This window comes from Lygodium microphyllum, chromosome 2 (assembly GCF_053477565.2).
Source record: "Lygodium microphyllum isolate KBCC chromosome 2, Lygodium_microphyllum_v1.1.10, whole genome shotgun sequence".
NCBI lineage: Eukaryota > Viridiplantae > Streptophyta > Polypodiopsida > Schizaeales > Lygodiaceae > Lygodium > Lygodium microphyllum.
The window spans coordinates 190,609,744-190,898,101 of NC_141136.1; the positions used below are offsets into that span (position 1 = coordinate 190,609,744).

At 39.1% G+C, this 288,358-nt stretch overlaps 1 protein-coding gene across 4 annotated transcripts; it reads left to right on the forward strand.

Annotated features, from left to right (window-relative positions):
- Window positions 1-94,254: 94,254 nt before the first annotated feature.
- On the forward strand, window positions 94,255-205,439 carry LOC148040749 (diacylglycerol kinase 3-like). Of its 4 annotated transcripts, none has more exons than XR_015687665.1 (13): window positions 94,255-94,669; window positions 154,187-154,303; window positions 154,385-154,513; window positions 154,619-154,701; window positions 154,777-154,864; window positions 168,957-169,032; window positions 183,003-183,085; window positions 183,235-183,305; window positions 183,609-183,686; window positions 183,792-183,867; window positions 184,148-184,264; window positions 204,269-204,359; window positions 205,063-205,197. XR_015687665.1 is itself a non-coding variant. In XM_087661507.1 (13 exons), the coding sequence occupies exons 1-12, from the start codon at window positions 94,376-94,378 to the stop codon at window positions 200,776-200,778; spliced, it is 1,236 nt and encodes a 411-aa protein (XP_087517633.1). In that variant the 5' UTR covers window positions 94,255-94,375; the 3' UTR covers window positions 205,063-205,159. The 4 variants fall into 4 exon arrangements, 3 of the variants coding, with proteins under 3 accessions (XP_087517633.1, XP_087517625.1, XP_087517629.1); XM_087661507.1 differs by lacking the exon at window positions 204,269-204,359 and adding an exon at window positions 200,755-200,778 and having other exon boundaries at window positions 205,063-205,159; XM_087661499.1 differs by lacking the exon at window positions 204,269-204,359 and having other exon boundaries at window positions 205,063-205,439.
- Window positions 205,440-288,358: the final 82,919 nt, after the last annotated feature.

Consider the following 288,358-nt stretch of genomic DNA (forward strand, 5'->3'; position numbering starts at 1 on the left):
GACACTGTAGTGGCTCTGGTGACTCTTCATATCAGACATACCTCTTGGGAGGGGTATCCACGACCTAAGAGTGATTATTGAGAGTAATTTTTGAGAGATTGTAGTGAGGATATGATGTACTATTGATGGAGAGAGAGAGAGAGAGTCAGAGATAGCCAATTCTACTAAAACAGAGTGATTGTATATGAGAGATTGAGAGAGAAGACTATGAAGATATTGAAGATGAATACTATGTGATGTATTTCCATTCAAAGATGGTGTACTTCTTTGCTTTCTTTGTTCCATTGATGGATTTTGTGAAGATGTTGAAGAATATGGTTGATTCTATTAAAAACCGTGGGAGATCTACATGATGCTGCATAAAGATTTGTTGTGCCTGGTGTTCTTTTCTTCATTGTGATCATATGAAACATGATAAACAAGCTTGTTGATGTTACAAGATAGATTTTCTTGCAAGAGAATTCCCTTTTCCTTGGTGTTCCTCTCGGGGCTCCATGTTTTTGGTGCGCAGCCGGGGAAACTTGCCAACAACAAGCATCAGAAGAGGCTAAAAATGAAGGAAATGGCATTGCCAAGAAGAGAAGAATTCAATGGATGTTTGTAAAGTTCATTCTTCCAATGAAGAGTTGGAATTTCTCATAATCAAAGCCACTTTCCACAAGAAGGTCATCCCACAATGGCGGAAACACATCACCATTATGATGCATGCTCTATGTGGTGGACAGTTTCCTCTTCCTGTTGAAGCAGCAGAAACTTGCATCTTGGTGGCAAACTGTTTGGGAACAAACTGAAGAGTAGAAACAGAGAGAATGAACATCCATGGAAGATTTGGCATTCATTGAGAAGTTTCCAGACAACATCAAGTGGGAGATTGTGAAGAAGCTTCAGGAGTCTTGGTCTGTAGAGGTTTACAGCGACAAGAAGGAAAAGAGTTGGAATTTGTTCGTGGATGCTCAACAGCAAGATACATGGGATGCTTGGTGTACTGATAATCTTCTGTTTGTTCAATTAGCAACCCACTGGAAGTTGGTAGACAGAGTGTTTTTCACAACATACACTATTGAAACCATCAGAAGTTGGCATTACTATAATGATGGCACCACCACAATGCTCAGACGTATGCATTTTGACACCTTCAGAACCGAATACCTTCCTCTGTGCAGTGGCATGAAAGCAGAATTCAGGGACGTTGAAAAGAAAGAAGTAGAAGAAATGTTGGCAAGAGAGTCCTACAGAGACTGAGGCCTTCTGTTAACCCTCTGTGGAGCACTAACAACATAGTGGAGCCAACTCCCTGATGAATGACGCAATAAAAAGGCAAGCGTTAGAACGAGTCCAGAGGTACGTGAGAAGAGAGAAAGCAAAAATCAAGGCTGAGAACGAGCTCGCAGCAGAAGCCGCCTTTGACGCCCTTGCGGAACTCTTTACAGAAGTCCCAATGGCACATCAAGCCCTTCCTCCTCCTGCTGGAGGTCCACTTCCAAGCCAAATCCGTCCTGGAAATATTGATGACAGACCAGCGAATGTAGTCCCATTGCCAGTTTTTAAGGGAGAGTACAATGAAGACCCCGATCTTCATGTAGCAGAGTTTATGGTAGCGTGTGTGGCTAACAATGCCAGAACCCCTGAGCATTGGTTAGCGATATTCCCCGCCACTTTCAAGGGCGCGGCGTTTCAGTGGTATGAGAGACAAGCAGCAGGAACTTTTGGCACATGGGACGACCTGAAGTTGGCCTTCCTCACTAAATTCAGGCGTGAAGGTTTTGAAGAGCGGATGAGAGAGGAATTTATGAACCTAAGTCAGTCCTCTGGAGAAAGAGTAGAAGCCTATGTCTCACGAATGGAATCCATCCTGAAGAGATGGACTAACCATAATCTAGATAATGGCATTCAAAAGGGGGTATTTCTCAGAGGATTACAACCAGAAGTCCCTAAGTTTGTGGAGCTACAAAGACCAGCCACCCTGCAAGCTGCAACAGAAGGTGCAAGACTGTACGATGAAGTGGAAGCTAGATTAGCGATGAATACAGGAAGAGGAGTCCTACCTCCTCTGATGCCAGGAATGATGTATCCACCAAATGCAGTTCCAGGGACTGTTCCCTATCCCTACCAACAGATGCCCTCAATATCACAGTACAGTTCACCAAATCCACAGTGGCCACAATCCATGCCTCAAAAGGTGGTTCCACCACAACAACCATGGTCTCAACCAATTTCCTCAATGCCAAATCAACAGCAACAGTGGAACCCTACCAACTGGAGTCAACAGCCAACAGTTCAAACAGGAGCACTGAATCAGAACCAGAACAGAGACCCCTCTGTACCAGCCCAACCCGTTTATGCAGTGATTACAGAGACTCCTCAAAACCCTCCTGCCAGTACGTCCGGAGGAGAAAGCTTGAAGGATTATTTATCCAACTCAGTTGCAAACATAAAAAAGGAGTTGATGGATGTGATTACAGAGCAACTACAGACGCTGAAAGTGAACATAGCGAGCATATCCAACATTGCAGGAGCATGAAGAGATGTGATGCGGTCAAATACTTGGTGTGGTAAGTGTCATCAAGCAGGCCATTTAGCCACTGAATGTACACGGAAACCAACCATCCCTGGAGCCTTCTGTTCCTACTGTTTGCGGAAGAATCATACAGAGGACATTTGCTCTCTGAAGGAGATGCATGATAGGAGAAGGAAGGAAGAAGACGCAAGATTCAACTTGCTGGAATCCAAAATGACAACACAAGATATTGGACCCAAGCCTAGAGAGTTTGGTCCTAATTTCGGATCCAGAAGATTTCCTTCCCAAAGTTACAGAGGCAGACAGTCTGGCGGTGGTCAGAGATCAGAAGTGGAGTGTTACAGATGCGGAGAAAAGGGACACATCTCACCAAATTGTCCAAATCCTCGGAGGTCAGTGGATTACAAGCCCTTATGCAGTCGATGCAAAGGAGAAGGCCACACTGCAAAAGATTGCCCAAGTCCAGCCCCAGTAAAAAACAGTGCTACTGATAGTCCAGCCAAGGCCCAAGAGCCTACCTCCAATTTGGTGGAATTGGAAGTTGCTGCCATCACGCGTGCAAAGCAGAAGGAACCACCTATCCAGAAAGAAAATAACCCTCCTGCCAGAACAGTGAAGTTCAATCTTCCACCAGAAAAACAGAACAAAACAGAACCTAACAGTGCCGTGCAGAGCCCTACAGTGCCACAGAGAGTTACAGAGACAGGACCAGGGGTCCAGGATACAGAAGAGGAGGAAGCGCCGCAAGTGACAGAAGAAGTTCCTGTAATGCCTCTGTTGGAAGAAAGAGGGAAAATGAAAATGGGTGTTGCCCCATTCCCTAACCGGTTAGAGAAGCCAGTGGATCCTATTAAGGAATACGATCTGGTTAGAGATCTAGATACCTTTAGACCAAACCTCACATTCCGACAATTATTGATGTTGTCTCCCAGTTGCCGGAAAAGGTTCAAAAGTATACTGACAAAAAGACGTGGTTTAAGGATTGCTCCCTCAACAGTGACAAAGTCCAACAAGGCTCCAGAGCCTGTAAAAGAAGTGGATGTGGCTAATGCTTTTCTAGATCCGGGTACTCCAGAGACTGGTGTGTGGATAGAAGGCTGCTTCATTGCAAATGCACTGATTGATGGAGGTTCATCAGTAAACATTATGACGGATGTGACAATGAAGGATCTAGGCTTACAAGGTGTGCAACCCACCCAATGGCTCATCAGACTGGCGGATCAGAGTAGAATCAAGCCTTTGGGCATTCTTCCATATGTGAAGACTACAGTGGCTGGAAAAGATTATTGGCTAACCTATTTGGTGGTGAAGCCAAACTCTTATGGTACATCCTATCCCCTGTTACTGGGCAGACCATGGCTTTTTGAAGCCAGAGCAAGGACGGATTGGTTCAAAGGAACCTTGACCTTGGGCAGAGGACCCAATAAAGTGGTGCTGAAACTGTATGGTTCTCAAAAAGGACATGGATCCACCTCCTTGGAATTATCTTCTGATTCCCCTAATGAGGCTACAGATGGAACATCAGCAGACGAAGATGCTGTCAAACAGATCCTTCCCAAGAAAACAGTGGCACATTCCTTAACAGTGGATACTGTAAGCCGACTTCCAAAAGATGCAAAGCCATTATCAATAGGTGAATACTTCCTGCCTGAACCAGGCATGATTTCTGAAATCACTTCTGACAGTGAGATAGAAACATGGATGTACTGCTCTCCCTGTTACATGGCCACAGCAGAGAGAGAAGCAGAAGCAGAGACAGAGGCAGAAGAGGAAACAGAGAATCTATTCTTCTGTTACAGAGCTCCTACAGAGACAGAAGCAGAGACAGAGACAGAAACAGAAGCAGAGACAGAGACAGAAGAGGTTGGATATGAAATGGATGAAGAAGGTTATGAAAGAGAAACGGAAGAGTCTATCCCACCTGAAGAGGATACATTTGAGGAAGAAGTTCCAGAAGCATCAGAAGTCGATGACCTCATGCTATGGGACAGAATGGTGATGGTACCATTTAGTCTGGTAAATGGATCTTCTCATATGCAAAACCTTTATAAGGAATGGATTAAGAAGAGCAAGCCGTCTTTCAGCAGTGGCTCCTGCCGTCCTAACCTATCCTTGCCAAAGAAAGATGATGATGATGCACCGTGCCAACAAGCACCAGTCCCACAAACCCAACAGGCATCAGAGGGTCCCTGTTATGTGACGTTCTTGGATGTGTCATCTTCAGAAGAGGAGTCTTCAAGCCAAGAGGTAATTAATTTTGAAACCAAACCCGAAACAGCTCTAATCCCATTCCAACGTCTTAAGGAGCAACCTAAGTCTCCACCAAAAGAAGAAGTTGGTTCTAGTGGGACATCAGAAGAGGACACCACTCCCTTGAAGGAGTCAGATCTGTATCCAGAAGCAGTCCGTGGGACCTTCATCCGTGAAGTAGAAGGTGAAAGGCAATTAACCTTTGTGGATTCAGAAGGCACTGAATGCCACTTGAAGGTGGGTAGCAGTCTCCCAGAAGAGGAGTTGTCAACTTTGTACAACTTGTTGAAAGAGAATTTGGACGTGTTTGCATGGTCCTACAAAGACCTAAAAGGGATTGATCCCACAATATGTCAACATCATATTGACTTGGAGCCTGATGCCAAGCCAGTACGGCAACGACAGAGGCGAATGAACCCGAATTATTCCACATTGGTGAAAGCGGAGCTGCTGAAGCTTCTGGAAGCCGAGTTCATCTATCCAGTGGCAAATAGTGAATGGGTTTCACCCATCGTGGTTGTACCCAAGAAGAATGGCAAATTGCGAATATGTGTGGATTTTCGAAAGCTTAATTCCAAGACAAAGAAGGATCACTTTCCTATCCCTTTCACAGACCAACTGTTGGACACAGTGGCAGGACATGAACTTTATTCTCTTATGGATGGATTCAGCGGATACAACCAAGTCCAAATCGCAGAAGAAGACCAATCCAAAATGACCTTCACCACAGAATGGGGGACCTACGCTTACCGAGTGATGCCATTTGGGCTCTGCAATGCCCCTGCTACTTTCCAACGAGTCATGATGGCTGCATTTCAAAATCACCTGCACGACTTTATTGAGGTATATTTGGATGACTTCTGTGTCTATAGTTTGATTTGTGAACACTGGGAACATCTGGAACAATGTTTTGACCGATGCCGGGAGTATGGGATTTCCCTCAACCCCGACAAATGCATCTTTGGGGTCTCTTCTGGAGTTCTGTTGGGCCACATTGTCTCAGCACAAGGGATATCAACAGACCCTGCAAAGATCGAAAAGATTGCAGCTCTGACAGCACCCACCAACCTCAAACAGTTGAGGGGATTCCTAGGCCATGTGGGTTACTACAGAAGGTTCATAGCCCATTTTGCAACAAAGGCAACTTCCTTGCACAAGCTTCTGAGGAAAGATGCAGAGTTTACTTGGACGGAAGAATGTGACAAAGCCTTCCACACTTTGAAGCAGTGTCTGATAGAGGCACCCATTCTGCAACCTCCTGATTGGACGAAAGAGTTCCATGTACACACTAATGCATCAATTGAAGGCTTAGGTGCTGTCCTCTGCCAGAAGGGCTCCTCGAAGTTGGATCAACCGATCTATTATGCAAGCTGAAAAGTCACTGATAGGGAACGAAACTATACAGTGACAGAGCTGGAGTGCTTGGCAATGGTGTTTGCCTTGGAGAAGTTTCGCCATTACCTCCTATCCACCCACTTTAAATTTTATGTGGATCATGAGGCCCTGTCCTTCTTGATGAACAAAGCAGATGTGAAAGGACGATTGATGAGATGGCTCCTTTTATTCCAGGAGTTCGACTTTGAGGTGATTACTAAGCCCGGTCGTTCCCATGTTCTGGCTGATCATCTGTCGCGTATCCCACAAACTGCAGACGAGGAGTAGGATGATCCAGACCTCCCTGATGCTTCCTTATTCTTAGTAGAAACTGTCACTCCCTGGTATGCGGACATTGCCAATCTGCTGGCAACCCAACAGTACCCTCCTGGTATTTCTAGTCGGGAAAGGAAGAAGCTCATGCTAGAATCAGCCCCATACACCCTGCTAGGCGGTGCACTGTACAAGAAAGGCAAAGATGAAATGCTCAGAAGATGTGTTGCAGGAGATGAGATTGGGATTGTTCTGAAGGCTTGCCACGACGAGCCATGTGGAGGTCACTTTGCAGGAGAAGCTACGGCCAGGAAGGCTCTGCTAGCAGGATATTGGTGGCCTACCATTCACAAAGATTCCTATGATTACTGTAAAAGATGTGATGCTTGTCAAAGAATGGGGAAACCCACCAAGACAAGTGCCATGCCATTGCAACCTATCCTTCCTTTGAAGCCGTTTGAGAAGTGGGGCATTGACTTCGTAGGTCCGATCGACCCTCCCACCAGAAGGAAACAGAACAGATACATCCTCGTATGTACGGATTATGTCACAAAGTGGTGTGAAGCTAAAGCCCTTAAGCGGGACGATGGTAACAGCGTGGCCCTGTTCATGTACGAGAATATCATCACCCGTTTTGGCAGCCCCTTAGAGCTGGTAAGTGACAGAGGCACTCATTTCCTTAACAAAGTCATGGAAGAGTTGACAGAGTTGTATAAGATCCACCATCGCAAGTCCACTCCTTATTACCCTAGAGCCAACGGCCAAGTCGAAGTCACCAATCGCATCCTCTGCTCGATTCTGACAAGAACAATTGCTGCACATCGTCGTGATTGGGACGATCGACTTACAGAGGCCCTTTGGGCGTACAGAACCTCCCATAAAGCAGCAACGGGACAGACACCTTTCCAGTTGGTGTATGGAACAGAAGCTGTTTTTCCTGTTGAATTGGAACTACCCTCTTTGAGAGTGGCGATCAAAGAGCGTTTGGGGGATGATGATTCACTGCAACGCCGTCTCCTGCATTTGGAATGTTTGGACGAAATTCGCAGGATGGCTCTACAGTGCATGGAAGCCACGCAAGCTCGACGCAAGGCTTACCATGATAGTTTCATCAAGCACAAGGAGTTCAAAGAAGGTGATTTGGTCCTAGCCTATGATTCACGCTTTGGCAAGTTTCCTGGCAAGCTCCAGCAGCGGTGGATGGGCCCCTATAAGGTACTTGCAGTCAACCCTAATGGCTCTGTCCAAGTGCAGACCGTTGATGCCTCTGATGATCCCTTTCTGATCAATGGATATCGCCTGAAGAAGTACTTCCCTCCTTGGGGATCTTGACAATTATGGACACTTGATCCTTTCCCTCGTTGGCACAGCACTGTACTTTTTATGATGCTACTTCTGATAGCCATTCTTCAGCCACTTCTGATGAAGTGGACGCAACCCTTTGTCCCCTCAAAACCCCCTTCCAGCCTTGATCTCTTATCCTCTATTTTCCACCAGCGACAGTGGCGAGGTGGGTTCTGACAAATGGTCTCTCTACCATTCCCTTGCTCAATATTGAAAAGAAAAAAAAAACATATCGGTCATGGGAGAAAAGGACTTAGGTCCCTGTCATGCCGACCTCTTCTTCGAGAAAAAGTGGAAACACCCTCGGGAATAGGGGAAAATAAGAAAAAGAAAAAGAAACAAAGAAGAAAAAAAAAACAAACAAGAAAAACAAATCTGTTATGAGAGAAAAGGAAGCAATTCCCTGTCATAGCAGGCCTCGTTCCGAGAAAAGGTGATAAACACCCTTGGGCGAGAAGCTGGCTGTGGAAAAGGTGGCAACACCTAGCAGTCCAGACAGAGATTCATCAATTGATATTTCCAGGATCCAATTCCGAAGCTGCCTCCCTTGGTACGCTGCGTCCTGGGTCTCTCTGCAAAGTGACTACCTGTCCTCTTACAGACGACATATTCCTATCCAACACAATGTTCGATTTGATGGCTACCTCCCTGGGTATGCCTCTTCAACAATTGACGAAGCGATCTTCATCGACAAACAATAGAGTGATGAGAGCTTTCATCCTAACCGGATGGGGAAGTGAGTACGGTTGCCCTTTGTATCTATCAACAGAGAGTGAGACAGAGGGTGGGGCGAGAGACCAGTCTTTTCCCTTCAAATCAAATGCGAGGTGAGAAGTGTGAATGAAGTGTTGCACGCACGGGATGGGCCTCTCAAAGCACAAAGCACAATTTGTTTCTGTGCACTGCACCATAAGGCTCCCTGGCCTTCCTTCTCGCACCGTATGCCGGCACAGGGCGGGATGCACAGTTGCACCATCAAATGCGCACAAGGCATACAACCTTTGCACAAGTGACTGTGAGGATTACATCAATGGGTTTCAGGAAAAGACTGCCCTCCTGTATTTATCAATAGAGAGTGAGACAGAGGGTGGGCTGAGTGTGACTGGAGTTTCTTCAATCAATTACCGAGAGGTGCGATTGAGGGACGTTACGACACTTGGAGTCAGGTATGTTCCCGTTTCCCTATGCACCCACGGGATGGGTCTTTGCTGTCATCACAAGACACGTCACCCTGTTCTGTGCACTGCACTGTAAGGCTCCCTTGCCTTCCTCCTTGCACTTATGCCAGACGGGTTAGACGCACTAATGCACCATCAACTGTGCACCCTGGCATACTCCTCTGCACTATTTCCCCCTTGTCGATTCCTCAACCGGCTATGAGATATGGGTTTTTAATCATTCTTCCTCGAGTGATATTAGTCATGGGGCGAGTGACTGTTCTTTCATTTCAATTAAGTGATTGTGAGTTGAGTGTAGTATCCCTCATCATCGACGAATTTCCTGCGATTCCTTCCATCAGCTACCTCCCTGGGTGCTGCCGCGTGGTCCCTGCCATGACGGTCGTGTGCCGAGAAGATGCCTTGGTCCCTCCAGCGCCGACAACAACACTGGACGTGCCGTCGACACTCAACCTTGATTGTTCACGAAACGGGCCAAGTTTTTCTAACCCTACACTTTGGTTTCTTTGTGCCGGTCATGTTTTAAGTGTGGGGAAGTTAGTGGATGGTCTGTGCCGTGGTCCTAGGTCCCTGTTGCTCGGTTAACCCTATCCGTTAAGGTCTTAAGTGTGGGGACGTGTCCCTGCGCGTCTATGTTGCATACCCCTCTGCATATGCCTTATCTTGCTCATGCATGTATGCCATGACTTGCTTTTACCCTCCTAGGGTCCCTTCCACCCATCCGGTTATGTTCCACCCACCCTTGGGGCTGTTTCCTTGCAGTTTTCCTTCATTCCCTGATTTTGAGGTCCTGCCATGTGAATGCACCCTACGTTCACCAAAGTCCCCATCCAACCTTTTAGCCCTGTTCCTCTCTTTGAACTGATCATTTTTCTTTTTTACCTACCCCTGTTCCAGTGCACGGTTTTTGAGTTATTAATTTTTGAAGCATTTTACGCAATTTAGACGGTTTTCCATGTGAACGCACTTTTCTTGCTTCAGAACCGTGATCTGATGTCATAGCCCTGACCAGCGCTTTTCCCCTGACATTTTTCCTTTTTATTCCGCATCATTTCGATACATGGTTTGTCCGTTATTAATTTTCTGGGTTTTTAAGACTTTTTCGTGTGTATTTTTGACATTTTTCCATGTGAACCTGCCCTATTTGCAACGGAATTCCAATTTGATTTGACAGCCGTGTCTCCTGTGCCTTCCCCCACCTTTTTTCTTTTTCCTCCACCCTTTTTCGACTTCTGGATTTTTACTTATTAATTTTTCAATGAGTTTTCAGGAGTATTTTTGGAGTTTTTCACATGTGAACCCCTCATATTTCCGCCGGAACTGCGGTTTAACGTGATAACCCTGTGCCACCTCTTACTGCGGACATTTTTCCTTCTTACTGCATGTCATTCCGGTGAATGGGTTGTCCGATATTAATTTCCGATCCCATTTTCGGGTTTGTTTTTTTGGGTTTTTTTCCATGTGAACGCGTCTTCTCTCCGTCGGAATTATGTTTTGACGTGATCGGATTGTCGGGCACATCTTTCTGCACAGTTTTCCTTTTTTCTGCACTTCATTCCGATGCACGGATCTTTCGATATTAATTTTTAAATTGCGTTTTTGGTTCGTTTTTTGCGTTTTTTGCACGTGACTGCCCTTTACCCCTCCCGAAACCCCCGTCCCGTATTTTCCTTGTTTTCCCCCTGTCGTCTTGCCCACTTTTTGTTTTTACGCTATTTCGTTTTGATGACCGAATTGGGAGTTATTAATTTTTCTTTATTTTTATGTGTTTTTACGCACGCCGTCCCGCGCGTGAACGCGCCTGTTTATGATTTTACGCATCTTAACGCGCCTCCGTCGCCTCCACGTGCCCCGTCGCGGTGTTCCGGTGCCTTTTCCATCCTGTCACGGCAAATTTTTTTACCCTCGCCCCGCGCACACGCGCGGGACGAGGGGGTATGCCCCTTGCATGGGCCCCTGCCCATTAACCTTTCCCTCTTCCCCTTGGGCACCCCCCTTATACCCTCCCTTTCCCTACCCCCCTATGGGCACTATGACCACCCCCAACCCTTGGGCGCAACTTGGGCATCCCACCCCCCCACCCTTCCCTATCCCCCCCTACCCCCACCCTTCTCCCTCCCCGACCCAATCCCCCCCAACCACCTCTCTTCCTCTCCCTTCCCCTGCGGGTCTCCCTCCATCCCCTCTCCATCTCCCCCTCAATCTCCATTTTTTTCCACCTTCATCTTCTTCTTCACCTTCCCCTCCTCCTCCATTCGTTAAATCCTCCTCCTTTCCTCCTTCCTCTCTCCGCCCTCTGACGCCGCCGAACGCCCAGCCGCCTGCCGTCGAGACGCTGGACGTCCTCCCCGCCGCTCGCTGCCATCCAGTGGCCGCCTGCGCCGTTCCATGGCCGCTTGCTGCCGTCTAGTGGGGCCGACGCCCCGTCCTCCCTGATGCTCGCTGTCGTCCCCGCCGTCAGCGCGCCCTCCGCCGCCCCCCGCCGTCAGCGCGGCCATCCACCTACCTCCCACACGCATCGCGCTGCCCCGCCTCCGCTCGAGCCTGCCCCGCCGTCCCCGTCGCCTGTCCAGCAGCCCCAGTCGCCAGAGCCCGCCAAACGCCCTGATCTCCGCCGAGCCGCCATCGCGCCGCCGCGCCCAACGCCTTCGCCACCGCCTTCGCCACCAACCCTCCCCTCTTCCTCCTCTTCCTCCTCCCTTCCTAACCTAGGTTAGTTTCACTGACCTACCAATCATCTAACTGATCTAACATTAGTTACCCTAATTAATATTAGTTAGGTTAACTAACTTAACCTAACCCCCAAACTAACCTTAGTTAGGTTAGTTCTAACTAACCCTAGTTAGTTCCCTCCACTAACCCTAGTTAGTTTACTAACCCTCCCCTAGTTAGTTGACTAACCTAACTATAGTTAACCTAGACTAACCTAACCATAGTCAACTTACTTAACTAACCACTACCTAATTAACCTAACTTAGTTGATTAACCTACCTAGTTGACTAACCTAGCCTAGTTGACTAACCTAAGCAACCTAGACTAACATGACTTGCTTTAGGTAGACTAACATGACTTATCCCACTAACCAGACTTAGTTGACTTATGCGTAACTGACTTATTTGATTAATGTGATTTAGGTGACTTAATTAATCACTACATTAATTTTTCCAAAAAAAAAAATTTCAGAAAATTTTCTAAAAATTCCTTTTGCCTTTTGTCAATTTTTGGGAATTTGTCTGCTGGAAATTGCCTACCCTATAATTTCTGAAAATTCCACATTTCCTAAATTTACCCCTAAATTGCCAAAAAATGTAGAAAATTCATTTAAAAAATTGTAAAAAATTCTAAAAAATTCTAAAAAAATTCTAAAAAATTCCCCTCACCTCCCTTACTCATTTTCCATTTATTCAACCATAAATAATCACAACTAAAAATTTACAAAAAAATAATAAAAAAAATAAAAATAAACAAAACCAACACAAACCAAATCAACACATCTGCTAAGGTGTTGTCATTGTTGTTTCATCAGTGCTCTTTACTTTTCCTTTACTGGAACTCTTCCGTGCACATTCCTGCATTACATACACACCCCTTCCAGGTATTTATTTTATGTGCTTTATTTATTTTCATTTCCCCCTTAATCACACATTAATTGTTAAAATGAACCCTTTCATTCACCCACCGTTTCCACGCGCATTCGCGCTAAACACACATACTTTTTAAATTAAAATCAACCAGCCGTTCACTTAGCACGCGCTACGTGCACTAAAGAGGCACTTTAATTTTTAATTAAAATGAACCAGCCGTCACATGAGCACGCGCTGGCAAAAAAGCGCTCCACATCACTTTAATTTGTAATCAATGAATTGCATTTAGAGACCCAGTCGGGAATCGAAGTCCGGGAATCGAATACCTGCACCGTTTTAACCTAATAATTGGTAAATAAATTTATAATAAGGAACCGCCGTTTTCTTGCTAAGGTTTATCACCTAATAAAAATTCACCCATTTTTAATAATTGATTAAAATCAACCCTTCATTAAATTAATTCCCCCCTCACTGCACTTAATTCCCCTTTTTAATGAACCGTTTCGTGGGATGGGTATACGCAGTCATTAGTGTTATTTTCCATGGTTCAGTCTTGGTTCTATCACAGATGTCGTATTGATATGTGTCGGATATGGCATGGTTTTGGTTTCCTGTCTTAGTTACGGTTACGGGTACGGTATGCAGTTTTTTTTTTCTTTTGTTGCCTGATACGGGGTTCAGGGTGTTTGTCTGATGCATCGCATGAAGCTTTCGGTCGCATTTGTCTCAAGGTCATGTCAAATTTTTTCTAGGATGTGGTTTGCTTGGGGTTAGTAGGTCGTATCACGTCTTATTTGGTAATTCTCTTATACTTGGTTTTTTGTCTGTTGCTTTGCAGGCATTCACCTTGATTGTCTGTGTTTGTGGTGTGTGTGTAACCATCTGAATGGTGCCTTCTCATGCTCCTCCCCCTATCCAGTACGTCCCATTAGTTAGTAGGGATTACTCGTCCCTACTTACTTTTGAGCCCCTCACGAAGGCAGGACTTGCTGCTTTTGTGGCCACTCCTTTTCCATTACTTCCAGAGGATCCGTCCGTATGTGATGAGTTCCTGGCCTCTTACAGCAAGAAGACAGGCGTAGTCCAAGGAATGTCTATGACATTGACGTCTCGCGGCTTAGGGAAGGCTCTATCTTTACCCTCCAAAGGAGAACCTTTTGTGACCACTCGTCAGCTCTTCTCTAATGAAGAGATTCTCAAGCTGTTGCAGAAGCAGACAAGGGAAGTCCTTGATGTTAAGAAGGTGATAAACTCTTCAGGAGTTTCTTTTTCTATGATCACTGATCCCGTATGGAAGACGATGTGTCAGTTCCTTCAGGACAGGTTTATGCCTGCCAAAACGCCATCCCACTATTTGTCCAAAGAGCTTTTCACAGCTTCCAGGATGGTGCTAAAAGGAGTTGCTATTGATTGGAGCACATACCTCCTTACTAAAATGGATCAGCATTTTGTTAAAGTCACGAGGGGTAATGTTACCAATGTTACCTATGGATCATATTTGTCTGCCTTCTTGACCTATTCAGGTTTACAGAAGACTGTGCCTCCACCTCCTCCATCCGATCCAGTACCTCCTCCTCCACCTTCAGAAGAGTCAGCACCTATTGACATTGAGGATGATGATTCTCCGCCTCCCTTGGTCATACAGCGCAAACGCTTGAAGAGGGTAGCGGATAAAGCCCCTGCTGTACTTCCCTCAGTACCTATCCCTGCTACCTCTGGCAGTGAACTCCCTGGGTATCTCACTTGCAATAACCTATTCCGAGCACATCGAGAAGGATCCTTGGAGATCTCAGTTCCTTCCCTGAACAGTCTCGTCTCAGGAGATGCCATTCCTTTCCTCTGCAAGGATATTCAAAGTTCCATTGAGTTGTCAGTGACAGCCTGTGTTCAACAGCTGTACGCATCTTTCTATGAAGAGCTCATGCAGTCTAAGGACCAGTTGCATAAGGCAACATCTGAGTTAGCTTCTGCTAAGGATACCCTAGCAGATCTATTTAAGCAAATGGAACAGCAAACCGAACTGGTTGCCATTCAAAGCGATGAGATTTCTTCATTGAAGACCCAGTTATTCGAGGCTCAGTCACAGGTTACTAGCCTTTTAGCAGAGAAGGAGAGGATGTCCAGCGAAGCGAAAGAATTCCAAGTTCTTTTAGATGACAACCTTTTAGCTTTACAGATGGCTAATCACACAGTGGCCAACCAAGCCTCCCAAATCCAGCAGTTGCAAGATCAGCTTGCAAAGTCCCGCTCTGTTCCTCCAAGCCCTCCTGTTCCATTAATTCCTTCTCTTTCACCGCAGGATTTGGCTGCCCTACAGAGACAGGCTACTTTGTGCCCTCTATTCCAAGACAAAGTGGAACGATTGCAGTCCAGAATGGACTTGTTATGGTCTACCTTTGAACAGTTTCAGGAATATGTCTTACCAGACCATTCTTTCTTTGTCCACTACCACTTGCAGAAGTTGGTCTTCTATATGAAGCTTTCCACGATGGATTTACCTTTTCCAGAGGATGGCTGGAGTGGGGCTTGGTCTGCTGAGTTGTTGACAGAGGTAGTCAAAATGGTCTTTGAAGATTCTGTCACGCCAGACACCATGTTGATGTCATATATGTATCTACGAGGAGATTTGTTAATTCCAGATGAGGTAGATATGGCATGGTATGTGGGGGATGTGGTCTTACAGGCTGTTCTATATGTCAATCATTTGGAGCTGTGCATAGCTGATATGTTTCAAAGTTATTCCTCCAAAGTAGCTGATTGTCAGGATAATTCGTGGCATCCCATGATTGATTCGGTGGTCCTCAATCAAAGACAAAACATTGCTCCTACCTTTACCCAGAGTACTAACCAACTGAGGATGGATCTCTTAACCTATCTTTCCAAACATAATCCATTTGATGCTACCTTCTTTGATGCCTATCATAGACGATCTCTCTTGGGACCTTCTGTTCCTACCCTCCTCTATTACCAACAATTGGCTCACCGCTATGCTATATATTTTTCCCTTTGTCAAACTAATTCCACAGTAATTTTACCACTTCTTTTCTAACCTTCAAATTTTCCTCAAATTCCTATTTTCACTTACTGTTCCTTTATTGAGGATAGGGTATTTTCCCCTTCTCCACCCTGTCCTTCACCCCTCATAAATGTACCCTCCACATTTCCTATTTATCAGTTAACACCGTTCCTTAGTGATTCCTTACAAATTTCTGCCACTCCTTCTTTAACCTTTTCTTCCTTTTATGATTTTTCCTATCCTTCCCTTCATCCACTTTCTCTTATTCCACTACCTTCTCCTAACACTTCCATATCTCAACCACCTCAGTTGGTTAGTGACTGTGACGGTTTTGATACTCAGATTTCCAGAAGAAGGGGATGGAGTTCGGATGATTGCCTTACAGGACCGCAGATTAATTGGCCAGTAATTCCAGGGGAATGGACAGCTTCCAGTCAAGCTTATCAAAACTATGTTCATTTTGCCCAACAATATTCACAGTCTGCAGATCCCTCAGTGAGATTAACTGCTCACTTTGCTTGGTATCTGGCGTATATGCATAGGCACTCTCATACTGATTCAAAGCCTATTCCAAAGTTGTGCATGAATGTCAATGTTAGCATTGATTCCCAGCAGTTGGAGATACTGTATTTTCATGCCCTCTGTTTGCCTAGCAGATACTTGGTCCTGTTGGAAAGGATGTGCTGTCTCCAATTTTTTCAAAATCCTCCTAAAAACTTTGTAGATGAATCCTTATCTATGGATCGATTCCGACAACATCAATCTTTTAAGAGGGATCATCTTCATTGATACCTTTCCAATGTATGGTGGAAGCTTTTTAATGCCAAACTCTTCTTTTTGAAGAAGTCATTCAGATGGTTGTGTTGTGTATTAGTGTTTGTGTTGTGAGTTCATTTATGTCAAACGAAAGTGGTGGTTTCCTATTGGATTTTGTGTACGAGCTATGTTTTGGAGATTTGTAAAGTTGGGGTCGTGGTTGGAGAGTTGAAGCTGATGCAGATGACGAAGAAGCAAACTCTTATATCCTTTACAAATTTGTGGTGATTTTTAGTTTAATAAGAGGTGTTAATGTATAAAGAGTTTTCCTTTCTTTGTATTTTTATATCAGAAACAGGTTATAAGTTGGGGTCGTGGTGGATGGATTCTTTTTGCAAAGATATTGAAGATCAAAGTTGAGTTTTTCCTTGAACTTGTATTCCCTTTTTCCTGGGTCGCGAGGACGCTTCCTTATTAAGTGTGGGGATATGTTGAGTGTTGAAATGACTTGTTTTTTGGCTGATTTTTGTTGTTTTTGAGAGCTGAATGGTTGATTTTATGGGATGATTGGTTGATTTAGAAGTGGTTTGAGAGTGTTTTGGATGATATTGATTGTGTTTTGGAAGTTCATGATGTTTGTTGGTGGTTCTGTGATGTTCTGACAGGTTCTGATTGGTTCTGTATACCTTCTGTTTTGCTCTGTTTTGGTCTGTTTTGTTCTGATTGTCTTCTGTAAGGAGGGATGAAGTATTGATTAATGAAGATTGAGATCTTGTGAAAGTTTATTGAATGGTTTGTGAGAGTTTGGAATGGTTTGAGAATGAGTGATGTGGTTTTGATGACCTTCTGTAGGTCTTCTGTAGAGCTTCTGCTTCTGTTCTGCTTCTGTTCTGTTCTGTACTGTCTCTGTTCTGGTACTGTTCTGTAGACTGTTCTGTATGCTTCTGTAAGTGTTCTGTGGAATGTATGTGTGACTTTGGGAAAGTTTTCTAGCCTTGGAAAGAGGTGAATACAAGTGCAAAAGAGCTGGAAGAAGTGGAAGAAGTAGCTGCTGAAGACTCAAGAGAAGACTAGAGTGAAGTGACAGTAGTGAGCTGTGAAGAGACACTGTAGTGGCTCTGGTGACTCTTCATATCAGACATACCTCTTGGGAGGGGTATCCACGACCTAAGAGTGATTATTGAGAGTAATTTTTGAGAGATTGTAGTGAGGATATGATGTACTATTGATGGAGAGAGAGAGAGAGAGTCAGAGATAGCCAATTCTACTAAAACATAGTGATTGTATATGAGAGATTGAGAGAGAAGACTATGAAGATATTGAAGATGAATACTATGTGATGTATTTCCATTCAAAGATGGTGTACTTCTTTGCTTTCTTTGTTCCATTGATGGATTTTGTGAAGATGTTGAAGAATATGGTTGATTCTATTAAAAACCGTGGGAGATCTACATGATGCTGCATGAAGATTTGTTGTGCCTGGTGTTCTTTTCTTCATTGTGATCATATGAAACATGATAAACAAGCTTGTTGATGTTACAAGATAGATTTTCTTGCAAGAGAATTCCCTTTTCCTTGGTGTTCCTCTCGGGGCTCCAGGTCTGATCAGATGAGCGTCCGAGTCCGAGTGTCCAAGTGGTCCGATTTCCAAAATCGGACGGGTTGGTCCGACTAGTCCGATCGGATAGGATGGTCCGATCAGACAGTTGTCCGAGCGTCTGATTCTGACTGGTCCGATTCTGGATGGGTCCGATTCTGGGACTCGGACGAGCTAGTCCGACTACACGGCCAACGGCCCGCGAGTTGCACGCGATGCCTCTAGACTGACGTCTGCTACACCGAATCGTCCAGCGCCTTCCAGATAGGTGCAAGACACTACAAGGGAATGCCAGACATGCCTGGAACCACTATGGTGCTCGAATCAAATGGCACTCCAAGGATCTGTGGCCCTATTTCCCTATTTTAGCCTGTTATATAGCAACAGAGAACCCTACTGTTTGTTTCTTTTTCTTTGTTTTTTCCTATCCTAAATGTATCCAAATGACAAAGTAAATACCTACACTACTCCATCTCACAACGTAAATCTCAAAAAAGCAAAAAAAACCTACTTGCCAAGGAGATCGAATACCATCTTCAACCCCCTCGCTTCCTACCTATCTCAAGCACCGGTTCGGGGGAAACCTCTTACTTTGATGCTCGATTCGAAGCGTGCAAGCGCTCAAGGCTTGAATCCGTTGGTCCCGGCAACGGAACCAAAATGTGGGAGCTTTCACTCAACCGCCAAGACCCATGGACCGCTTATTGTTTCAAGCATTCCAAGCCGAGCACTAATGGCTACCTCTCACATAACTGAGAAGAAGAGAGGAGAAGATGGAGAGCTTCTCCTCCTCGGTCCCTCACCCTCACACACTCACTCCCTCACACTCTCACACTCCCTCTCTCAAGCATAAGCTCAAGCAAGCAAGAAGAAGAAGAAGAAGAAGAAGAAGAAGAAGAGGAGAGCTACTTTTGGCCACACACAAGAATGAGCTTCTCATTCACTTTTCAACTTTATATACAAAACCCTAAATCCCTTTTGGGCGGTCATCCCCTTTTTCCCTTTTTTACATGGCCGACCGTAGCCTAGGCCCTTTTCCCCATTGTCCTTCTATCTTCCTAGCTTCCTTTCCACTGCCCGTCTACTTTTACAAATTGCACGGGTGAGAGCCCGAGCCCGGCGCTCCTTGAATTAAACCATGATGCGCTTGCGCTCTTTTACAATAATTGGACTTGCGCTTTTCCTTGTGCGCCTTTGTCTTCCGTTTCTCTTTGCCTTGGCCTTTGTCTTTACCTTCTGTTTTAGCTTTCTAGATTTTCCATCGCCTGGTACTCTTTTACAAGATTTTAGGGTGCGCCTTTATATTTTAAAATGCGCCTTTTCCCTTTTGCATTTCCCTTGGACTTTTAAGGTTGCCCTTGCACTTCTGGCCTTTTCTTCTCTTCTTTCTTCAGTCGGGCTACCTTTTTTCCGCCTTTGACCTGCATCTTTTTTATTTCCTTTTGCTTTCTTCGTGTTGGGGTTAACACTTTAGCTTTTGTGTTTTTCTTTTGTCCAAATAAAGAATAAAGTGGTTGGGCGGTCCAAAAGTTGGGCTATGCCCAGAGACAATGTCCCATAATGAAATATTTAAATCGTGCATCCATGCACATATAAAATAATAAATATTTATTAAGCAATTCAATAAATAAGCACACGTAAATAAATATTAGTGCCACGCCTTTAATGATAAGATGCATGCCCATAAAAAATGATAATTTCTTCTAGGTAATTTGAATAAACGCTATCGCCCCAGTACTTCCCAACGCCACCGCCACCTGCTCTACACATCAACTGAAGCATTTATAATTGTTAGAAAATAATAAAATTAAATCGACAAAAGTGAATACCTAGCAATCTTCAGCTACAAAATAAATAAATAGGTTAGAACTTTGTCCTAACCTTAATTTAATATGAGTGCACTCAAAACTCATAAACGTCCATTAATTTAAATATGTATTTTGCGGAATCACCCACGTGCACATTAAATTAACATGACACTTGAAAAGGATAGGCATCCCTGTCAACTTCTTGCACAAGGAATCCACCTTGTGTATGAGCCCCAAAAAATATAGTTTTATGGAATCCACCGCAAAACCTCACGGAATCCACTGTGGAATAAAAACTCACAGAATCCACCGTAGAATATGCCTCTTGGCATCATGACATTGGGCAAAATTACTATGGATTTCTCATAGTTCTATATGGAGTTTATCTTTGATGGATAGCTCATCCATTTATAGGAAATCTCTAGTAAAACAAATTTTTAGTTTATCACTACTCAACAACTCAAGGAGTACAAGAGGCGCTCACAAATTTTTGTTTTGCACTTGAATAAAGAGGTTGAAGATCAGTCCAAGAATTCAGCAAATCATCTAGCTTTGAAAGCTCTTATTAAGGAGTACAAGGATTTGTTTGAAGTACCTACTTCATTACCTCCTAAGAGAACAATAGATCACCCTAATGATTTGGAGCCCAACTCAAAGCCAACTAATAAGCCACCCCATAGATTGTCTAAGTGTGAGCACAAAGAAGCAGCCAAGCAAATCAAGGATATTCTTGAAATGGGACTCATTGGACCTAGTTCTTTACCTTATGCATCTCCAGTCTTTTTATAGTGAATAATAAAGATGGATCTTTTAGGATGTGTATTGACTATAGGGATCTAAATAAGATCACCATAAAAAATAGGTACCCAATACCCGGAATTGATGATTTACTTGATGAGCTCAAGGAGGGGGCTAGATTATTTACAAAGATTGATTTGAGGTTAGGGTATCATTAGATAAATATACAAGAGGGTGATGAAATCAAGAGTGCTTTTAGGACTGATCAAAGGCTATACCATTTTCTAGTGATGCCATTTGGGATTATTCATGCTCCAATTATCTTCCAGAGTCTGATGAACAAGATTATGCAGCCTTTCCTCTTCCAATTTATATTGGTATTCTTTGATGACATTTTGATTTATAGAAAGACTCTTTCGTACCATTTATCACATATGAGGAAGGTTTTTGATGTATTGAGGCATCATAGACTCTTTGGTAAGGAGAAAAAATGCTCTTTCATGCAGAGTAAGATGGAGTACCTAGGACATATTGTCAGTGAAAAAGGGATCCACACTGACCCCAAGAAGGTGCAGTGTGTTAAAGATTGGCCAACAGTTCACCTAGAGGGTTTTTTGTTCTATCCTTATTTCATCTTTGATTCATTAAGCATTATGTAGCTATTGCAGCTCCTTTGACTATCAGGTTGAAAGAAACTTTATTTTGGGATGCACTTGTAGATAGTAGCTTCAACTGGTTAAAGGAACTCTTACTTCTGCTCCTATTCTAGTATGCCTCGATCTTTCAAAGGAGTTAACAATACAAAGTGATGCCAGTGGCCGAGGCATAGGGACTGTTTTGCTACAGGAGCATATGTTGAGGGTTGAAATGACTTGATTTTTTGGCTGATTTTTGTTATTTTATGGACTAAATGGTTGATTTTTGATTGATTAGTTTATTTGTAAGTATTTATGATTATTTTCAATAATATTGATTGGTTTTGAGAAGCTCATGATAGTTTTTAGAGGAGATATGATGTTATGATATGTTCTTTGATGTCTTGATAGTGCCTGATTGGTTTTCTACTGAGCTTCTGTTATGCTCTGTTTTCTTTCTATATGAGAGGATGGAATGATTATTGATGAATTTTTAGAGTTTTTGGAAGCTTATTTAATGATTCTTGATAGTTTTGAATGGTTTTAGTTGAGCTAAAGGCTTTTTGATGACTTTCTGTACAGTATTGTAGAGCCTCTATTGACCGTCTGTAGGGCCTATGTTTTTGTTTTGTTTATGTTCTGTATGCCTCTCTAAGTGCTATGTGGGATGAATGTGTAGCTTGGGAAAGATTTTTAAACTTGGGAAGAGATGAATGCAATTTTAAAACAATTCAAAGAAGTGGAAGAAGTAGCTGCTAAAGAGTCAAGTGAAGACTTAAGTGACAGTGACACTGTTGAGCTGTAAAAGGATATTTACTGGTTTTGGTGACCTTTCATATTAGACATACCTCTTGGGAAGAGTTTCCACAACCAAAGAGGGGTTATGTATGATTCTTCTTGATTATTTCCAATGTACCATTGAGAGACAACATGTGTGAGAGAGATAGAGAGTGAAAGATAGCCAAATTTATGCAAAACAATGTACTATCTGTAATGTGTCCACTTGTCCACTTGTGGGACACGTCTAAGTAGCCCATCAGGAGGGGAGTCTAGAAAGCGCCACCTGGCACTCGCAAGGAATGCCACAGGGTTTTCGATCTAGGTCTTCCGAGTCTGCCCCGAAAAGCGGAAGTATCAGGCCGTTCCCACTTAGGACCGACTTGAAGTCAGGGTTTCTGTCCTATCAGCCAAGTCTCTAGGAAGTAGCTAGTGTCGAGCTCCATATGAACCACTTTGCGTAGGAACAACAGAGTCAAAGCAGATCTATGCTGCATTTGGTTCATGGAGAACGGAAAACAAGAGGGATGCAAATCTCAACCTCTTTGCCCATAAGGCATAGTCCCATTTCGCTCCCCTAAAACAACATAAATCAGGATTCTAACTCTACTGACTCTAGGTCTTCACAGTTTCGTTATTACGTCTTTTGATAAAAGTTCCCAGCTAACCGGGACCACCCTTCCCTGGGACAGACCCAAGTCACGTCCACCACATTTTCCTCGATAGCTTTAGTTGTCTAATTAGGTCCTACCACATTTATGTGCGGCATTTAAAATCAGCTTCATTAATTAAGCCTTTTAGGGCACAGAGTTCATTCAGGTAATTTACAACACATACATAAAAACAAAACAAGCAGTCCTTTTATCAAACAAGTTCCTTAACTTATCTTTAAGTTAATCTTTGTCTCATGCCCATACATGAGAATTATGTATCCCTTCTGTCCAACAAAAGTACGCGGTCCAAATCTCATGGCACTGAAATTTCCATCCTTTATCTAGAATAGGATCTTCCAACGTCCTAGACGTTGGGCTCACGGGGATCTCCAACTCCATTTTGGATAGGCAAGGGGTGTCCAGAGGTCCACCTGACCCACAAGCAGTCTAGGAGTGAGATGCCATTTCCGTGGTTGGCCTTTTCACCACTCGACCATTGGTCTGTGAATTGAGTAGTGCCCTCTCGGGATAATCCGCGATGTGATCTTGGAGATAATCCACGCGTGCAAAATATCCTTCCTTAATTAATCCAATTAAAATTCAAGCACAATCAAAGCAATCAGCCCTAATATCATGTTCCAGAAAAACATTCCTTTATTCCCATGGCAACTTGTCATTACAGACCCCTGCCATGCATCTGCCATCAACACAAGCCTTGGAATATTTATCCAAATCACAATGCAACAATCCGTCGATTGAAAGAAAAACATTCAGGGTGTTGTTCAATCAACCAACAAAACTAATTGTATTTTTTCCAAACAATACAGTAATAGACACGACAATAATTCCATCGCATATTCACTCTCCCCCTTGGGGCCAAAGAGTAGAATTTACTTAATATTCCCTCCTTTAGCCTAAGGCATATGCTAAAGGTTACAATACTATACATAACGTAAGTCCGATCATTCCAATGCAAATTAATCAATCTAGCAAGAGCATTTATGCCTCTTCTCTAAGTGACAATTATCTTTTAGCATTTTCCTATTATGCAACATTTTTTCCTTGGCTTTATCTTCCTTTCTCCTAAGGAAAGGAGTTGCATGTCATCGACGTAAAGTTTACATAATCTCTTCCATGTATGTACTGTGTATATGCATTTGCAAACTTTAAACAATATTATCCTCGGTAAAGATTAATCAAAGACTCATCTATGCTCAATACTTTAGTGTCCCATATGTTGCTTATGCTATGCATGGATTCATCACATAGCAACTAGGTGCAATTTAACTCCCTTTGATACAAGCACTTCACAAACTTTATCTTTGAATATTTGAGATGCGATTTATCCTTTTCAATGACCTATTCTAGCACCACAAGGTACGGAGCCTAATGTATCTCTTGTGAGCATTAAAACAAGCATCTATCAATTTGAAAATACATTATTTACGACTGGTACTACAATTGGATTGATAGTGATGCATTCACCCAAAGCTCTGTTGTTGCTGGTTGTAGGATTGCCATCTGCACGCAACATTCTTCGCTTGGAGGCCATTGTCCAAAAGTAGACTCAAGAGATTAAGAAGGTGGAATAGATTCAAAATGGGAGAGCGTAAGAGAAGATGGTTAAATCGAGGATCGAGATAGAGAGAAATTGTGTAGCCTCTGGGGGTAACTCTTCTCTCTCTCTCTCTCTCTCTCTCTCTCTCTCTCTCTCTCTCTCTCTCTCTCTCTCAAGCTCTCTCTCACAATTTCTTGAAGGGGCATACTCTCTATCTCCCTCTCTCTTGTAGCCTTTTGGGGTCTCCTTATGCTCCCTTGTGCCTCCCCATGCCTCATATTTATAATGAATTAGAGAGGAGGGGATAAGTCTGAGAACAAGAGTGGAGGGGCTCTTAGAAGACTCAGTGATTTGATGCTTAGATCATAAATCTGATGGTTGCATTGGCTCCAAAAGACACTTGGTTAGAAAGCTCTTAGTTCACTCCTCCTTCTTTTCTTTGTTCGAAGTGCTGTCTACTGCCTATAGAGTGCGATCGTGGCACGCGCGATTTTTCCAGTCACTTTTCTTTATTTCTCTTTTTATAAAATCTCCAAAACTAAATAAAACATCGCTTGTCTTTTATTTTAAATGACTTTTAGTTCTATCTTTTTAGGATAATATATAAAATATAATAGTTTTATTTTCCCTCAAGAATCTAATATTTTTGTACCATTCAAACTATACACATGAATACTAGTGATTAATATGGCTCATAAGTCTCGTTCACATTGTACTTTTTGTAAAAGGTGGCTATGGTCCTTATCAATGTGAGAAAAATGTCAGATTTATGACTCTTGATTTTTTAAATATATTTTTAATTAAATAAAAATTATTAGCTATTAATGCTAGTCAGTTTTTACCTTAGTTAGTCTTTAGTTAGTAATCTTACTAACTTATTAGTTGACTAACTAACTTTCGAACTAACCAACTAACTTTTATTGCATGGAAATATTACATCCTCCCTCCCTTAGAGAAATCGAGATGTCCTCATCTTGAGAGAAACTAGGGAAGACAAGCATTAATGGGGTTTATGACCTGTGGGTTAAGACCCACCATGCATTCGCTGCGCTACTCTTAATGTTTCAAGTAGTGCACTCATATTATTTAAATTAGCCATAGGTACAAGAGTAGGATTTATTCTCAATTGTGTTACATGTCGATTAAGTTTTTTTAGTCCTCCTAATAAGGTTTAGTGGGCTCTAGATCTTCGTCTTCATCTGATTCATCTATATATCCATAGACTGCACTTGTGCAGCTTCGTTTTCTTGGAGGCTCAATGTCTTCTGGACTTAGATCATGGCAGTTTGCTTGGATGTGTCCTAACTTATTACAATGAAAGCATTGACGGTAGGGACATCTCCTACAGATGTACCCTATCTCTCCGTGCGTATGACATCTCTTATCCTGATCTCCATAGTCATCTTTGCTACAATTTCCCGATTTAAGTTCTTGGACGATTGGATTCACTCGGAGTAATGCATATTGCAAGTCCGTTGGATGCATTGTGTCAAGATAGTGGTTTAGAGGAGTGTTCAGGCCATGGCAAAACTTGGATACTTGCTGTGTAATATCCATAGGTAGCGCATATTTTAGTAGGATTACAAACTTTGAGTAATAAGCTTCCAAGGTTAATTCCAGCTGCTTGAGCTTGAAGAATTCATTCATCTTCAAGGTCTGGTAGGTTGGTGGAAGGTATCATCCACGTACAACATCTTTTAACTAAGTCCATGTAACAACGGCTTTAGAAATACCCTGATCTTTGCACCATTGCTTCCACCATAACCGAGCCTGGTCAACTAACTTCAGTTTTCCAATCATTGCTTGATTCATGGAGGTAGTTCCCCAAGTAGAGAAATAGTCATCCATCGTCTCAATCCATATCTCTCCTTCTGCCTCCTGCGACGTCTAACCCTTCTCTATCAAACTCAGGTGCCTTATTTTGCTTGAGAAAAAAATTCTTCTCTTGCATGTCAGCATTTGTGGGTGCAGAAGGTGCCTGACAATCAAGCCATGCCACTCAGGTTATTTCTGTTTAGGATATGTCTATGAACCGAACATTAATCAATCATGTATCATCATGAAGTTTCGCTCTGATACCAACTGTAACATGTCCGCTTGTCCACTTGTGGGACACGTCTAAGCAGCCCATCGGGATAGGAGTCTAGAAAGCGCCACTTGGCACTCGCAAGGAATATCACAGGGTTTGAGATCTAGGTCTTCCCGAGTTTGCCCCGAAGCGGAAGTATCTAGCCGTTCCCACTTAGGATCGACCTGAAGTCAGGGTTTCTTTCCTATCAGCCAAGTCTCTAGGAAATAGCTAGCATCGAGCTCCAAATGAACCACTTTGGGTAGGAACAACAGAGTCGAAGCGGATTTTTGCTGCGCTTGGTTTATGGAGAATGGGAAACAAGAGGAATGCGAAGCTCAACCTCTCTGCCCTCATAAGGCATAGTTCCATTCTGCTCCCCTAAAACAAAATAAATCGGGATTCTAACTCTACTGACTCTAGGTCTTCACACTTTCATTATTACATCTTTTGAGAAAAGTTTCCAGCTAACCGGGACCACCCTTCCCTAGGACAGACCCAAGTCACGTCCACCACATTTTCCTCGATAGCTTTAGTTGTCTAATTAGGTCCTACCACATTTATGTGCGGCATTTAAAATCAGCTTCATTAATTAAGCCTTTTAGGGCACAGAGTTCATTCAGGTAATTTACAACACATACATAAAAACAAAACAAGCAGTCCTTTTATCAAACAAGTTCCTTAACTTATCTTTAAGTTAATCTTTGTCTCATGCCCATACATGAGAATTATGTATCCCTTCTGTCCAACAAAAGTACGCGGTCCAAATCTCATGGCACTGAAATTTCCATCCTTTATCTAGAATAGGATCTTCCAACGTCCTAGACGTTGGGCTCACGGGGATCTCCAACTCCATTTTGGATAGGCAAGGGGTGTCCAGAGGTCCACCTGACCCACAAGCAGTCTAGGAGTGAGATGCCATTTCCGTGGTTGGCCTTTTCACCACTCAACCAACCATCAGCCTGTGAATCGAGTAGTACCCTCTCGGGATAATCCGCGATGTGATCTTGGAGATGATCCACGCATGTAAAATATCCTTCCTTAATTAATCCAATTAAAATTCAAGCACAATCAAAGCAATCAGTCCTAATAACATATTCTAGAAAAACATTCCTTTATTCCCATGGCAACTTGTCATTACAGACCCCTGCCATGCATTTGCCATCAACACAAGCCTTGGAATATTTATCCAAATCACAATGTAGCAATCCGTTGATTGAAAGAAAAACATTTAGGGTGTTGTTCAATCAACCAACAAAACTAATTGTATTTTCCCCAAACAATACAATAATAGATGCGACAATAATTCCATCGCATATTCACTCTCCCCCTTGGGGCCAAAGAGTAGAATTTACTTAATATTCACTCCTTTAGCCTAAGGCATATGCTAAAGGTTCCAATACTATATATGATGTAAGTCCTATCATTCCAATGAAAATTAATCAATCTAGCAAGAGCATTTATGCCACTTCTCTAAGTGACAATTATCTTTTAGCATTTTCCTATTATGCAACATTTTTTCCTTGGCTTTATCTTCCTTTCTCCTAAGGTAAGGAGTCGCATGCCATCGATGTAAAGTTTACATAATCTCTCCCATGTATGTACCGTGTATATGCATTTGCAAACTTTAAACAATATTATCCTCGGTAAAGATTAATCAAAGGCTCATCGATGCTCAATACTTTAGTGTCCCATATGTTGCTTATGCTATGCATGGATTCATCACATAGCAACTAGGTGCAATTTAACTCCCTTTGATACAAGCACTTCACAAACTTCATCTTTGAATATTTGAGATGTGATTTATCCTTTTCAATGACCTATTCTAGCACCACAAGGTACGGAGCCTAATGTATCTCTTTTGAGCATTAAAACAAGCATCTATCAATTTGAAAATACATTACTTACGACCGGTACCGCAATTCGATTGATAGTGATGCATTCACCCGAAGCTCTGTTTTGCTGGTTGTAGGATTGTCATTTGCACAAAACATTCTTCGCTTGGAGGCCATCATCCCGCAAGTAGACTCAAGAGATAAAGAAGGTGGAATAGATTCGAGATGGGAGAGCGTAAGAGAAGACGATTAAATCGAGGATCGAGATAGAGGGAAATTGTGCAGCCTCTCGGGGTAACTCTTCTCTCTCTCTCTCTCTCTCTCTCTCTCTCAAGCTCTCTCTCACAATTTGTTGGAGGGGCATACTCTCTCTCTCCCTCTCTCTTGCAGCCTTTTGGGGTCTCCTTATGCTCCCTTATGCCTCCCCATGCCTCATATTTATAATGAATTAGAGAGGAAGGGATAAGTCTGAGAACAAGAGTGGAGGGGCTCTTAGAAGACTCAGTGATCTGATGCTCAGATCATAAATCTCATGGTTGCATTGGCTCCAAAAGACACTTGGTTAGAAAGCTCTTAGTTCACTCCTTCTTCTTTTCTCTGTTCGAAGTGTTGTCTACTGCCTGTAGACTGCGATCGCAGCACGCACGATTTTTCCAGTCACTTTTCTTTATTTCTCTTTTTATAAAATATCCAAAACTAAATAAAACATCACTTGTCTTTTCTTTTAAATGACTTTTAGTTCTATCTTTTTAGGATAATATCTAAAATATAATAGTTTTATTTTTCCCCAAGAATCTAATATTTTTGGACCATTCAAACTATACACATGAATACTAGTGATTAATATGGCTCATAAGTCTCGTTCACATTGTACTTTTCGTGAAGAGTGGCTATGGTCCTTATCAATGTGAGAAAAATGTTAGATTTATGACTCTCGATTTTTTTAAATATATTTTTAATTGAATGAAAATTTTTAGCTATTAATGCTAGTCAGTTTTTACCTTAGTTAGTCTTTAGTTAGTAATCTTACCGACTTATTAATTGACTAACTAACTTTCGAACTAACCAACTAACTTTTATTAGTGGAAATATTACACTATCTATGAGTAAGAGATTGTGAGGGAGACTATCAAGACTATGAAACTATTGAATATGAATACTATGTGATGATCTCCATTCAAAGTGGAGCATTTCTTTATTTTTTTGTTTCTTTTGATGAATAATATGAAGAATGTGTTGAAGTTTTATTATGATAAATCTGTGGGAGAATTGTTATATAATGCTACATGAAGATTTGGGAAGATTGGTGTTCTTTCCTTGTTGTGGTCACATAAAATATGAAAAACATGCTTGTTGATGATACAAGATATATTATCTTGTACTATACTTATCATTTTCTTAGTGTGTCTCCTAGGGCTCCATGTTTTTGGTGCAGAGTGCCTGGGAACACTGCCATCACAACTAGCATTAGAAAAGGGGCTAAAAATGAAGAAAATGACATTTTTGAGTGGAGAAGAACTCAATGGATACTTGTAAAGTTCCTTCTACCACTAAAGGATTGAAAATTCTCATTTCCAAAGCCACTTTTTACAAGAAATTTATCCTGCAATGGCGGAAATATATTACCATCATAATACAGGCTCTATGTGGTGGACAATTTTCTCTCCATGCTGAAGCAAACGAGACATGCATCTTGGTGGCAAATTGTTTGGGAGCAAAATGAAGAGTAGAAACAGAGAGAATGACCATCCATGGGAGACCTAGCTTTCACTGAAATTTTTTGAGATATAATCAAATGGGAGATTGTGAAGAAGCTTTAGGAGTCATGGTCAATTGAAGTTCACAAAAACAAGAAGAAAAAGAGTTGGAGTTTGTTCGTGGATGCTCAACAGCAAGATACATGGGATGCTTGGTACCCTAAGAACCTTCTGTTTTTCAATTAGAAACCCACTAGAAGCTAGTAGATAGTTTTCTTCACAACATACACCATTGAAAGCATCAGAAGTTGGCATTACTATGATTATGGCACCACATCGATGCTTAGAAGAATGAGTTTCGATACCTTCAAAATTGAATATCTTTCCCTCTATAGTGAAATGAAAGTTTAATTCAGAGATGTTGAAAAGAAGAAAGTAGATGAAATATTGCAAGATGGTCCTCTAAATACTGAAGCCCTTATGATTCTGTTATGTGGAGTATAGACAAATTGGGTGGAGCTAGCACCCTAATGAATGACATGATCAAGAGGCAAGCACAAGAATGAGTCTAGAGTTAGTTAATAAGAGATAAGACAAAAATCAAAGTTGAGAATTTGCTAGCAGAGTAGAAGCTTCCTTTGATATCCTATCGGCACTCTTTATAAAAGTCCCCATGGAGACTTAAGGTCCCCTTGTTAGATCCACCCTAGAAATATGTATGATAGGCTAGCAAATGTAGTCTCATTGCCCATCTTTAAGGGACAATACAATGAAGACCCTGATCTTCATGGTAGTGTGTGTAGCCAACAATGCCAGAACCTGCAAGCATTGGTTGGAGACGTTCCCGGCCCACACTTTCAAAGGCGCAGTGCTTTAGTGGTATCAGAGACAAGCAGTAGGAACTTTTGGCACATGGGATAACTTGAAGTTGTCCTTTCTTCACTAAATTCAGGTGTGAGGGTTTTGAAGAGCGGATGCGAGAGGAGCTCATGAACTTAAGTCAGTCCTTTAGTGAATGGGTGGAAGCATATGTATCTAGAATGGAATCCATAGCGAAGAGATGGACCAACTATCACTTGGATAAAGGCATTCAAAAGGGGGTTTTTATTAGAGGCCTACGATGACCAAAAGTTGGTAAGTTTGTGGAATTAAGAAGACTAGTCAACATGCAAGTCACAGTGAAAGGTGCAATATTGTATGATGAAGTTGAAGCAAGGCTATAGATGACCTCAAAAAGAGGAGTCTTACCTCCTCCCATGCAAGGAATGGTATACTTACCAAATGCAATTTCAGGGATAGTTCCCTACCCCTACCATCAAATGCAAACATTGCTGCAGTACAGTGCACCAAATCCACAGTGGTGCCGTAGACAACAATACCTCAAATGATGGTTCAACCACAACAATAGTGGCCTCAAACAGTTTCCCCAATGGAAACTCAACAACAATGGAACCCTACTAGATGGAACCAATAATCCCTAGTCTCAACACGAGCTCTGAATCTGAATCTGAATAGAGGACCCTCGGGATCAACTCAACTAGTCTATGCAGTGATTACAAAGGCTTTCCAAAACCTTACTACAAGTACTCCAAGAGGAGATAACTTGAAAGACTACCTAGAACTCCATATTCGGGATTTTGGGAATTTCCCATCAATATGGAAAAACCAAATCAAAATGGATTTCATGAATTTTGGGAATTTCATTAATTTGGAACTTGGTGCAATGGAACATATTACTGCTTACGGTTGTTTCCAAGGGATTGAAAAAAACTCAAAAAGGTGGTGTTAATAAACATCTTAGTTTTAATATCCTTAAAAATATTCAAGGAAAATCTTCAGTTGATGGATTATTGTAGACTTTCTTTGGCCTTCAATACAACCTTTGGGGGAATTTTACAAATTTTGGGAGATTTTGAACCTTTCTTCATCCAAGAGAAGACAATGCTATCTATTGTTTCCCATTGTTCAGGATCTTTTTTGTTGCACATCCAATATTTATCCCAACAATTAAAATACACCTTTGCATCTATAGAATTTTGACGACTACAAACTAGTGCCCAACATTGTATATGTACCTTGTTGAAGTTTTTTGAATTTCTATTTGTATCAACCTCACTTTGTGCAACACCAAGCCATATTGGATATATTGGGTCTGAAGGTCTAACAAGCACAAAGTCATCTTTCTTAACATCAAGCATTGGTTCAAATGCATGTTTGGGTCATTTGCTCAAAGGACCACAATAGTGATCATTCAACTGTTCCAATCTAATAAAGTCATGTGCATTATCTACATCTATATTGGGTACATCACTTTGTGTTCTTGGCCAAAAATCTATGAAAAATAAATCTTCTTGAACATTTGGAGTTTGAAGAGTGTAGATCATATGTTTCCAATAATCAATCACTGGTGTTATAAACTTTGTAAACTTTGCTTCAGGTCCTTGTACATTTGATCATCTTTCCCAATACTTCAAATAATCTTTAACTCCATTTACTACTTCTTAATGATCCTTAATGTACTCAAACATGGGCAGCAACATTGGAACACCCTTTGGAAGAGTAGGCTTTCCTACAAGGTCATTCTTTCATAATTCAATACCACATTCTCTTGGTAATAACCAATATGGGGACTTTGGATGCATCTTGTATTGCATAATAGGTGTATCTCCTTGCATATAAAACCAAAATTGAAGAGGTTTTGAGTGACCAACAAGTGTATCTTTGGAATCACACAAGTATCCCTCAATGTATCTCTTAAAGTGAGGCACATGTGTCATTAAGAAAGGTGTAGGACTTGTCATCTAGCGTGATTGAAAATGTTGCATAAGATGAGGAAAAGTGAAGGTCATGCTCGTCCTTAGCTTCTCTGAAAATTTGCTAAACATTGCATCAATGTCTTCATGGCTATGACCCACCATGAGAAACCCAAGCTGGATCATCTTGAACGTTCCTCCTGCAACAAGCAATGATAGATATGCAAAGAGATAGCGATTTTTTTTTCTGATCCACAATTATCAAGTTGAAGTAGTAAGTTCTTTGACAATCATTTGAAATGCTGATGGCCATCCTGTGGTGTATTATCTTCCATGCATGATTTATTTTGTGCAACACCTTGATGGTGGTCTAGTGTTTTATTTGAGTTGAAAGCATTTATCAGCACAGAGGTTGATCTCGACATTCCATCTACTTGTAGATCACCATTTGCATGCCTGTGTAGTTGCTCCAAGTTCCTAAAGCACAATGACAATGAGGCAATTGTGAAGTTAGGATTGTGAGACCATAGATCGAGTGAGAAATGTCCATATCTACCTTTTCCATGTCCATGTGTAATCATGCTTGTTAAAGAAATTGGTAGTTGAGTAGATCTTTTAGTCTCTTTTGATCGAAGCCTTAACCTAGGGAAAGCTATATTTTGCGGGTCCATTTTATCATGTACGATGCTCAAGTTTTTATTTGGATCTAATGTTGAGGCCAAGCGCCAACTATAGTATATGTTCCAAAAACTTTGTTGTTGTAGCATGTGACATTGACGCTTGTTTAGAAGCACATTTCACTCTTGAAGACACTTTGTTGCTGTAAGTTTCTCTTTGATCTCTGAGAAAATACTACATTTGGAGAACTCACTTGCCTTTGTTAAGGTTACATGCTTGAACTCTATGTTCCAAATACGATTGAAGGTGGACAAGGACATTTGCTTACATCCAATACCACTCAATGTTGTATTTACTTCTACCCATATAGCTACCTGCTTGAAAACATCTTTGATGACCAATTGTGTCTCCCTTGATCCATCTTGCATTGTTCTACTCTTGTGTGGCATTTGCTCTGCATTCTTCTTAACAAAGTCTCTAAGGATGGCTCTATCCCTTCTCCTCTCTTTCTCTCTCTCCCTTCCTCTTTCTACCTCTCATTTTCTGTCTTTCTACTCCTAACCCTCTCCCTTTCCCTCTTACATCTCCCTTTCTCTCTATCTCTATCCCTTTTCCTATCTCTATTTCCATCTCACTATCTCCATGTTTCTATCTTTCCCACCCTATCTCCTTCTACCCTTTATCCCTTTCTCTATTTCTATGTCTCATTCTCTGTCTATCTCTATCCTCTTCCCTCTTTCTTTTCCTCTTTCTACCTCTCCCTCTCTCTCTATCTCCATTCCATTCCTTCTCCCTCTCCCTCTCCCTCTCCCTCTCTCTATTTTTCTCTCCCCCCTCTCTCTCTATTTATTTCTCTCTCTCCCCCTAGCCTCTCTCTATTTCTCTCTTTCTTTTCTCTTTAGTTCTCTCTCTATTTTTCTCACTCCCTCTCCATCCCTTTCTTTTTTCTCTCTCTATATATATTTCTCTCTTCCTCCCTCTCACATTTCCCTCTTTTTCTTCTATTTCTTCCTTTCCCTATTTATCTCTCTCTTTCCCTCCTCTTTATTTCTATCCCTCCTCGTCTTTTTCTTTCTCTCTCTCTCTCTCTCTCTCCCTCTCTCTTTATTTTTATCATTTTCTTTATTTTTCTCTCCCTATATTTCTCTCTTCCTCTCCCTCTTTCTCTCTCTCTCTATTTGTGTCTACCTCTTTCTATTTCTCTATTTTTATCTCTCTCCTCTGTTTATTTTTCTTTTCTTTTCTTCTTTTCGATATGTGTTTCTCTGTTTTTCTCTCCCTTCTCTCTCTATCTCTCTCTCTCTCTCTCCCTTTCTCTCTTTGTTTCTCCCCCCTCTCTTTATTCCTCTTTTCTTCCCTCAATTTTTAATATTTTCCTTTCTCTATTTTTTAATTTTTACCTATTCTTCCCTCTCTTTATTTCTCTCTTCTTCCTTCCCTCCCTTCATGTGTGTGTGTGTATAAAACTTTTCTCTCTCTCAAATTTTTCCTTTTTCTTTAGTTTTCTCTCCCCCTATGTCTTCCTTCCCTTCCCTCTCTTTTTTTCCCTCTCTTTCTCTGTCTCTCTCTCTCTCTCTCCGTCCCCTTCTCTCTATATGTTTTTCTCTCTTCCTTGTTGAGATGTCAAGCTCTCCATGAGGTAGCATCCTCTACGTGTCTTGATGATGTGGTATGATATTATTTACTGGCATATTAGGTAACTGATATGAGGATATACCAATGATTCTACAACTTGACTACACACACGTAGTACATCCTTGGTTATGGCATATTCACTGAGCCCCTTCTTCTTTCCTAGTAGGTTTACACTTAGTGATGGCGTGTACATGCGTTGTGGGTACTTTCATATTAGTCTTTTATCATGTTGTAGACTTAGTTCTTTTGTGAGAAGAAGTAAAAAGAAGAAGAAGAAGAAGAAGAAGAAGAAGAAGATTTCCCAAGTCTCCAATTCTTTTCTATGTGTGAGCTCTTTGGTGCTTCACCTCTCTCCCCTCTTGTCTATTCTCATGGTATGAGAGCTATCCCATGCTTGCACAGAGCTCAATTGAAGACTGAGGTGAAGGAGTTGGAGCATGGAAGCAAGCAAGTAAGCAATAGGTAACAAGCTCTTCCACCTTGCTCAATTTTCCTTAGAGTAGCTATAGTTGCTTCTCAGGAGGCTCTTGAGACTAGCAAGGTTACAATCCTTGATCGTAGTGAAACTTGGTGAGTAGGAAGAATGGTATATATAATGCAACTGATGGCACAATGCAGGATTTAGAGTGGATTTGGGTGGCTAACATAAGCATTTGACCTTGTTGAGATTGATGGATCTCAATGAGTCATTTTTAGTGATTTGTAATGCCAACAATTGTGGTACTTGGGCTATGAGAGTTGAAAAGTCAAGGCAGCAGAATTGAAATACTCCACGTATCACAAGTAGCTATTGACTGATTGTTCATGCACAAAGAAATGGTGACATAATCTGCTGGACTTTTAGATTAAGGTAGACCAGTAAGGTTTGTGCCACCTTGTATGTTTACATAATTATCTTTTTGGTCACCTTCTTGTATGCCCTCCATGAGGTAGCATCCTCTACGTGTCTTGATGATGTGGTATGATATTATTTACTGGCATATTAGGTAACTGATATGAGGATACACCAATGATTCTACAACTTGACTACACACACGTAGTCCATCCTTGGTTATGGCATATTCATTGAGCCACTTCTTCTTTCCTAGTAGGTTTACACTTAGTGATGGCGTGTACATGCGTTGTGGGTACTTTCATATTAGTCTTTTATCATGTTGTAGACTTAGTTCTTTTGTGAGAAGAAGTAAAAAGAAGAAGAAGAAGAAGATTTCAGCCCTATCTCTATGTGTTCCCAAGTCTCCATTTCTTTTCTATGTGTGAGCTCTTTGGTGCTTCACCTCTCTCCCCTCTTGTCTATTCTCATGGTATGAGAGCTCTCCCATGCTTGCATAGAGCTCAATTGAAGACTGAGGTGAAGGAGTTGGAGCATGGAAGCAAGTAAGTAAGCAATAGGTAACAAGCTCTTCCACCTTGCTCAATTTTCCTTAGAGTAGCTATAGCTGCTTCTTAGGAGGGTCTTGAGACTGGCAAGGTTACAATCCTTGATCATAGTGAAACTTGGTGAGTAGCAAGAATGGTATATATAATGCAACTGATGGCACAATGCATGATTTAGAGTGGATTTGGGTGGCTAACATAAGCATTTGACCTTGTTGAGATTGATGGATCTCAATGAGTCATTTTTAGTGATTTGTAATGCCAACAATTGTGGTACTTGGGCCGTGACAGTTGAAATGTTAAGGCAACAGAATTGAAATACTCCACGTATCACAAGTAACTATTGACTGATTGTTCATGCACAAAGAAATGGTGACATAATCTGCTGGACTTTTAGATTAAGGTAGACCAGTAAGGTTTGTGCCACCTTGTATGTTTACATAATTATCTTTTTGGTCACCTTCTTGTATGTTTACGTATTTGGCTTGTGTCTGATTTGGAAGTGATTATTAAATGTATGTCTATTGTGCATGCTATTGATATGTCTTCAAGGCTAAACTGCTACAATTTTTGGCATTAGAGATCATTTTGGCCTCCATTCTAGACTTGCAAGTGATCCTGACTATAATTTTTTGGGTATAGTAGAGTTTTGGTTGTCTACATGTGCACACGTTATAAGTTTTGAATTTGTAAGGTTTCATGTGTTTGCTAGGTTGCATATACAAAAAGACATTTGCATACAAGTTGTAGATTGCATTTATTATTGTGTAGTTAGTGAAAGAGGCTATGTGTTTAGTTGTGGTTCACCTGGTATATGCTTGCTTGTAGATTGTAAGTTTTTGCAAGGTTTTCTCTTTTGTCAAAATGTTTGAGAACTTCAACCAAATTATAAGCGAGAATATTGATAAGAACAATTATCTTGTATCAAAGTTTAGGATGACAAATTTCTTGAAAGGCAAAGGTGTTTGGAATTATATTAAAGGAGACATGGTAGTAGTACCTGAGGTTCTTGCACAAAATGCTACTGTATAACAATTAAAGGCTAAGAAAGATTGGGAGCAGACATAGAGTAAAGTCATATATTGGCTATCTCTGTTAGTATCACAAATAGCACGATGGGGTATTTGCAAGAATTTGAAAACCCCCACTACTGCATAGAAGAATTTAGCAAGGTTGTTCAAAGTAAATACAAAGGCCAAATAGCTATTGTAGCTCAAGTAAAAGATGAACAAAGTGAAAAGAGAGAACATGTCCATTAATGATTATGCCTTGAAGATCAAGAGTATTGTGGAAGCTCTTGGATCTATTAGTGTGGTAGTTTATGATGTTGATGTTGTGCATGTGTGTTTAGATGGACTTGGAGATGAATACAAGAGCTTTAGGTCATTTATGAATACTAGGGATGATATCTGTGATTTTGCAGACTTGATTTCTATATTGATACTTAAGGAGAAGAACCTTGGCTTCGATTTTTCTTTGCAAAAACAAGTTTTAATTGGTGTTTTACTCTACTAGTAGAGGTAGAGTTGTGGCAAAGACCAAGGTGGTGGTCATGGTCAAGGGTATCATACACAACAATATAGAGGAGGATAGGTTCAAGGAAGGAGGATCAAAGAGGGCAAGTTGTAGATTCTAATAGGAAATATAATTTTGGTGATGGGAGAGAGTGCTAGTATTGTAGTCAAAAAGGCCACATTTCTAAAAATTGATTTAAAAGAAATCTAAAATGAAAAATGAAAAAATAGCAACAAGGTAATTATGCATTTATTAGTAGAAATAATGATGAAAAAGGTGAACAATTGTTTGTTATGTAATACTTTATCAATATTATTACTCTTGATGGTTCATCAAAGAATGATGTACGGTATATAGTGATCTTCACCTGTCTCCTAGCTACATTATGCCCTGTAGATATCTTTGAATATCTGTATAAATCTTTAATATATAAGATTCATATGTTTTAATTTTTGAGATTGGCTACTCTGCACTATCCAAAGCTGGGAGTGGAAGAGGGCTGAGAGATTCAAATCTTGTTATGCTTAATGGTGTATTGTAAAATTTGTAATTAAAAAAAAAACCCATCCTTGGCCAATGACCTATTAGAGGTTGCTTTGTACAATGCTTGCCAATAGAGTCATGAATGGCATCAAATATTCCAAGTATGATTTCCATAGGTTGCCAGTCTTCAAGGTTTGATGGATATATATCTAAATTCCTTAAATATAAAAACTCAATTTCAAGCCTATTGAAAATTTTTGAGCTTACAGTTTAGTTTATGGCATTGCACATCACTAGGCTAGTTCTGAGTGCATTCTTTGAGGTGTGTGGAGACATGGGATGATACAACTCACCCCATTACTCATGTTGAAAATGTTACTTTGAGTATACAGGATGGCAAAACTAAGTACTTATTTGATATATTGTATGTACTAAATATTATAAAAAACTTGGCTTCTATTGGTTAGATGGTAGAACACGGATTTCAAGTTTGATTTACATTTGATGGTTGTTATATAAAAGATCTAAAAAATGATTTTAGGTTAATTTCAAAAGAAAAATGTGTTGGAAGATTGTTTACTTTTGATGTAAGTATGCTTGAAATAGATGCTACCATGTTTGTATAAGGTTCAGGTGTTGTGGTTGATATTGAAATTTGACATAAGAGAATTGGTCATGTGAATGTGTAGTAGTTGAAAGACATGTAGTCAAAAGAGATTATGGATGGCTTGCCTAAGTTTAGAGTTGATGGAATACACAGAGTATGTAAAGCACATCAACTTGGAAAGTAAGAAAGGTATGTACTTTCACATTAAAAGCATGTACGTAAGAACTCACTTTAATTGATACATTCTGATGTGTGAGGTCCTATAAAGATTGCAACTTTGAGTTCATGTTTCCTTCATTGATGATCATACTCACAAAGTGTGGGTTTACTTTATGTATGAGAAAAGTGAGGTGTTCACTCATTTTAAAAGCTTTAAGGCTTTGGTTAAGAAGGAGACAAGGTTGCATATTAAATGTCTAAGATGGGATGGAGGGGGATAATATCTTTCTAATGAGTTTTTTGATATTTTGTAAAAAAATAGCATATAGAGGTAGTATACATGTAGATATACTCCATAGAAAAATGGAGTTATTGAGCCAAACAATAGACATATTATAGAGGTGGCTTATGCACTGATGTTAAAAAGAAACTTGTCTCATTGGGCTGAAGCAGTTGCTACTACTGTCTGCATTATGAACAAGACACTCACTCATCGGTATGGATTGACCTAAAATCTAGGTTCCTAGTTGTCAAGGTCTCCTAACAGCATTCTAGTGTTGGGTTTTGGACATCATACTTTACACAGAGATACCCAATCAAAAGCAGATCCATACCACACTTGGTTCAAAGAGAATGGGAAATGAGAGGGATGCGCCACTCAACCTCTCTACCCATAGGGCATAGTCCCATTCTAGTCCCCTAAAACGGCATGAATCGGGCTCTAACTTAACAATACCTAAATTCAACCCGACGATAAATCCTTGTGAGAAGCCTCCTAGTTCTTTGGGACCACCTTGCCATAAGATGGACCTGTCGGGGATTCCATCCACACACTTCCCTTGATAGCTTTAGTTTCCTAATTAGGTCCTACCACATTTATGTGTGACATTTAAAGTCATCTTCATTAATTAATCCTTTTAGGGCACATGGTTTGTTCACATAATTTACAACACAAACACAAAAACAAAACAAGCAGTCCTTTTGACAAACAAGTTCCTTAACTTATCTTTAAGTTAATCTTTGTCTCCTGCCCATACAGGAGAATTATGTATCCCTTGTGTCCAACAGAAGTACCTGGTCTAAATCACATGGCACCAAAATTTCCATCTTTTATCTAGAATAGGATCTTCCAATGCCTCCAGATGCTGGGCTGATGGTAGTCTACAACTCAGTTACGGACTCGGCAAGGGGTGTCCAGAGCTCCACTAACCCCAAGCGACCTAGGAGTGAGACACACTTTCCGTGGTTGGCCTTTTCACCACTCGACCTTCAGCCCGAGAATCGAGCAGTGCCCTCTTGGGGTAATCCACGGTGCGATCTTGGAGATGATCCATGCATGCAAAATATCCTTCTAAATTAATCCAATTAAGAGTCAAGCACAATCAAGGCAATTATGTGAGCTTTCCCTCAACTGCCAAGACCCACGGACCGTCTATTGTTTCAAGCGTTCCAAGCCAAGCACTAATGGCTACCTCTCACATAGCCGATGCACCATTCATATATATGGGTGTAGCAAGCTTACCTCCATGCCGATCAAGTTACGTCCTCTCCCATGCACTCTAGTAGCTCCACGATCCAAGTGCAAGCTTCAAGCAAGCTTCATCATCAAGCTCCATGCTCCAAGCTCCATCACCATGAGCAAGAGAAGAGAAGAGAAGAGAAGAGAAGAAGAGAGGAGAAGATGGAGAGCTTCTCCTCCTTGGTCCCTCATGCTCAGACACTCACTCCCTCACACTCTCACACTCCCTCTCTCAAGCACAAGGTCAAGCAAGCAAGAAGAAGAAGAAGAAGAAGAAGAAGAAGAAGAAGAAGAAGAAGAAGAAGAGGAGGAGACTCACTTTTGGCCACACATAAGAATGAGCTTCTCATTCACTTTTCAACTTTATATACAAAACCCTAAATCCCTTTTGGGCGGTCATCCCCTTATCTCCTTTTTTACATGGCCGACCGTGGCCTAGGCCCTTTTTCCCATTGTCCTTCTATCCTCCTAGCTTCCTTTCCACCGCCCGTCTACATTTACAAATTGCACGGGTGAGAGTCCGGAGTCCGGTGCTCCTTAAATTAAATCATGATGCACTTGTGCTCTTTTACAAAATTATTGACTTGCGCTTTTCCTTGTGCACCTTTTTCCCTTATTTAGGAATTTTTTGCGCTTCTTGTGTTTCTAGATTTTTCTTCGTGTGCCCTCGTCTTCCGTTTCACTTTGCCTTGGCCTTTGTCTTCTACTTTAGCTTTTCCAAAATTTCCACCTTGTTCGTCTGACGGTTAACAGCAATCAACCCTAATATCATCTTCTATGAAAAAATTCATTTATTCCCATAGCAACTTGTCATTACAGACCCCTACCATGCATTGGCCATCAACACAAGCCTTGGGATATTTATTCAAATCACAATGCAACAATCAATTGATTGAAAGAAAAACATTTAGGGTGTTGTTCAATCAACTAACAAAACTAATTGTATTTTTCCCAAACAGTACAAGAATAGATGCGATAATAATTCCATCGCATATTCGCTCTCCCCCTTGGGGTCAAAGAGTGATTCTATGTGAAATTTACTTAGTACTTGCATGCACAATTTTTAATGTCACTCTCTTTAAGATTATGCTACTCATAACCCCTAATCGATTGCTCTATCAAAACGAATAAGCCATACGCAACTAAGTGCAATTAACTTTCCTTAATACATGCACTTTGCAAACTCCATCTTTCAAATATGTGAGAAGAGGCTCATCCCTTCCCATGACCTATTCTTGTACATCATAGTATGGAGTCTCATGTATCTCATGCGAGAATCAAAGCAAGAATTTATCAATTTAGAAATACATTACTTACGACCGGAACCACAGTTGGATTGATAGTGATGCCTTCGCCCGAAGCTTTGTTGTTGGTTGTAGAATTGCCATTTGCACTCGACATTCTTTGCTTGGAGGCCATCGTCCACAAGTAGACTCAAGAGATTAAGAAGGCAAAATAGATTCGAGATGGGAGAGCGCAAGAGAAGATGGATAAGTCGAGGATCCAGATAGAGAGAATTGTGCGGTCTCTCGAGGTAACTCTTCTCTCTCTCTCTCTCTCTCTCTCTCTCTCTCTCTCTCTCTCAAGCTCTCTCTCACAATCTCTTGGAGGGGTATCCTTCCCTCTACCTTTCTCTCGCAGTCTCTCAAGGTCTCCTTATGCTCCCTTGTGCCTCCCATGCCTCATATTTATAATGAATTAGAGAGGAGGGGATAAGACTGAGAACAAGAGTGGAGGGGCTCTTAGAAGACTCAGTGATTTGATGCTCAAGTCATAAATCTAATGGTTGCATTGGCTCCAAAAGGGGGGTAAAACCCCAAGACACTAGTCAAAACACTTGGTTAGAACGCTCTCAGTTCACTCCTTCTTTTCTCTATTTGAAGTGTTGTCTGCCTATAGACTGTGATCGTGATGCGCATGATTTCGCTAGTCACTTTTCTTTATTTTTTTCTTTTTATAAAATCTCCAAAACTAACTAAAACATCACTTGTCTTTTCTTTTAAATGACTTTCTATTCTATCTTTTTAGGATAATATCTAAAATATACTAGCTTTCCCCCCCCCCCCCCCAAAAATCTAATATTTTTGGACCATCCAAACTATACACACTAATACTAGTGATTAATAAGGCCTATAAGTCCCCTTCACGTTATAACTTTCGTGAAGGGTGGCTACAGTCCTTGTCAATTCGAGAAAAATATTAGATTTAAGACTCAATTTTTTAAAAATATATTTTAATTAAATAAAAATTATTAGCTATTAAAATTAGTTAGTTTTTAGCCAGTGATCTTACTAACTTATTAATTGACTAACTAACTTTTGAACTAACCAACTAACTTTTTTTGCATGGAAATATTACAGTAGGAGAGTGAAAAGAAGAGAGAGGGAGAGAGACAAATAGAGAGATGGAGGGAAATATATAAATAGGGAGAGATAAATAGAGAAACAAGGTGAGAACGAGAGGGGAGAGAGTAGAGTAGAGTAGAGTATTTTATTATCATCCATGGAAGGCCAAATTATGACCCATGGGACCTTTCCAGATATACAATGATTCTCCTCCCCCATGGTAGGAAAGAGTAGTTATGGTTAAAGAACGATCTATGCAGTGTGGTTCTCCCGAAAGCGTAACATGCGGGTGATGATAGCCCCTAATTTCGATATAGGAGTAGTGGTCAAAAACTGGTGGAGTGGCCCTTGTAAAGAGATATCAAAGTCAACCCGTATGTGTGCATATGTTGGGCATGTCATAATCATGTGATCCTATGATTCTACACTCTGTAGTTCACACAGCTTGCATAACCTTGTCTCTCTTGCCTCTCCACTCCATGTACTTATCTTAATCAATAAAGTGTGAGATCGAGTTCAAAGTCATGCAATACTCCGTCTGAATACCACTGAGTCATGCAATAAAGTGTGTAATCGAGTTCAAAGTTATACAATACTCCGTCTAAATACCACTGAGAGTGGATTGGCTATGTATGGTTGCATGTGTGCCTTTGCCTACATGTAGGATTCCCCACATAAAGGATAGAGATGCATACTATAATAAGCAAGTTTGCCATTTTCTCCCTTGCTTTGATGTTTTTCTTGATACGTTTGTAAGAGGTCTGATTGAAATGTGTCCATGCATATATCTTCGGATGCCATATCTAGATATCTATCCACTTCCCACCCTTTAAACCATTTTTTGCATATCCAGCACCCATCCTATTGAAAGCACTTTACTTTTCTATGTTTTCTGTAAGTGTGTGCTAGCATCCCATGCTCATTTAGGGAGACTACTATCATCCATTTGACATACTCGGGTGGCATATCTGAGTGCTCGGATCATAGCATGTACCTCAATTGGCCGACGACTAGTTTCCAAAAGCATAAGTACATATGGTGTTGTGATTTTGATGCCCAAATGTCTACGAATAAAAGATTTTTGCATCTTCTCAATGTTGTTCCATGCAAATGAGGAGATGCTCCCCCCCACACTTCCACTCCATATAATACCGTCTGTAGAACATATGCATCAAAAATCATACAACGTATTTTTCAGCATTTAGTATCTGTATGACTGCAGTCGTTTTCAAAGTGATAATACTTGCTTTTCCCTACCGCTAATCGCTACTCCACACATGTATGCCATTTGTGGTCTGCAGGTATCTCAATCCCTAAGTATTTGAAAGTAGATACTACCTCTATAGACTGTCCCGCATAATGTACTTTTGGTGGGGTCTTTGATTGCTTGGTGCACATAGCCATTATCTTTGCTTTTGATACATTCACCGTCAAACCACTATCTTGACAAAACCATTCAAGAATCCCCATGAACTGTTGCATACATTCCCTAGTATATGTAAAGAAGACCACATCATCTACATAAAGCAGGAGCAAGATGACAAACATACCAATATGTGGGCTTTTGGCTTCCTCTTCATCCATAGCTGTGAGAAGTATTTTCTCTAGCTTATCAATGCATAAACCAAATAGAGAGAGAGAGAAAAATAGAGAGAGAGGAGGGAAGAGAGAGATAAAGAGAGAGAGGGAGAGGAGAGTGTTGGGGATAAAGGTGCCTCCGCCTAGCCGACCGTGTATTACTACACTGACAGTCACCGCCACTGCACATTGGCGGGTGCCTGTCACCGTCACTTTATTCTTTATTCTTTTAGTGACAGTTTGAATAAAGGAAGGCCCGGTCACACATTGTGATTGTTGGAGTTCCCATTTCTTGTCTCTCTCTTTCTTGCTCTTGCTGTCCCGCCATAGCTCTTGTGTGCAAGCTTTGATCCTTCTCACCTTTCAACTAGTATCAGAGCATGGATTCCCGACTCTTGAGCTTGGCTTGTGGCATTCTCAGCTTCCCATTGACTCCCCACTCGCATTGGGTCTCCTTCCTGGCAACCATAGCTCATTCTCTTGAGCTCCCGTCACTCCCCGACTTCCCGAGCTTCTTCTCGGCCTATTGAGGCACCATCAAGGTATTGACATTGAGGTATTGCTTCATTATTTTAGAGTTTTACTTCAGTCTACAAGTCTAGGTAAACAGGGTTTTCACAGGTTGTGGGCAGCCATAGCTCACACCTCTTGGAGCTTCTTTCACCTAGATCTTGCTTCCAGCCTATCAAGGCTTGCTGAGGCTTGGTGTAGGCCTTCTTTGGCCCCCATTTGTGCCCCCCTTTTTGGCCCCATTGTTGACACGTGGGACAACAAACCCCCCCAGCCAGCTCACGTTTTTTTTGCACCTATTTCAAAATCTGGCCCAAAAATCACTCTTTTTGTCATATCTCAGGCATTTGGAACCCGATTCAGGCAAGGTAAGAGTCTAAGTTGGGGTTTTGGTATGCTTCGGACATGATGGTGATGTTGGATTTTTCAAATTCTGATAACAGGATATTTTGTAACAGATTTTAGGTTTGGAGACAGCATGTATTTGTATGCCTATGGCTTATGTGATGCTTCTACTGATGTCTATTGATACCGGATCACTTGTTGATGTTATGCCTCTTATGTGAGACGCATTTGGAGCTGATTTAGCTCACCCATTGACTATTTTGAACAATCCCAGATATATCCAAAACAAGGCAGCCACCTGTTACTTTAATTTTCTGCTTATAGGTCTTGGCATTTGATGTCCGATTATGCCCAGTTGGTGCCTATACATACGAGAATGTATGCCTATGGTTTGCCTATGGATTTGAGCTTGGATTGAGCACTGATTTTCTCAGTTTACAGAGGTTATATGCTACTAGAAACTTCAAGGCTAAAGCTATTTATGCTACAGTTGAGTTATGCCTATTGGTCACGGGGTACTCCCGGCTACTCTCATGATGTATTTGGACTATGCCACATGTCTTGTTTATGCTCCGAAATGCTTTTGAGCTGAGATTAGAGCTCGATTTAGGTTTGATTGTCACTTCTTTGCAGCTGGCATTTCATCTATGACATGGTTTATGCCTAGGCTACCCAGTACAGGTTATGATGTCTTGGTGAATGCTTGATGCTTTGGCTATGGATGGCAGTTGTTTGAGTTCCTCTTGACATTCATTTGAGTATTTCCTTGAGTAGTTGGACATTGACTTGGATTTTTCCGTTACGACTTGGCTTTTTCCATTACAACCTTGGATGCTATTGAGGCATTGTCTTGGTTACCTGTCTTTGGTACTTTGACTTGGTTTGCTTGAGCTGTTGAGCTTGTTTATCCACCTTTTGAGCCAGTGGGAGCATCTTGTATGCTTGACCGACATTGAGTAGGAGGTTTATGCTATTTGAGCATTTTGCAAATACTTAAGACTTTGGGATCTCTTATACTTAAATGTTGCATGGTTCATGCACTGATATCTTGGAGTTACTTTTGACTTGAGCTTAGGCTTTGCACTCTTGTGAGCATACACCTACTGGTGTCAGGTCATGCCAGTGTTATGTATACTTTGCCCTATTATCCAGGGGGTATGCCTACTCCACTGATGGATGCTTTGGTGACATGTTTGGGTGTTTGCTCAGGGTCTTGATGACTGTTTGGTGCTGATTTATGCCCATTTATGGTTGGTCATGTCTTGGCTATCATTTCTTGAGTTGGTGCAGTGATTTGGTCAACAATTGCCTCTCACAGTATCCTACTATCATTTATTACAGCAAGCATATAACTCCGGACTGACATGGATTTTTAATGCTGAAATATTCTGAAATGACGTTCTTTCACTAGTACTTGGTGGGTAGCAACTTTGGTTACACTTTTCTCGCCATTTTCTCTCGATTTTGGTGATTTTTTGGTCATTTCCTGCAGTAAAAAGCAAGCAGCTTTAAACTGTCTATAGTCTTCTAGCCTGCATTATGGGAGTTCGTCCACTGATCATGCTATTTTTAGCATCACTAAGCTTGATGGTACGAATTAATCTTATTGGAAGAGCCATATTTGGCAAGTATTGGTGCAAAAATCGCAGATCAAACCATTGAGGTTCAGCGGCGGGCAGCCACCTGCAATTATGCCAGATGAGGAATGGTTTGAGCTTGATGAGTTATGAAAGTCCACTATTGTATTATTTCTCACAGAACAGGTTCATTACAATGTATTTGAGGAAGAACAGAGTGCATGGCAGTTGTGGGATAAAATCAAGAATCTCTATGACAAGAAAAGTCCAGCGAGTTAGATGTATTGGCTAAAGCAGCTTATGGATCTACACATGAAGGAGAATGTGACTATGTCTGCTCACTTGAGCCAGTTCCATGCTATACTCAAGAACTTGACTTCGTCGGACATCACTTTTGCAGAGGATGTCACTCCTCTTTTCTTGCTTGATACTCTTAAATAATGAGTCATGGGATTTATTCCGCACTGCATTATGTGCCTCTACTGCTACCTTGAAATTATCTGATGTTGAGAGTGCTCTTCTGCAAGAAGAGGTTAATTGTAAGAATTTGGATGCCTCTCGTGTATTGCATGCTATGACAGTTAGAGGCAAGAATGATGGATATGGAAAGCATGGCAGTGGCAATGGTCGTGGACGGGATTCTAAAAAATCTCAGTCCAAGTCTCATGGCAAGTCATGTAGCAAATCCCGTGGCAGGAATGCAGATGTTACTTGTTACCATTGTGGGAAAAAGAGCCATATTAGGCCACAATGTCATGAACTACGCAATGAAAGGCACAAAGATAAGGGGAAAGACAAAGTGCAGGATAAGTCTTCTGATCGCAGCATAGTGCCTATAAAGTCTAGTGTTAAAATTGAAGAGATCAATGTTATGCAGCTTGAGGATGTTGACGATGATGATTATATCCTTGCAGCTTCTTCTAATGCTTCGCAGATGACAGAGATACACTCTATGTATGCACAGTGTTGGCTCTTGGACTCAAGTGCATCCTTTCATGTGACACCTTGTCGAGAGTGGTTTCATTCATATCGTACTGTTTTGGGTTCTGTGCGCTTGGGTGATGAGAGCTCTCTTGATATTGTGGGCATTGGTGATGTTAGGCTATAGTTTTCTTTTGGCAATAGTTTTGTTATGCAGGATGTACATCATGTACTTGCTTTGACACGCAATCTCATGTCAGCTGCACAACTTGATGACGCAGGTTATCATGTATCTTTTGGAGACTCTGCATGGAAGATCACTTGTGGCAGACTTGTGATTGCAAGAGGTGCCAAGGCTAGCAGCCTCTATCCCTTGATTATATCCGCTTCTTCCCTTGATCATGTTTTGTTTGTGGGTTCTATCCCACATGTATCTCTTTGGCATGCTCATTTGGGCCATATGTCTTTGAAGGAAATGAGAATTCTTTCTAGTTTGCAGTACTTACCTACCCTTGATTATGCATGTTTTGATTCATGTGAGCATTGTCTTTATGGTAGGTAGACTAGGTCTACGCATAAGAAGTCTGGTAGGCCACACATGAGTGAGTCCTTGGCATTGGTACTTTCGGATGTCTGTGGGCCCATGCCTTGTCAGTCTATGGGTGGTGCAAAGTATTTTGTTACTTTCATAGATGATTTTTCACAAAAAGTTTGGGATTATCCCATTAAGTTGAAATTTGATATCTTGGCTGTGTTTCAGAGATGGCTTGCATTGGTTGAGAACCAGTCTAGGTATAGGCTAAAATGCCTAAGGACAGATAATGGGGGTGAGTATGTCTCACATGATTTTGAGTAGTTATGTGATGAGAGGGGTATTAAGCGTCAGTTGACCGCCCCCTACACCCCCTAGAATGGTTTGACTGAGCGGATGAATAGAACCATCCAAGAGCGTGTACGCAATATGCTTAGCCATGCAGGCCTACCACAGAGCTTTTGGGCTGAGGTAGTTAGTATAGCTATGCATGTCATAAATAGATCACCTTCTAGTGGTTTGGATTTCCAGGTTGTAGAGGAGGTATGGACTGGAAAACCTCCCTCTTATGCGCATCTCCATGTCTTTGGATGTGAGGCATTTTGCCATGTGCCCAGGGATAAGAGAAGTAGGCTAGATCCTAAAAGTATCAAATGCATTTTCCTTGGTTATGGGGATGCAGGCAAGATGGGTTACCATCTCTGGGATCCGTAGGTGCAGAAAGTCATCCGCAGTCATGATGTAGTCTTCCATGAATACAAGATGCATCGGCAGCCTGAGAGAGTTGTTGAGATCTGCAGGGTCATATTTTAGGAGGAGCCAAGAGCTCCTGCACAGCCAGTTGGATAGCCTATAGCTGCAGCAGATACTCATGGTCAGGGTGTTGGACAGGCAGCTGGGCAGGTAGCAGAGCCTGCCGTGAGACGGTCTACTAGAGACAGACGTCCACCTGATAGATCTCAACCCTTGACGCATTATGTCTTAGTTACAGATGCAGGAGAGCCTTTCACTTATGATGAGGCTATGTGCAGGGGTGACAGTCACTCCTAGGAGAGGGCTCTATAGTCTGAGATAGACTCCTTGCATAAGAATGAGACTTGGGATTTTATTTCCTTGCCTAAGGGCAAGAAGGCTTTGCCATGCAAGTGGGTGTACAAGTTGAAAAGTACCCTTGGACACCCCAAGCCGGCATACAAGGCTAGATTGGTAGCAAAGGGTTTTAAGCAGGAGCATGGTGTGGACTTTGATGAGGTCTTTTCTCATGTGGTTAAGATGACCACCCTACGCTTAGTCCCCATGTAAGTCCCCATGTAAGAAAGCCGTCCCCATGTAAGTCCCCATGCAAGTCCCCATGTAAGAAAGCCGTCCCCATGTAAGTCCCCATGTAAGAAAGACGTCCCCATGTAAGAAAGCGATGGTTCTTTATTGATTTTGGTACTCTATGTGGATGATATGTTGATAGTAGGGAAAGCTCATGATGAGCTAGATGCTCTTAAGGCTCAGCTCAAGAAGAGCTTTGAGATGAAAGATCTGGGACATGCCTCTCACATACTTGGTATGCGCATTAGATGTGACATGCATCGGGGACTCCTCTACTTGTCACAGAGGGAGTACATTTATAAAGTCCTTAAGCACTTCCACATGTAGGACGTAAAGTCTATTGGTTGTCCATTGCCTTCTTATGTGAAGGTATCACACGATGATTGTCCGCAGACAGATGAGCAGAGGGCAGAGATGGCCAAAATTCCCTATGCATCCACAGTGGGTAGTCTTATGTATGCCATGGTAGCCACTCGTCCAAATATTGCCTTTGCAGTTGGTGTTGTGGCACGCTATATGGCTACAATTGGCAAGAAGCATTGGGATGCCGTGAAGGGTATCATGAGATACTTGAAGGGCACTGCAGATATATGCATATGCTATAGCAGCCAGGATACAGGAGTCATGGGGTACACTGACTCTGATTATGCAGGACATGTAGATAGTAGGAAGTCCACTTTCGGCTATGTATTCACCTATGCTCGAGGTGCTATTTCTTGGATGTCCAGGGTGTAGAAATGCACAGCCCTTTCTACTACTACAAAGGCCGAGTATGTTGCAGCCACTAAGGCTTGCAAGGAGGCCATTTGGTTGGGTTGTTTGGTTGCTGACCTTAGTATTGATGCTATCCCTACACTGCATCCAGATTCTATGAGTGTTATTCAGTTAGCCAAGAATCCGGTCTTCCATGCGAAGATGAAACACATTGAGGTGAGGTATCACTTCATATGTGGGGTTGTTGAGGACAAGTCTGTTGATCTTGTCAAGATCTCAACTAAGCAGAATCCTGTAGATCTACTCACGAAAAGCCTCTCTATAGAGCGCTTTGCCTTCCTTAGGAGGTTGATGGGCCGAGGATGAGATGACATATTTCCTCAGCTTGTTGTACATGTGTACATGTTATACTATCTTTTTTCTTTTTCTTTTCACTCCTCACTAGGACAGATTTGCCTTTAAGTGGGAGGTCGTTGGGGGTAAAGGCGCCTCCGCCTAGCCGCTCATGTATTACTACACTGACAGTCACCACCACTACACACTGCAGGTGGCAGGTGCCCGTCACCATCACTTTATTCTTTATTCTTTTAGTGACAATTTGAATAAAGGAAGGGCCGGTCACACATTGTGACTGTTGGAGTTCCCATTTCTTGTCTCTCTCTTTCTTGCTCTTGCTCTCCCGTCATAGCTCTCAAGTGCAAGCTTCGATCCTTCTCACCTTTCACAGAGAGAAATATATATATAGAGAGAAGAGAGAGATATAGAGAGAAAGAAGAGTGAAAAATATAGAGAGGGAGGGAGAGAGAAATAGGGAGATGAAAGGAGAGAAAAATAAAGAGAGAGGGAAAGAGATATAGAGAGGGGAGGAGAAAGAAATAGAGAGGGAGGGAGAGAGAAATAGATAGAGAGGGAAGAGAAAATTAGAGGGATGAGGAGAGAGATAAGGACATGAGGGAGGAGACAAAAAATAGAGAGGAAGAGAGAAATAGAGGGAGGAAGAGATGCATTGAGAGAGAGGGAGACGTTGCCTCTCTTTCTTTTTAAAAAATTTCTCTCTTTATTTTTGTTTGTGGAGAGATACATTGAGAGAGAGAGAGAGAGAGAGAGAGAGAGAGAGAGAGAAAGAAAGAGAGGAGGGATAGGAAAAGAGATAGAGGGAGGGAGGGAGAGAGAGAGAGAGAGAGAGAGAGAGAGAGAGAGATAAGGAGGGTCAGGGAGAGAAACAATGAGGGAGAGAGGGGGAGAGAAAAAAAGAGAGAAAATGGAGGGACATGAGAGAGAAAAGAAAAGTAAGGGAGAGAGAGGAAGGAGACAGAAAAGAAGAGAGAGGGATGGTGAGAAAAATAGAGTGAGGAGAGATAAAAATAGATAGATGGAGAGAGGGAAGGGAGGGAGGGAGAGAGAAATAGAGAGGGGAGAGAGAAAAGTCACCATGAAGGAGGGAGAAAAGAAGAATAAGGGAGAGAGAGGAAGGAGACAGAAAAGAAGAGAGAGGGATGGTGAGAAAAATAGAGTGAGGAGAGATAAAAATAGATAGATGGAGAGAGGGAAGGAGGGAGGGAGAGAGAAATAGAGAGGGGAGAGAGAAAAGTCACCATGAAGGAGGGAGAAAAATAGAATTTAATCTTAACCTTGCCTCCATATATACATAATGAATTTAATAGCTCATTAACTTTCCCAATAGTCATCTCATGTCTAGAGGGAGGCTTCCTTGTATATATAATTGACATGTAGCTTCAATATCTTTTCAAATATGTATATTTGACAATGCAAAGTGTAAATGGAAACTCTCAATGTTAATTGAAAATATGGCTTTCTAAATCTTGTCAAAACATGGTCAATCTAGTGACACCTTTTTATTATAGGCCAATGCTTCTCTCTTCCATGCAAGATTATCCATGTCCTCATTTTCTTTTTTTTTAAATGCAAAATGGAAAATTCAATGATAATGATGCCTTAGTATCACAATTGATAATACACTTGAGTGTCTTGAAATCACTACCCAAGTGCTAATTAATGTTGAATTCTCCAACTCCTTCCACATAGAGGTTCTCACCACTCATTTTCTTGGAAATTATATCTTAATATGGAATATATTGGAAGATTTAAGAGAGGATATTATGGGTCTCCTTGGGCACTACAATTGTTACTAGCCACCAAATTCCCTTTTTTGATTGATTAGACAAGCGTACTATCTTTTGCACAAGCCATGGCATAAATAATCAATGTAGACCAACCCTCTCCAACTTGCATCCCTTTATGGCTTGGCATTTGTTAAGCTTGATAGCAAATTCCAAGGTTGATGTAAAATCTAGCAATTATAGTTTGCTAATTTTAGTAGAAACAAGTGAACTATATTGAATCTTAGGAAAAGTCAATACCTTCAAAGCATTGCACCTTATAGAAAGAAGCCATGAAACATTGCAACTTAACGAGATCAATACAAATATTGTTGAAATTATTAAAGTCATAAGAACTCTTTTCAGTTTTAGTTTCCTCCACTTTCATTTTACTAGTTATTAAAAATATTCTCTTATTAAATTAGCAATGGATATATTTTTCGCTCATCTTATAGCTCTAAGCTAAAATGGATGAGACAAAAGCATGTGCTTTATTTTTCTATGAGCCAATATATCTACTAATATATTGAATATGGTGCCATGGCCTTGTGACTAAACTCAACTATATCACATGCTATTTGAACTTCTTACAAAGATAAAATATTAAGAATATTTGTAAGAACCTTATTTAAAGTAGCAAGGTGGAGGGCTCAATGTGGAGGGTCTCTCAAAATTCCAATTAGATACTTGCATTTTAAAAACACCTTTAGAAGTTGTCAGAGAGAGAACCAGGGAGAGAGAAAGAGGAGTGAGAAGACTGCAGAGGAGAGAGAAAGACTGCAGGAAGAGAGAGAATAAAAGTGACGAGGAGAGAGAAAGACTAGATTTAGAGAGAGAAAGACAAGAAAGATGAGGAAGCCATAGAAGCTGTGAGCAAGAAGGGAGAGAAAGTCTGTAATTGTATTAATGTGTAAAAAAGATATGAGAAATTACATCTTCTCTCCTTTTATACCAATGTCAGTGTGACATGGCATAATATCAACATTTTAACACTTATTTGCTATTCCCAGCTTCTTACAATCCATCCCTTCCCAAAAGTTTTTGTCCTAAAAAACAAACCTAGAAACAACTAGAGAGGAGATGGATAGAATAGAGTACTACTTTGTTTTACAGCTTTACAAATGGGAAATGAATGAAGAATGACTATTACAAGAGCTAAATTTGAAGAACGGAAGTAAGACCCAACTATATACATGATTTGAAGTACTTCAGAAGCAAATGGAGCCATAAAATCTTCAACAAATAGTCCCAGAACAAAGTAGACAGCTTGATGAATAAACAGTCCCTACTGGACCAAATCTTCCATAACTTTTGATAGAAGTGTCCAAATGAGATGTACCATATATCAAAATGAAGCTCTTGAAGAGTACTTTAAGCCCATGTAGATAGCTTAATTCTGAAAATTAGGTACGATAAAAACTGTTCTAAAACAGCGTGCTGTCGTGAACCAGTCTGCATCAATACTAGCTCCATAAGCAATAGGCTTCAACCACCAATGTCTCCCTCAAGTATGGATACTCATCCAATATAGAATCAGGTCTCCAAGAAGCCTCTTCAGAGGGTAAACCTCTCCATTTGATCAAATATTCCACAATAGAATGTGATCGAAGCTTCTTTTCGCGCTGACCTATAACAGCCTCTGGGATGTACTGAACAAGACCATCTTCATCAATAGGTGGCAGCTCATCAACTATATCCACTAGATCACCATAATAGGGCTTGAGCTGACTAACATGGAAGACGTTATGAATCTTTGTAGAAGAGGGAAGCTCTAGTTTGTATGCCAAATCTCCAATCCGTTTAAGGATCCTGTAAGGGCCATAAAACCTGTGGGCAAGCTTATTACTGGATCCATCTTTCAACGTAGAGTACTTGGATTTGGGCACCTTCAACAAAACCAACTCTCCTTCTTGAAACTCTAGAGGCCTCCTCTTCTCATCAGCATACATCTTCATTTGATCTTGAGCCTTCCTTAAATTCACCTTGCATTGCTGAAGAAGGGTATGCATTCTTTCCAACTCTTCCTTCCCATGAGGATTGATCTTTTCATTAAAGATGACTATGGGTAAGGGCACCTTGTAACCATACAAAGCCTCAAAGGGTGAAACTCCTATGCTCGCATGAGTGGAATTGTTGTAAGCAAACTCAGCCAGGTGTAACCAAGAATCCCATGAGGTTTGGACATCATAGCAAAAATGGCGAAGATAAGTCTCCAACCATTTATTAACTCTCTCTGTCTGTCCATCAGTTTGGGGATGATAAGCCGTAGATAGAGCTAACTTAGTGCCCATAGATGTAAATACCGCTTGCCAGAAGTTACTCATAAACTTTGAGTCCCTATCATGGACAATCACCTACGATAATCCATGTAGTCTAAAAATATGCTCCATAAACTGATTGGCCACTTGAGAAGCAGTAAACTAAATTTTTGTTGGGATAAAATGAGCTGCTTTGGTGAGTCTGTCAACCACCACATAAATACTATTCCACCCCTTCTTGGTAGTAGGTAAGCCAGTGATAAAGTCCATAGTAATATGAGTCCATTTACTCGTAGGAATAGGCAATGGCTGTAACAAACCTCCTGGCTTATGGGTGCTATCTTTATTTCGCTGACAAGGCATACACTTCATAAAGAAGTCCTTGACATATTTCCACAGTCCTTTCCAATAAAAGCTCTTGCTGATCATGTCATAAGTCTTGAAAACTCCCAAGTGTCCAGCTAAAGGCGAAGAATGTAACTCCTCCATAATTTTCCGCTTGAAAGAAGAAGTAGAGGGAATAACAATCTTGCCCTTCCACCAAATAAGACCATTTTTAAGCTGGTAATGTGAGTTTTCTTCCATAAGACCTTGCTGTAATTTCTGAAAGATTTGGTTGAATTCCTCATCTAAAAGATAGGCCTCCTGTAGTTCTTCAATCCAATCATTATGTAGTTCTGTCATGGCTGACACTTTGCAGGCCCACATACGAGAAAGAGAATCAGCCACTATGTTATCTTTGCCCCTTGTATGAGTGATGTCAAAGTCATAATTTTGTAATGTAGCTACCCATCATCGTTGCTTTGGAGTGAGATTTGACTGAGTAAGGAAATACTTGAGTACCCGATGATCACTATGTACACTGAATCGGCTGCCATATAAGTAATGGTGCCATTTCTTGATTGCATGTAGGATAGCCAACATTTCCTGGTCATAAACATTCATGGCCATCTCCTTATCTGTAAGCTTACGACTCTCAAATGCAATTACTCCATGCTCCTGAAGCAAAACAGCCCCAATGCCACGGCCACTAGCATCACACTGTATAGTAAACTCTTTGGAGAAATCCAGGCATACTAGGATAGGAGCAGAAGTAAGTAATTCCTTTAACTGGTTGAAGCTGCTATCTACAAGAGCATCCCAAAAGAAAGCCTCTTTCTTCAACCTGTCAGTCAAAGGAGCTGCAATTGCCACATAATGCTTTATAAATCGGCGATAGAATGAAGATAGACCAAGAAATCCTCTAAGAGAGGTAGTAGTAGTAGGCGTTGGCCAATCTCTTATGCATTGCACCTTCTTGGGATCAGCTTGTATTCCTTTTTCACTGACTATATGCACCAAGTATTCCACTTCAGACTACATGAAAGAGCACTTCTTCTCCTTAGCAAAACGCCTATGATGTCTCAACACATCAAAAACCTTCCTCATATGTGACAAATGATCCTGTAAAGTCTTGCTATAGATCAAAATGTCGTCAAAGAACACCAAGACAAACTGAAAGAGGAAAGGTTGCAAGATCTTATTCATCAGGCTTTGAAAGGTAGCTAGAGCGTTTGTAAGCCCAAATGGCATCACCAAGAAATGATAGAGCCCACGATCAGTCCTAAAAACAGTCTTGACTTCATCACCCTCTCTCATGCGAATCTGATGATACCCTGATCTCAAATCAATCTTCGTGAAGAATCGAGCCCCCTTAAGCTCATCAAGCAAATCATCAATCCTGGGTATAGGATACCTGTTCTTCACTGTTATCTTATTGAGATTCCTGTAGTCAATGCACATTCTGAAAGATCCATCTTTCTTTTTGACTAACAGGACTGGAGATGCATAAGGTGAAGAACTTGGTTCAATGAATCCCATTTCAAGAAGCTCTTTGATTTGCTTGGCTACTTCCTCTCGTTCACATTTTGATAGTCTGTAAGGTGGCTTATTGATTGTCTTTGAGTTGGGCTCCAAATCAATGGGGTGATCCACCGCTCTCTTAGGAGGCAATGAAGTAGGTACTTCAAACAAATCTTTATACTCCTCAAGAAGAGCTGTCAAGGCTGGATGGTTTGCTGAATTATTGGGCTGATCCAGTGTTTCTTTGTTCAAATGCAAAACAAATATCTGTGAGCGCTTCTTGTACTCTCTCTTGAGTTGTTGAATGGTGATAAGCTGAAAATCAGATCTACTAGGAATTCCCTGTAAATGGATGAGCTGTCCATTGGAGAAAAACTCCATATATAACTGTGAGAAATCCATAGTAATCCTGCCTAATCTCATCAACCAATCACAACCAAGTACAATATCTATGGGCCCCATTTCCAAAGTGATCAAGTTTACTTTGACTTCAAAATTTTCAGCCAACTGCAAAGAAACCTGTGGGCAAATCTGTGTGATGATTTTCTCTTCACCATTAGCCATTTGTACTCTAATGGGCTGCTGTAAGTCTGTGGGAACACAATTCAACTTGTCCATAATGGACTTATTGACAAAATTGTGAGTACTGCCACTATCTATCAGAATGAACACTGGCTTTCCACATATACTTCCCTTCATACGAAGTGTATTAGGGCTCTTAGATCCCGTCCAAGCATCCATAGAGATAGAACAATTAGTGTAGCAAGCGACTCATCACAAGATCCACCAGGATCAAATGGAACATCTCCACCTCGATCAAAAGGAAAAGAGTCGGCTGGATCATAAAAGTACTCCTATCCACCATCATCCTCAAAATCTTTATTTTCAGCATTGATTGTCACTGCATTAGCTTCATCTATGTCATCTTCAAAGTCCTAAAAAACTAGCATACTCTGAAGCTTTGGCTTGATATTTTTGTATACACACTTTGAAGCATGGTCAAGAGTATACTTTTCTCCACACTTGAAGCATAAACCCTTGTCCTTCCTTTCCTTGTAAAGATCCATGGGAATAGATTTGGGATTTGTATTAGCTGAAGTGGACTTAGGCTTGTTGTCACCCTACTTAAATTCAACCTTTGGACTGTTTGCTGTCTTGAAATTACTTTGAGACCTAGAAGCATTGAATGGAGGATAAGTTGGTACCCGCAAGCTCCCACTAGGCATATGATTGCTGCCATAAATGTTACCAACTTGTCCTTGCTTTAAAACAGTCCTTGGCTATCCATAACTTGGCTGAAATGAAGACTCTTTTCTATACTTTCTTCCATAGCGCTCCGCAAGCTCAATAGCCTTGAAAAGTGAAGTAGGATTTTGCGCCATAACATCAGCTGTACAAAGATGGTTCTAAACCATACATAAACTTGTGTAGCTTGGCCTCATCACTGATGCTTTCCACATACATGGTCAAGTTGAGGAATTGGTTTGTATATTCTCTTACACTTAGGCCCCTTTGTTCCAAACCATACCATCTTCATGTTAGCTTCTCTTTTTCAAGAGGCAAAACAAAGACTTCAGCCATAAGTGCCTTGAAAGCTTCCCAATTCTCAATAAGTACATTCTCTTTCTTGATATACCTCCACCAAGTATGGGCAAATCCTTCTAGGTGCAAGGAAGCAAAGTGAATCTTCATATCATCAGTTTTAGGATATATATCAAAGTAGGACTCCATCTTAGAGGTCCATTCCTCTAATTCTGATGGTGAAGATGACTGGCCATTGAATTTGGCTAAAACAATTTTGTCCTTGAATTCTCTTTCATGAAAGGGTTGCTGTCCCAAAATTGGCTGATCAGGATTTCCAAGTACAGAACCTCCAAATTGAGATTGAAATCTTCCAACAGGTGGCTGAGAATTACCATGTAATCTTCATGTTGGTAAAGTACCCCTGGAATTCTGAGTATGCAATCCAAAAGCTTGAGTATTGGCCCCATTCAAACTGCCCAAATAGTCATCATGCCTTTGTAAAGCTTCTCCTACTTCATACTGACTATTTGGAATGCCTCTTCTTCTAATGATCCCATTTCCATGACCATTCTGGTTAGATGGCTGAAGTGGGACTGAAGGGCCACTATTTGAACAAGCCTTCTCATTAACTTCCTTTGATGCCATTTGCAACTGCATAAATTTAGCAATTTGTGCCATGAGTTGTTCGTTGGATTCTACCAACTTATCAATAGAAGCCCTAGTCTGATCAGTAGATTGAACCATCTGCTCCATTCTTGACAAGATGGCCTCATGTCGTTCCCTATGTCTTTGTTCATGGGCACACAAAGTATTGTTGAGCAAATTGACTTCTCCTTATTGTTGAAGCTCTTCAGGGTTCTCTTAAAGTGTGCTATCCATCATAGAATCCCTGATTTGCTGAGCATAATCCTCTTGGACCTTATTTTTGCCTTTATGTCCTGCCATATTAGTACAGTCCTGCAGTACCCCCTGTCACTAAAACGGCTATAACTTTGGCTAGGAAGCTCCGATCTCAGAACTTTTTTGTGCGAATCGAAGCTAACAATGCCCTCTTCAAGATGAGCTCTAGCATGCTATAACAGGTTTAGGACAGAAAATTATATAGCTGGATTTCAGAGTCTGAACTGTCCAGTCCTGCACCCTGTCTAGACCTGTAAGTGCCCTGTTTTGACCCTGTAATGCAAGATAGTAACCCCAAATGGCTACCAAACCCTGCAAAGGGGTATATAGGACCTGTGGATACCCTGTAGTACTTGTACCTGTGCTTCAGCAATGAAGGGTGTACTTGTATCCACCTGTAAATACCCTGTAAGTGACCTGTAAATTTCCTGTTTTACCCTGTTTTGGTCCTGTAGGTATTTGAGTCTTTGGAAAGTCTTCAATCTTCAATCCTCCACTCGCTGTACCTGTGTGAGGGATAAAACGGCATGACATGCTCCCTACACGGGCTCCGAATCACCGGGAGGTGGGCAAAGTTCCCCCCGGGTCGGTTGGTTGCACCCCTTCGGGATCTTCGATAGTGAGGGAGGGTCACCTCTCTTTTGTCCCACTATCTCCCCCGGCATCCACCTTTTTCCTCGGTGGGAATATCAATATGGCAGAGGCTAGCGTGCTAAGAAATCAGCATGATATGCAATTCAGAAATATTCATTCAACCTTTCATGAGATGCAATTGATTGAGATATGAAAAATTGAGATGGGAGAATGGTCTTACCTATGCAATTCAGTGACTCACTGATTGTTAGTACTTACCCTTTTACAATATTTCAGCTTGGGTGAGAGAAATTCAACAAAACAAATCAAGGTTATGCATCAAGCTGATCAAATGATACCTATGATGAGTAATGGTTTGAATCAAAATGGAATTCAATGAAATAGGCTGAAATTAAGGAAAATTAACACTAATCTCTGATCTATTGATCAATCCAGTGCATTAATTGATCAATAACCGCTCATCAACAAGTGGAAAGGCCATTAGCAATAGGATTATTGAGAGATTTCAGAGATTAGTAAAAGGGAAATACCTCCATTAAGCTTGAAAAATATGATGGATGTCAGCTTCAACCCCGTTGATGCAAAAGTTCTTCATAATCTATCATAAATCCATCATAAAGCTTGAAATCTCCATGAAATCAGTCCATACAAGCTTCAATATGATGAAATCCTTGAAGAATCAATGCTCCAGCCTTGCTTGAACACTTGAACCTCAAAGATTCAAGCTCCTTGATGAAAAGCCCCAAGATAATCCTTCCATTTGAGCTCCAATGTCATGCACGGCTTGAAATCTCTTCAATGTCTTCAATCTTGGAGTCTATCCAGCTTGTACTTAGCTTTAGAGAAGCTTTGGAGGTGGGGAAGGTCCAAAATTTTGAGAAATTTGAGCTTCCATGTCTGTGGCTATGGCTGCCCTGCTGTGTATTAGGGTTTGAGCAAGAGAATGACTGATCAGAATGCTTTAGAGGCTGAAGATTGTTGCCAATCAGTGCTTGATGAAGCCTTCAAGAGTTGTGGTCAATGCTGAGGATGTGGAGCAAGCTGAGCAGGGAAGAGAGAGCAGGAAATCCAGCGCAATTTTTGACGCAATTTTTGGGCTGTAGTCTGGCTGAAATCTGCAACACACCTCAACTGTGGTACTCCTCCTGAAGCTCATGCAACATAGATTCTTTGTCCCATGCTTTGACAGAGAGAGATGTTCAGTAGAGAGAGATATTTGAGACTTTCTTGACAGCCACCATGAAAGCTTCAGCCAAAAGCTTGAAGGAGAGAGAAAAGAAGCTCTCTTTTGAAAAGTAACTGTAGTTTAGTCTCTAACTAAACCCGGTTAACCATCCTTTACCCTAGTTACCTCCATTTTTGCATGAAATTTGATGACATCCAGCCATTTAAGCCTTTACCCGCCATATCTGACCTTGGATATCTCCAGATGTTGTCTCTTGCTAACTGTAGGTGTCCTGCAGCACTCCACTAGTCACTGTCTTGTACCATTTTTGTCTGAAATTGGTTTTGAAATAGGAAAATGGGACTGAAAATGGAAGAAAATAATGGATCAAAGACTCAAGCTCTGATACCACTTGTCAGAGAGAGAACCAGGGAGAGAGAAAGAGGAGTGAGAAGACTGCAGAGGAGAGAGAAAGACTGCATGAAGAGAGAGAATAAGAGTGACGAGGAGAGAGAAAGACTAGATTTAGAGAGAGAAAGACAAGAAAGATGAGGAAGCCATAGAAGCTGTGAGCAAGAAGGGAGAGAAAGTCTGTAATTGTATTAATGTGTCAAAAAGATATAAGAAATTACATCTTCTCTCCTTTTATACCAATGTCAGTGTGACATGGCATAATATCAACATTTTAACACTTATTTGCTATTCCCAGCTTCTTACAGAAGTGGCATCTATTGTCCCTCACCTTAGCCTCTAGCATCATTAAAAAATTTCCTTTAAAAAAGAGACATTTTCAGGGAATGTAGTAATATTGGATTGAATTTTAATAGGAAATGATAAAACTTAATACTTGCACATGTCTTTTTCGCACTCCACCACAAGGATAGCATTGGTAGTAATAGATATTTGCTTTCCTTATTATAACCTTTAGGATTTTTATTGCACATTTGCAACTTTGCTTCTGCAATGTTCTTATCCTTCTTCATTTTCTCCAAAAGTAATTTTAGTGAAACATACTCCTCCTCTAAGGTACAATGTCTTTACATGTCCTTTATTATCAATTGTCCCTTGGTTTTTCACTGCTTCACTTATTTTTCAAGCTTCCACACTTTGATTTCTTGATCTTGCAGAACTTTTTGCAATACATTTAAAGAATCCTAGGATTGTAACAAAGATTGATGAGTGTAATATAATGTATTGATTGATAATATTATCAGCATATGAATATTTTCACCTAAGCATTTGCAATAACCAAGTAGACCCTTTTCGCCATCCCCAACAAAAGTGAGAAATGAAAAAGTGGAATTGAAAGGTGGATTTAGCCTAATGCTAAGGTCATTAGGATATAAGAAACTCTTTATTCAATTATAAATATTTTATTTCTCTCTAAATGATGTTGGAAAGGAGTTGTTGTATGTAAGTCATATAATAAGGGATTTTTGTAATAGCATACTCTTCATCTAGATGAATATACAAGTCCAGCTTCCCCTTACAATTGCTTATGTTTTTAAGTGATTTCACTAAGAAATGTAAGGTATGAGAGCACATATTGATTTAGAACGGTTAGAGAGAAAAAGAGAGTATAAAAATACTTAGATGCATATATGATATGGTTAAAAAATACTAGAGATAGAAAATACCATATTTTGAGAGGAGAGAAAAAAAGTCACTTTTGGGTCATAATTGGTTTTACCTATTAATGTGGAACTTATCAAGACTACTAGAGCATAAAGTGGGTATGTAACTACCTCTGCATGGTCTAAGTATCACATGTGTGGATATTAAAAAATCTAATTTGATTTAGATGGCATTTAATGTAAAATGTGTATAGAAAATAAGAATTTCAAGTGCAATATGATTGAGCACCTTTTTGAGAAAACAAAATCCATTTTTTATGAAAGTTTTAAAAAAGTCATTTCTAAGGGCAAAAGTATATCAGAGTCATTGATGTGACACTTTTAAAAAAGTAGCGGTCCCATCTTAGAGGATGAGTTGATTTGAAGGGCATTTAATATAAAAAAGTAGATAGAAAATGAGTATTTCAACTTGTAATATGATTGGGTACCTTTTGAAAAAAAGAAACATATTTTTTGTAAAAATAAAAAAAAACATTTCTCAAGATAAAATTAAATAAGTTATTGATGTGGTACTTCTAGAAGAGTGGTAATCACATCTTGGAGGATGAAAAAGGCTAGTTTCCAGGATGAAAAGAAAGGAAGGCCCCCCTTCTTTCTAGTTACCAAGATGAAAAGAAAGGGAGACTCCCCCTCTTTTCTAGGTAGGGTCCACCACAAAAAGTAGGGTGGAGCCTAGGAATGCGGGGAAACTAGGGGACAAAAAGGTATGCAATAATGGCTATTCAAGAAGGACTAATCTAAGATTAAGGATTCATAATCAAATTTTTAGGAGTCTCTTTTTGACTTCATATTCTCCCTAATGAGATATCTCCTTGCCTTTACTTTTTAGGATATTCTTCTCATCTTCTTTTATATATGAGAATCTACAATTACATGTCCTTTCTTCTTGTAGTAGTGCTGTCCTTGAAACTTTTTCTTACCACCCTTTTTTTTGTCATTGTTGTTTGATAGAGGAACCGTTTTTTCCTTTTATATTGGTGGAGAATGCAATATCTCCATTGATGCTTCCCTTCCAAGCTTTCAACTGCAACTCCTCTGCAATTAGTAGTGCAAAAATTTCCTCAAATATCACGGCTTGAGGACTCACTTGAGTGTTAAGGTAGTTACTAGTCTATCAAACTTTGGTGGATATTTCCAAGGATACCTTTGAGTAGTTCCTCACTAGTCTCTTATATCCCAATGCGAGCAATTCGGTCATATAGTAATGAATGCTTTAGTTGTCTCACCTTCAACAAACCTTTACACTACTAATTGATTCTCCATGTTTATAATCCTTGTTTGAATTTGTGTTTTGTACTAACTTCTTAGTATGTTTCAAGCCTCTAATGCCTTAGTTGTATGTTGAATCAAGGCCAAAACATTGCTAGAACTCTTGGTAACTAAGCTCTAGCTAAGGCACACAACGCATTTGTGTTCTTTTGTTTTCAAGCTCACAGAAGATATTCATTTGCAAGAATCATAACACTCAAATTTAATTTATTAAGGATGGGTTGTGGTTCAAAATCAATCCCCAATACCATCTCTAGAAGCTCATAAGAATCAAGGATAGTTATGATTTTAAATTTTACAAAGTATAATTTATATCATCTAACTTATCTTTGTTAAATATTGGTGGATGAATCCTCTGTGTTTGAATTATTGGTAACATAGCACTGCTACCTGATGTACAAAAACTGCTTTGGGATGATGGTTTTTGAGTGATGGACAACTAGTGTACCTAGAGCAAGTTTAAAATAAATTAGATTTCCATCTTATCACAACCAAGCAACTCAGAAAGATTTTAAGAAGTGGTCTCAAATCTTTGTATTACATCTCAACAAGGAAACCATAGGTCAGCCTAAGAATTTAGTAAGGGATGAAAACCTTAAAATACTATTGAAGGAGTTCAAAGACTTCTTTTAGGTGCTCATGCTCCTACCTCCAAAAAGAGTAGCCAATCATCCTATTGATATAGAGCCCAAGTCAAATGTTGCCAACAAACTTTCTTATATACTTTCAAAGTGTAAAAGGGAAGAAGTAGCCAAATAAACCAAAGATTTGTTGAAAATGGAATTCAATGAGTCTAATTCCTCATCATATGCCTCTCTACTACTACCATTGGTTAAGAAGGATGGAACTTTCCATATGTGTATAGGCTAGAGGGATTTGAATAAGATTACCATCAAGAACATATACCCTATCCCATAAGTACATACATAAGAAAGGTGTTTGATGATTCAAGATAATATAGACTCTTTGCTAAGGAGATCAAATGTGCATTTATCCAAACTAATTTAGAGTGTTTGGGACACATTGTTAGTGAAAAAGGTATTAAGGCTAACCCAAAGAAGGTGGAGTGTGTAAAAGATTGACAAACACCTATTAATACCACTTCCCTTTGTGGTTTTCTTAGTTTATATTTTTTCTATTGAAGATTTATTAGGCACTATGTGACTATTGCAACACCATTGTCAACGAGAAGACTAGAGAGAGAGAGAGAGAGAGAAAGAGAGTGACTAGAAGAGAGAAATACTAGAAAAGGAGAGAGAAAGATAGAAATAGATAGAAGGCAGCCATGAAAGCTGAGAAAGAGAGAAGATGAAGGAGATTTGTATTATGATAGTGATAATCAAAATTCAAGTCCCTTACACCTTTTATACCAGCCACCACTGTAGCTTGATCCCCATTATTTTATTTCCCATGTCTTACATTCTATCCCTACCCAATTTTTTTTGCCTTGAAAACAAGTTGGGTGCACTATTGCAAAAGACAAGGTGCAAGATCAGACTAGAGTACTACTGTACTCTAGACATTACACGGGTTATTTGATGAAATGAGGGGTAATTCTTGATGTATAAAGGGTAATTGATCAAGTATGATATATGCTTATGATTGGGGAATGATAAAATTTAACTCTTGACCCATATTCTCTAAGAAAATGAAGGCTATAGGTAGTGGACAACATGTCTACTACACGATCCTATGGTAGTAAATCTGAGATAACTTTCTATAAATAACTTCAATCAAGGTTTTTGATACATAGAAATGGAGTGCTTAATGAGTGCTTTCAGCCGATGTATGGCACTCAATGCTTCCCATAATTTACAATAAAGTCCAGTTCAAAACAAAAGGGTGCTTGCAAGTTGTCTGAAGTGGAACATGCCACAATTAGTTAAAGTTTAGCCAAGTTAGCTTGCAAAAGATGGGAAAAATCTTCCCCAACTAAATTTGGCCTCCAAGAAGCTTCCTCAAGTAGTAAAACCTGCCACTTTATCAAATATTCCATGATAATGGACAGAGTACGAGGCTTCTTTTCTCTTTGGCCAATGACCGCCTCCAGAATGTATTGAATGATGCCTTCTTCATCCATGGGCTAGGAAGCTCCTCTATGTGATCCACTCATGTTCCAATAAAGGGCTTGAGCTAACTTACATGGAAAACATTGTGAATCCTAGTAGAAGGAGGCAATTCCAATCGATATGCCAAATCAACCACTCTCTTCATGATCCTATAAGGCCCATAGAATTTGTGAGCTAGTTTATTGTTAGACCTGTCTTTAGGAGTGGCATACCTAGACTTAGGCACTTTCAATAAAACCGATTCCCCTTCCTAAAAATCAATTTCTTGTCTCTTCTCATCAGCATAAAGCTTCATTTGATCTTGAGCTTTCTTCAAATTTAGTTTGCATTACTGAAGTAAGGCCTGCATTTGATCCAATTCTTATTTACTTTGAGGATTGATCTTGTCATTGAAAATGACCTTTGGAAAAGGGACCTTGTATCCATATAAAGCCTCAAAAGGGGAAACTCCAATTCTAGAATGAGTGGAGTTATTGTAGGAAAGCTTAGCCAAGTGTAGGCATGAGTCCCATGCATGCTGAACATCATGGTGGAAATGCCTTAAGTAAGTTTCCAACCACTTATTAACCCTCTCTATTTGGCCATCTGTCTATGGGTGATAGGCTCTAGAGGGAGCCAATTGAGTGCCTATTGAGTTGAATACTGCCTCCCAAAAGTTGCTCATGAATTTGGGATCTTGATCATGTACTATGATCTACGATAATCCATACAATTTAAACACATATTCCATGAACTAGCTGGCTACTTGTGATGTAGTATACTGGACCTTCACAGGAATAAAATGAGCTGCCTTAGTAAGTTTGTCCACCACTACATAAATGTTATTCCACCCTTTCTTAGTGAGAGAAAATCTCATGATAAAGTCCATAGTGATGTGTATCCATTTGCCTTCAGGAATGGACAATGGCTGCAACCCACTTGGCTTTGATGTGTTGTCCTTGTTTTGCTAACATGGCATGTAGCTCAAGATGAATTTCTTGACATCTCCCCAAAGGCCTTTCCAATGAAAACTTTTGGAAATTTAATCATAGGTTTTAAACACCCCCAAATGGTCAGCTTGCGAGGTGATGAATACATCTCTTGCATGATATAAAGAACATGAAACATGCTGTAGATGCTCAAGTTGATTCTCAAGTACAAGGGTCAAGAATACAAAAACTCCACCATAGGCTGACTCAAAGGTAAAAAATTATGGGGTGCTTGCTTCATTTATCTTGATGAGGGAATCACATGAGGGCATCACACGGCACATCCACGTTTGCATCATCAAGCAAAGGATAGTAGATGTAGTGATCAAAACCTTACTCCTAGCCTACAACATAATCCACAACAAGCACAAGAACTAGAGACAATGGGTACAACAATAGAGCAATGTATGCTATCCATGCAGGGAAAACTAATCAAAATGAGGCCATAAGCCCCATAAACACTATGACAACAAGGAACATCATAAGCATTTTCGATGAGAAGTCCCACACAAGGCCATGCCCATACACCATGGCCAAGCAAATGTGAGAAGCATAGGTGAAACAAATGGAGGCCTCAATACTATCACTACTAATGTAAGAGAGGAACTTGGGAGGCTTAATACCCCTGCAAGCTATTTAGGGGTTGATCCTATTTCTAAGGATTATTTAACCTTACATGAAAACAATGCTCTAAAGAGAAATAAAGCACGAGACAAATGGTTAGAGAAACTTTTGCAGGGGTTAATAAACATGTTTTGCAACATAGACAAGAATGTCGAGAGTATAGTGGCCACACTCTCAAGATTCAGAACCTCATTGTATGGTTCTTTCAAGCCTGCAACGAGAGTAGTGGATGGTCCCTAGCAACACAATCTCTTTGAAGAGGCTACAGGTGGTGGTCTCACTCTTTGGCCCTTGTCTACGATGGGGATCGAAATTAGCACATAACGTTTTTTATTTCCAATTTGGACTATGGTGTTTTGAATGCAAACATCAAGGAATTTTTTACAAAGGTTGGTAATTTGAAGTGATCATTTGTCCATTTTGACAAGAGTGGTCACTCTCATGGAATTGTAAAGGTTTTGTACTCTTGAAGGGTAGATGATGTTAATTGGATCAAGAACCTACAAAGCTCTGATACCACTTGTTAAGGAGAGTACTAGAGAGAGAGAAAGAGAAGAGAGAATATTGTAGAAGAGAGAGAAGAAGTGCAAAAGAGAGAGAAAGATAGTGACGAGGAGAGAGAAAGACTAGAAAAGGAGAGACAAAGATAGAAAGAGAGAGAAGACAGTCATGAAAGCCGAGAAAGATAGAAGATGAAGAAGACTTGTATTATGATAGTTATAATCAAAATTCAAGTCCCTTACACCTTTTATACCAGCCCAATGTAGCTAGTATTTTAGTCCCATTATTTCCTCTCTTACACCATTGATAGATTCATTAAAGAAAGGGGATTTCTTTTAGGATACTATGGCCAATCAAAAATTTAATTAGATGAAGGATTTGCTTACTTTAGCCCCTATCTTGGTTTGGCCTAAATTTTCAAAGGAATTGACTATCCAATACGATACAAGTGGATAGGGTATAGGGAAAATCTTACTCCAAGAGCATAGAGTCTGCTTTTCAAAGTCATAAGTTGAGTGACAAGGAGTGGGACCTAGTGTATATGACTAGGAAATATGGGATGTTCTTCAATTAAAGAAATGACATCACTATCTTTATGAAAACTAGTTTAAAGTTAAGAATGGCCATAGATTTCTCAAATACTTCCCTCTATAGTCTAACCTCACTCCTAAAAAAAGATGGATGGCTTTCTTGCATAGTTATCATTTTGATATTACTCTTACTAGGGGTAAAGATAACATTTTGGGTCATTCTCTCTCAAACATGTGGGCATATAACTAAACCTCATAATGATTGGATTGAGGAGTTACATGAGGCTTATTTTCTAGATGAAGAATTTAACCATAGTTCTAACAAATTCTAATGAGGATTAATAAATAAAAATTTACATTTTTATCTTAAGAGTTATCTCGTATGGTTTCTTGGAAAGATTATTATTCTCTATACTTCTCCGTTCAAGCAAAAGATCATGGAGGAAATACATTCTTTGCCTACAACTTGCCACTTCAGAGTTTTTAAAAAATTATGATAAAGTTTTTACGAGCTTTCATCGGAAACACCTATGGAAAGATGTGAAGAATTTCATCTCACAATGTATTCATGTCAACTAAACAAAGATAACACTCTTAAGTGAAGTAGTCTACTTCAACCATTACCTATCCCTAAAGGTAAATGGACAAAAATTACTATGGATTTCATAAGTGACTTACCTACAACTAGGAAGAGGTAGAGTAGTATCTATGTGGTGGTAAATGGATTGACAAAAGCATTGAATTCCTATTATTTACCTAGCGCAATGCAACATTTGCTACATGTTCACACGTGCAACAAGTCATGATTGGGAGACAAATGATTAAAATAATAATCATAACATTACCTACTAGTGATAGAAAAGAAACTATTCTTACTTGACAAGACAAATAAACAACATGAGTAATCAACAACATGTTAATGTTACCTCTTTTAGAGGATGTAGTCGAAGCCAACTAGGAAGTAACAAATATAAAATATTATGAAAAAATAGAAATGGAAATAAATAATTGTGTTGTCTCATGTGGAAAGTGGAATAATAACTATCAAAATAAGTGATGGTGAATTAGAAACATTGTCTCATGCGGCAAATTTGTGTTTGATATAGAATTTGATGTGTTTGTGAGTGATATACTCATCACAAGCTAGAGAAAAGGATGTTTCCTAAATCTATTGGGATTCCTCAACCAAGTGATTCTTATATTGCATATGTAATGATGATATTTATGACCAATATAAGTGGTTTAATCGTTATCAATAATGACTTCAAGAATTAAACCTAGATGTCTTCCTCAAGTAGTGGAGAATTATCAACCATGACTAGAGTAATGGATAGATTTCCTTTAAACGATTTCAAGAGACTAATATAAAAATAATTGTATGTTTACCAATGGGACAGAATACCTAACCAAAAAGAATTATTGTTAATATTATGAACAATTGTAAAAGGTTTATAATATCTTAGAGTTAGTTTAATCTTTGGATACCATTCAATAGACTTTAACCTTCGTCCATGCCCAAATCTTCAAGTTAAAGATGATGACATGGTTGATGGGGATAATGATGTAGATGAGGGTGAAGAATGTCAATTCCTTTATTACGACAAGGTTTTCTTTGAGAAGGGTTTGACTCTTCATTGTTTGATGAGGTTGCTTCATGAGGGTTTAATAGAAAAGGTAGCTGATGACGTTGAAGAAGAAGGTACACTTTGACATGATCTCTTTCTTTTTCTTGAAGTAGAACAAGATGTTTCACTTGTTCCACTACCCCTCCTCTGGCTTCTTAATGAGTTCATTTGAGTAGTATGGCTTTGTCTCCTTGAAGTAGATGGACTTATTTCTTTGATTTCTTTGGTCTTTTCAAATTATTTTTAATTTGAGAAGTTGCTCATAAGTGTGTGCTTTAAGGCTTTGAATGGCTTGAAGAATAGCACTTGATTCTTTCATTGGGACTCTAAGAAAAATGTTCTAAAGCTCTCAATGTAGGGAATAAAAACAAATAAACTTAAAATTGAAGCTGTAGCAATGTTGGGGTGAAGATTGAGCCAAAGATTTGATACCACTATAAACAACACAAACAATGTATTATGCTAAAAAATTATAATATTCATGTTTTTTGGAGACCTCATATTTTAGGCAATGGAGAAAAAAAAACCTAAAGTTAAATATGATAATTATTCAAAAATTTAGAATCAAGGAAATGTAAAAGTAATGGAGATAAGATTCAGGATTGAAGATGCGCAATCCCCCCTCTTCCCCAAGAATTTATTTTTACTCAATCCAAGTCCTTTTAATGCATTAACATGCTTAGGCCGAACATGTAATATGTGTTTACCCAAGGTAATATGAGACAAAAAGGGATTTATACCTTAGTTATGTGAAGCAACAAAGCACTAGGTAGATTTACATATAAAAGAGAAATGATTGTTTGTTGCACATATAAAATGATTTTCTATAAATCTAATTTTGTAAGAAGCTGGGAATAGTTAAAAATGTTGATAATATGCCATGTCACACTGACATTGGTATAAAAGGAGAGAAGATGTATTTTTTCATATCTTTTTGACACATTAATACAATTACAGTCTTTCTCTCCCTTCTTGTTCACAGCTTCTATGGCTTCCTCATCTTTCTTGTCTTTCTCTCTCTAAATCTAGTCTTTCTCTCTCCTCGTCACTCTATTTCTCTCTCTTCCTGCAGTCTTTCTCTCTCCTCTTTCTCTCTCCCTAGTTCTCTCTCTGACAGCTGGTATTAGAGCTTGAGTCTTTGATCCATTATTTTCTTCCATTTTCAGTCCGATTTTCCTATTTCAAAACCAATTTCAGACAAAAATGGTACAAGACAGTGACTAGTGGAGTGCTTCAGGACACCTACAGTTAGCAAGAGACAACATCTGGAGATATCCAAGGTCAGATATGGTGGGTAAAGGCTTAAATGGCTTGACGTCATCAAATTTCATGCAAAAATGGAGGTAACTAGGGTACAGGATGGTTAACTGGGCTTAGTTAGAGACTAAACTACAGTTACTTTTCAAAAGAGAGCTTCTCTTCTCTCTCCTTCAAGCTTTTGGCTGAAGCTTTCATGGTGGCTGTCAAGAATCTCTTCAAATATCTCTCTCTATGGTGAACATCTCACTGCCAAAGCATGGGGCAAAGGTTCTTTGTTGCCTAAGCTTCAGGAGGAGTACCATAGTTGATGCATGCTGCAGATTTTCAGCCCAGAAATAGCCTGAAATTTGCACCGAAATTTGCGCTGAGTTTCCTGCTCCTTCTCCCTGCTCAGTCTGCTCCAAATCTTCAGCTCATTGATCAAAGGTTTTGAAGGCTTCATCAAACACTTGTGTACAACAATTTTCAGCTACAGGAGAACTCTGATCAGCCATTCCTTTGCTCAAAACCCTAATATACTGCAGGGCAGCCATAGCCATAGACCTGGAAGCTCAAATTTCTTTAAATTTTGAACTTCCCCGACCTTCAAGGCTTCTCTAAAGCTAAGTACAAGCTGGATAGACTTCAAGATTGAAGACATTGAAGAGATTTCAGCCCGTGCATGACATTGGAGTTCAAATGGAAGGATTATTTTGGGGCTTTTCATCAAGGAGCTTGAATCTTTGAGGTTCAAGTATTCAAGCAAGGCTGGAGCATTGATTCTTCAAGGATTTCATCATATTGAAGCATGTATGGACTGATTTCATGGAGATTTCAAGCTTTATGATGGATTTATGATAGATTATGAGGAACTTTTGCATCAACGGGGTTGAAGCTAACATCCATCATATTTTTCAAGCTTAATGGAGGTATTTCTCTTTTATTAATCTCTGAAATCTCTCAATAATCCTATTGCTAATGGCCTTTCCACTTGTTGATGAGAGGTTATTGATCAATTGATTCATTGGATTGATCAATAGATCAGAGATTAGTGTTAATTTTCCTCAATTTCAGCCTATTTCATTTTTTTGATTCAAACCATTACTCATCATAGGTATCATTTGATGAGCTTGATGCATAACCTTGATTTGTTTTATTGAATTTCTCTCACCCAAGCTGAAATATTGTAAAAGGGTAAGTACTAGCAATCAGTGAGTCACTAAATTGCATATATAAGACCCTTCTCCCATCTCAATTTTTCTTATCTCAATCAATTCCATCTCATGAAAGGCTTAATGAATATTTCTGAATTGCATATCATGTTGATTGCTTAGCACACTAGCCTTTGCCATGTTGATATTCTCACCGAGGAAAAAGGTGGATGCCGGGGGAGATAGTGGGACAAAAGAGAGGTGGCCCTCCCTCACTATCGAAGATGCCGAAGGGGTGCAACCAACCGACCCGGGGGGAACTTTGCCCACCTCCCAGTGATTCGAAGCCCGTGTAGGGAGCCGGTCATGCCGTTTTATCCCTCACATAGGTATAGCGAGTGGAGGATTGAAGATTGAAGACTTTCCAAAGACTCAAGTACCTACAGGACCAAAATAGGGTAAAACTGGGAATTTACAGGTCACTTACAAGGTATTTACAGGTGGATACAAGTACACCCTTCATTGCTGAAGCACAGGTGCAGGTATTACAGGGTACCCACAGGTCCTATATACCCCTTTGTAGGGTTTGGTAGCCATTTGGGGTTACTATCTTGCATTACAGGGTCAAAACAGGGCACTTACAAGTCTAGACAGGGTGCAGGACTGGACAGTTCAAACTTTGAAATCCAGCTATATAATTTTCTATCCTAAACTTGTTATAGCGTGCTATAGCTCAATCTCGAAGAGGGCATTGTTAGCTTCGATTCGCACAAAAAAGTTCTGAAATCAGAGCTTCCTAGCCAAAGTTATAGCTGTTTTACTGACAGGGGGTACTGCAGGACTGCACTAGTATGGCAGGACATAAAGGCAAAAATAAGGTCCAGCAGGATTATGCTAAGCAAATCAGGGATTCCATGATGGATAGCACACTTCAAGAGAACCGTGAAGAGCTTCAACAACAAGGAGAAGTCAGTTTGCTCAACAATACTTTGTGTGCCCATGAACAAAGACATAGGGAACGACATGAGGCCATCTTGTCAAGAATGGAGCAGATGGTTCAATCTACTGATCATACCAAGGCTTCTATTGATAAGTTGGTAGAATCCAACGAACAACTCATGGAATAAATTGTTAAATTTATGCAGTTGCAAATCAAAGGAAGTTAATGAGAAGGCTTGTTCAAACAGTGGCCCTTCAGTCCCACTTCAGCCATCTAACCAGAATGGTCATGGAAATGGGATCATTGGAAGAAGAGGCATTCCAAATAGTCAGTATGAAGTAGGAGAAGCTTCACAAAGGCATGATGACTATTTGGGCAGTTTGAATGGGGCCAATACTCAAGCTTTTGGACTGCATACTCAGAATTCCAGGGGTACTTTACCAACAGGAAGATTACATGGTAATTCTCAGCCACCTGTTGGAAGATTTCAGCCTCAATTTGGAGGTTATGTACTTGGAAATCCTGATCAGCCAATTTTGGGACAGCAACCCTTTCATGAAAGAGAATTCAAGGACGAAATTGTTTTAGCCAAATTCAATGGCCAGTCATCTTCACCATCAGAATTAGAGGAATGGACCTCTAAGATGGAGTAATACTTTGATATATATCCTAAAACTGATGATATGAAGATTCACTTTGCTTCCTTGCACTTAGAAGGATTTGCCCATACTTGGTGGAGGTATATCAAGAAAGAAAAAGTACTTATTGAGAATTGGGAAGCTTTCAAGGCACTTATGGCTGAAGTCTTTGTTTCGCCTCTTGAAAAAGAGAAGCTAGCATGGAGATTGTATGGTTTGGAACAAAGGGGCCTAAGTGTAAGAGAATATACAAACCAATTCCTCAACTTGACCATGTATGTGGAAAGAATCAGTGATGAGGCCAAGCTTCACAAGTTTATGTATGGTTTAGAGCCATCTTTGTCAGCTGATGTTATGGCGCAAAATCCTACTTCACTTTTCAAGGCTATTGAGCTTGTGGAGCGCTATGGAAGAAAGTATAGGAAAGAGTCTTCATTTCAGCCAAGTTATGGACAGCCAAGGACTGTTTTAAAGCAAGGACAAGTTGGTAACATTTATAGCAGCAATCATATGCCTAGTGGAAGCTTATGGGTACCAACTTATCCTCCATTCAATGCTTCTAGGCTTCAAAGTAATTTCAGGATAGCAAACAGTCCAAAGGTTGAATTTAAGCAGGGTGACAACAAGCCTAAGTCCACTTCAACTAATACAAATCCCAAATCTATTCCCATGGATCTTTACAAGGAAAGGAAGGACAAGGGCTTATGCTTCAAGTGTGGAGAAAAGTATACTCCTGACCATGCTTCAAAGTGTGTATACAAAAATGTCAAGCCAAAGCTTCAGAGTATGCTAGTTTTTGAGGACTTTGAAGATGACATAGATGAAGCTAATGCAGTGACAATCAATGCTGAAAATGAAGATTTTGAGGATGGCGGTGGACAAGAGTACTTTTATGATCCAGCCGACTCTTTTCCTTTTGATCCAGGCGGAGATGTTCCATTTGATCCTGGTGGATCTTGTGATGAGTCGCTTGCTGCCACTAATTGTTCTATCTCTATGGATGCTTGGACGGGATCTAAGAGCCCTAATACACTTCGTATGAAGGGAAGCATATGTGGAAAGCCAGTGTTCATTCTGATAGATAGTGGCAGTACTCACAGTTTTGTCAATAAGTCCATTATGGACAAGTTGAATTGTGTTCCCACAGACTTACAGCAGCCCATTAGAGTACAAGTGGCTAATGGTGAAGAGGAAATCAGCACACAGATTTGCCCACAGGTTTTTTTGCAGTTGGCTGAAAATTTTGAAGTCAAAGTAAACCTGATCACTTTGGAAATGGGGCCCATAGATATTGTACTTGGTTGTGATTGGTTGATGACATTAGGCAGGATTACTATGGATTTCTCACAGTTATATATGGAGTTTTTCTTCAATGGACAGCTCATCCATTTACAGGGAATTCCTAGTAGATCTGATTTTCAGCTTATTACCATTCAACAACTCAAGAGAGAGTATAAGAAGCGCTCACAGATATTTGTTTTGCATTTGAACAAAGAAACATAGGATCAGCCCAATAATTTAGCAAACCATCTAGCCTTGACAGCTCTTCTTGAGGAGTATAGAGATTTGTTTGAAGTACCTACTTCATTGCCTCCTAAGAGAGCGGTGGATCACCCCATTGATTTGGAGCCCAACTCAAAGACAATCAATAAGCCACCTTACAGATTATCAAAATGTGAACGAGAGGAAGTAGCCAAGCAAATCAAAGAGCTTCTTGAAATGGGATTCATTAAACCAAGTTCTTCACCTTATGCATCTCCAGTCCTGTTAGTCAAAAAGAAAGATGGATCTTTCAGAATATGCATTGACTACAGGGATCTCAATAAGATAACAGTGAAGAACAGGTATCCTATACCCAGGATTGATGATTTCCTTGATGAGCTTAAGGGGGCTCGATTCTTCACGAAGATTGATTTGAGATCAGAGTATCATCAGATTCTCATGAGAGAGGGTGATGAAGTCAAGACTGCTTTTAGGACTGATCGTGGGCTCTATCATTTCTTGGTGATGCCATTTGGGCTTACAAACGCTCCAGCTACCTTTCAAAGCCGGATGAATAAGATCTTGCAACCTTTCCTCTTTCAGTTTGTCTTGGTGTTCTTTGATGACATTTTGATCTATAGCAAGACTTTACAGGATCATTTGTCACATATGAGGAAGGTTTTTGATGTGTTGAGACATCATAGGCTTTTTGCTAAGGAGAAGAAGTGTTCTTTTATGCAGACTGAAGTGGAATACTTGGGGCATATAGTCAGTGAAAAAGGAATACAGGTTGATCCCAAGAAGATGCAATGCATAAGAGATTGGCCAACGCCTACTACTACTACCTCTCTTAGAGGATTTCTTGGTCTATCTTCATTCTATCGCCGATTTATAAAGCATTATGCGGCAATTGCAGCTCCTTTGACTGACAGGTTGAAGAAAGAGACTTTCTTTTCGGATGCTCTTGCAGATAGCAACTTCAACCAGTTAAAGGAACTACTTACTTCTGCTCCTATCCTAGTATGCCCGGATTTCTTCAAAGAGTTTACTATACAGTGTGATGCTAGTGGCCGTGGCATTGGGGCTATTTTGCTTCAGGAGCATGGAGTAATTGCATTTGAGAGTCGTAAGCTTACAGATAAGGAGATGGCCATTTATGTTTGTGACTAGAAAATGTTGGCTATCCTGCATGCATTCAAGAAATGGCACCATTACTTATATGGCAGCCGATTCAGAGTACATAGTGATCATCGGGTACTCAAGTATTTCCTTACTCAGTCAAATCTCACTCCAAAGCAATGACAATGGGTAGCTACATTACAGAATTATGACTTTGACATCACTCATACAAGGGGCAAAGATAACATAGTGGCTAATTTTCTTTCTCGTATGTGGGCTTGTAAAGTGTCAGCCATGATAGAACTACATAATAATTGGATTGAAGAACTACAGGAGGCCTATCTTTTAGATGAGGAATTCAGCCAAATCTTTCAGAAATTACAGCAAGGTCTTATGGAAGAAAACTCGCATTACCAGCTTAAAAATGGTCTTATTTGGTGGAAGGGCAAGATTGTTATTCCCTCTACTTCTTCTTTCAAGCGGAAAATTATGGAGGAGTTACATTCTTCGCCTTTAGTTGGACACTTGGGAGTTTTCAAGACTTATGACAGGATCAGCAAGAGCTTTTATTGGAAAGGATTGTGGAAAGATGTCAAGGACTTCGTTATGAAGTGTATGCCTTGTCAGCAAAATAAGGATAGCACCCATAAGCCAGGAGGTTTGTTATAGCCATTGCCTATTCCTACGGGTAAATGGACCCATATTACTATGGACTTTATCACTGGCTTACCTACTACCAAGAAGGGGTGGAATAGTATTTATGTGGTGGTTGACAGACTCACCAAAGCAGCTCATTTTATCCCAACAAAAATTCAGTTTACTACTTCTCAAGTGGCCAATCAGTTTATGGAGCATATTTTTAGACTACATGGATTACCGCAGGTGATTGTCCATGATAGGGACTCAAAGTTTATGAGTAACTTCTGGCAAGCGGTATTTACATCTATGGGCACTAGGTTAGCTCCATCTACGACTTATCATCCCCAAACTGATGGACAGAGAGAGAGAGTTAATAAATGGTTGGAGACTTATCTTCGCCATTTTCGCTATGATGTCCAAACCGCATGGGATTCTTGGTTACACTTGGCTGAGTTTGCTTATAACAATTCCGCTCATGCGAGCATAGGAGTTTCACCCTTTGAGGCTTTGTATGGTTACAAGGTGCCCTTACCCACAGTCATTTTTAATGAAAAGATCAATCCTCATGGGAAGGAAGAGTTGGAAAGAATGCAGACCCTTCTTCAGCAATGCAAGGTGAATCTAAGGAAGGCTCAAGATCAAATGAAGATGTATGCTGATGAGAAGAGGAGGCCTTTAGAGTTTCAAGAAGGAGAGCTGGTTTTGTTGAAGGTGCCCAAATCCAAGTACTCTACGTTGAAAGATGGATCCAGTAATAAGCTTGCCCACAGGTTTTATGGCCCTTACAGGATCCTTAAACGGATTGGAGATTTGGCATACAAACTAGAGCTTCCCTCTTCTACAAAGATTCATAACGTCTTCCATGTTAGTCAGCTCAAGCCCTATTATGGTGATCCAGTGGATATAGTTGATGAGCTGCCACCTATTGATGAAGATGGTCTTGTTCAGTACATCCCAGAGGCTGTTATAGGTCAGCGCGAAAAGAAGCTTCGATCACGCTCTTGTGGAATATTTGATCAAATGGAGAGGTTTACCCTCTGAAGAGGCTTCTTGGAGACCTGATTCTATATTGGATGAGTATCCATACTTGAGGGAGACATTGGTGGCTGAAGCCTATTGCTTATGGAGCTAGTATTGATGCAGATTGGTTCAGGACAGCACACTGTTTTAGAACAGTTTTTATTGTACCTAATTTTCAGAATCAAGCTATCTACATGGGCTTAAACTACTCTTCAAGAGCTTCGTTTTGATATATGGTATATCTCATTTGGACACTTCTATCAAAAGTTATGGCAGATTTGGTCCAGCAGGGACTGTTTATTCAGCAAGCTGTCTACTTTGTTCTGGGACTATTTGTTGAAGATTTTATGGCTCCATTTGCTTCTGAAGTACTTCAAATCATGTATATAGTTGGACCTTACTTCCGTTCTTCAAATTCAGCTCTTGTAATGGTCATTCTTCATTTATTTCCCATTTGTAAAGCTGTAAAACAGAGTAGCACTTTGTTCTATCCATCTCCTCTCTAGTTGTTTCTAGGTTTGTTTTTTAGGACAAAAACTTTTGGGAAGGAATGGATTGTAAGAAGCTGGGAATAGTTAAAAATATTGATAATATGCCATGTCACATTGACATTGGTATAAAAGGAGAGAATATGTAATTTTTCATATCTTTTTGACACATTAATACAATTACAGTCTTTCTCTCCCTTCTTGTTCACAGCTTCTATGGCTTCCTCATCTTTCTCTCTCTAAATCTAGTATTTCTCTCTCCTCATCACTCTATTTCTCTCTCTTCCTGCAGTATTTCTCTCTCCTCTTTCTCTCTCCCTGGTTCTCTCTCTCACAAATTTGTGCACATGCCATACACTTTGCATTTAAAGCATTTGCCTCATACACCATTGCATAGAAATTGATCTCTATGATAAGTTTGAAGGTTTGTCTAGGTAAAAGTGAGCTTAATAGGATTGAAAGTATCATGATCTAAGAAAAAAAGATAAGGGCTAGAGGGTAAAATATCTAACTCATTTAGGTCACTCATTTGAAGAGGCCTCGGGGAAGTTACTATATGTATATTCTCTATATCATGTGTGTTCAAGGACTATTTATAAATATCCTTATCTGTGAATTTTTCTTGATTAAAACTTAACCATTTTTTATTATATTTGTAAATAACCCCTTTATATTATATCCTTATGTATGTGAAAAAAATATAAATAGTATTTTCAAAATACCTTATTTTTAACCCACGTGATGCACACATATATTCATGAGTAACTTCCCTGAGGAAGAGGCCATGATACTTAGTTGGAGAAGAGCCTAAGTGCATATTTGTGTGGCATATAGACATTGTTTTGTGAAAAAGCTCTTGCTTGGAGTTTGGGATTAGGCAATTATTAGAGATTGGATTACAAAGTAAGGGTTGGACTGTAATACCATTCTCTCAAGGGATAACTATATGTAAAAATCATTTATATCATGTGTGAATTCAAAGGATATTAGAAACTTACATATTTTGTCCAAATTATAATTAAAAAACCACTTCTATAAATTATATAATCCTATAAGTTTTACTAAATAAAATAACTCTTTTTTTAATTGCATGTGGTACACTTACATTTTTAAAGGTTACCCCCCTCCCTCCCTAGCCCCCCACCCCTTGTTATTGGGAGATCATTCTACATGAAAAATTCAATGTTAGGCCTAATTAAGGTCTTAAGACAAGTGGTATGTTTCTCAAGAGTTTCCGCCATTGGTGACTAAAAGTGCTAGGGTCAAAATATATGACGATGTACAACTCAAAATAAGAGTACATTTAGACCAACAATGCATGATGTCATGATTCTTAACTTGATCCCATATCATGACATTATTCTAAGGATATGTTAGGTCTTAGATGATTTACAAGTGTAAGGGAGACCCCTCTTAAGGAACCAAGGGTCCTCTTGTTTTCTTAACTTCTTTGTTTTCGAACTTGCATCTATCTTTATTATTACTCACCTTGTTACTCGGTGCATTCATTCTTGGTACGCAAATCGGATGCTATATGCATATGTAGTGAGTGCCGGAAGGTCCCCAAGAACAAAGAAATCTACTTTAAGCTCAAAATTGAAGAGAATAGATTTGCATGATATGAGGCAAAAAGACCAATTGGGTACAATCTCCCCCCATGCCTTGTGTGAGCACTCCACAAAGCATGTATTTAATATTTTATTCATCTCTAAGCTCAAAAATAGCCCAAATTTACAATTAGCATGCTTTAGCTTTTGTGTTTGCTTTTGTCCAAACAAAGAATAAAGCGGTTGGGTGGCCCAAAAGTTAGGCAATGCCCAAATCCAATGTCCAATAATGAATATTTAAATCGTTCGCCCATGCGCATACAAAATAATAGATATATATCAAGTGCTTCAATAAATAAGTGCGTCAAAATAAATATTAGCGCCACGCCTAAGACGCACACCCATAAAAAATAATAAAATTTTCCAAATAACTTGAATACATGCTATCGCCTCCAGTACTTCGTAGTGCCATCGTCACTTGCTCTACACATTAATTGAAGCATTCACTATTGTTAGAAAATAATAAAATTAAAACAAAAGTGAATACCTAACAGTCTTTAGCTACAAAATAAATAAATAGGTTGGAACTCTGTCCTAACCTTAATTTAATACAAGTGCACACTCGAAACTCATAAACGTCCATTAATTTAAATATGTATTTTGAGAAATGACCCGCTATGGAATCACCCACTTGCACATTAAAATAATGTGATGTTCGAAAAATGACCCGCTATGGAATCACCCACTTGCACATTAAAATAATGTGATGTTCGAAAAAGACAGGCATCCCTGTTAACTTTTCGCACAAAGAATCCACCTTCTGTATGAGCCCTGGAAAATAAATATAATTTTACAGAATCCACTGCAAAACCTCACGGAATCCACTATGGAATATGCCTCTTGGCATCATATCCCCAGGGTGGGATCTCAGGTGGGATAGCAATTGTCCTCAATTGCTATTAGCTAAATGTGGAGCAAGCAATGAGGGGTAAGCACTTAGGTTGTCACGAGCGTGCATCCATTGGGCCTCTTCAACATGATTATTTTTAAACTTTACCAAATATCTTGAATATCTATGGCCAGTTCTAGTGGTTATATAATCAGTGTCTAAAATGGTTTTGGGTTCAAGGATTTCAGTTTCTTCTTCTAATAAAGGAGGATTTTCATAGACAGGGTGGACAGGTAATTGGCCTTTGAAAGGTCGTAATAAACTGATATAAAAACTATTGTGGATTTGCCAGTGTTGGGGTAGTTCTAATTTAAAGACATTGTCATTGATTTTGTGAATGATTTTGAAAGGTCCATAAAATCTAGGAGCTAACTTTACAATAAGGTGTTTCTCAACACTTTGTAATCTTTTCTTTTCAATGCGTAACCAAACATAATCATCAAATGTGAAATTCATAGCTTTTCTTTTCTTGTTAGCTTGTTTTGTATATGATTGCTGGGCTTTCGCAATCACTTTGACTTTAGCAAAAATAGTAGCATGCATATTGGCAATATCATCAGCAACTTTAATTTCATTTGCCAATGAGGTAATAGGTGTAGGCAATCTATATCCATAAATGATTTCAAAAGGTGCTTTCCGTGTAGCTGTATGTGGAGTGTTATTGTATACAAACTAAAGTAAATGCAAGTGTGTATCCCATGTTTGTGGTTTTGAAATTGTGTATGCACGCAAAAGATCCAAAATTGTAGTGTTTGTAGCTTCTGTTTGCCCATTTGTTTCAGGATGAAATGCATATGAAAAATAAATCTTTGTTTCTAAATTAGCAAACAAAGTAGTCAAAAAATTATTGCAGAATCTAGAATCACGATAAAAAATAATAACTTTTGGTAAACCATGGTGAGTGAAAACACTTTTCAAAAACAATTGAGTAACTTGAGATGCCGTTAACGCTTTCTTGCATGGAATGAAATATATTTGTTTGCTAAACCGATCTACAATAGTCCAAATCATATCGTAATTAGCTTGAGTGTTAGGCAAACCAGTAATAAAATTCATTGAAATATATTCCCATGGTCGTTTTGGAATTGGTAAAGGCATTAACAAACCATATTGCTTACCATGGTATCGCTTAACTCTTTGACAAATTAAACATTCAGATACAAAGTTAGAAACATCAGATTCTATCTGTGGCTAGTAAAAATCTTCAACCAATGTATGCAAAGTGGAAATAATACCTCTATGGCCTTGATATGGGGAGCAATGAATTTCATGCAATAACACAAATGATCTAAATGGATCAATTACACATAACCTTTTCTCATAAAACATAAATCCATCAGCATAAAACAATGAATCAATTGAAATCCAGTTATTTGCAATTAATTTATTCCAATTAGCTTGAAAACTAGGATCTTGATCATAGGTATCTTTCATAGAAATAAGGGAATCAAAAGATATCATAGAGATGTTATGAATAGTTGATCTTCTACTCAAGGCATTGGCTACAACATTTTCTTTGCCAAGTTGATATTGGATAAGTGGATGAAAACTTTGAATAAAACAACCCATTTAATATGATGGCCAGAGATTTGTTGCGGACTAAGGAGATGTTTGATACTTTGTTGGTCAGTTTTGATTATGAATTCAAATCCCATTAAATAATGTTTCAATTGTCCTAAAGCTTGTACTACAGCTAGCAATTCCTTATCATAGGTAGAATACTTGAGTTCAGATGGTTTAAGTTTGTAGCTACAGTAGGCTATGGGATGTGAATCTTGCATAAGGACAGTTGCTATTCCAAATCTAGTAACATCAGTGACTGCTAGGAAGAAGGGTCTATTAAAGTCAAGGAGTTGCAATACAGGAGCATGTGTTAAGGCATGATTCAGTAAATCAAAAGACTTTTGTTGATTTTCAGACCAATGATACATAATACCTTTCTTTAATAATTTTGTTAAAGGTAATGCAAGCAATGAAAAATTTCTCACAAATTTTCTGTAAAAGCTAGCAAGACCTAAGAAAGAACGTAATTCATGCACATTTTTAGGTATCGACTAATTCAAAATTGCTTCTATATTTTTAGGATCAACTTTAATACCTTCAGATGAAACAATATGTCCTAAGTATTCAATGTGGGTTTGGAAAAATTCACTCTTTTCAAGGTTAGAATATAATTGATTCTCTTTTAATAATTTAAAAACCAGGGATAAATGTTCCTAATGCTCGTTCTCATTTTTATTGAAAACCAATACGTCATCAAAGAAAACAATGACACAATGCTGATGCTTCAAAAATATGTGATTCATCATACGACTGAATGTGGCTAGTGCATTAGTTAAACCAAAAGGCATAACAAGGAATTCATAATGTCCAAATTGAGTCCTAAAAGTAGTTTTGAAGAAATCAAATGTGTCCAATCGTACTTGATGGTATCCAGATTTAAGATCTATTTTGCTAAATATTGCAGCCCCTTGTAGTTTATCCATGAGGTCATCTACCCTAGGGATCCGATATCTATTCTTGACAGTGATCTTATTTAGAGCACAATATCAATGCCCATCCTATAGGTGTTATTTTTCTTTTTAACTAATAGGACAAGTGCACCAAAAGGAGAACTATTGCACCTAATGAATCCTTGGGTTAACAATTCTTCAACTTGGTTTTGAATTTCTTTCTATTCAATTTGATTATGTCGATAAGGTGCTTTACATGGCGGTTGTGAACCTGGAATTAAGTCTATTTTATGATCTTTAGGATGTGTAGGTGGTAAGCTAGGTGGTAAATCAGAAGCAAAACAATCTTTAAATTGTGAAAGAAATTGTGTGTGCCTAGGATGCATCTTATTTTCTTTAACTTCAATTTCATTCACCCATATTAAGTAGGATTTGCTACCTTTTCTTAAAAAATGTTTAGCCTATGTATGACTAAGGAATGGAAAATTATCAAAAGTGTGCATACCATGCAATGTGATTTGTTTTTTATTAAAATGAATCTTCATTCAATGCATGGAATAATCTATATCGGGATTATATTAATGATGCTAAGGCATTCCTAAGATAATGTCACTAGATTGCAAAGACACAACTAAGAAATTTATGTGCTCGACATAATGACCAATTTTAATTTCTAAGTCATGTACTTCTTGTGTTCCATTGTATCTAGTGCCTAAGAATGTAGCCTTGATGTGATAATGAGTTGAAACAATATGTAAAATCAATTCTTTGACCAATTTTGCAAAAATAAAATTGTGTGTGCTCCCATCATCATGTAAAATAGTCTATTCTCTACCATGCACAAGCCATTTTATTATTAATAAAGAATGGGGATTTGGCATACCTGGTAAAGTATCTGAAGTAGTACCGATATCGTCATCGTCTTCTGTGAAATATGGCATTTCTTCATGGTCTTCATCTTCAGTCGCTCCTATGTAGTTGATGTGAACCATTTGGCATTTTAGATTGACGATTCACCACTAGATGTCCAGGTTGATGGCACTTATAGCAGACTATGGATTTGGCTTTAGAAACATTATTGGTAATAGTGGGAAGTTTAGGAATGTTGGGATTTGGCTGGAAAGATGGCTTAGGATTTGGATTTGTGTTTGTTGGTAAAGCAGGGGGTCGTATCGAAGATTTACGAAATGAAGATGGAACAAAGCAGTTTTGATTGAATCTTCGAAAGTTAGAATTGAATTGCTTTGTATCGAAGTTACCGTTAGCATCATGGGCCAAGGAAATCGTATGCTCGAGAGTCGTTGGCTTGAACATGTTCACTTCCGCATAGAAGTGACCAAGCAAACCAGACATAAACTTGCGCTTATGGGTTGCCTCAGGTACATCTTCGAGCATTCGAAGTTGCAATAAGGCATTCCAAAAATGCTCGGTATATTGTGAAATAGGCTCGCGATCTCTTTGTTGCAGAAGATCCCACTGTTTGATTGATTTTTTGTGGAATTGAGGTGGAGGAAAATTCTGCAAAAATTTCTTTTGAAAAGTCACCCAAGTAGTAGGACATTTAATGCTTTTGCGGACAACAATCCACCATAGCGATATTCTGTCTATTAAATTATTAGTGACACACTTGAGTTTGTCTTTTTCGGCATACTGTTCTTCATGGAAATAATCATCAAACTGACTGATAAAAGCGAGAAAAGTCTTTCCATCACATAATCCATTAAAAGTATGGAATTTGAAATTTAATTTACTCATCTTGGCTTATTTCTAGGTAGATTGTGCTTCAAGTGTCACATCGATCATGTGTTGTATAACATCTTCAAGTTGCGGTCCATCTTGATCGGCAGTAGATTGTTGAAGAGTTGCCAATTGAGCTTGCAAAGTTTGGCGTGCTCTTTGTTCCTCTTGAAGCTGCATCGTAATTAGGTCCAATTTTTGCTCTATCCTTGGTTCCGGTAAATCACCTTCGGCTATAAAATCTTCCATATTTTGATCGGTCATCCTGCAAAATTTCAAACAACCTCACACACTCGAAATCTTGTTAGCGGAATGAGTGTAGCTCAAGGTCGGGCTTACAAGGCTTGCTCTCTTTTTTTTAAAAATGGCTTTTAGCGATCTTTCTTCTTTACGGATACGAAAGTTGCTGAAATCCTTCTGTGATGAATTCTTTGCCCGTGAAGACTACGTATAGCAATCTACTTGCTGGAAATCATCTCTGTCACAGCACGGGTGTGAACATAGGTTTGCAGAGAAGTGTAAAATCAATTTGGGAGTATGGCAATAAGAACAACCGATGAGAAAGAGATTTAGAGAGGTAAGGTTTTTAAGCTTTAATAAAGCTTAGCCTTTGAATTAAGCTTTTTAACTAAAAAGCTTCAACTAATTGTTTCTGAGCGCGTAGGTCGAGAGGATATACTCACCATTTTTTATGCCGTGTAGGACGTGCTGCCATCACAATTTCTTGAATTGATAAGATTAAGATTTTTAATAAGCTTATTAACCTTTGTAACCTCCAACTAATGAAAATTGACTTATCTTCTTCTCTGAGAAAAAACGACTTGATGAAGGAGCTTGGAAAGTGGTCTTTTGTGATCCAACATCACAGCAGTGGGTTCTTCACTGCTAGGAACACTGATGGACCAAGTACTAAGCCAAAAAAAAACCATAATATTATATGTCTACATCGACTAAAACCCTCCAACTCACTATATTTTTAATATAAAAATTGCACAATTATGTAATCGGCTCACAATTATAAACCCATGTTTTGAGGATGTATTAGGAATTTCAAGGTTTAGGCCTTACTCATGTATTACTTTGATTTTAAGAAATAAAAAGGTGCGCATGATGGGTTGTGTGTCGTATGATGGAGGGGGTTACACCTTTTCATATCTCTCCTCTGACACAGCTTGCACGTGGCTGAAAAAGAAAAAACCTCTCTATCTCTCTCTCACAAAAAGACAAGGATTCTTGTAATGAAAGTGATGATTCTTTTCTCTTATCGATGAAGAGATACAACATAGATTTTGCTCCAGGCTTCTCCTCGGTCAATTATGGTGGGGATCTTCAAACACACTGGTATTGATGGATTCTTGCGAGACTGATTGTAGAGCCTGTTCATTCTAGGAGCTTAGCCTTCGTACGAGATGGTAAGCGATTGGAAGCCCTTGATCTCAGCTTTGCTCTGATACCACTGGTGCACAAATCAGATGTTGTATGCGTACGTAGCGAGCGTCGGAAGTTCCCCAAGAACAAAAAACTCTACTTTAAGCTCAAAATTCAAGAGAATAGACTTGCACGACGTGAGGCAAAAAGACCAATTGGGTACAATCTCCCCCCATGCCTTGTGTGAGTGCTCAACAAAAGCATGTATTCAATATTTTATTCATCTTCAAGCTAAAAAAAAGCCCAATTTTACAATTAGCATGCTTTAGCTTTTGTTTTTTCTTTTGTCCAAATAAAGAATAAAGCGGTTAGGCAGCCCAAAAGTTAAGCAATGTCCAAAGACAATGTCTAATAATGAATATTTAAACCGTGTGTCCATGCGCATACAAAATAATAGATATATGTCAAGCACTTTAATAAATAAGCGTTCCAAAATAAATATTAGCGCCACACCTAAGATGCGCGCCCATAAAAAATGATAATTTCTTCTAAATAACTTGAATACATGTTATGCACAGTGCTTCCCAGCGCCACTGTCGCTTGCTCTATACATCAACTGAAGCATTCACAATTGTTAGAAAATAATAAAACTAAACCCACAAAAGTGAATACCTAGCAATCTTAATCTACAAAATAAATAAATAGGTTGGAACTCTATCCTAACCTTAATTTAATACGAGTGCGTACTCTAGACTCATAAACGTCCATTAATTTAAATATGTATTTTGCGGAATCACCCGCTATGGAATCACCCACTTGCACATTAAATTAATGTGACACACGAAAAGGACAGGCATCCCTGTCAACTTTTCGCAAAAAGAATCCACCTTGTGTACAAGCCTCGGAAATAAATATAACTTTACGGAATCCACCACAAACCTCATGATATCCACCGTGGAATATGCCTCCTAGCATCAATTCCAAAGCATATACCGACACTTATTCCAATGGCGAGGCTTGACATTTGGAAATAATTTTGCACGTGTTCCCATCTTAAGGTTTGTTGGTATCCTATTTTCATGGATAAGCTCTTGTAAATGGATCCTATTAATGATTAACACATCATTGGCTATCAATAAATTGAATAAAAGATGTGTCATTTTCTTTCACATGTGCCAAAATTTAGCATCCCTTTAGATTTTACATTCAACTATGAAAGGTTTTATATGAAGTCTTACTTGCGATTAGCCCTACTAAAATTCAAGAGAAAAATTTTCTCCTTAAACAAGTTAAGCCACCTGATTTTGAGTGCAAGGATAAAGATGTTGAAATTGATGTAGAGGTGTGGATTGAAACAATAGAGGATTACTTTCTTATAGCTAGGACTAGTGTTCTAGATCAAGCCATGATAGCCAAGTTCAAATTAACATTAGAAGCATGGCTATAGTGGAAAAAATGGTGTCGGACCAGCAAAATTTTAGAATGAGTTGCCACGTGAGAATAATTGATGGAAGCAGTGCATGAAAGATATCTTCCCCCTTCTTATTATGAGATGAATGATATCTTTGCACTATGTCAATTGGGGATGAGTGCGAAGCTTAATACTCTTGATTTCTTACACTTTAAAAGTATGCCTTATCCATGGATAGCACCAAGAAGTAGCTAGGTTTGCCCAGCACTAAACCCTCCATTGGATACCCAATTGGAGGATATGCAGCCCTTAAATCCTCATAATATTTTACTATGTTGAGTAGAATCTCTTTACCAAGGTATCCAAGCCAAGTCTAAAAGTAGATGGTATTGGGGGCAAGGCTCTCCAAAAAAAGGACCCAACATGTCATCAAGAGAGCCGAAGTCTAGAAATAGGGTATGCAAGAAAAATGGCTAAGGTTAATGCAACTAGAAACTCTCTCCCAACTAATCGAATAAATGACATCCAAAGATACTACCATTGTAATGAACTAGGGAAGACTCCCTAAGTTGAACCAACCTCTTTCTCAAGAGTAGTTCCATGGGTAAAATAGAGTAGTAGTAGTAAGGGAAGACAGGTTTTTGTAGTTACCTACATGATAGAAGAAGAAAATGAAGTCCCTACAATGGATGCAGAAATGGAAATGGGAAAAGTCTGTGGCACTCTCAACAAAAAGGGACCAAATCACTAGTTGTTAATGATTCAAACACCTCCAAACCATTAAGAATAACCCTTCAAGATTTTGATAGATTGTGGAAGCACTCATTTCTTTATTTTTCCAAAGCATGGAAAGAAATTCAGAGTAGAGATTGTGCTTGCATATTAGCTCTTAGTGGAATTAGCTAATGGGAAAGAAGTCATATCCCCACAACACACTAGGGAAGTGGATTTTGATCTATGTAGTGTCACTATTAGCACAAGGTTCCACATCATAAATTGATGAATGGAGTGGTTAATACCCAATAATACCCACATCCATTACAGGAAAGCCCAGGTCTCATTCCAAAACTTGAATGGAAATTATGTAACTTTATAAGGCTAGTAAGCCAAAAATTCAATTAGCAAAAGTTTCGCACATTGCATAACATTTAACACTAGTCTTGTAGCAAAAAAGCCACTTTTGTGGCAATTTGGACTCTCTTTTCCAAAAATTCTATTTCTCATCAATGAGAAAGATCAAGAAGAAACGGTTTTAGGGAAATGTGATCAAGATAAAGTGGTAGTTGGAAAAAAATAGAAAGGGTAAAAACAAGCTAGGAAGTGTAAATTTTAATTCTCATCTTTAAGACCATTTTTGCAAAAAATAAAAAACTTTTATTATTTCTAATTAAAACCATCTCAAAAATAAATTTATTGGGCTAAAAATTTCATGAAAAAAACTTTGATATATATAGCATGTATTTCCATTAAGAGATTTGGAATTAGTTTAAAATTGTCAACTTTTTAAAGAGCTCTAAATAGTGTTATTGAGTGTTGTTTTGACAAATTTTCATGTACTTTTGAAAATCCATTTTTGTAGAAAATGAATTCTATCTTGAAACTTGTTCCAAATTTTTTACTCTACTATCTTACAATTTTGGGAAAGTTCCATCCAATTTTCTTATTATATGTACATGTTATTTCAAATATAGTGAAATAAGACCCTAGCTCCTGCTAAAGTCACTTTTCTAGCCACTTTTGTGGCAAATTACAAGACTAGTGTTAAGGAAAGTATTGCATATCTATCTAATTAGGCTCAACTATACTAAGTAAGACAAAGAGATAAAAGAAGAATTGTTTGGATGAAGGAATTCACATATGTTTTCCTTCAAGAGTTAACTAAACAATCACCTAAGAGAAAAGTTAATCACAAGATTAAACTTGTGCTAGGAGAAAGTCCTTATTGATGGTTAATTTCTAAGATTATTGAGTTCAAAGAATAGCTTAAGTATTTATTGGATCAAGGCTATATTTGGATGAGTAACTCACCATGGGGAGCCTTGGTCTTGTTTCAAAAGAAGAAGGAAGGAACCCTCTGCCTTTGCATCGACTATTGTGGACTAAACCCAACTAACACTTAATGCAGACTTGATGTAAAAGAAAGAATCCTTGAAAGTAGAAATTTTAGGGAATACCTTATCACCAAATGAAAAGAGTATCTTGAAGAGGATGCCACTTGGATTGATGTGATTTTGATTAATGAAGATACTTTATTTAAAAAACACTTTACTTAACAGAAGCGTACAATATATAAAATGTAATGCGTACTAAGCACATAAATTATACATCTCAAAATGTCAAAAGTAATGATGTTTCCTCCATGTAGCATTCTTTTGGTGAAATATAAAAATAATAATTTCCTTCAATTCTCCAATCCAATAATTTTCCCATTAAAAATATAAACACATTAATTCTCTAATTGTCTAACTAGCACAACAACCTACACACTCACACATGCAATAAGTAATGGTCATGTGACAAATGACCCCAAATAAAAATCTACACCCAATTTTCCTACCACTTGTATACCTCATGACATGTGGCTAGATGCTTGTTGAATGAATGGAATACATGTAGCTATAGGGATACATATGAATTTAGACTATAATACACAAGGTTTTCCTCTTTTCTCTCCCCTCCCTACATCTATCCTCTTCTATCTCTCTCGTCTCTCTTTCTACATTCTTCTCTCTCATCTCTCATCTCTATTTTCTCCTCTCTCCTCTCTCTTCTCTTTTCTCTCATCTCTCCTCTCTCCATTCATTCCTCTCTCTACTTTGTCTCTCTTCCTCTTTCTCTCTCTCCTCTCTTCTCTATCTTCTTCTCTTTCCTCTCTTCTCTCTTTCTCCACCCTTCTCCACTTTCTCTCTCCTCTCTCTTCTCTTCTCTCTATCTCCTTGCTTCTCTCTCCTCTCCTTTCTCTACTTCTCTATCTCCTTGCTTCTCTCTCCTCTCCTTTCTCTACTTCTCTATCTCCCCTCTTCTCTCTCTACCTCCTCTCTTCTCTCTCCTTTCTCTACTTCTACACTCTTTTCTCTCATTCTACTCATCTTTTCTCTCCTCTCTCCCCTCTCCCTACTACTCCATATCTTCTTTTTCTCTCTCTTCTCTTTTTTCCTCTCTCTTTGCTATCTCTCTCATAATTTCTCTCTTCTCTCTCTAATCCCTTTACTCTCATCTTTGCCTCTCTCCTCTCTCCTCTACTCTACTCTATTCTCTCTTCACTCTCATATACTGTCTTTCTCCTCTCTACTTTCTCTCCTCTTTTCCCTCTCCTACATTTTCTCTAGCATCCATTTTCTATAAATCCTTTTTGTAGTGCTCATAGGCAACTATTTTACTGTCCATCTACATAAGTCTTGGGGTATCCATAAGGATTATTGAAAATCAAGTGGTTATTCCATGCTATCTTATTATTAATCACAATACTTCAACTATTATTGTCTTGAGAATGTATTTCTTAAATACAACCTCGAGAATACAATTGGGTACTTGGGCTTGAGTTGGTGTGGTGGGAATCTTGGTTATTCATGTGATCTCTTGCCTAGCTCCAACACTCCTTAGCTTGGGGGCCATTATGAACACAAACTTTTCTAATGTGTTCATTGATTCATCCCTTTCTTTGGTCCTTGTAGTGCCTATTACAACCTGTTTATTCGTTGAAGTAAAGCTTGACAAGGTAAAAAGGACAAGGAAAAATGGAATATATATAGTTGGCCAAAGTAAAAGTGATATCTTGGCTTGGGGAGGGGAATAATTCTTAAAGAGAAGTTAATGGAATGATAAGGAAGGGAGCAATATGATACATCTAGATATTGGAAGATGAAGGCTTCATACATCTTTGAGTGGGTTGAAGACACATAATAAAATAGATGGGGATGTAATAATGGTGAACATGGTAGTGATTTCAAATAGGGATGAAAAGAGTAGACAATGAATTTGAATAGGGGATAAAGAGAGTATTGGCCATATATAAGCAATTTAGGGAATCAATAGGCTGATTTAGGCATTGATGGATGGAGTGATGAAAGGGTGATTCACAATAAAAGATGATATGTAGAGGAGAACGAGGTGAAGCTTCGATTCAATGATGTCTTGATGACTTCTCACCTCTGATTCTCTTCTCTCTTCCTCTCTAATTCTCTCTCTTGTCACACACACGCACACACATTCTCTCTCTCTCTCTCTCTCTCTCTCTCTCTCTCTCTATATATATATATATATATATATATATATATATATATATATATATATATATATATCTACAATATCTCTCCCCTTTCTCATTTTTTTATTATTTCTTTCTCTTTCTCCCTTTCGAGCTGATGTTGTCAAGAAGGTGACATTGTATTATTACTATTTTCTCTTTTCCTTTAAACTTTTATAGTCACCTTTAGTTATCAAACCCTAGTTTGTAAGCATACATTCCTCTCATTGCAAATAGATACGAGTATTTAATAAACATGCATCCTTCGGGTTGTTTAAGAAATTATTATATTGAAAATATTACATACACTCTCTCTCTTTTTGTGTGCACGTGTGTGTATTTTTATACTCTTTTGGAAGTATTTGGGGAATAAAGGGTGGTGACTTATGCACTTTCTCTTTGGGAGTCTCTCTCTCTCTCTCTCTCTCTCTCTCTCTCTCTCTCTCTACACACACACACACACACACACACATCCAATGAAGTTGAGTTGCCCTTGAAGACACTTGGTTAAATGGCAAGGGTAGTTCATAGTAGCAAAACCTCTTCTAAGGGTCCTTTTCCTTTATGCAAGATGAGAGAGAGAGAGAGAGAGAGAGAGAGAGAGAGAGAGAGAGAGAGAGAGAGAGAGAGAGAGAGAGAGAGAGAGAGAGAGAGAGAGAGAGAGAGAATTGGAAATGTGAAGCTCAAATCTTGTCGCGACCATAGATAATAGTAACAATCCTTAGACATCATGTGTGCACATAAACACAAATATACTCTCCCCCCCCCTCTATGTCTATTTTGTGCATGTCCATCTCTCTACAATATAGCCAGATTGAGGCCATTGGAGGAAGCAATGGCTATGTACATGTCTACTTTGTGGACATGCATGTAGGGGGGGATGCAATGGCTCTCTCTACACTCACCCCACAAGCCTTGAGCCACATCCCCCTCAACCATCGGCGGGCCTCAACCAAATCCCCACCTCTCTCACACACACACATTGATAGTTAAGTTTTAAATAGTTATTCTCCCTCTTTTAAATCATTATTATAAAATATGAATGTAAAATATTATTGATGAAGCATTTATAATGATATTTTATAATAAATATCTAATAAAATGATCATGTTATATGACAAGCACTAACGTTTGCTTTATCTTCACATTGTTACAAAACATTTTATTATGTTACCATGAATGTTTTTTTGATTTTAACCTTTTTTAGTAAATATTTTATATTATTTTATTTCTAAATATGATTACAAAACATATTCTTATTACAAAGTTATGTCTTATTATTCCCAAACATTTGATTGTCAAACTTCATAATTTTAAATAAAATAAAAATAGTAAAAAATATTACCAACTGTTTCATTTTTTGTTGGTATTAATATTAATAAAATAAAAATGCTAAAAAGAAATAACATTATCATAACATTATACGAAAAAATATCGTGATAATCAAAATAGAATAATATTAGTACAAAATATTACCAACCATTTGGTTATTTCATGATTACTATTATAAAGCATTTATAAAGGAAATAATATTCTCATAACATTATATGAAAAAAGTTTTGTAGTAATGTCTGAATGAAATAATGTTTTGGAGAACTAACATTATAATACTAGCAGAAGAAATAATGTCATAATAATATTATAACATTTCCATCATCGCATAAACCACATCTCGAGATGTGAAATACCGTAAGTGCCAGTAACACACTGATGCATGAAGCACTAGCTTAGTTCACTGATGTGCACCTAATTTTTATTATAAAAATAGCAGGCAAATGTTATTTGCTTCAAAAGATTAGATTGGGGCTTTTTCTATTGGCTACCAAGAATGTTATGGGAGAGCATGTGAAACCCCTTTTTTTTGGGCTTTCTAGACTCCTATAAACGCAATGATATGATGCCTTCTATGGAATCCTTCCATTGAGTTTTCTTTCCGCTAAGCAATTACCTTAGGGTAGGCCTCAAGCATTATACCTCAGGATAGGTCTCAAGCATATAATCCACATAACATTATTCTCTCTTCACCAACCACGTTTTATGTGACTGATCATCTTGAGAACGCAAGGCAGCGATTTCTCTTAAACGATAGCTGCAGACAGGAACGAAACCATTAGCGCCTGATTATTACACACACACACACAGAGTTTCTGATCTCAATATGCATCCTGCATATAGCATTTCTTCCTGCTTCTCTTCCTCTTCAGCACTCGACGACGCTCAGGTCATGGAACTGCGACGGCTATTCGTGATTCCTGAGTATCTGAGAACCGCCATGGCTGCCTCAGTGAGAAGGCGTCAATTGGCTAAACCTGAAGAAGTTGCCAGGCCATCACAGGATGATGATCAGCAGCCGCCCCCATACCCTCTCATTGTCATCATCAACAACAAGAGTGGAGGTCACAAAGGGCTTGCTCTCTCTGCATTCCTCTCTGAGATCCTCAGCCATGAGCAGGTACACTACACATATCTTCTTACTTGGTGGTAGAAGCAAGATTGTTTCTGTGGTTGATGATATAAAACCTTCACCTTGTAACAAATATGTAACACCTATCGAGCCCAAACAATGCCTACTCTTCCATTAAGCACTTATCCAGCCTAGAGAACCCACTCATCATAGGTTGGGTACCAAGCACATGTGGGGCTTGCTGTCTTTGTGGATGAGAAGGTGCATGGTTTCGGCCTAGGGATAACTCGCACTTCTTTGCCCTAATGACACCTTGACACCTACTTATCATATCAATGATACCTGCTCATATGTAACTAAGCATGGAGCACTCTTAGAGCATATAGGGTTGAAGACCTAACCACAAGGGTTTAGGACAGAAGGGATATAGTAAGTAGGGAGAGAAAGAGAGTAAAAAAATTTTGTGAATCAAATTAAAGAAGACTCTAACATGTTCTTTTAACAAGAATTCCACACAATACAATGCAACTCTTAATAAACTCTTCTGTCTACAATTGAACAAATTCAGTCGAGGCAAGAAACTTTGCATCCAAGTTTATGGCTTAGACAAAACTCTTTTTGAGATACTAGCTCAAACTCTTATCTTGGCCCAAATGGAGCTTATACTAAAAAGTACTTTGTTCAAAACAATCGATTTGGATCGAACAATCTGGATTATGCATATATAGTCACTCAAATACTATTTAGCTCGAAAACTCTTAACTTCACTGATTAAAAACCTTTCTTTTCACTATCAAGACTCACCTACAATAGTAGGTATTCAGAAATACAAATCTGTCCTAAAATTGTTTTTACTCAAGCAAGCCCTTTGGGAGGAAAGGCACCTAGATCCAAGCCAAATCACTTCACCACTAGGAAGATTTTTGTCCATCCCAACTGCAATTTTAGTTATTATGACAGTAATATCTATGTTTTGAATCCCATGTTCAGCCTTACAAATGCTCTCTTAATAGAGATAAGGATAATCGTGTATTTTGCTTTTCCTCAAGCTTTGATACAGTAAAAATGTAGTAGCATGGGGTTCTAAACAGTTGCGAGAATAAACCCTTGTTTTCAATGCAATCATTCCTTTTACTTCTCATGACTTCTCCCAACCTTAATCTTGGGCACTAGCTCTTTTCAATTGGTCCGTGGTCACTTTTTTGGACTCCTAAAATGTCTTGAAACCCTTTCCTGTTTGGTTCACCACGTTAGACATGATAACTAACTTAAGGATCTTCTCAATGCACTAACTTACTCTTGGCAAGTCTTGATATATCTTGTCATACTTTTGTAAAGTCATATAAATAATCATAGGACCTTTTCGGACAATTATTTTCCATTAATTTGGTCTTTTAGAATTCCATATACACTTGATTCTTACTTGGACCTATGAATTGACTCTAATTTACCTAACATAGAGTGGATAAGATATAAAAAACTCTCATTATCATTGACAAACACATCTCACAACATACAAATGAAATCTCGACATTTCACTAAAACCCATAAGTTTTTACCAAGTGGACATCTCGTATCACAATATCTATCATTTCCAAACCTGCACATTCTTTGGTATGTGCCACCTTCACTCTTCTTCATTTGCAAGTTCAACTGTAAGCTTAAGGTCCTCATCGTCTTTAACAAGCTTTGTATCTTTTTCTTCATCAATATCCTGCTTTGCTTCATTTTCATATTCCTCTAATTCTCTTCTAATGAATATCTTTCTACTATCGTCTCACTTACATATGGCATCATCATCCAAATGTTGGTGTGATAGTACTTTGTATCCATTAAGGTTAATCACTCCCTGCTTTTTTTAAAATGATCAATTAGGACCACTTTGCATAAATCTATTTATAACTTTTGATTTGTAACTCGAATAGCCAAGCTTTCTTCTACAATACTGTATCTCTACTTTCAATCTGCAACTTCTGTGAAGATACTAGGATGAAATTTCAAAATATTTTGTCCCAAAAAAGTTATGTGCAGCTTGCAACTTCTTTTCTTGTGTGCATTCCTAGTCAGAGACATTGATCTTCCAAAGCTTGTAACTCTTGCATACTAACTCGAAAGACAACCAAACTTGATAAGGTTCTTTCCCAAGCATAAAAGACCATCTTGGAAATATTTGATACCATAAAACTTCTCTGATTTAGAACAAATTTTACAAATGCTAAATCTAGCCTAAACAACTAATTTATATGAATTTTCTTGGGGATTTTGAATACTTTAGGGTCTTGGTTTTGACTAGTTGATGCTTAATTTTTTTTCACATACTTGGATACTCATTTGGCACATTATATATAGTTGATTCTACTAAATTTACAACCATCATAATGTTAAAAACTATACTAATTACACAAATTATGGGTGGTAAATTGAGTAAGGATAACTATAGTGTATAGTCCTACTGTATGAAGAATTTCTTGATAGAGAGAGAGAGAGGTCTTTGGGACCTTATTACAAGTAAAGATGCATGTTCAAAAAATACCTGATGAGCCCACTGAATATTTAAAAAAAAACATAAGGATTGGACTAGAAAAAATAGGAAATTTTTGCATTAAATATGTATATGTATCTCAGAGACCCTAATTCCACACATAAAAAAGGAAAATACTTGTAAATATGCTTGAAATTTTATCGAAAAGATATATGACAGATGTACAGAGACTAGAAAAATACAACTAAAGCAGAGGTTGCATGGGGCATGGCGAGAAAATAGAAGCATCAGTGATTATGTGGCAAAAATAAAAAAGGTTGTAGAAGATCTTGATTCAATAAATGCACTAGTTGTGATATAATGATGTTTTGGTATCTATCACTCTAAACCAACTTGGATCAACATACAAGTCCCTTGATATCTCCATTTCTGTGAGGGGAGGCTCTATGCCTAACTTTGAAGATTTAATTGCTTTGCTTCTTAGGAAAGAGATTAACTTGGGCCTCAATGCATCTAGCAGTGGAAAGATGCAAATCACGACATTAGTGTGTTTTATCATCAACAAGGCTGTGGTAGCTCATCTAGAGCTTGAAGATTATCTTATAGCCTGGAAAAACTTTTGCATGAGGTCATATACTTTTGGATGTGGTGATTTTATACATAGAGGCAAGGGGAGATCCTACTTTAGAGGTAAGAGGATAGTTTACTCCATAGAGAGATGGTGCATGTCATTATTGTGAGTAGTTTGGTCACTTTCAGATAGAGTACTTTCATAAGAAAAATGCTATGTCTAGGGGTTGAGGAAGGACCCACTTTGGATAGTATATAGGTGGATATAGAAATGGTAGCTATGGTTCTAGAGGTGGTTCATCACGTAGAGGTCATCTCTTCTCCATGGATCATGTACTTAGCACTATGACAGCCTCCTAGAGAGAATGACTGGTTTTTGGATTCAAGAGCTACAAATCATATGACTCACTATACAGCATGGTTTGATAGAAAGAAACAAATGCAAACTAAAGAGTATGTGGCTATAGCAAATAACACATTACATAAGATAACTCATATTGAGAGTGTGGCTTTAGTGACTAGAGATCGAACTAAAAACAAGCTTTGGGATGTTTTATATCTAGCCATTATCACTAAAAATTTGGCTTTAGTTGGCTAGATCAAGGATTACAATTGAGGTTTAACAAGTATGGTTGTTTCATTGAGGAGTTCAAGAGTGGAAAACATGGTAGGCTTATTGCTTGTGGTCAAAAGAAAAATAGGTTATTTGCTTTGGATGTAGGGATTCCCATCACTCAAAGGTCTATTTATGTTGAGACAAAGCATGAACAATATAAAGATGAACTATATCTTAGAAGGATTGGACATGTAAATTTCCAAAGGCTTAAACAGATATCGTCTAGACAAGTGGCTTGTGGACTTCCGCAGTTTGGGTACATAAATTATGATCATGTATGTGAGGCTTGTCAGTTTGGCAAGTAGTCTAAACTCCCATTTCCAGAGAGGAGGAGATTGAACATCTATCCTTTGGGAATGATACATTTCGATATTTGGGATCCATGTTAGAATGTTGCTTTGAGTGGGAAATGAAGGTTCTATATCACTTTCATTGATGACTTTAGAAGATGATATGGGTGTACTTTTTACATCATAAAAATGAAGCATTTGAAAAGTTTTTGGAGTCTAAGACTATAGTAGAAAAGTCATTTTGGGGCTACATAAAATGTTTGAGATTAGATAATGGTGGAGAATATATATTAAATGAGTTCTCTTACTATTTGAGAGACCATAGGATCAAGAGACAGGTCCCTTGTAAGTTCTCTTACTATTTGAGAGACCATATGATCAAGAGACAGGTCCCTTGTAAATATATACCACAACGAAATGGTGTGGCAGAAAGGAAGTATATATCCTATCACTAAAGAGGTTCACATAAGTAGGGATGTGAGGAGTATGAGTCTTACTATGGACTGAAAGCTACAGTTGACATGGATGTCTATGAGAGTGGTGTTGATGGGTATGTAAAGAAAATTGCAGCAAATAATGATAAAAGAAATTAGCATGCTGAGGATATATTTGGGCCCCAAGTCCATAAAGAAAGTAGTGATAGTTATAGTCCATGGAGTGGCAAGCCGAGGAGTGCACAAAAGAGGGCATTGATTGCACAAGGGAAGAAGCCTATCGGTGGAAGTTCTCAAGATGAGTCTATGGATGATAAGTTTGGCATACCGCATATAAGAACTTCAGGGATAAAGAGTGTAAGAAAGTATATTCCACCATTTGCAAGAATGGTTGAGACACTGTCTAATGTACCTTAATTGAGGAGACTAGATAGAGTGAGGCATCCAATGGGGATAGACTAACTTATTATTGTTTCATAAAGATGCATTATACATATATGGTATCATATGTTTAGAATATTTAGCCCACTTTCTTTAAAAAGGTAGTTGGAAACAAAGATTGGAAGAATGCTATGGATGAAGAAATAGATGCATTGATAAAGAACAAGACATGGGACTTAGTTTAGTCGCCTTATGGCAAGAAGGCAATTGAATACAAGTGGGTATACAAAGTCAAGTGCAAATCTGATGGCTCATTGGAGGGATACAAGTCAAGGTTAGTTGCAAAAGATTATGCTCAAAATTTATATAGTTTGGATTATGAAGAGATATTTAGTCTAGTGGTGGCTAAGATGGGTATAGTGAGATTGGTCATTGCAATGGATTCTATCTTTAGCTAGAAATTATATCAAATGGATGTGAAGGATGATTTCTTGAATGGTACATTGGAAGAAGAGGTATGTATGGATCACTGGGAAGGGTATGTTCACCATAAATATCTACATTATGTGTGCAAGTTGAGGAAGGCATTTGTATGGATTGAAGCAAGCACCAAGAGCTTGGTGTGAGAGGATCATTAAGTCCTTATGTAGCATGGAATTTCAGCAAAGTATGACTGATTATTCACTTTATGTCAAACATACAGATGATGGAATGGTTGTTATGTCATCTATGTCGATGATCTTATAATTTCTAGTACTTTAGAGAGAGAGGTTGCCAAAGTAAAGCATGGACTACACAAGGAGTTTGATATTAAAGACCTTGGCTTATTGAGGTACTTTCTTGGAATTGAGGTGATTGATACTCCACATGGAGTTTGGTTAGTGTAGAGACATGGTAAGTTGGAGCAGCAAGAAGTAACCTAAAATTGCTCTATCTAGCATAGAAGTGGAGTATAGAGGTATTGCATTGGCAATATGTGAGCAAACATGATTGAGATTATTACTATGTGATATGGGGATAAAGATAGATGGTGGAGCTATCATGCATTATGAAAACATTATTATCATTATGTTGGCAAAGAGCCTAGTCTACCATGCAGGGATGAAGCATATCAAAGTGCACTACCACTTCATCAAAGAGAAGGTTATGGATGGAGAGATAGACTTGGTACATATCAAAACCAATGACGAAGTCGCAAATATATTTACCAAAGTGTTAGGTAAGGATCACTTTGAGTACTTTAGAAGTGCAGTTAGGGTATTATATTTGCAAGCTCATTCTGATCTTAAGGGGGAGTGTTGAGAAATGAAGAATATGATAAGGGATATCCTATGTATGTATAAATTAAGCTGATGTTGTTTTTGAATAGTCCTAAAGGTCAAAAGGTATCTATCACTTTAGAGGATACTTATGTGTGTATTAATTGAGAATGAGAGAAGAAGAAGAATGAAGATGATGAAGAATAAAAACTCTTGAGCCTCTATATCTTGTGCCATTGCTCCTTCCACTACGCACCCTTCTCTATTCTTTTCACTTTAGACTCCTAAAATATCATTAACCCCTTTCCCACTTAGTTCACCACTTTAGACACGAGAACTAACTTATGAATCTCTTGAAATACATTAATTTACTCATGGTAAGTCTTCACATACCTTGTCATAGTCCTATCAGGTCATGTAAATAATTGTACGAGCTCTCGGGATAATTATTCACCATTACTTTGGTCTTCTAGAATTCCCTATACACTTGCATTTGTTGCTTGGACATGTAAACTAACTCTAATTTACCTGACATACACTCGATAAGATATAAACAACTCTCATTGTCACTAACAAACACTTCTCATGATATATGAGTGAAATCTTGATATTTGACTAAAACCCATAAGTTTTTATTGAGTAGTGGACACATAGTGTGACGATAGTGTGGCACTAGGTTCATACTTTGCACTTGGGTTGCATATCTAGAGAGTGTCAAGCAAGCTTATATAGGTAGTCAAGAGTTAAGCAACACATGACAGTAGAGTGCATAAGTAGGCATGAGCAAAGGGCACAATGTTGAAGTAATTATTATCTATGGCTAAAAATTTTTAGGACTCATATAATAAGAGTTTGCAGCATAGCAAAATAAAAAGATATAGAAGTAGATAGTACAAAGCAATAAAAATTGAAGAGATAGAGAAGACCCAATTATAGAATATATTTATTGTGTCATAGCTTGTGCTTAATCCTTATACATCATATACATCCACATAAAGACAAAAAATCTGAGACTATGGCTCAATAAAAATCTAATTTAATTTAGTTCATATGCATTAGTATTTACCATATATGAGATTCAAATTCAAATAATTTGTTTGAGGGTCTGGAATATGTAATAGAATAGTCTAGTATCTGTTTTCTCTTAATGATATCAATCATTTCTTTATGAAACTATCTCTTGCCAATGCCAAGAATCTTTCCCAAGGTAAGTTCTAGTTTATTATTCAAGATGTGTTCTTCTAGGAACTTTTTCAAGTGAATGGAAAATTCTATGTCCAATTACAATTTATAGTTTGACTATTTTCCCTTTGGTTTAGTATGTTTCTTCTTTTTCTCCTTTGAAATATCATCCATCATATGCTTAAGTGAAACCAAAGATAGTAGCTTCAACTGCAACTTATGCATTCTTTATATCTATATCATTGACTAGTTTTCACATTCCACCCATTCCAAAATTTGGATTGAGTGGTAAAATTGTCTCACGTAGTGAATCCCCAAAAAATTATTTAACCATAACCCAACACATCCATTAACAACCACAAAGCTCTAATAGAAGGAAAATAGAGCTCAATGAAGACAATTAGGACACATTAAAACTAAATGGTCACCCATCAAAACACATCAAAACATAGTAAAGAAAATCAAATTCTTATCTAATGCATCTTCATACATCTCGCAAATTTTGTGCATATGTTCAATGCTATCACACTAGATAAATCTCCATACAAATCTTTCTTGAATCAGAGCCCTTAGTCCTATAAATCATCCTTTTTCTTCCAACTTTGTAAGCTTCAATTGTAAGTCACACATGCCCTTAACTAGTTCATTTAGTACATCATCTTTTACTATAGTATCTATCGAAATTGGTTGCTTATCTTCATGCTCAATTACTATGCTTGAAGCTCAATACCTAGGTTCAACATGCATCCTAACTCTTCTACTTTGTCTCTTGACAAGCATAGATATAACATTCTTGACATCTTGCCAATCTATTTTCGATCTCCATTCATTGCTTTCATCTTATAAGAGCTCTTTAAGGATCAATTGCACTGCAAGATCTACTAACTAAAGAAACAATCCTATATTATTTGATTCTAGAGCTTGTTGCTCCATATTATCCAATGGGTCATACCTACCCTTAAACTCATGCAAAAGATTTGTAGTAGCTAGTTCTTTAAAGGGTTTTACAACCCACTCTATGAAACTTTTTTGAGTAACCAATCGAGCATTTTCGATGAAGTACTCTTCCTTCATACCATGCTTAAAGTCATCTCATGCAACCCCTTTTGCATAAATCTCATTTATGTGTGGTTTCAACTTCTCTGCATATACCTTTAAGTATTTTGAAATATTTCAACCATCAAGTAATTGAACCTACCTTTCAACAAATGTAGTGCTTTTGTCATATATATCCACATACAACATATATATCCACATAAAGATGATAAATTTGAGACTATAGCTCAAACAAAATAAAATTTAAAACAATATATCTTAATGTTTGCCATACATGAGATCAAACAACAAACAATATCTTGGGCTCAAAAACATGCTTGAACATGCATTAGAGCAATTTTATGACTATGCAACCTAGATGGACTAATAATACTCTATTCTAAAGCTTTCAAAATCCTCCATTCAACCCAAAAATTTGAATTTTCAATCTACTATAGTAGTAGAACAAGAAAACATAAAATAATCCATAATATTCCTTTATTCAACAGAACCAAGAGCAATAATCTCCCACAGATGCAGATTAGGTAAGATTATTCTCCTCATTAATAATAGTAGACAACCTATTTGCCCTATTTTGAACAGTCTATAATCGTCCAAAAGATTTTGGATCAGTGCATTTACTCTTCCAGAAGAGTTCTCCCAGTTTATGTCATGCTTTTGCTTTAGTAACACATAGTAAACTCTTCAAAAGTATGTAGTTTCCAGAAGAGTTCTCCCAGTTTATGTCATGCTTTTGCTTTAGTAAACTCTTCAAAAGTATGTAGTTTCCCTACTACTACTAATCTTTCTTCATCGGTTGAAGGTAGCTTGTTGATGCTTGAAAAACTAGGTGCCAAATTCGAGATCAGGTCTAGGAGCATTCACACTTGCTACTCTCCATTAACACTAGTCTTGTAATTTGCCACAAAAGTGGCTACAAGCCACTTTAGCAGCTTAGGTTGTATTTTACTATATTTGAAATAACATGTGCATATGATTTTGAAATTGGATGAGAATTTTCCAATATCTGAAGATAGCAGAGCAAAAGATTTGAAACAAGCTTCCAGTGGAAATCGATTTTCTACAAAAATGGATTCTCAAAAGTGCATGAAAATTGGTCAAAATAGCACTCAACAGCACTATTTGGAGCTCTTAAAAAATTTGGCAATTCTTATCTAGTTCCAAATCTCTTAATGGGAATACATGCTTTACATATAAAAGTATTTTTCATGAAAGTTTTAGCTTGATAAAGAATTTTCTTGCATGATTTTGATTAGAAATACTATTTTTTTTTAACTTTTTGCGAACATGGTCTTAAAGATGAACATAAAAGTATACACTTCCTAGCTTTTTTTGACCCTTTCTATTTTTTTAAAACTACTATCTTATGTTTGTCACATTTCCCTAAAACCGTTTCTTCTTAATCATTCTCATTGAGGAGAAATGGAATCTTTTGTAAAGAGTTCAAATTGCCACAAAAGCGGCCTTTTTGTTGCAAGAGTAGTGTTAAATCTTGTCCAAGGTTACTTAATTATCCCCTTTGTTGTCAAGAGGTAAGTAGTCGCCGTACTTTTCATTCAAATAGAGGTATAAAATCCACTTCAACTTCTTAACACATATATACAAATGGTGTATATTTAGGATGAACACTAACATGTCAATCTCATAGGCACAAACATAAAATATTGTCACTATGAGACTTCTATAAGTTTCAACTACTAGACATAGAACCTCATGACAATGGGTAGCATGTTCCATAATATTATATAATACTATCAAACAATTAATTTGAAACATTGGAGGAAATATTAAATGATAGTAAAGTATTTTGTAAAATAGTAATAAATATTTAATATTTAAAAATTATTAAATAATAAATATTTATTATGAATTTATTATTATTGTTATAAGTGTTAATATATTATTGATAATAACGTTCTCACTTAATAATATTATTAAATTATAATATCAATATTATTTATAATAGTAATTATAATGTTTCTATTATTAATATTAATATTAGTAAAATTTAATAAATTGAATGGTATTACTATTATTATTGTTATAATCATCAACATCATCATTATAAATGTAAACATTTAAGTTTTAATAAGGTTTAGTATTAACTATAAACCCTATTACTAATTATAAACATATTACTTAAAGGTATCACTTAATTATTATAATAATTACTATTATTACAATAAATCTTGCTAATGAACAATCACGTTATTGGGCAAGCAGTGAGTATAGAAAAGACCACTCAACAGCTTCCACACTTTGATTCCACACTTTGATTTCTTGATCTTGCAGAACTTTTTGCAATACATTTAAAGAATCCTAGGATTGTAACAAAGATTGATGAGTGTAATATAATGTATTGATTGATAATATTATCAGCATATGAATATTTTCACCTAAGCATTTGCAATAACCAAGTAGACCCTTTGCCATCCCCAACAAAAGTGAGAAATGAAAAAGTGGAATTGAAAGGTGGATTTAGCCTAATGCTAAGGTCATTAGGATATAAGAAACTCTTTATTCAATTATAAATATTTTATTTCTCTCTAAATGATGTTGGAAAGGAGTTGTTGTATGTAAGTCATATAATAAGGGATTTTTGTAATAGCATACTCTTCATCTAGATGAATATACAAGTCCAGCTTCCCCTTACAATTGCTTATGTTTTTAAGTGCTTTCACTAAGAAATGTAAGGCAGGAGAGCAAATATTGATTTAGAAGGTTTAGAGAGAAAAAGAAAGTATAAAAATACTTAGATGCATATATGATATGGTTAAAAAATACTAGAGATAGAAAATACCATATTTTGAGAGGAGAGAAAAAAAGTCACTTTTGGGTCATAATTGGTTTTACCTATTAATGTGGAACTTATCAAGACTACTAGAGCATAAAGTGGGTATGTAACTACCTCTGCGTGGTCTAAGTACCACATGTGTGGATATTAAAAAATCTAATTTGATTTAGATGCCATTTAATGTAAAATGTGTATAGAAAATGAGAATTTCAAGTGCAATATGATTGAGCACCTTTTTGAGAAAACAAAATCCATTTTTTATGAAAGTTTTAAAAAATTCATTTCTAAGGGCAAAAGTATATCAGAGTTATTGATGTGACACTTTTAAAAAAGTAGTGATCCCATCTTAGAGGATGAGTTGATTTGAAGGGCATTTAATATAAAAAACTAGATAGAAAATGAGTATTTCAACTTGTAATATGATTGGGTACCTTTTGAAAAAAAGAAACATATTTTTTGTAAAAATAAAAAAAACGTTTTTCAAGATAAAAATAAATAAGTTATTGATGTGGTACTTCTAGAAGAGTGGTAATCACATCTTGGAGGATGAAAAAGGCTAGTTTCCAGGATGAAAAGAAAGGAAGGCCCCCCTTCTTTCTAGTTACCAAGATGAAAAGAAAGGGAGACTCCCCCTCTTTTCTAGGTAGGGTCCACCACAAAAAGTAGGGTGGAGCCTAGGAATGCCGGGAAATTAGGGGACAAAAAGGTATACAATGATGACTATTCAAGAAGGACTAATCTAAGATTAAGGATTCATAATCAAATTTTTAGGAGTCTCTTTTTGACTTCATATTCTCCCTAATGAGATATCTCCTTGCCTTTACTTTTTAGGATATTCTTCTCATCTTCTTTTATATATGAGAATCTACAATTACATGTCCTTTCTTCTTGTAATAGTAGTGTCCTTGAGACTTTTTCTTACCACCCTTTTTTTTGTCATTGTTGTTTGATAGAGGAACCATCTTTTCCTTTTGTATTGGTGGAGAATGCAGCATCTCCCTTGATGCTTCCTTCCCAAGCTTTCAATTGCAACTCCTTTGCAATTAGTAGTGCAAAAAATTCCTCAAATATCACGGCTTGAGGACTCACTTGAGTGTTAAGGTAGTTACTAGTCTATCAAACTTTGGTGGATATTTCCAAGGATACCTTTGAGTAGTTCCTCACTAGTCTCTTATATCCCAATGCGAGCAATTCGGTCATATAGTAATGAATGCTTTAGTTGTCTCACCTTCAACAAACCTTTACACTACTAATTGATTCTCCATGTTTATAATCCTTGTTTAAATTTGTGTTTTGTACTAACTTCTTAGTATGTTTCAAGCCTCTAATGCCTTAGTTGTATGTTGAATCAAGGCCAAAACATTGCCAGAACTCTTGGTAACTAAGCTCTAACTAAGGCACACAACGCATTTGTGTTCTTTTGTTTTCAAGCTCACAGAAGATATTCATTTGCAAGAATCATAACACTCAAATTTAATTTATTAAGGATGGGTTGTGGTTCAAAATCAATCCCCAATACCATCTCTAGAAGCTCATAAGAATCAAGGATAGTTATGATTTTAAATTTTACAAAGTATAATTTATATCATCTGACTTATCTTTGTTAAATATTGGTGGATGAATCCTCTGTGCTTGAATTATTGGTAACATAGCACTACTACTTGATGTGCAAAAACTGCTTTGGGATGATGGTTTTTGAGTGATGGACAACTAGTGTACCTAGAGCAAGTTTAAAATAAATTAGATTTCCATCTTATCACAACCAAGCAACTCATAAAGATTTTAAGAAGTGGTCTCAAATCTTTGTATTACATCTCAACAAGGAAACCATAGGTCAGCCTAAGAATTTAGTAAGGGATGAAAACCTTAAAATATTATTATTGGAGTTCAAAGACTTCTTTTAGGTGCTCATACTCCTACCTCCAAAAAGAGTAGCCAATCATCCTATTGATATAGAGCCCAAGTTAAATGTTGCCAACAAACTTTCTTATATACTTTCAAAGTGTAAAAGGGAAGAAGTAGCCAAATAAACCAAAGATTTGTTGAAAATGGAATTCAAATTATGAGTTTAATTCCTCATCATATGCCTCTCTACTACTATCATTGGTTAAGAAGGATGGAACTTTCCATATGTGTATAGGCTAGAGGGATTTGAATAAGATTATCATCAAGAACATATACCTTATCCCATAAGTACATACATAAGAAAGGTGTTTGATGATTCAAGATAATATAGACTCTTTGCTAAGGAGATCAAATGTGCATTTATCCAAACTAAATTAGAGTATTTGGGACACATTGTTAGTGAAAAAGGTATTAAGGCTAACCCAAAGAAGGTGGAGTGTGTAAAAGATTGACAAACACCTATCAATACCACTTCCCTTTGTGGTTTTCTTAGTTTATATTTTTTCTATTGAAGATTTATTAGGCACTATGTGACTATTGCAACACCATTGTCAACGAGAAGACTAGAGAGAGAGAGAGAGAGAGAGAGAGAGAGAGAGAGAGAGAGAGAGAGAGAGAGAGAGAGAGAGAGAGAGAGAGAGAGAGAGAGAGAGAGAGAAAGAGAAGAGAGAAGACTAAAAAAGAGAGAGAATAAGAAGTGCAAAAGAGAGAGAAAGAGAGTGACTAGAAGAGAAATACTAGAAGAGGAGAGAGAAAGATAGAAAGAGATAGAAGGCAGCCATGAAAGCTGAGAAAGAGAGAAGATGAAGGAGACTTGTATTATGATAGTGATAATCAAAATTCAAGTCCCTTACACCTTTTATACTAGCCACTGTAGCTAGTATTTTTTATCATTTATTTCCCATCTCTTACATTCTATCCCTACCCAAAGTTTTTTGCCTTGAAAACAAGTTGGGTGCACTATTGCAAAAGACAAGGTGGGAGATCAGACTAGAGTACTACTGTACTGTAGACATTACACGGGTTATCTAATGAAATGAGGGGTAATTCTTGATGTATAAAGGGTAATTGATCAAGTATGATATATGTAATGATTGGGGAATGATAAAATTTAACTCTTGACCCATATTCTCTAAGAAAATGAAGGCTATAGGTAGTGGACAACATGTTGTCTACTACATGATCCTATTGTAGTAAATCTGAGATAACTTTCTATAAATAACTTCAATCAAGGTTTTTGATACATAGAAATGGAGTGCTTAATGAGTGCTTTCAGCCAATGTATGGCACTCAATGCTTCCCATAATTTACAATAAAGTTCAGTTCAAAACAAAAGGGTTTTGCAAGCTGTCTGAAGTGGAACAGGCCACAATTAGTTAAAGTTTAGCCAAGTTAGCTTGCAAAAGATGGAAAAAATCTTTCCCAACTAAATTTGGCCTCCAAGAAGCTTCCTCAAGTAGTAAAACCTGCCACTTTATCAAATATTCCATGATAATGAACAAAGTACGAGGCTTCTTTTCTCTTTGGCCAATGATCGCCTCTAGAATGTATTGAATGATGCCTTCTTCATCCATGGGCTAGGAAGCTCCTCTATGTGATCCACTCATGATCCAATAAAGGGCTTGAGCTAACTTACATGGAAAACATTGTGAATCCTAGTAGAAGGAGGCAATTCCAATCGGTATGCCAAATCAACCACTCTCTTCATGATCCTATAAGGCCCATAGAATTTGTGAGCTAGTTTATTGTTAGACTTGTCTTTAGGAGTGGCATACCTAGACTTAGGCACTTTCAATAAAACCGATTCCCCTTCCTAAAAATCAATTTCTTGTCTCTTCTCATCAGCATAAAGCTTCATTTGATCTTGAGCTTTCTTCAAATTTAGTTTGCATTACTAAAGTAAGGCCCGCATTCGATCCAATTCTTCTTTACTTTGAGGATTGATCTTGTCATTGAAAATGACCTTGGGAAAAGGGACCTTGTATCCATATAAAGCCTCAAAAGGGGAAACTAAAATTCTATAATGAGTGGAGTTATTGTAGGAAATCTTAGCCAAGTGTAGGCATGAGTCCATGAACATCATGGTGGAAATGCCTTAAGTAAGTTTCCAACCACTTATTAACCCTCTCTGTTTGGCCATCTATCTATGGGTGATAGGCTCTAGAGGGAGCCAATTGAGTGCCTATTGAGTTGAATACTGCCTCCCAAAAGTTGCTCATGAATTTGGGATCTCGATCATGTACTATGATCTATGATAATCCATACAATTTAAACACATATTCCATGAACTAGCTGGCTACTTGTGATGTAGTATACTAGACCTTCACAGGAATAAAATGAGCTGCCTTAGCAAGTTTGTCCACCACTACATAAATGTTATTCCACCCTTTCTTAGTGAGAGACAAGCTCATGATAAAGTCCATAGTGATGTGTATCCATTTGCCTTCAGGAATGGACAATGGCTGTAGCAACCCACTTGGCTTTGATGTGTTGTCCTTGTTTTGCTAACATGGCATGTAGCTCAAGATGAATTTTTTGACATCTCCCCAAAGGCCTTTCCAATGAAAACTTTTGGTAATTTAATCATAGGTTTTAAACACCCCCAAATGGTCAGCTCTGCAGGTGATGAATACATCTCTTGCATGATATAAAGAACATGAAACATGTTGTAGATGCTCAAGTTGATTCTCAAGTACAAGGGTCAAGAATACAAAAACTCCACCATAGGCTGACTCAAAGGTAAAAAATTATGGGGTGCTTGCTTCATTTATCTTGATGAGGGAATCACATGAGGGCATCACACAGCACATCCCCGTTTGCATCATCAAGAAAAGGATAGTAGATGTAGTGATCAAAACCTTACTCCTAGCCTGCAACATAATCCACAACAACCACAAGAACTAGAGACAATGGGTACAACAATAGAGCAATGTATGCTATCCATGCAGGGAAAACTAATCAAAATGAGGCCATAAGCCCCATAAACACTATGACAACAAGGAACATCATAAGAATTTTCGATGAGAAGTCCCACAGAAGGCCACGTCCATACACCATGGCCAAGCAAATGTGAGAAGCATAGGTGAAACAAATGGATGCCTCAATACTATCACTACTAATGTAAGAGAGGAACTTGGGAGTCTTAATACCCCTGCAAGCTATTTAGGGGTTGATCCTATTTCTAAGGATTATTTAACCTTACACAACACTACATAAGGAGAGAAAGGAGCACCCATGATAGTATTGTGACTTGGTACTAGGCTCAATAGCTACAGATTCTAACCATAATGTTTCTTCTAACAACTCTTTGATGATGCAAAAGATGAGGCAAATGAATATTTTCTACCCCTACACCACCACCAAGCCACCCAAGCTATGCATCAAAATCCATTGTCCATGTAGCTCCACTTATGATAACCCATCAAAATAGTTTAGAACATGTATGCAATAATCCAGAAAGCATATGAGTGTCATAGTAATATGCTAGTATGAATCCTTCAAAACCTCTTCCACCACATAACATCACCACCATCCAACTTGATTTTAAGGAAAGAAGAATATAATGCACCCTTTGTAGATCTCAAACCTATGAACCATCAAAAGCACCAAACTAGCTTGACACCAAAGCATAGCAAGCATTGCATAAGCCTTTAATAAGATTAAATGACTCCACAATCATTGAAAAGTCCCTTGAGCATTACAACTTTATCTTGTGTCAAGAGAAAGCAAAAATGTAGAAGTATCAAAATCACAAGCCATTAATTGCTTCTTTGTAGTGTTTAAGACAATACAAAGGGTGCTTTCTCTAATAGCATGAAGTCATCATCAACATATTTTGACAACTCTAGGTGTTTGAAGAAAGACAAACTTAAAAAGGGAAACACCACATGAACTATCTCATTTTACAACAATGACAAGCTAACACTCATGATTCTATAAGCAATGCCCATGAGATATGAAACCTCTTGTAAGGGAGAGGGTGATAGATATCCACCAAGCCATGTTAGATTAGAGACAAAACTATAAAATGAAGGTATTTGAGTCCTCATCCTTTAAAAAGAATGGTTGGTTATAGCTAATTAAGGAGCCTAAAACATTAGACCATGATCATAAATATGCAAACCTCCTTGGCACTATAGCTCTCCATGTGGTTAATGCTCCAGTGATCACCAACCCGCCTTAAATTGTTGCTCATATGCATTCTCAAGAACTCAATGTGCTTCAAGTGCGATTGGTCTTCTTCTTTACTATTTTTTGTGTTTGGAACCCCTTTAAAGAGAGAAAAGTCCTCCTTAAATCCTTGATACGACTTGCATGTAGGTAGCCTCTAACCTATAGTTGTCAATAGGATAGTTGTTATTATAGCCAATGCTTCTCACATAGAAATGTCTATCTAAGATAATGGCCATCTTTGAGTTTCCTTTGTTAGAATTTCTCTACTCCAACATGTAGTCACTTTTCAAACGATTGAAAATATCCTAAAGATTGACCACATCATGCCATTTAACTCCCCTTCATAAAATTATATATATATATATATATATATATATATATATGTGATGCACCCCTTTTGTCAAGCCACATTGATAATTTTGAAGTTATTATCCTCTCAATTTTTGTGTGGGTTCTAGCGACCTCCACCTTTGGTGTTTAGAATTATCCTCTCAATTTTTGTGTGGATTCCAACAACCTCCACCTTTGATGAAGTTTACAAAGTCAAGGATAATATTCAAGTTCTAAATTTGAATAAGGCTAAGGGCATGAATGTACAACTAAGAGATACATTGTACCTTTTGGGTGTGATGACAATACAAAATATTTTTAACTTACTCAAATCTAAGTTACAACATGAGATCATTTTTTTCGATGGAAGACACTATGGGGTATGCTCATGGAAGATAATGACCCCATTAATGAGATCTTGAAGACCCACTTTGTGCCTATGGTTGGACTATGATGATCCTGATGTTGATGATGATGATGAGTAGCTTCCTTTTAGAATTTCCTAAGAGTGAGGGATTTCTCTTGATAGAACCTTTTTTCTCAAGAAAAATGCAAGCACATATACCAAGAATCATCTCCAACTTAAGTACCTATAGAAAAGAAAAGTCTCTTGCATATGCTTCCAGTATTACTAGATGTGATATTATCACTTCTTTCTCGAGGGGGGTTTTTGTGCTTATTTAGAGTAAATAGAGCTTTCTAGAAAACATGTAACAACATTTAATTATAAAATTAATAACATTTATGATAACAAATCTTACTAGTTTATAATAATGTTTATAATTAAAAATTCATGTATACTAATAATTTCCAATAAACCAATTTGTAAGTAATTGGTGTCGCATAGTAAGACATTTTGCCATCATATTGGTAGTGCCTTGCCCATGCCTGTTAATGCTTGTGACTATGGCCACACTATTGTCACTGCAACAAGGTGATTCCCTTACCCTTGTATACAACTCACCTTGCTCCACCCACCTGTTATCTACATGTTGGCCTATGCTCCAATATGCATGGCTATTGTGCGCCTACCTCACTCCACCATGTTGCCTCACACACACGCACACATCCACACCCATATGCACGCCCAAGTCCATGTCCACGCCCACGCCCATGCCCACTCCCATGAGCATCCCACGCCCACGCACATGCACACACACACATACACACACACACACATACACACAATGAAATGATATCTTTAAGGGGGAGCTACTGCATGGAATATTGGGTAACTTGAATAGCTATCATGTAGCAACCCTTTAAAGTTTTCAATAATATATATTAAGATAATATAATAATAAGACAAGATATGATGATACCAAATGCATGTAACACTTGTTAAGAACCATGCATTGTCGCAGTGCTTAGGGTTGAAGGTCACCACAAGGGTTTGGCAAGGAAACTAGACAAGATAGATGGAGATGTGTCTTCAAGAGATAAGTAGATTATAGTGAATGTTTAAAGGTTCAAGAGGTACTTCATGATCAATCATAGGGGTTTGAGAGAGAAGAATGTATGGGGGTTCAAGAGCTTAGACTTCGGAGATGGTAGAGATAAGAGAAGGGTTGAAGGTTTCAAGCCAAGTTCTTGAAGATGTTAATAGAGCTTCCAACTATATGTTCTTGGCAAATATCACAAGAGTATTATCTCATAAGTTCTAACTCAAATCAAGCTTGTTTTCTTGACTATAAGAGCAATCAAAAATTATAAAATCAAGTACAATATGTTGTCATCTATCATAAACTACTTTGCATCCCATCACTCATACATGATACCATAGCATGAATCAACTTTGTATGATTACATTTAATGTAGACTGTTAGGGACAAAAGCTTATGAGTCAATTACAAGGCTTGTAGGGCAAAGAGACCTACTTCAAGAGAGCTTCAAATTGAGTTCTTGATAAGGATAAGTTACCACAGCCAAGAAATAAGAGAAAAATCTCCTCTTAATTCAACTCAAAGCATCTATGAATGATCTACAAACATTGCCCTACCATAGGGGCACATAATACTTGCATATTTTGACAAGTTGTCTTTTGTAGAGTAAGAAATGAATTAAAAGAACACTGATGTAGCTGATTCTTTGAATATGGCTGAAGATATCAGCCCAAATCAGCCTAAATATATTTCGGAATTCACCTCTGATGATAGCATAAACTTCCCTAACACGGTGTCAAAGCATTTGGTGTTGAAAGTCCACCACGGGAATAAGACACAACAGGGTGAAGGGAGATTCAGGGAGAGGAGTAGACGCAAGAGAAGGGGTTTAAAGAAATAGAAGACGTAGAAGAATGCTCATAGAAAGAAATAGAAAATGTAGAAGAATACTAATAGAGATGAAGCCTGTCAATTTATTTCTGTTTTATGAAAAGATAAAGACTAATAGACAAAAACATGTATAAAACAATACCTTCCTCTATGTTGCTCAGATCGCCAATCTGATGCTTCCATTAGCTCTGAAAGGGGGGTAAAATAGCGAGACAATTGACCATAATTTAGCAAGATCACTGCTTCTTCATCTCCCACTTTGGAGTGTTGTTCATTTTGGAAAAATAGCGATCGCGCGACACACGATTTTGCCAATCTCTCTTTTTACATAAAATCCTCTCAATTTAACTGAAAGCTACATGCTTTCTTTTACATGTTATCCTAATCTAGAAGCTGTGTACAGTTTTATGGATTTTTACAAGAGATAATATCTAAAATATCAAAAATTGATTAAAACTTATCCAAAAACCTAATATTTTTGAAGCATGGACACTAACACTAATGTCTAAAATGGCATTGGCTCTCTAAATCAATAATAGAGCCACACTCTAGATTTTTTTACATGGTGTGTGTATAGCAGCACAACAACCCAAATTAGCCCAAATATCTTTTGAAATTCACCTTTGATAATAGCATAAACTTCCCCTAACACGGTGTCAGAGCGTTTGGTGTCGAAAGTCCACTACAGGGGTAAAAGACAGCAGGGTGAAGAGAGGTTCAGGGAGATGAGTAGACGAAAGAGAAGGGGTTTAAAGAAATAGAAGACATAGAAGAATACTCACAAAAAGAAATAGAAAATGTAGAAGAATACTAACATAGATGAAGTATGTCAGTTTATTTCTGCATTATGAGAAGATAAAACTCTAATAGACAAAAACGTGTATAAAATAATACCTTTCTCTATGCTTCTCAAATCACCAATCTGATGCTTCCATTGCCTCTGAAAGGGGGGTAAAATACTAGGACACCTGGCCAAAATTTAGCCAAATCACTCCTTCTTTATCTCCCACTTTGGAGTGCTATTCAATGCTTGAAAATAGCGATCACGTGTTGCATGATTTCACCAATCTCTCTTTTTACATAAAATCCTCTCAAACTAGTTGAAAGCTACCTGCTTTCTTTTACATGTTATCCTAATCTAGAAGTCTACAATTTTATGGATTTTTACAAGAGATAATATCTAAAATATCAAAAATTGGTTAAAACTTGTCTAAAAATTTAGTATTTTTGAACCATGGACACTAACAATAATGTCTAAAATGGCATTGACCCTCTAAATCAATAAGAAAGGCACACTCTAGATTTTTTTACACGGTGTGTGTGTAGCGGCACGACATCCACCCCCTCCTAACCTGCACATCCTCTAGCATGTGCCAAAGTCTTAGGGATCTACAGTGTTAGAAGAAGTATCTTCTACCATGTCAATGTTTTCATCTTTTGCCTCTTCTTCTTCCTCTATGTCTTCATGCTTTTGAATTATATCCAAGTCTTCTAACTCATATGTTGAACTTTCTCTTCGTTTGAAGAGCTTGATTCTTTTTCTAGCTACGGGTATCTTCATGCTTGTCCCATCCAATTCAGCCAATGAATATGTGGCATTGTCATGAACGACCTTTACCACATACGAGCCAAACCAACGCTTTACCATCTTCCTAATAGAAGCACTGTATTGATTATCTAGGCTGCTCTCATAGACAAGCACCCAGTCATTTTCTTGGATAGCTCTTGGCCAAAGTTAATGTTGCCTATCAAATCTTCTTTTGTTTTTTAGTCTTTCTGTTTTTAACTTCTTAATAGCTGCTTGAATATCTTCAGGCCTTCTTTCTAGCTACCATATGCGCAAAGTCTACAACTCTCCTCTACTCACACCTTCCTCCCAAGGTAGAAGGCTCCATGTGAGAATAGATTCTTCAATTGGCATAATTGGTTGTTTTCCATGCATAATTTTAGCTGGCATATAGCCAATCATTGTACTGTGAGTAGTTCGGTCAGCCCATAATGCAAAAGGTAGCATTTTAGGCCATTGTTTGATTTGTCCCCTACAAGACTTTGCTAGAGCTTTGAGAATAGGTGGATGTCCTCTCTCACTCTTTCCATTGCCTTCAGAATTGTAGGCCGATGTCAAAGCCAAATTGATACCCAATTGAGCAAAGAAGTTGTGTGCCTCATCGACATCCAATTCTTCTCTATCTGCGGTTACCTTGCCAACACTGCCATATCTGCAAAATACTTCTTCAAGCAAAAAGCGACAAACAGCTTGAGTAGACTTGGTTGTCAAAGCTTTATCTTCAACTTGATTGGTTAGATCTTCTCTTGCAAGCACTAAATACATCATGTTCCAAATCCCTATAGGCATGGTTACAAGATCAATAACCCATCTATAATGTATAGACAAGGGATAAGTTGGTTGTAACCCATCTCAATGCTTGACCATAGAATACATTTGACACACATAACAAGTTTCAACAAAATGCTCTATATCTCTATACATGTTTTGCCACTAGTATTTTTCTTTGACTTTAATAAAGGTTCCCCATATACCTCTATGGCTTTCATAAAATTCCTTCATTACCTGTAGTTGCAACCTTTTATTATCTAAAACTCAGACAGGCGCTCCTTTCTTCTTCTTTGCGTGCTTCCATAGATGCCCATTTTTTAAGAAAGAAGCCATAAGATTTCCTCTTAATATGCTTGAACTCTTCATCAATCCAAGTCTCTTTCTTCTTCATTGTGCTCAAATATTGGCCGAATCTTCTTCAAGGAAATGAGCTAGAACTTGAGTAATGTAATGAGCATGCTGACTTCTAGTTGACCACCCTTCTTCCATAGATAAATCTTTGATCTTTGTTGTTGTATGGCGATTTACAGCAGCACATTTTCTTGTTCATACTGTACTTAATGCTATACCATTAAAAAGATCAGCTTCATTTGCAAGATTCAGCTTTGGGTTTGTATATATAGCAGCTGAAAATGTACTTTTAACAGCCATGGAATGAAATTTAGCAAGTATAGATTCTTGAGCTTCATCTTCTTCCATCAGCTCTTCTTCATTGTCATATCTTGCACGTTGTCGTGCTGCTGCGCATCCGAGTCGTATACACCTCCATTTCTTTTGTTGTGCATTTATGTTATTTTCTGCGTGTGATTCATTGTGTGTGTGATGCATTACGATAATCTGCATCCAATGTATATATTCCCTTAGTGCATGTGTATGATAATGTTTGGATGCATGATGTGTGTGTGTTAGAAAAATATGAAAAATTGATGCCAAAGGACATTATCAAGCTGATAATTTCAATGATGATCTCTAAGAAAAGTGCAGGGAATTATGGAATTAAAGGAAGGTTTGTGGAAGCGATCATCTTAGTTCAAAAGTTCCCATGACATAGAGTTGAAGGAAGTCTCTCAAAAGTTCTGAAGTGAGCAAAGCGCTAGTGAAGCACCGAGGGAATACTTTGCCATCCAATCTTCAAGGCCGAAGTTGCAGTTTGTGCGTAGATCACCCATCACAAAGCTGTCTGTTAATGGGGCAATTGATGACTCCAAAGATACCCTAAAAGAAAGGCTCAAAGGTGGATGGAGCTGCAGAAAAAGTAGTGAAAGGAGCCTTGAAGGTTAGCCCATAGAAAGAAATGAAAGACACCGTAAAGAGAAGTGGCAATGCATGGGAAGAAGGGAAAGAAACAAGTCCTAAATCAGACAACAAGAAGTTGTTGAGTCATGAATCTGGTGCTGAATCTTCAGATCTAAAACCATGCACTGATTCCCATTTGGATCTCTCAAAGAGTAGACTGGCAGAACTGAAGACTATCGCCAAAGCTAAAGGTGTAAGAGGTTATTCAAGGATGAAGAGGGGAAACCTATTTTTGGGTTTTAAACCACTTTTGGAGGGAAAAAGCAAGAAAAAAAGCAGGCTATTTTGGGGGGGAAATCTCGCCAGGAAGGGAAAGGAAGGGAATGACATGACAGAGGACGAGAGGAAAGAATGGTTGGATTCGGGAAGACTATAATGATGCTGAAAGCTTTGTGTACCATGACGCCAACACAACTGAATTTAACAGAACACCGCTTGTGGGATGCCTACGTCAGAATTGTGATGAACCCATGGAGCTCAACGATTTCGACTATGGCGACAGGGAGTAATTAATTGTAGGTGCTCAAGGTGTTCTTCCGCGGACCCACCGGTTATTCACAAAGATGTGAAGCCCAGCAATATTCTTCTGGATCAAAATCTAGTAGCAAAGGAATCAGATCTTGGGATTGACAAAGTTGACTATAGCAAGACATCAACCGGTGAAAAAGGTAGTGCGGAAAATGGAGGATCATCCTGTTGGATGGCACGAGTCGACGTAGAGCGGCAGTGTCAATGAAATTTGCAGACGATGAGATGACAAGGAAGCTACATTCGATGCTCTGATTATAAAGGCGGAGAAAGATGGAGGCTAGCAGAGAAATCGATGGCGCTATCTCCAATTCAAAAAAAACAGAGTCTTGGGAAGTTTTGATGTTCTGATGCTTTGTCAAAGCTTGCTTTCGATGTGCTGGTGCAGTAAAGGATTTACGGAGACTTTGTTAGAACCAGTAAAATCGGTTTCTGATCTCTGATTTCCAACTCTCGACGGCCCGAGAATCAGAAGCTTCAGGTCTTGAGGTTTCATCCTTTGCATTGCTTTGGAAGTCTACACACAAATCACGCCTGAGGAGAGAGGCAGTGAGAGATCGCAAACCAGACATTCATCTATTGTTTCAAGCATTTAAGACTTGCAAAAATCAGGGCAATGCTTTTTCCTTTGCTCCGCATTTTGTTCTTCTTCTATGGATCATAGCGAATCAATCTCCCCTTATTCCTCTCCTCCAGATCCCCTGCGATTCATTCTACAAAGCATCAGCAAGTTTCGTGAGTCTCCTGTTGTTTGGATAGGATGTGTTGGCCACCTTCTGAAACACCGCAATTTCGTCCACTGACAGCAGAGGATTTCCGTATCACACTTGGTGTAGAGAGATTTTGATGGCCAGAGATCCTTTTCCAGCCGCATCTGATTGGGCTTTATCAGTGAGCGTTTCCATGAGAAGGATGCCCAGTGACTGGTATCGCAATAGGATTGATGGTAAACAAGAAGTAATGATTGGAATCTATGGCTACAGCTCCTTATGATGTTCTTCTAGTTGAACTTCTGCAGCGTGAATGCCAGATTAAGAAGCCTTTACGTGTTGTTCCCTTGTTTGAGAAGCTTGCAGATTTAGAAACTGCCCCTGCTTCACTGTCCCATTTGTTTTCTATTGACTGGAGCCAATACTCTATTTGAAGGGTTGGATAGGAGGCTTCTGGCAGAATTGAAAAAGATCTAACCCCCAAGGTTCACCCATAAGAGTTGTGAGAGCATGTGATCCACGGTCGGATGCTTTGGCACACACTATTGGCCATGGTGCTGCTACTGTAAGCATGTCCAACTGAAGGTATGGTTGGCATAGATGCTTTGGGTCTTCATCGAGAAAAGAGCCTTACAACATTGAACAGAAACAGATGCTGTTCTGTCCCAGGTCATTAATCTTCTGCTAATGAGTCAGAGGAAAAGAACGATGAGCTTAAATTACAGCAAGAGCAACTATTTTCTACAGTAGGAAACAGGGGATACATATGTCTTGAACTTTTAGCTGTGACACTGCCCTCTCCTTTAGCCATGAATCCAATCAACAAAAGATGGAAGTTGTAAAGACTTGCTGATATCTTTTCAGCAAATAATGATGGACTTGACCTCACTATAGAGATGTTCCTTTGGAGTTTCTGAAATTCTCTGCTGATCTGACAACTGCCAAGTTACAGAATGAACATGCTGATGTGAAGAATGTTTTTCTTCTTACTGCAACTGTCATCATACATCTGAATGTAAACAGTTTATGAGATACTTCAAATTATTCTGAACATGAACTTCTTGTAATCCATTTGATAAGGAATATAGTGAACTTTGGCATCCAATGTTTGAGTTCTTCTTGTTAGCCTCATTTCTTGCTGTATCTTGAACCCCGTGTTCTACAGCCCTTGCGTGAACTTTACGACATTTCTGGTGAACCCGACGTGAAAGTGCTGCATCACTTTTCAGCAAGATGGGAGACTCGCAAGAAGAGATGACAGATGATAACGTCATGAAGAACGTGTTTTAGTCATTTACCATGTATATGCAGCAGCAAGCTCACGCAAAACGTGACAGTGATGCTATGGATGCCTTGAAAGCTATCCAACAGGAGATGAAGCAGTTTAATGGCCAGCAAGTGTCAACTTACCTGCATTTGTATGAAGAAAAGATGAAGTTTTTTGGGGTTTCTCAAGATGTTTGGAGCCGCTACTTCTTGCGGATCGTGGTGCGTGCTCTTGAAGTCCGAATTTCAGAAATTCAAGAAACACATGCAGGTTGGGCAGAATTTAAGAAGGCATTAAAAGATGAATATTTCTTGGAGGATACAAGTCTTATGAATCACAGGAATTTCTTAGCATGGGTTTCTATGCCTAATAAGGGACTTTCTGTTACCGCTCTTCTGCGAGAGTTTGAGAGTTGCTATGATCAGTTGGATGGGACTGAGCAGCAAGCTTTGGAGATGCAGAAAGTGGAGTTATTTTTACAAGCTGCTGATGCTGATTTACAGGAAAAGTTGGATGATCTTTTGGAAGATCAAGCTACTGATTCAGGTTTAAAGACCGAGTGGAGACATGTCATTGATGCTGTGAATGCTCTTGTTAAGAAGCAGCGCAGGAGAGTACGATTGCATCGTAACACAGGATCAGTTCTTGAAAAATCCTTGGAGACTTGTTCTTCTACCCCTGCTGCAACTTCTTTGCCTAAGCCTACTACTCCTGCTGTGAATCCACCAGTTCTTGCTGCTCCAGTGCCCTTATCTGTAGATGATGTTATTAAAGGCTTGGCAGATTTGATGATTGAAGCAGTCAAAGCTGAAGTTGGTAAGTTAAAAGAGCAACTTATGTCAGTACCTGCTGTAGCACCTGCTCCAGTGACTGCTTTTCCAGCTAGTCAAAGAAAAGGGAGACGATGTATTTGGTGCGATAGTACAGAGCACCAACACTGCAGAGATTGTGATGCTTTTCAGGAAGCGCCTAAGAAGAATGTAGTGTTCTGGGGACAAGATGGGAAGATATGGCTGACAGAGACTGGCGCTCCTCTTGACACGAACTTCGGTAAGGGAGGCATGAAGAAGCTTGTTGATGATATGGCTACGCGATCAGCTTATGTGAGTGTTAGAGGAGATGCTTCAGCTTATGGTGTCCAACTTGAGCAGAAATCTGATGGAGACTCTGATTTATGGTCCTCTGCCTTGGAGATAGCGAGAAGAGGGAAAGTTTAGGCATCTACTATGACTTGTGTGGGCTCCAGCATCCGAGGAGAAACAGGATGGGATTCTCTTGTTGACAGGTATTCTATTTTTGCTTATATGGCTAAAACGCAGGGTTTAGATGCCATGGTTGAGGAAAAGAGAAGAAGAGATGAGGAGGGTCCTAGCACCTCCAAAAAGACTAGAGGGGGTGACTTTGTTTCACCACTTGTTACAGCTCCACCTATGTTAAGTTCTCTAGCTCAATCAGGTCCTGAACAACCCATGGGAGACAAGCAGATGAAAGTCAAGAGGCAACCAAAAGGAGCCAGGATTCAAGCTCTTGTCAGACCTTGATATGCAGACGGATATGAGTAAGATTTTTCATGAAAGAATTTTGAATAGTGAAGTCACTTTTATTGTTGGAGAAGCTCTTGGGATTGCTAGAAGAGAAATATAGGATCAGATGCAGGATCTTTTGCGGAGGAAACGACATGCGATGGAAGGACCTGCTTTACAGGGATTGTGGCATGGAGCTCTTGGGGAAGAGCATGATGATGCAGTGATGGTTGAGAATGCTTCTGTTAATCTGCAATTGGAGAAAATAGTTCAGCCTATGCAGTATGAAGATGATGATACCCCTATTCTCATTCCTCGCAGTCATTTTTCACGAAGTCATTGGGCTAGAGCAACCACTGAGACAGTGGTAAGGATTGGAGAGAAACAAATTCCATTGGTCGCTTTAGTCGATCATGGTTCTGAGATTAATCTTATTGCTCGAGCTGTTTATGAGAGTGGCAAGTGGCCTATGGATGCAGAGCATGGCTGGCGCATGAGAGCCGTTGTCGAAGGGTTTGTGAAAGCAAAGTCGCGTCTTCAGAAGACCTTGATAAATTTCAGGATAAAAGATCAAACAGATGAATAAACAAGATGAGAAAATAATGTCAGGACTCTGTTTTATTTCTGTCAATAAGAGTTTCAAGATTCAAGATGAAGAAATCCGAGCAGCCTCTCGAATGCATAGATCATATATACATTTCAAAGAAAATTTCCAAGAGTATGGTCTTCATTGATGAATAAGAAAGTGGAAGATCATGGATAATTTTCTGATTCAAGTTCCATCATGATGACTATTTACTGATATTGAGATGACTTACGGTTCCTGGATTATCATCAGTTGCCTTTCAGTTCTTTCAGCCATTAAAGGTCACAATCCATGTCCCAGTGCTGTCATCAAAGATTCTCAGCTACTCAATACCTTATAGATGAATAATCGAGCTATGAACTAAGCTTCAGAATTTCCCTTCTCCCATAAATGGAACGGGGAATATGAAGCCCTTAATTTGACCTTTAATATACCAAAGATGCATGTATCCAACAGCTACTGCAAGGATTCAAACATTGTTTTACCATCAAATTCCTTTTGTGCTGGGCATACGCTTTTTCTGCAGAGCATATATATAACAGGGATACCATTTTCAGCATCATTAAAATTACTCCAAATAGGTAATATATAGGTTTTGGTGGTTCAATTTTCAAACAGAAATTGTCTTGTAATTGAAGATCATAAAGAGACAAGGTGTGAGGGAATTCAATTCATCATTCACAGAGACAGTTTCATGAACTCTTCTCTGCACCAGCTGTGGACATGACTAGCCCATAAACCGAAGAGAAGCACGAAAGAGTATGTAAGGCACTTCAAACCATGTACGGTTGCTAGCGTCAGTGGTGGCAGGATCATGATACTCATTGATTTTAAGCCACATGAATGTTTTCAGAGTAGACGATGAGATCAAGGATCAAGGGGTTCGAGGGCTTGTCATCAGTGACATTGATAGGGAGGAGCTTGGCCTGCACTTGGCTCTTTTCAAGGATCACATCAGATACTTGATAATTGGACTGATCCACCTGATGGACACTCGTTTTATTTGTAGAAATGGGTTTTGATTGCAGTTCCTGTTGACGCAGCTGCTAATATGCCATAACGAAGCCCAGTCTCAAGAATTCTATGCACAAACATCTATTCCTTTGAAGCGTACAATTTATTGTAGTTCGTTGTTATTTCTTTGCTGAGCGAAATATCATCGTTATTGAAGTGCTCTGTCAGTCGGAATAAGCCGCTGTATATACCGTTGTAATTCTGACATAACCTTGGCCTTCTTTTCATCTTCCCTTTTGCATCGTTTTTTTTCTGTCCATTCCTGTTTCGTTTCCCCTTTTCCGCAGCCCACAACACAGACCGGTTCCCTTCAGAGCTTCTTGATTCCACCCAATTTTCTGCAAAACTCCTCGCTTCGTTAAGATTCCTTATCCGATCCTTTTTTTCTGCCAGTCAAAGCATACTTCTCATCGAAGTCGGAGAGTACCATCGATGTTGAAAAGCACAAAGGGTCACCGAAATTCCCTGCTCTCAATAATGTCATAAACAATCATTCCCCAATTTCATATGCTTTTTCTCTCCTTCTGATGATCAGCGAGCCGGTTCTTTCCGAATTTCCCCAATCGGTGTCCCTCTCTGTCCTACTCCCCGTCGATCCTCAATGCTCTGTTCCTCCTTCATCTTCATTAATTCATATTCTCATAGTCTACGTCGACTTACTGTATAGCTTCGGCTTCTCTTTCGCCTCCTTTGTTCTCCGTCCCTGTCCTCCCAAAGCTCTGTTTCTCCCTATTTCTCCGATTCCACGTAATACTCCCCTTTCTTCCTGTTCGTCCCACACTCTCCTCTCTAAGGCTTCAGCACCCCCCCTGGATTTAGAGCATTCTCCCCCCCTTTTCGTCAGCTCGCTACTCCAAAAAAAAACCTTCCCCCAAAGCGCGGCTCCCTTGTCCCAGAAAAGATTGACCCAAATACTGCTCTGTCCAGTAATCTGCACTTCGCAGTTAAAAAAAACCTCCCAAGGGGTTTTCTATAGCATTCAAATTATCCAAATCCGCCCAAAATTGGTGGTTGCCCAAATAGCAAACACATCAGCTAAAGAAAGTTTCCATGTTGTGTAACCATCACATGTACTCTCGTTGCTCCTTTGACCTTAGATAATCCAGCATATTTGCTGCAAGTTTTACAATAAGCCCTTTGGCTTTTATGATATCCAGGAATGCCCGTTGAAGGTTCTCATCAAGCTCCTCAAAAGAAGGCCCTCATATTGTGCCAAGGGTTTTTCAGACTTCTCGGTCTCATCTTCATTAACATATACAACAGACTCGACCATAATCTCTGTGGCTCCACTGATGAAGCTACCATGTATTTCCACAGCAGGTTTTGTTTCACCTTTCTTAATGTTGCAATGCATATGTATGACATCAACATAACCATCGTCTGAACCAGAGCCCTCTTCCTCCTCAATGAGGGCATCACATGCTTGAAATGTGATCTTAAATGTCTACTGATTTGAGAAAATATCCTCCTCTTGCATCTGTTTGTATAGTTGTAATGTCTTGTTCAACATAGACTGAAATCAACCCTTCATGCTCACTACTATACTCATACACAGAGAATAAATGTAATCACAATAACTAAATATGTACAAAGTACCAAATCCCATGCACAACTTTTGAGTGGTTTACACACCTCAAATGCGTAGCAATACGACATCCACCCCCTCTAATCCTGCGCATCCTCCGGATGGGCCAACTACCCATGATCATTATCATCAAGATCCACAAACAAATCAATCTCTTCGTTATGCATTTCCGGTAGATCAACAAGATTTTCAGTCATATCATCTGTCCCTTCCATTGGAGTTTCTTGTCGTTGCTCTTCTCTTGAAAATTCTTCCAATGCATAATCCTCATCATCTCTTTTCTTGAAAATCTTGATTCTTTTTCCAGCAATAGGCACTCTAAGCACTGTTCCATCCAATTCTGTCAGCTCATATGTTGCATTATCAAAGACATGTCTGACTATGTATGGCCCAAACCATCTTTTCACCATCTTCCGAAGTGCAGTATGCTGATTTTCAAGGCTGCTATCAAAGACCAATACCCAATCTCCCTCTTCTATTGCTCTAGGCCGCAAGCGATGCCTGCTATCAAACCTGTCCTTGTTCCTTAGTCTAGCAACTTTCAACCTGTCAATAGCTAGCTGAATATCCTCAGGTCTCCTCTCCAACTGTCGAATCCAAAGAGCTAAGAGCTCCTCTCTCGTCAAATCCTCCTGCCAAGGTAAAACTGACCAAGTCAAAGCACAAGTCTCAATCGGCATAACAGGTTTCTGACCATACATCAACTCTGCAGGCATATATCCTGTAGTAACACTATGAGTCGTACGATCAGCCCATAAAGCAAATGGTAGAAGTCTCGGCCATTCTCCAATCCGTCCTCTGCATGCTTTGGCTAATGCTTTCACTATTGGCGGATGCCCTCTTTCACTCTTCCCATTTCCCTCTGGATTGTATGCTGTGGTTAGAGCCAGTTTGATTCCTAGCTGAGAGAAAAACTCCCTAGCTTCATCTGCATCCAATTCACCACGATCCGCAGTGATCTTACCCACACAACCATACCTGCAGAAAATTTCCTCCAATAAGAACTTACACACTGCATTAGTGGTCTTCGTTCTCAAAGATCTGCCCTCAACATGATTGGTAAGATCCTCTCTAGCCAAAACAATGTACCTCATCTGCCATAGACCCATAGGCATGGTAACCAAATCAACTACCCACTTATAATGAATGCATAGCGGATAGGTCGGATGAAGCTCATCTCTATGACGCACTACTGAATACATCTGGTAGTCTCTGCAAGTCTCAACAAAGTGAGAAACATCTCTATACATGCCTTTCCACCAATATTTCTCCTTGATGTTCTCATAAGTAGCCCATACTCCTCTATGACCAGCCCAAGGACTCTCATGAAACTCCCTCATCACCTATAACTGTGTCTCTCGATCGCAGACAACCCGCAAAGGTAATCTGCCTCTTTTCTTCGGATGCTTCCAAAGAAATCCATCCTTGAGAAAATAACCATAGGCTTTCCTTCTGATCTTCTTAAACTCTTCATCTGTCCATTCATCTCTTTTGTTTAGTGTACTAAGGTACCTGCCGATCTGCAACCAATCTCCAACATAAAGTTCTTCTGTAAAAGCCATAATATCAAAGATATGACAAACATGATCAACCATAGTGGCTGAAATTTCTGCATCATCCTCTTCTGCAAGTAGAGTCTCCTCATCATCATATCTGGCTCTAGACAACATATCTGCCACTGGATTATCCTTCCCTGCTATGTGTTTAAATTCCGGATTTAATGACTTGATGTATGCAATCCATCTCAACATAGCTATATCCGGAGTAGAGCAACTCGTGATCATACCAATCAATGGCAAGCAATCTGTCTCTACCACAACTGAAGCTCCAATAAAGTACTCCTTGTCACATTTGAGAGCTGTAACAATCCCCAATAACTCCCTCTTGATTTGCGGATATCTTCTCTGTCTCTCGTTTAGGACTTTCGCCCCAAACCGAATAGCATACCTATTTCCATCTGCATCATCTTGACCCACAGCCCAACCTATGCCAATTGGACTAGTGTCAACTGTCAATACAATAGGCCTATCACAATTATAATCCGCTTTCCTGAGAGTAGGAGCATTCTGCAATAACTTCTTCAATTTTCGCATGGCTCTAGTGTGACTCTCATCCCAATAAAATTTCTACCCCTTCCGAAGCAGCTGATACAAACAATCTGCAATGTGTGCAAAATGAGGTATCCAAATCATATAAAACACGCAAGCTCCAATGAATCTCCGTACCTCAGAAGTGGTAGAACAATACTCTGCAATCTTGCCTATAGCATTGACCTTATCAGGTGAGGGTTTCCTGCCATAATATCCACACATATGCCCAACAATGACAACCTCATTCACTCCAAAAACAGATTTTTGCCCTGAAAGTGTCAAGTTCACTTCTTCTAACCTGGCCAAAATCTTCTCACATGCTGAAATATGATCAGCCACAAAGTATCTGCATCCCTGCTCATTTAGGCTCTCATTCTTCTCTTCTTCTGCACACCCCTTAATGGGCATATCATCCAAAAAAGGCATAGTAAGCTGAGGTATGTAATCACGAAGGACCTTATGCATGGCATTCATCATATGCGCAACAGAATTAGTGGCACCTTGAGGCAAGGTACACATCCTCACAAGCCCAATAGGAGTTATCATGGTGGTTATGTCCCTGCTTTCCAAAGCCAGCTGAAACTGATCATAACCTGAATACAAATCACCCAAAGAATAGATGGCACGTCCAGCAAATGCCTCTGCAAACTCATCCACAACTGGACCAATACCAACATTCCTGATAGTAACTCTATTCACTGGCTGCATGTCCTGAATAAATCGAAGAGTACCATTCTTCTTTGGAACTGTAAACCACCTGTTTGAGTATGGTGCAGATGAAGGCTCAAGGATTCCCATCCTGATTTTCTCATTCAATAAATCAATCAGCTTTGGCAAGTGTGCTTTAGGCACTGGAATAGGTCGGAGATTCCATGGAATATGAGGAATAGTAAAGATGACCATAGGAGCAACAATATCAGGATTCACACATCCAATCTCATGTGGGACAAAAGCAAATCCCCTTCCATGACGCTCAAGCATCTCCTGAAAGCATTGCTTCTCCATGGGTAACAAGAAATCACCATTTCCAATTTTCAATTCAGCAACTGTCTCTGCTGAAAATTTATGACCAGTATGCTCCGGATTCCTCAAAATTTGCTGTTTAGCAGCCCTTTCTATTTGCTGATCACTGTCAGGTGGAAGCGGTACAGCAACCGGCTTCACCTTCTTATCCACAGTTTTGTATTTCGTGTCAACCCTGGCTTCATTATGCTCTTCTGCATTACATAAACCTTGCTGTAAATCAGCAATTCTGCACTCCAATGGCTGAATATTCTCAGCCCTCTGCTCTATGGACTGCATAGAAACAGCCCCAAACTCTGAATGCTGAAATATTTCAGCAGTAAACTCTGTTGGCTGAAAATTTTCAGCCCTCTGTCTCTCTGAAAGCTGATCATAACCAGCTGGAAACTCTTTTTGGTGATTTTCTTCAGCACTCAACACTCTTTGCTGAGTTACCTCAGCCTCTGACTCAATCTGTGACATAAAATCTGCAATTTCATGAAACATGTCCAGGGACTGCACTAATACATTACCATGACAATTCAGCATATCAGTTTTCAGCATATCTCCCATCTCTGTCATCGTATCTGTACAAATCACACTGTCATACATACCATCTATGTGCTCATCATCCTCCAAAATTCCTGCATTTTTCAAAATTTTCTCCTTCCTGCATATATACTGCCTGGCAGCTCTAGACAATCTAGAAGTCTTCTGATAGCTCATCGAACTGTTTGCTGAAATCCCAACATAACCGGAGGAGAAAACACTGCTGCCAGGAGGCGAGAACTCCAATCTCCTCTCCTCTGTACCACCGTCGTCTCGCGAAACGGCGGTACCTAATGAAAACCCGAATCCCTCACAGTGGGCAAGGGTGCATCTCTGAGAGTATCCCTGTTTCTAACATGGTTCACACATACAGTCATAAACTGAACTGCTCTCATACCATCTTTACTGCGAATCCGTGCATAAGCAGATCCATCATCCATGACCTTTGTTTCCATGCGCATCTCTGTAATGAATGGCTGTCCAAGAATTATGGGATACGAGCATGAATCCTGCACAAAGAAATGAAAATCCTCCTCTACATCACCAATAGAAACCCTGACACTAGGGCAAGCAGCATATAAATCACCTGCAGTGTTATTGGCGGCTCTCATACGCCACCCATGCTCTACATCCATAGGTCATCTGTTACTCTCATAAACTCCACGAACAATGAGATTAATCTCTGAACCATGATCAACCAATGCAACATAAGGCACCTGTTTCTCTCCAATCTTTACCATCGTCTCTGTAGTTGCCCTAGCCCAATGGCTCCGCGAAAAGTGACTACGCGGTATCAAAACAGGCTCATCAATTTCAGCATAATGCATAGGCTGAACCCTCTTCTCTATCTGCGGCAAAACAGAAGCATTATCAACCATAACCTCATCATCATCCTCATCCAACTCTCCAATCAAAACTCCCTATGTATCAGTAGTAGCCAATGCATGTCTTTTCCTCTTCAGGACCTCCTGAAACTGATCCTGAAACTCTCTTTTTGAGATGCCCAAAACCTCAGAAATAGTGAAAGTCACCTCACTGCCAAGTATCTTATCATTAAAGATTTTCTTCATGTCTGTAGATGTCTCAATATCGGACATCAATCTGAATCCTGGCTGCTTTCTCTCTCTAGGCTCTTGCCTCTTTTCCCTCTTTTGAGCATCCTCCATCTGTCGATCTGGCCCTGATCGTGAAGACGGTCCTGCAGTAGGTGGAATAACAAACTCACCCCCTCTAGTCTTCTTAGCTGCACTTGGATTTTCTTCATCCCTCTTACGCTTCTCCTCAACAAATACATCTGCACCATGAGATTTAGCCAAATAAGCATAAATAGAATACCTGTCAACAGGCGAGTCCCAACCTGTCTCTGATCTGATGCTAGAGCCTGCGCTAGTCAAAACAGTTTGCTGAATTTTCCCCTTGTTTGCAGACTCCATAGCATAAGTCCATAGTCCGGACTGAGTCTCTGATCCCTTCTCAATCTGTACTCCATATGCAGAAGCATCACCTCTAGCTGTCACATAAGAAGTACGTGCAGCCATGTCCTCCACTAACTTCTTCATTCCACCTTTACCAAAGTTGGTAGCAAGTGGAGCTCCAGTCTCAGTCAACCAAATCTTACCATCTTGCCCCCAATATACCAAATTTTGCCTCCTTGCATCCTGGAAAGAGTCACAATCCCTGCAATGCTGATGCTCCGTACTATCACACCAAATACATCTCCGATCTCTCCTAGGAGCATTAGGAGCACTCCTAGGTGCAGTAGGAGCACTAGAAGAAGTAGTAGGCACAGTCGAAGCAAACTGCTCCTTCAACTTACCCACCAACTCCGCTTTGACTGACTCCAGTGTTAAATCTGTGATACCTTTGATTATGTCATCAAGAGAAGTAGGCACCGATGGAGCGGATGGTTTTGGAGCAGAAGGTGTAGGCATCGGTCGTGGAACAGGAGGAATAGGTGGAGTAGAAACAGTAGGCACTGGCATAGGCCAAGAAACTGGCTGAGGAGGAGAAGAAATAACAGGGATAGAAGTAGGCATAGGAGCAGATGATGGTGTAGGTGTCATGGAACCATTCTGTAGGCGAGTCTTCCATATCCTCCTCTTGGTCAATGTCGAGACTGCATCCTGAGCATCCTGCCAATCAGTTTTAAGACCCATAGGCTTCGTGCGATCTTCAAGAAGCTCACCCAATTCTTCTTGAAGAGCAGGATCTGCAGCTTGCAAGAAAAGCTCAACTTTTTCAACATCCAATGCTCTTTGTTCAATGGCATCAAGTTGACTATACCTTTCCTCAAATTCTCGAATCAACTCCGAAGCAGCAAGACCTTTGTTTGGCATGTAGACCCACTCTCGGAATGACCGTCGAGTAGCCATACCAAAGTCCTCAAGGAAATATTCTTCTTTAAGAGCCTTCTTAAAATCTTGCCAATGTGTATTGTGAATAAATAAATCAGTCACTTTTGTTCTCAAAGCAGGTGTGACAAGACGAAGGAAGTACTTACTCATAAGTCCAGCAGGAACTCCAAAAAATCCCATCTTGATCTCATATGTCTTCAAATATGCTGAAACATTTCGCCCATCAAATAGCTTCTTCTCACTCTCAACTGCTTCAATAGCCTTAGTCGCGCTGTTTGCATTCTCCTGCTCCGAATAGAGTTGCCTTTGCTGAGACAACTGTTGTTGATGCAATTGTTGTTGCTGCTGCATATACATTTGTGTTTGCTGATTTTGGAGCTGCATATACATGGACATATTCTGCAAAATCTGTTTTAGATCCTCCGTTGAAGTACTTGACGCAGCAGTCATAGATGGAGCTGAAGTAGAGGTAGCTGGAATTGTAGAAGAAGCTGTAATAGAGGTTGAAGTATCTCCCATCCTGAAATTTCTGCGACGCTTTCACGTCGGGTTCACCAAAGATGTCGAAGGGTTTGTGAAAGCAAAGTCGCGTCTTCAGAAGACCTTGATAAATTTCAGGATAAAAGATCGAACAGATGAATAAAGAAGATGAGAAAATAATGTCAGGACTCTGTTTTATTTCTGTCAATAAGAGTTTCAAGATTCAAGATGAAGAAATCCGAGCAGCCTCTCGAATGCATAGATCATATATACATTTCAAAGAAAATTTCCAAGAGTATGGTCTTCATTGATGAATAAGAAAGTGGAAGATCATGGATAATTTTCTGATTCAAGTTCCATCATGATGACTATTTACTGATATTGAGATGACTTACGGTTCCTGGATTATCATCTGTTGCCTTTCAGTTCTTTCAGCCATTAAAGGTCACAATCCATGTCCCAGTGCTGTCATCAAAGATTCTCAGCTACTCAATACCTTATAGATGAATAATCGAGCTATGAACTAAGCTTCAGAATTTCCCTTCTCCCATAAATGGAACGGGGAATATGAAGCCCTTAAATTGACCTTTAATATACCAAAGATGCATGTATCCAACAGCTACTGCAAGGATTCAAACATTGTTTTACCATCAAATTCCTTTTGTGCTGGGCATACGCTTTTTCTGCAGAGCATATATATAACAGGGATACCATTTTCAGCATCATTAAAATTACTCCAAATAGGTAATATATAGGTTTTGGTGGTTCAATTTTCAAACAGAAATTGTCTTGTAATTAAAGTTCATAAAGAGACAAGGTGTGAGGGAATTCAATTCATCATTCACAGAGACAGTTTCATGAACTCTTCTCTACACCAGCTGTGGACATGACTAGCCCATAAACCGAAGAGAAGCACGAAAGAGTATGTAAGGCACTTCAAACCATGTACGGTTGCTAGCGTCAGTGGTGGCAGGATCATGATACTCATTGATTTTATGCCGCAGGAATGTTTTCAGAGTAGACGATGAGATCAAGGATCAAGGGGTTCGAGGGCTTGTCATCAGTGACATTGATAGGGAGCAGCTTGGCCTGCACTTGGCTCTTTTCAAGGATCACATCAGATACTTGATAATTGGACTGATCCACCTGATGGACACTCGTTTTATTTGTAGAAATGGGTTTTGATTGCAGTTCCTGTTGACGCAGCTGCTAATATGCCATAACGAAGCCCAGTCTCAAGAATTCTATGCACAAACATCTATTCCTTTGAAGCGTACAATTTATTGTAGTTCGTTGTTATTTCTTTGCTGAGCGAAATATCATCGTTATTGAAGTGCTCTGTCAGTCGGAATAAGCCGCTGTATATACCGTTGTAATTCTGACATAACCTTGGCCTTCTTTTCATCTTCCCTTTTGCATCGTTTTTTTTCTGTCCATTCCTGTTTCGTTTCCCCTTTTCCGCAGCCCACAACACAGACCGGTTCCCTTCAGAGCTTCCTGATTCCACCCAATTTTCTGCAAAACTCCTCGCTTCGTTAAGATTCCTTATCCGATCCTTTTTTTCTGCCAGTCAAAGCATACTTCTCATCGAAGTCACAGAGTACCATCGATGTTGAAAAGCACAAAGGGTCACCGAAATTCCCTGCTCTCAATAATGTCATAAACAATCATTCCCCAATTTCGTATACTTTTTCTCTCCTTCTGATGATCAGCGAGCCGGTTCTTTTCGAATTTCCCCAATCGGTGTCCCTCTCTGTCCTACTCCCCGTCGATCCTCAATGCTCTATTCCTCCTTCATCTTCATTAATTCATATTCTCATAGTCTACGTCGACTTGCTGTATAGCTTCGGCTTCTCTTTCACCTCCTTTGTTCTCCGTCCCTGTCCTCCCAAAGCTCTGTTTCTCCCTATTTCTCTGATTCCACGTAATACTCCCCTTTCTTCCTGTTCGTCCCGCACTCTCCTCTCCAAGGCTTCAGCACCCCCCCTGGATTTAGAGCATTCTCCCCCCCTTTTCGTCAGCTCGCTACTCCAAAAAAAAACCTTCCCCCAAAGCGCGGCTCCCCTGTCCCAGAAAAGATTGACCCAAATACTGCTCTGTCCAGTAATCTGCACTTCGCAGTTAAAAAAAACCTCCCAAGGGGTTTTCTATAGCATTCAAATTATCCAAATCCGCCCAAAATTGGTGGTTGCCCAAATAGCAAACACATCAGCTGAAGAAAGTTTCCATGTTGTGTAACCATCACATGTACTCTCGTTGCTCCTTTGACCTTAGATAATCCAGCATATTTGCTGCAAGTTTTACAGTAAGCCCTTTGGCTTTTATGATATCCAGGAATGCCCGTTGAAGGTTCTCATCAAGCTCCTCAAAAGAAGGCCCTCATATTGTGCCAAGGGTTTTTCAGACTTCTCGGTCTCATCTTCATTAACATATACAACAGACTCGACCATAATCTCTGTGGCTCCACTGATGAAGCTACCATGTATTTCCACAGCAGGTTTTGTTTCACCTTTCTTAATGTTGCAATGCATATGTATGACATCAACATAACCATCGTCTGAACCAGAGCCCTCTTCCTCCTCAATGAGGGCATCACATGCTTGAAATGTGATCTTAAATGTCTACTGATTTGAGAAAATATCCTCCTCTTGCATCTGTTTGTATAGTTGTAATGTCTTGTTCAACATAGACTGAAATCAACCCTTCATGCTCGCTACTATACTCATACGCAGAGAATAAATGTAATCACAACAACTAAATATGTACAAAGTACCAAATCCCATGCACAACTTTTGAGTGGTTTACACACCTCAAATGCGCAGCAATACGACACCGCCAATAATACTTCTGGAGATATGTATGCTGCTTGTCCGAGTATCAGAATTTCTATTGCTAATGTTGAAGAGGATTATCATTGCTTTGTTTAGGATTCATGCTCTTATCCGATTATTCTTGGACAGCCTTTCATTACAGAAGCAAGAATGGAAACGAAAGTGATGGATGACAGGTCAGCTTATGCACGGATACGCAGTAAAGATGGTATGCGAGCTATTCAGTTTATGACTGTTGGGGTAAATCATCCGAGAAACAGGGACTCCTTGCGTGAGGCACCACTACCTGTGAAGGAGTTGGATTTTCATTAGGTATCGCTGTCTTGCGAGACGCCAGTGGTACGGAGTGGAGAAAAGAGGAGATCTCGCCTCTTGGCAGCCAGTCTTTCTCCAATAATTTTGTTGGTTTTTCTTCAGATAGTTTAGTGAGTTATCAGAAAATTTCAGATTTGCCTAGAGCTGCCAGGCAGTACATTGGTCATAAGGAGAAAGAGTTGAAGAATGCAGGTATTTTGCAAGAAGAAGAGTATGTAGATGGATTGTATGAAGGGATGTCTTATGCGGATACATTGTTTGAGATGGGAGCAATGCTGAAAACTGATGTATGTAAGGGTTCAAAGATCATACTTGTGCAAACCTTGGATATGTTTTCAGGAAATTTCTGGTTTTATGCTGAAAACAGAGTTAGAGGCTGAGAAAACTCAGCAAACTGAATTTATGGCTGATCTTGATCAGCTAACAGAGCTGCAGAGGGTTGAATTCATTCAGCCAACAGAGTTAAATGCAGAAAAATTTCTGCATACAGAGTTTCAGGATGCACCTATGCAGTCCATAGAGCCAAGGGCTGAATCCATTCAGCCAACAAAGTTGTATGCAAAAAAATTTCTGCATACAGAGTTTCAGGCTGCACCCATGCAGTCCATAGAGCGAAAGGCTGAAAATTTTCAGCCAACAGAGTTGAAAGTTATTGAAAATTTGCAGAAATTGCAGCAAAGAAAAGAGTGCTTGAATGATGCCAAGGTTGACACAAAATATAAAACAGTTGATAAGAAGGTTAAGCCAGTTGCAGGCCCGCTTCCTTCTGATAGTGATGAGCAGATTGAAAAAGCTATGAAGCAGCCTATGTTGAGAGATCTTGCAAATATTGGACATAAATTTATAGCTGAAACTCTTGCAGAATTGAACATTGGAAATGATGATTTCTTGCTTCTAGTGGAAAAAGAATGTTTTAGAGAGATGCTTGGATGTCATGGTAAGGCATTTGCTTTCTTTCTACATGAAATTGGCTGCAGTAGTCCCGAATTGGTTGCACCTATGGTCATCTTCACTGTTCCTCATGTACCATGGAATATACGTCCTATACCTGTGCCTAAAGCACACTTGCCAAAGCTGATAGAGTTGCTGAATGAGAAGATTAAAATGGGAATTTTGGAACCCTCTTCTGCACCCTATTCTAAAAGGTGGTTTACTGTACCAAAGAAGAATGGTACTTTGAGATTTATTCAGGATATGCAGCCCATGAACAAAGTAACAATCAGGAATGTGGGAACAGGTCCAGTTGTGGATGAATCTGCTGAGGCTTTTGCAGGACGAGCCATCTATTCTCTAGGTGACTTGTATTCAGGTTATGATCAGTTTCAGCTTGCCTTGGAAAGCAGGGATATTACTACTATGCGGACACCTATTGGTCTTGTGAGGATGTGTACCTTATCTCAAGGTGCCACAAACTCAGTTGCTCATATGATGAATGCTATGCATAGAGTTCTACGAGACTATATTCCGCAGTATACCATGCCTTTTCTAGATGATGTGCCTATTAAGGGTTGTGCAGAAGAAGAAAAGAATGAAAGTCTTGATTTTTGTGGATGTAGACAGTTTGTGGCTTACCACTTGGTTGCTTGTGAGCAAATATTGACACGATTAGAGGAGGTAAATTTGACACTTTCAGGGCTGAAATCTGTCTTTGGTGTTAATGAAGTCATCATAGTTGGGCATATGGTTGGATATTATGGTAGGAAGCCTTCTCCTGCAAAGGTGGATGCCATAAACAGGATTGCAGAGTATTGCTCGGCTACTTCAGAGGTGCGGAGATTTGTGGGAGCTTGTGTATTTTACATGATTTGGATTCCTCATTTTGCTCATATAGCAGATGTTCTTTATCAGCTGCTTCGAAAGGGGCAGAAATTTCATTGGGATGAGAACCATTCGAAAGCCATGTGTAAGCTCAAGAAGCTGTTGCAGTCAGCTCCTACTCTTCACAAGGCGGATTATCAGTGTGTGGACGGCCGATCATGTTGACAGTTGATACTAGCCCTATTGGCATAGGTTGGGCAGTGGGACAGGATGATGCTGATGGAAATAGGTATGCAATCCGCTTTGGAGCTAAAGTTCTTAATGAGCGACAGAGGAGATATCCGCAGATTAAAAGAGAGTTGTGGGGAGTAGTCACTGCACTGAAGTGTGACAAAGGGTATTTTATTGAAGCTTCAGTTGTTGTGGAAACATATTGTTTGCCTTTGCTTGGTATGATTACTAGTTGCTCGACTCCAGATATAGCGATGCTTCGGTGGATTGCCTATATCAAATCATTGAATCCAGAATTTTGACACATAGCAAGGAAAGATAATCCAGTTTGCTGACATGCTATCTAGAGCGAGATATGAGGATGAGGAGTCAATGCTTGCAGAAGATGATGAGACAGAGTTTGCTGCTTCTGTCCTTGTTCATGATTGTCATGTATCTACTGTTGAAACCTTTATTGAAGAACTTTATGTTGACGAGTGGCTACAAATTGGACAGTATCTAAGTTCATTGACTTGAAGAGCTGATTGGACAGATGATGAATTCAAGAAAATCAGAAGGAAGGCTTATGGGTATTTCTTGAAAGATGGTTTTCTTTGGAAGCATCCAAAGAAGAGAGGAGGCTTGCCCTTGAGAGTAGTTTGTGATATAGCGATGCAGATACAAATTATGCGAGAGTTTCATGAGAGCTCATGGGCTGGACATAGAGGTGTGTGGGCTACCTATGAGAAAATCAAAGAAAGATACTGGTGGAAAGGGATGTATAAAGATGTTTCTCACTTTGTGGAGACTTGCAGGGACTGCCAACTTTACTCTTTAGTGCGACATCGTGATGAGTTGCATCCGACTTATCCACTATGTATGCATTATAAGTGGGTGGTAGACTTGGTTACTTTGCCAGTGGGACTTTGGCAGATGAGATATCTTGTCTTGGCTAGGGAGGATCTTACAAACTATGTTGAAGGTAGATCTTTGAGGACAAAGACCACCACTACAGTATGTAAATTCTTGTTGGAAGAAATATTTTGCAGGTATGGATGTATAGGCAAGATTACAGCTCATCGTGGAGAGCTAGATGCAGATGAAGCTAGAGAATTTTTCTCACGGCCTGGGATTAAATTGGCTCTTACTACTGCCTATAATCCAGAAGGAAATGGCAAGAGTGAAAGAGGACATCCGCCGATAGTTAAAGCATTGGCAAAAGCTTGTAGAGGTCGGATTGGGGATTGGCCGAGATTACTACCTTTTGCGCTGTGGGTTGATCGCTCTACCCATAGTGTGACTACTGGATACATGCCTGCAAAGTTGATGAATGGGCAAAAACCTGTCATGCCTACAGAAATTTGTGCTCTCACTTGGAGTGTTCTTCCGTGGCATGAGAATTTATCAAGGGGAGAGCTTCTAGCTCTTCGGATTCGTCAACTAGAGAGAAGGACAGAAGATGTGCAGCTCTAGCAGTTGATCGTTTGAAGGCAGCCTGACTCAGAAACAAAGACAGGTTTGATTTAAGGCATCGCTTGAGGCCTAGAGCCATAAAAGAAGGAGATTGGGTTCTAGTCTACGACAGTAGTCTAGAGAATCAGCATAGTAGCATGAGAAAAATGGTTCAAAGATGGTTTGGGCCGTATGAGGTGAAACAGGTTTTTGACAATGGTACCTATGAGTTGGCTGAATTAGATGGAGCAGTATTGAGGGTGTCCATTGCTGGAAAACGAGTCAAGATTTTCAAGAGAAGAGAAGATGAAGAATATGCACTTGAAGCATTAATAGAAGAAGAGTAGGTAGAAGAAAGACAAGCAGAAGAAACAGAGAACATAGATGATGAAGCTGATGGAGAAACAGCTCTACTAGAAACAGAAGATGGACTCGACCTGTTTGTGGATTTGAATGATCCTGGATAGTTGGCACATCCGGAGGATGCGCAGGTTTAGAGGGGGTGGATGTCGTGCTGCTGCGCATCCGAGTCGTATACACCTCCATTTCTTTTGTTGTGCATTTATGTTATTTTCTGCGTGTGATTCATTGTGTGTGTGATGCATTACGATAATCTGCATCCAATGTATATATTCCCTTAGTGCATGTGTATGATTTTGTTTGGATGCATGATGTGTGTGTGTTAGAAAAATATGAAAAACTAATGCCAAAGGACATTATCAAGCTGATAATTTCAATGATGATCTCTAAGAAAAGTGCAGGGAATTATGGAATTAAAGGAAGGTTTGTGGAAGCGATCATCTTAGTTCAAAAGTTCCCATGACATAGAGTTGAAGGAAGTCTCTCAAAAGTTCTGAAGCGAGCAAAGCGCTAGTGAAGCACCGAGGGAGTACTTTGCCATCCAATCTTCAAGGCCGAAGTTGCAGTTTGTGCGTAGATCACCCATCACAAAGCTGTCTGTTAATGGGGCAATTGATGACTCCAAAGATACCCTAAAAGAAAGGCTCAAAGGTGGATGGAGCTGCAGAAAAAGTAGTGAAAGGAGCCTTGAAGGTTAGCCCACAGAAAGAAATGAAAGACACCGTAAAGAGAAGTGGCAATGCATGGGAAGAAGGGAAAGAAACAAGTCCTAAATCAGACAACAAGAAGTTGTTGAGTCATGAATCTGGTGCTGAATCTTCAGATCTAAAACCATGCACTGATTCCCATTTGGATCTCTCAAAGAGTAGACTGGCAGAACTGAAGACTATCGCCAAAGCTAAAGGTGTAAGAGGTTATTCAAGGATGAAGAGGGGAAACCTATTTTTGGGTTTTAAACCACTTTTGGAGGGAAAAAGTAAGAAAAAAAGCAGGCTATTTTGGGGGGGAAATCTTGCCAGGAAGGGAAAGGAAGGGAATGACATGACAGAGGACGAGAGGAAAGAATGGTTGGATTCGGGAAGACTATAATGATGCTGAAAGCTTTGTGTACCGTGACGCTGACACAACTGAATTTAACAGAACACCACCTGTGGGATGCCTACAACAGAATTCTGATGAACCCATGGAGCTCAACGATTTCGACTATGGCGACGGGGAGCAATTAATTGTAGGTGCTCAAGGTGTTCTTCCGCGGACCCACCGGTTATTCACAGAGATGTGAAGCCCAGCAATATTCTTCTGGATCAAAATCTAGTAGCAAAGGAATCGGATCTTGGGATTGACAAAGTTGACTACAGCAAGACATCAACCGGTGAAAAAGGCAGTGCGGAAAATGGAGGATCATCCTGTTGGACGGCACGAGTCGACGTAGAGAGGCAGTGTCGATGAAATTTGCAGACGATGAGATGAAAAGGAAGCTACATTCGATGCTCTGATTATAAAGACGGAGAAAGATGGAGGCTAGCAGAGAAATCGATGGCGCTATCTCCAATTTAAAAAAAACAGAGTCTTGGGAAGTTCTGATGTTCTGATGCTTTGTCAAAGCTTGCTTTCGATGTGCTGGTGCAGTAAAGGATTTACGGAGACTTTGTTAGAACCAGTAAAATTGGTTTCTGATCGCTGATTTCCAACTCTTGACGGCCCGAGAATCAGAAGCTTCAGGTCTTGAGGTTTCATCCTTTGCATTGCTTTGGAAGTCTACACATAAATCACGCCTGAGGAGAGAGGCAGTGAGAGATCGCGAACCAGACATTCATCTATCGTTTCAAGCATTTAAGACTTGCAAAAATCAGGGCAATACTTTTTCCTCTGCTCCGCATTTTGTTCTTCTTCTATGGATCATAGCGAATCAATCTCCCCTTATTCCTCTCCTCCAGATCCCCTGCAATTCATTCTACAAAGCATCAGCAAGTTTCGTGAGTCTCCTGTTGTTTGGACAGGATGTGTTGGCCACCTTCTGAAACACCGCGATTTCGTCCACTGACAGCAGAGGATTTCCACATCACACTTGGTGTAGAGAGATTTCGATGGCCAGAGATCCTTTTCCAGCCGCATCTGATTGGGCTTTATCAGTGAGCGTTTCCATGAGGAGGATGCCCAGTGACTGGTATCGCAATAGGATTGATGGTAAACAAGAAGTAATGATTGGAATCTATGGCTAGAGCTCCTTCTGATGTTCTTCTAGTTGAACTTCTGCAGCGTGAATTCCAGATTAAGAAGCCTTTGCGTGTTGTTCCCTTGTTTGAGAAGCTTGCAGATTTAGAAACTGCCCCTGCTTCACTGTCCCGTTTGTTTTCTATTGACTGGAGCCAATACTCTATTTGAAGGGTTGGATAGGAGGCTTCTGGCAGAATTGAAAAAGTTCTAACCCCCAAGGTTCACCCATAAGAGTTGTGAGAGCATGTGATCCACGGTCGGATGCTTTGGCACACACTATTGGCCATGGTGCTGCTACTGTAAGCATGTCCAACTGAAGGTATGGTTGGCATAGATGCTTTGGGTCTTCATCGAGAAAAGAGCCTTACAACATTGAACAGAAACAGATGATGTTCTGTCCCAGGTCATTAATCTTCTACTAATGAGTCAGAGGAAAAGAACGATGAGCTTAAATTGCAGCAAGAGCAACTATTTTCTACAGTAGGAAACAGGGGATACATATGTCTTGAACTTTTAGCTGTGACACTGCCCTCTCCTTTAGCCATGAATCCAATCAACAAAAGATGGAAGTTGTAAAGACTTGCTAATATCTTTTCAGCAAATAATGATGGACTTGACCTCACTATAGAGATGTTCCTCTGGAGTTTCTGAAATTCTCTGCTGATCTAGCAACTGCCAAGTTACAGAATGAACATGCTGATGTGAAGAATGTTTTTCTTCTTACTGCAACAGTCATCATACATCTGAATGTAAACAGTTTATGAGATACTTCAGATTATTCTAAACATGAACTTCTTGTAACCCATTTGATAAGGAATATAGTGAACTTTGGCATCCAATGTTTGAGTTCTTCTTGTTAGCCTCATTTCTTGCTGTATCTTGAACCCCGTGTTTTGCAGCCCTTGCGTGAACTTTACGACAACGTGACAACATGTTAGCAAATTGGATTCGCCTCTCCTAAAATATGCTTTAATTTCGGATTGAGAGATTTAATATATGCAATCCATCTTAGCATAGAAATGTTGGGTGTAGAGCAGTTGCCAATCATGCCAAAGAGTGGAAGACAATCAGTTTCTACCACTATGAAAGCACCTATAAATTATTCGTGATCACACTTTAATGTTGTTACAACTCCCCACAATTCCCTTTTTACTTGTGCATACCTTCTTTGATGTTCATTGAGAATTTTTTCTCCAAAACGAATTGCATACCTATTACCTTCAAGGCCTTCTTGGCCAATAGCCCATCCTATCCCAATGGGATTTGTATCCACAGTAAGAATGATGAGTTGACCATTTGAATAATCAGCCCTTTTGAGAGTAGGGCTGAAATTAACAACTTCTTTAGTTTGCGTATAGTGAGAGTATGCTCTTTCCCCCAAGAGAATCTTTGGCCTCTTCTTAACAATTGATAGAAATTTTCGGCTACATCATGAGCAAAATGTGGTATCCATATGAGATAGAATACACATGTGCCAAGAAATCTTCTCACCTTTGAAATATTTGTGCATTTTTCTTGCATTCTGCTGATGGCATCTGTCTTGATTGGTAAAGGTTTACGTCCATAGAGGCCACACAAATGTCTGACCACTAGGACTCCTTCTTCTCCAAAAATCAACTTAGCTCCAGAAAGGGTAAGATGTACCTCTTCTAGCCTTGGTCAAAATCCCGACACAATCATGAATATGGTTAACTACAAATGTCCTGCAGCCATATTCATCAAGCTCCTCATTCTTTTCATTGACTTCACATCCCTTGATATCATCAAGAAATGGAAGAGTTCGTTGTGGAATAAAGTCCCTTAAGACTTTGTGCATGGCATTCATCATATGACCTATAGAGTTTGTGGCACCTTGTGGTAGAGTGCACATGCGGACCAATCCAAGAGGTGTCTTCATTGTGGTAATGTCTTGCTTTCTAATGAAAGCTAAAATTGGTCATATCTTGAATATATGTTGCCCATAGAATAAAATTATCTACCTGCAAAAGCTTCAGTAAACTCGTCAACAATTGGACCCAAACCAACATTTCGGATTGTGATACGATTAACAAGCTGTAAATCTTGAATGAATTGTAAAGATTCATTTTTCTTGGGCACGGTAAACCATCGATTTGAGTAAGGTGCTGAAGAAGGTTCTAAAATCTTCATTTTGATATTCTCATTTAGAAGCTCTAATAATTTGGGAAAATGCGCCCTTGGAATGGGAATGGACTTGAGGTTCCAAGGCATATGTGGGATCATAAAAATAACCATAGGAGCCACAATATTTGAATCCACACACCCTATTTCACTTGGCTGAAATGCAAAAGATTTTCCATGCTTCATTAACATTTGCATAAAAGAGTGTTTGAAGGATCACCTATTTTGCATAATTATCACCTATTTTGAGATATTTGATACTTTCAGATGTAAACTTTGTGACCAATGTTGGAAGGATCATGAAGAGTTGGCTGATTTGCTGCCCTATTAGCCAACCCTTCACTTTCAGGAGGCAGTGGGACTACCATAGGCTTGAGTTTCTTATCCACCGTATTGTATTTTGTCTCCACTTGCAGTTGAGCCTTGTTGAGTAAACCAATGTCTTCCTACTCAACAAATTCTTGAATTGTTTGATAAAAATCCAATGTACATACTTATATGGACTGATTTTCAGCTTGATTTTCTGTATGAGCAACTGCATATATGTTATCAGTCCAAAAAAAAAAAAGAAATATCTTCATTTTCAACCATAATGTTATAAGTTTTTAGCACCCTTTTTACATGACATAAATATTTTCTTTTAGCTTTAGTCATGGCTGGAAGAAACTTATAACAACCCATACTATTGGTTGTACATACATACAGATTTGCTAGAGACACAGTTTTTGTAGCATAAGGAGGATCAATCTTTTTACATGGCGCATTGCCATAGCATCCTTTTATAGCAAGGCAACCCAAAAACCCTTGAATTATAGGGCATTAGGAGACACAAGATAATCATGTAGTCAATCTGTGTTTCGATGATGGTTAACACACATAGTAAGAAATTGGACAGCTCGTTCATTATCCTTGCTTTGGATTTGAGCATAGGAAGAACCATCATCAAGAGCATTTGTTTCCAAGTGGGCCTAAAAATGTAAGGTTGCCCAAGAATGATAGGGTAACTACAAGAATCTTGAACAAAAAAGTGAAAATTGTATTTTATGTCTCCAATAGTTACTTGCACATTAGGACATGCAGCATATAACTCTCCACAAGAGTTGTTTGCAGCTCTCATTCGCCAACTTGGATCAACATCTATGGGCCATTCGCTGCTTTCATAGAGACTCCTTGCCATGACATTTATCTCAGAACCATGGTCTAAGAGTGCATTACAATGTGTTTTTTTTTTCTCCAATTTTGACGACTATCTCCATTGTTGTTGTTGCCCAATGTGTACAGGAGTAGTGACTGCTTGGAATGAATCAGACTTCTTTCTCATCATGCATGTGCTGTAGACGACCTTCTTTTTGAGAGGTGGGCTGCTCAACAAGTTTGGACTAGCCGACCATTACATTTTTAGCCTTCACTTATTTAATTTTTGCATCCATGCTTTCTTTATCTTTAGCTTCAATTGCTGCAATTAACTCTTTAACTGCTTCAAGCTGAATTCCTTATGTAGTCAGCTTCTCTTCATCCTGCACAAAAACTCGAAGAGCTTGCAAAAAAGCATGCACTATTTCTTCAGCATCATCACCAACATATTGTCTTTTTCTTTTGATTACATTAACAATTACATCATGAAATGCAATTTGTAGGCTGGTTTCTTGCCTTTCTTCTTTCCTTCGATCTTCTTTGTTTGTGGCAAATCTTCCATCTCTTGATCTGGGGTTATATTTTTAGCAAGCTTTGGTTGTTCAGGCATTCTTCTAGTTACCTATTTCGGAGGGCCAAAAGAGGAAGACCCTGATTCATCTTCTCTTCTTCCCTTTTCTTCAATCAAGACTTCTTTATGATTGACGTCAGCCAAATGTGCAAAGACAGAAAAAGAATCTACCGGTTCTTTCCAACTATTTATTCCTCTAATGCATTGACTGGCATTAGTCAAATCATCTTTGGCTACTTTGCCACGTTTCATTTGATCTAATGTCTGCATCCATACTTTAGATTGCACATTATCTTTACATGCTTTCAAATTTGATTTAGTTGGCTCAATTTGCAGCCCATAGGTAGCTGTGTCAATTGTGGCATAGGCATTCTTTACAACTAAATCTTCTAATCTTTTCTTCATTCCACCATTGCCAAAATTTGGCTCCAATGGAAGACCAATTTTAGCTGCATGAATTTTTCCATCTTTCCAAAAGACGAGCTTTTGTGCTTTAACCTCACGAAAGGCTGAACACTCCCTCTTGTCATGTTGTTAGCTCTCACACCAAATACAGTGCATCTTATAGCCTTCTTTCATGGTCACCACAGGGGTTTGGCAAGAAAACTAGACAAGATAGATAGAGATGTGTCTTCAAGAGATAAGTAGATTACATTGAATGTTTAAAGGTTCAATAGCCTTCTTTCATGGTCACCACAGGGGTTTGGCAAGAAAACTAGACAAGATAGATAGAGATGTGTCTTCAAGAGATAAGTAGATTACATTGAATGTTTAAAGGTTCAAGAGGTACTTCACGGTCAATCACAGGGGTTTTGAGAGAGAAGAATGTATGGGGGTTCAAGAGCTTAGACTCCAGAGATGGTAGAGATAAGTGAAGGATTGAAGGTTTCAAGCCAAGTTCTTGATTCAGATGTTAATAGAGCTTCGAACTATATGTTCTTAGCAAATATCACAAGAGTATTATCTCATATGTTCTAACTCAAATCAAGCTTAGTTTCTTGACTATAAGAGCAATCAAAAATTATAAAATCAAGTACAATATGCTGTCATCTATCACAAACTACTCTACATCCCATCATTCATACATGATGCCATAGCATGAATCAACTTTGCATGATTACATTCAATGTAGACTATTAGGGACAAGAGCTTACGAGTCAATTACAAGGCTTGTAGGGAAAAGAGACTTGCTTCAAGAGAGCTTCAAATTGAGTTCCCGACAAGGATAAGTTACCATAGACAAGAAATAAGAGAAAATTTTCTTAATTCAACTCAAAGCATCTATGAATGATCTACAAACATTGCCCTGCCATAGGGGCACATAATACTTGCATATTTTGACAAGATGTCTTTTGTAGAGTAAGAAATGAATTAAAAGAACACTGTTGTAGCTAATTATCTGAATATAGCTGAAGATATCAGGCCAAATCAGCCCAAATATCTTTCAAAATTCACATTTGATGATAATAAACTTCCCCTAATACGATGTCGGAGCGTTTGGTGTTGAAAGTCCACCAAGGGATAAGAGACATCAAGGTGAAGGGAGATTCAGGAAGAGGAGTAGACGGAAGAGAAGGTGTTCAAAGAAATAGAAGATGTAGAAGAATACTCACAAAAAGAAATAGAAAATGTAGAAGAATACTAACAGAGATGAAGCTTGTCAATTTATTTATGATTTATGAAAAGATAAAACTCTAATAGACAAAAATGTGTATAAAATAATACCTCTATGTTGCTCAGATCGCCAATGTAATGCTTTCATTGGCTCTAAAAGGGGGGTAAAATAGCAAGGCACTTGCCTAGAATTCAGCCAGATCTCTCCTTCTTTATCTCCCACTTTGGAGTGTTGTTCATTGCCTGAAAATAGCGATTGCACGTCGCGCAATTTTGCCAATCTCTCTTTTTACATAAAATCCTCTCAAATTAGCTGAAAGCAACATGCTTTCTTTTACTATCCTAATCTAGAAGTTGTGTATAGTTTTATGGATTTCTATAAGAGATAATATCTAAAATATCAAAAATTGGTTAAAACTTGTCCAAAAATCTAATATTTTTGAAGCATGGACACTAACACTAATGTCTAAAATGGCATTGGTTCTCTAAATCAATAAGAGGGCCACACTCTAGATTTTTTTACATGGTGTGCACGTAGCGGCACGACAGCATGTGAGTGAAGGTGCATATCCCAAGCTAAGGGATGACTTGTAGTTATTTTTTCTTTCCATCTAGGGATGCTAACCTACACTTATTTGGTCTTTCTATCTAAAGTCATTTCATCTATATGAAAATTCTATGTAATCTATGCAATTAGAGAGTGAGAACACTAAAAGACCATGTGGTGTGTTTGCCTCTTGTGGTTAACATTAACAAACATAGTGTAGATATATCCAGAAAGTGGGAGTAGCCCTTGAGGGATAATTCTAGGCTAGCATGTATAGGTAATTAGTTATTTTTAAAAAGTTCATTATCTATTGTATTTTCATGGGGAAGAATGAGAAGCCTTTTCCAAGTGGAAGATATCAAAGGGGCTTTTCCATGGCTACTCTTAAGCTTCATTTCCCTTAGAGAAAAAATGATCTACATAGCATGTATAAAATCTCACATGATGATAGGGGCTTGACCCATTTCCATTGTGTTTTATGTTGAACATTAGGCTTCAAAAAGCATGCATGGCATCTTGGACATTTTTTATAGTGTCAAATTGTACATATTGACTTAGAGTTTACTAACCATTGAGCAAGGATACATATGCATTTTTTCGATCTCTAAAGTTAGAAATCTCTAAGGAGAAAAGTTTCAATTGATTTAACTTAATTCTTATTAGGGAGAAATATATATGTGATACTTCAATATTATGAATGCATTTTCATTTTTAATGTCTATATATATATTAGTGAACATACATGTATGCAAGCACATGCACACACACATGTGTGAGGCATCACACACACACACACACACACAATCTGGGATTCCTTTTTGAAAGATTTTACTAACTTATTAAGTGCCGATTGATGTCAAATGGTTTCAAATTTAAGCCCATTTTGATTGACATGGCTCTTTTGAGTGTCAGACCACATGCCATATGTAAAGGGAAAGATAAAGACTTGAAAATGATAATGCATCAAGAAATTAAACATTGTGATATTTAAAATTATGAATATACCAACAATATTATTGATTAGAGTATTGTAATGTCATTCACATTCTTTTTTTTTTCCCAAAAGACATATAAAAAATGTCATTGACTTTCCTTTTAAGGCGAAAATTCAAATGTTAACTTGAAGCCATGTCCACATATCCTCTTGATATAGGTACCTTTGTCTTAAGAATTGGCCTATGCTATTTGAGTATTTCATAGAGCTTCCTTCAGTGGTCTTTCTTATCAAGTTAATCATATATTATTGTTTAAAAGTAAAGGTTAGGGGGTTCAATACATATAAACCATTACTATCACGTGTATTTAGAGTTAAATTTAAGAACACCTTACCTATAAATTTATTTATGAATAAAACACACACTTTGCCAATTCAATCTATGAATATCCCATTATATGGTGACCTTATAATGGAAAAAAAGGTTTCAAAAATGGATTTTAAGAACCTTTTCTATTGAATCCACATGATAGACTCACGTTATTATGAATGAACCCCTTCCCCCTTGGGCAAGAGTGAATGTAAGTATCAAGACTACTTTGGATGTGTCCATACTATGCATGTTGAAGATTCCAAACTTAATAAGACAGCTAGGCAAGAGTGAAGGAAAGAATCCCTCACATTATTATGAATGAAAACCCTCCCCATGGGAAAGAGTGAAGATAAGTATCAAGGCTACTTTGGATGTGTTTAGACTAAGTTTATTGAAGCTTCCAAACTCAATAAGACAATAGTGACCAAGCACATTGCACTAGTACACTATAGCTCAATGCCCTTGAGACAATAGGGCACTCATTTTGTGACACGCTCCACACACGTGCACAAAGGCACTAAGGGCTCTTTTTACAACATAGACCCATCAGTGCACATAGGCATCTATATGTCACTACTACACACAAAAGCTTAGCATACACCCACCGTAGGTGCATTTACCACACCATAGCATCCACATGCACAAATATGCATGTGCATGTGTGTGCATATGAAACATTTGAGAAAGTGGCCACAGCACCTATGTTGGCAAAGAAATGGAAATTTGATCCCACCAATGTGAGCTAATACATTGCATAAATTGCCTCTACGAGATGCTAAGAGACTCAATGAAACTCCATTTGGTACTCTTATGTTTTCGTAGGTTGCAACTATTTTTAAAATTATATTACACTTTTTGTCTCCTCTAGTTTTCTTGCATTTCCTTGTAAAGAATGCATATGTTAGAGGAGAATAAGAAAATATCAGCCACAATGATCAAGTATAAAAGGATGTAAGAGGGTATTATTTTTCATCGATTCATCAATACATTTACAGTCTCTACATCTTACCTTCTTGTTCATAATTTCCATGGCTTTTCTCACCTCTCTTCTATCTTTCTAGTATTGCTCTCTCCTCTTCACTCATTCTCATTCTCTTTCCTTGTCACTCATTATCATTCTCTCTTCTCTCATGACTCATTATCTCTCCTCTTTTCTCTCTCTTTGGCACTCTCTTCTCTCATCTCTCAGTCCTTTTCTTGACAAGTCGTATTAGAGCATTAGTCTTTCGTCCATTTGGTCACAATATAACCATATATTTCTCTCTCAGATCAATCAAATTTTAGCTAATTAAGGATAGGGTGTCTAGCTTTTGAAGTGGACAAGTATAGAGTCCAATGAGCTTTCAAGTGTAGAAAACAACCTAGTGAGAGCTAAGTCCAAGATATGGTGGCCAAGTTAGAGACAAAATTGGCAAGATAGCAAGTCATCACCAAGAAACACGCCATTCTAGAGGTATTTTGGTTTAAGGGTAATAGGAGTTAGTTAGGCCTAGAAATCCAATTAGTTTAAGCGGCTTTTTCTCTCTTTGCCCTTCAAGCTATTTTAAAGCCTTCATAGTAGACATTAAAGAATCCTTCTTCTTTGCTCAATGATCACTCATTCTATTCATCAAACCTTAGGGCAATTAATCCTTATATCATGCTTGATTTGTGAACCACACTTGAGCTAGGGTTGAATAGCCATTGTGATGAGCATTATCAACACATTTTTTGGTGCCAATTGTAGTGAATATTGTAGGGAAAATTTCCATCTTGAGCAAATGCTAATCAATCTCATGCTTATCGATGGAAAGGTTAGTAATCTCTATAAGGCACAAAAGCTTCTCCTTCAACCTCTATAAGGCAAGGAAGCTTCTCCTTCAACCTTTGAGCACTCTCTTTCAATCATCTCCACAACTCCTAGCTATGGTGGAAACAAGGTAACAACTTTGATGGTGAAAAATCTTGAAGATTGTGAAGGGATTTCTTATCTTCTTGCTTGTCAGGCTTACTTACTAGCCATGGGCACCTTCCATTTGTGCCAAGATTAGCCATTTTCCCTCTTCCACAAGCTTCCTTGTTCTCCAAATGTTCATGGATGGCAAGATATTGTTGAATTTCTTCTAAATCCTTGAATATCCATTAAAAAATCTTGTAAAAAAAGAGAAAAGATTATCCTTGAAGACTTGGAGTATCAGTCAATGCATGAAGATGTTGTGGATCAAATTTATGACCCAGTGGATGCCTTGGATGATACCTATCCTTTTGATTCAAGTGAATGATAGATTTTTATTGGATAAAACTCTATTTGAATAATTTCCTATCATGGATTCTTCAAGTATTATTTGGCTAAAGACTAGTGAAATTGGCTCTCTTATGCTATAAACAATACCTGGACAACAATTTTTTTTAGAGTAGATTTCATTCTATCCCGTTTTTAGCAAAAAGCCACCTCTACAACTTGAAAATTCTCTTCATGAGCTTCATTTTGATGTGTGGCACCTAGTTTGGACAAGTCTTTAGAAAAATATATCCAATTTTTCCAATAGGGTTTGTTGAGACAGTAAGTTGACTACTATTTTTAAGTGTTCTTTTACAGAGATTTGCTGCTCATCAAGACTTTAAATTGAAGATGTTCTAATGCTGCCCATATACTAGACCTCTTCATTGGCATTTATTTCCATCCAATTCTTTCAAATCCTTGAAGATTTTTTCATCTTTTGTAATGTTTAAACAAAGTATTGTATTGCTCCCTACCATTTTATAACTCATTGTAATTAGTCCTTTCTTATTTTTTAGGGCAAAAACCTTTTGAGTTAGGATGGAACATACAAAATGGGAATCTTAGGAAAAAATAAAAAAATACCAACCACAATGGTTAGGTATAAATGGATCTAAGAGGCTCTTATTTTTCAACAATTCATTAATATAATTACAATCTCTTCATCTTACCTTCTTGTTCAAAGTTTCCATGACTTCTCTCACCTCTCTCCTATCTTTCTAGTATTTCTCTCTCCTCATTGCTCATTTTTTCTCACCTCTTTTCTCTCTCTTCTACACTCTCTTATCTCACCTCTTAGTCCTCTTCTTTGACATTCCTAGAAAACTTTGCAACTATTTGTAGCTATTCTTTGAAATACATCATGCTACTCATCACAATATGTTGTTAGACCTCAAATATGGCAGGACAAGGAGACCAAGCTACATGCCAAAGGATGACCAAGTCCTAGTCTACACCATTATATGAAGAAGAACATGCTTACTACAAGCTAAGTACCAAAAGTTAAAGGATATCACCACTTGTAGTACAAACAAATGTACAACCTAAAAGAAGTGGCTACTAGAAATCTAGATAATCAAGGGAAATTTAAGAAACCTCTTACTCTAACATGGTCTAAAAATAAATGGATGACTCTTTTTTTTATAACTTATTGAGGTTTCAAATCAATTCATAATATCCTTATTCTAATACATTTCACAAATAATGCAAAACTTTATAAAATAATGTGCTTTTTTGCGAAAGTCAATGAAAAGCACCCCTTTTGTTATTATGACCTTACATATCTACTTGAAAGTTTTGAGATAAAGGATATCTCTTGCTAAAACATTGACTATCAATAGATTCATAGAAAATATTAATAATACCATACGGGTGGCACCCTTTGAAATGGTCACCTTGGTCCTTAGATGAGGCTATAAAGTATGTGTTCAATTAAAATGATGTAACTAATGAGGGTTTGCTTGGTATAGAGGATAATACCACCAAGATTACCATATAGGATTAAGGGAGATATTAGTGAGAAAATTCTTTCATGCGAAATAATTCTTTACTACAAAATAATATTTAATACCAAAGAACTCTTAAGTATGAAACAATTTTTCATACAAAAGAGTTATTTAGTACAAAAGAATTATGCAACATAAATAGTACTCTTAAGATGAGCTCTAGCATAAACCAAAATATGGCTTGTCTACTTGCTGAAAAACTAAAGAGCTATGAGCTATTCAATCAAAAATCAAAGTAAAAGTGTACTAAATGACTTATAAATAATAGTAATTATTATAAATTAGTAAATAATAATAATAATAATAACAATTGAATTTTAAAAATTATTAATATTTACTAATATAATTAAAACTTTATAACTCAAATATATATTCATATATATATATATATATTTATTTATTTATTTATAATTACTATATTTAAAATAATTATTAATAATTGAAAAATAATAATATAAGAAGTTGAAAGGACATATTATTTGAGATGGTTTTATTAATAATACCTTGTTACACTAGCATAGGGATATAAGGTGCTGAGACTTGTAATTTTTCATCACATTGCAATAATAGAGTTATAGTCTCTTCATATTACATTCTTGTTCACAGCTTTCATGGTGGCTACCTTCTCTTCTCTCCTAAATTTTTAGTATTTCTCTCCCCATCACTCGTTCTCTCTCCTCTTTTCTTTCTCTTTTGCACTCTCTTGTCTCACCTCTCAGTCCTCGTCTTAGCAAGTAGTATCAAAACATTAGTCTTTGATCCCTTTGGTCACAATAGTTCTTAGACTAGTGACATTCCAATTTCTCAAGTACAAGGTGTCAACTCTTGAAGTGGATAGGTGTAGAGACCAAGGAGCTTTCAAGTGTAGAGGATAGCCTAAAATGGAGGACACGGAGACCAAGTTAGAGACACAATGGATAAAATGGTAGGCCGTGGCCAAGAAATAAGCCATTCTAGATGTAAAATGGTCAAAGAAAAGGGATATAAAGTTAGTTTGAGTTAGAAGTCCAGTTACTTTTTGCAACATAGTCTTTATCTCTCTTCTTTCCTCCAAGCCTTTTGAATCTTTCATGGAGGCCAGCCACATGGATCATGATTTGTTTCTCTTCTGAAGCCACATCCTTCTCTCTAACCATGGGGCAAGCAATCTCTGAGTCAAGAGCATCAAGTAGAGCATTACTATGACTATGTTTGCTGGTGGAGATCTACATAAGGATTGCTAAAGAAAAACAATGCAACTCATGTTGAATTTTCTACTAAAGGAGAGAAAAGCTCCTAATCTTGAGAATCTTGTTTATTCATAGCTCGAGTTGAATGGCAAACCAAAATTCACATGGCTATTTAACTACTCTAGCATTGACCACACGGAGTTACCCCATAAGTTGTAACTTTAGCATAAGGCACCTCTAAAAGTTTTCCACACTTCAATTTTCAACTAATAAATGGCCTATGCCTTAGTAAAATCCACATGTATATGGAGTTTTTCACATATTAACCCTTTAATTTTCAACTAATAAATGGTCTATGCCTTAGTAAAATCCACATGTATATGGAGTTCTTTTATCTAAGTGTCGAAAACATGAAAAATACTAAGCAATTGCATTGTCATTTGGAGCTCTCATAGTTTTCAATATAAATATTTGATTTTGTCTAATGCCGTAAGTTTAGTGAAGAGTGTGCCTAATGGTATTGTCGATTTATATATTATGGATTTCTCACATTCATGATATTCTTGACTAATAGATTTAGTGACATGTAGAATGCTATGATAGATTATAGACATTATGGCTTACTCACATTTGTGATATTCACATACTTCCTTTTTCAATATTATATAAAGGGACTATTTGTTCTACATGGTGCTATCCAAGATTAGTAGGTGTATTTGCATGTTTTAGAGAGAGAGAGAGAGAGAGAGAGAGAGAGAGAGAGAGAGAGTATTTACATTGAAAATTATGATGCAAATACAAGAAGAAGGAGAGTCAGAGTAATCATAGAACTTGAAAAGATAAAGCTTTAGAATTCTCAAATATAATTGAAGGAAACAATTATTTTAACCAAAACAAAATATTGTGAGCCTATATAGAAGGAAGCCAATTTTTTTTCTAAATGTTTGAAGAAAATATTAATATTGCAAAAAAATGAGTATCAAACATGTGTTGATTAAAATTTAAGAGAAAGGAATGCAATTGTCATGAGGCTTGCAAGAGTGTAGTACCTTGTAAGTTTGTTTATATTGTTATTCTATGTACTAAACATGCTTATGTAAAATTTTCAGGTGTTTGACATAGATAGTGTTCAAGATATTTTTCAATATGGTTTAGGCTACCTAGATGAGGTAGCTCAAAGTGATGAATGGTGCGCAAAAACAGTTCGAATAAATTTGCGCATTCTTGTATGTATCAAATGTTCCACATTTTTGTACTTGCAAATTCAAAATCTCAACTGAATATTGATATTGAGGTTTCCAAACAAGGTTGGAGGGGGCGATGGTACAGTGGCAAGGGTTCTAAGTGAGCTAAATAAAGGTGTGGAAGAGCATGTTCCTCCAGTAGGAATAATTCCCCTAGGAACAGGGAATGATCTAGCTCGAAGTTTTGGATGGGTAATTATTAAGTTGTGCATATATTAGCATATTAAGGTCTCAATGTTATATCTCGTATATTTGAGGCTAAACTCATTTGGCTAAATATGGTCTAATATCTTGTAGGGAGTATCCTTCAAATATCCTCGAGAGGATGGCATGATGTATCTTCTCAAAGTTGCGAAAAGTATAGTTTGTGAACTTGATAGGTATTTATCAAAGAAACCTTTAATATTAATCTTTCCAATCACTTGTGCACATCTAACTCTTTTGCAAACACTCAGTTGGACTGTAGGAGTCAAAATGCATAAAGGGTTGCAAGTCAATTTTCCACGCGTCTTTCATCATTTGCCAAATTACTCCTTTAATGAGGTGAGCTACATAACAAACAACTTGTGTAACACACATAATATTGGAGAAATGATGTTTAATATAGAAAAGGGTAATTGTTAGATTTTATTATAGTAGAACTTTTTGTTACCTCATGTATAACTCTACAAGAAAGTATGGCATGCTAATAATTTAGACTAAACCTTTTTCTTAGACAAAAATATTGTAGGTTATAGAATTGTAGTAATATTTTATTATCAAGAAAAACATGGTGATAAAACATTGGAATTATATGTTCTTCCTCAAAAGGATTCATATTACAGAAGGTCTCATGATAGTATTTTGAGAAAGAACCTTGAGAATTGAATGATGCATAAATTTACATATGTTGACAAGCATACAAGGATCTATAGCTATCGAAAGATGTAATGCCATCCCAATGAAAGATAGTGTAGTACATCTAGACTAAACATTGTGCCATTCTCATAAAATGTCATGTGATACTTAATGGATTTATGGGATATAGATTGATCAAGTTAGTCATTTTATCAACTTTTTTTTTTTGGCTAGGACCACCAAAGGAAGGGGGGGTGTGAATGTGCATAACTAGTAGCCCATTTGGAGTCCATCATCCAAATATCCATTTTATCAACTCTTTTTTTTTTGTTAGGACCACCTAAGAGGTGAGAGTGTGCATAACTAGTAGCCCATTTGGAGTCCATTATCCAAATAGCATTCATATATTATCTTCACTGTACGACTATGAACTTATTACAAGATATGCTATTAACATAGGTATGCCTTAGCACTCAATTGGGAAGAATGTCACATGTTTAAAAAAGAAAGTGGATTATAGTTTCAAAATTCACACAAAGTTTACTCATGCAATATAGAAATACTATATATGTTTGTAAGAAAAGATTTGCTCATAGCCATGTCTCTTGGAAACAAGGTGAAGAAAAGGAAGAGCCGATGATAGCATAAGATTGAATAGTCCTTCAATCACAGTGACTCCATTATACCATAGAAAATTTGGTGGTTTTAAACCCTCAACTTTGATCAAATTATGGTTATGTGAATAGGAGACAAATATTGTATTAAAAGACCTATTTAATTCCAATGTTTCCCTTTACAAGTGTTAAGTAAGAGAGAGGGTTTTAGGGATATAAGTTTGTTCTGAGCCTTATTCTTGGGGATCCACTATTGGTTTTAAAAACTATAGAATGAGAAATCTATGCATTCGGTATCTAATTTGTATTTTTTCCTTTACATTGGGATCCTATTTAAAATGCTTTCACTGTTTTTATAACTCGAAGCATATAGATGCAATTTGAGATGGAGATCTTTGAAGTTACAATCTATTGAGGTTTATATTATATGCTTGATTTAGTTGGGATTCTTTGAACCTTTTAAAAAGAGAGGGCTATGAGTAGTAGTGAAGATCCCAAATAATTGCAAGTAAATTATCCTTCTTCTTGCTCTACCTTGGTGCTACAACTATGGATCTTGAGTGTGTAGAGGAAGAGGAGGAGCCTCCTGATCTTGTTTCTTGATTGGTGAGGGTGTGTCTTGAGTCTTTTGTGTGTGTGTATCCATGGCAAGAGAGACGTGTTTGCAGGTTTCATGGTGAGGAGCAAAGCTCCAAGCATATACTTTGCTGCTCGGTACCCTGGTTTTGTGCTTGTTTGTGTGCTGGGTGAGAGCCGGTCATTGAGTGCTAGTCTCATGGCACTTGTTGGTAAGGGTTCAAGTGGTTGAAGGTTTGCCATGTGGATTGATGATGGGGTTTTGGGGAGGTTGGCTATGGAGAAGAGACACATCAAAATGGATGAGGAGTTGTGGAGGCCGAGGGTGGATTGAGTGGATGATGGGGACCTCCGATGTTGATGTGGTTGATTGCGGGTTGCCAAATATATATGAAAAGAAAAGGAAGTGTACTACCTATGGATGGGCCTACCTCACTATGTAGTGTATGGTGTTTGTGCCAGTGGAACTGGGAGTTGGGTTGACCTTAGGCACAAGCCTGTGGTGTTGTCCCGCACTTGATAACCTGGTTCGTGTACAAAGGGAGGTACTGTGGGTGTGACTTAGGGAGACATGTCTAACCGTAAGGTGAGTGGGAGCTCTCTAGGTGTGTCTTGCCCTTAATGTATGCTACGTATGTGAAGTGGGGGAAGGGCTACGGTGATCCCTAGGTGAGACATCCCATTGATGAGTAGAGGTCAAGTTGCATGGCAGCTTGAGGGTTTTACTAAGGCATTTCTTGCTTTGTAGATACCCCTTTAAGTTGGTTCTTACATTGAGTTGAGTAGATGACAAAAATGGGTGGTTACACCTAGTGAATCTACTGTCACTCATGTCTTCTAAGAGGTTCATACAAAATGTTGGCAAGAGAGTGGCTCTCATCATGAGATGCACCATTACACAACTATCTATCCTAGCATTGAGATAAAAAAAGAGGGGCGGCAACCACTTTTCCTCTACAGTAGGTTTTTGTTTTAGTAATATTTGCAATAGGTGGGGGTAGTTACATGTAGTGATGAAAGTGGGGTCAAGGCATGAGGAGAAGTCCTTGAGGAAACTTGCTATAGATGGGCAGAGATCAGAGGGAAGTCATATCTAGCATGCACCTGCCGATTAAAATCAACTCCAAACTTTCTTGGGTAGAGCATGTAGATAGGATCATCTCGTTCATGGGGCAGGGTGCTGCAGAAAGCAATCAAGGCCTCTAAACTAGAGTCCTAGATGTTCCTATGCCACTTAGGCTATGCCTCATATCCCTCTACCCTCCGGGGTACCTCCATTGCCTTATCTTCCCAATAGTCTACAGGTTCATGCTGCCACCTTGTGGGGTGCCTCCTCCGTTCCTCTAGCCATCTCTTTCCTAGCCTTGATGAAAGATTGATAACATCCTCCACCACCCTAGGAGATAATACTCTCTCCAATGTGAGAGAGAAAGTGAAGGAGAACTAAAAGGGGTGGTAGTGGTTCTCCCATTGCTCCCAGACTGCAAGTTCCTAGCCCTAGTTGATGGGATCACACTCCTCACTTTGAGGAATGGACACTTTTGGAACTTGTGGTATCTTGGCTTAAAACTTCTTGCGGGCATGTTCTACCTGCTCTCTGCACTTATGTCTTATCTCCACCATCTATTTAGGTGGCCCTAATTTCTCTCCTTTCTCTTCTAGTTGCAAGTCTTGTAGCTACATAGGGGGGACTTGATTCCTGCACTTGTTCTTCCTCTTGATGGTTTGATTCGAATTCATCAGGCCCTTCTCCCTGGACTAGCTCTAGTGGTTCTTATATTTTTTGTTCTAGCTCCCCAAGACTTAGCAAGGTGAGTTTTTGTGTGATTAAACTTGCTAAGATTAGGTGAGCATGTTGCTCCTCTACTCTCAAGATGGTGATAGGCTTGGGTGCCTTATCATGGAGTCCATGTTGCAGGGCCCTCCTCGTTAGTTCTAGTTTTCTTCTTTTTTGCTCCAATGTCTTGTCTCCTCCTCTTGGCTGCGTGACATTCAATACTATGCTTAAGAATGCACATTGTTTCTCTAGCATTATTGTCTCGACAATCACAGCTTTGCTTTCCACTAGGAGAGGCCCTCACTCTTGGAATGGGCCAACTTGTAGGCTAAGTTTTTAATTTGATCTTCATTCTTGGCTGCACATTCTTTTGCTTTTTCCTTCAATTGCTCTAACCTTTGGTTTTGGTATCGGGCTAGGGTGGCAATCATGTGCTCTTGCTCCTACCATAGTGTATGCATGTGCTCTTGCTCTTGGTTTTTAAATTCTACCTACTCTTTCATTATGGCTTGTTTGTGAAGAGTTATCTGGCTATGCAACTCCATTAGTTTCTTTGTGTTCTCCTCATCTCTTTGGTTCCTTGCTACCTGTAGCTCTTTCCTTTCCTCTTCTCTTTGCCTATTCAACTCCTTTATTTGCATCTCTAGATGTTTATTGTCTCGAGAGTTGAAGGAACACATATTTTCTAGGGAGATGTGGTTCTCTCTCTCTTTATCATACAACTATTTTAGACCCTCTTCTCCCTCTCTTGCCTTCAAGGCCTCTTTGCTTATTGCGATCACCTCCCTATTTATGATAGTCATTACTCTTACTTGTTCCATCCTGTAGTCTGCAAAGGTAGCCTTTTCGTTTTTAAGCTCTGTAAGGGTGGCCTTTTTATCTTTTGTTGCCTTGTGGAGTTGGCTTTGAAACTCCTTTACCAATTTGTCTTTATCTTCATTGTGGCGCATGGCCAAAGGCACTGAAGTGGTTGACACTTCTAAGTGGGATACCTTGTTCTTGCAAAGGGGGATCCTTCGTTGGGTGCTAGTGCAATTTCTTGTACTTTGCTAATGAGGTATTGCTCCTAGGCCATGATATTACTTTCATTGAACACCCCTTCCACTGTAGCCTATGTTGGGGTGATTGTTGGTGTAGCCAAGACTGGTAGGATTGGTCGTAGGAGGGCTTTACCCTTATCTTTTTCCACTAGTCTTGGTCCTAGTTCTTTAGCTACTGTACTCGTACTTGGCACTTCCTCTATTGTTGGGCTCATCATTTCCAATTCCTAAGATCCTGAGGCTTGCTCCATGGATATCCAAATAGCCAAGGCAATCTCCTCTTCCTCTTATTGCCTCAGTCGTTCTTCCTCCTCTTCTTGCCTCTTTTTATGCTCTTCTTCTAGCCTCTTTGACTTCTCCTCTAGCTATTGTAGCTCTCCGTTTTCCTCGATGGTGGAGTGAGTCAAAGAGGAAAACTCCCCTCTTGCCACCCTCAATGGTGTGGCTAGTACCTTTTCCAATGTATGTATTGCCTTCCAAACATAGGCGTTCCAATTCACCTCATCCAGGGCATTGGTTGCAAGGCTTTCCAACAATGGTATTCCAATTCTATGCTAAACTAATTCCATCATTAGTGTAGACTTTCTTTTTATCTATTCCTAGCATTCCATACACATCCCTCTTTGGCTTCTTCTCCAACTTTTTTGCTAATCCCAGTGTCTTCTCTACAATCTTTGGATTAAGGGAAACTTTTTCCCTTCTAGAGGTTTTACCTTGCCTAATAGTCACCATGACACCATTCCTTTGGACATTGAAAGTCCTAAAATTTTTTGTACATTTACTATGGTAGATGTCTTATGCCACCTTCTTGTCGAGAAATAGACAAATGATGTATGCTCCAGGAAGAGTTGTATTGAATCCCATATGCACAATGAGGAGAGTGGAACAACCCAACTTCTATAAAGCATTGTACTTGACTATCACTTTCATATGAAATGAATACAATGTCATGATGCTTTGTACTTTAACCTAAGTGTCTTGCCTTTGTCAGTTTCCTACACAAGATTGTGTTTATGAGCCCAAACTACCATCTTGGAACCTAATTCACTTGTGTAACAGTTTGTCTCTACTTGTCTATGTCATCATGAGTTTGGTCTTCATCTTCCATCCACCATAGCATCTGCCATGCTCTAGATCCGCATCTTGCTCATGGTATCAGAGCACAGTTGGGCATGGCATGACTCCTTCCCTAATCTCTCAGTCCCTCTTAACCTCAGGTCATCTCAAGTCCACAACTAATGAGCTCACTCTCAACTCATCTCTCCACTTACTCCACGTTGGCAGCCATAGCCAGCTTGCATATCCTTGCCTTTGAGATTCCATAACTTTCTGTAGAGGGCATATCTCTCCATGCTCTCTTCTGGATAATTATTCCTTGACTCCCAAGGCTTCTTTGTATCACATAGAACCCTAGCATTTCCTTGACTCAAGTTCAGCATTACCTTTTTTCTCAGCTTCTGTCCTATGTGACTCCATAGCCAGGTTATAGCTAGCTCACTTGGAGCTTCCTGATCTCCTCCTACAAGCCTCATCTCAACACACTTTCTTCTAGGAAGTTATTTCCCAAGTCAAGGCCGCATCATCTTGACACATTACAACTCAACATTGCGTACTCTATGCATCAGCACTGCTAAAATTTGTTGCTATTTTCAGAATTGCGCCTCTTTCATTGTCGTACGCTTTGTCCTCTTACGCGATCCAACTTGTGATCATAGGGATACTAAAGGTCCATATGTAAGCTACTTTCAACTCAGAGAGTTTGTGGATTAATTACTTGTACACGTTGTGCCAAGAAAAGAACTAGTTGGCCAGGAAACCCTAGACAGACCCTCCATAGCCATTGCAACTTCAAGCTCTATTTTCTTTCATTTTCTCTCCCCTACCACTCAAACAAATCAAGGCCACACTAATTTGAGAGTCTCAATAAAGATTTGGGATATTTTGAAGGTTTGTTTTGAAGTCTTGAAGACCTCAAGTAGTAGCATCAACACCATATCTTCAAGTTTCTTTCTTTGCTCCATTCTAAAATCCATTTGGCCAAGCCAAATACTACTATTCAAGATCTGCTACAGCACTCAATATTCCAGCAAATATTAAATTGATTTACCATCAAGAAGGGGTTTCAAGCTAGAGTAATATCAACCATCAAGCAACAAGAATCATCATCTTCAAAACCATGGTATCTTTTGATACTACATAGTGGGATTTGACACTGCCCCATCACTTGTCCTTGTTAGCACATTCAAGAAGTAACTCACCTTAGTATTCATGCTTTGAAGATTATTCTCAATCTGTGTGATGATTTAAAGTCACATTGATAAAATTTCATGTAAATCTCAATCTTCTTGTAAGAGGATAGACATTGCCCGAGAGTTCTCATGGTAAGACCTCCTACTAAGATGACTGAAGTGGAATAGATAGCAAAGTTTAATGGTGAAGGCTTTCATGCTTGGAAGGAGAAGACCATGTACCACCTTATGTGGAAAGAATCGTGGGGCTTGTTTGAAGATGAGAAAGAAGATGCAGATGACAAGAAAGAAGATACTGCAGTAGACCAGCCTAAAACAAAGGCATGTAAGAAGATGAACAACAAAGCTCTAGGTATTATTGCCTGGGGTCTATCAGATGATGTATTACATCACATCTCCAGCATCACATATGCAAAGAAGGCATGGGAAGAATTTGACAAAATTTTTGGCACACAAGCAAAGAACTCAAAGGTAAAATTACTTATGCAATTTTATAAGTTGGATGTAAAAGACACTTCATCTATGGATGTACACATCAATAAGTTCAAGAGCTGTACACATCAATAAGTTCAAGAGCCTTAAAACTCAGCTAGCAACTCTTAACAAGAACATTGATGAGGATGAGGCAATAGTAGTGCTACTTGCTAGTGTTAATCATGAACCATATGAGAACTTTGTTTCAACACTAAGTAATGTTCCCATTCTCTCACTCAAAGATATTGAGCACTCATTGTTTGGTAAGAGATCCTCCTTAGACTAAGATGTTTCATCTTAGAATACGTGAACACTATATCCAATTGCTCCCAAATTTTGGTCTTCCTACTTCTTGCTCTTCCATCATCCTTGTGGTCTTTGACTACATTGTGTAGCATTTTCCACTAGTTGTGAATGTAAGAAGAATCTTTTGTGGAATTCCTTTTATCAGCTTGCCATGGAAGCTTGAAAATCTTTTGGTCTAAACTCAACTTATTAAGGATTTCATGGGAATACTATTCCCATTTTTGGATCTCTGAGGATCTGCCTCATTCACAAAATTAACCCAATGGACACCAATGTTTAACAAAACCTTCTCAATGGCCATGCTAGCATCATCCTGGTCTCTTGGGGCAAACACATGGATTAAAGAACTTAGTTGTCTCTTTCTAAAACCATTTTGAAAACAAGTTTATCAATCTCATCAAAAGCTTGGGTCTAGTCTTAGTTGTCTAATTATAAAAGGATTGGAGTATTTCTAAACATTCATCCATTTCCTTACTGTCTAGTTTCTTATGTCCATTGCTAAGAGGAATGACAATACCCCTACCGATGCAATCTGGTGGCATGGAGGAAGATCTTGCTTTAGAGTCATGAGTAGTTGATTTAGGTTGCATGAGGATCTAGTCATCATCAAAAGTGTTAAGATCAAACATATGTTTCCATTTGATGTGAGCAGGGTTTGTGGAATTGCCTATTGTAACTGTGCCATGATCTTAGACATACATGGTTGAAGCATGAAACTTAAGCATGCTATTCTCACCGTAGATGTTAGTAGCATCAATTTGTGGAAGTATCCATTTTGATCTTTGATTTTCCTTATCCATAATGGCAGTTGAATTTTCCAAAGATTTGTAGGAGTCAACCACTCCCTTGAAGATACATGAGAGAAAGTATATTGGTTCTTGGAAGCCATGGAGGATTTACATGACTTAAGATGATTTATGCACTCTTCAATGGACTAAACCTTACATGCCTCATGCCTACACACAAATGGAAACATGGCTTACAATACAACGGCCTCATAGAGTTGAGAAACCTAACAACATTACTTACAACCTTAACTTGCTTTAAAGAAGCTGCAGAATACACAAGGATTAATGTCACATCAAGGGATCACATCAATTTCGAATCTTTGGAAATATGAAATAACTCACCACATGCTAACAATTGATGGAAAGATCTCAAAGAGTACATTCTAAATATTCAAAGTCTAAAAAATTTGGAGTTTGTTTGAAAAAATTTCACGATGGCCCCATTTCTGAGGAGAGAGAGTGAGATAAACCCGTAAAGACCCATTTTTGAGTCCAGTTTTTTCCTAATCCCTTTGCTTGGGATCTTACTTAGGCTTATTCTTGTCTTTTAGTCTTCATGCCCTTTTTCATTTGCATTTTGGCTAGAAATTTTCATTTTGATCTTGATGGTACCCATCAATTTTATAAATTATAATATCACTTTTTTCTCTTTACTTTGTGCAAATATACATCTTAGGAGTATTATGTTTACATAATTGTATGAAGACATATTACCTTCACTCGATTTCTTATTCAATATTTTACATATTTGGGACATTATATTGTTCCTCTAATAGCACCATGTATTTTCAATGCATGATTAAAGTATATAAGTATTGTCTCATATGCTTGGGGTATATAAGGATTGATAATACCTATGGATTGGTATATACAAGGATCGACTCATACATTTGATCATGGAAATCCTATAATCATTAAAATACACCCTTTTCAAAAAAAGATTTGATAATTATGAGTCATTTTCTATGGGCATGTGTGTTTTAATACTTCAATTACTAGAAAATAGTACATTAGCACACATGTAATCATTTGCATGTCACTCATACATAATGGGTTATGGATTGAGTTAACATAAACACCCTCATGCAATGAGATTGATGGGTAGTTTTTACTACTTGAGTGATAGTGTATAAAACCTAATAATTGAAATATTATGATGCTTATAGTGACACAAAGAAAAATAACATGCATTAGCTATTCAAATGAATGGTTGAACTTGAGAATTAAAGAATTGGATGCTAGTAAATTCTGCCAATAAGAAATGATTGAATGCTTCTAAATTCTTCCAACAAGAAATAATGGGATGCTTATAAATTCTTCCAACAAGAAATAATGGGATGCTTATAAATTTTTCCAACAAGAAATAATGGGATGCTTATAAAGTCTTCCAACAAGAAATAACCCTTCTTCTTAGTTCCGAATGATACATATAATCCAAAACTTTGATAGACCCTATTTAAGGTAAAACTCTAGTTTGATACCTTCATGGGTCTTTCAAAACTACGGAACCAACAACCCTCTAAGGAAGGGCTTTTTTCTCCTTTTGTGCATGCTCTCTTATTTAGCAGAATGAACAATTATTTTTTATTGATAACTACCTTCAACATTTATAAAGCTAATGCAACTCCCATAAATGTGATTGCTAGAGGGTTATGGAGGAGTTTAATGTGCCTTGCTTTTTGCTTCAACATCTAGAAAAGTAATGCAACTTCCATGAAGGTGACTGTTAGAGGGTTATAGAGGGGTTTAATGTGCCTTGCCTTTTGCTTTGGTTGATTCACTAGAACTTCCTTTAAACTTGCTGTGGTTTTGACAAAGATTAGACTTGATTTGAAAGTGTGCATGTAGACCTATTATTTGGTAAACCTAGGATATGTGCACTCTAGACAAAGACCTTGTTGTAATATTTAATGTGAAATCATCTTCTATCTACATAATTTTGCAAGAAGAGACAAGAAGGCTGATGTTTGCAAGTGTATATTGCTATTTAGAGTAAAAAAGGAAGCTACTTATGATGCCCAATCTATGCCATGGTGGATTTAATGCTAGAGAGGGCAAGAGAGGTTAGAAGGATCTCATTCAATGTTACTAACTATCCACAATCCTAAATTTAGAGATTCATTATAAGAAGTGAGAGAGTATTGATTTGATCCGCACATGTTCAAATGCATTGATAATTAATCTTCAAATAGATGTTGGTTACAACTTATAATCACTTAGGTTATGAGTGGAAATCTCACAATTATACCAAACTCCATACATGTGGAGATGCACCTCTATACTCATTGGACCTCCTCTAATAATTCATAATTTGATAAAAATTATTGAATCATTACATCATGCAAGCTCGATCCTCAACCTCCAAGCTCCAAGCTCCATTTTGTTGCATGAGACAAGAGAAGATTTAACACATCCAAATAGTAAGGTTGGTGTCAAGGCTTGTGCAAGTAGTACACATGCTCCTCTAGTCCTATCTCTAAAATCAACAATCTCATCAATATATAAGACAAAGAGTTGTGTGAGACCAGGGAAGCTCTACTTCAAAGTCATGGTACTCTAGGCTATGTTAGGTATCCTAGTTGGGGCCAATGCTCTTACTATCACTAACTTTCCTCCACATTTTTTATGGTGGTCTTATGTCTTGGATTTTATGTGACAAATTCTCCCATGGCATAAGTCAAATGCCATGTAAACTCTAGAAAGTAATAGTGTATCTATTGTTCGTGTGCTTAACCCTCTACAATGATGGAATACATAGTAATGAATAATGGTGCAACATCCTCCTTTCAAGCAAGCTATCTAGCTACCATGTGTTGATTTCTATCAATGAATATACTAGAATGATGCTCTAGAACATTGTAAGAAATATTGTAAAATATGTAAACAATCATGATTTTATAGTAGCATCTCAGGCTATTTGGGGTCCTACTTTATAAATCAATATAATAATGTCAATGATCTATCTAAAAAACGATCCCTCAATGTACATGATGACTAACTACTAAGATGTAAGTCTTGATTAGAATTATCATGTTACTAGCATGATGGAGCATACATGTTAAAGATGCATGCAAGTAAGCTTGATGTACTCTTGAACTAACAACTTGTTTTTTTATCTTAACATTAGAAAATAGAAAGGTGATGTGCTCCTCCTAGTCTAAGAGATGTATCACACATGATGTAATTTTTTCCATATCATGCGATATATTAGTGAGGCCTATCCCATCTAATCCAATTGCCTCATATATGGAGTCTAACATATCAAATGAAGGGATTTGCTACTCAATAATATGGTATTGAAGTCACTAGCAAGTAGTATGTCTCCCATTTTGAAAAATTTCATGGTGCCTACATAGAGTGGGAGGTATCACGAATCATCTGTTAGGGTAGCATATCTACATATGACTAGAGAAAAGTTTCATATTGTAATCTAGAAGTCCTATGGTTCAAACTTGACCCTAATCCACATATAGCTTGTGGCCTCTCACTTGAGAACATGTATGGACTCCTCTAGATATTAGTGCCTATCATACATTTGGAGAATATCATCAATATCTTCAAATTGTTGAGAGATTTATCTATTGGTTTTAGTGGGTCTTCCTATATAGCATTAGATCACAACCTATTAATGTTTTTTCAAATAAGCATACATCTGTCTACTAATGGAATTTTTATAATTCTAAACAATGATATCTAAAGTGGTGTTGTAGGTCACACCCTAGGGGATGAACCATGGGAAACTTAGTGTAGGAGTTCTCCTGAAAAGTTAAAAATTTGTACATGAGGGATAGGTCATCATTAGTTTCACCTCCTAATCTTAGGAGTGTAAAAAGGTTGTCATATTACTCTTAGATTTGTCATAAAAAGGGGTTTTTTCTAAAATATTCCCTTGCAAGTGACATGTCTCCTTTATAAAGAGTGAGTGCCGCAAAGTCACACACACCAATCTAGGATTTTTGGGACATCTCAATGAGATCTATACTCACATCCTTGACCCACTCACCTACCTCCCAAGAATGTTTGGCTTTCTCCGTGCATAACTTTCTACATAATGCATGTCCTACTGACTTTGTCTCCCAAACATATCTTCTTTTATTGTAAATCCCTTGGGTGTTGAGAAATTCTTCTTAGATAGTTATCATCCTAAATTTCAAAATCAAGGAGACTAGATGGCTACTCCAATTACAGGAATGTTTCAATTAAGTGCACACTAGTGTGAACAATACTAGGATAGGTGACATCCCAAGAAGGGGAGGTGTGGTTTCCTCCACCCAATTTATAACTTTTTCCACCTTAACTCGTTGTACCTTTTTCTTTATTTGGAGCTCCTCTTGATCCCCCTTAATTGATAGATCTTGTCAAAAACTTAGCCTTATTTAAGTGTTAGTCATAAGTTTCATAGGAGATTTGAATGGCTATGAGAATGTCATGTGACCAATCACTAGCTAAGTTGCATTGATATTCACAATTTGAATGCTCTCTAGAAGTTAATCTAGAAATGCCTATGTCATTAATGTTTTGATAATGATATAAAATAGTCATTTGATGATCATATGAATAATGAAATTATATTATTCTAGTTTCTAAATTTAGCAAGATAACATCACAAGAACTAATTTAGAGTTAGAGAGGCAAATGTTGCTAAGCTCTCCTTGATATTATTATCAATAATTTTAAAGTCAACCTTTTCATCTCAAGCCGAAGATAATAAAACTGAAGAAAATGAAGCTAAAAATATATTTGAAAACATTATGGTCCAGATTCCTAACATTTAGAAAGCCCTTGATGTTGTGCAAAGAGTTGTGTAGGTGAGGTTGAAGTAGTAGCTGAATGAGTTGTTTTAGAGCTTGCACTATTTGTGATGTGGTAGTAGCTAGTTCAAAACTTGGATTGAATAATAAAAGATTCCCCTCAAAGTGAATGATGCAAGTCAACTTTCTGCTTCCTAAAATTTGATGTGTTTTTAGTCACTTTTTTGTTATAGAAATTTTGTTTTTTCAATGTAAGAAAAACATTTGTTATTAAAATATATATTTGGAATTTAATTCTGACTAGGGATTGTGAGTCTAACTTAGGATTGTGGCATCCTCTTCATTGAGCTATGAAAGATGTTGATCTTTTCATGACCTTAGAGTTACTAAGTATTAATCATAATAAGTAGCTTAGGAGATCTGAATAGTCATGAGGAAGAATCAACAATATTGAGTCACACAGATGTTCAAAATCTCATTGTTGTTGGAAGCTAGTGCAAAAATGATGTGATAGAAATCTCCTAATGATGATTTAGAGTAGTCTTTCATTGATCAAATGACGAATGAAATCACATTGTAGTTTCTTTTTTATTGGTGCAATCTTCAATTTTGGTTTGTAAACACTTAATAATTATGGTACAATGCTTGATTGTTCTAGTTTTGCATTTCAAATGTTCTCTCTCTTTGTGGAAGGTCAATGATGACCTTGTACATAATCTCATCCAAGGTTCCTTAGATATCTTGAGGAATCTCTAGGCTTTGTCACATTATTAGTTTTTATTGACTTGACATGATCTCAATCTCTTACAAATATAAAAGATCAAAGATTTGAATTCCTTGATCTTTTGATTTTTTGTTCAACATTTAGTGTAAATAAAAGTGAGGTTTCATATTTTATACAAGTTTTTAAGCTATAGAGGGCACAAGTCTTGCAACTCATAAGATTAAAACTAGAACTACTATGAAGGCAAGATTGTTAGTTAGTCTCATATATCTAGTATAGTCTACATTTCTCCAAATAACTAAAGGATTTTTTTATTCCAACTTATTTCTTTAACTAAAAAAGAAAACCACTTTGTAATAAAGTAATAAGTGTTCATGGAGTTCCTTTTAAGTTTTTTGAACCTTCAATGATGCGCCATAATACTTATGATCCACCAAGTAATCTTGATTTTTCTTGTTTTCTTATTTTATGACCATTGTTTAGATGAGTTCATTTGCAGAGTGCAAACTCTAAAAGTTTGGAAAGTGATATGATGCCATCCTTTGAAGGACGTTTCTTTATCTGTTTGAGCATTGGTACTCTTCAATACCTCTTTTCAAATGTAGATTTTAATAGCTTATGCATTCTTTTTCTAAAAAAATTTAATCATAGCCTACTGGATTTTACACAACAAGTTAATGTCTATATGGATGGATTTCAAGGTGTCCATTAGAACATATTAATAAAGCCCTTTTTTTAAGGATTGCATCGTCTAGTCTAGGATTTCTACTTTGGTCTTGTCATCCTATTCATTTGGATAATACTGTTCTATATTCATAATTGTGACATATTGATACACATTTCCCAATATATTTCTCCTTTGAAGAAGAAAGAAATAATGACATAGAGAAGTATTGACACAACAATAAAAACTCATCCTTCCTCTAGGTTTTCTCATATATTTATTCAAGCATGAAGTTGGATATTAGGTTCTTTTTATTATTGGCTAGGTGAGGGTTCTTTTACTTGATGGGTGGTTACCTGAGGGTTAATGATTAATGAGGGTTTATTTTCCAAGATGTAATATTTTGCAAACTTCTTGGCATCCATGAGCACATCCTAAAATAGTATGTTAGCCCATCTTGAGTTGATAAGTTCTCAATATATAGGGAAGCTTAGCAAGATTATGATTGTAAAAACATCCCTATGTCAATGGATAAGATAACTTTTTCTCATGTGTCTAACCATGGTTAGAAGGCCTTATTCTTGGTGAAGGCATAATGATCTAATATTAGTTAATATGAAAGTGATATTAATTTCTTATTTTTCATTGTTTTCTAAGGGAATTCTTGGATTTTTCTTCTACAATGGTATAATATTAAAAGGGAATTTAGTTTTATATGTCCACACAATGCATTCATATAACATGTTTAACACACTAGAATTAGCTACATGTGTTGGGTGGAACATGGAAGACCTTGACTTAGATGAATTTCATTTATGGATGGGTAGACTCAATAAATTTTGTAGCTTTCCAAACCTTGATTAAATTAAATAATTGGAGGATGTGAAGCCCTTTCATAGGTCAGAATGCAATGAGTTCTCTTTTTAAGGAGCACATCAATGGACATGAAGCACTTGACAATGATAAAGGCATTGATAGCTATGATTCAAGTATTGAAATTGAAGTAGTGTGCACTCTCTTGTGGCTACCAAGTGGTTCCCTTGGCTTTGAGATTAGATGGTCCTAGGATTGTCCCTAGTTCTCCCTATAAGATAGAGCTAAGGTTCCCTAAGCCAATCCATGTATCTTGTAATGGTGTTGATAGCATTGGCTAGGATCTTGAATTTTGAATGCATATTGAGAGAATTCCTTTTTGACCATGAAGGGTGGTATCTCATAGTCCAAATCAAAGTTAGTTTGACAATTACTTCTACTTTTTAGAGCTTGGATGTTTTTCATACAAGAACTTGAAGAGTGATGAGATGTGATCCACATTGGATCATTTCACAAATACCAAGATGCCACTTTCTAGCTTTGCACTTTTTTAAAGCTAATCAATGGAACTCTATTACGATTTTATTGTAATATTCAGGTGGAAAATGTTTTAGTAACTTAAAAAACACCAAATTGAATGAGGTGGCCAAAGGTAGTGCTATGGATGTCAATTTAATTTGGCTCCAGTATGGTGCTATTAAATATGCCCATTGTTTGAAAGAGGTTGCACATTTTCAAACTCCACACATTTTGATGCCTCTACTTCTTACATTGATGCCATTACAACCCTGTTACTTGTGTTTCTATATGTTCTTCATTGCAATCATACCATTGTTACAAAGCAAGGGTGACGAGATGTGGCTGTAGCTTTTCTATGTGTAGAGTTATGTCAGAGAGAGAACTAGGGGGAGAGAAAGAGGAGAGAGAAGATTGCAGAAGAGAGAGAAAGACGGCAGGAAGAGAGAAAAGAAGAGTGATGAGGAGAGAGAAATACTAGATTTAGAGAGAGAAAGACAGGAAAGAAGGGAAGTGAGTAAGAAGGGAGAGAAAGATTGTAATTGTATTAATGTGTCAAAAAGATGTGAAAATTTACATCTTCTCTCCTTTTATACCAATGTCAGTGTGACATGGCATAATATCAATATTATTAACACTAATTTGTTATTCCTAGCTTCTTACAATCCATCCCTTCCCAAAAGTTTTTGTCCTCAAAAACAAACCTAGAAACAACTAGAAAGAAGATGGATAGAACAGAGTACTACTCTGTTTTACAGCTTTACAAATGGGAAATGAATGAAAAATGACCACTACATGAGCTGAATTTGAAGAACGGAAGTAAACCCCAAATATATACATGATTTGAAATACTTCAGAAGCAAATGGAGCCATAAAGTCTTCAACAAATAATCCCAGAACAAAGTAGACAGCTTGCTGAGTAAACAGTCCCTGCTAGACCAAATCTGCCATAACTTTTGATAGAAGTGTCCAAATGAGATGTAACATATATCAAAACGAAGCTCTTGAATAGTACTTTAAGCCCATATAGATAGCTTAATTCTGAAAATTAGGTACGATAAAAAGTGTTCTAAAACAGCGTGCTGTCCTGAACCAGTCTGCATCATTACTAGCTCCATAAGCAATAGGCTTCAGCCACCAATGTCTCCCTCAAGTATGGATACTCATCCAATATAGAATCAGGTCTCCAAGAAGCCTCTTCAGATGGTAAACCTCTCCATTTGATCAAATATTCCACAATAGAACGTGATCGAAGCTTCTTTTCACGCTGACCTATAAGAGCCTCTGGGATGTACTGAACAAGACCATCTTCATCAATAGGTGGCAGCTCATCAACTATATCCACTGGATCACCATAATAGGGCTTGAGCTGACTAACATGGAAGACGTTATGAATCTTTGTAGAAGAGGGAAGCTCTAGTTTGTATACCAAATCTCCAATTCGCTTAAGGATCCTGTAAGGGCCATAAAACATGTGGGCGAGCTTATTACTGGATCCATCTTTTAACGTAGAGTACTTGGATTTGGGCACCTTCAACAAAACCGGCTCTCCTTCTTGGAACTCTAAAGGCCTCCTCTTCTCATCAGCATACATCTTCATTTGATCTTGAGCCTTCCTTAGATTCACCTTAAGTCTTGAAAACTCCCAAGTGTCCAGCTAAAGGCGAAGAATGTAACTCCTCCATAATTTTTCGCTTAAAAGAAGAAGCTGAGGGAATAACAATCTTGCCTTTCCACCAAATAAGACCATTTTTAAGCTGGTAATGCGAGTTTTCTTCCATAAGACCTTGCTGTAATTTCTGAAAGATTTGGCTGAATTCCTCATCTAAAAGATAGGCCTCCTATAGTTCTTTAATCCAGTCATTATGTAATTCTGTCATAGCTGACACTTTGCAGGCCCACATACGGGAAAGAGAATCAGCCACTATGTTATCTTTACCCCTTGTATGAGTGATGTCAAAATCATAATTCTGTAATGTAGCTACCCAGCGACGTTGCTTTGGAGTGAGATTTGACTGAGTAAGGAAATACTTGAGTACCCGGTGATCACTATGTACTCTAAATCAGCTGCCATATAAGTAATGGTGCCACTTCTTGATTGCATGCAGGATAGCCAACATCTCCTGGTCGTAAACATTCATGGCCATCTCCTTATCTGTAAGCTTATAGCTCTCAAATGCAATTACTCCATGCTCCTGAAGCAAAACAGCCCCAATGCCACGGCCACTAGCATCACACTGTATAGTAAACTCTTTGGAGAAATCCGGGCATACTAAGATAGGAGCAGAAGTAAGGAGTTCCTTTAACTGGTTGAAGCTGCTATCTACAAGAGCATCCCAAAAGAAAGCCTCCTTCTTCAACCTGTCAGTCAAAGGAGCTACAATTGCCGCATAATGCTTTATAAATCGGTGATAGAATGAAGATAGACCAAGGAATCCTCTAAGCGAGGTAGTAGTAGTAGGCGTTGGCCAATCTCTTATGCATTGCACCTTCTTGGGATCAGCCTGTATTCCTTTTTCACTGACTATATGTCCCAAGTATTCCACTTCAGTCTGCATGAAAGAGCACTTCTTATCCTTAGCAAAAAGCCTATGATGTCTCAACACATAAAAAACCCTCCTCATATGTGCCAAGTGATCTTATAAGTCTTGCTATAGATCAAAATGTCATCAAAGAACACCAAGACAAACTAAAAGAGGAAAGGTTGCAAGATCTTATTCATCAGGCTTTGAAAGGTAGCTGGAGCGTTTGTAAGCCCAAATGGCATCACCAAGAAATGATAGAGCCCACGATCAGTCCTGAAAGCAGTCTTGACTTCATCACCCTCTCGCATGTGAATCTGATGATACCCTGATCTCAAATCAATCTTTGTGAAGAATCGAGCCCCCTTAAGCTCATCAAGCAAATCATCAATCCTAGGTATAGGATACCTGTTCTTCACTGTTATCTTATTGAGATCCTTGTAGTCAATGCACATTCTGAAAGATCCATCTTTCTTTTTGACTAACAGGACTGGAGATGCGTAAGGTGAAGAACTTGGTTCAATGAATCCCATTTCAAGAAGTTCTTTGATTTGCTTGGCTACTTCCTCTCGTTCACACTTTGATAATCTGTAAGGTGGCTTATTGATTGTCTTTGAGTTGGACTCCAAATCAATGGGGTGATCCACCGCTCTCTTAGGAGGCAATGAAGTAGGTACTTCAAAAAAATCTCTATACTCCTCAAGAAGAGCTGTCAAGGCTGGATGGTTTGCCGAATTATTGGGCTAATCCTGTGTTTCTTTGTTCAAATGCAAAACAAATATTTGTGAGCGCTTCTTGTACTCTCTTTTGAGTTGTTGAATGGTGATAAGATGAAAATCAAATCTACTAGGAATTTCCTATAAATGGATAAGCTGTCCATTGGAGATAAACTCCATATATAACTGTGAGAAATCCATAGTGATCCTGCCTAATGTCATCAACCAATCACAACCAAGTACAATATCTATAGGCCCCATTTCCAGAGTGATTAGGTTTACTTTGGCTTCAAAATTTTCAGCCAATTGCAAAGAAACCTGTGGGCAAATCTGTGTGTTGATTTCTTCTTCACCATTAGCCACTTGTACTCTAATGGGCTGTTGTAAGTCTGTGGGAACACAATTTAACTTGTCCATGATGGACTTATTGACAAAACTATGAGTACTGCCAGTGTCTATCAGGATGAACACTGGCTTTCCACATATGCTTCCCTTCATACGAAGTGTATTAGGGCTCTTAGATCCCGTCCAAGCATCCATAGAGATAGAACAATTAGTGGCAACAAGCGACTCATCACAAGATCCACCAGGGTCAAACGGAACATTTCCACCTGGATCAAAAGGAAAAGAGTCGGCTGGATCATAAAAGTACTCCTGTCCAACTGGTGTAAAGATCCATGGGAATAGATTTGGGATTTGTATTAGCTAAAATGGACTTAGGCTTGTTGTCCCCCTGTTTGAATTCAACCTTTGGACTGTTTGCTATCTTGAAATTACTTTGAGGCCTAGAAGCATTAAATGGAGGATAAGTTGATACCCGTAAGCTCCCATTAGGCACATGATTGCTGCCATAAATGTTACCAACTTGTCCCTGCTTTAAAACAGTCCTTGGCTGTCCATAACTAGGCTGAAATGAAGATTCTTTCCTATACTTTCTTCCATAGTGCTCCGGAAGCTCAATAGCCTTGAAAGTGAAGTAGGATTTTGTGCCATAACATCAGCTGACAAAGATGGCTCCAAACAATACATAAACTTGTGAAGCTTAGCCTCATCACTGATGCTTTCCACATACATGGTCAAGTTGAGGAATTGGTTTATATACTCTCTTACACTTAGGCCCCTTTGTTCCAAACCATACCATCTCCATGCTAACTTCTCTTTCTCAAGAGGCGAAACAAAGACTTCAGCCATAAGTGCCTTGAAAGCTTCCGAATTCTCTACAAGTATATTCTTTTTCTTGATATACCTCCACCAAGTATGGACAAATCCTTCTAGATGCAAAGAAGCAAAGTCAATCTTCATATCATCAGTTTTAGGGTATATATCAAAGTAGGACTCCATCTTAGAGGTCCATTCCTCTAAGTCTGATGGTGAAGATGACTGGCCATTAAATTTGGCTAAAACAATTTTGTCCCTAAACTCCCTTTCATGAAAGGGTTGCTGTCCCAAAATTGGCTGATCAGGATTACCAAGTACAGATCCTCCAAATTGAGACTGAAATCTTCCAATAGGTGGCTGAGAATTACTATGTAATCTTCCTGTTGGTAGAGTACCCCTAGAATTTTGAGTATGCAGTCCAAAAGCTTGAGTATTGGCCCCATTCAAACTGCCCAAATAGTCATCATGCCTTTGTGAAGCTTCTCCTACTTCATATTGACTATTTGGAATACCTCTTCTTCCAATAATCCCATTTCCATGACCATTTTGGTTAGATGGCTGAAGTGGGACTGAAGGGCCACTGTTTGAACAAGCCTTCTCATTAAGTTCTCTTGATGCCATTTGCAACTGCATGAATTTAGAGATTTGTGCCATGAGTTTTTCATTGGATTCTACCAACTTATCAATAGAAGCCTTGGTCTGATCAGTAGATAGAACCATCTGCTCCATTCTTGACAAGATGGCCTCATGTCGTTCCCTATGTCTTTGTTCATGGGCACACAAAGTATTATTGAGTATACTGACTTCTCCTTGTTGTTGAAGCTCTTCAGGGTTCTCTTGAAGTGTACTATCCATCATGGAATCCCTGATTTACTGAGCATAATCCTCCTGGACCTTATTTTTGCCTTTATGTCCTGCCATATTAGTGCAATCCTGTAGTACCCCCTGTTAGAAAACCGGCTATAACTTTGGCTAGGAAACTCCGATTTCAGAACTTTTTTGTGCGGATTGAAGCTAAGAATACCCTCTTCGAGATGAGCTATAGCACTCTATAACAGGTTTAGGATAGAAAATTCTGTAGCTAGATTTTAGAGTTTGAACTGTCCAGTCCTGCACCTTGTTTAGACCTATAAGTGCCCTGTTTTGACCCGGTAATGCAAGATAGTAACTCCAAATGGCTACCAAGCCCTACAAAAGGGTATATAGGAGAGAGAACTAGGGAGAGAGAAAGAGGAGAGAGAAGACTGCAGAAGAGAGAGAAAGACTGCAGGAAGAGAGAGAAGAAGAGTGACAAGGAGAGAGAAAGACTAGATTTAGAGAGAGAAAGACAAGAAAGAAGGGAAAGCCATAGAAGCTGTGAGCAAGAAGGGAGAGAAAGATTGTAATTGTATTAATGTGTCAAAAAGATGTGAAAATTTACATCTTCTCTCCTTTTATACCAATGTCAGTGTGACATGGCATAATATCAATATTATTAACACTAATTTGTTATTCCCAGCTTCTTACAAGTTATAAGATGATTTAAATGGTTGATGCCTTCAACATGCACTCACATGACACTCTAGACAATTTCCAACACCTATATTTCCAAGATAAATAAAATTTCCAACACTTATATTGCTAAGATAAAGATAAGGTGGCCAACATGATGCACGTTCTTGCTACTAACCTTGTGGAAGTAGATCTTTAAATCACACTATTAGGGGGAGCCCTTATATCCTCCCAACAATTGGCACTATAGTCATGAACAATATGTTTGGTGTCCCTCACAAGAGGTAATACAAGCTTAGTAATTTTGAATGACCTCATCTCATAAGAGTAATACACAAGCTTAATTACTTGAAGTGACCTAACTCTAGCTACCCTTGTCTCCCTACCACTTCTTCCTTATCCATTCCTTACCAAACCCATATTTCCTCTAGGCCTTTTTGCATGTAGTTTTAGTTGTTAGATAGTGAAAGTGGATTCATTATAGTATTTGGCATTCAGACTACATTCATTATAGCATTTGGCTAATAACATGATCTTCTATATTAGGGATGCAAAGGGTGTATGAGATATTTTTTAGAAGTTGGATAATAGATATGTAAATATAAGAATGATTCAACAATCAATATGGCTTGCATGTGAAAGAGGGATGTTTTTTCATTAGTTCTCTTGATAGTCTACCATGGAAAACCCTAGAAAATAACTTTCAAAGAAGGAGGCAAGTGATGAAAAGTAGCTATATTATGAAGCATTTGATATGATGCAAAGTAAATATACTATAAACTATTTGCTATGATGACAACATAAATATTCAAAATGGTCAAACACTATCTAGCAAGTGGGACATGCTACATCAAGCTGACCTAGCATGTCAGATGTAAACATGCCAAATTGGCTTTGTTTTTTCCCAATGTCTTGTATCATCTCATACTGAAAATTGATTTAAAAGTTTTATCCCCTCCATTGTAGGAAATAAAGCGATAAGAATTTAGTTACATGTCATGATTTTTCTTAGCTTTAAACTTTCATGTCCACAATTTAATGCTCCCACTCTATGTCAACGTAGCATGTTCCCATATGAAGGCTCGTATACATTTGTATAGTCCAAGTCTATTTATAAGATTACCATTACCTTAGGCACTCAATTAATTTCATCCACAAGTAACCCTAATACAACACAATAGGTAAGGATGAATTTGATGATTATACTCAATGAATATTGTCAATTTCTTGAGACCAATTGACTCAATTATTTGAATCCATGATAATGCCGTGGATAAAAGAATATACATAGAAGGTGCAAGAAAATAGGATATTGCAAGATGTAAAATATTACACGGCGCAGCGAACAGAATCTGAGAAAGAGATAGAGAGTACACAACAGAGAATAGGAGAATCAGTAAATTCTTTAACTCCAAACAACTAATACAAAGATGGCTCTGTCCACCAGTGTGCTTTCATTGTGTGAAGCTTAGATGGCGATCTAGAGACAGAAGATAGGTAAAGAGCTTAAGGCTAGCTGGAACAACAACTCTGACTGGGTGAAAGATGAGTGATCGATGGCTGTGAAGGGGTTTAGCTTTTATAGCCTGTGAAGGCCGTGAGGTTGGCCTGATCGACCTACCATATAAGCCTCCACTAGTCGACCAAGGACCCCACAATAGGGGCCCCTCTTAACTCCCTTACCCCGCAACTCGATGCAATGCACCTCGAGTTGCTACCAGCTTAACCACTCCATCTAACCCAAAGATTAGACCCACAATGGTCACCTTTTTGCCATCCGGTCACATAGACCTCATCTGATATACAAGTCAGGACTCAACCAATGTCCGGGCTCACATTTGGCTTCTCCTCATAATGGGGGCCTTACAACTTTGAGCACCATGGATCATTGGTAGCACCTAATGAAGGTGGGGCATTGATCATATCTAACACAAGATCACCTAAGCTCACATACAAGACTTGATAAGAAGAATGCGATGCCTATGGAAATATTTACAAGTAACCCTAACACAATAGGCTAGAGTATTAGGATACAATACAATTTACCTTCCAAGTAGACTAAAGTGCAAATCTTATATAGTCATAGCCTACTAGAGTGCAATCTATTAGATAGTCATAGCCTACTAGAGTGCAAATTATTAGATAGTCATTGTTTAATTCCACCTCTTAGCAAGACCCATGGATGCTAACTTATAAAGTCCAACTTATTAAAATTAGAAACACCAAAAACCCAAATGAGACAACCTAACAAGAGAGTTGACTTTGAGCTCTATGGTATGGACAACCTTACCATCTTAAAAATGTCATCAAATGAGTTTGCAATACTTTTCTTACAAACTGTCAAACTCTTTCTTACAAATTACTTCTTTTAGTGTTCTCTTTTGATGCTCTCCCTTTCCAACCCATTTTCATGTCCAAAAACCCCTCTCTTGCTTAACATTGCCTATATTTAAACTCTTTGAAAAGAGCTACTATTATAACAACATTGAGATGTGTAACGTACATCTTCACCCCACCACTCATTCCTATTGCATAGTGTCTATTTGTTAAGTAAACATTAGAAATTTGTTGGAGGAAAATAATAGTCTAAATTTTTCATTTTTTTTCCTCAAATCCCAATATTAAAAGGCCAAGAAATTCACACAATATTAAAAGGCCAAGAAATTCACACAATTAGCTTTCAACACCATATTAGAGAATTTGGGAATTTCCCAATTCCCACTTTCAAATAAGGGGTAAAGATTTGGCCTTGTGGCTAAATCTCAACCCATGCTTCAAAGTGAAACTTGGAAAGACAACCTATATATTAATTAGGGTAGACTCGAGTTTTAAGTAAGGGGACAAGATTTTAACTATATTGGGAATTCCCAAACTATATGAGAATTCCCAAATTCCCTAATATAGTGTTTTTCTACAAACATTGCTAATTCTTAAGTTTCATCCATCACCATGTGACAATGCCTTTTAAGTAAAACAATAACATGGAAATATAATCCCATATGGGCATCATCTGTAATGTACTCACCTTTATTATGTGACAAGTAACATTTTAGTAGTCACCTAGAGTTTACCCTCCAACCATTGCCATTCGTACTCTAACAAGAATGATCAGATTTTTTCCGGCTCTATAACTCTAGGTCTAACCCATAGGGGAAGCGTCATGTTGTTACCCATGGAGGATCGACTTGAAAGTTCCTAATTGACCTAATAGTCACCTATCGACAACTAGCTCACATCCAAAGGTGTCCTTTAAGAGGCTTCTTGTCTGGAAGGAGCGATTGCCATTACGCTTGGTTCATGGAGTACAATGTTTTTTTCTAGGATTTATGAAATCCCTTGCAGTGCTTTGGCATAGTACTCGTACCTTTCCCCTAAGATAATTTACAGTTTGGGTTTTGAGACCAAACCCTAGGTAAGTTAGCGAATCGACCCTTCCTAGCGTTTGTTTTTGGGGAAGCCTCTCGACTAACCGAAACCACCTTGCCATCATAGGACTGGATTTGTCCCACCCCCTTCCCTCTATGGAAGTTATTAGTTATCTAATTACCTACCACATTACGTGGAACATATAAAAACAACTTCATTAATTAAAAAGAATCCTTTTATGCACAACTTTTTGTTTGTGTAATTTACTCATGGACATACAATCAGAATAAAACAAATTCATTGATTATGTTTCATAATGTGTGTTCTCCCACCCATACAAGAGAAAATTTACAATTTCACGTACTGCCTCATCTAGCGCATTTGCACGTCACCAAGATCAAATCCACCTATAGCTAGCATTTTTAGGTGTCCCAAGTAGAACTTGGGCCATACAAGGGACCAAGTAGTTCCTAGGTGCATAAAGGATTTACTAGCTAGAGCCCCCATTGGCACCTTAACCACCACCTATTTAATACGATCCCTACTGGGATACCTCTCACCATCGAAGTCAGTCCATGCTTCCACGGCAAAAACATCCCTTATTGGTATGGGGGTTTAGCACCTATCCTTGGGGGAGGTATAGGGCTCCTTAATATTTATCTATTCTAATATTTAATTCAATTAGGATCAAATCTAGAAAATCACAAACAAGATTGATGTCTTCAAGCAATTATGACTTTAATCAACCATGCAACTTTCAAGTGACAATTAATCTAGTAGCAATCGATACTTGAATTTCACATAATAAACTCTTCCCCTTGGAATTTAACTAAGGGTATCTAGATTTTGGGGTCTCTAACTTCCCAGTTTAAGGTTTATTCTTGTAACCAAGTTTCTTGGCCTTAAGTCAGTTTCTTTAACTTAGAGATATTTTTGGTCTTAAAATCTTCTATCAAATCTTCTAGATCAGACTATATCCTTGACTAATCCATCTTCAAAAATTCATCATGATTTCTCTTGAGTTCTATAATTTCGTAGTTTTTCTAACAGTTTCTAGCCTATCAAATTTTCTAATAATTTACCAAGTGAATACTCTAAGATTGCAGCATTTCTTAAGAGACTTATCTTATTTCTATTGAATTTGGATAGAAATTTTTAGAAAAAAACCTATGGTATCAAAATTGGTAAAGGGTTGTTATCTGCGCCCATGACTTCATTAGTGACTCATGTGCTCGCAATTTCAATAGTTGCTTCCACGTTAGTAGGGTCATTTGTGATTTTTGCTTTTGAATTCTTTTTCTTCGGGGCCATGATGTAAATATGATTTGTAGAAGAAGAAGAACATGGCAGTAATATCAATTGGCAAGGATGTAAGACTCTGGATGATTATGATGGCTATTGTGGGATTCAATGATGTAGGCCTCGCAGATGGTTCTTATTGCCTCATGGAGAGCAATACTTCTCTCTCTATAGTAGATAGAATAGGGACAAGAGTAGAGGTATGACTTCTAACCAGATTGATAGAATATGATAGAGTTCTTCAGTGTCTTCTCTTCTCGGATTAGAGTAGAAGAGGATGAGAGACCTTTTGCGTATCCCCTTCGTTGGGTTGAATGGAATGATGTCTCTTCGTCTCATGGAATAGAGTCTCATCCTTCTCAATCAGCGTCTTGTCCTTGTCAAGATTTCTCTTGTTCCCCCTCCCTGTTCATTCCCAAGCCCTCAATTTATAGTTTTGCAAGGGGTAAAAGAGAGGATGTTGCTTTTTTAGCGTTTTTCGATAACATCATCGATGACAAAGAGAGAACGCTTTCTTTTCGTGATTTTAATGATATAATTGATGACGCCAGAGAGGAAGCTCCATTTTGTAGTGTAAAAATAAAAATTACGAATATATGGATGAGCACCGTGTGGCGCATCATCGGGTGGCCGTCACTCCAAGGTGGCAATCAAGGCATAGACCTTGGCATCTTGGCCTTGGCATACTTGGCAACGGGCTACGTAGGCTTTGTTGGCGCCGTTGGCTGCACGTGGGAAGCTCCCACTAGCTTGTAGAAAAAACTTTCCAAGAGGTCACCCATCCTAGCAGTGTCATCACCCAAGTGCTCTTAACTGCCACAAGTGACTATCCACTAGGCTAGTTCTTTTTGTTGTTCTATACTACAAACATAGTTTTAATAAGCTAGTCTTGGGAGGGTCTCCCAAGTCTTTCTTCCATGAACTAGCATATAATAACTCATTAATAATAATTATTATCTTCATAATGAGAGTCAATTTTATAATTAGAGCTAGTATTTTTATAAAAAAATATGCAACATAAATCAATTTTCTTTGGAATGTATACGCACATTAAAATAAACTAAGTAATGGAAAAATTACATCATTAATGAAGTATTCACATGGTATGAATTTTAAATACGTCTTGCATGCCTCTATTGGGCTTCAATGGCATTAGTCACAAGAAGCTACATGAGTTGTGTGATGAATTTATATAACTTAATACTTCATCATGTGCAAATACTAAGATAGCTTTTAATCTTAGTGAGTCTGGTATTTTACAATTATGAGCACCTCCCACACTAAACTTACATGTAGTGTGCATAAATTTTGAAGAACCATTTGTTTGGTTAATTGTGGCTTAATAAGCTCATTTTTTTCTTTTATATGTGATGCTAGAACCTTACCAAGAATAGTAAAAATACATGTTCCACAAAAGAAGCATAATGTAAATAGATATCTTGAACAACAAAATAGAAAACACATCTGTTTTTCTTTTTCTCATTCTTGAACATTCAAATACTTCTTTTTTGGCCAACTCAAATGTAGGGAGTCTCCAAAGATTTTATGGGTAGATAAATGTTCTAAATAGGCCATTAGATTAGCACACTAACTTTACAACATGACCTCCTTCTCCTATCAACATTATATCACTTTTTCTTGATTTTTACTAATTTCTCTACTGTGTTGGTTGGTCCAATATAAAATTTATTTTTCTAATCTTCTAATCAATAACTCTTATAGCAACTCTCATTTTGTATATCATAGGCTATGTTGGCACATAAAATAATATCTGCATATTTGGACATTGCATTAAAAAACTACATCTACCATAAGCCAAAGCACCATTTAATCTTGGATGTTACAAACTCTAAATAGTGTGATGATTAATGATAGGTTCATTTAAATCAACTCAATTGGTTGAGAACCTCCTCACCCTTAAAAGGGATATAAAAGTGCATTATAATCTACTTTAATGGATAGAAAATATAATTGAATGTGATATTTTTTTCTTATAACAGGAATGTATGCTCAAGTGGCTTATGCATTTGACCAATTAAGGAGAGAGAGGCCTAACATGGTTAGAGGTCCTATATTGGGTAAAGTAAGTAGCCATACTTATTCACAAATATATCAATATATGTTGAAAGGCACTTTTCTATTTCTAGATCTTCATCTTGTTTTACATGTTTATCCTGCTCTTGATTTTGTGGCATACATGAACTCCTTTGTAACTATCTACCTACGCCACAGATAGGCTATGGTACCCTAACATGCAAGGAAGGTTGGTTTTGCACAAAAAGTTCAATCGGCTCCCCGCAAAGGTGAAATTCAATATTCTTACATTTGGTTTGGACAACTTATAGTTGTTTTCTATGAAGAAATTGCATTTTGGTTTAGACAACTTATAAGGAATTCCATAACTATAGCTTTGAACTTATAGATGTACTAGATTTTTTATTTTTTTTGGATCATCCTTTATTACCATTGAAAATAGTTTGTGATACTAGAAGTGCTTTACAAAGTGTAACTATGTTCAAAATCATTCTTTTTCCTTTTCCACATAATACATGTTGTCATGGAATATCATATTGTTATTAACACACATTGAGGTTTTATTTTATTAGATTCTTGCATAATGTTGCACAAGTCTTTGTAAAAAAGACTTTAACTAGCACTTGGGAGCTACTGGAACTACCATCAAAGTATGTTCAAAATGTTCCTACAACTTTATATATTCACAACAAAAGATCAAGTTTATTATTGTGCCAAAAATACATTACATAACGTTTCTTTTATGGTTTTTGTAGCATGCAAACAATTATGATATTAAACATTAGAAGTTATGGTGGTGGGCAAGATCCATGGGGACACCCACAAGATGAGGTATACCTAAGTTTGTTAAATTAGTTCGATGGGTAGTTAATCTATGCACATTTTCTTTTTGTATTGTGTTGTCTTGTACCCTACATTTTCATACTCCACCACCAAGTTATGGTGGTGAGCAATACCCATGCTGACATCCATGAGATGAGGTATAACTAGTTTGTTGAATCAGTTTGGTGGATAGTTTTTATATCATCCTTTTTCCTTAACTCTATGTTGTCTTTTGTACCCTACATTTTCATAGTGCACCACCTTAACTTGATATGCATGCTGGTTGCAGAATGGTTTTGTGGAGCCAAGGTCAGATGATGGCTTACTAGAGATTGTTGGTGCAACAGATGGTTGGCATGCACTCCTACTTCTCCTAAAGCTTCGTTCAGCAATACGATTTGCACAGGTGATGTTTGTTGTATAGATCTTTTAGATTCCATGCTGAAAATTCAACAAATTTGATTATTTATTTTAAATACTCATTGATGTTATTGATCAATCTCATAGTTTAAACAATTATAAAGTATTGAATATATACCTTGTCCAAGATATTGATTAAAGTCTCTCAAAAAATGAAATATTTGAAACCCATTTGTATGACCAACCCAAGTTTTCTCCATGATAAAAATGTGTGAATCCTAGTAAGAATACCAAAATTGGTAAGGACTTTCATAATCGTCAATATGAGTTCCCCTGAACTCATGTCATTTTAAAAATTACCAAAATGAGTGTTCTTGATCTCGTAGCGCCATGCTAATGCCATCATCTTAACTATGTATTCATTTAATAATGATTTACCTTTGAATTTACTATATTGCATTGCACACTAAAGCTCTAATTACAAGAGAAAGGTGGAAATTGCTCCATTGGAATACTTTTAATCCAATGCAAAACAATTATTTGTTATTGATCCAAGCCTACCTAAAACCCAAGAATTAGATATTCTTCTCACGCATTAAGAATCCAAATGCACATTGAAATCACATTTAAAGCTTTATGTCTATAGAAACTCACTTACTTTACAAGATGATTTTTATTAACAAATATACTTCAACTATGGAGTCTCTCATTGGACAAATATATTTTCATCACCATCAAAGTAAGAGGCCTATCCCATTTCAAACTCAAAACACTAACAATGCATATAGATAGAAATGCATGGTGTCCTATACACTTCCTAGGGTTGTTGGAGTTTATTTCTTGAGTTTATATCGAGCAATATTATTACTAGCAAGATTTATAGAAGATGCTAACTCCAGCTAAGGTCTATCTTAGACCCCTCTTTTTGTCCAAAACATAATTTCACATCTATAATTCCCCGTATCTCTAGAAAAAATCTTGCTTGATTATAGGTTAGCTATTAAAATCCATAAGCATGTTAGGAGCATGGGACTTGGATTTTACTTCCATAGATGGTATGTCCATACATATTTAGAATCCCAATATCTTTGTTTTGTCCATTATGATAATCAAGTTGTTACCACAAGGCCCAAAGTGTAGGGAATCATTGCTAGAAATATATACTTCATATCTCGATGATAAAAAACAATAGCATGAAATGCTATAAGGATTAACATCGAACTCTTATGCATGAATGTCAATAGATTTCTCCTCCCATGAGCCCCAAAAGTGTTCCCAATATGTAAATGGTTTACTAGGGTATAGCTTCCCATTCTTCTTAGCATGTGAATATTTATGCTCTTGATGAAGAGCAAAATTCTAGCAACTATCAAGAGATGATGTTACAACTCATTCCTAGAAGAGATATCTACTAGCAATATTTCATTTTTAGTATTCATGCCTAATGATAATAATAATCTCTTTTAGAACAATTGGACCCACAAGAGTGAATATCACATTAATTTTCTAAGATGAAAGGTGAGTACCCAAATATAGTTTATAGGTAAGTTTAAACTTTTCATGGTCAAAAGATACAGAAATTGTTTATTTAAGTGTTTCAAATGACACTTGGATTCATATGTAGAGGGTGAAATCATATCCCCTTGTTAGAAGATCACATGAAATTAGAATTTTCTTGCATCATGGCATGGGTGAGTGAAGAGAAAAATTTTACCTTGCTCATGAAGTAGATGTGCACAAATGTTTTGACTAACCTTTGTTACATGTCCCATTAGCAACCTCCATCAATGTCAACCCATCTACTATGCTCATACACATTACCAACTTGATTATCAATCAATTTCTCTATCTTATACCTAACTCTAGCTTAATAATAAGGATGTGATAGATTCATATTCTTTCATGCATTCTCCACTCTCAAATTATTGATTTGCTACTCAAATAGATGGATCATTCTCCAACTTTGAATGATCTCTAATCTCTTTACTCTTATCTCAAAAGCATTATATGGAATCAAAGAAAATTCAAACAAAAATAAAAGAACTTAATATTATCTCAAGATCACATGTTGTAGTCTAAACTTATAAGAAAAAATACAATGGTTTGATGATCTTGAGTACACAAATAATGGAAAATGATTCTACTTCCACTCATCATCCTTAGTCTATCCTTCTAGTATCTATTAGTGAAAGAAGAAAAGAAGAAGAAGAAAGGATGATGGTGGTGGATTTATCTCCCAATCATTCTCACTCTCCCATACTCTCTACCTCATGCGCACACACCCAAACACAAACACACATGCACATACACAAATAAACACTCTCCCATACTGTCTACCTTATGGGTATACACACAAACACAAAGACACACACACACACACACACACACACACACACACACACACACACACACACACACACACACACACACACACACACACACACACACACACACACACACACACACACACACACACACACACACACACACACACACACACACACACACACACACACACACACACACACACACACACACACACACACACACACACACACACACACACACACACACACACACACACACACACACACACACACACACACACACACACACACACACACATGCACATGCACACGCACATGCACACACACACAAATCAATCCTCTCTCTCTCTCTCTCTCTCTCTCTATGAAGGTTGGAAGAAAGATTAGGGAAGAAGATCTCTCCAAAGTTTGCAAATCCGAGAATGAGATTATGTGGGTGTGATTGGATAAATTTTTTTCCATGTCTTTGTGCATTATAATACTCATAGGTCTTTTCTCTTGCTCACAAAAAATAGATTTTGTATATAGGTTTATCTTACTACTTATAATGATACTTGCTCCTCATAGGTCTTTGTTCTTGCTCACAAAAAGTAGACTTTGTGTACATGCTTATCTTGCTACTTACAATCATACTCGTACATTCATTGAGGTTACGTAGAGTTTAAATATTTTACCAATCGATTAATACAAATTTCATGGAAGTGATCATGATGCTCTAATTTTATAGTAGGTGTTCTTTATTTGTCACTAGATTTTTTAGAACTACCACTAAATCTCACAAACACAAAAAAATAAAATTAATTATCGATCTCTATTTAAGACTTCCACTGAAGCTTGAATTTTTTTTAAAAATAATCATTTCAAGAATTCATTTACCTTGCCTTGGTCTTTTCTACTTATTTTTGTATTTTGCGATAAGCTACTATTTTTAACACTTGCTACTTTTAGCAATTGTCATTTTTGGAAACTTTGAAAAGTTGTAAACATATTTTTCCTCTCCTAGATGAGTGTCAATATCTTGGCTCTCTTTGTCAAATATAGCATGGAGTAGCATGCACTCTAGATGTGGAATACTTGGAGTTGAGTTGTAAGGTTTGATGGAGAAGCACTAGTAATTGGGGATGTGCAATGTCCTACTTGATCAATAAAAGAGATGACAAAGAAGTGTGATGATAGTACTATGCAAGCCATTAGGGAGGCCATTGGAATTAGTATTATGCCAAAAGACAACAAGGATCTAGAAAGTTTTAGCAATTAGGTTTCTTGATGTTCCTTATTATAAGAGAGTTTTCCATGAATGATGAATTAATGGTATTAGTGTTTAAAATCGAATATTAAAGGTTATGAATACATCTTTAGAAAGACATTGACCCTATGGAAAACTCATATAATCTCTTCAATGAACTCAAGATTCATTGAGGGAACCTTTCAAACTATATTAAACTAACCAACAATGCAGACTAAAATGGAAATTTTTAATAGTTAAAATCATGCCTTTAAAAAAAGAGGATAATGAAGCCATTTATTAATTTAAAATTGAGCACACTATTTAGAGAAGGTGCTCCATGAAAAGAAAAGAAAGCTTTAATATTTCTTCTACAAGAAAATCATGTTTCCAAAAGCCTATATAAGGCTATGAGATCTCCTAAGGAGGTGTGGAAGGAGAATTTGGCATGGAGATGAAGATGAAGATGCATGTGAAGGAAGACTCTATAATGTAGTTCGAGAGGAGAGTAAGTTGTTACTTTGTGAAGTGGAAGGGAACTCAAGGAGATCTCTAAGGCAACTACACATTAAGAAAAATTATGTGAGGTGGTGAAGAAGACATAGTAGTTGTAGAAGGAAATCGATCAAAGGAACATGGAGTTCATTGACCTTGGTGTTGGCCTTCATACATTTGTGGATAATGCATAGTATTGGAGGAAGGGCCCAAAATGTAGATTGTGTGGGTCATTATAAGCCTTAACAAAGGATTTTTAATGTCATCTAGATCCTTCCTAGTAGTTAAGTTGGAGACAGCATCTCATGCCTTAAAATATTTGGATAAATAGCAACCAAACTAGGGTAGGTAAATTGTATTGTTGGAAAAGAAATGTGTTACTAACTCAAGGGGAAACATCTAACCCTAGATGCAAACAAGCTCTTCCTAGGTATGCCATGATCTTGATGTGTCTTGAGTGTTGTGTGGTGTTAGAGAAAGGGGCGGGGTGTTTAGAGTTGGAGCTTACTAACTAGAAACCCTCAAAATCTCTAATTTGAGGACATCTAGGTCTGGTTCCATTGTAAATGTATGTATATTTTTTAAATCTTTACAAATATTATTGTATTTTATTTTTTAAGTACCACATAAGATCTTTACATTAAGATTTTTTCTCTCTCGCATGAGAATTGAAGTACTTATAAATCTTAATCTCCAACAGAATTACATGTATATGAGTGTTTACAAGAGGTGAGGGATGAGATCACAATGACTTGGATTGAAAAGATTATATGATAGTATTGTTGTTATAAAAGAGGCAAGCTCACTATGAATGTTTTCAATGAAGATATTTGAGTTAATTGAGGTTACAAAAGGATTAAATGACTCTTCTTGAGCATTGAGTGAGGTAATCATGCAAATGTACTATTTTCTTGAAGGATTTGAAAAATTGAAATGTTGATATTTAGGATGGGACTTCACCACTTCATCTTAAGGGGAGCAATGGGTGGGGCATTTCCTCCCTCTTAGTTGTGAACATAGCTTGAAGAAATCAAGAGGCACTTTTATTAATTTTTCTATAGGTCTCTTTGAAGAGTTTTTCTCTTATAAATTTGTCACTTGTCTTGTCATATTTAGTCATAGATGGAAATGTAAGTGTATAGAATTTAGTTAAATAAGTTTGCAGTTACTATTTTGTTACCCATAAATGTTATTCTACATTTTTTTCTTTTCATTCTCATGCAGTCTTGTGGTGCATAATTTTCTGATTTGTGGGGGTGTTATTTTATTTACAAAGACACTTCATCTTCTTCTTTATGTGCATTACTAGGGGTTGTATTCAAGCTCCAAAATTTTGTCTAATTTTCTTGGATGGTTGCTCAGTATGGATATGCACCTTTTTTTAAGGCTAAAAATAATATATATATAGGACACCACCAAAGACCCAAAAAGAAAGCGAAGACTCCAAATTTACTGAATCCACCACATGTATGAGATCTCAAGCCAAAAGAATTGTGAAGCAAAAATTCATGGTCATATGTAGAAACCACATACATACATTTTGTAGCTCAATGTTGGATACACAATCACAAAATTTATGGCCATGATTACTAAAAAATGGAAGGTCATGTCCATGTTACAATTTACTCTTTCATGCATTTGACATTGTCTATCACTTCAGAATGAAAAGTCTTTGGCAAGCATTCTCTTCAGAACAATGAATATAAAGAAACTTGCCACATTTGACATAATAGCACCTTCATACTTGTAGTCTTTATCTAAGAAATGAGACTCTCAACCCAAGGCTTTCATAGTAAGAGCATTAGCACCATAATCCTTTGCAACTCCAAGAAAAGTGTGTAAATAGAAACCCTAGAACAACCTTATCTCAACTTTAGGATACTTCCAACCTACAAGGGATTGACTCCATGAGCTTCCCCCACACGTGCACAAAAATTCTTAGAGTCATAGAGCATTCAACACAAACAAGTTTGGCCTTCTCAAACTCCACATCTTCATAAACAACTCAACATTGTCATCAACTTGGCTTCAACTCTCAAACTCTCTCCACCACAAACTCGGACTGAATATCACCTTGCCTTCACTTTCTTCATCATCAATGATCCATGCACCATCATCTCCTCTACATCCTCAATGATGGTACACCAACTCAAAACTATCACCAACTTGGGTTCACTCTCAAACTCTTTTCACCATGAACTCGAAGTAAATACACCTTGGGTTCACTTTCTTTTTCATCACTGATCCATTCACCATGATACCCTCTACATCCTATGATGGGCCTTTTTATATATATCCATGAGACTCACTTTGTTAGCATAGAACTATATACTTTCATATCTTTTCAATATGGTCAAAGAGCTTTCTAATTGATCACCACTCTCTGGAAAGAGCATTTTCATGATATCAAAGATGATGAAATTCCATGCTTTTAGGCTCTGCACTTTTGTTAGGATGCATTCTTTCGGATTTATGCTAACCACCATATTTTTTTTGTCCAATTTTTTTTCTAATAAGTTCCTTATTGTATTCATCACCTTTTGAGCCATTATAGCCATCATTATCATGTGTCCGTTCAATGTTAATATCATTGGAGGCTTGCACTCTCCTACTCGGTGCTTTCCACATTTTCTGTAGGTGTTGTGTTAGTGCCACATGGCACATGCATTTTCTGAACCTTCATGCCATCAACTCATCCATGTAAGTCAATGCCCTAATCAAGTCACTATTGTTGAGACTCAAAGGCTGAAACCCTATCAACCTCTCAAGTTGTTAACCATGTATGTAAAATGCCTCTACTATCATTTTCATGTTAATGGATGTCAACACAATTTTATCTTCATAGATCACAACACATCCTAAATAATTTTATCTTCATTGTACACATGTCAATGTTAAGTGTCACCTCTTCATCCATGTCTAACCCCTTGGGATCATCATGGTCAATGATGTAAGATACTCAAGGCACACATGTCCCCAAGTAACCACCAGGCATGGTCTTTGACATTCCATGCTATCATTTAAAAAAAAAGTGATGATTCACATGCTTTCCTTGCTAGAATATAAAGGCTCCAATATTTGTACCGAACCTATAACTTGCAATCAGAAAATTCATTGAAATTCCTTCTATATGTATCCAAAAATCTAATAAAAATCCCACAAATATTTGGAGAATCCCTAAAATCTCTCTTATCAAAACATAAACAGAAACCTAATTACCTAATTCTTACTGAGGCCATCCAAATTTCTCATGCTAGAAGGCACAAACATATTCATTTCATCACTCACAGTAACTATTTTGTATGACACCATTCCATCCTTAGTACAATTTAGAACCATACAAAAAATCCTCACAATCTCATCACATCATATCATTTACCAACTTATTAGAAGCTAGGAATACATGTGTTAGTGAGAGAGAGTTATTAATAATACCTTGCCATAGTGACATAGATATAGAAGGTGTGAGACATGTAATTTTTAGAATCTTTTATCAATATACAATTAATGTCTCTCATCTCACCTACTAGCACTCAACTTTCATGGCTTCTCTCTCTTCTTTTCTATCTTTCTAGTCTTTCTCTCTCCTTGTCGCTCTATCACTCTCCTTTTTTCTCTCTCTTCTTTCTCTCACCTCTTAGCCCTCTCCTTGAAAAGTGGTATAAGAGCATTGGTCTTTGATCCATTTGGTATAATCCTTTCTTGGATTTCTTTCCCAATCTTATTACTTCCCGGTTACTCAAGGCCAAGGTATTAGCCTAGGAAAATCGACAAGTGTAGTGATCCATAATAGGTCGTGTATCCATAACAGGCTATTTTGGGGGTAAAATGGTTAAAGACAAGGAGAATAGAAATCGTCTTGATTAGAAGTCTAGTTACTTTTTAGGAATGCTTTCTCTTTCTTCTCTCTTTCAAGCTTTTGGTTGAAGATTTCATGGTGGCTACTAAGAAATGTCATATATTGCTTCTCAATGATCTTATCATTCTTCGTGAGCATGGGGCATCGATTCCCTAGATTCTTCTACTGATCATGATCATTACAAATGTTGGGCATGACCTTTAGTGATAAGTAGATTAGCACAAAATATTTGTGTTGTGATTTGTGTTGAATTCTCTGCTCATATTCTCTAGCTAATGGAGTGATTCATCTCTTTCATATTGCTTGCCTACTACTTGGACAAGTTTCATACTTCATTCTCAATAGGGATACACACTTCTTAATCTTTGAACTTAAGTTCTCTTGGCTAAAAATCCTAATACGCAGTAGGGCCACCATAGCCATAGACTTGGAAGCTTAAATTTATTCAATGTTTTTCTCTTCTCAACCTTCAAGGCTTCTCCAATCTCATAAATGCTCTGTGGTATCCCTTTCTTCCCAATCATACCTGGTTGATGATTCATGTTTAATGGCTGAAAGGACTGTTTATCTCTACTCTCTTTGTCTTCCATTTGTGTTGCCACAAGCATAGAGATCTAAATTCTAAGTTTTCCTAAAGAATCTCTAGTAGAAGAAGTAAACTTCTCCAAGGAACCCTTGGTACATTGGGCCATGTGCTCCATAACTTAGTTTTCATATTGAATTGAACCAATGGTTTAACCACTTGATCCAATTTAGAAACCAAATCCATGTGTCTCATGGTTATAAAGAGTGGCATTAAGAGTACTACATTCACCATATTCTTGCAAATATTCATCATCGTGAGGTGACTTAGGTATTGCCTTAGGTTCTTCCCATATTTGTTGCTGAACATCATCATTAGGCTTGTTATTTTCCTTGTTTCTAGCCATTTTTGCTCACTAGTATAATGCAGCCTAGTAGACTCCTTGATATAGAAATGGCTATAGATTTTGACTCCAATATTGGAATCAAGAAAATTTTTATAGAAAAATAAGCCCACAAATAACTCTTTAGGATGAGCTATAATACTCAAGTTTTATAATCAAAACAAGTTCTTTTGACACTATCTAGAATAGTTTTGCACCATGTAAAAGCAATGTTTTGGGAATATTCTTTTACTAACATCCAGAATAGTTTCCCTAAGTCCAAGATAAGGTCTTTCGATCCTATGATACCCTATGTATAACATGTAGGAACTGAATACAACCTACAATACCCTGTAGAGGTCTTGAAATTCTTTGAATTACTTTGTAACACTTGTAACCAAGTAAAAAGCCTTCCAAAAGTGGTCTCAATTCACTGTTTGAGTACAATATTCTATGTGAAACCTATAACCAATATAAAATGACTTGTAGCACATGTAGATGACTCAAAATTCATCCAAATGAAGTCCCAAATGCCCTATTTCCCTCAATACACCTATCTCGTGCTCTAAGTGGTACAATGATTGAAATTCCTCCTATAGTAGACCTAAAATAAACTGTATAATCCATATAACTTATTAATGGAATCCCAATCAATGCGATCTAGCTAAAGTATTTAGATCTTCAATGATTCCACACTCACAGTACCTATGGTGAGGGATATAACTACATGATAGGCTCCCCACATGGACTTTGAATCACCGGGCAGTGGGAAAAGTTCCCCCTGGGTCCGTTGTTGCATCCTTTCAAGATCTTTAATAGTGGGGGAGGGTTACCTCTCTATTGTTCCACTATCTCCTCGAGCATCCACCTTTTTTTTTGGTAGAAATATCAACATGGTAGGAGCATTCTAATTAATTAATTAGGGATGAAATGCATTAAAAAAATTTTCTTTCAGCCTTCAATATGATATGCATGGTTAATGAATGAAAGATTGGAATGAAGAAATAGGTGTTTCTTACCAATGCAATTCAGTGACTCACTGATTGCTAGTACTTACCCTTCACAATATTTCATTCTTGGGTAATGAAAATCATAAAACCAAATCAAGGCTATGCATCAAGATAATGTAAATGGCATCCATGATGAAATAGGATTGAAATGAATGTTGAATTTCAATGAAAATGGCTCTAATCAATGAGAAGAATATTAATCTATGACCTATTGATCAATTCAAACAATTAATTGATCAATAATCTCCCATCAACAAGCAAAAAAGCTTAAAAAACAAGTGAATATTGAGAGGTTTCAGAGATTAAGCAAGTAAAATATATTGATCAAGCTTGAAGAATATGATTGATTCAAGCTTTCGTCCAATAGTTGAAAAAACTTCCGTAATCCATCATGAAACTCCAAGAATCCAAAAGATCAGTCCATATATGGTTGAAGAATATTAAATTTGTGAAGATTCAATGCCTCAAGCTTGCTTGAACACTTCCACGTTGAAGATTCAAGCTTCTTGAACAAAAGTCCCAAAATATATCTCCAATATGAGCTTCAAGTGGCTCAATATGCTAAAATATGCGAAACATCTTCAATCTTGAAACCAATCTTGTTCCAAAATGGTATTTTGAGCATTCATGGGTCAAATCCTTCTCCAACCACTAGAAGCCAACCACCTATTCCTCCAAGCAGGTTTCAAAACAACTAGCATAGGAGTGCTTCTCATCTTTCAAATCCCAATGGCAATTACATGGACATGTAACCCCAAGTAACCAATGGACAGAAATGCTTTACTGAGAGGGAACTCCTTGATAAGATTTTATTAACCAAATATAGTGATCACTCAACTAATTTGGAGGAGTGGACTTCAAACTTAGAGTCCTAATTTGATATTTTCCCTAGGTCACATGACAAAAAGATTCACTTTGCTACTCTTCACCTTGAGGGTTTTACTCATACATGGTGGAGATATATCAAGAGGGAAAATCAGTAGATTGATAGTTGGGAGGAATTCAAAGCTAAGATAGCTTAGGTGTTTGTATCTCCCATTGAGAAAGAAAAGTTTGCAAGAAGATGGTATCAGTTGGACCTTAGAAGCCTATCAGTGAGAGAGTATACAAATCAATTTTTTGAATCTTACCATGTATGTAGAGAGTGTGAGTGATGATACAAGGTTTCATAAGTATATCTATGTTTTGGAGCCAAAATTTTCATTTGATGTTATGGCCTAGAAACCCACCACATTGTTCCATGCCAATGAGCTAGCAGAGAGGTATGCTCGTAAGTACAAGAAAGACATTATTATATAGGCTTCTTTTAGATAGCAAAGGATTGTTGCTAAATAGGGTAGTTTTGTGGCAATTATGGAGGTTCCAATACTTCATTTGGTAGTCCCAAAGTCCCTACATACCCTACTTTAAATGCTTCAAGACATCAAAGTGCTTCAAAGCCATCAATTAGCCATAAAGTGCAGCCTAGGCAAGGTGACAATAGACCCCAAAATAATTTTGTAAACAATGGCAAGTTCATACCTATGGATCTTTTCAAGGAAAGAAAAGAATAGGTTCTATACTTCAAATTTGGTGAAAATCATACCATTGATCATGCATCCAAGTGCACTTTCAAGAATGCCAAGGCTAAGAATTACAATATGATAGTAGTTGAGGATTTGGATGATGAGGTTATTCATGAACCAATAATGAGTGCACAAGCTGAATTTGAAGAGCATGATGAGGATCCTGATCCCAATCATTCGTATAGGTTGCGGATGGATTTTCATTTGACACTGGTGGGACAGATTTACCTCTTGCTGCCACTACCCTTTGTTCTATTTCCATGGATACTTGGATAGGTTCAAATAGCCATAGTACACTTTGTATGAACTTGGGTACCATTCATGGAAAGGATGTGTTTATCTTGATAGAAAATTACACAATTTTGTGAATAAGTCAATTGTGGACAAATTACAGTATTTTTCCATTGATTTATAACAACCCATAAGAGTACTAGTAGCTAATGGCTAAGAGAAAATTAGCACTCAAATGTGCACACAGGCTCCCATATAGTTAGCTCAAAGTTATGAGGTACAAGTGAACTTAATTGGTTTGAAAATGGGACCCATAGATATTGTGGTTGGTTGTGATTGGTTGATGACTTTAGGGAAGATTGCTATTATGGATTTCTCCTAGTTGTACATGGAGATTTCCATTGATGGGTAGCCTATCCATCTATAGGGAATCCCAAGTAAATCTAATTTTTAGCTTATTACCATTAAACAACTCAAGGAAGAGTACAGAAAGCACACTCATAGATTTTTGTTTTACACCTGCATAAAGAGGTAGAAGATCAATCCAATAATTTAGCAAAGCATCCAGCTTTGAAAGATCTACTTAAGGAGTTCATGGACTTGTTTGAAGTATCTACTTCATTATTTCCTAAGAGAGTAGTGGATGACCCTATTGATTTTGAGCCTTATTCAAAGCCAGTCAATAAGCCACCCTATAGATTGTCAAAATGTGAGCGTAAGGAAGTAGCCAAGAAAATTAAGGAGCTTTTATAGATGGGATTTCTTGAGCCTAGTTTCTTCACCTTATGCATCTCCGGGGTCTTGTTAGTGAAAAAGAAAGATGGATTCTTCAACATTGGCATTGATTACAAGGATCTAAACAAGGTCATAGTGAAGAACAAGTATCAAATTCCTAGAGTTGATTATTTTTTTGATGAGCTCAAGGAGGCTAGATTCTTTACCAAGATTTATAGATATGATCATATCCATATGAGAGAGGTTGATGAAGTTAAAACTACCTTTAGGATTGATCATGGGCTATTCCATTTCCCATTGATGCCATTCAAGCTTACTAATGTTCCAACTACTATGCAAAGTTTGATGAATGAGATTTTGTAGCTTTTTCTCTTTCAGTTTGTCTTAGTATTCTTTAATGACATATTGATTTATAACAAGACTCTATTAAGACCATTTATAGAATATGAGGAAGGTTTTTGATGTGTTGAGATATCACAAATTCTTTGCTTAGGAGAAGAAGTGCTCTTTCATGTAGATTGAAGTGGAGTAGTTGGGTCATATTATCAATGAGCATGGATTCCTATTGATCCTAAGAAGGTGTAGTGTCAAAGATTGCCCCAACACCTATCACCACTACTTCACTTAGAGGGTTTCTTGGCCTATCCTCATTCTATCATAGATTCATTAAGCATTATATGATTATAGTAGCTCCTTTGAGACTAATAGATTGAAGAGGGAAGCATTCTTTTGGGATGCACTTGTAGATAGTAGCTTCAACCAATTCTGCAACAGCTGTAGTAGCTCCTTTGACTAACAAGTTTAAGAAGGAAGCTTTATTTTATGATGCACTTACTTCTCCTCCTATTCTACTATGCTTGGATTTCCTAGAGAGTTTACCATAGAGTGTGATGAAAGTGGTCATGGCATAAGGATTGTTTTCCTACAAGAGCATGGAGTTATTTCCTTTGAAAGCCTCAAGCTTATAGATAAAGAGATGGATATGAATGTATATGACCATGAGATATTGACTATTTTACATATGATAAAGGTATGGTACCATTATTTGTATGGGAGTCAGTTTAGAGTTCAAAGTGATCAGAGGATCCTGAAGTATTTCCTTACTCGCTCAATCTCCTCTCATATTATCAGCTTAAAAATAGCCTCATTTGGCTTAATGATGGCAAGATTGTTATTCCCTCTACTTCTTCTTTTAGGCTGAAAATTATTGAGGAGTTACATTCTTCTCCCATAACTAGACACTTTGGAGTGTTTAAGACCTATGATAAAATTACCAAGATCTTTCACTAGAAAGGTTTATGGAAAGATGTTAAGGACTATATCATTAAGTGTATGCCTTGTCAACAACAAGCAGAGTAAGGATAGCACCCATAAGCTAGGTGGTTTGTTGCAGCCATTGCCTATTCTAGAAGAAAAACGGACATATATTACCATGGATTTCATTAATGGTCTACCTATTATACCAAAAAAGGTTGGAATAGCATTTATGTGTTAGTGGATAGACTCACTAAGGTAGCCCATTTCATTCCTACCAAGGCTCAGTTCACTACTTCACAAGTGGCTAGTAAGTTCATGGAGCATATCTTTAGATTACATGGATTACTACATGTGATTATGCATGATAGGGATACCAAGTTCATGAGTAACTTTTGGTAGGTGGTATTTAGCTTCATGGGTACTAGATTGGCTCCTTCTACAACTTATTATCCAAAAATTGATGGTCAGCCCAGAAAGGGTTAATAAGTGGTTGGAGACTTATCTTTGCCATTCTATCATGATGTACACAATGTGTGGCATTCATGATTTCATTTTGTTGAGTTTACCTATAATAACTTCACTCATGCTAGCATTGGAGTTTCACCCTTTGAGGCTATGGATGGCTACAAGATGCCTTTACCCACAAATATTTTTAGTGAGAAGATTAACCCTCATGGTAAGGAAGGATTGGAAAGAATGCAAGCCCTTATTCAACAATGTAAGATGAATCTTAGAAAACCTCAAGATCAAATGAAGGTATATGTTGATGAGACGAGGTGATCCTTGGATTTCGAGGAGCAAGAATTAATTCTCTTGAAAGTACCCAAGTCTCAATATTCTACTCTAAAGGATGGCTCTAGCAACAAACTTGCTCATACATTCTATGGGCCCTATACGATCTTGAAGTGTATTGAAGAATTAACACATTGATTGGAACTTTCCTCTTCCATCCACATTAATAATGCATTTCATGCTAGTAAGCTCAAACCCTTTATAGTACCCAGGTGAAAATAGTTTATGAGCTATCTCCTATGGATGAAGAATGACTTATTTACTACATTCTTGAGGAGGTTATAGGTCAGTGTGAAATGAAGCTTTTCTCTCACTCTACCATTGAGAATTTGATCAAGTGGAAGGGTTTACCACTTAAGGAAGCTTCTTGGAGGCTAGATTCCATTTTGAATGAGTTTCTCTATCTACAAGATGCATTGGCGATTGAGACATAGTCACATGGGAGCCAATTGCACTCTAAACAAGGTCTGGACAGTAGTTTATTTTAGAATATATTTTACTATGCTTAATTTTTAGAATTCTTCCACCTATATGGGACAAAATTACTCTTCAATAGCTACATTTTGATATGTGGCACACCCTATTTGGATACTTCTATCAAAAGTTATGAGAGTTTTCTTGCGCGCGTCCTGTTTTTTTAACAACAAGCTGTCTATTCTTTACAAAGTCTATTTCTTAAAGATTTGAAGGCTCCAATTTCTTCTTAAGACATCCAGATTATATATATGAAAGCGGCTTTCCTTTATGTCTTCATTTTAGTAAATAACTATTTATTACTTGATCCATTTCCCATATTTTGTAAAGCTAAAATCAAAGTAGTACTCTATTTCATCCATCCTTCTTTGCCATTGTAAATTTGTTTTTGTGGACAAAAATCTTTGGGCAGGAATGGATTGTAAGAAGCTAGGAATACATGTGTTAGTGAGAGAGATGATTAATAATACTTTGTCACACTGACATCGGTATAAAAGATGTGAGACATGTAATTTTTGGCATATTTTATCAATATGTAATTATTGTCTCTCATCTCACTTTTGTTGGCACTTAGCTTTCATGGCTTCTCTCTCTTCTTTTCTATCTTTCTAGTATTTATCTCTCCTCATCACTCTATATCTCTCCTCTTCTCTCTCTCTTTTGCTCTTTTTTCTCTCACCTCTCAGCCCTCTCCTTGACACAACTTTTTGGGGCTATGTACATAGAATCAAAACTTAAAATCTTTTTCATTACTCTTCTATACTCTATATCATTCACAATCTTATGATCTCTTTTAGCTCTTATGTACCCTAATTTAGGTCTATATAGATAAGATCATATCATAAATTGTGTTTAGCTCTTCTATTTGTGCTAGCTCCATTCCATATGTATACCATTTTTCCAAGGATGGATACTTAGGTTTCCATTTTCCTAGATCTCACTAATCCCTTCCTTAGTTGAATTGTATACTCTCTTTTTTCCGAAGGATCAAATTAGCTCAATCCATTGAGAAAACCTTCAAGCGTGTCCTTGAGAAAATCTTCAAGTACTTGTAGGTGCTTTAATAGATATGCTCATGTTGCTTGCACTTAATTGACAAGATTACCTATGTTATCTTAGTCATGGTCTCATTATACCCACAATGAATCATGTTAATAAATTATTTAAAGCATATGATTGTTATTTTCCTTTTATACTAAACTATATCTTTAGCCATGACAAATATATATATTTTCAAGATTTGGATTTATTAATCTAGTAAGGGTATGGATTCTAAGAAACAAATGTTTCATACATTTTTCTTGTTTGAATCCTCTAGTTGGTCAAGTTATTCTTGATTTGTAGCACTTTGTTGATTCTTGTAGATCCTTCTCTCAGTCATTGTTTATGCCTTTGGTTTCTTTATTTGTTGTAAAGTGGGTGTCATAGGTAAGGAATTAGCTTGATATATGGGTTTCTGCTTTAGTAGCATCTCATTTTTGGGGTTTGACCTAGCAACCAATATTGTCTTTATTCTTTAAGGGAAACTACATTTTTTTTTGTTACTTCTTCAACTATTTGCTTCACAATTTCTTTCCTTTTGATTATGTCATCACTTGCTAAGGGACTCTTTGTCCAAATGAAGGTAATGAGGCTAGCTTCATAGTCACCCCTATGTGCAGGAGGTCCTTAGGCAACAATCATAGGTTAGTGCTCCATCTTCTATAGAGATTAATCATTCTATTTACTCTCCTCCTTGATGATTATCATCATGGAGGTTAAAATAATCTTCGTTAAATGGTACTCGAGGAAGTTAATCTTGGACATCCTCCTTATTGTGGTTGCCCTAACTAAAAGCCTAATAATCCAAGTTATGGCTCGGAGTGTCAAGTATACTCTTTTGCACGATAGCCCCCCATAGGGAAATTGGTTTAAGCCTTGAAATGTAGCCGAGTGGTACTTTTTCCCAATAAATTCATGGTTAGATAGTTTATAGAAGAGTGCATGTACAATTTTTGTTTCCATGGTCATCATTATCTTTCTTTTCCCTCGTTCTGAATATTCTTTACCATCATAAGGGTTGATATCACCATTGGTTGGCACAATCTTAAGTTACCCAATCTCTGGGTATAAGAATCATTAATAAGGAAATTATGATTTGAACCTTCACTAATGATAATGTCCATTATGCACTCATTCCTCCCAAGCAATTGAAATCTCTAGTAAGTTGGTGCTACTATTGCTTTATCCTTAAGGTCAACAAGTAGTATCTAGGCATGGCACATGCATGAAAACCTCTATTCTTATTCAAGAAACTTTGTTTACAAATACAAATTTGCTTCATCCTCAAGGTCAAGAACTAGTATCTAGGTATGATACATGTGTGAAATGCTCTATTCTCACTAAGCAAACTTGTTTGCAAATAAAAACCTTGTTAGACTATGCTTTATCAAAGAATCAAGCAACAAAAAGGCATCCTAATACCATGTCTTTCAAGGATTGGTGACTTTTTCCTTTTAGAGATCAAACCTAATGATGCCCAAGATACAATCAACCCCCAAGAGACATGATACATCCCCAAAAAAAGCTTAATAGACCAATGAATCTATCAAAAAGTTCTATGTAGTTATGTAAACATGATTAACGCTATTGTTTTATGGCTATTGCATTCTATATCTATGTGGAATGTTGCCTAAAATGATGGTGACCTATTATTTTCTAAAGTAAAGAAGAAAGGATTCAAAGAGTCTTTCTTGTAATAATGCCTCTCTTGTAAGAAAAAACAACAAAAAAGTATTTCTATATCTTAACATACTAGTTAGCACAAAGAATGAAAGATATCAATGAGCCTTTTCCATATCAACATCTTTGGCATAAGGAAAAAGAGAGAAAATATAATTTTTGAATCTTGATATGGCCTAGAATCACACATTTTTTTTCTTTTCCAAAAAAGAAAAACTTACCTTATTTACTCCTCTTGAAGCCTCTAAAATAAGTAGTTACACATTTTGCTTCAACCCTTCAAAAAGTAAAAAGTCCATTTGTGTTAGTCAATTGTTTCTTATTGCCTATGTTATCCTTCAATTAATTTAGAAAAATCATACACTACCTGGCCTAATGAGTGTTCATGGTAGAATTTAAGAAATAACTTGCCTCCAAAAAAAATTATCCCAATATTTCAATACTTTTCTCTCTATTTATTCAATCCTACTTTACCAAAATTTTCAACATCTTCAATCAACTTGTCAACTTGAGAGTCCATCTTTTACTACTGATAATGTCTCTTTTGCAAAATGGATAGAGATACAACAAGATTGAGAAATTTAGTCCTTCTTTTGGACAAATGTTTAAACACATTTTAGTTAATCCTCTAATTTTTTGAACATGAAGAGAAAGCGATCTCTTTCTAGCCCAATAGTTGTAACCATGGCAAATATTCTAACACCTTCAAATAATCCAGCTCATTTCCTTTCATTCCAATCCAAACCTTTTGATTTAATCATGTAGCCCAAATTGTTAAGCCAAGCTTAGAGATCAACCTTTTTCACTAACCAATCCTTATTTGCAAACCATAGAAAAATTCAATGAAAATGATAATCTCAAATCAATTGAAGAATTTTCATATGATACTTAGAAGATGGAATCAAATAAAAAGCAATTAATAAAGAGATTGAATGCTCAAGAAAAAATTCAATGAAAGGGTCTATTAAGACTCTGTCTTAGAATACCCACCAGCACTCAAATCAAGACATCTGATACCATCATTTGAAAAAAAAAAACATTTAGATAGAATGCAAAAAAACATTTACATTTCTTTCAATGAACCTACTTCTAAAGAAAGGTTATGATCCAACGTAGCACTCATATTCCTTCAAAGGAACCTACTTCCCATGAAGTTATCTAATCCAAGATTCATGTAATGGTATGAATTAAAATATCAAAAAAAATTTAAGCACTTATAGTCCCCCAATTTGATCCAGTTACATCCAAAAACACTAGTATTGTTTAGGAGCATTGCACACCTTAGGCCATTGAATGTGCTAACAACTTCAAGAACCATCGGGAGACTCTTCATCCTATCAACATCGTCTACCAATGCACCACAACTCATACTTAGTCCCCCAAAAAAGCTATTTATTCAATTAGCATCATCCACTGCCTCATAAAAGAAGCACTGTGCAAACATTCATGTATAATACAACCTCAAAATGACAACATCCAAGTATAAAACTTACCATATATAGGGAAATAAGGAAGTCTTAAAAGAGCCATTTCTAGCATCAACACCTCCCTCCATAGCAAAATTGACCTTATCTTTAGTTCAAAGAAACTTTCATCTTTCTTATGGGAACATAAAATTCAAAATTATATATCTAAATGGATGATCTACTTGTAGAAATGAAACCATGAAATGTTCCTCTCTCATAAAGGAAGCTTTCCATTCCTCACTCAATTCCTTCAAGCCTCTATAAAACGTAACACTAGATTTTTCCTCTCACATTCAAAAGACCATTGTCCATCTTATCATTGTTTAGTTTACTCAATTCATTTCTCCTTGGAGTATTAATTTACTAGCATAAAAATCTTAGCTGAGGGCATGTAAGACCTTGAAAGATTCCCCCTTATGCATAATCAAAGACTAGTTATTTCCTACACCACATCTTACCTAGTTTTCCATACATCTATCACATCAATATCAAAATATATACTTTGGAAACTACAATCAATACAAATTATTATCAAATCCCCACTTGCAATAAAATCAACACATTGTATAGGATGTTCGTGCTATGCATTTAGGTGTGCTCTTCACTCCTAAACATTATGAGATCCACACTTACGAATGCATCAAAACTAAATAGAAGAAGCAATGTCATACACAATGATGATGCCATGCAGTCAAAATAATTACTCTTATGATTATAGATGTCATGTTTGTTGATGCAAAACATAAGTTATATCATTTACTCCCTATAATTTCATAAGTGATGCATTTGCAAATGATTTTCTTCACCAAGGGTTGTTAAATTACATAGAAAGTCCCTAATAGACATGGTTGCTCTATTGAACTTGCTTTAATAGTCAAAAAACAAAGGCTTACTATATAGGGACTTAGATGAATTAAATATGAATGCTCATTTTGTAGTGGAAAATGATCAATTCATTTCTTTAAATAGTGGTTGTGCTAATTCTTAGTGCAATGTTGGGTGATGCACCTACAAGAAGTGGTCCATATCACTTGCATTCAAAGGGTATTGAAGAATACCCTTTACTTACATGTTATAAGGTAACAAAATAACCTATTTTCCTCATTATTTTTTTAATTATAATCAAATTCCCCTTTTGTAAATGTAATCTTGTATATCTTATGAAATAAAATAGCCCTTTTGTTGATCACATATGGTATACTTGCATTTTTGGAGGTGCACCCCTTGAGTTGTAATGTGCAATCTCATGTGTAGCATTAGAAAATAGTCAAGGATATCCTTGTCATCAACAAATGTAAATGACATAAACTCTAAGGTTTAAAAGTTTTTTTTTTAAAAAGCAACATATGTGCTTATAGTATAATAGTCTTTCCATTGATTGCGCTTATAGTATACTAAGATTTCTCTTAATATGCTTGGCAAGTGAAATTAGGTTCTACTACACTACAAAATATCACTCTTACAATGAAGCAAATAAGTATGCTTGTATATTTGCAATGTTTACTAAGTACATCAGAGGTAGGGTTTAGCTATTTTCTATAATATCCATATGATTAGATAAATATACCAAGGATAATAAATATGTGATGGAAGATACATTTAAGGCATTAGAGGGATAACCATTTATCATTGTCATATCCTTTTTCGGCTCTTAATCAATAGTGATTGCATGTCTTAAATGGGATTTATCAATAGATAGGCTATATTCAATGTTGTACCCTTTTTTAGCTCTTTATATTAAAATAGTAAATGGACTCATTATGCTCTTTACTGTTTCTCTAGGGTGTAGCTGTGAGAATAAAAATGATGAAAGAAGCTTTTATGGAGATGGATGGAGAACCATGGTGGCAACTTGTTGATGGGTATCAACAACCTACAATAATTGAAATTAATCAAGCACCCAAAAGGTCTCTCATGTTAAAAGCACCCTAATACATCAAAGGAACATACTATCAACACATGTTTTGAATTTCGAAGTCTATTTTTTCATAGAATCTAACATTTAAAGTACATGTAATTTGCAAGATTGATATCCTCTATTTGAGCTATTATTGATCATATAACACTAAAGTTGTGTGTAGACTGGTCATGTCATGGGGTCTTGCTTTTGTATAAAACCTATATATTACATGTGTTTAAGGCCAACTTATAAAATTCTTTATTAATAAAATTTCACCAATAAAAGAAACTTATTTTTTTCAAAAAATTGTAATATTTTTTCAAAATCCTTAAAATCAACCCCTTCTATGACTATATATTTTTAAGAATCACATATTAAAGCCCCTTCTTTGAACTCATGTGAAAGGTACACATCTCATTAAGGGACCCCCATCCCTCCCCCCCCCCCCCAATGAGAATAATAAGATATTGTATCATATATGCTACATATTGTGAGGCCATCTAAAGGATGTGAAAGCATGTTATACAATAGCATTTAGTCACTTGGCTTAAAACTAAGCAATGTGTAGTACAATGTCACCACATGGCAATGTAGAGGTAACTGAAGGATTGCAAATGTATGACAACAACATACTATTTGGTGAGATCAAGTACATTAAGTAATTGGAAATCAGTCAAAGTGTGGCTACAAGAAAAGGATTTCATATTGGTAAGAAATGAGTGTGTGAATAAGTGTATGGGTCTTATCAATTGCTAGTAAAACCGATTTAAAGGGTTTTGATGCATATGAGAGTCCAACTTATTGCAATTTGAAGAGGATAAAATGTAACGCGTGGGAGGATTTATTCGTAAGTTGACCACATAAAAGAACAATTGAGTGAGGTATGAACTTATCCTTGAGGGCATAAGGACTTAGCATCATTGAAACCATGTATACTAGCATTGGAACAAGGTGAACTTATCTTTGAGGGTACAATATTAGAACAAGGTGTACTAGCACTAACAAGGTGTACTAGTACAATATTAGAACTTATCTTTGAGGGTACAATATTAGAACAAGGTGTACTAGCACTAACATCAATAAAGTTCTTGTGAAGTCATTAGGGGTTGGTCATAAATACGCTTTGAAACATATACATGTGTGCACATGCATACACTCACACACATACATGTGACAAGCCAAAATCCAAGCCATTTGAAGCCAAGTTGTCAAGCCTACTCCTAAAAGTTGTTGCATAAGATAGGTGGGATTTATCATTAATTTCTATGATTTGAGTCAACCTTCCGACTATTTACGACACTCTTTTGTTGTAGTAGTCCAACTAATAGTGCACAATGTCTATGAACTAAGTAAACTTGCTCAGCTCCATTTAAATCACTTTTCACAATGACTATTAGCTAGGTCTCTAGATTGGCACTAGAATTCTAACTCTAAGCTGACTATGACCCCCTCCCCCCCCCCCCCCCCCCCCCCCACCCCCATCTTGCAAGGGGCGATTCCTCATAATTTACTTCTTACTGTACTCATGGTGGTTTATCTAGTGGATTGTTTTTTTTAACTTTAAAGGAGTTATTTCAGAATGTAGATCTTTTTTTATCTATCAGTGTACCTCCGTTGAAATTCCTTCTTATTGTGTCTTTCTCCATCTTTTATAAATTAATTCCTTTTTATTTATTCAAAAGAAAACAATTCAAACAAATCAACCTAACATTTCAAAAATCCCTAAATCTTAATTTCCCCTTTAAAAATTTCACCGCTCTTCGTAAAATATGATTCATTGTTGCACTTTAATGGTTGATTTATTAATTTATTTTAAGTTTCGATAGAGATGTTTTTTTTTAATTTCTTTTAAAAAAAAGATAAAAACAATTTCCTTTCCCACTCTCTTGTGTACACATATAGAGTTCATTTTTAAAACCTAGAATTTTTTCCTAATTGAAAAAATACACTATTAGCCTTCCTCTCTTGCCTTTTCTTATTGAAAAATTAGTAAATTTGTGTTCATGATGAAATAAATTTATATATAGTTTTAAAGTTTAAATTGAGCATTGAGGCTCAACCCCCATATCACTAACCTATTGATATAAATAAAGAAACTATTTCTAAATATAGCGTCAAATTTGTAACTTAACTGTTTGCATTGTCTCTTTTGCATGAAAAAGATAAAATCATATTGACTTAAATTCTCATTCAAAACTATTACTCAGTCCCAATACCCTTTTATGTCACAAATCAAAGTATGCATATACTTTCATTTACCATACAATTTGTAAACAATTAGTTTTTATATAAATAATTCTTTTAAAAATGTATTTAAACTAGTGTCTCTTTCTCTAAAATCTTAAAATTTTCCTAAAACTTTGAAAATAGTATTTTTAACTTTTCTACCAATTATCATAAATTTTTTATGAGAATACATATTTTTCAACTAATAAAACTCTTTTTATTACTTAAAACGATCAGTTTTTTAATTTTAAAATATAGCAAAACTTATTGGAAAAATCTAAAAACAATTAGATATCCTTTTCATAGCATATGATTTAATGAAAAAATATATTTTTATACTAGTATGCTTTTGTATATTTTATTTATTTTTTAAATGTCTATTTCTGATGAATTTGATGAGTTTTGATCTTTTTATTTTTTTAAATTATCAAATAGGACTTAAAATTCATATTAAATACATAGCATGCATAAAAGGGATTTGAAAAAATAGATTAAAAATATTAAATATGACAAATGAATAGATTTTCATACTGCGGGTCATAATTGCATCTTTGGAATATTTTGTGTCTCCACAGTCCAACAATAGAATTCAACCTATTAGTGCTCAGATCAACAATCCTCTTCGATCTCTAGTTCAAACTTGGTCTCACACTATAAAAATGATTCCTAACTAGTTTAGGTGAATTAGGCTTTAGATATCTTTTAGTCAAAGTTTAATTCCAAAAGTTTGGAAAGAAAAGAGAGTATCTTCTTGCTCACAACTATGAAGTCATCTTAATGGAGGACTTGGAGGATCACAACAGAGCATCTTCTTTCTGGCGAAAGTGTGGTTCCATGATCAGGACAAAATATGCTTAATGATGAAGAAGATGGATGCATTGCCTCCGCTTCCTATCCTTCTCGTTGGTATAAATGATGGCACCCTCTCTTCTTTTCGTTGGTTATAATCAAGAAGATGGTTTTGTTTCTTTCCCTCCACATGGCAGCCTTGCTAGTGGCTGCCTCTCCCATCTTGCCTATCCTCATGGCCATTTTTCCTTCATGCCCTCTCCCATCCTTTTCCCCTAACCCATCAACTTACAACAACTTTCTACCTTCTTTTTTCTACCAAGGTTTTTTAACCTTTGCAATAATTAACCTATGTTAGAAAGAACACTCCCCCAAATAAAGTAATAGGAGACCTTACACTTTAGGCACACACCTTTACTTGTTCGAACTAGAATAATTTTATCTGAGAGATTAGTCTTCAAGACTACTTGCATGAATAAAAATCAATCCAAAAATATCTCATATTCTTCTAGAAAAAAATCCTTAATGATCTTCCACAACACTACACCATTGCAATGCAAACTATTCCCTTTTGGCAAGGACCCTATTGTTTTACCATCTAAGAAAATCTATCACATTTTGTCTCCAAGTCTACCCTTCTCTCATGCTATGGAAGGTCCCTTGAACCTGAAATTTCCTTATTCTAGATTGCAAATACACGTCATTTAAAGATGTCAACTACCATTGCATTTGCATAAAATTAATTCAAAAATAGGGTAACAATATGTCAAAAAATAAAAATTGTCTGAAAATTTTGCAAATTTTGTCCAAGTTTTAGGGGTTGGCATTCTCCCCCACTTAGTTGCAAAGTGTCCTACTGAGCATAGCTAGATCACAAACATCACAAACATTACTACCACGAGCACCACTTCGCAATGTCAAAAAGAAAATCTACTCTCCCCCACTTAATTGTGAAGCGTCCTCACGAGCATAGCTACAAGATCTACAAAACAACACATAGAAGACTAGGAGACACTGAAAATGTATAAAAATACTTATGTGTGTCTTATGATAAATTAAGCAACACAAATGATTCAATTGAGTTGTAGAACAACGTGTGTAATCTAACATTAATCTTACTCACTCTCCCCACTAGAGTACCTAACATAGTTGCATCCAAAGCATAAAGCATAACAACTAGGAAATGTTCTAGAGTTGCTAAGCAACAATAATCTCTCTAGGCAATGAAATGCCACACTACCATCCTACTAGAAATATTACTTCTGAAATACCATCACTGATAAGTACAATGCCTATCAAAGAACCAGTATAAAGCAAGCTAATATTACAATACCAAATAGGACTCATATGGTTTAACTGTTAAACCTCTATGTTCTACTAGAACAACTAGTAAATGGCCCTTAACTCCCATTTTTTCTTTTTTTTTTCTTTTCATGCTTATAAAGATTTTCTTGCATAACTTGTTAGTCAAAAGAGTATATTTATTCTTCCAGCTCCCAAAAGGTCCCACCTCAAAGAGATGCAAGGTATCGGATGCAGGGCACCCGTAAAGGAAATCCCAACAGCCTACCAAGACCCCAAAGGCAATGGTTGTCTTCTTTTGTTTTTTTTTTTCTTTTTAGAAGAATAAATAGGTATATTCTTCCAAATTTAATTTATTGTTAATTACTTTGGAGTCTCTTGACTTATAGGAAGGACTAGAAGGCTAGGAATTCATCACCAAGTTGAACTCTCATCCATGCTACTTCTAGTCAAAATTTCATTGAGAGAACCTTGTTACTCAACTATACAACATTGCTAAGAAAGTGATAAGGTTACAGGATTAAACTCTATTGGTTTCCTAGTCAATCACCACATTCAGTGAAATTCACCAGGTCATGCACATACACCATTACCCTAAATATCACTCCCTAGTGTTAACGTTGCATACCTTGTGGGTGGATCCTCATATATATACTGAAGCATTTATGTTTCTTTCAATTAATTTATTTAATTTTTTATTTTTATTCCATCTATAATTACTTATACTTTTAAATTCTAAATTATTCCACTCAACTAATATTTTCTTACTTTTTCATGATTTCAAATAAATATGTAGATAAGTTAGATACACGAAATAACATGTATATGTATGTGGATATTGTAGCTCCAAGAATTGTCAAGATAAACACATAGTGGTTGCCAAATTGTAACAATAATCAAATTTTTACAGAATTCAACCATAACGACTAAACTGTTAATGGGCTAGATTGATAAATAGTGAAACGCCCCTAAAAAGAATAATCCTAATATGTCATAATCCTTTCACTCATTATTTATTTATAACATTGCACCCATATAGAATTGGTCATTTAGCTAAGCTTGAGCACCATTAACTCATAGCATGGAAAGGATTATCCTAACCATGCATGCCACTAACTACTTGACTACATGACAACTAACTAAGTATAGTGCATGAAAACCTAAAAAGTTAAAGGACATAAACAAATCTTGATGTAAGTTAATTTTTTTTCTCTTTCTTTCTTTTATTGTGTTTGGTTGTTTGTTTTTTCAAATGTAAATTTAAATGAACATGGAAAAATCTAAGAAAACAAAAAATCTAAACTAAAATCCTCACACTCTTTAACATCTTCTAACACAAATAATAAGCTTAGCCTGTTATCGCAGCGCGTAGGGTTGAAGGTCACCACAGGGGTTTGGCAAGAGAAGAATATATGGGGGTTCAAGAGCTTAGACTTCGGAGATGGTAGAGATAAAAGAAGGGTTGAAGGTTTCAAGCCAAGTTCTTAAAGATAAGAGATAGCAGGGTGTAGATAGATTCAAGGAGAGGAGTAGACGGAATAGAAGGGGTTCGAAGAGATTGAAGATGTAGAAGAATACTCTAAAAAAGAATTAGAAAATATAGAAGAATACTAACAGAGATGAAGCCTGTCAGTTTCTTTCAGTATTATGAGAAAATATAACTCTAATAGACAAAAACGTGTACAAAATAATACCTTTCTCTATGCTGCTCAGATCATCAATCTGATGCTTCCAATGGCTTCAAAAGGGGGGTTAAATACTAGGACACTGAGCCAGAATCCTACCAGATCACTCCTTCTTCATCTCCTACTTTCGGAGTGCTGTTCACTACCTAAAAACAGTGATCGCATGTCGCGTGATTTCGCTAATCTCTTTTTTTAAACATAAAATCCTCTCAAATTGGCTGAAAGCTACATGCTTTCTTTTACATGTCCTCCTAATCTAGAAGTTATCTATAGTTTTATGGATTTTTACAAGAGATAATATCTAGAATATCAAAAATTGACTTAAAACTTGTCCAAAAAAATCTAATATTTTGAACCATGGACACTAATACTAATGTCTAAAGTGGCATTGGATCTCTAAATCTAAAAGGAAGCCACATTCTAGATTTTTTTTACATGGTGTGCGCGTAGCGGCATGACATTCACCCCCTCCTAACCTGCACATCCTCTGGTATGTGCCAAAGTCTTACGGATTTGCAGTGTCAGAAGAAGTATCTTTTGCCATGTCAATGTCTTCATCTTCTGCCTCTTCTTCTTCCTCTATGTCTTCATGCTCTTGAATTATATTCAAGTCTTCTAGCTTATATGTTGAACTTTCTCTTCGTTTGAAGAGCTTGATTCTTTTTCCAGCTATGTGTATCTTCATGCTTGTTCCATCCAATTCAGCCAATGAATATGTGGCATTGTCATGAACGACCTTTACCACATATGGGCCAAACCAATGCTTTACCATCTTCCTAGAAGCACTATATTGATTGTCTAGGTTGCTGTCAAAGACAAGCACCCAGTCATTTTCTTGAATTTCTCTTGGCCGAAGTCGATGTCACTTATCAAATCTTCTTTTGTTCTTTAGTCTTGATGTCTTTAGCTTCTCAATAGCTGCTTGAACATCTTCAGGCCTTCTTTCTAGTTGCCATATGCGCAAAGTCAGCAACTCTTCTCTATTGATGCCTTCCTCCCAAGGTAGAAGACTCCATGTGAGAATAGATTCTTAAATTGGCATAATTGGTTGTTGTCCATGCATAAGTTTAGCTGGCATATAGCCAGTCAGTGAACTGTGAGTAGTCTAGTCAGCCCATAATGCAAAAGGTAACATTTTAGGCAATTCTTTGATCTTTCCTCTACAAGACTTTGCTAGAGCTCTGAGAATAGGTTCATGACCTCTCTCACTCTTTCCATTGCCTTCAGGGTTGTAGGATGAAGTTAAAGCCAACTTAACACCCAATTGAGCAAAGAAGTTGCGTGCCTCATTAGCATCCAACTCTCCTCTATTTGTAGTTACTTTACCCACACATCCATATCTACAAAACACTTCTTCAAGCAAAAAATGACAAAAATCTTGAGTGGATTTGGTTGTTAAGGCTTTGCCTTCAACTTGATTGGTTAGATCCTCTCTTGCAAGCACTAAATACTGCATATTCCATATTCCTATAGGCATGGTTACAAGATCAATAACCCATCTATAATGTATAGACAAAGGATAAGTTGGTTGTAACCCATCTCGATGCTTGACCATAGAATACATTTGACACACATAACAGGTTTCAACAAAATGTGCTATGTCCTGATACATGTTTTGCCACCAATATTTTTCTTTGACTTTACTAAAGGTTCCCCATATGCCTCTATGGCCAGCCCACAAGCTTTCATGAAATTCCTTCATTACCTGTTGTTGCAATCCTTTATTACCTAAAACTTGGATAGGCGCTCCTTTCTTCTTCTTTGCATGCTTCTATAGACGTCCTTCTTTAAGAAAAAGGCCATAAGCTTTCCTCTTGATATGTTTGAACTTCTCATCAGTCCAAGTCTCCTTCTTCTTCATTGTGCTCAAATATTGGCCGATCTTTAGCCAAAATCTTCTTCAAGGAAATGAACTAGAACTTGAGCAATGCAATGAGCATGCTGGCTTCTAGTTGACCATCCTGTTGTTTTCAGCTTTGGACCAGTATATGCAGTAACTGAAAATGTATTTTCAGCAGCCATGGAATGAAATTCAGCAAGTGTAGATTCTTCAGCTTCATCTTCTTCCATTAGCTCTTCTTCATTATCATATCTTGCACATGATAGAATGTAAGCAACTGGATTCACCTTTCGTGCAATATGATTTAATTTGGGGTTGAGAGACTTAATATATGCAATCCATCTTAGCATAGCAATATCGGGTGTAGAGCAGTTGGCAATCATGCCCAAGAGTGAAAGACAATTAGTTTCTACCACTACGGAAGCACCTATAAAGTATTCACGATCACACTTTAATGCTCTTACAACTTCCCACAATTCCCTTTTTACTTGTGTATACCTTCTTTGACGTTCATTGAGAAATTTTACTCCAAAATGAATTGCATAACTATTACCTTCAAGATCCTCTTGGCCAACAGTCCATCCTATCCCAATGGGACTTGTATGCACAGTAAGGATGATGGGTTGACCATTTGAATAGTCATCCCTTTTGAAAGTGGGGGCTGAAATTTATAGCTTCTTTAATTTACGTATAGTGAGAGTATGATCTTTATTCCAAGAGAATCTTTGGGGTTTTCTTAATAATTGATAAAGATTTTCGGCTACATGAGAAAAATGTGGTATCCATATGAGATAGAATACATATGCGCCAAGAAATCTTCTCACCTCTGAAACATTTGTGCATTTTTCTTGCATTCTGTTGATGGCATCTATCTTGATTGGAGAAGGTTTGCGTCCATAGGGGCCACATAGATGACCAACCACTAGGACTTCTTCTACTCCAAAAAATCGACTTAGCTCCAGAAAGGGTAAGATGTACCTTTTCTAGCCTTGTCAAAATTCTATCACAATCTTGAATATGGTTAACTAAAAATGTCATGCAACCATCTTTGTCAAGTTCCTCATTCTTTTTATTGACTTCACATCCCTTGATAGGTACATCATCAAGAAATGGAAGAGTAAGTTGTGGAATAAAGTCCCTTAATACTTTGTGCATGGCATTCATCATATGGGCTACGGAGTTTGTTGCACCTTGTGGTAGAGTGCACATGCGGACCAATCCAAGAGGTGTCTTCGTTGTGGTAATGTCTCGGCTTTCTAATGAAAGCTGAAATTGGTCATATCCTAAATATAGGTCTCCCATAGAATAAATTGCTCTACCTGTAAAAGCTTCAGCAAACTCATCAACAATTGGACCCAAACCAACATTTCGGATTGTGACATGATTGATAGGCTGTAGATCTTGAATGCATCATAAAGATCCATTTTTCTTAGGCACAGTAAACCATTGGTTTGAGTAAGGTGCTAAAGAAGGTTCTAAAATCTTCATTCTGATCTTCTCATTTAGAAGTTCCAATAATTTGGGCAGATGCGCCCTTGGAACGGGAATGGGTTTGAGGTTCCAAGGCACATGTGGGACCGTAAAAATGACCATAGGAACCACAATATTTGGATCCACACAGCCTATTTCACTTCGTTGAAAACCAAAAGATTTTCCATGTTTCATTAGCATTTGCATAAAAGAGTGTTTTTTAGCCGACAAACAGAAATAATTTTCACCTATTTTGAGCTAATTTATACTTTCAGATGTGAACTTGTGACCAATGTTGGAAGGATCACGAAGACTTGGCTAATTTACTACCCTATCAGTGAGCGTTAGTCATGGCCGGAAGAGATCTATAATAGCCCATACTATTGGATGTACATACATATAAATTTGCTAGAGACACAGTTTCTATTGCATGAGGAGGTTCAATCTTTTTACACGACGCACTACCATAGCCTCGCTTTATAGTAGTGCAGCCCAAAAACCCTTCAATTCTCGGGCATTAGGAGGCACATGATAATCACGCAGTCGATCTCTATTTCAATGATGGTTAACATTGACAGTAAGAAATTGGACAGCTCATTCATTATCCTTGCTTCGGATTTGAGCATAGGAAAAATCATCATCAAGAGCTTTTGTTTCCAAGTAGGCTTCAAAATTTATGGTTGCCCAAGAATGATAGGGTAACTACAAGAGTCTTGAACAAAAAAGTGAAAATGGTCTTTTATGTCTCCAATAGTTACCTGCACATTAGGACATGCAACATATAACTCTCCAGAAAAGTTGTTTGCAGCTCTCATTTGCCAACCTGGATCAACATCTATATGCCATCCGCCACTTTCATAGAGACTTCTTGCCATGACGTTTATCTCCGAGCCATGGTCTAAGAGTGCAATACATGGTGTTTCTCTTTCTCCAATTTTGACGACTGTCTCCGTTGTTGCTCTTTCCCAATGCGTACGGGAGTAGTGACTGCTTGGAATGAACCGAGCCTCTTCTTCCTCATGCATGTGCTGTAGAGGGCCTTCTTTTTGAAAGGTGGACTGCCCAACTGGTTTGGACCAGTCCACCATTACATTTTCAGCTTTCACTTCTTTAATTTTTGCATTCATGTTTCCTTTATCTTTAGCTTTGATTGCTGTAATCAATTCTTTAACTTCTTTAAGTTGAATTCCTTGTGAAGTCAGCTTCTCTTCATCCTGCACAAAAATTCAAAGAACTTGCAAAAAAGCATGCACTGTTTCTTCATCACCAGCGTGCTGTCTTTTCCTTTTGATTACATTAATAATTACATCATGGAAATCACGTTTGGAAATTCCAAAATTTTTGCCTGAGGTGAATTCAATTTTGCTTCCTAGAATTTGTTCTTCTAGGACTCGTTTGAGATTGGTTGCAAATTCTATGTCAGACTGCAATTTGTAGCCTGGCTACTTGCCTTTCTTGTTTTATTCGGTCTTCTTTGTTTGTGGCGCATCTTCCATCTCTTGATCTGGTGTTATATTTTTAGCAAGCTTTGGTTGTTCAGGTGTTCTTCTAGTTACCTATTTTGGAGGTCCATAAGAGGAAGGCCCTGGTTCATCTTCTCTTCTTCTCTTTTCTTCAATCAAGACTTCTTTATGATTGACGTCAGCCAAATGTGCAAAGGCAAAAAAAGAATCTACCGATTCTTTCCAACTAGTTATTCCTCGAATATACTGACTGGCATTAGCCAAATCTTCTTTGGATGCTTTACCATGTTCCATTTGATCTAGTGCCTGCATCCATACTTTAGATTGCACATTAGCTTTACATGCATTGAAACTTGATTTAATTGGCTCAATTTGCAGCCCATAGGTAGCTATATCAATTGCTGCATAGGCATTCTTTATAGCTAAATCTTCTAATCTTTTCTTCATTCCACCATTGCCAAAATTTGGCTCTAGTGGAAGACCAATTTTAGCTGCATGAATTTTTTTGTCTTTCCAAAAGATGAGCTTCTATGCTTCAGCCTCACGGAAGGCAGAACACTCCCTCTTGTCGTGTTGTTGGCTATCACACCAAATACAATGCCTCTTAAAGCCTTCTCTCATGGGTCTTTAAGTTGATGCCCGTCCTCGCTCTTCGACTTTGACATCTAGCTTCTCTACTTTGGAACTAATTTTTGTAAGATTTAGATGAAGGTCACACATGCTTTTAATAAGTTTATCCATTACATCATTTTTAGAAGAGAACAGAAGAAGAAAGAGCTGGTTGATTAGTCAAAGGAATAGGGGATTTTGAAGGTGGAACAAGCTCCATCAATGGAGTTGTTGAAGTTGAACTAGAGCACAATCTTAGTCACATCCACTCTCTTCAAGCAATCATGTTAACTGCATTAGTAACATCTGTCCATGCAGTCTTGACTCCTAATTTGAAGGTAGCATCTTCTAGGCGATCAACAAGCTTCTCTTGCAGAATGGGATCTACAGCCTTAAGGAATAATTCAATCTTCTGACCTTCCATACTTTGTTGGTCTTCGGCATCAAGTTGTCCAAATTTACTTTCAAGCTCATGGTATAGAGTTGTTGCAGCTAAACCTTTGTTGGGTTTTTCAACCCATTTAGTGAAACTTTTCTTCGTCACTAGGCTAGAGTCTTCTCAGAAGAATTCTTCGTGTAGGGCTTTTTTGAATGCAGCCCAATCCGTATCTTGTTGAAAAAGACCATGGATTCTTTCTTGAAGACCATGCTTGGCTAGTCTGGCAAAATAAGGCTCCATACATGTTGTGGTACACCAAAGAAAAGCATTTTTTCAACATATAAACGAATTAAAACAGAGACATTTTGACCATTAAATTGTTTCAACTTCCTCTAGGGCCTTGATAGCTGTGGAATCAATCTTCTCTTCCTCTTGCCTTTGTTGTTGTTGTTGTAGCATCATTTGGATTTGTTGTTGCTGAGTTTGCTGCAGGATGTGTACCAATTGTTGTAGAGTATCTCCTGAAGAATCCCCCATCTTGGAGTTCTCTTACACCGACCTTCACGTCGGGTTCACCAATGTCGCAGCGCGTAGGGTTGAAGGTCACCACAAGGGTTTGGCAAGAGAAGAATGTATGGGGGTTCAAGAGCTTAAACTTTGGAGATGGTAGAGATAAAAGAAGAGTTGAAGGTTTCAAGCCAAGTTCTTGAAGATAAGAGACATCAGGAGGTAGATTCAAGCAGAGGAGTAGATGGAAGAGAAGGGGTTCGAAGAGATTGAAGATGTAGAAGAATACTCTAAAAAAGAATTAGAAAATATAAAAGAATACTAACAGAGATGAAGCCTGTCAGCTTCTTTTAACATTATGAGAAAATATGACTCTAATAGACAAAAACGTGTACAAAATAATACCTTCCTCTATGCTGCTTAGATCGCCAATCTGATGCTTCCAATGGCTTCAAAAGGGGGTTAAATAGAATCCTGCTAGATCACTCCTTCATCTCCCACTTTCAGAGTGCTGTTCACTGCCTGAAAACAGCGATCGCACGTCGCACGATTTTGCTAATCTCTTTTTTTACATAAAATCCTCTCAAATTGGCTGAAAGCTACATGGTTTTTTTACATGTCCTCCTAATCTAGAAATTGTCTATAGTTTTATGGATTTTTACAAGAGATAATATCTAGAATATCAAAAATTGATTAAAAACTTGTCCAAAAAAATCTAATATTTTGAACCATGGACACTAATACTAATGTCTAAAGCAGCATTGGCTCTCTAAATCTAAAAGGAAGCCACACTCTAGATTTTTTTTTACACGGTGTGCACTAACGGCACGACACTGCAATCATTTATGCTATTGAAATTGAACCTATCAACTAAACTACTAGATATAGGATGCTTCTAAATGGCCTCAAATGTAGGCATATTAGATGTCATAGACCCGCTATCACGTGCATCACTAAAAACGTCTATCATCTCATGAAGCAGAGCATCGATTGCATCATCGACATAGGGCATAGGTGCCACTAGTAAATATCCCAAAGAGAAACCCATAGTCATATCCATGTAGTACTGAAAAATATAGTCCCAATAAGGATAGCTATTGTCTAATTGAAGGTGATCTAGATATGATGAAGTAAGACAATAAACAACAACTTGATATCTTGTAAACTCTTGATGTTCTCTATCCATCCGATATTGATCAATGCCATGCTCTTCAAGGGTAAAAACACTAACATAATTGTGGCACTGGTAAGTGTAACCTATATGTTCCTGCATAGCAGTAGTACCATAGTCCCGACATTGCCAACATAGTAGATGTGTGCACACATAAAGATGCCTCTAACACAATCGACAACTAGACTAGGGATGATACTATAAACAAAATATAACCACAAAATGTACACCACAACATGGCTCACCTCTCAGAGCATACAAGAAATTGTTATGTGTTTGAAAATGGGGAATACTGTAAGGTCTCGCATGAATAGGATCAGAACTATCACCATCAAGTTAAGGTTTGAGCGCATCCATCATATAATCACCATACCTACATCCCATTAACAAATACACCCCCTACAAGAGAGAGGGATTTAATAAGGCAAAAATACTAGCTACACTGGCTAGTATATAAGGTGTTAGGGACTTGATTTTTGCATCAGATTATAATACAAGTCTCCTTTCATCTTCATCTCTCTCTCTCGCAGCTTTCATGGCTTCTTTCTCTCTCACTCTATCTTTCTCTCTCCTTTTCTAGTATTTCTCTCTCCTCGTCACACTCTTTCTTTCTCTTCCTGCAGTCTTTCTCTCCCACACACACTCTCTCTCTTCTTCTCCCTCTCTCGTGTCCTCTTCATCACAACTGGTATCCATTTAGTTACCTTACATGCCCAGTTACCATCCTTTTCAGTTTAAAAATCCAAGAAGCTTCAAGTACACAGGGACAGGCACTAAAATGGAGGAGCACTAAAGGACCCAGGGGAAAGGACTGGGATGACAATAGTCAGAAGCATGAATGGAGTCCTTGGACCAAGTTTGGAGGCTAGAAGACTGGATTCGGCAGCTCGTGGGTCATTTTGGAAAAATTTGAAGGTAAAATTTTAGAAACAGTGGTCACAAGAAGTAGGGAAGAGTTGGTCTTGGTTACTTTTCACATGGAGTCTTCTCTCTCTTCATTCTCAAGCTCTTGCCAAGCTTCCATGGAGGAGAAACAACGTAGGTCTTCTTCCTTCCATCTCCAATGATCAGATGCTCTCTACCACAACTTCCAGGAGGACTCATGCTTCATGTCAAGTACCCAATTGGGTGATTGAGCTTCCTTCTTCCCTCCTGTGTATAGCCCGCAATTTGCGACGCAATTTTTGGGTAGGAATCTGGGCACAAACAGTAGCACACCAAGCTTCTCCTTCATCTTGGCCTTCTTCCCCACCATCTAGCATTTGGTTCTTGCAAGTCTAAAGCCTCCTTCTCATATTCTTGGACATCCTTCAACCTCTGAAACCCTAACAGGTGTAGGCCATGGATAGCCATGGATTCTTCTTCAAAAATCACTGATTCTTGAGGGCTTTTGCCTTCCGTGGTCCCAAGAACTTGTGCCTACAGGAATCTTTGAAGAAGTAAGCATCAAGAAGCCCGTATTTGAAGTTGGAGGCAAGAATGCAAGCTATACATTTTGGGCAGCCATAGCCATAAACCACCACCTTCAATTTCTTTAAGTTCTCTTCAGGATTGGGTCCCGAGCCTTCAAGATTGGACTCCTTGCCATCAATGGAGATTGCCTACCCAATTGGAAGAGCTTTGGAGACGGGAAGGCATTATGGGGTGAGATTTTGGGGCATTCTTCTTCTATGACCTTCAAGGCATGCTGAGAACTACTGAAGTTCAACCCTTCATTCTCCCATTGAAGAATCAAGCTTGAAGACTCAATTCTTGGTTGAAGTTGTCATCATGGAGCTAATGGGAGCATTGGAGAGAAATCATGGGACATTGGCCATTGATTCTTAGCCTGTCTTCACCAATCAAAGAGGACTCTTGAACTCTCTTTTAATTCCATCCTCTTGCTGAGCCTAAAAGCCTATTGTTGGAAGAGATTCAAGTAGTCAATCATGCATTTTCTTCAATGCTTACATGCTGTCAATTTAATTTCAGTCCTCTCTTAGGCTTCCTTGCATTCAGAATGATCCATTCTATGCCGAAAATTCTCACTGTTGTTTACTAATTGCCTCACCCTAACCTCTTAACTTGTGATGATTGTTTGAGCACAAATTAATCTCTGAAATCCATTGTAAATGAGGTGAGTTAGTAGTGAGTCACTGCTCGATAAGACCTCTCCTTATTCCCAACTCAATTCCATGCACTTCATGAAAAGAAATACTTCCAAGCCCCCATGCATAGCATGCTGATTGCTTAATTAATAAACGGCTGCTATGTATACTCCGAGTGAGGAAAAAGCCCAGTGCTAGGTGAGGTGGAAAGACAAAAGAGGGATGACCCCCCCTTGCCATCAAAGACCCTGAAGGGGTGCACAACCTGGCCCGGGGGCACTTTGCCCACCTCCCGATGATCTGGAGTCCGAACTTGTTTGCAGGTGCAGGGATATTTTGGGGACACTGACAATTGGCATGTCATGATGATGCCATTGATGTCTATGACATATTGATGTACTTGGGATTCTGCCACTAATGTATATGGCATATGGATGTACCATTTATGTACTTGCAATGATGTATGACTAAGAATCAATGCCACATGCAGTCATGTATGCAAATATGACAGTAAATGCAACAAACAATGCATGTATGATGCTCATATGTGAGTAATATGGTCATGGGAATGTTCATTTTCATGTATATGCATGGTGCCATGGGAGAAGTGGTTGTAGACATACAATAGGCGAGGGGACCATATTCCAGCTCTCTTGAATTCCTACAAGGTGTTGTAGGCATCTTTCAATCAATTCAGAGGTAAAGAGTGAGTACCAGCACTAAAGAGTAGGCCCCAAAGAGTGTTTGCAGACCTCAGCAACCTGCCCTATTGGTTTGACACTTTAATTGGGCACTACCCATCCCTTGCAGGCCAAAATAGTCCCCTACTACTCTCAAACAGGGTGCAGGACTGCATAGAATAGCCACATATTTGCTATTACAGAATTTTTTGTATTAAACCTATAGCAATGTGCTTATGCTCAATTTGAAGAGGCATCCTTGGCTCCGACTTGAACCAAAAAGTAGGCCAATCAGAGCTCCCTAGCTCAAGTTACGGGCAAAACAATGACAGGAGGTCTAACGGGACTGCATCTAACCATGGCAAGGAATAAGGGGGAAACTAAGGAAAATGATGATCTCCAGCAACAAATAAGGGATGCATGTGCCTGGAGGGCTGAAAATAACCCTAAGGTAGAAGGTGAAGATTACTCTCATGACATGGGGGACCTCAGCGCGCTCATTAATACCCTCAGTTCGCATGAGACAAGGCATGCTGAGAGACATAGAGAATTGATGGAAGGCATTGGTCAAATGAAGACCATTATGGACACCCTTGCTGCCCAGCTCACTTAGTGGATGGAATTCCAAATGAAAGGGAAGGAACATGAGGATAGATCCGGTATGCATAGTGAATGAGTGACGGGCCCATCAGTGAATGCAGCAAATATGAACTCCCAAGGCATTTTAGGGAGAATGGGCATCCCTAACAGCACTTTTGAATAGGGGGAGCCTTCACATAGACAAGAGGAGCCCATGAACAATGCAATGAGGGGAAAATTTCAATCATCACAAGGGCCCATGCCATCTATGCGAGTTCAGCCATCTTTTGGCAGAAATTTCTCTAACAATGGTTCATTTTTCGACAGCCACATGGATCAGCCTCAGTTTGGACATATGGGACAGCCACCTAATCATGAAAGAGAGCTGAGAGACAAGATTATTTTCTCAAAATTCAATGGTCAGTCATCCTCTCTAGCTAAACTCGAAGAGTGGCTCTCCAAGCTTGAGGATTATTTTGACATCTTGCCCTGTAATGATGACCAAAAGATCCATTTTGCAACAATCCACTTGGAAGGATTTGCACATACATGGTAGAGGTACATTAAAAGAGAAAATCAGCACATGAACTTGTGGGAAGCATTCAAAGCACTCATGGTGCAAGTATTTTTCTCGTCAGTGGAGAAAGAATAGCTTGCCTACATGGCCTTGAACAGCATGGTCTTGTTGTTAGAGAGTACACAAATCAGTTCCTCAACCTTACCTGTATGTTGAGTCGATTAGTGATGATACCAAGTTATAAAAGTATGTGTACGGGCTGGATCCCCAACTCTCGGTTGATGTTTCAGCTCAAAACCCATTGGATTTATTCAAAGCTATTGAATTGACTGAGAGGTACTCTTGCAAGTATCGCCATGATGCTTCATTTTAGCATGGACAGCAAAGAGGGGCATCTCAGCCAGTGTTTGGGCAGCAAAGAGGATATATGCAATCATATTTTGGATAGCAAAGAGATGCTGTAAGGCCGAGGAATTTTGAGGCAAGTTATGGCAGTGGTAACATGCCATTCAACACTCCAAATATCGCCACACACCTCACTTTTAATGCGTCAAGACCACAAGGTAGTTTAAGGACAATAAACATCCCAAGAATGGATAATAGGCAAGGGGATAATAGAAATAAAAATGCTTCAGCCTTTGGCAGTCCAAAGTCCATTCCCATGGATTTGTATAAAGAAAGAAAGGAAAAACGACTTTGTTTCAAGTGTGGGGAGAAGTATACAGCTGATCATGCCTCAAAATGTGCTTTTAGAAAAGCTAAGGCACGGGTTCATAGCATGTTGGTATTTGAGGACTTAGAGGAGGACCCTGAGGATACATATGCTTTTATGATGAGTGATGAAAGAGATGATACTAATGAAGAGTTTGGTCAAGAAGAGTTCTTTGACCATGTTGACTCTTTTCCTTTTGACCCCGGTGACCATGTATCACGAGGTATGGGTAGAAAGAACGAACCACATGCTGCCATTGCTTATACCATATCTATAGATGCTTGGACAGGATCCAGAAGCCCTAATACATTGCGTATTAAGGGCCAAAATCATGGGAAGGATGTGTTTATACTCGTAGACAGTGGTAGCACTCATAGTTTCATTAACAAAGCAGTCATGGACAGGCTGAAGTGTTTTCCCATTGATTTACAACAGCCATTGAAGGTGCAAGTTGCCAATGGGGATGAAGAAATTAGCACGCAAGTATGCCCTACTATTCATATTTAGCTTGCTGAAAATTTTGAATAGCAATTGGATTAAATTGCATTGGAAATGGGGCCTATAGATGTTGTCTTGGGTTGTGATTGGTTGAAAACTTTGGGCACTATAACCATGGACTTTTCCTTGCTATACATGGAAATTGTCAATACGTGATAGCTCATTCACTTGCAAGGAATTCAAAATAATAGGGAATTCAGCTCATTACCAGCAAACAACTCAAGAAAGAGTTCAAGAGATGGTCCCAAATATTTGTATTGCAGTTAAATAAAGAAAATTCAGATCAATCCACTAAAACAGTAAAGAATTCATCATTGAGAACCCTTTTAGAAGAGTACAAGGACCTCTTCCAAGTACCTACAGTACTACCCCCTAATAGGGCGGTTGATCATTCCATAGATCTGGAGCCTCAGTCAAAGCCTGTGAACAAGCTACCTTATAGATTGTCTAGGTGTGAAAGAGAAGAAGTTTCCAAACAAGTCAAAGAACTACTAGACATGGGATTCATTGAGCCTAGTTCTTCACCATATGCTTCCCCTATGTTATTGGTCAAAAAGAAGGATGGATCTTTTAGGATGTGCATAGACTACAGGGATCTTAATAAGATCACCATGAAGAACAGGTACCCCATTCCACACATAGATGACTTGTTGGATGAACTCAATGGGGCTAAGTACTTTACAAAGATAGATTTGAGGTCAGCACCAGATCCGCATGAGGGCAAGGGATGAGGTCAAAACAACATTTTGGACTGATCGAGGGATTTATCATTTCTTGGTCATGCCTTTCGGGTTAATTAATGCACCGGCCACCTTTCAGAGCTTAATGAACAAAATACTTCAACCCTTTCTTTTCAAATTTGTGTTGGTCTTCTTTGATGATATCCTCATCTATAGTAGATCATTGAAGGATCACCTCTGGAACATGAGGCAAGTGTTTGATGTATTGAGGCAATACATACTCTTTGCCAAGGAGACAAAATGTTATTTCATGCAGATGGAGGTTGAATACTTGGGGCACATTGTTAGTTAAGATGGAATTAGGGCTAATCCTAAGAAAGTGCAGTGTATAAAAGACGTCCCACACTTGCAAATACCACTTCACTTAGAGGATTTCTTGGTCTCTCATCATTCTATCGCAGATTCATTAGGCATTATGCCACTATTGCAGCTCCCTTGATGGATAGGCTTAAGAAAGAGGCATTTTTTTGGGATGCCATAACTGATAAGAGCTTTAATTAGCTCAAAGAATTGCTTACCTCAACGCCCATCTTGGTTTGCCCAGATTTTTTGAAAGAATTCACCATTCAGTGTGATGCGAGTGGCAGAGGCATAGGGGCTATATTGTTACAAGAGCATGGGGTTATAGCATTTGAGAACCGCAAACTTGCTAAAAATGAGGTGACTATGAATGTATATGACCAAGAAATGGTGGCCATGAATGTATATGACCAAGAAATGCTGGCCATCCTTCATGCCATTAAGAAATGGCACCACTACTTGTATGGCAACAGATTTAGGGTCAAGAGCGACCATAGAGTCCTCAAATACTTCCTCTCTTAGTCTAATCTTACCCCCAAACAACGCAGATGGGTAGCTACATTGCAAAACTATGACTTTGACATTACACATATGCAGAAAAAAGACAATGTAGTTGCTGATTCCTTACCTAAAATGTGGGCTTGTAAAGTTTCAACCATCATGGAACTTCATAATGATTGGATAGAAGAGCTTCAGGAGGCCTATTTGTTAGATGCTGATTTCAGCCACATTCTCCAGAAATTGTAGCAAGGGCATGTAGAAGAAAACTCTCCATATTAGCTTAAGAACGGTCTCTTATGGTTTTAGGGCAGGATTACCATCCCATACACTTCTCCATTCAAGCAAAAGATCATGCGAGAGATGCATTCCTCACCTACAGCTGGTCACTTGGGCATATTTAAAACTTATGACAAGATTGCTACAAGCTTTCATTGGAAGGGCCTATGGAAGGATGTAAAAGATTTTGTCTTGAGCTGCGTGCCATGTCAACAAAACAAGGACAACACCTTAAAACTAGCTGGTTTACTACATCCATTTCCTATGCCCGAAGGCAAATGGACACACATTACTATGGCCTTCATAACTGGCCTACTGGTGACCAAAAAGGGATGGAACAACATTTATGTAGTTGTGGGCAGACTCACCAAGGTAGCCCATTTCATTCCTACAAAGATTCAATATAATGCTTCTCAAGTAGCCAGCCAATTCATGGAACATGTTTTCAGATTACATGGCTTACCACAGGTCATTGTGCATGATCGGGATGCTAAGTTCATGAGAAAATTTTGACAAGCATTTTTTAGCTCTATGGGCACTCAGTTAGCCCCTTCCACTGCTTACCATCCATAGACCGATGGCTAGATCGAGAGGGTTAACAAGTGGCTGGAAACTTACTTGATGCATTTCTGTTATGATGTGCAGAATGCTTGGACACATGGTTGCATTTGGTTGAGTTTTCCTATAATAACTCTACACACTCTAGCATTGGAGTTTCACCCTTTGAGGCATTGTAGGGCTATAAGGAGCCCTTTCCCACGGTTATCTTCAATGATAAAATAAACCCACAAAGCAAGGAGGAATTGGATAAAATGCAGGCCTTACTTCAGCAGTGCAAAGTCAACTTGAAGAAAGCTCTGGATCAAATGAAGCTTTATGCTGATGAAAAAAGAAGGGATGTTGAATTCCAAGAAGGGTATTTGGTGCTTTTGAAGGTGCCCAAGTCTAGATATGCCACCCTTAAGAATGCAAATATGCCACCCTTAAGAATGGGTTCAGCAATTAGTTGGCTCATAGGTTCTATGGGCCATATCAGATTGTCAAAAGAGTGGGAGACTTGGCATATTAGCATTGTGATTTATTGCTTTTTCTACATCAAAACATGATAAAATGAACCTTCACACATGTGGACCGAAAGCAATACCTAAACTTAGGGGGTTGGGAGGTTTGAATGGTGTGATTTGCGTGCTCATTGTTGCTGATTTTTTGATGCATTTCATATCATAGAGTTCGTGTTATTTTGATTGAGAGGGTAGTAGCACGAGTATGATCTCGATGCTATCCTTTCATCGCTGCAATGCGTTAGAGAGTAATCATTGAAAGCCTATTCGTGCAGAAGCATGTTGTTGATTTGAAAATGATGCTTGAGCACTTTAGAATCATTCACCTTTGCATGTGCATGACGATCATGGTATCAGAATATAAATCCTGGATGCATAGCACCTGTTTTCAATGACAATGACTACGTTGAGTGTGGAAAGGCATCCTAAGCTGTAGGATAGATGTTCGTTTCTTGTGGGATTATTTAGTGAGGAAACATGGTATATCTCCTGGAAACTTTTGAAATGAAGAGTGGAGTTTGTTTGTTTGTTTTATATGTTGAGCAGTGCATCAAGGGGCCAATCCCTGCGATGTACGAGAGCTGCAGTGGGGCCGCGATGTTTCTGCGGAGAGGTTTCCTCCATGTATGTGATTATCGTGGTATTTATTGCCAGTATGTATGGGTTCTCCCTCTGTGGAGTTTATAGAAAGGAAAATGTTGGAATACAAAACTACAAAACTATAAACACATAGATTAGGCTTTAGGGTAGTTTGTCCTTTGGCAGAAGATTGACACTCCTGGTTCGCGAGGCCGTGAGGGTGTGTTTGTCTGTCATGAGCATGAGGTCTGGCTAGTGCCATAGCTAGTGCCGGCCCATTTTAGGTCCCATCAACAGCTAGTCATTTTCTGACTCCCTTTATGATCCGAGATGCTTTGGCCAATTGGATTTTTGGATTTCCAGCCTCACCTTGAGTTGTGACCAATTCCCCTTCAGAGTTTCGAAAGGAAATTTGGCCCTTTCCACAATGAATGTGGGCGTCATTAGGCTTAAGCCAATCCATTTCTAGTAGACACTCATGGATACCTAAATTCATGACTCTGAATTTGATCGAAGTTGTCTTTCCTCCAAGAAAGAATTCCACCTTAGTAGTTTACTTGGTACTGTTAGATATAATCAATGCCCCACCCTCATTAGGTGCTACCAATGATCCATGGTACTCAAAGTTGTAAGGCCCCCATTATGAGGAGAAGCCAAATGTGAGCCCGGCGGACATTGGTTGAGTCCTGACTTATATATCAGATGAGGTCTATGTGACCGGATGGCAAAAAGGTGACCATTGTGGGTCTAATCTTTGAGTTAGACGGAGTGGTTAAGCTGGTAGCAACTCAAGGTGCATTGCATCGAGTTACGGGGTAAGGGAGTTAAAAGGGGCCCCTATTGTGGGGTCTAGGGGCCGCGGAAGTGGCCCCTAGCTGGGGGGTCTAGGGGTAGCGCCCCCGGCCCGATGGTAAAGAGAATATTCCCTGGCCGACTAGTGGAGGCTTATATGGTAGGTCCGTCAGGCCAACCTCACGGCCTTCGCAGGCTATAAAAGCTAAACCCCTTCACAGCCATCGATTACTCATCTTTCACCCAGTCAGAGTTGTTGTTCCAGCTAGCCTTAAGCTCTTCACCTGTCTTCTGTCTAGATTGCCATCTAAGCTTTACACAGTGGAAGCACACGGGTGGACAAAGCCATCTTTGTAATAGTTGTTTGGAGTTAAAGAATTTACTGATTCTCCTCTTATTTGTTGTGTACTCTCTATCTCTTTCTCAGATTTTGTTTGCTGCGCCATATAATATTTTACAAGTACAAGTAACTCACGACCATTTGCCAATTCCACAAGCAAGATAGGTGCTTCTAATGTGGCTACTCCTAATCTTTTTGCACAAACTGGTGAGATAAAGGAATGTGTACTACCACAATCAATCAAGGTCTTGAAACCTTTACCTTGGTAGTCTGACGGTGTCTGAATCATCGAGAACTGGCGATTCGGCCCTTTTTTGTGAAGAGCGGCATGAACTGTCGCCCTTTCAAAATCTGCTTCCATGGTCAGATCTTCTTCTTCTTCGCACATTTCCCTGTTGGCAACACAGGTGGTTCTTCCTCTGCCTCGAGTAGCGGCTCCTTGGCGACGGCCAGTTCCTTGGAAAGGTGCTTGGCGATGTCCTCCTCCAAGCTTGGGACATTGCCTTTTGAAATGACCGAGCTCGTTGGAATGGAAACAACGAAGGTTTCGGCCATTGCTTTGAGTGGGAACAAAGTTGTTGGCATTATTAGTCCTTGCTTTCTTTCTTTGGCCCTGATTCTGACCTTGAAATCTCTTCATTTGAGGCCTAAATGCTCCTCTATTAGGGTCATAATAAGACCAAGTTATATTATCTCTTGGCCTAACTTGCACCTCCTGAATTATAAGCGCAGCTCGAATGAGTGCATCCTGAAGATCTGATGGGTGCATAGATTCGAGACGGGTATTCATTGGCGGGTTTAAGCTAGCACAAAATTTTGACACTTGTTGTGTCATGTCCATCTGTGGCACATACTTAAGAAGTGAGACAAATTTAGAGTAATATGCGTCAAGAGTGAGCCCCATCTATTTTAGCTCGTAGAACTCATTCATTTTCTGCGTGCGATACGTAGGTGGTAAGTATCTTCCCTACACGGCTTTCTTCAGCTTCTCCTAGGTAACGGATCCTTTCGCGATCCCTTGATCTCTGCACCATTGCTCCCACTAAAGCTTGGCTTTGCCGGTGAGCTTTAGCTTGGCGAGCATTGCCTGATTGGCGGGTGCAGTACCCGGGTGCAGTACCGACTACTTCAAAGTAATCCTCCATGGATTCAATCCAAATTTCAGCATCTGCTTGGACGGACCTGCCTCTCCCGTCAAATTCGGGCGGCTTAATCTGCTTGAAAAGAAACTTCTTCTCCTGGATTACAACAGTACTTGATGTAGGAGGCGAACTAGGAATCTGTACCTGGGGTTGTGCCTGGATAAAGGTTTCTTAACGTTATTACTCGTTAGTCATTACGATTTATATTTCATCTCTATTTCAGGTATCAACCAAGCAATCTAACCACTTAACTTCTTATCAATTCTCATGAATAAAACAGACATTGATAAAAAGAAGTCTTATTGTATTTATATGGGCATAGCCCTTTCGGAATACAACATTTCTTGCGATGATAAGCCAACTATTTACATTTAGTTTGGGGAGAATAATGTTGTATTACATTTATCTACAGGAACTGGATAATAGTATGGTTTCGGGTCATGGATCTTTAGGAATCGTTAAGTCATTGGAAGATCAGGGTATCCTTTCCTTTGGAACCCATTCTTCTCATGGCGCCCCAACACCTTGATCCTATCGGCAGGGATTACACGGGTTACTTCCTCATATACATATGAGTTCAGATCAACCCTCCGACCTCGAATATGTAAAGTTGAGTTTACGTGAGCCTCCACAAAAATGAACAACTTCAAAACTTTCAGGTCTTCCAACCACTTGATCCTCTTCAGGTTGGTTTGAAGGTATGCAAATCGGTGGGTAGCTGTATAGTAGATTCCTGAGGCACCTGTCCATCTTCGTTCCATGTACAAAGGTGATGGATTATAATTATGCTCTAGGATGTTCATCATCCCAACCCTTTGTTGATAATCTGGGGAATGCACTGCAGTCATAAACATGACTTGGAACACTAAGAACCTGTTCCATGCTTCATAATTCTGCAAAAGAGAGCGTTGAAAGTAAGGCAATGTTTGGAACAGCAACATTTACTTTACTTCATCTTATTAAGATTTCATAAAACAAATCCTTTGTTGTTTCCCTCTGATACCAACTCTAACGTGTCCACCTGTTGTCTTCAGGACACGTCTTAGCAGTCCATCAGAAAGGATGTCTAGAAAGCTCCGCCCGGCACTCCCATGGAATGTTACGGGGATTGCAATCTAAGACTTTCCGCGTCTGCCACGTAGCGGAAGTATTCTGCCGTTCCCATCTAGGACCGAATCGGGATTTTTCCTATTGGTCATTTCCTAAACGGCAACTAGCGTGGAACCCGAGCGAACTACTTTACACAGAAACTCCAAGTCCAAAGCGGATTCACGTTGCACTTGGTTCAAGGAGAATGGAAAACAAGAGGGATGCAAGGCTCGACCTCTCTGCCATAAGGCATAGTCCCATTCCATTCCCCTAAAACAGCGTAAATCGGGATCATTGTAACTTAGATTTAGGTCAATGCTCTTGCTGTTCGTGTTCTTTGAACGATCTTCTTGTTGTCCATCATGATTGAGAAAAGTTTCTGACCAACCGAGACCACCCATCCGTAAGTAGGACGGACCCATAGCCACATCCACTGCACTTTTCTCAGGTTGTTTTAGTTATTTAATTACCTAAAACATTTAGTTGGACATGTATCAATCAGCTTCCTTAATTAGCCCATTAGGCACTGGTTCCTTCACGTAATCATAGCACTTGACATAGAAAAGCAATGTCAAACAAGTTCCTTTTCAACAGGTTATCATATTTATCTTTGAAATACATAAATTCCAGCCTGTAGGCTTAACCATAATCCGCCCGAAGGCTATCAACAATCCATAGGGATTAGTAATCCAAGATTCTGCCCATAGACTAGTATGCGAGCCTCGAGATCCAATCCCAAGGCACATTGGCCTCTTGTGCAGGACCCGAAAGGCAAGGGATTTATAGCCAGAGCCCCCCATGGCACCCAAGCGTCCTCGTACTCCAAGTAGTGCTCAACGGAGAGACCTCTCGCGGCGGGTTTGGTCTACCTTCTCGATGCGCGCGCGCGCAGTTAACAACCCCCTTGGTTAGGGTCAGGCAAGCAGTCGGGGGTAACTGAAGCTGCCTCTTCCTTCAGGCCTTCAACCTGAAGCATTAGATATCTTTTCATCCTTTAATTCTTTGAGCAAACAAAACAAAACAATGCTCTTAAAATTGTTACAAGCACAATCATTTCCATTGGTTGTTAATTTTTGGCCAACTGCTAAGGAGCGAATCCTTCTTTTCAAATGCATCCAGCACTTGATCCGGGATCAATTGTGACTTGGCAAGATCCCCAAGAGTTTGACTGTTAACCCTTGTATCCTTGGGTTAGGGCCGTACCCTATTAAACCAACTTAACCAAAACCTTAAGTGCTATTAGCAGTAAATATGTTATTTCAATTTACTGGTTGGTCCTTTGCTTCCAAGCAAATATCTAATCCTGCGTCTTGGTCACTTTACCCAAGAAAGGTACTATATCAGGACGATTATTCATCCTCTTGCAACATAACTTGCATAAGAATCTGCGAATCTCATTTCAAGGAATTTTCCATTCCCTTGTGATCAAATCACAAGATCATGCGACTCTACAACTTGTTGCCAAGTGTCGCACCTATTCCGTGGGACTATTCTACCCATCAATGGCGTCTTCTAATCATGGTATCATGATTAGATATAACAATCCGTTCCTGATTGCATTAGGCCAACATTGTCCGTCCTAGGGTTCCAAGTTCCAACCGAGTTTCATCTTTTTAGCGAGAGATTCTTAGGGTAAAAACCCTAGATCTTTTCTCGCAAGTATGTCCTACTGTCCCTACATTCCGTGAATGTGGGTGTAATATATCAAATACTATTTTTTCCCTTCTCGGTGGCGTGTCATGCTGGAAGGGGGGAAGGGGATAGAGGAGCCACCAAGCTCCTCACTGGAGCTTGCTCGGCTCCATGGGCATGCAGAATGACACATAGGAGGGGGAGGATTCCCTCCCCTCCCCTATATAATTAGGGAGGGCCACAAGCTACAGGGAGGAAGGGTGAGAACGACCATGGAAGCCGCCATACTACCGGACTGACGAAGAGGAGAGGGAGCCGTCATGGAGTCACCGCCGTTGGGCTAAGAGCGCCACCACCTGCAACGCCGCTGCTGTTGCTGCCGCCATCATCTGCTGCCTCTATCCTCTCTCCCCACGTGAGCCATCATCTGCCGCCTCCATCCTCTCTCCCCACATGGCCTTTGAGCCACAGAAGCTTCAAGAAGCTTCTTGAAGCTTCTAAGGGGGGGGCTCCTCTAAGCCCCCCTTCCCGTGGAGCCACTAAACCCCCCACCCCGTGCTTAAGCCACCTTAGCCCCACTCCCCTTGGCCTCCAAAAACCACAAATCCCCCCCCCCCCCCGTGCTTAAATTTATAAGCCCCTTCTTGTGTTTTTTTGAAACCTCGTGTTTCACCCCCCCTCGTGCCCTTTTCTTTTTACACACTTTTTACCCCCTGGTGTTAAAATTTCCCCCTCTCACCCCCGTGTTTGACCTTTATAAAGCCCTTTCACCCTTCACCTTTCCCTTGGTTTGGAACTTAACCCCGTGTCTAAAAAAATCCCTTCAAGATCCCCCTTCCCATACCCCTTTCACTCCCGTGCCCAAAGACCTCCCAAGGTCCCTTCATATATGTTTGTGAAACCACACTCACACACACCCTTTTCACCGTGATTATACCCTATAGACCCTTTTCTTTAGGCCTTGTAAGCCTTTCCCTCTCAAATAAATTAAGGCCCTAAAGGTCTTACTACCCCCTTCTCGTGGTCAATCCCTTAACGACTCCTTGCCTCGAAAGAGAGAAGAAGAGTATTGAAGCGACGGTGGAATTCCAAAAAGGAGGTAAAGCTACTTTCACGTTCGAAGGATTACAACTGCGATGCCGCCTAAGAAAGTCCAAGGAGTAGCTGCGGGAGGGTCATCTCCCGGTATCCATGTGGATATCTCGCCCCAAAACCAGGTATTTTCTTCTTGGTTTTATATCGGTTTTAATTCAATCATGCAAGATGAATTGTTAGGGATAATATATATTTTGTTCTAGTTATTTACGATGAAGGAATTTAGTTTAATTGAACATGCAAAATGGATAATGTATAAAACATAGTTTCCCTTCAAATAGCATTATGCAGTGAAACGAATTACGAGGAAGATTATCTACCCACTATAGTAGTATATTTCAGTTAAATCTTGAAGGTATAAAAAAATTGCATCTTGCACCATTAACCCCTATTCTTTTTACAACGAATCATCATAGGAGGTGAAATTCATGAAAGGTTTCTTACGTTGCTTAAACTCTAGGAAGTTATCATTGCTAATTGCATATCTTAGCAAGGAAAAGATTGTTTATTTGGCAAGAGTTTTGTTTGCAAGTTAAAATGAAGATTAATTGAACTTACCTAACCTCAAAGCATTAAAGTTTAGGACTGAAAAATCAATTGTCACATAGATAACAAATCGTGCCGAGGTGATCTCGATATTACCCTCTAAAAGTTAGCCAAATTAATATAAACTTAGAAACACCTATGCTATGAAATATGCATTGGGAATGATTTAAAATCCAAGAAACATTTATACCTTAAATACTTACCCACCTTCCCTGATTGTAGGGTCAATAAATCGTAAACGTAAAAGAACTAGGGTTTATCCTTGAGGTTCTTAAAGAAAATAATAAAAGGAGACCCTAGGTCTGACAGCTTAAAGAAACTGAAACGGATTGTTTCACCGTATATTACGATGCAGGACTTGCGCAGCAAGTACGAAGTCATATGGTCTTGTGATTGATTCACAAGAAGAAAAGTGAAATACCCTCAACGAGGATGGCAGATCCTTACGCAAGTTATCTTGCAAAATGATGTATTCTTGATATCCTTCTAAGTAAGGAAGGTTAAAAAACGGAAACTAAAGTATCCAATGAACTTTAGGATTGATCAAGTTGGGTTAATAGGGTATGCCCTAACCAAGAATATAAAGGATCTTGCCAAGTTGCAAGGTACCCCGGATCGAGTGCTAGATGCATTCAAAAGGAAAGATTCCTTCCTTAGCAGTTTGTCAACAACAAGATCGGTTAATGGAAATGTTTGTGCTTGCTAGAGATTTTTGAGCACTGTTTGATTTTTGAATTACAAATTAAATGAATATCTATACTTCAGGTTGAAGGCCTGAAGGGAGAGGCAGCTTCAGTTACCCCCGACTGCCTGCCTGATCCTAACCAAAGGGGTTGTTGACCGCGCTGGGAATGTGGACCGAACCCACCATGAGAGGTCTCTCCGTTGAGCTCTACTTGGAGCAGGAGGATGCTTGGGTGCCAGGGGGGCTCTGGCCGTAAATCCCTCGCCTTCCGAGTCCTACACAAGAAGTTAACGTGACTCAAGATTGGATCTCAAGGCCCCCATACTAGTCTACAGGCGGAAGCTTGGAATAGTGATCCTTGTGGATTACTGGATAGCCTTCGGGCGGATTATGGACAAGCCTATGGGAAAAACTCCTTGTATTTCAAAGATAAATATGATGATATGTTAATAAAGAACTGTTTGATATTGTTTTCTATGTCACGTGATAAGATTACGTGAAGGAACCAGTGCTTAACGGTTTAATTAAAGAAGCTGATTGTTACATGTCGAACTAACGTGTTAGATAATTACCTAACTAAAACAAACTGAGGAAAGTGAGGAGGAAGGGCGATGGGTTCGTCCTACGGTTGGGTGGTCCCGGTTGGCCGGGAACTTTTCTCAAATCTCGAAGAACAGCGGGATTGTAAAATATTACACGGCGCAGCAAACAGAATCTGAGAAAGAGATAGAGAGTACACAACAGATAAGAGGAGAATCAATAAATTCTTTAACTCCAAACAACTGATACAAAGATGGCTCTATCCACCCGTGCGCTTCCACTGTGTGAAGCTTAGATGGCAATCTAGACAGAAGATAGGTGAAGAGCTTAAGGCTAGCTGGAACAACAACTCTGACTGGGTGAGTGAGAGATGGCTGCGAAGGGGTTTAGCTTTTATAGCCTGCGAAGGCCGTGAGGTTGGCCTGACCGACCTACCATATAAGCCTCCACTAGTCGGCCAGGGAATATTCGAAAGAATATTCCCTTTACCATCGGGCCGGGGGCACTGCCCCTAGACCCCACAATAGGGGCCCCTTTTAACTCCCTTACACCGTAACCCGATGCAATGCGCCTTGAGTTGCTACCAGCTTAACCACTCTGTCTAACCCAAAGATTAGACCCACAACAGTCACCTTTTTGCCATTCGGTCACATAGACCTCATCTGATATACAAGTCAGGACTCAACCAATGTCCGGGCTCACATTTGGATTCTCCTCATAATGGGGGCCTTACAACTTTGAGCACCATGGATCATTGGTAGCACCTAATGAGGGTGGGGCATTGATCATATCTAATAGGGATGATCATCAAAAGACACGAACAACAAAAGCGTTGACCTAGAGTTATGTCTTAATTGATTTACGCTGTTTTAGGGGAACGAAATGGGATTATGCCTTATGGCAGAGAGGTTGAGCTTTGCATCCCTCTCGTTTCCCATTCTCTTTGAACCAAGTGCAGCATGACTCCGCTTCGGACCTGACGTTTCTGCGTAAAGTAGTTCGCTTGGGTCCGACGCTAGTTGCTGATAGGAAACGACCAATCAGGAAAACCCTAATTCCGGTCGATCCTAAGTGGGAACGGCCAGAATACTTCCGCTACATGGCAGACACGGAAAGCCCTAGATTACAAACCCCGTAGCATTCCATGGGAGTGACGGGCGGAGCTTTCTAGACATCCTTTCTGATGGACTGCTAAGACGTGTCCGAGATGATACTAATGGACACGTTACAGTTGGTATTAGAGCCAACCAACAACGAAATTGTTTTTATGAAATCTCAATGAAATGAAGTAAAGAAATTGTTGTTGTCCAAACATTTCCTTACCTTCAATACTGTCTTGCAGAATTACGAAGGGTGGAACAAGTTATTGGTATTTCGAGTCATGTTTACGACTGCAATGCATTCTCTGCTTTATAGACAAAGAATTGGGATGATGAACATCCTGGAGCAAATCTATAATCCATCACCTTTATACATGGAACAAAGATGGACGGGTGCTTCAGGAATCTACTATATAGCCGCCCACCGGTTTGCTTATCTACAGACCAACCTAAAGAGGATCAAGTGGTTGGAAGATCTGAAAGTCGTGAAGCTGTTCATTTTTGTGGAAGCTCACGTAAATTTGACTTTACATATTCGAGGCCAGAGGATTGAGATGAACTCATATGTATATGAGGAAGTAACTCGTATAATCCCCACTGACAGGATTAAAGTGTTGGGCCGCCATGAGAAGTATGGATTCCAACGGAAAGGATATGCTGAACTTCCAACGACTTATCGATTCCTGAAGATCCAATGACTTCCAAGGATATGCTGAACTTCCAATGACTTATCGATTCCCGAAGATCCATGACCCAAAACCCTACTATTACACAGTTCCTGTAGATAAATGCAATACAACGTTGTTCTCCCCAAACTAAATGTAATAATTGGCTTATCATCACATGAAATGTTGTATTCTAAAGGGCTATGCCCATGTAAATACAAATAAAGACTTATTTTTATCAATGTGTGGCTGTGCATGAGAGTTGATAAAAAGTTAAGTAGCTACATTGTTTACGAGATAGCTAAATTAAAGATGTAATATAAGCTAACATCAAATATCGTACAATAACGTTAAGAAAACATTTATTCATGCACAACCCCAGGTACAGGTTCCTAATTCGCCTCCTACATCAAGTACTGTTGTGATCCAGGAGAAGAAGTTCCTTCTCAAGCAGATTAAGCCACCCAAGTTTGACGGGAGAGGCAGATTCGTCCAAGTTGATGCTGAAATTTGGATTGAATCCATGGAGGATTACTTCGAAGCAGCCGGTACTGCATCCGCCAATCAGGCTATGCTCGCCAAGTTAAAACTCACTGGCGAAGCCAGACTTTGGTGGAAGCAATGGTGCAGGGATCAAGGGATCGCAGAGGGATCCGTTACCTGGGAGAAGCTAAAGAAAGCCGTGCAGGGTAGATACTTACCACCTGCATATCGCACGCAGAAAATGAACGAGTTCTACGAGCTAAAACAGCTAGGACTCACTCTTGACGCATACTACTCTAAATTCATCTCACTTTTAAAGTATGTGCCACAAATGGACATGACACATCAGGTGTCCAAATTTTGTGAGGGTTTAAATCCACCAGTAAATACCCGTCTTGAATCTATGTGTCCATTAGATCTTTAGGATGCACTCATTCGAGCGGCGCCTATAATTCAGGAGGTACAAGCTAGACCAAGGGGTAATAAAACTTGGTCCTATAATGACCCGAACAGAGGAGCATTCAGACCCCAAATGAAGAGAGTTCAAGGTCATAATTAGGAACAAAGAAAGAAAGCAAGGACGGATAACATCAACAACTTTGCTCCTACTCAAAGTAATGGCCGAAACCTCCGTTGTTTCCACTGCAACGAACTTGGTCACTTCAAGAGGCAATGTCCCAAGCTTAGTGGAGGACATCGCCAAGTGCCTTTCTAAGGAACAGGCTGTGGTCAAGGAGCCGCTACCCGAGGAAGAGGAAGAACCACCTGCATTTCCAATAGGAAAATGTGCGAAGGAGGGGAAAAAGAAGATTCAACCATGGAAGCATAATTGGAAAGAGCGACAGTCCATGGCGCTTTACACAAGAAAGGGCCGAATCGCTAGTTCTCGGTGATTCAGTATCAAGGTAAAGGTTTTAAAGCCTTGATTGATTGTGGCAGTACACATTTCTTTATCTCACCAGCATGTGCAAAAAATTTAGGAATAGCCACAATAGAAGCACCTACCCTGCTTGTGGAATTGGCAAATGGTCATGAGGTAACTTGTACCAGGCAAACTGCTAAGGTGGAATTCTTTTTGGGAGGAAAGAAGACTTCGGTTAAATTCAGAGTCATGAATTTAGGTATCCATGAGTGTCTACTCAGAATGGATTGGCTTAAGCCCAACGACGCCCACATTCACTGTGAAAAGGGTCAAGTTTCCTTTCGAAACTCTAAAAGGGAATTAGTCACAACTCAAGGTGAGGCAGGAGTGCCAAGAATCCAATTGGCCAAAGTATCTCGGATCATAAAAGGAGTCAGAAAAGGATTACCTGTTTACTTGATCAAACTCAACAAATTAGATCAAAAGCAAGAATCTCATGAAGGGCCTTCTTGGCTAAATGAATATGCGGACGTATTCCCTGAAGAGTTGACCGAACTTTCGCCTCAAAGAGAAGTGGATCATGAGATTAGGTTAGTGCCTGGGGTTACACCAATTGCTAAGAGACCTTATAGAATGTCCATACCATAAGCAATTGAGTTGAAGGAACAACTCAAGCAATTGTTAGATCAGGGCTACATCTGGCCTAGCAATTCACCATGGGGAGCTCCAGTACTATTCCAGAAAGAGAAATATGGGACACTTCGACTATATTGATTATCGAGGGTTGAATCAATCAATAGTCAAGAACAAGTATCCTATTCCTAGAATAGATGAGCTTCTTGATCATCTTCAGGGTGCAAAGATCTTCTCCAAGATTGATCTCAAGTCAGGTTACTATCAGATAAGGATCAAGGAAGAAGATATCCCAAAGATGGCCTTCAATACAAGATATGGGCACTTTGAGTTCCTGGTTATGTCATTCGGGCTTACGAATGCACCTGCCACCTTCAATAGATTAATGTAGGACATCTTTAGGCCATATCTTGATGATTTTGTGCTTGTCTTCTTCGATGACACTTTAGTCTATTCTAAACAAGAAGAAGATCATGAACCTCAACTTCGGATTGTCCTTGAGACAATGAGGTCACATAAGCTATATGCAAAAATGAAGAAGTGTGCATTCTTCAAGCGCCAGATTGAATATCTGGGATTCATAGTTTCATAAGAAGGAATATCAGTGGACCCATCCAAGGTCAAAGATGTGCTTGAATGGCCTACCAAACAATACTAAAGGAGATCTCTATCAAGGATCAGAATCAAAAGTTGCAAGCTAAGTATCATGAATTTTCCATTGATAATGGACTTGTCTACTATAGAACAAGGCTGTGTATACCAGCAAGCCAATCACTTAAGCAGAAGATAATGTGGGAAGCTCATGATTTTCCTTTCGCAGGACATCCTGGCTATGCTAAGACTCTTAATGCAGTTAGGAAGAGCTACCATTGGGAGAGGCTCAAAGGTGACGTTCTCAAATATGTCACTGAGTGTTTATCTTGCCAACGTATCAAAGCCGAACATGTCATGATTCCAGGGAAGCTGCAACCGCTTGACATCCCCCAAATGAAATGGGAATTCATAAGTATGGATTTTGTTGTAGGCTTACCCCAAGTCCAGGGAGGATACAACTCCATCATGGTTGTGGTTGACATGCTTACCAAGGTTGCACACCTTATTCCAGTAAAGACAAACTATAAAGCCTCCCATATTGCAAGATTGTTTATCAAAGAGATATTCAAGCTACATGGGTTACCCAGAAGAATCATTAGTGACCGAGATTCTCTCTTCACATCACACTTCTGGAGAGCTATCTTTGAAGCTATTGGGACTCAACTCTGTTTTAGCACCGCCTACCATCCCCAAACGGATGGCCAAACAGAGCGAGTAAATCAAGTCATCGAGGATATGCTTAGGGCATACTGTTGTTGAGAACCGAAGAGGTGGATTCAATACTTACCTTTGGTAGAATTTGCATACAATGCTTCTTATCAGCAGAGCATTCAGATGACTCCTTTCCAAGCATTGTATGGTCATGACTGTCGGAGTCCCCAAAAATTTTCCGATCCAACCTTCCACTATGAACCTGTCTTGAGAGCTGTCCCTATCCATAAGGAGGAGGAAGCATCATCTTCATATGATGAGGAAAAAGTTCATCAACATGACATCACCCCACTGGAAAATCCATTATAGCGTTGGGGTGAAACAACTCTATGACCACAATAATCCTATGCCTACATCTATTGAGGAGAAGGCAGATAGACCAAGGAGGTCTTAGAGATAGAGAAGCAAAAGAGGCTTTTGCTCACATAATCAGTATGGCCTTGATGGTTGAGATTATGAGAGAAGTAAAGGAGCCAACTGGTTGATGGTACCTTAGAAAAGTACAAAGCCAGACTAGTTGCACAGGGATTTTCACAAGTTGAAGGGTTTGATTTTCAAGAGTCATTTTCACAATTGCTAGAATGACCACTATTTGCACAGTACTACACTAGCCACCCACAAGGAGTGGCTAGTTTACCAAATGGATGTTAAGTCAGCGTTCTTAAATGGACCTCAAGGAGGAGGTGTACCTAGCTCAGCCACTAGGGTTTGAGGCCCCCCATTCTAGGAACAAAGTGTGTAAGTTGAAGAAGGCATTGTATGGGCTGAAACAAACCCCAAGAGCATGGTATCAATGGATAGGTAAGTTCTTTTTAAACTTCAACTTCAAAAGATTTTCCATGGATGCTAACTTGTATGTTTATAGGGATGGTGAAAAGTCTATAGTAAGACCTTCTTATTACAACTGACTATGAATATATGATCAATCAAACTTGAAAGGCTTTGATTTTTGGGTTTGAAATGATAGACTCATGCTTGCTGCACTGTTGTTTGGCGGTTGAAGTCTGGCAAGAGCCAGAAAAGATCTTCATCTCTTAGAAGAAGTATGCATGGGAGATCCTGAAGGCATTTGGTATGAGTGATTGCAAAGAGATAGTTACACCTATGGAGGTGAATGCAAAGTTATCCGTTGAGGAAAAATCAACACTAGCAAACATTGGGAGGTACACGAGGCTGATCTACTTGTGTAACACCAAACTAAATATCAATTTTGCTGTTGGTTTTTTGAGCAGGTTCCCAAAAAAACCTCATTGGAGTCATTGGAAAGCTAGGATGCAAGTGCTCAAATACTTGAAGGAAACACTTGACTATGGTATCACATATAGTTCTAAAACTTTTCTTGTGGGGAACTATGACTCAGATTGGGCAAGAGACAGTGATTCCAGGAGGTCAATTTCTGGTTATTGTTTCTCTTTGGGTTCAGGAATTTTCTCTTGGATTAGTAAGAAGTAGCCAATAATGGCATTGTCTTCTAGCATAGCAGAGTACAAGTCAGCTTGTTTTGCTGCATGTGAAGTAGTATGGTTGAGAAAGATCCTATGGCATATGGGAGTGTAGGATGAAGAACCAACAATGCTGAGATGTGACAATCATAGTTGCATCGCCATTGCCAAAAATCCAGTGTTTCATGCACACACCAAACATATAGAGATCCAGTATCACCATGCTCATGATTGGATTGAGGATGGGATAGTGGAACTGGTCTACTGTCCCAATAGAGGAGAAGGAAGCGAATATCTTCACCAAAGCACTTATGAAGGATTTACTTCAAGTTGATCTTTAGAGACTCGTCGATAAAATAGTTGGACATTGAGGGGGGTATTAGATATGCTCAACACCCCACCCTCATAAGGTGCCACCAATGATCCATGGTGCTCAAATTTGTAAGGCCCCTATTATGAGGAGAAGCCATATGTGAGCCCAAATATTAGTTGAGTGTCATGACTTGTATGTCAGATGAGGTCTATGTGACCGAATGGAAAAAAGGTGACCCGTGTGGGTCTAATCTTTGGGTCAGACAGAGTAGTTAAACTGGTAGCAACTTGAGGCACATTGCATCGAGTTGCAGGGTAAGCGAGTTATTAGGGGCCCTAGCCAATGGTAAAGGGAATATTCCCTAGCCAACTAGTGGAGGTGCACATGGAAGGTCAACATAGACACATGTGCATATGGAAGCTCAATAGACACATGGGCACATGGAAGGTCAACAGACACAGGTGCATATGGAAGGTCATCCATCATGACCCCCTTCGCATTCTATAAAAGTTAAACCCCTTCACAGCCATCAATCATCTATCTTTGACCTAGTCAGAGTTATTCCAGCTAGCCTTAAGCTCTTCACCTATCTTCTATCTAGATCGCCATCTAAGCTTCACAGTGGAAGCACGCGGGTGGATAGAGCCATATTTGTACCAATTGTTTGGAGCCAAAGAAAAATTTTTATTCTCCTCTTATTTGTTGTGTACTCTCTATCTCTTTCTGAGATTTTGTTTGCTCCACCTTGTAATTTTTACAGTGTCCACTTGCCGAATTGGTGCCAACGTGTATGCTAAAACTTTAGGTAACTCTTGATATACTTTAGAATCAATATATCTTGTAAGGCTTGGTAGCTCTACCTACTCCTTGGATAAACCTATGATTACAATAGTGATTAGGGATAGTGGCTATAGATGAGGTGCTCTCATAGGCCATCCTTCCTTATAGTTTCTTAGTATCTGTATTCCTCTCTTAGCTCTATGCCCAACCCATAGTTCACATTGTGGTCAAATGTTCTTGAACTTTGTAGTAGTGACAAGCTCCTTACTACCCCTCCGATCTATTCACTACTAGTCTATTTGGAAATTGTCTTTATCCTCTAAATCCTCTTTGCATCTAATTCTTTGTGACAACTTGGTAAACCATTGTTGGCTTTTACATTTTATATGAAACTTTGATACTAAATAGGGATTCCAAAAATTCAAATGATATTAGCAATTTTGTGATTCATACCTAATTTATTACAAAATCAACACAATTTTCATTACCTTTTTGTTATAGAAACTTGTAAGGCTTTCAATTTCTCCACTATCTTTTGATCTAATTTGTTGGAGGATTTTTTCTTTGATCGGGATTTGTACTTGGAGGATTTATGGTGAGATATCTTACCTTTTGATTTCTTTTTCTTCTTCTTCTTTTTCTTGTTATCTTCATCAATTTCAAAATGTGAATTTTCACCCTCCACATCTAAATCATTTTAATCTTCAAAGTCCCTTCCATGTGACTTCCTAAAGCTGATCCTAAATTTTGCTTTTCTAAAGAATAACCTAAGCCAATGAGCCATTTTCCCACTTGTATTACTACCTTCATTAAAGTATCTAATGTTTATTATGCCCCTATTTCCACATTTTCTACTATACCTTGGACCCTACTTTTAAATTCCTTTAGGAAATAATAAGTTTGCATATCTAAAGACAACCATGCAAAGTAGTTGCAAATTGAGTCTTATTAACTTGATTAATATACAATGCATCATGACCACTTGCTATCCATCTAGTTTCAATTTGGGTTGCAAGATAGTTTGATCTTGCTTCTTTCTTATTTGGCTTGGATGGCAAGGGATTAAACTTTTATCTCCACCTACTCTAAGCAATCTGATTAAGAAGACAATTTCCTAACACAAGTTGCTACAGTTGTAGAACATCAAGTGGCATTTGGATAAAAATAATTTCCAAATATCCCTAAGCTTGAGGATTGTGTGAGGGAACCAGTAAATCACACTTGGGAATTAACACAATATTAGTGAGTTTGGGAATCTCCCAATTCCCATTTTTTAAATACTAAAAAGGTGGCACCTAGATAATATGCCCATAATTGATTTGGAGTTATAGTGTTCAAGTTATGACAAATCCAAAGATTTGACCATGTGTCCCAAACTTATGGGAAATTCCCATATTCCCCAATATGGTGTTAATTAGACTGCGTGGATGAGGACCCCTTTTGTGCCAGATTGAACCTTGCACCCTTATAAGCTATTCCATCTTCTTCCCGCTCATGGATGCAAACACCTAGCTATCTTCCATTACAATGTCTTCCAAATTCAAGATGTGCCTAAATTTGAATTGGCTGTAGGCCCTTGTTTTCACTGAGAGTCCGTACTGCACCTGATCCTCCTTTGAGAATGGCAACTTGTTGGTTTTGTCCTATTGTGCCATTGTATGTGCTCATCGTAAAGCCATGATGCCCAGGATTAGTTATCTTAAAATGATTTATTGTGGAAAGATTATGTGCTTATGGGCATTTGAAATGATTAGGTATAGAAAGAGAGTTTTCCTTTAAGCAGATCTATCCATTTCAAAAATTTAATGACACGTTTCCTCAATCACAAGTAGATTTTCATCCAGTCTTTTCGCTTTTAGACATTGATTGAGGTTTTATTTTCCTTGCATGTTTCATTCACCTTACATGTTAACATGTTTGTTTACATGCTTGATTCACCTTACCCCCTCCCCTTTGGAATTGAGAAGAATTCTTCCTAGGATTAAGGTTTGAGAGGTCAAGGGCATTCAGTGTGTGCTTGCAATGTTTCACTTTTGCATGAGCCATCATAGAAGTTCAGATTGTATTTTAGATTAGCATAGCAGTCCATGTTGAAAGGATGATTGCCTACTTGAGAGATGTAGGTGAGAACATCTGTGAGGAAGTCACCGGAGTCTATTCAACTAGCAATGTATAACTCCTCCTAAGTCACAATGTGATCTAAATATGGGTGGGTCAGGAGGTGCTCTTCTAGGGGTCGGTTACGAATGGTGGTCAACACCCTATAGGAGATTGGAGCTACATAAGTGGGGTCAAACTCCAAGGTTTTGATGACACCTTGTTGCTCAATGTTGGTCATGATTTGGTAGCCCTCTTGCTCCCATTTAAGTCAGAGAGCATAACATTTCCTCAAGAAAGAGGAGTTAGAGTTTGCTAGCTTTGTCAACTTTTCTAGCTCTTGTGGCCTATTGCAATGACTTTGCTCCTACGATATGATGGGATCAGTTGTGTGCAATCTTGCTTTCGAGAGATCTCATTGTCAATCAGTTCCTTGGCTACCTTGGGAATCTTGATGAACGTGAACTCGTAGTTCTCCCAAATGCATGGCAAGGAGTGCACTTCCATTTTTGCTAATGTCTTATCGAGGAGGCCTAAGTCCGACATTCATAGTTCTTGGCTAGCATGGTGAATGTGGCATTCAAGGATCTGATGCAGGTGACTAAATCATCCCATGTATTCGCGGCTAGGTTCGTGGCCATCATAAGGATAGATTGATGCTTAAAGGAGGGTTTGAGGTTGTGGGAGGTTGGGGTTTGGTTGAGCTGGATAGCTTAACTACTAATGCTTGTCTTCTGGGTTGTTCAATGGGGAGTTTGTCTGACCATTTGTGCAATAGATTAGTCCTTGGCCTAGTTGATGCACTACTCTTGGCTTGCGGAGTAGTTGGGACATTGGAAGTGTTAGGTTGAGTTAGCCTAGGGCCGCCGTCTGGTTGCAGCTTTGGTTGATAGAGTCCATGAGGTTCTATTGACTTGGTGCTTTTTGAGGCAATGGATTTCTCATCCCTAGTTGGCTCACCACTTTGTGGAGATGGAGTGGAGGGCTTTGATTGAGGAACATGCATACCGTTCCTAGACTTGGGCAACCAAATCCAATTGTTGCCTTCATAGTAGCCTTGAGTGCACAATAGGTCTTTGGGTACCCATTGCAGCTTAACTGTTCATCTACTTTGGTAGTGCCATTTTTTCCTTATAGGCTTAGGATGTGATATTCTATGGTCATGGGTTCATGAGGGTCGGGTTCTAGGCTACTGTGGTTGTTGTTTGGGCATCCATTTGAGCTCCTGCTCAATGGTCTTGGATGTGTCTCCTTTAGGTTCTAGCCAACTGGTCTTCGCAGGATGGGTCAAGTTACAACCCTCCTCCTTAGACCTTATATTAGGTTCCTCCATTGGTGGCATTGTAGGCTTTGATGGAGTTGTGCTGCCTTGCTCAAAGCTATCACTATCTGAACATTGCCAATGGCAAGGTGAATGTGTTATGAGTCATAGTTGGCATTGCAGTGTGCTTATTTCTTGAATGCATGTCCTAGTAGCGATTTCTTACCAGTAGTCTTAGTGTTAGGCATCACATAGAAGATCATAGGTAGGCTTTCACTCTCAATAGAGACCACTATTTTGCACTTTCTTAGTAGTGAGTAGGACTATTCTTCAAATGGATTGAGTTTATTGTTGGTAGGCTGCAATTGGGGCTGACCAATGAGGGTCCAATGATCGTGCGTAAGGATATTATAGTCAAATCCCTTGTCAATGAGTGCGTCAAAGATATGTGCCTTCTAGGTAGTCACACTGATATGTGTAGGTAGGCAGGTGCCACCACTTCCTCATCTTCATCTTCAATTTTCCTGATAGTGGCCAATCGTATCTTGATAGGGTTGGGTTGTCTATGCAAGCTCCTTACCATCATGCAGACTGGTACTAGGGTGTGTCACTAGGCTTATCAATTGCCTTGCAGCTTGCTTGTAGTCCTCATTATCCGAGAATGGCAGATTGATTATGGCTAGCACATTCATCCAATCTTGCTCATCCTCAAGACAAGGGATATACTTAGTGAGTGGCATGTATGATTTTCTAACTTGTGCATCACCCTTCAGCATGGCTGAGATGGCATCTAAGTCAAGTGGCGTAGTCTTCCATGTATCCATCTCTACCCTTCTTGCTTCTACTCGATTACCTAAGAAGATTAGACCATCGCCCCAATCTTCTATATGACTCATGCATTGTACATCTAGGATTGGCCTAACAGGATATCGTAATCCACTCCCTTCATGACAATGAAGTTCACAGAAAATTGGACACCTGCAATCTTAAATGACGCTCTAAATGGCCTAACTTTCATTCAATTGGCCAATGTAATATTAAACCTAGCATTATCGATAAATGGGTTATCCCAAGCATGGATTACTACATGGCTAAGCACACAAGCTCCTACCCCTATGTCCACGATTCCTTTTTGTGTGGCATCTCCTAATGCTAGGATTGGCAAGACTACATACATCTTTGTACCCTCCCAAAAAGCATTAACGTGCAAGGACTTGGGCATTAAGTACAGCGTTAGACTAGGTATCTGAGTTATTGTATCATGATCATGTAGGTCATTTGTTGGTCCTTCAACCACGAGAGATTAACTAGTAGTAATAAGGAGACATCACCTCCATGCAAGAAATATATGAAAATACCCCTTATCTACCCCCTATTTACAGGACCTTACCTTATAAAATGTACCTTCCTTCCCTTAAATATGTTGAGATGGCAAGCTCAACACGTGCGGACATTGATGATGGACCGCCTAGCTAGATGAGTCTGCACATCTACACTTAGCACGTTGTCGAAGGGGTTTGTGTCGAAAGGTCGAATCCACCAGGGATTAGAAGTAGAAGAAAGTAGAGATAGGAGATGGAAGAGAAGATAGAGAATACCCAAGTGGTAAACACTACAAAGACAAATCACAATGAATTGAATCAATATGTATTGAAATAACCTGGAATCTTCGCACTACTCAAAAGCAATCTCCAGGCATTAGATCTCTTGGAGCTTCCTCGTAGAACAAAACATACATAAAAATTACAGCTTCTTCTCTGCTTGCTGAGAATTCAAATTTGATGGCTCCGTTGGCTCCGAAAGGGGGGTAAAACTGCAAGACACTTGCTCACAGATCTCCCAGATCACTCCTTCTTTCCGTTCAATCTGCATTTTTCAGCCTGTTTTCAGTGGTCGCGACGCGCGCGATTTCATCAATCTGTCTCTCTTGTGAAAATCCCCTAATTGACTGAAAAAGCAACTAGCTTTTTGCATGCCATCCTAATCTAAAAGCTTTTTTTTTACTTTTTCGGATTTTTACAATAAATAATATAAAAAATAGGCTAAAATTATCCAAAAATCTAGTATTTTTGGATAATCCATGCAACTCACACTAGTACTAATAGCTGAGATCACATTGACTCTCTAGATCAATAAAGAAGTCGGATGATGATGCATTCCATACTTTTTAACACTGTGTCCTCATAAAATCACGACATCCACCCCCTCTAAACTTGCACATCCTCTGGTATGTGCCAAAATCCTAGTTGTCATCAGATTTTGAGTCCTCCTCATCCTCTGCAACCATATCCTTTGCTTCTTTATCATCCATATCTTCCTGGCTAGCCCCTATATCAGGACCACTATTTTCTTCCAATTCTGGCAACTCATAGGTAGTAGATTCTCACCTTTTGAATAATTTGATTCATTTCCCTAGTGGAAGTTTGATGGCTGTCCCATCCAGCTCATTTAATGCATAAGTAGCATTATCAGAAACCTTTCTTGCCACATAGGGTCCAAACCATCTTTTGGAAACTTTACGCATGGCACTATGGTGGTTATCAAAACTGCTATCATAAACCAATACCCAATCCCCATCTTGTATGGTTCTTGGTCTCAGTCTATGTCTTCTGTCAATTGTTCTGTATCCTTGATGCCCTTAACTTTTCAATTGTTGCCTCTATGTCTTCTAACTTTCTTTCCAACTGTCTAATGCGTAAGGCCAACAACTCCTCTCGATTCAACTCCTCCCCCCAAGGTAACACACCCCCTGTGACAGTCATCTCTTCTATTGGCATGATAGGTTTTTGACCATACATCAATTCTGTAGGCATATATCCTGTAACACCACTATGAGGTGTTCTATCGGACCACAAACCATAAGGGAGCAATCGTGGCCACTCTTTTACCTTCTCTCCACATGCTTTTGCCAATGCCTCACAATAGGTGGGTGACCTCTTTCACTTTTTCCATTTCCTTCAGGGTTATAGAATGAAGTTAAAGAAATCTTTATCCCCAACCGTACAAAGAAATCATGAGCTTCATTTGCATCCAACTCACCCCTATTTGCTGTAATTTTTCCCACACAGCCATACCGACAAAAGATCTCTTCTAAGAGAAAAGTACACACGGCATTTATTATCTTAGTAGGTAAAGCTTTCCCTTCCACTTGATTAGTCAAGTCTTCACAAGCAAGCACAAGATACCTCACTTGTTAAAGACATGTAGGCATTGTGATCAAATCCACCACCCACTTAAAATGAAGAGACAATGGATATGTGGGTTGCAATCCATCCCGATGTCTCACAGATGAATACATTTGACATGTCGTACATGTTTCCATAAAGTGAGCAACATCCTTATACATACCCTGCCACCAATATCTTTCTTTGATCTTTGTAAAAGTACCACAAACACTTCTATGACCAGCCCACAAGCTTTCATTAAATTCTTGCATTACTTTTACTTGTGAAGCTCTGTCACCCAAAACTCGCAATGGCATACCCTATTTCTTTTTAGCATGTTTCCATAAGTATCCATCTTTTTTTAAAAACCCATACGATTTCCTCTTGATTTTCTTAAACTCATATAAAGTGTATTCACTCTTCTACACAAGATACAAAGCATCTAAAGTGTATTCTCTTTGTTGTCCTAATGTTGTAGCAACACCTTGCATTGCTAAATTCACTCTTGCAACATCATTTTCAGCCATAAGAAAGTCATCTTCTTCCTCCTCATCCATCATCCCATCTTCATTCTCATAACATGCTCGAGATAACATGTCTGCCACCACTAGGTTATCTTTTCCTACAATATGCTAAAATTCAGGGTTCAAAGATTTGATGTATGCAATCCACTGGAGCATAGCAATGTCCGAAGTAGCACAACTAGTAATCATACCCAATATCGGCAAAAAATCAGTCTTAATGACTACATGAGCACCCATAAAATACTCCTTATCACATTTAAGGGCTGTCACAATTCCCCATAATTCTCTTTTAACCTATGGATATCTTCTCTGTTGTTTAGTCAATAGTTTAGCACCAAAGTGAATTTCATATCTTCATCCTTCTCATCATCTTGCCCAATTGCCCATCCAATCGCGATTGAGCTTGTATCAACAGTAATAATGATAGGATTTCCATGTGAATAGTCAGCCTTTCTCAATGTAGGAGAAGATTTTAAGAGTTGCTTCAATTTCTTCATTGCTTTTTTATGCTTCCTTTCCCAATGAAATTTCTGACCTTTCCTTAGAAGCTGATAAAGAGCATCGGCTTCATGTGCAAAGTGAGGAATCCATATCAAATAGAACACACATGCACCCAAGAATCTATGCACCTCTTATACATTCTTGCATACATCTTGCATTCTATCAATCCCATCTATTTTTGCTGGTGATGGCCTTCACCCATAAGGCCCACACATATGCCCAACAATCAAAACCTCTTCAACTCCAAAGATAGACTTTTTTCCAAAAAGAGTTAAATGAACCTCTTTTAGACGTGTCAAAATCCTCTCACATTCCACAATATGGTGTGCAACAAACTATCTGCATCCATGAGCATCCATCTCTTCATTCTTTTCATCCACTCCACACCCTTTGATTGGAACATCATCCAAGAAGGGCATAGTCAATTGTGGTATAAAATCCCTGAGTACCCTATTCATAAGCATTTGTCATGTGTGCCACTGAGTTTGTTACACCCTGTGGGAGAGTACACATCCATACTAACCCCAAAGGAGTCTTCATGGTTGTGATATCCCTACTTTCAATTGCAAGCTGAAACTGATCATAACCCGAGTAAAAATCACCCAAAGAATAGATCGCTCTACCTGCAAAAGCCTCTGCAAATTCATCAACCACAGGATGACCTGCATCCACATTTCTTATGGTCACTTTATTGAGCAACTTTATTGACCGGTTGCATGTCTTTAATAAATCTCAAAGCCCCATTCTTTTTGGGCACAGTAAACCAATGATTTGAGTACGGGGCTGAAGAAGGCTCCAGTATCTTCATGTGAATATTTTCATTTAGCAAATCCATAAGCTTTTGCAAGTAAGCTTTAGGCACTGGAATAGGCCTCAAGTTTCATGGTACATGTGGCACAATAAATATGACCATAGGAGAGACAACATTTGGATCCACACAACCTATTTCACTTGGCTAAAATGCAAATGCCTTCCCATGTCTAGCCAACATCCACATAAAACAATCTCTCTCAGTAGGCAAAAGAAACCCTTCTACACCAACTTTCAATTCCTATAATGTTTCAGATGTAAACTGATGGCCTATATCTTTAGGATCCTGTAAGCTTGGCTGCCTTGACACTTTTTTATACATACCCTCACTCTCTAGTGGAAGTGGCAAAGCAATTGGTTTCACCTTTTTGTCAACTGTCTTATACTTTGTCTCCACAAGTGCTTCAGCCCATTGTAATCCTTCCTGCTGAGAAAAAAATCCTATAACATCATACATATCCAAAGAACATACTGACAACACTCTGTTTTCAGCCTCATTTTTTACATGTATAGTTGCTGAAATTTCAGCCATAGTGTCAGTAATATTCAATCCATAAAAGATGCCTGGAATGCCATCATTTTCAGCTAGCAACCCCAATGCTCTCAGTTTCTTAGTAGCCCATTTCATAGATATTGGAGCCCCGAGAGGAACACCAAGGAAAAAGGAATTCTCTTGCAAGAAAATCTATCTTGTAACATCAACAAGCTTGTTTTTCATATTTCATATGATCACAATGAAGAAAAGAACACCAGGCACAACAAATCTTCATGCAGCATCATGTAAATCTCCCACGGATTTTAATAGAATCAACCATATTCTTCAACATCCTCATAAAATCCATCAATAGAACAAAGAAAGCAAAGAATACACCATCTTTGAATGGAAATACATCACATAGTATTCATCTTCAATATCTTCATAGTCTTCTCTCTCAATCTCTCATATACAATCACTCTGTTTGAGTAGAATTGGCTATCTCTAACTCTCTCTCTCTCTCACTCCATCAATAATACATCATGTCCTCACTACAATCTCTCAAAATTACACTCAATAATCACTCTTAGGTCGTGGATACCCCTCCCAAGAGGTATGTCTGATATGAAGGGTCACCAGAGCCACTACAGTGTCTCTTCACAGCTCACTACTATCACTTCACTCTGGTCTTCTCTTGAGTCTTCAGCAGCTACTTCTTCCACTTCTTTCAGCTCTTTTGCACTTGTATTCACCTCTTTCCAAGGCTAGAAAACTTTCCCCAAAGTCACACATACATTCCACAGAACACTTACAGAAGCATACAGAACAGTACCAGAACAGAGACAGAACAGAATAGAATAGAGACAGAACAGAAGCAGAAGCTCTACAGAAGACCTACAAAAGGTTACAAAAGGTCATCAAAACCACATCACTCATTCTCAACCCATTTCAAACTCTCACAAACCATTCACTAAGCTTTCACAATATCTCATTCTTCATCAATCAATACTCCATCCCTCCTTACAGAAGACAATCAGAACAAAACAGACCAAAACAGAACAAAACAGAAGGTATACAGAACCATCCAGAACCTATCAGAACATCACAGAACCATCAACAAACATCATGATCTTCCAAAACACAATCAATATCATCCAAAACACTCTCAATCCACTTCCAAATCAACCAATCATCCCATAAAATCAACCATTCAGCTCTCAAAAACAACAAAAATCAGCCAAAAAACAAGTCATTTCAACACTCAACATATCCCCACACTTAATAAGGAAGCGTCCTCGCGACCCAGGAAAAAGGAAATACAAGTTCAAAAAAAAAGCTCAACTTTGATCTTCAATATCTTTTCACAAAGAATCCATCCACCACGACCCCAACTTATAACCTGTTTCTGATATAAAAATACAAAGAAAGGAAAACTCTTGTGAAATTAACACCTCTTATCAAACTAAAAATCACCACAAATTTGTAAAGGATATAAGAGTTTGCTTCTTCTTCATCAGCATCAGCTTCAACTCTCCATCCACGACCCCATCTTGACAAATCTCCAAAACATAGCTCGTATACGAAATCCAATAGGAAACCACCACGTTCGTTTGACATAAATGAACTCACAACACAAACACTAATACACAACACAACCATCTGAATGACTTCGTCAAAAAGAGAGGTGTTCATTAAAAGCTTCCACCATACATTGGAAAGGCATCAATGAAGATGATCCCTCTTAAAAGATTGATGTTGTCGGAATCGATCCATAGATAAGGATTCATCTACAAAGTTTTTAGGAGGATTTTGGAAAAATTGGAGACAGCACATCCTTTCCAACAGGACCAAGTATCTGCTAGGCAAACAGAGGGCATGAAAATACAGTATCTCCAACTGTTGGGAATCAATGCTAACATTGACATTCATGCACAACTTTGGAATAGGCTTTGAATCAGTATGAGAGTGCCTATGCATATACGCCAGATACCAAGCAAAGTGAGCAGTCAATCTCACTGAGGGATCTGCAGACTGTGAATATTGTTGGGCAAAATGAACATAGTTTTGATAAGCTTGACTTGAAGCTGTCCATTCCCCTGGAATTACTGGCCAATTAATCTGCGGTCCTGTAAGGTAATCATCCGAACTCCATCCCCTTCTTCTGGAAATCTGATTATCAAAACCGTCACAGTCACTAACCAATTGAGGTGGTTGAGATATGGAAGTGTTAGGAGAGGGTAATGGAATAAGGGAAAGTGGATGTAGGGAAGGATAGGAAAAATCATAAAAGGAAGAAAAGGTTAAAGAAGGAGTGGCAGAAATTTGTAAGGAATCACTAAGAAACGGTGTTAACTGATAAATAGGAAATGTGGAGGGTACATTTATGAGGGGTGAAGGACAGGGTGGAGAAGGGGAAAATACCCTATCCTCAATAAAGGAACAGTAAGTGAAAATAGGAATTTGAGGGAAATTGGAAGGTTGGAAAAGAAGTGGTAAAATTACTGTGGAATTAGTTTGACAAAGGGAAATATATATAGCATAGCGGTGAGCCAATTGTTGGTAATATAGGAGAGTAGGAACAGAAGGTCCTAAAAGAGATCGTCTATGATAGGCATCAAAGAAGGTAGCATCAAATGGATTATGTTTGGAAAGATAGGTTAAGAGATCCATCCTCAGTTGGTTAGTACTCTGGACAAAGGTAGGAGCTGTGTTTTGTCTTTGATTTAGGACCACCGAATCAATCATGGGATGCCACAAATTATCCTGACAATCAGCTACTTTGGAGGAATAACTCTGAAACATATTAGCTATGCGCAACTCCAAATGATTGACATATAGAACAGCCTGTAAGACCACATCCCCCACATACCATGCCATATCTACCTCATCTGGAATTAACAAATCTCCTCGGAGATACATGTATGACATCAACATGGTGTCTGGTGTGACAGAATCTTCAAAGACCATTCTAACTACCTCTGTCAACAACTCAGCAGACCAAACCCCACTCCAGCCATCCTCTGGAAAAGGTAAATCCATCGTGGAAAGCTTCATATAGAAGACCAACTTCTGCAAGTGGTAGTGGACAAAGAAAGAATGGTCTGGTAGGACAAAGTCCTGAAATTGTTCAAAGGTAGACCATAACAAGTCCATTCGGGACTGCAATCTTTCCACTTTGTCTTGGAATAGAGGGCACAAAGTAGCCTGTCTCTGTAGGGCAGCCAAGTCCTGCTGTGAAAGAGAAGGAATTAATGAAACAGGAGGGCTTGGAGGAGCGGGACTTTGCAAGCTGATCTTGCAACTGCTGGATTTGGGAGGCTTGGTTGGCCACTGTGTCATTAGCAGTCTGTAAAGCTGAAAGCTTGTCATCTAAGAGAACTTGGAATTCTTTCGCTTCGCTGGACATCCTCTCCTTCTCGGCTGAAAGGCTAGTAACCTGTGACTGAGCCTCGAATAACTGGGTCTTCAATGAAGAAATCTCATCGCTTTGAGTGGCAACTAGTTGGGTTTGTTGTTCCATTTGCTTAAATAGATCTGCTAGGGTATCCTTAGCGGAAGCTAACTCAGATGTTGCCTTATGCAACTGGTCTTTGGACTGCATGAGCTCCTCATAGAAAGATGCGTACAGCTGTTGAACACAAGCTGTCACTGACAACTCAATGGAACTTTGAATATCCTTGCAGAGGAAAGGAATGGCATCTCCTGAGATGAGACTGTTCAGGGAAGGAACTGAGATCTCCAAGGATCCTTCTCGATGTGCTCGGAACAGATTACTGCAAGTGAGATACCCAGGGAGTTCACTGCCAGAAGTAGCAGGGATAGGCACTGAGGGAAGTACAGCAGGGGCTTTGTCCGCTACCCTCTTCAAGCGTTTACGTTGTATGACCAGGGGAGGCGGAGAATCATCATCCTCAATGTCAATAGGTGCTGACTCTTCTGAAGGTGGAGGAGGAGGTACTGGATCTGATGGAGGAGGTGGAGGCACAGTCTTCTGTAAACCCGAATAGGTCAAGAAGGCAGACAAATATGATCCATAGGTAACATTGGTAACATTACCCCTCGTGACTTTAACAAAATGCTGATCCATTTTAGTAAGGAGGTATGTGCTCCAATCAATAGCAACTCCTTTCAGCACCATCCTGGAAACTGTGAAAAGCTCTTTGGACAAATAGTGGGATGGCGTTTTGGCAGGCATGAACCTATCCTGAAGGAACTGACACATCATCTTCCATACGGGATCAGTAATCATAGAAAAAGAAACTCCTGAAGAGTTTATCACTTTCTTAACATCAAGGACTTCCCTTGTCTGCTTCTGCAACAATTTGAGAATCTCTTCATTAGAGAAGAGCTGACGAGTGGTCACAAAAGGTTCTCCTTTGGAGGGTAAAGATAGAGCCTTCCCTAAGCCTCGAGACGTCAATGTCATAGACATTCCTTGGACTACACCTGTCTTCTTGCTGTAAGAGGCCAGGAACTCATCACATACGGACGGATCCTCTAGAAGTAATGGAAAAGGAGTGGCCACAAAAGCAGCAAGTCCTGCCTTCGTGAGAGGCTCAAAAGTAAGTAGGGACGAGTAATCCCTACTAACTAATGGGACGTACTGGATAGGGGGAGGAGCATGAGAAGGCGCCATTCAGATGGTTACACACACACCACAAACACAGACAATCAAGGAGAATGCCTGCAAAGCAACAGACAAAAACCAAGGATAAGAGAATTACCAATCAAACGTGACACGACCTACTAACCCCAGGCAAACCACATCCTAGAAAAAATTTGACATGACCTCGAGACAAATGCGACCGAAAGCTTCATGCGATGCATCAAACAAACACCCTGAACCCCGTATCAGGCAACAAAAGAAAAAAAAAACTGCATACCGTACCCGTAATCGTAACTAAGACAGGAAACCAAAACCATACCATATCCAACACATATCAATACGACATCTGTGATAAACCAAGACTGGACCATGGAAAATAACACTAAGAACTGCGTATACCCATCCCACGAAACGGTTCATTAAAAATGGGAATTAAGTGCAGTGAGGGGGGAATTAATTTAATGAAGGGTTGATTTTAAGCAATTATTAAAAATGAGTGAATTTTTATTAGGTGATAAACCTTAGCAAGAAAACGGCGGTTCCTTATTAGTTATTTAATTACCAATTATTAGGTAAAGCGGTGCAGTTATTCAATTCCCGGACTTCGATTCCCGACTGGGTCTCTAAATGCAATTCATTGATTATAATTTAAGGTGATGTGGAGCGCTTTTTTGCCAGCGCGTGCTCATGTGACGGCTGGTTCTTTTTAATTAAAAATTTAAAGTGCCTCTGTAGCGCACATAGCGTGTGCTAAGTGAACGGCTGGTTGATTTTAATTTAAAAAAATGTGTGTTTAGCGCGAATGCGCGTGGAAACTGTGGGTGAATTAAAGGGTTCATTTTAACAAGTAATTTGTGATTAAGGGGGAAAATAAATAAATAAAGCACATAAAATAAATACCTGGAAGGGGTGTGTATGTAATGCAGGAATGCGCATGGAAGAGTTCCAGTAAAGGAAAAGCAAAGAACACTGGTGAAACAACAAGGACAACACCTTAGCAGATGTGTTAAGTTGGTTTGTGTTGGTTTTTTATTTTTACTTTTTATTTTTTTTAGTTGTGATTATTTATGTTTGAATAAATAGAAAATGAGCAAGGGAGATGAGGGGAATTTTTTAGAATGTTTTTAGAACTTTTGAGGATTTTTTTACAATTTTTTAAATGAATTTTCTATATTTATTGGCAATTTAGGGGTAAATTTAGGAAATGTGGAATTTTCAGAAATTATAGGGTAGGCAATTTCCAGCAGACAAATTTCCAAAAATTGACAAAAGGCAAAAGGAATTTTTAGAAATTTTTCTGAAATTTTTTAATGGAAAAATTAATGTAGTGATTAATTAAGTCACCTAAATCACATTAATCACATAAGTCAATTAAACATAAGTCAATTAAGTCAGGTTAGTGGGATAAGTCAGGTTAGTCTACCTAAGTCTAGTTAAGTTAGTCAAGGTTGATTAGGTTAGTCTGGGTTAGTCTAGGGTAGACTAAGTCAATTAGGTTAGTTTGGGGTCAGTCTAGGTTAGTTAAGTTAGTCTAGGTAAGTTCTAACTAACCTAGGTGAGACTAACTAACCTAGGGTTAGTTAGTGGGGGTAGTCAACTAATCATGGTTAAGTTAGTAGGGTGTAAACTAACTAGGGGTTAGGTTAGTGGGTAGGGGTAAACTAACTCTAGTTAGGTTAGTGGGTAGGGGACTAACTCTAGTTAGGTTAGTGGGTAGGGGACTAACTCTAGTTAGGTTAGTGGGTAGGGGACTAACTCTAGTTAGGTTAGTGGTTAACCTAAGTCGAGTTAAGTTAAATTTTAACTTAATTCTAGTTAAGTTAAATTTAAGCTAGGTTAGGAATTAATCACAGTGAGGTTAGTGTTCACTAATCTAAGGTTAGTTTCTAACCTGACAGGTGAGAGGGTGGGAGGAGGTGGCAGAGGGAGAGGAGGCGGTGGAGAAGAAGGGAGCCGCTGGGGGTGGGCGGAAATGGCGGCGGGCGGGGGCGAGGAAGGAGGAGGAGGGAGTCTTGGGCGGGGGCGGTGGAGGAGGTAGAAGCCGCGGGCGCTGTGGAGGTCGCGCTGGAGGAGGAGGGAGTCTTGGGCGGGAGCGGCGGAGGGGGTAGAGGCCGCGGGCGCTGTGGAGGTCGCGCTGGAGGAGGAGGGAGTCTTGGGCGGGGGCGGCGGAGGGGGTAGAGGCCGCGGGCGCTGTGGAGGTCGTGCTGGAGGAGGAGGGAGTCTTGGGCGGGGGCGGCGGAGGGGGTAGAGGCCGCGGGCGCTGTGGAGGTCGCACTGGAGGAGGACGCTGGGGGGAGGAGAAGGAGTGAGGGGAGGAGGAGGAGAGAGGGCGCAGGGAGGAGGAGAAGGAGTGGGGGGAGGAGAAGGAGTGAGGGGAGGAGAAGGAGGAGAGAGGGCGCAGGAAAGGAGTGAGGGGAGGAGGAGGAGAGAGGGCGCAGGGAGGAGGAGAAGGAGTGAGGGGAGGAGAAGGAGGAGAGAGGGCGCAGGAAAGGAGTGAGGGGAGGAGAAGGAGGAGAGAGGGCGCAGGGAGGAGGAGAAGGAGTGGGGGGAGGAGAAGGAGTGAGGGGAGGAGAAGGGAAAGAAAGGGAGAGAGAACGAGTGGGGGAAGGGCGGTTGGGGGGAAGGGACGGGCAGTTGGGGGGGAAGGGTGGGGGGGCCCATGGGGGGGGCCATGGGGTGGGCAGGTGGGGGGGAAGGGTAGGGACAGGGGGTGGGCAGGGTGGGGACAAGGGTAGGTACCCCCGTCCCGCGCATGTGCGCGGGACGGGGTAAAAAAATTTGCCGTGACGGGATTGAAATGGCACCGGGAAGACGGTACGGGTTTCGCGGACACGACCGAGACGCGTGGAGATTCGTAAAATCGAAAAAGGGTGCGTTCACGCGCAAAACGAGCGCGAGAAAAAACGAAAAAATAAAGAAAAATTAATAACTCCCAATCCGGATGTCAAAACGAAATAGCGTAAAAATGAAAAGTGGGCAGGACGATAGGGGGGAAACAAGAAAAATACGGGATGGGGGTTCCGGGAGGGATAAAGGGCGGTCACGTGCAAAAACACAAAAAACGAACCAAAAACGCAATTTAAAAATTAATACCGAAAGATCCGTGCATCGGAATGAAGTGCAGAAAAAAGGAAAACTGTGCAGAAAAATGTGCCCGACAATCCTATCACATCAAAACATAATTCCGACTGAGATAAGACGCGTGCACATGGGAAAAACCCAAAAAACAAACTCGAAAATGGGATCGGAAATTAATATCGGACAAACCATTCACCGGAATGACATGCAGTAAGAAGCAAAAATGTCCACAGAAAGGAGTGGCACAGGGTTATCATGTGAAAACCGCAGTTCCGGCGGGAATAGGAGGGGTTCACCTGCAAAAAACTCCAAAAATACTCCCGAAAAGTCATTTAAAAATTAATAAGTAAAAATCCGGAAGTCGAAAAAGGGTGGAGGAAAAAGGAAAAAGGTAGGGGAAGGCACAGGGGACACGGCTGTCAAATCAAATTGGAATTCCGATCCAAACAGGGCAGGTTCACATGGAAAAATGTCAAAAATACGCACGAAAAAGTCTTAAAAACCCGAAAAATTAATAACGGACAAACCATGTAGCGGAATGATGCGGAATAAAAAGGAAAAATGTTAGGGAAAAAGCGGTAGTCAGGGCTATGACATCAGAGCATGATTCGGAAGCAAGAAAAGCGCGTTCACATGGAAAACCGGCTAAATTGCATAAAATGCTTCAAAAATTAATAACTCAAAAACCGTACATCGGAACAGGGGTAGGTAAAAAGGAAAAATGAGCAATTCGAAGGGAGGAACAGGGCTGTAAGGTTGGATTGGGACTTTGGTGAACGTAGGATGCATTCACATGGCAGGACCGCAAAATCAGGGAATGAAGGAAAACTGCAAGGGAATAGCCCCAAGGGTGGGTGGAACATAACTGGGTGGGTGGGAAGGGACCCCAGGAGGGTAAAAGCAAGGCAAGGCATTCATGCATGAGCAAGATAAGGCATATGCAGATGGGTATGCAATGTAGACGCGCAGGGACGCGTCCCCACACTTAAGACCTTAACGGATAGGGTTAACCGAACAACAGGGACCTAGGACCACGCCACAGACCATCCACTAACTTCCCCACACTTAAAACATGACCGGCACGAAAAAACCAAAGTGTAGGGTTAGAAGAACTTGGCCCATTTCGTCAAGAATCAAGGTTGAGTGTCGATGGCACGTCCAGTGTTGTTGTCGGCGCTGGAGGGACCAAGGCATCTTCTCGGCACACGTCCGTCATGGAAGGGACCACGCGGCAGCACCCAGGGAGGTAGCTGATGGAAGGAATCGCAAGAAATTCGTCGATGATGAGGGATATTGCACTCAACTCACAGTCACTCAAATGAAATGAAAGAACAGTCACTCGCCCCATGACTAATATCATTCAAGGAAGAATGATGGAACCCCATATCTCATACCCGGTTGAGAAATCAACAAGGGGGAATGGTGCAGGAGTATGCCAGGGTGCACAGTTGATGGTGCATTAGTGCATCCAACCCATCTGGCATAAGTGCAAGGAGGAAGGCAAGGGAGCCTTACAGTACAGTGCACAGAACAGGGTGATGTGTCTTGTGATGACGGTAAAAACCCATCCCGTGGGTGCATAGGGAAACGGGAACATACCTGACTCCAAGTGTCGTAACGTCCCTCAATCTTCACCTCTCGGTATTTGATTGAAGAAACTCCAGTCACACTCAACCCACCCTCTGTCTCACTCTCTGTTGATAGATACAGGAGGGCAGCCTTTTCCTGAAACCCATTGATGTAATCCTCACAATCACTTGTGCAAAGGGTGTATGCCTTGTGCGCAGTTGATTGGTGCAACTGTGCATCTAGCCCTGTGCCGGCATACGGTGCAAGAAGGAAGGCCAGGGAGCCTTATGGTGCAGTGCACAGAAACAAATCGTGCTTTGTGCTTTGAGAGGCCCACCCCGTGCGTGCAACATTTCATTCACACTACTCACCTCTCATTTGATTTGAAGGGAAAAGACTGGTCTCTCGCCCCACCCTCTGTCTCACTCGTTGTTGATAATTAGAGAGGGCAACCCATACTCACTTCCCCATCCGGTTAGGATGAAAGCTCACATCACTCAAGGGGTTGTCGATGAAGATCGCGTCATCAGTTGTTGAAGAGGCGTACCTAGGGAGGTAGCCATCAAATCGAACATTGTGTTGGACAGGAATATGTCATCTGCTGGAGGACACTTAGTCACTTTGCAAAGAGACCCAGGACACAGCGTACCAAGGGAGGCAGCGTCGGAATTGAATCCTAGGGATATCAATTAATGAATCCACTTTCTGGACTGCTGGGTGTTACCACCTTTTCCACAGCCAGCTTCTCGCCCAAGGGTGTTTACCACCTTTTCTTGGAACGAGGCCTGCTATGACAGGGAATTGCTTCCTTTTCTCTCATAACAGATTTGTTTTGTTTTTTTTTTCTTGTTTTTTTTTTTCCCTATTCCCGAGGGTGTTTCCACATTTTCTCGAAGAATAGGTCGGCATGACAGGGACCTAAGTCCTTTTCTCCCATGACCGATATGTTTTGTTTTTTTTTTCTTTTTCTCTTTTTTTCGAATTGAGCAAGGGAATGGTAGAACTACCATTTGTCAGAACCCACCTCGCCACTGTCGCTGGTGGAAAATAGAGGATGAGAGATCAAGGCTAGAAGGGGGGTTTGAGGGGACAGAGGGTTGCGTCCACTTCATCAGGAGTGATTGAAGAACGGCTATCAGAAGTAGCATCATAACAAGTACAGTGCCGCGCCAACGAGGAAAAAAATCAAGTGGCCATAATTGTCAAGATCCCCAAGGAGGGAAGTACTTCTTCAAGCGATATCCATTAATCAGAAAGGGATCATCAGAGGCATCAACGGTCTGCACTTGGACAGAACCATTAGGGTTGACTGCAAGTACCTTATAGGGGCCCATCCACCGCTGTTGGAGCTTGCCAGGAAACTTGCCAAATCGTGAATCATAAGCTAGGACCAAATCACCTTCTTTGAACTCCTTGTGCTTGATGAAGCTATCATGGTAAGCCTTGCGTCGAGCTTGCGTGGCTTCCATGCACTGTAGAGCCATCCTACGAATTTCGTCCAAACATTCCAGGTGCAGGAGATGGCGTTGCAGTGAATCATCCTCCCCCAAACGCTCTTTGATGGCCACTCCCAAAGAGGGTAATTCCAATTCAACAGGAAAAACAGCTTCTGTACCATACACCAGCTGGAAGGGTGTTTGTCCTGTTGCTGCTTTATGGGAGGTTCTGTACGCCCAGAGGGCCTCTGTAAGTCGATCGTCCCAATCACGACGATGTGCAGCAATTGTTCTTGTCAGAATCGAGTAGAGGATGCGATTGGTGACTTCGACTTGGCCGTTGGCTCTAGGGTAATAAGGAGTGGACTTGCGATGGCGGATCTTATACAACTCTGTCAACTCTTCCATGACTTTGTTAAGGAAATGAGTGCCTCTGTCACTTACCAGCTCTAAGGGACTGCCAAAACGGGTGATGATATTCTCATACATGAACAGGGCCACGCTGTTACCATCGTCCCGCTTTAGGGCTTTAGCTTCACACCACTTTGTAACATAATCCGTACATACGAGGATGTATCGGTTCTGTTTCCTTCTGGTAGGAGGGTCGATTGGACCTACGAAGTCAATGCCCCACTTCTCAAACGGCTTCAAAGGAAGGATAGGCTGCAGTGGCATGGCACTTGTCTTGGTGGGTTTCCCCATTCTTTGACAAGCATCACATCTTTTACAGTAATCATAGGAATCTTTGTGGATGGTAGGCCACCAATATCCTGCTAGCAGAGCCTTCCTGGCTGTAGCTTCTCCTGCAAAGTGACCTCCACATGGCTCGTCATGGCAAGCCTTCAGAACAATCCCAATCTCATCTCCTGCAACACATCTTCTGAGCACTTCATCTTTGCCCTTCTTGTACAGTGCACCGCCGAGCAGGGTGTAGGGGGCTGATTCTAGCATGAGCTTCTTCCTTTCCCGACTAGAAATACCAGGAGGGTACTGTTGGGTTACCAGCAGATTGGCAATGTCCGCATACCAGGGAGTGACAGTTTCTACCAAGAATAGGGAAGCACAGGGAGGTCTGGATCATCCTGCTCCTCGTCTGCAGTTTGTGGGATACGCGACAGATGATCAGCCAAAACATGGGAACGACCAGGCTTAGTAATCACCTCAAAGTTGAACTCCTGGAATAAAAGGAGCCATCTCATCATTCGTCCTTTCACATCTGCTTTGTTTATTAAGAAGGACAGGGCCTCATGATCCACATAAAATTTAAAGTGGGTAGATAGGAGGTAATGGCGGAACTTCTCTAGGGCAAACACCATTGCCAAGCACTCCAGCTCGGTCACTGTATAGTTCCGTTCCCTATCAGTGACTTTTCGGCTTGCGTAATAGATCGGTTGATCCAGCTTCGACGAGCCCTTCTGGCATAGGACTGCGCCTAAGCCTTCAATTGATGCATCAGTGTATACATGGAACTCTTTCGTCCAATCAAGAGGTTGTAGAATGGGTGCCTCTATCAGACACTGCTTCAGAGTGTGAAAGGCTTTGTCACATTCTTCTGTCCAAGTAAACTCTGCATCTTTCCTCAAGAGCTTGTGCAAGGAGGTTGCCTTTGTCGCAAAATGGGCTATGAACCTTCTGTAGTAACCCACATGGCCTAAGAATCCCCTCAACTGTTTGAGGTTGGTGGGTGCTGCCAGAGCTGCGATCTTTTCGATCTTTGCAGGGTCTGTTGATATCCCTTGTGCAGAGACAATGTGGCCCAACAGGACTCCAGAAGAGACCCCAAAGATGCATTTGTCGGGGTTGAGGGAAATCCCATACTCCCGGCATCGGTCAAAGCATTGCTCCAGGTGCTCCCAATGTTCAGGGATCAAACTATAGACATAGAAGTCATCCAAATATACCTCAATGAAGTCGTGCAGATGATTTTGAAATGCAGCCATCATGACTCGTTGGAAAGTAGCAGGGGCATTGCAGAGCCCAAATGGCATCACTCGGTAAGCGTAGGTCCCCCATTCTGTGGTGAAGGTTGTTTTGGATTGGTCTTCTTCTGCGATTTGGACTTGGTTGTATCCGCTGAATCCATCCAAAAGAGAATAAAGTTCATGTCCTGCCACTGTGTCCAACAGTTGGTCTGTGAAAGGGATTGGAAAGTGATCCTTCTTTGTCTTGGAATTAAGCTTTCGAAAATCCACACATATTCGCAATTTGCCATTCTTCTTGGGTACAACCACGATGGGTGAAACCCATTCACTATTTGCCACTGGATAGATGAACTCGGCTTCCAGAAGCTTCAGGAGCTCTGCTTTCACCAATGTGGAATAATTCGGGTTCATTCGCCTCTGTCGTTGCCGTACTGGCTTGGCATCAGGCTCCAAGTCAATATGATGTTGACATATTGTGGGATCAATCCCCTTTAGGTCTTTGTAGGACCACGCAAACACGTCCAAATTTTCTTTCAACAAGTTGTACAAGGTTGACAACTCCTCTTCTGGGAGACTGCTACCCACCTTCAAGTGGCGTTCAGTGCCTTCAGCATCCACAAAGGTTAACTGCCTTTCACCTTCTACTTCATGGATGAAGGTTCCACGGACTGCTTCTGGGTACAGATCCGACTCCTTCAAGGGAGTGATGTCCTCTTCTGATGTCCCACTAGAACCAACTTCTTCTTTTGGTGGAGACTTAGGTTGCTCCTTAAGACGTTGGAATGGGATTAGAGCTGTTTCGGGTTTGGTTTCAAAACTAATTACCTCTTGGCTTGAAGACTCATCTTCTGATGATGATACATCCAAGAACGTCACATAACAGGGACCCTCTGATGCCGGTTGGGTTTGTCAGACTGGTGCTTGTTGGCACGGTGTATCATCATCATCTTTCTTTGGCAAGGATGGGTTAGGACGGCAGGAGCCACACTTAAAAGACGGCTTGCTCTTCTTAATCCATTTCTTATAAAGGTTTTGCATATGAGAAGATCCATTTACCAAACCAAATGGTACTATCATCATTATGTCCCATAGCATGAGCTCATCGGCTTCTGATGCTTCTGGAACTTCTTCCTCAAATGTATCCTCTTCAGGTGGGATAGACTCTTCTGGCTCACTTTCATCACCTCCTTCGTCCATATCATATTCATCCTCTTCTGTCTCTGTCTCTGTCTCTGCGTCTGCTTCTGTCTCTGCTTCTGCTTCTGCTTCTGTTTCTGCTTCTGTCTCTGTAGGAGCTCTGTAACAGAAGAATAGATTCTCTGTTTCCTCTCCATCCTCTGTCTCTGCTGTGGCCATGTAACAGGGAGAGCAGTACATCCATGCTTCTATCTCACTATCAGAAGTGATTTCAGAAGGCATTCTCGGTTCAGGCAGGAAGTATTCACCCATTGATAACAGCTTTGCATCTTTTGGAAGTCGGCTTACAGTATCCATTGTTAAGGAATGTGCCACTGTTTTCTTGGGAAGGATTTGTTTGACAGCATCTTCGTCTGCTGATGTTCCATCCGTAGCCTCATTAGGGGAGTCAGAAGATAATTCCAAGGAGGTGGATCCATGTCCTTTTTGAGAACCATACAGTTTCAGCACCACTCTGTTGGGTCCTCTACCCAAGGTCAAGGTTCCTTTGAACCAATCCGTCCTTGCTCTGGCTTCAAAAAGCCATGGTCTGCCCAGTAACAGAGGATAGGATGTACCATAAGAGTTTGGCTTCACCACCAGATAGGTTAGCCAATAATCTTTTCCAGCCACAGTAGTCTTCACATATGGAAGAATGCCCAAAGGCTTGATTCTACTCTGATCCGCCAGTCTGATGAGCCATTGGGTGGGTTGCACACCTTGTAGGCCTAGATCCTTCATTGTCACATCCGTCATAATGTTCACTGATGAACCACCATCAATCAGTGCATTTGAAATAAAGCAACCTTCTATCCATACACCAGTCTCTGGAGTACCCGGATCTAGAAAAGCATTAGCCACATCCACTTCTTTTACAGGCTCTGGAGCCTTGTTGGACTTTGTCACTGTTGAGGGAGCAATCCTTAAGCCACGTCTTCTTGTCAGTATACTTTTGAATCTTTTCCGGCAACTGGGAGACAACATCAATAATTGTCGAAATGTGAGGTTTGGTTTAAAGGTATCTAGATCTCTGACCAGATCGTATTCCTTAATAGGATCCACTAGCTTCTCTAACCGATTAGGGAATGGGGCAACACCCATTTTCATTTTCCCTCTTTCTTTCAACAGAGGAATTACAGGAACTTCTTCTGCCACTTGTGGCACTTCCTCCTCTTCTGTATCCTGGACCTCTGGTCCTGTCTCTGTAACTGTCTCTGTAACTCTCTGTGGCACTGTAGGGCTCTGTACGGCACTGTTAGGCTCTGTTCTGTTCTGTTCTTCTAGTGGAAGATTGAACTTCACTGTTCTGGCAGGAGGGTTATTTTCTTTCTGGATAGGTGGTTCCTTCTGCTTTGCACGCGTGATGGCAGCAACTTCTAATTCCACTAAATTGGAGGTAGGCTCTTGGGCCTTGGACAGACTATCAGTAGCACTGTTTTTCACTGGGGCTGGGCTTGGACAGTCTTTTGCAGTGTGGCCTTCTCCTTTGCATCGACTGCATAAGGGCTTGTAATCCACTGACCTTCGAGGATTTGGACAATTTGGTGAGATGTGGCCCTTTTCTCCGCATCTGTAACACTCCACTTCTAATCTCTGACCACCGCCAGACTGTCTTCCTCTGTAACTTTGGGAAGGAAATCTTCTGGGTCCGAAATTAGGACCAAACTCTCTAGGCTTGGGTCCAATATCCTATGTTGTCATTTTGGATTCCAACAGGTTGAATCTTGCGTCTTCTTCCTTCCTTCTCCTATCATGCATCTCCTTCAGAGAGCAAATGTCCTCTGTATGGTTCTTCCGCAAACAGTAGGAACAGAAGGCTCCAGGGATGGTTGGTTTTCGTGTACATTCAGTGGCTAAATGGCCTGCTTGATGACACTTACCACACCAAGTATTTGACCGCATCACATCTCTTCCTGCTCCTGCAACATTGGATATGCTTGCGGTATTCACTTTCAGCGTTTGTAGTTGCTCTGTAATCACATCCATCAACTCCTTTTTGATGTTTGCAACTGAGTTGGATAAATAATCCTTCAAGCATTCTCCTCCTAACGTACTGGCAGGAGGGTTTTGAGGAGTTTCTGTAGTCACTGCATAAACTGGTTGGGTTGGTACAGAGGGGTCTCTGTTCTGGTTCTGATTCAGTGCTCCTGTTTGAACTGTTGGCTGTTGGCTCCAGTTGGTAGGATTCCACTGTTGCTGCTGATTTGGCATTGAGGAAATTAGTTGAGACCATGGTTGTTGTGGTGGAACCATCATTTGAGGCATGGATTGTGGCCACTGTGGATTTGGTGCACTGTACTGTGATACCGGGGGCATCTGTTGGTAGGGATAGGGAACAGTCCCTGGGACTGCATTTGGTGGGTACATCATTCCTGGCACTAGAGGAGGTAGGACTCCTCTTCCTGTATTCATCGCCAATCTAGCTTCCACTTCATCGTACAGTCTTGCACCTTCTGTTGCAGCTTGCAGGGTGGCTGGTCTTTGTAGCTCCACAAACTTACGGACTTTTGGTTGTAATCCTCTGAGAAACACTCCCTTTTGAATGCCATCATCTAGATTATGGTTAGTCCATCTCTTCAGGATGGATTCCATTTGCAAGACATAAGCTTCCACTCTTTCTCCAGAGGACTGACTTAGGTTCATAAATTCCTCTCTCATCCGCTCTTCAAAACCTTCACGCCTGAATTTAGTAAGGAAGGCCAACTTCAGGTCGTCCCATGTGCCAAAAGTTCCTGCTGCTTGTCTCTCATACCACTGAAACGCCGCACCCTTGAAAGTGGCGATGAATATTGCTAACCAATGCTCAGGGGTTCTGGCATTGTTAGCCACACATGCTACCATAAACTCTGCTACATGAAGATCGGGGTCTTCATTGTACTCTCCCTTAAAAACTGGCAATGGGACTACATTCGCTGGTCTGTCATCAATATTTCCAGGACGGATCTGGCTTGGAAGTGGACCTCCAGCAGGAGGAGGAAGGGCTTGATGTGCCATTGGGACTTCTGTAAAGAGTTCCGCAAGGGCGTCAAAGGCGGCTTCTACTGCGAGCTCGCTCTCGGCTCTGATTCTTGCTTTCTCTCTTCTCACGTACCTCTGGACTCGTTCTAACGCTTGTCTTTTTATTGCGTCATTCATCAGGGGGTTGACTCCACTATGTTGTTAGTGCTCCACAGAGGGTTAACAGAAGGCTTCAGTCTCTGGAGGACTCTCTTGCCAACATTTCTTCTACTTCTTTCTTTTCAACGTCCCTAAATTCTGCTTTCATGCCACTGCACAGAGGAAGGTATTCGGTTCTGAAGGTGTCAAAATGCATACGTCTGAGCATTGTGGTGGTGCCATCATCATAGTAATGCCAGCTTCTGATGGTTTCAACAGTGTATGTTGTGAAAAACACTCTGTCTACCAGCTTCCAGTGGGTTGCTAATTGAACAAACAGAAGATTATCAGTACACCAAGCATCCCATGTATCTTGCTGTTGAGCATCCACGAATAAATTCCAACTCTTTTCCTTCTTGTCCCTGTGAACCTCTACAGACCAAGACTCCTGAAGCTTCTTCACAATCTCCCACTTGATGATGTCTAGAAACTTCTCAATGAATGCCAAATCTTCCATGGATGTTAATTCTCTCTGTTTCTGCTCTTCAGTTTGTTCCCAAACAGTTTGCCACCAAGATGCAAGTTTCTGCTGCTTCAATAGGAAGAGGAAATTGTCCACTACATAGGGCATGCATCATGATGGTGATGTGTTTCCGCCATTGTGGGATGAACTTCTTGTGGAAAGTGGCTTTGATTATGAGAAATTCCAACTCTTCAGTGGAAGAAGGAACTTTACAAACATCCATTGAATTCTTCTTTTCTTGGCAATGCCATTTCCTTCATTTTCAGCCTCTTTTGGTGCTTGTTGATGGCAAGTTTCCCCGGCTGCGCACCAAAAACATGGAGCCCCGAGAGGAACACCAAGGAAAAAGGAATTCTCTTGCAAGAAAATCTATCTTGTAACATAAACAAGCTTGTTTTTCATATTTCATATGATCACAATGAAGAAAAGAACACCAGGCACAACAAATCTTCATGCAGCATCATGTAAATCTCCCATGGATTTTAATAGAATCAACCATATTCTTCAACATCCTCATAAAATCCATCAATAGAACAAAGAAAGCAAAGAATACACCATCTTTGAATGGAAATACATCACATAGTATTCATCTTCAATATCTTCATAGTCTTCTCTCTCAATCTCTCATATACAATCACTCTGTTTGAGTAGAATTGGCTATCTCTGACTCTCTCTCTCTCTCACTCCATCAATAATACATCATGTCCTCACTAAAATCTCTCAAAATTACACTCAATAATCACTCTTAGGTCGTGGATACCCCTCCCAAGAGGTATGTCTGATATGAAGGGTCACCAGAGCCACTACAGTGTCTCTTCACAGCTCACTACTGTCACTTCACTCTGGTCTTCTCTTGAGTCTTCAGCAGCTACTTCTTCCACTTCTTTCAACTCTTTTGCACTTGTATTCACCTCTTTCCAAGGCTAGAAAACTTTCCCCAAAGTCACACATACATTCCACAGAACACTTACAGAAGCATACAGAACAGTCTACAGAACAGTACCAGAACAGAGACAGAACAGAACAGAACAGAGACAGAACAGAAGCAGAAGCTCTACAGAAGACCTACAGAAGGTTACAAAAGGTAATCAAAACCACATCACTCATTCTCAACCCATTTCAAACTCTCACAAACCATTCACTAAGCTTTCACAATATCTCATTCTTCATCAATCAATACTCCATCCCTCCTTACAGAAGACAATCAGAACAAAACAGAACAAAACAGAAGGTATACAGAACCATCAAGAACCTATCAGAACATCACAGAACCATCAACAAACATCATGATCTTCCAAAACACAATCAATATCATCCAAAACACTCTCAATCCACTTCCAAATCAACCAATCATCCCATAAAATCAACCATTCAGCTCTAAAAAACAACAAAAATCAGCCAAAAAACAAGTCATTTCAACACTCAACAGATATGCATTCAGCCCTACACATAGCTTCCATAGGCTTAAACCAACATGAACTGTTTGCTGTAAACTGAGAATTACCAATAGTAAATGCATGCTCCATTTCATCAAGAGGCGAGTATACCCACTGAAGAGCACTACTATAGCCCCGCATTATAGTAGCAGTGCTTAATGAAAATCCAGGTCTTTGAATTCCCTTGCATTTGGAACCAAAGGAGACTCTTGAAGTTTATCCCGATTTCTAGGATGATTAACACAAACATTTCTCCCATCCTTGCTTCTGACTCTTGCATAATCAGAACCATCATCAAGCACCTTTGTTTCCATACACACACCTCTAATATAGGGCTATTCCAAAATCACTGCATATGAGGATTTATCTTGCACAAAGAAGTGTTGCTCTTCCTGTACATCACCAATTGTCACTTTTACATTAGGCCATGCAACATAGAACTCCCTTGAATAATTATTTGCAGCCCTCATTCACCAACCATGATCAGTGTCTACAGGCCATGCACCATTTTCATATAATCCTCGCTCAATGACATTTATCTAAGACCCATGGTCAAGTAAAGCAACACAAGGAGTTTCACGTTCCCCTATTTTCACTACCATTTTAGTGGTAGCTCTAGCCCAATGATTTCTTGTGTAGTGACCTCGAGGAATAAATCCTAGAGTCTTTTCTCCATATTGTTGCATTTTCCTTACTCCACCATGCATATTGCTACAAGACAATGCATTTTCAGCCACTTTTTTCTCTTTTCCACATGTTGTCCATTGATTAGTAGCATCCTACATAGACAATCTTGTACTTACTTCATGCTCATATTCAGCACGAATACCCAACAAACTAGTTTCCTCTTCAAATTGTAGCAATGCACTAGTGGTATCACCAAGAAACTGACACTTCCTTTTAATTATGTCAATGATCTTATCATGAAATTATTGCTTGGCAATGCCAAGCACCTCTCCCAAGGTAAATTCCACCCGACTGTTTCAGATCCGTTCTTTAAGAATCTTCCTAAGATCTATGGCTGTCTCAATGTCAGATTGAAAGTTATATCTTGGTTGCTTGCCCTTCTTTTTGCCCTCTTGTTTGTTATCCTGTTTTTGCTCCTGACTGACCTCTTTCATAACATGCTCGGGAGGTGGCTGATTTGCAGCTTTAGGATGATCCACACTTCTTCTTGTCATTCTTTTAGATGTCCCTACAATATCTTCATCTCTTTTTCATTTTTCTTCCATAAGTACATCCGTGTTTTTTACCTTTGTTAAATATGCATGCATTGAATATGCATCTACCGGTGATTCCCAATTAGTTATGCCACGAATGTCTTGCCTTGCATGAGAAATTTCACTATCAGTGACCTTTCTTTTTTCAACCGCATGTAAAGCATGTGTCCATATTTCAGCCTTTGAACCAACCATCACTTGGCCATGCATTCTATCCAAATGTAGACCAAAAGTAGAAGCATATACTGCCACATAAGCATTTCGGATAGCCAAGTCTTCCAACAGCTTCTACATACCTCCCTTTCCAAAATTCAAAGCAAGAGGCAATCCCATTTCTTGTGCATGGATCTTGCCATCTTTCCAAAAGATAAGCTGTCATGCCAAGGCCTCCTGATAGGCAGCACAATCCTTTCTCTCGTGCTACAAACTGTCACACCACATACATCCTTTTCCAGGCTTAGGGGCTGCTGCCTGTCCCCTTTCCTCTTGTCCTTTTTCGTCCAATTTTGCAACCTTCAATTGAAGATCCTGCATGCCTTTGACCAATTAATCTAAGACATCTTCCTTAACAGAGGGAACAATAGCAGGTACAACCATAGGGTTAGCTCCACAGAAGTAGGTGGCTTACTGGATACATCAACTATCTTGCCCGTAATAGTGGACAAGCTAGAGACATGCAATCTTTCTCTTCTTCTATGCTTCTTCACAAGTGCAATAACAACTTCCTTGACATGTCTCCACTATGTTTTCAAACCTGTGTCTGTAGTCTGATCCTCTAGCAAATCATCAAGCTTCTTTGAAGCTTAGGATAAGCTGCCTATAGAACCAATTCAATTTTCTGACTTGCAAGAGCTTGTTGTTCTGCAAGATCCAACTGCTCAAATTGACTTTCGAATTCTCTTAACAATTCCGTAGCCACAAGACCCTTATTGGATTGTAAAACCCACTCTTGAAAAGTCTTGCCTGTAATCAAATTGGTGTCCTCAATGTGAAATTCTTCCCTGAGTGTCTTCTTGAAGGCTACCCAGTCTACATCTTGCAAGTATAATTCAGTAATCCGTGCTTTCAGTTCATGAACAGTAACACGTAAAAAATATGGCTCCATGCAGATTGAGCCACCCCAAAGAATTTTATCTTCTGAGCATAGGTATATATATATGCAGATACATCCCTACCATTGAATAACTTCACCTCACACTCAACTGCTTGCAAAGCATTCATCACTACACTTTTTGTTTGAGCTGAAGCTTTCATTACATGCTGTTTTTGTTGTACTTGCATAAGCATATTCATATTTTGCACCAACTATTGCACAACATCATTGGAGAATGTATTCGAAGATTTTCCAATCTTGTATTTCCTTCTTCTAATGAACTTTCACGTCCGGTTTACCAATGTCAGAGGGGTTTTTTTTGAAAGGTTGAATCCACCGGGGATCAGAAGTAGAAGGAAGTAGAGATAGGAGATGAAAGAGAAGATAGAGAATACCCAAGTGGTAAACACTACAAAGAAAAATCATAATGAATTCAATCAATATGTATTAAAAGAATTTAGAATCTTCGCACTACTCAGAAGCAATCTCCAAGTATTAGATCTCCTGGAGCTTCTTCGTAGAACAAAATGTGCATAAGAATTACTGCTTCTTCTCTGTTGTTCGGAACCCAAATCTGATGGCTTCGTTGGCTCCAAAAGGGGGGTAAAACTGTAGGACACCTGCTCACGGATCTCCCAGATCACTCCTTCTTCTTTCCGTTCAATCTGTAGTTTTCAACCTGTTTTCAGCGATCACGACGTGCGCGATTTCGTCAATTTGTCTCTCTTGTGAAAATCCCCTAATTGGCTGAAAGAGCAACTAGCTTTTTGCATGACATCATAATCTAGAAGTTTTTTTCTAAATTTTTTGGATTTTTACAATAAATAATATACAAAATAGGCTAAAATTATCCAAAAATCTAGTATTTTCAGATAATTCATGCAACTTACACTAGTACTAATAGCTTAGATCACATTGACTCTCTAGATCAATAAAGAAGTCAGGTGATGATGCATTCCCTACTTTTTCATACTATGTCCTCATAACATCACAACAATATTGGTGGTCATTATGATACTCACATGGCCACTAACTTATCACTTACTATATTTAGTTTGCTACACCTACCTACAGCTGGCAAAGATATAATGCCGGTCGATTAGTTTAGTCGGTTATGCACTATTTGACTTAGAAGGCCACTTTCCTTTATGTTGTATCTTATTTGTACTTTGTCTACATTGTATAATATGTGGAAGAAGAAGAAAAAATCAGCAAGAAAACGTTTTGGCCTCCATCTCTCTTCTTGTATTCTTGAGTGAGCTTCCTCTTGTGTATATAGTGTGTGTTTGGTGCAGCAGCTCAAGCAAAGTCCCCTACCACGCGATTCTTGACATGATATCAGAGTTGCGCCACTGAGAGAGGCTAATTTTGAAGGTTGAAGTGAAGGAGAAGAAGCAAGGTTTGAGTAAGCAAGCAATGGGTAAGAAGCTCTCCCATTCCTCCACTCTCTCTTTTGGATAGCGCTTGTGGAGGTACCAGAAGCAGGATAGAGAAAAAATCTCAGATTGCTGTGAGATTTAGTGTGCAAGTAGAGCATTGTATATTCTACAGATTAGTCCTTTAAGGCTTACCCACAGTTATTTTTGGCATTTGAGGCCGTTTCAGGCCCCGTTTTAGAGCCGCAAGGTTGCGGACATCAGTTTTTGGGTATATTGTGATTTCAGTTGTATTGATGAAAGTGGGTGCACAGGTTACAAATTTTGAATCTGTAATTTTTGAGGTATTTTCAAGAAGCAAACATAAAGGTTTATCTGAAAACAAGTTGCCAATTACATGTACTATTGAGCGATCAGTGAAAAAGGTTGCTTGGTGTATTGTGTGCACGTATTGTGAAAGATTATAGAAGACTAGCTTGCTGTGTTGTATCCTTGTTTGTGATAATGGCAAAGAATAGTGGAAATCCCATTATTGAGAAGCTTGAAAAGAACAACTACCCTTCATGGAAGTTCCGTGTGACAAACTTCCTCATTGGAAAGGGCCTTTATGAGTTTGTTTTAGGTGAAAAAAAGGAGCCAAAGCTGGGTATCCCTCTGACTACAGATGAATTAAAAGCATGGAAAGAATGGAATGAGAAAGACAAAAAGGTGATGTACTGGTTATCTGAAGTCATTGATAATACGATGTTGGGACATATCAAGAATGTAGAAACTTCACCTGCAGCTTGGATAATTTTTGAGAACATGTTTTCAGTAAATACAAAGGCACGAAAGATTTAACCCAAGCAAGATTTGAATGCTTTGAAGAAAGAGAAAATGTCTGTCAATGAGTATGTGTTGAAGGTGAGGAGCATTGTAGATGCTTTAGCAGCGATTGATGCAATGCCTGATGATAATGATTTGGTTTCATCCACTTTGAGTGGCCTTAATGATGAGAAGGCATGGAAATCATTTGTTACTTAAGTATACGTATGGAAGCCATTTCCAGATTTTGATGAGCTGATCTCTCTCATGATTACCGAAGAGATCAATATGTAGGGTGACTCATCTAAAAAAAATGGTGAATAAATTCAAGGATTTTACTCAAGTTCAGGAAGGGGATGTGGTAGATCCTCTTCGAGAGGCCATGGTATGGGACGTGCTGGTGATAACCAACAAAACAAGTTCAATCAACAATTTGGTGAAATGCAAGTTTCAGGAGGCCGAGGAAACTTTAGAGGCAAGGGGAGCTCTAGAGGAAGAGGTGATGGCAGAATAGAGGTTCTGGAATTTCTGCTATTGTTTGCCATTATTGTGGCAAAAGAGGTCATATTGCAGCTGCATCCAAGGCGGAAAGGCTAGATTCATGATGGCTCCTAAGAAGGCACAAGGCGCAACCGCAGGAGAATCGTCTCCTAACATCCATGTGGACATTTCACCACAAGACCAGGTTCTTCTTCCTAAATTTGATTAACGTTGTAATATTTCAATTATGCATGGATCATTTGAGGAATAAGGATGCATGTTTTTTCGATTGAAAATACTTTGGCTAATAGATCACAATTGAGGGATTTTGTCATTAGTATTTTTCAATAAAACGAACAAAATAAAGTGAGCATAAGATTTCTATGCATTTCTAGCAAGTCGTTTTTATGCATTGCTAGAAACGTCAGGTCCGAAGCGGATTCACGCTGCACTTGGTTCAAAGAGAATGGGAAACGAGAGGGATGCAAAGCTCAACCTCTCTACCATAAGGCATAGTCCCATTCCGTTCCCCTAAAACAGCGTAAATCGGTTAAGACATAACTCTAGGTCAACGCTTTTGTTGTTCGTGTCTTTTGACGATCATCCCGCTGTTCTTCGAGATTTGAGAAAAGTTCCCGGCCAACCGGGACCACCCAACCCATGGCCCTTCCTCTGCACTTTCCTCGGTTTGTTTTAGTTAGGTAATTATCTAACACGTTAGTTCGACATGTAACAATCAGCTTCTTTAATTAAACCGTTAAGCACTGGTTCCTTCACGTAATCTTATCACATGACATAGAAAACAATATCAAACAAGTTTTTTATTAACATATCATCATATTTATCTTTGAAATACAAGGAGTTCCGCCCATAGGCTTGTCCATAATCCGCCCGAAGGCTATCTAGTAATCCACAAGGATCACTATTCCAAGCTTTCGCCCGTAGACTAGTATGTGGGCCTTGAGATCCAATCCCGAGTCACATTAGCCTCTTGTGCAGGACCCGGAAGGTGAGGGATTTATGGCCAGAGCCCCCCCTGGCACCCAAGCTTCCTCCTGCTCCAAGTAGAGCTCAACGGAGAGACTTCTCATGGCGGGTTCGGTCCACATTCCCGGTGCGGTCAACAACCCCCTTGGTTAGGGTCAGGCAAGCAGTCGGGGGTAACTGAAGCTGCCTCTCCCTTCAGGCCTTCAACCTGAAGTATAGATATTCATTTAATTTGTAATTCAAAAATCAAACAGTGCTAAAAAATCTCTAGCAAGCACAAACATTTCCATTAACCAATCTTGTTGTTGGCAAACTACTAAGGAAGGAATCTTTCCTTTTGAATGCATCTAGCACTCGATCCGGGGTACCTTGCAACTTGGCAAGATCCTTTATATTCTGGGTTAGGGCATACCCTATTAACCCAACTTGATCAACCCTAAAGGTCATTGGATACTTTAGTTTCCATCTTTTAACCTTCCTTACTTAGAAGGATATCAAGAATACATCCTTTTGCAAGATAACTTGCATAAGGATCCGCCATCCTTGTTGAGGGTATTTCACTTTTCTTCATGTGAATCAATCACAAGACCATATGACTTCGTACTTGCTGCGCAAGTCCTGCATCATAATATACGATGAAACAATCCGTTTCAGTTTCTTTAAGCTGACGTTTGTCAGACCTAGGGTCTCCTTTTATTATTTTCTTTAAGAACCTCAGGGACAAACCCTAGTTCTTTTACATTTACGATTTATTGACCCTACAATCAGGGAAGGTGGGCAAGTATTTAAGGTATAAACGTTTCTTTGATTTTAAATCATTCCCAATGCATATTTCGCAGCATAGGTATTTCTAAGTTTATATTAATTCGGCTAACTTTTAGAGGGTAATATTGAGATCACCTCGGCATGATTTGTTATCTATGTGACAATTGATTTTTCAGTCCTAAACTTTAATGCTTTGAGGTTAGGTAAGTTCAATTAATCTTTATTTTTCCTTGCGAACAAAACTCATGCCAAATAAACAATCTTTTCCTTGCTAAGATATGCAATTAGCAATGATAACTTCCTAGAGTTTAAGCAACGTAAGAAACCTTTCATGAATTTCACCTTCTATGATGATTCGTTGTAAAAAGAATAGGGGTTAATGGTGCAAGATGTAGTTTTTTTATACCTTCAAGATTTAACCGAAATATACTACTACAGTGGGTAGATAATCTTGCTCGTAATTCGTTTCACTGCATAATGCTATTTGAAGGGAAACTATGTTTTATACATTATCCATTTTGCATGTTCAATTAAACTAAATTCCTTCATCGTAAATAACTAGAACAAAATATATCTTATTCCTAACAATTCATATTGCATGATTGAATTAAAACCGATATAAAACCAAGAAGGAAAAACTAGGTTTTGGGGTGAGATATCCACATGGATACTGGGAGATGACCCTCCCGCAGCTACTCCTTGGACTTTCTTAGGCGGCATCGTAGTTGTAATCCTTCGAACGTGAAAGCAGCTTTACCTCCTTTTCGGAATTCCACCGTCGCTTCAATACTCTTCTTCTCTCTTTCGAGGCAAGGAGTTGTTAAGGGATTGACCACGAGAAGGGGGTAGTAAGACCTTTAAGGCCTTAATTTATTTGACAGGGAAAGGATTACAGGGCCTAAAGAAAAGGGTCTATAGGGTATAATCACGGTGAAAAGGGTGTGTGTGAGTGTGGTTTCACAAACATATATGAAGGGACCTTGGGAGATCTTTGGGCACGGGAGTGAAAGGGGTATGGGAAGGGGGATCTTGAAGGGATTTTTTTGGACACGGGGGTAAGTTCCAAACCAAGGGAAAGGTGAAGGGTGAAAGGGCTTTAAGGTCAAACACGGGGGTGAGAGGGGGAAATTTTAGCACCATGGGGTAAAAAGTGTGTAAAAAGAAAAGGGCACAAGGGGGGGGTGAAACACGGAGTTTCAAAAAAACACAAGAAGGGGCTTATAAATTTAAGCACAGGGGGGGGGGATCTGTGGTTTTTGGAGGCCAAGGGGAGTGGGGCTAAGGTGGCTTAAGCACAGGGTGGAGGGTTTAGTGACTCCACAGGAAGGGGGGCTTAGAGGAGCCCCCTCCTTAGAAGCTTCAAGAAGCTTCTTGAAGCTTCTGTGGCTCAAAGGCCACGTGGGGAGAGAGGATGGAGGCGGCAGATGATGGCTCACGTGGGGAGAGAGGATAGAGACGGCAGATGATGGCGGCAGCGGAAGCATCGGCGTTGCAGGTGGTGGCGCTCTCAGCCCAACGGTGACTCCACGACGGCTCCCTCTCCTCCTCTTCGTCAGTCCGGCAATATGGTGGCTTCCATGGTCGTTCTCACCCTTCCTCCCTGTAGCTTGCGGCCCTCCCTAATTATATAGGGGAGGGGAGGGAATCCTCCCCCTCCTGTGTGTCATTCTGCATGCCCGTGGAGTTGAGCAAGCTCCAGGGAGGAGCTTGCTGGCTCCTTTATCTCCTTCCCCCCTTCCAGCACGACGCGCCGCCGAGAAGGGAAAAATAATATTTGATATATTACATTCTCTCCCCCTTAGAGGAATCGAGATGTCCTCATCTCGAGATAAACTGGGGGTTTTGATGGTTAAGAGTGCCTTCATCTACCGAAGTGGCATCCTCTTCGGGATAGTCTTTCCACTGGATGAGGCATTTTCTCAAGGTTCTGGATCTTAACTGTCTCTCCCTAACATCTAAGATCCTATCCGGCCTTAGTTCAAGGACTCCTTGACTAGGCATTACAATTTGTTGGTCATCAAGTACATGGTTAGGGTTGGGTACATATTTTTTCAATAGGCTGATATGGAATACATTGTGAACCATTACGTTCTCAGGGAGTTGCAATCTATAAGCATTGGGTCCTAGGCATTTGAGGATTTTGTACGGCCCACAATACCTTGGACTTAGCTTCTTGCAATCTCCTAGGGATAGAGAACTCTTTTTAGGGCGTACACAAATGAAGACCATGTCTCCTTCTTCGAAGACTCTTTCTTGACGCTTCAAATCCGCGTATGCCTTCTTCGCTTGATGATAAAGTGGAAGAACTTGCCTTCTCCTCCTCCACAATATGCAGTTGCTACTTGAACACCACATCATGGCTCGCAATGATCTTCTTTGCCTCTTGGTCATATAATTTGTAAGCCTTCTACTCATCATTATAACCCAAGAAGATACATTTTCTACTTTTTTATTTTAACTTGTTTCTCTTCTCATCTGAAACACATGCAAAACATTCAAATCCAAAAATTCTGAAATGTGAGATAGATGGTTTCAGGCGTTTTTCCCTTGAGAGCCTTTGTGTAGCTCCAATTTAGAATGTAGATTGCAGTACTAACAACTTCAGCCCAAAAATGGTTAGGCAATCCCTTTCCCTTTAGCATGCATCTTGCCATCTCCACAATGGTGCAATTCCTGCATTCCACAACACTGTCCTATTGAGGTGTGTGAAGCATCGTCAATTGACGCTTGATTCCTATGCTCTTGCAAAAGTCTTCAAACTCCTTTGAGTTGAACTAACCACCAACATTTGTTCAAAACTTCTTCACACTTTTCCTTGTTTCATTCTCAACAAGTTTTAGTAATTCTTTAAACTCACCAAAAGCTTAAGCCTTATCACGAAGGAAGTACACTCACATTGTCCTACTGTAGTAGTTGACAATGAACATAAAATAAGAAGATTCCCCTAAGGCCTATGTAGGCATCTTATTGCACAAGTTAGCATGCACCAACTCTAGAGGAGCATGTGCTCTATTCTTGCTTTCTTGTGGAAATGCCTTTCTCTGTTGCTTGCCCATCATACAAACTTCACATGGTGCCTTCAATATAGTCTCACTGTCTGCAGGTAGGTGAGCAACCATACTATGCTTGTGCATCTCCTTCAACACTGCAAATCCGATGTGTCCAAACCTTTCATGCCAAAGCTTACTTATGCCCACTCGAGTGGTGGCTATAATAGTCCTTAGCTCATACAAGTTATTCCTTCTTTCTCCTTTGCCAAAAACTTTACCAGCAATGTCGAGAATTTCCACACCACTTGTCTTCTTGAACCTCACTTCATGATTAAGATAAGTTATGGCAACAAAACTGATAATAGATTTCTTCTAATTTTGGGAACATACAACACATTTGAAATATTTTTGACTTCACCATTTGCAACAATAAAAAAAATAATACTTGTGCCTATAACAGGGAATTTTGCATCATTTCCAACCGTCACAGTGATGGATCCTTGTAGAGGCTGCATAGAACTATATAGACCTTTCTTGTTGGTCATGTAATGAGAGACCCCACTATCCAACACCCATGAGTAAGTGGTAGATTCTTCTTGCGCCAAGGAGCACACTTCCTCAATGTTTGCCATGAATAACTCCAACCCTGCTTTAGTCATATTGGTTGTCTCTTTTCCTTTACTTTTAAGGGTACTATTATTTTCATCTGCCTTCTTGACATGACAATCTACGATTGCATGTCCGCTCTTCTTGTAGTAGAAGCACTCTCCTTGAAAATTTTTCTTACCACGCTTCCTCTTTTTGTCACCATCATTTCTGGTGGAGAAACGACCTTTGCCTTTTGTAGCGGGGGCAGAGAATGCAGCATCTCCATTATTGCTTCTTTCTCAGGCTTTCAGCCTCAACTCCTCCTCCATCAATAATGCACAAAAATCCTCAAAATTCAAAGCTTGAGGTATCACCTGAGTATTAAGGGTAATTAATAGTCTATCAAACTTTTATAAACAAATCCAAAGACACTTGCAAGCTAGCTCCTCGCTAGTCTTTTGTATCCTAGAACTAGCCATTTGGTCGCATAGATTTTTAATCCAAGTGATGAATGCTTCAATCATCTCTCCTTCAGCAAACCTCTTCGCTACTAGTTGCTTCTCCAAGTTTTGAATCCTTGTTTGGTTTTGCGTTTCATACTGACTCCTCAGTACCTTTCAAGACTCTTGCACAGTCTTCGATCCCTAGAGCCCCCTGGGCTTTGATAACATGTAAAAATTACATAGTGTAGCAAATAGAATTTGAGAAAGAGATAGAGACTACACAATAGATAAGAGGAGAATTAAAAATATTATTTGGCTCCAACCAACTAATACAAGCTTTGTCCACCCGTAAGCTTCCACAAACTTGTCCTCAACGACCCCACGTATGAAGTGATACCTCACCTCCATGTGTTTCGTCTTCGCATGGAAGACAAATTCTTGGCTAACTGAATAGCACTCGTAGAATCCGAATGCAGTGTAGGGATAGCATCAATACCAAGGTTAGCAACTAAACGACCCAACCAAATGGCCTCCTTGCAAGCCTCAGCTGCAACATACTCGGCCTCTGTAATAGAAAGGGCCATGTGTTTTTACACCCTAGACATCAAAGAAACAATACCTCTAGCATAGGTGAATACATAGCCGAAAGTGGACTTCCTACTATCTACATGTCCTGCATAATCAGAGTTAGTGTACCCCACGACTCCTTTATCCTGGCTGCCGTAGCATATGCACATATTTGCAGTGCCCTTCAGGTGCCTCATGATACCCTTCACGACATCCCAATACTTCTTGCCAGGTGTAGCCATATAGCGTGCCACAACACCAACTGCAAAGGCAATATCTGGACGAGTGGCTATCATGGCATACATAAGACTGCCCACTGCAGATGCATAGGGAATCTTGGTCATCTCGGCCCTCTACTCATCAGTTTGTGGACAATCATCCTGTGATACCTTCACATAAGAAGGCAATGGGCACCCAATAGGCTTTACGTCGTCTTGCATGCGGAAGCGCTCAAGGACTTTATGAATGTACTCCCTCTGTGACAAGTAGAGGAGTCCCTGATACCTGTCGCATCTAATGCGCATACCAAGTATGTGAGTGGCCTATCCCAGATCTTTCATCTTAAAGCTCTTCTTGAGCTAAGCCTTAGGAGCATCTAGCTCATCATGAGCTTTCCCTGCTATCAGCATATCATCCACATAGAGTACCAAAATCAATAAAGAGCCATCACGGGCTTTCTTTGTGTAAAGACACGGATCCATAGCACTTTGGCTGTAGCCCTGTGATTGCATAAAGGCATCAAACTTATGATACCACTCCCTAGGTGCCTATTTCAAGCCATAAAGACTTTTCTTCTATTTGGACACTAGGTGCTGCTTGCCAGATTTTGCAAAGCCCTTAGGCTGCTCCATATAAATCTCATCATACAAGTCCCCATGTAAGAAAGCCGTCTTGACATCCATCTGGTATAAATCGAAGTCAAGCTGAGCAACCAAAGCCAAGACTAAGTGCAGGGTGGTCATCTTAACCACAGGAGAAAAGACCTTGTCAAAGTCCACACCATGCTCCTGCTTAAAACCGTTTACTACCAATCTAACCTTGTATGCCGGCTTGGGATGTCCAGGGGTAATTTTTAGCTTCACTTGCATGGAAAAGCCTTCTTGCCCGTAGGCAAGGAAACCAAATCCTAAGTGTCATTCTTATGCAGGAATTCTATCTCAAACTGCATAGCCCTCTCCTAGGAGTGACTGTCACCCCTGTGCATAGCCTCATCATAGGTGAAAGGCTCTCCTGCATCTGTAACTAAGACATAATGCATCGAGGGTTGAAATCTATCAGGCGGACGTCTGTCTCTAGTAGACGGCAGGCTCTGCTGCCTGCCTAGCTACCTGTCCAACACCCTAACCATGAGCATCTGCTACAGTTGTAGGCTTTTCAACTGGCTGTGTGGGAGCTCTCAGCTCCTCTTGAAATATGACCCTGCGGATCTCAACAACTCTCTCAGGTTGCCTATGCATTTCATCTTCATGGAAGACTACATCATGACTGCGGATGACTTTCCGCACCTATGGATCCCAGAGACGGTAATCCATCTTGCCTGCATCACCATAACCAAGGAAAATGCATTTGACACTCTTGAGATCTAGCTTACTTCTCTTGTCCCTGGGCACATGACAAAATGCCTGACATCCAAAGACACGGAGATGCGCATAAGAGGGAGGTTTTCCAGTCCATACCTCCTCTGCAACCTGGAAATCCAAACCACTAGAAGGTGATTTGTTTATGACATGCACAGCTGTACTAACTGCCTCAGCCCAAAAGCTCTATGGTAGGCCTGCATGGCTAAGCATAGTGCGTACACGCTCCTGGATGGTTCTATTCATCCATTTAGCCAAACCATTCTGGGAGGGGGGTGTAGGGGGTGGTCAACTGACGCTTAACACCCCTCTCATCACATAACTGCTCAAAAGCACGTGAGACATACTCACCCCCATTATCTATCCTTAGGCATTTTAGCCTATACCCAGACTGGTTCTCAACCAATGCAAGCCATCTCTGAAACACAGCCAAGACATAGGATTTCAGCTTAATGGGATAAGCCCAAACTTTTCATGAAAAATAATCTATGAACGTAACAAAATACTTTGCACCACCCATAGACTGACAAGGCATGGGCCCACAAACATCCGAATGTACCAATGCCAAGGGCTCACTCATGTGTGGCCTACCAGACTTCTTATGCATAGACCTAGTCTGCCTGCCATAAAGACAATGCTCACATGAATCAAAACATGCATAATCAAGGGGCGGTAAGTACTGCAAACCAGAAAGCATTTTCATTCCCTTCAAAAACATATGGCCCAAACGGGCATGCCAAAGAGATACATGTGGGATAGAACCCACATACAAAACATGATCAAGGAAAGAAGCTGATACAATCAAGGGGTAGAGACTGCCAGCCTTGGCACCTCTCGCAATCACAAGTCTACCACCACGAGTGATCTTTCATGCAGAGTCTCCAAAACATACATGATACCCTCTGTCATCAAGCTGTCTAGCTGACATGAGACTGCGTGACAAAGCAGGTACATGACGTACATCCTGCATAAAAAAACTACTGCTAGAAGGAAATTGTAGCCTAACATCACCAATGCCCACAATATTAAGAGAGCTGACATCACCCAAGTGCATAGAACCCGAAACAGTATGGTATGAATGAAACCACTCTTCAGCAAGGTGTCACATGAAAGGACGCACCTGAGTCCAAGAGCCAACACTGTGCATACATAGAGTGTATCTTTGTCATCTCTACGAAGCACTAGAAGAAGTTGCTAGGATATAATCATCATCATCAACATTCTCAGGCTGCATAATATTGATCTCTTCAATTTTAATACTGGACTTTGCAGGTACTATGCTGTGATCAGAAGACTTATCCTGCACTTTGTCTTTCCCCTTATCTTTGCACCTTTCATTGCGCAATTCATGGCATTGTGGCCTAATATGGCCCTTTTTACCACAATGGTGAAAAGTAACATCTGCATTTCTACCACGGGATTTGCTACGTGACTTCCCACGAGACTTGGATCGAGATTTCTGAGAATCCCGTCCACGGCCACTACCACTGCCATGCTTTCCATATCCATCATTCCTACCTCTAACTGTCATAGCATGAGTCACACAAGAGGCATCCAAATTCTTACGATTAACCTCTTCCTGCAGAAGAGCACTCTCAACATTAGATAATTTCAAGGTAGTAGTAGAGGCACATAATGCAGTGCGGAATACATCCCGTGACTCATTAAGAGAACCAAGCAAGAAAAGAGGAGTGACATCCTTGGCAAAAGTGATGTCCTACGAAGTCAAGTTCTTGAGTATAGCATGGAACTAGCTCAAGTGAGCAGACATAGTCACATTCTCCTTCATGTGTAGATCCATAAGCTGCTTCAGCCAATACATCTGACTCGCTGGACTTTTCTTGTCATAGAGATTTTTGATCTTTTCCCACAACTGCCATGCACTCTGTTCTTCCTCAAATACATTATAGTGAACCTGTTCTGTGAGAGACAATACAATAGTGGACTTGCATAACTCATCAAGCTCAAGCCATTCCTCATCTGGCATAGTCGTAGGCAGATGCCCGCTTAACCCCAAAGGTTTGATCTGTGATTTTTGTACCAACACCCCTGCCAAATATGGCTCTTCCAATAAGAGTAATTTGTACCATCAAGCTTAGTGATATTGAAAATAGCATGATCAGTGGACGAACTCGCCATAGTGCAGGCTGGAAGACTATAGACAATTCAAAACTACTTGCTGTTTACTATAGAAAATGACAAGAAAATCACCAAAATCAAGGAAAAATGGCGAAGAAAGTGGAACCAAAGTTGCTGCCCACCAAGTACTAGTGAAAGTACATCATTTTAGAGTGTTTCAACATGAAAAATCCATGTCAGTCCATACATATATGCTTGCTATAATAAATTTCAGATTTTAATAAAAGAGAGCTAACAGTGCCAAAATCGGATCCCAAGGCAATCAGATATTGCCAAGACCAAAGCCAGCATCATGCAGACATAGCATAAGCATATGACGGTCGATAAGAATGAATCCAACACCCAAGTATATCATACAAACATCTGCTAGTGAGTAGGCACACCCCCCAGGCAACAGGGAAAAGTGTTCTTTCCACTACCAAAACTTGACACAAGTAGGTGTCAGTTCACAAAGATACGGATCCAAAACTGAGACTTAGCTCATAAGCATACAGTGAACCAAGACATATGATGTATCATCCCAAAAGGTAAGAAGTCCCAAAGTCTCAAGTGTCTGTGACTACTCAATAGTATGTAACGGCTCAATGCATTAAAATACCACCTGATCAATGTCTGATAAGCATTCAAGAATGCTCCCACTAGCATAAAAGCCATATGTACAAGCTCAAGAGCTCAAGCTAAGGCAAGACATAGTGCCAATGACATAAGTCCAAGACAATACATCAATAGTACATCCCGAACATGTAGGCAGTAGAGCATCTGTACGTCTATGTCGAGCCCCAAGTGTTAATACATCACCATATAAGCCCAAAACATAGCTCGAAAAGCATAGGCATAAGTATATATGAGTAAAATGACTTCAGCCCAACTATGTACAGTAGTGATTTACTATTCAAAACTGAGAATTTTAGCACCAAATCAGCTCCAAATGGTTGCCAAACAATAGGCATACATTCCCCTAACATCCGGGCATCAAATGGGACCAATCGGGCATCAAATGATAGTGCCAAACAAGCTGTAGAATCAAATGTCAGTGTAACACTGTCATAAACTACCTGTGGATTGTTATGATAGTCCCAAAACAGTGTTAACTCAATCCAAATGCTATGCCAACACATCAACCATCAAAACAAAGCATCAAAGCATGTTCATATGCCCAAAATGGAGCCTTTCCAAGTGCTAATGGAGGGGGAGAGCTGCTATTATGACTATCAATACTGAAGACACATATGGGAGGGCTGCGTGATTCCTCCAACTGTAAATGCTAGTCCTGGGGCTGCAGAAAATGGTGGCCAAGCTTCGGAGGGGTCCAGTTAAAGCCAAGGAAGGCCTCAAACAAGCTCCAACAAGTCTTGTTCAAAGGCAAGTGAGATATGAAGCAAGGGAGCTTCAATGTTGGCTGCCCCAATCTTGTTTACAGTCTCTAAGACCAAAGAACTGAAGTAAACCCTGAAGAAAATGATCAAATACCTTTGATATAATGCCCTGAAGGTGCCCAACAATGCCGGGAAGGTGCTCAGGAAGTCGAGGAGTGACGGGAGCTTGAAGGAGTCAGATATGGTTGCTGGAAAGGAGACCCAATGCAAGTAGGGAGTCGATGGGATGCTCAGAATGCCATGAACCAAGCTCAAGAGTCTGAAAGCAAATCTCTGATACCAGTTAAAAGGGAGCGACAGATGAAAGGTTGTACTCGAGAGCTATGGCGGGAGAGCAAGAGCAAGAAAGGGGGAGACTAGAAATGGGAACTCCAACAGTTACAATGTGTGATTGGGCCTTCCTTTATTCAAACTGTCACTAAAAGAATAAGGAATAAAGTGACGGTGAGACGGGCGCTTGCCACCTGTAGTATGCAGTGGCGGTGACTGTCAATTTAGTAATACACGGGTGGCTAGGTAGAGGCGCCTTTACTCCCAACAGGATTTCCAACCTTAGATAAAATAAAAGAAAAAGATAATGCTAGTGAATCATGCGTTGAACAAAGATGGCCGCCAGAAAATGGAAAAGTTTCAATTAGCAGGTTGCGATTTTGGCTACGACTGTGGAGGGGACTTCGCTAATTTCTCTCTTCTTTGTCTCCTCTTGACTTCTGTTATTTTCTATGTCTCTGTTGACTGTTAGCATAATAGAATGACTCAAGCTACTGATCCAAGGCTTGAAGCAGCTTCAAAAACGGTAGAAGTGATTGCAACTAGAAATTGTGAATAGCTTATTCTTCCATCACCATCTATGTCTGCCCCTTTTATCATTTTCGTGAGCTTCTTAGCTATGAGAGCATGTCCAAGTCGTGCCATTGACTGAGCTAGTTCTACTACAATAAAAAATCCGTTGCCATCGGTGTCAAATGATGAAAAAGATCCTGTAATTGGTATTATGTGTATGGTGATGGCTAATCCTTGCTCAAATCAGGGGCAAGAAAATCAATAAACTCTTGAAACTCAATCCAACCATTGTGTGTGCTCTCGGTGTCATGTGCTCTCTACCGTCACTATCTGTCTAGTGCATCATATGAAGAAATCATATGATCTCTATGCCTCAGGGTTATTATACCCTGCGATTGAATATCAATGAGACTTGGTGTGTATCTCTTGAGCATTTGAGGAGGCATTTCTAGTAAAATAATAGGGATGTTGTACTCCATCCCTGTGCTCAACCCATTTTGTCACGAAGTCCCTTGCCATGGCTAGTGCACCTCTTGATCAAGAACAGCTAGCTGAACTGAATGAATTTTTTTTCAAGTTTGATCAAGATGCAAATGGGAGCATCACAATACTAAGGCTTTCCTCTCTCTTGAGGTCATGGGGCCTAGAACCAAACAAAAAACTCCACACTACTAGCTACCTAGCTCAGCCATGGCTCTGATACCATGTTGAGAATCATGGAACTAGAACTAGATGAGCTATGGTGGATGGATATCAAGCATACTATACCTAATTAGATTAAGAATTTTTAACTCAGGTGAACTAAGTTCTAAGATAGATTATCTTGGACCCATGAACACATTCGTGAGTGACCCAAATTTTTGTACCATATATTGAAATGAGTGTTAAGTACATGCCTTTA

Coding starts and splice junctions, on each gene's coding strand:
- LOC148040749 (XM_087661499.1), top strand. CDS start 94,376: ATGCATCCTGCATATAGCATTTCTTCCTGCTTCTCTTCCTCTTCAGCA. Junction 94,670..154,186: donor AGATCCTCAGCCATGAGCAG/GTACACTACACA, acceptor TAAAATTTTCAG/GTGTTTGACATAGATAGTGT. Junction 183,306..183,608: donor TCAATCGGCTCCCCGCAAAG/GTGAAATTCAAT, acceptor TTATTTTATTAG/ATTCTTGCATAATGTTGCAC.